Genomic DNA, 288,358 nt, shown 5'->3' on the forward strand with positions numbered 1-288,358 from the left:
ATTGTGATATCATGATTTGTGATCATTGAGCTTGTACAAATATAACAGTTCTGGGTTCTTTTTTCAGTTTGTATTTAACTGTAAAGAAAAATTCACAATTGCTGACACTGTGTGTTTATTTCTTATTTATGTTGTTTCTCTTGTTGTAATGCAAGAAGAAAATTGGTGCCAATTTGAATATCTAAACAACACAGCTCCTCTTAAAAAAACACAAAAGATAGCTTACATTATATTATAATCTAATATCAATAATAGTGTGCAAATATATCTATATGTTTAAATATTATTTTAAACACTGGAGTTAAGTTGTGTTAATTCTTCTGTGTGTGAGAGTATTCTATTTGTGTTATTATTATTTGTTTAGAAATATTGAACTCTTAATGGCACAGAATACATATCAATAAATGAGTCAATGTTGGTTAGTATCGTGAACACAGCCCCGATCTACTTTAACCTAAATCTAGGACGCTGTCGGTCGCAGAGAACCAATTACATTCCAGAGATTTCTGTGGGCGTGATTAAGAGGGCTGGACCCGGAAGAGTCGGTCTTTCATCGTGCACGTGCTGCTGTTGAGTCTGTTGTTTAGTTTAATTTCGTCATTAGCTCCAAGAGAGCAGCACTGGACACAGTCAGGTGTGTTTCATTACGGAGAAATCACCACTGTGGGACTCGAATAAATACATACAAATACATAATAAATAACTACAATTACTTCATATAATAATATAAATTGCAATTACTCATATAATTATTTAAAAGAAACATGTCTTTCTTTTCTCCAACAATTACAATATCTGTTTAATATATTCTAATTGCAAAGGTCACAGCAAATGATTCCATCTTTATCTTTACTTTTTATGATAATGAGCTAAGTATGTAATACAAAGACAATATATCGATATTATATCATCATATCATGATAAAGTATCTGTGATTACTTTTAATGGTTTTAAAGGCTGTTGCACTGATAATCATCATATTTATTATATTGAATGCATTTGTGAAATACACTTAATATGATCAATTAAAGATAATCTATTATTGATTAAAGAATACATGGACTCAACAAAATGATAATAAAAAAAGTATCTTTAATTTTAAGCCAAACTATTTGTGTTGTAGCAGAATTTGAACATATTTATAGTCAATGTCATTGTTTCTAACACATGTAAATTTAATTAAAAAGCCAAATAAATACAGGTATTATCTGAAATGAAAGGTAATAATATGTTTATTTTAAGATCATGTAATACAGATCATAAATAGTAGATTATATTTTATTTATGCATTTGTGTTAATGCAACTGTGATCCACTAGGTGGCTCCAGAGGACTTTCCTTTGCCACCTCTGATTCAGGTTGTTTTATATATAAGGTCTATAAGGTCATTTCTTCCTGAAATGACCTTATACATTTATTGAGTTGATATTACATTTGTATTATTATGAGACAAATTAAAAGAAAATATGTAATATGCAGTGCTGCTTGTCCATTTGTGTACCAAGCATGAATAGTTAGCATTTGACATCTTGGTTTCCTCTCATTTATACATTAACCATCTTCCATATGAGCTACAAAACTGAACATGATTAATGAATTGCCATTTGAGGCTTGACAGTGTTTTTAGTATCCATGATGTGCTTATAACAGTGAATAATTAAGCTTTAAACTAACAAACTCTGACATCGTCCATTTTACATTAACTTGACCTGTGAGCTCATAGCAAGAAAAATACCTCAATGCTATATATGTCTAACATTAAAGTAGAGGATTGGATGGTATCTTAACGGACAATACGGCAAAAAAAAACAAAAACCTTACATTGCAACATGACAGCATAACACCTTTAATAAAATAAAGAGAAACAAAGCAAAGACAACAAAGAGTCAGTTTAAACATAAATTCTGATTAGAACCAAATAAATTCCAAAACAGTCTTTAACATAATTTACTTTTTAACACCAAAAGAGTTAAATACTCTCTGACATAGTGTTAAAAGGCCACTGTTCATGTATTTCCAGAGATAAATGTGTTATTCAATCAGACAGTGGACCTGAGACTTAGCCCCCTTCCCCCAACAACAGAGGAAGTTGGGATTGTAAAAAAAATTATCAAATTGACTAAAAGTCAACATCAAAGTCACGTCAAAGAAAATAAAAGCCCTACACTTTACTGTGTTTCTGTCGAGTTTTATGAGTAAAAGGTCTGAAAAAAAAAAAATCCATGTGAGTGAATGGTTGTTTGTCTCTATGTGTGGCCCTGCGATGGGCTGGTGAGCTGTCCAAATAAATAAAATGTGGTCAAATTTAATCCAATTCTGTAATAGAATGTGAATTAAACAAACACAGCATAACATAATTGATTTTTAGTTTATTCTTTATTTGACCAAGTGCAAAAGAAAATTGGTGAACTTTAAATTGACATATTTTACTTTAAATTAACAGTAAAAATGTAACACTATTCTAGTGTATTCTGGTGTGTTTCCAATTGAGATGCATGTTAAATTTACTCCATTAGTGTTGCTTCAACACATATTTTGTATCTCTGTGGTTAAATCACACTGTTTTTTTAATGCAATATCTTTTCCTAACATGGACATAATGAGAAATAATTTACTGGCTGGATTTGGAGGAAAAACTGCAAAAGATGAAGATAGAAGATAGATGGTAGAAAGACAAAAAAAACCCAAAATGATGACCATATATTCAAATTAAGCACAATTACTTTGCTGCATCTTACTTTATAACAAATGATCATGAATGTTGCTCAGCTAAAAATGTGAATTATTCTACTCGCCCTGAAGGTTCAAAAATATTCAGGAAGAAAAAGGTTATGTGGGTTTCGCGGAATTGAGAATGAGTCACAAGTTCTTCTGTGTGGCTCTGGACAGTGACATAATTATATAGTTTGTTTAAGGTTAATATTAAGAAGTTGCTTAAATGTGTCTAAAGTCTGGAAAAAAGTGGGATGGGTTTATTTTTTTTGTATTATTTGTCATGTATGTCATGGTTAATAAAGAATAGAATAAAGAATTGTGTCTTGTGAGCTGGTTTGGGTTAAACATGTTTTCTATGGACCCTTTGATATTTCAGGGGTTCAAATAAAAAAGGGCACCTCTCACAATTAGTCATCGAGAAAGAAAGAACTATACAGTGGCACATTTTGCTAACATACATTCATTTCAATTACAATACACTCATACAGATGAGTAACAGGCTTTGTCAACACGTCTCCAAAATGACTGTGTAAAATAGTTAAAGTTAAATGCTATTTTTCGACATTTCACACTTATGAGAATGAACGCTATAAAAACTAAAAAAAATAAAGCATTTACATCTTTGAAAAGAGGCTCTTGCCTGCTGAGAGAACAAAAAGATATTCCTATTATTGATATTCCTGTTAGGTGAATTATTAATGCAGTGTGTTACAGATGAGTATGCTTCCATGCTATTTTTTTTTTTTAATCTCTGCACAGTAAATTAAGAGTATATGCTGAGTATATCTGAAGGTGTTGCTTTGACATTGTGTCACTCAGAGTGTGAGTTAATGCTCAGTCGAGGAGAGAATGCACTCAGCGGAGCTTTGAGAGCAGCTCAGCTCAGAGGGAGGACTTTACACATACATTTTTCAGTACCACCAGAATGTTTTTTTTAATCATTATTTTTACATTACCAACAGCTGCAATGACAAAAAAGATGAGACAAATAATTTGCTAGAGTTAATCGTTTTGTCGTGGCTTAAGAAAGACAACCAAGAGGTTTAATTTGATAGCTGTACATGTTTGTGTCCAATATTTGTTATTGTTTTTTCATGTGGAGTTAAAGAACATTATGCAACATGAGTTACACTCAATCTATGCTGTGTATGTTTAACATTACAGACATTTGAAGTTAAGACATGTCTCAGTCAAATTCAAATTTAAATTTCAATAAATGCAAATTACAGTTTGTGATTACAGATGTTTTTTTTTTTTCTTCTTAACATGCAGTATTCCTCTTAGTGGTCAGGGATGTAGAAACAACACTGAGAGCCTAACATCTTACATACACCACCGCTGTCTGCTGTAAGAATATCTAGCACAAGCCTGTGCTGAACAACTGCTTCCCGAATGTGTGATTGTTCCTCATTAAGGACAGAAACTGCATCTTCAGTTTCATTAGTGTTGTGGCAAAATCTGTCGTAAGGTGACAGATGAAAATAAAGTTGGATCAAAGTTGCATTGTTGAAGCTTGGTTTATTATTTGCAAAGAGAGTCAAGATGGACAACTGCTCAGAAGCCAGTCAAGGATGAATAGTATAAGGGTCATCTGTGCAGCTGGAGAAGATGACCTTGGGTCCCACGATCTGACATGTCTGTGAAGCAGGTTTTGTGTGGGTATAACTCAGTTTGCTAGGTGTTTAGATGAAGGGTGTAAATATGTTATGTAGAGAGATATCTGGTGTTACATCCCCTATCCAAAAGTATCAGGGAAGCAACAACAACCAAAAGATATGCAGGTCAACGTGGAGTGGAATTAAATTAAAACTTTATTTTTAACAAGTTATCAAAAACTGTTCAACAAAGGTTTGTGCAACAGAAAATGGTGGGAGAAATGGGCAGAAGTGGTGGTGCCAAATAATTGAAATTAAAAGGCCTGACCACTCCTAACATACAACACGAAATCAAAAACAAAGGCCTAACTTAATTATCTACAAAGAGTCTTTACCAAAAAACACGTGTGTGGCACCAACCAATAAACCTAGTGTGTTTAACAGAAATTATGACCTACGTGATGCAAAATGTAGGGTACCCAACTTACCTAAAGCACCAAATCTCACCACCACAGAATTACAATGAGGAGTCAAAAACACTAAAGCTCATAGACAAGGCAATTGTGAGGGCAAGATGGCAGACAGAGGCAGAGAGCCTGTCAGCCGGCCCTTATGACCTTGACCAGTCCATCACTGATTGGCCAGCTCATTATGTGATCCCAGCTTCCCAGGTGGAGTCCAGTCAGGTTGTTAGCACCTGGGAAGAAAACAGAAAGGGGGGGCTTTGTTTTGCACGTAACATCTGGGAAGAGCTACAAGTGTTTAGGTCAAAGGTGAATGGCCTAGTATGAAGTTATAGGAATGTGTATGTGAATGGAAATGTTATTTTCCATGACAATGCCATCCCTTTTGATTATATATTAACCACTAAGCTAAAGAAAATAGCATTTGGAAAAATCAACACTAACTAAAAACTAACTGCAAAACCTACATAAAGGCACTTAAACATCACTAAAGCAACCATGAATACAAAATTCAAGAATCAATACAAAACAATCCAGAATGTGAACGCATTCTCCAATCAAAACAGTATAAGGTAACATACAAAGGTGATTATACTAATACAAATACAAATACAAATACAAATACAGGTGATACAAATACTAACAAAAAAGGTTATGATACTCGTAACAATAAAAAACATTAAATCGCTTACACTTTTTTTATGCTAAAATATGACAGTGGTTATGTTTGCTAGTCTATTAAGTAAGTAAGAGTAAAAACATCAAATCTACCAAAATGTATCATCAAAGTAATTAAAAAAGATCAAAAGAGCACAACAAGACATCAAAAACATCACACCAGCCGGTTGAAGATGTTTCATCAGAAAGTTACACTCCTAAAACATCAAAGATCAAAGATTGCTGTTGAAGGGAAAATAAAAACTTACTTAAATTTATTTCTCACATAAGCCTTCTGGGTTCATATGAAGTGTATTTATTTTTTATGATATAAGGAGTTGTGTATTATTACCGCAGCAATTTACCAAGGATGCAAGGATCTGTGAGTCGGGTTAAAATGGCATCTTTTGTTGGGTTTTTATGACACAATACTTATACTCCACATTACAAACTAAAACTAATACAAACTAAAAACAAAATTAAGAAAAACTCATAAAACCCTTTCTGAAAACTGATAAAAACTCATTTTAAAAACAAAAAGTCAAAATGTAATAAAAACTGAAACTATAATGAAAATTTCAAAACGGTGGTCACTGGTCAGGCCCCTTCATACCTGAAAGACCTAGTCTTACCCTATCACCCTAACAGACCACTTAGGTCACAAAATACAGGTTTACTTGTGGTTCCCAGAGTCTGTAAGAGTAGAATGGGAGGCAGAGCCTTTAGTTACAAGGCTCCTCTCCTGTGGAACCAGCTTCCAATGATAGTTCGGGAGGCGGAGCCTCTCTCTGTATTTAAAGTTAGACTTAAAACTTTCCTTTTTGATAAAGCTTATAGTTAGAGCTGGTTCAGGGAAACCTGGACCATCTCTTAGTTATGCTGCTATAGAACTAGACTGCTGGGGGATTTTCCTGTGGTGCACGCACATTCACTCTCACACACTCAGATATGAATATGACTTTTTATATGTCATTAACCTTGTCTCTTTCTCTCCCTAGTTTGTGTCTTTCCTTCCTTCCCTCTCTCTCTCTCTCTGTATTCTCATCATGCAGGTTGCGGGATCAAGATCCAGTTTTCGAGGCTACCCATATCATCACCATTATTATTGTGCTATAATTAAAAAGTCGATATCATTAACTGTATAAACTTGTAACCTGATACAGTTGTTGTGTATCTGCTCCTGGTCTCTCTCTCTCTTCTGTCTCTACCTCATCTCCCTCTTGTCCTTTCTCTCCCCCCCTTTCTGTCCCCCACCTCTCCTCTGTCCCCCATTTTTCCATTCACCCCAACCGGTCGAGGCAGATGACCGCACATCTCTGAGCCTGGTTCTGTCAGAGATTTCTTCTATGTATGTTATGATTTGGCGCTATACAAATAAAATTGAATTGAATTGAATTGAATTGAATTGAAAACTATACCTTGGTCTCAATGGGATAACCTGTATAAATAAAACAAAAAAACTGGATTAATTAAGAAAAAGAGTAAATCATGTCCAGTTGGAAATAATGAAAAATTATATTATTAATTATAGCAAAGTTTATTTAAAGAGCACAAAATCAAAGAAAGAAAGAAAATTTCAAGAAACTCTTTTTTTTTTTTAACTCAAACACATAAAATGCCTTTAATTTAATGGCATGGTCATATTAAATCAATTAAAACAACTATGTGAGTGTACTGATGAGTTTTGGCCTGACTTTATTTGTACTTGGTTCGCATACAGGATTTTAAAAACCTAATCTGAGTCGAAGAAGTGCTTTTTCAAAGTTATAAAGTGCTTTGCAAGATAAAAAAAATCAGGGGAATGTGTCATCTCTTAGTTGTTGGTTGACATTTGATATTCCTCGGCAGAAAAAAACTCAAACGCAAATAATCTATTTAGTTCAGTTTTCAGAATTAACTTATAACATCATACCCATAAGAAACCAAATACACACACTACAGCTAACCTACTACTAAATTTCAAAGACACAGGATTCGTTTGACACACTCTCATTTTATATATAATGTGCATATTAATACATATAAACTGTACACATACACATTGTTATGTATTGTAAGTCTGCAGATTGAATGTTCATATCGTTGTCCCAGAACTATTTCAAACATTTAACACGGACTATGTTTGTCATTTTTGTGTCTCCAGGAGATTTAATTTGCACGATGGAGGGTTAACGACTCATGTGTAGCTCTGCTGTCACAAGCAGAGGAGTTGTACAGCAGCCATGCATAAGGTATGAAGCACACAGACGCACGTTCACTCGTTCACCTTCATTGCTCATTCATCACTGCCGTGGCCAAGAAGAGCATGACAGCAGCAGATGTTGTACAGCATGATTTTCATTTTACTTGCTATGATGTACCGTCACTCCAAAAATCCCAAAAACAAACAAACTACAGCAGCATTTACAGAGGAGTCTGGAGAGAAGTGGCACCAGTGTGAGGGTGAAGTCTTAGAAGGCTGACCAACTTGATTACTTCAGAATTAAGATGATTATGTGCTTATTCCTCTTTATAATTCATTTGTGTGCCAGTGCCTGTAAAGAGGCAAAAAGATGTGGCGAGTGTAATGTGATTAAAGGGGCAGTTCAGGCAGAGTTAAAGTCTCATACATCCGGCCCAAAGAGTCTAAACGGTTCCTGCTGGGCTGATCGAGGCAAAGCTTAAAGAGGCTGTGTGTCAAAAAATAAGTCAGGGGTCTGCAACCTTTACTATGAAATACATTTAATCTGGAGCCACAAAACCCATTTCATCCACAAAATTAAAATATTACATGTTAGCTTTTTCATACAGATGTATTATATTCAAAATAATGATAGTTTGTGGCATTAAGAACTACAAAAAAACACTGTTGATGTTTTATTAGTGGAGAAAAAAAATACTCAAAATAATAAAACTTATGTAGACCAAGTCCTTCCATTGTTTGTGGAAAATGAATTCAATAAATAAAGCAATAACTGGATTTCTGGTCCGAAAGGTCTATGAATCAGATTATGTGCGACTGCAACTAATGGTGTAAATATGCCAGGGAGAGAGACACTGTGTGTAGGTCAAAAGGTGAGTTGTCCTCGTATGAGCTTACAAGAAATGTGTATGAAGAGCAACAAATGTGAGCAACAATGTGAAAGTCACAAGAAATGTATATGATGAGAGCAACACATGTGTAGTTCAAAGGTGGATGTGTACGTGACCAAAGCCATAAAGGACATGGGAAACATGGAAAATGTTATTTTCCATGACATTAGTTAACATTGCTATAACGAATAAAGAGAAGAGAGATATTCACTTCCAAAATGTATTAAATGCTGCCATATACAAATAGTCACATGGGAATTATTTGTATATGGCAGGTCTAATCTAGTTCTTTATTTATAAAGAACTAAAACTAAGAAAGACAAAATGACTACGTCAAACACCTTTAAAGAACAACATTTTACTCTATACCCGTAAGAACACTTGACAGTAAAATAAATTACAGGCTCTTCTGACTTCAGAATTACATAACCAACTTCTGATGTCAGCTTTTTAAGTGACACAAGTGTCAAAGTACAATCTTCTACTATATATTCTTTAAAAAATCTTGAACACTTCTGATTTAAATCAAACTTAAAATAACAGTTAATAAACAGTAACTTACATGTATTGCATGATTTATTTATCCTTCCAAGACTCTGCACAAAACTGAACAAATGGCGTTCAGGTCAGATCTAATTTAATGGGAAAGTCAATGAAATCAATTTAATGATAGATAATAATAAATGACCAAAACATGAAATTTTTTTAGTTACGTGTAACTTCTTACAATTAAATCCAATTAGTATTTTGTGACTATGAATTAGTATTTTGTGCGCGTGTTTCACCTATTTCAGGGGAAAGAATTAGTGTTTCGTGGCCACAATTTAGTATTTTTATGCGCATGTTTTACCTATTTTGTAGGAACAAATTAGTAGTTTGTGGCCATGAATCAGAGTTTTTTTTTCCCCTGTCATGTCTGGGGCGCCCTAAAAAAAACAACAAATGAAAAGGGAATTAATTAATTGAAAGAAATTTACTTTTTAAAATAAATTCATACGGACAATACCATTGAAGGACTTTTTACAGTGCAAGATGTATCAGCTTTACCTGTCCCATATCTACACCAGTGGGTTTTACCATTATCGCACTGATGATCACAATGTGGTCACTCTCTGAAGGTGGTTTCTGTGAAACGATCTGAGGACACATTCGGGATGGACTGGGAGTGTTTTAGACCTGAACTTAGCAAGATCGGGTCACTCGGGATGTGTGTAAATATCCGGTTTGAATGGCATCTAAATTTCCAATTAGCATCTTTCATTGATTTTACTTTAAACTTGCACAAGACTTCCAATATGCCCAAAAAAGACGCTGATGTCAGGGATAAAAGCAGAGCAGAGACAATGCTGGCAGGCAAAGAGTCTTTACTGTGAAAACAAGGCAAATAAACCAAGCAGGCAAAAGTACAAAGAGATGATGGGCAGTTGGCATCACAGTCAAGCATGCAGGCAAATCAAGAAGCAGGCGGGTATGGGTAAGGTCTTAGAGGTCCAGAGTGCTACAATTTGATTGACGAAAGTATGCTTGTATAAATGTATCATTGCTTTAAAATAAAAGTAGTTTGTTTTTTATAGCCTTAGAAGTACTTTTTACTTCTTATATACTTTCAAATGCAGAAGAATGGCTCTGCTCACATGAACCTGATACATAAAGTAATAAGTGATAAGGACGAAGCAGAGAGAGAGAGAGAGAGAGAGAGAGGGAAATTGAAAGAATGTTAATATCATTTCTGGGATGCAAAGGCCACTGTAGTTTCTTAACACCATGGAACCACTGAATGCAAATATTTGCTTTGCACCAGATAAAACTTTTAGTGTCACATATGTGATGTCAAGTTACGGATGTGAGGTCAGGAGAACACTGGTTTTAGTTTTCGCCAAAGTGGACATTTTTCAGCTCGAGTGAATGGAGCGCCACCTGTCTCCTCGCATCCTCGCATTGACTTACTGCATGCCCTGCATGACCACAGCATAACATGCTTGTATGGAGCCCTAGACATGACATGAAAACAACTCTTTAAATTGTGTTGAACCTTAAATAAAACTGTGACCTCTTATACATGTAATGTTATTGAAAATGCCCACGTGGCAATGATTGCAACTCTGTATTCCACATGTAATGTTTTTTTTTTTTTATTACATTATTACAGTTCTAAGGTGGAAATACACAAGTATGGCATTGGTGGCTTATGGCTGACTCATGGTGTTTGTTGTATGGACACATTAAGGGGATACTTGTTTTTTTTTGCAGTGTGGTTAAAGGTAGTAAGTATTGACCACTGTCAGTGAGCACTACCTTTGGACCTCATACAACCACACAATCCAAAAAAATGACTTTAAAAGACTTGTTAATTTTCCAAGATTTCGATTGTAGTGGGGTCTGTTATAGGGGAGGGTCAAAATATCTATTAGGTGAAATATTGTCATAAAAGAAATGCCTCATCCACGTTGAACACATAGACTTTATGCAATTTGTTCTCTATGTTGTGAATAAATAGAAAAATCCTGAACTATGATTGTCTTGCAATATATTGATTATCACAGAATCGTTATAGTATCGTGATATTATTGGTATCATGGACCGTGTATCACATATCATGAGGTACCTTGTGATTCACACCCCGAGTCTGTGATGGGGTTATTCAGTATAGCAGCAATACCTACTGTTCTTTGATCATAATGTGCATTATGATCATAACATTTTTTTTTTCCTTATGTCAATTAAATGCCTTTTTTCATCATTGTCCATCACAACAATAGGAGAGTTTATCGTGGTTTATCAGCTCCTCTAAGCACCTCATATACAGAAGCTTTAGAGGTGGTTTGAAGTGGAGCAGTCCTCTGCTTGGCCTTCTCGTAGCTGTGATTGACACAAACAGGACCTGGCTTTCTGCTGTCCGGTTTGGACTGTGAGTGTGAACTCCCAGACGAAAACTCTGCGAGCAGGCATGGGTGTGAGGTGGCAGATGTCGGGAGATGATAGGGGCTAAATCGCAACCAAGGTCGAGATCCGTGCACACAGTGGTTTCTGGAGAGAGATAAGGTTGCAGAAGAAGCGGGGAGAGCCGGGGCGACTGCAGCTGGGGCAGCCACGAAGCAGTACGGATATCCTCCATATGGTGACAGTGGGATTCCCTGCATGAAAAATACAAATGTTTCCTTAAAACAACTTGGATCACTATACTTTTCATTGACAGCATTCACTTTTGTAGGTACACTTGTTCAAGTGCTTGTTATCTGTTGTTCACTGAGATGAGTATTTCAGACACTACTGATCTATTGGGATTTTTATGCACAACCATCTCTAGTGTTTATAGAGGTTGGACAGAAACATATCAAGTGAGCAGTAGACAATCTTTTCTCTGGGTGAAAAAAGTAGCCTTGTTGATGCCAAACATCTGGTTCATGATGATAGAAAGGCAATATTAACTCAAATGATCACTTGTTACACTCAAGGTAGGTGGAGTAGAAGACCATCACTGAAGTATGTCAGATCTTAAGCAGATAAATAAGACCTCAACTTGTGCCACAACTGCTACTTCATTAGCTGTCTTGTGTACCTATTAAAGTGGCTAAGCATGCTTTTTAAATACAAACTGTTTCTAATTTTCCGTGGTCGGTCTGGTGTCATGAAATATAAAAATTAGGTAATAACAATAAGGCAATAACTATGTATTGGCTTCTATGTATTACTAAAAAAAAATGTATGGAGCAATTTAAAGGGTCAGTTCATTCAAACGACAAAAAGACTATACATGTAGTTTTCGCTGTGATTAGTTTTCCCTGAAAGTCATTTCTACACTCAAGTGGCGTCAGATCTGAAGATGATCCTGAGCGACTAAGACATGCTTTCTGTAAAGTGCTTTCCATAATTTAGGACTCGCCATTACAAGACCACAAAAATGAACTGCATGATATCGACTCCCACTTTAGCGGGTTGATGATCCGAGAAGTGTCCGCTTAGATTTGTGCATTAGCCGAGCCATTGCCAATTATATTCACACGGTCCATTAAAATCCCAAGATGTTTAGATTGAGAAAATCCCTCCAAACGATGTCCTGAACTTCGTAACGTCTAACACATGTAGCTGGTTAAGTGGTTAAGTTCAATATTTAAATATGTGCATCATCAGCATATGTGTGCAGTCGAAAGGAAATTCAAGTTAAATGAAGCATAATGAAATGATATTTAAAATGTTTTAAATGTCCAAAGTGGCTGCCTTCGTACAAACACTGCTACTTTTACTGTTAATGGCACATCTGTTGTATTTGTGTCACAGTCAATCAGTTGTACACTGTTCAAGTTTCAACCAGAGACATGTTGCTTGACTGTTTGTGAATAAAATACCTTATACGAGTGGGTCCATGTTTTTTTTCTGACTTCTCAACTAAAATTCAATTGGGTGTCATCACTCCCAGTTTCTGATTTCCAGTGTAAATGGAATGCAACATTGTGCACAGACTCATTTCTTGACATAATCTATCATTATTTTGTTACCTTTTCTTCCCTGGAGGTATAAGCTCAAACTGTGCTGTTTTACTTAAAGGTTCTTGGTCAGTCTGTCTGCATTTTAACCGTAAGAGGAACCTTCTCTATACAGATGTATCTGTAATGAATACATACAAGAAGTTTTTTCTTCATGCACTGACCATAAACACCTTATTCCCTGCTTATCCCTGCAACATTTCCAAGACCCACCAGTGGGCCACATCCCATACTTTGGGAGTCTCTGCCCTTAAAGTATACTGTATGTAGAATGTGTTGAGTGTTGCGTACTGTGCTCCTGCTGATTCGAACCTGAGATGCCAGCATGTGTTGTGACAGGTGAACCATGAAGGGAGATGCAGAGGTGATGCTTTGAAGAGTCAGCTCTCCACTTACTAGTTCATCCACTCCAGACAAAGAGGAAAATCGATGTGCTGTAGTCGTAGCGGGGAAAGCCTCTGGCTTCACTGTCAATTGTCCAGGGTGAAACAAAAAAGGCGCACCAAACTTCAGCAAGTGTTGCCTGTTTGCACCTGAAAAATCCAAAATCTGACGGTGACCACATCTGAGAGACGACAGGATGTCACCCATGTGCTCTATTGACGAGTCCCTCTTCATGGAGTACATATCATCTGATGTTCTGAACACTGTCCTTTCATTGGTTGCATCCTGGCAGTCATGACTCTTACTAAGAGCCGACCTGTTACGCAGTAGCTCCTCACTTCTCAGACTCGGAGCAGACGTATATCTATCCCAGGAACAGTTGGCTTCAGCAGTGTCCTCGCTTTGTTGATCACAATCCGAATCACACCCAGTGTTGTTCTCGTCTGTGTGGAGAAAAGATCATTTTTAATAAAATGTATTTGAAAGTAAAAACTGCATTTTTTGAACTATTGTTGAATGATGGGCCACACGATGGGGTAGTGGCTCGCGCTGTAGAGGTTGAGTGGACACTCTAAAATGACAGTATGTGTGAATGTGACAGTGAACGGTTGTTTGCCTGTGATGGACAGCTGTCAATTTAAAAAAAAAAAGAGAATAATTAATGGATGCATGTATCCTATAAATTGTACAATTACCAAACACATCTGAATATTGTAAGAAAGAAGGAAACAAAATAAACATACATGTTAACACAGCCAACATCACTCATATTTACATTTTCTTAATCCAACATTCATGTTTCAACATTCCTATATGGAAATATGTTCGGAAAAAAGTACAAATATTATTTCTAATGTGCATTAGTAGCGTTGTGTATTTATAGAATCGATATTGATTCATTAGAAAAGGCATTTGTTCACACTGTAAATTCACGCACCGAAGCAGGATGGTGTGGACATCAGAGGGCTGCTGACCAGCTCCAGAGGGGAATAGATGGCATCACTCGTACTGCGTTGTTCACCCGAGTCGTCAGAATCGCCGCTGTCCTGCTCCGCTGTGCTTTGGCCCTCGTGCAGCACAGTTAGGTTTTCTTGTATGCTCCTGAACATCACACAGTTGTACTCAGGGTTAAAGGATAAGCCTGCATTTTTCACATGTGTGCCATTCTGATGTTTTTATATGAGGACGAAACACTTACCTCTTTTCTCGTTTCCCATTCCCTGTGTCTCTGAATCCTTTGGCAAAGGGATTGTTGTCGATTTTCAGCTGCGTAATCTGATAAAAAAAAAGAAGAAGAAAAACGTAGCTGCACATTATAAAATACATTTATGAGTGGATATTTTTTCGATCTATTACGGCTTTATTAATGTTTCTGTAACACTTACATATAAATACATATCAACTATGGAACAGAGAGTGAAATAAGGTTTGATGTGTGTGTATGTGTGTGTGTGAGGGCATTACCTTTTCATTCTGATAGGCAGTGACAGCGATGAACTCCATCTCTGGGAAAACATAAGTCCGGAACGTGCTGTACGGAAGCTTTATTATGTCGTTGGCTCTCACAATGTGAAATCTGGGCTGGTATTTATGCATCGAATTCAAAACTGTCTGAAATATTAAAGAAGTTTGATTTAATCTCAACACACGGTACGGTTATATTATAACAAATAAGTCATATAAGCTGCAACAATTCAAACTTGTGTTACTTACAAACCCGCGCTTGTCGGAAATATTGTTGGTGAGTTTGAGTTTGTGAAAAGTGACGGGTTTGCTCATCCACTGCTCTCCTTTGGAGGGGCTGTCTGGGTGAATGTACATACGCTTTGGCATCTCAGGGTCAGCTTTCCCCGCCACCTTCCAGCGGGAGTTGTGAAACTTGTAACGGCATTCATCGACAGCGACGATGTCCATTAGCATGATGTACTTGTCCGACTCCTGCAGCCCGTCTACTGTCACTTTAAAAGGCGGGAACATCCTCCTGTAGCGACATGTTGATAGAGGAGAATAAATTGAAAGACTGTGATGGAAATGATTAACATTTGAGATTCCACTGGCTATTTTTTTTTGCTCTGTTTGCTTATTTTCTTATTTAGATCAGGGGTGTCAAACTCAAATGACCTGGGGGCCAATGAGCATCTAGTCTGGGCAAGAGGGGGCTGGTCTAGGGAAAAAACGTGGAAAAAAACAACTATTTAGTAGTGGGTGGGCAATATACGATATTCATTATAATGTTAGACAGAATTGCAAAGTAACAGTGCTTGTTTTGTTATAAAATGATGTATACTTCACATTAAAAACACATTTATGATGCACAAAAATGGAGAAATAAATAGAAAACTTGGCAAATAATGACAAGGATAACTGTAATTAAAGCAGCTTAAATATATGTAATTTAATGTTGTTTGTAATACATTTAATAAAGCAATGATTACAACCAAATGTTTTATTACTATTATAATAATAATATTGCTAGCAAATAAATATAGTCTTATATTCTGTATATATTCCATCACCTCAGTGCCTCAGCACAGTGGTGGGCGGGCCGCATGTAATCGATTAGAGGGCCACATGTGGCCCCCGGGCCGCCAGTTTGACGCCCCTGATTTAGATTGTAAATTTATAACACACTGATCTTAAATTTTCTGAGAAGTTACACTTATATCACTGAAGTTAGGTCTTCAGTGATATTTTTTAAACCAAATAAAGATTTTAAATATTGCAGTCTAACTGTATGTTGTTGCACTTTGTCATCATCTCTCGTTTTTTGTTTTTGTAAATGTCAAAATCAATTTGGTTATTTTTCTTTTTTGCTGTGTCAAACTCACTGAAGTTTTATTTTTGTAAATTGACTGAATGGAGGCATCACATTTTAACTACAAAATTAAGTCCAAATTGTAAATTTCACCTTTCATTACTGTAAGGTTACAAGTGTCCATGATATGTCACAGTCTATATATATATGACTGTATATTTTTTAAATTTTTAAAAGTTTCCTGCAAGAAAGAAAGAATGAAAGAAAGAAAACCTGTCCCTATGATTAATCTCATGGTCATATTTACCAATTATTTAAAGTCAATCCATTACCCTCTCTGGCAATATATGCACTAAATGCGCTTGTATACTTTACCAAACTTACCTTCCAGACCTTGTAATCACCATCTCGGTCCCCATTTTGTGAAATTCATCCCACAGATTCTTTGACTCCAGTGTGACGACCGGGTCATCATCGGATCCAGGTTCGAGCTGCAGGCTCGTGAGGGAGCGCGGATGAGCCGCTTGAGGCTGGCGGCGCAGATCCGCGCGCCGCCGCGCGTCAGAGGCGGAGGAATAGCGCTCCGACTGGGCGACATCTGGTAGAGACAGCGCGGCGAGGAACGAGGGCTGAGCGGCACCGAGATGCGGATGGTACGACATGGCAGCAGCCGCCGTGGCAACTGGCTCTCTCATCAGGTTATCACATCATCATCATCATCACCATCATCATCAATAAAACACAAGTACGCACTGTGGAGCTGCTGCGGGCACAAAACTTCAAACGGCTAAAACCTTTTTTAAGACTAAGTTTTGGAGCAAAGCAAATATATATTTATTTATTTATGTATTTATTTATTTATTTAAGGAAAAACAAACAAAACAAAATATATTGTTCCCAATATGCTGAATCAAGGAGACAGCGCAGTGCGCTTTGGAACCACAGCGGACAGTGGGAGTGGGGTGAGATGAGCCAGTGAGTAAATTGACCCACCCACTGTTTCGAGATAACTGTAAACAATCTGTTGTCATGTGACCACACATTCGGGATTTCCTTAGTCATTTCATGCACACACACACACACACAGTCTGGTTTCAGGGACTTCAGAGGACATTAGATTGACATACAGACTACCACGAACCATAACTACTGAACTATAACCATGACAAGTCTCCATAATGTGACTGTGTGAACACAAGTAATACATGTAGCGCACACACACACACACACACACACACACTTTTCTTTGTTTTGCAAACTTCTTCATGTCAGGTTTAATGACTGCATGTTGTCTTAAATATATCCAAAGTTTACAATACATACATTGTTATATGGGTAAGTAATATGTCCAAAAATGTCCCAATAATTGCTTTAAAAAACGAGTTAATATTCATAATTGTTATGATAAATGCCGAATAGAAAGATAACTATATCCAAAGTTTACAATACAAACATCATTTTGTTATATGGGTAAGTAATATGTCCAAAATGTCCTAATAATTGCTTTACAAACGAGTTAATATTGATAATTGTTATGATAAATGCCGAATAGAAAGATAACTGTGATTTATTTTTATTTTTTTGGACAGAAAACAACAAGCACTTGTTAAACAGTGAAACATTTCACATAAACATTATGAGCTACAGGTCTCAAAGTGCGTTTTCACAATCTATCAACATAAATGAAGAATATTATGAAGAATATAATAACAGTATCATTAAAAAATAAGTACACATGACAGGGACAATGATAATGGTTCGTGGCACATGGTTCCATGTGTCCGGAGGGCGACAGAGGGATTTTAAGATCACACAGGGACAGATGCACATATAGCATCTATTAGTCCAGCATGAATCATGTGCCATGAACCATCCTGTTATGGGATCAACACAAACGCACACATACACACAGGGTTGTGTGTGTGCGTCTATGTTTTTATTAAGACGACCTTAACAATCTGAACCATAAACAGTCAATGCCTAACCCTAACCCTAACCTAAACCCACTTCTAACCTTTACCCTAAAATCAGGTCTTAACACTCAAAAAGCCCTTTTCAGGGGTGAAAAGTTTCTTTAAGTTAGGTATAATGACTATTGTTTCAAAGCATATTATAATTAGAATATAAGAAATATATAATATAATAATATAATAACTTTTCCCCATTAAATGGCAAGTAATCACTGCCTGCCCGTGGGAATATAAGGGAAAACAGATTTGAGCCTCTTAACAAAGGGCTCACTTAAGAAAATTACTGCAGTAATTCATATCTAAAGAATATGTTATATGGCACTTTTAGCCTTAAAGTCAAGTTTGGAAAATGCAAGTTAATCCAAATGAGAGATTTCAAACCCAGAAGACACCAAGTACCACATTTGAACTCACTGATGGACACAGCAGTGGATCAGCAACTCGTGCGTGCCTTGATGTATAATCGTATATCCATGTAGAGTTTCTTTTCTGCCCTTGCACTCAGGTACTTAGCAGGTGACATCATGAAAGTCCGTGAGGTGTCGGGTCTTAAGGGTTTAGGTGGGGACACTGGGATTGAGCCTATATCCTCCTTCCACATTAGTGCATGTTTTTCCTGCTGTTTCCTCCTCTATTCCCTGCTGCTGTGGCCTGTTTTGCTATTTTACGTCCAGTTCACCAGCACATTGGCGGCACTTACCGTCTAACTAATTGGCTGACTATTACTTAATCAGTATAATCATTTTTGGAGCATTCTCTGTAACGCGAGATGGATGTGTGTCAAAAACCATTCTGTTAAAGAAAAAACTGAATTGAATGTATTTTACAGCGTTTGTTATTATGTTATCTACTAGACAGAGACACAGATAAGATGTTCTTCACCAGATACAATGCTACACTAGTGAATCTTGTGCTGCATTAATTGCACAATAATTTAAAGTACAGACTCAGAGCATCTGGGATTGTAACTTAATCTAATCACACAGAAAACAGACACACAATTTATCACACAGAGAGGACCGAGCCGCTGCTTTTGCTGCAAGGACTATAAATACATGGTCTCATATTGAATCAGCATGTAATAGACCAACTTTTAAGCGATTTTAACTGCCCTAAAGCCTTGTGAACTCCCGGTGCTAAGTGACATTGCTTACACTGACTCTTGAAATAAAAGCAACTTTTGTTCCCTAAATGAAATTAGGAAATTTTTTTTGCTTCCTAAAACCAGTTAAGCATCTGCTTAGTATAGTATCTGCTTAGCTGACTTTGTTTGTTTAGATTTATTGGATTTACAGGAGCAAGTGTTTTCCTACAAATTCATTTACCAGGCTTTCAGAGCGACTGGCAGTCTGTTGTATCTGAAATAAAGAATGCTAAAACAATATCAAAGTCTCTTCATGAAAAAAAAAAAAAAAATAGAAGCATATATGTATATCACGGTCAACAAAAGGAAAAAATTAGCACTTAAGCTCATTGTCCCCAAAAATCAACAGCTCATATAGATGAATTCATTCAGAACAAAACATTATTTTAGGTCTTACAATACCGGCCCCTAATTATTATCATAATTATACAGTTATAATCAAAACACATCTGTAACATATAGTTGCACAGTTAATCTTCAGAACTTCTTTTGGGGGTGAGAGTTCTTTACAGTCTTATAAATATTTTCATAAATATAATATGAAATCTGTCGGTCAAAAGTGTTTTTATGGATCTGATCTTGGTTCCAGTTTTTAGTGGAGTCAACTCTGACCAAAATATCACTCATAACTCTCAAGAGGGCTGTTTGAGTGCTATTAAAAACCACTTTTTTTCTAAAACTTTGGACAGTTATTAAACTTTGAATGGTTATTTTCAGATTGGTCTAAAATGAGGTCAAACTGAGGGGTCCAGGTTTCTCTTTTTGATAAGGGGTTGCACAGCAGAGTGTTTAAAAGCAGCTGGAACACACCCTGATGTAAGACTGGTGTTTATTAAAACATGTACAGTGGGCCCAACAGTGTCAAATACATTTTTAAGCAGGCGAGATGGGAGACTATCAAAAGGACAGTATGTAGCCCGTGCAAGTGCATAACTGTGTCAGAGAGTGTGGAAAGGGAATTGGCTCAAACTGATCGAGGACAGGAACTCAAACGAAAGTCGGAGGGGTCAGTGACATGAGTAACAGAGGTAACGGCGGTGGAGGTAGCTGGCTGAAGAGCCGAAATTCTGTCATTCAAATGTTTTTGGAAGTTGTCGCGGAGAGAAGGAGATGGTACTACAGGGATTTACAAGGGAGTTGAAAAGGTTGAACCGAACCTGGAGTTTGTGGCTGTTATTGTAAACTAGATTACAAAGAAAGCACAGTCTGGAGGAACCGCCAACACCTTGGCACCACCTTGGAAAACATCAGGTTTGAGCAACAATTCTGTCTCTCTGCATAAACGTTGTTAAATTTTTATGTATGATTTTAAAGCACAACTTGCAGTGCATCCTAGCCACGTCATCAGTGATGTTACCTGGGCTCAGCGGGCGGGTCTTGAATAATTCACTGATCATTCTTTTTTGATCTACAGTCATCTTGATGCTCCCTCCGCAGCATCAGTGATGATGATCCTGATCCTGATGATCCAGGTCTTCCATCCTCTGCTGCAGCTTCGTCTGATTATCATGTTCTCGCTCTTCTCTTATCTCAGTGAACGATACAACAAATACATTTGCAGTTTGTGATGTGAAATACCATCCATCCGTCCGTCCATCCGTCCATCGCAGGGCAAACACACAGACACACACAACCATTAACCTCTGCATGTCTGTACACGGTTGGTGTAGTGGTTAGCACTCTTGCCTTTGCAGCAAGAAGACCCGGGGTTTGAGACCCAGTTGAAACAAGGGCTTTTCTGCATGGAGTTTGCATGTTTCCCCCCGTGTGTGTGTAGGTTTTCTCCGGCTTCCTCCCACAGTCCAACAACATGCAATATGGAGATTAGGCGAATTGAACACTCTCAAATTGACCATAGTTGTGAGTTGTGGCCCTGTGGCGAACTGTCCACAGTGTACCCCGCCTATCACCCTATGTCAGCAGAAGATGGATGGATGTTTTTGGACTGAGGGAGGAAACTGGAGAACCATGTGAGGTTGAGTCTATCAGATTTGACAAACCCAGTTAATTTAAAAAAAAAAGAAGAAGTGTTTAACTAACTCCTGTTCCCACAAAGAAGAAGAAAAGCAGACCCCCTCTCCAGCAGCACAGGATAAATGCAGTGGTGAAATTGGCCCGTGCACTGTTTAATTGGGTCAGTGAGATTACAAATAGACCTTTATTACACTGCTCTCTGGGTGTCGGGCAAGATAACACTTCTCGCCTTATGTTCACAAATATGCCCTCCTGGGGGTTATAATCTGGGCTTTAGAGGTTTGATCAGGCTAAGAGCTTTAAAAACTCAGGGAGGTGAGGTGTCTGACAGCTAGGGTGGCGCACGAGGACAATCCACTTTACAATCCATTTATTGTCAACACCTGAAACCTGGTATAGCCTTGTTTTCTGTTATATCATTAGAATCCATTTTGTCATATATAGTTGTGTCAGTATTCAGTGTGTTTAATGGATTGTTGTGTTATGACCTCAGTTCACCACACACATTAGTCCTGCTGCCAGACGAGGGAAGACTGCAAAATCCATCCTCACACCTGCACCTGACAATCTGCCCTGATCATGCCCCTCGTGTGTGTGTGTGTGTGTGTGAGTGTGAGTAAGGTGAAATAGATTTCGCAGTGCACCAAACACAGGATTTAAAGGCTTTTAAGAATCTTAACCCAAACAAACCCCTAAATCCAGCTCCACAATGAGAACGGAACAGCAGTACAATCCTGGGTCACACAGTAGAACTGTAGAGCAGGGTTGTGTTTGTGTGCTTTGAATGATGATGATGATGAAGATGTGAAACTGGGCAAATGTGTGCAATATGATATTATATATAATAGTTGATTGCAAATTTAAATAAAGCAGAATGAAACAGAAGAAACAGAAACCTTGAACAAGTGTTCACCAAAGAGAGACATTTAAAGTGACCTAAAACTTTTAAACATTAGACATTAACGATAGCTTCACAGACCCCTGAATAATATATAAATGAATAACTTCATTAAACTCGATAACATTAATAAATGGTTATTTAAAAACACGAATTAACTGTGAGTGAGCGCTTATAACAGCATTAGGTAACGATAATGGCCGAACCCTTGTTGCACCCTTGTGTAAAAAGTACACAACTCTCGTCTGAATGAGTCAAATGTTCCATTACAACACAGATGAGAGGACACAGAGGAGGTAAATGGTGAATATCAGTTGTCATGAAATCGAGGAAATGAGTCAACCTCATTCTCTACGTACGTGTCGTTACAGAGGGAAGTAGATTGTAAATGAAGTATGTAAGGTCATTATTTCACAAAGCATCAGCAGCTTCAGAATCAGAATCAGAAACCTTTAATTGTCATTGCACATGTACAACGAAATTATAGCAGCAACCAAGTGTCAAGTACGTAAAAAAGTACAGTAATAAAAAAAGGAACAATGTTCAGTGCAAAGGATATAAAATAGATAAATAGGTAGTATACAGATAAATAGGTAGTATATAGATAAATAGGTAGTATTGTCTTCGCTGTAATATCATGACCCTCATGTGTCATAATATGCACGTGTGGAGGCAGAGCTGAAGACACATGGTCCCACATCACTAATACTGCACCTGCTTCAAATGTGGACAGGGAGCGTGTGCGACTATGACACCTGAACATAGTAGAAAATCTGGCTGAGAATTAAATGGATTTCAGTAATTGGATGTAGTGATCAGCACACAAACCTCCTCTCAAGTTTGCTCCTTCCTGGAAAGCTGAATATGTCCTGAGAGCTTTGGAGTGTCACTGACACCATCTGCGTCCACAACATACATAACACAGTTAGGATTACGTTCATGAGAATATATTTTTGAAACAAATTAGAAAATAAAAAAAACTTTAATTCTATCTTTAATCTCAAAATGTAAGCTATGCTGATTTAATCCCAGAAATGTAACTTTAATTTGAAATATGTATTTTCTCTGAGAATATTGACTTCAATTCATCTTAGAATTCTGCCATTTTTTCCCACAGAATTCTGACTTTAATTTCAGGTTGTTTTTGTTTTTCTTTTCTTTTCTTTTTTATTGTTTCCAAAGAAATGTCATCATGTGGCCCGAATTCTCTTCAGTGTGAAACTAATATTAAATACATTTTTAGTCTGTAATCTGAACGAACTCATTGATAAATGTACAAGAGCTCCTACCATTGATGTCCTTCGTCAAGGTTATTATAGTTAACGAGAACTAGCGAAATAATAAAAAACGTTTTCGTTAACTGACATGAAAATAAAAACCCGAGTTTAAAAAAAACAGATATCTAACTGAAACTGAATTGTGTGATTACAAAACTAAAACTAACAAATTGTAGTGAAAATTTGCTTCGTAAATCTATTTTTCTCTTCCAGCAATTTTGAAAGGTTGCGTTTCCATTCATAAAATATTTTCAATTTGTTTTTGTTTACAATGTGGGACATCTGTTATTTCGGATGAGTCTTTTGTCAAAAATGGTAACTATTTCAAAATAAAACAGGAAACAGAACACAAGACTACTCAGGATGTTCCACTTTCTTGTAGACTCTTATATTTGATTCAGAGATGATTGCTCCTCTGTCCTGATACATGTTTACATACATACATTTTTGTTGGGTTTTTATGACACACAATATGACCTTTTTGCATCTTGCATACTCAAAACAAAAAGTCAAAACTAAATAAAAAAAATACTATCAAACTATTATAACCTTGTCCTTAGTTAGGGTCAAGAAGTCATTTAATCCTTTACAAGAGTGATTTTTGTTAAAGGACATTTTCATGGTGAAAATCATATTTAGTCACGAGCTTGTTCTGCCTTATTTGAGTCAGCAGAAGAAGGAGAAGGAGGACACGTCACCTCCCATCATCTGCACAGTCTTTCTCCTGCACAACACTCACTTCAGACTCCAGAGCGTCTCATGAGAGGCAGAGGACGACGTATTAAAAGGCTGTTGAAGCTCGATTCATCCTGTCAGGAGGAGACAGGAGACCTCTCTCTCTCTCTCTCTCTCTCTCTATAAATCTCTCTCTATCGCAGACGTTCTATAATGAGATATGATGATGAGAGGTCAGGGCTGTATATATAAATATATCCATATTTTATATGGTGACATGAGACAAGGTCTGGTCTGAGATTTTGGATATCATCATATCATAATAAAGTATCTGTGATTCATTTTCCTGGTTTTAAAGGCTGTTGCATTGATACTCATCACATGTATTATATTAAATACACTAAATACTATAAATATTCACTAAAAATACATGGAGTATATTTTTTAAGTCACTAAACAACACTTCTTTAATTGTAAGCCTTATTATTTCTGTTATAGCCAAATTTGACCATATCTATAGTCATATTTATAGTCATATAGTCATAAATAAAGCAGGTATTATCTGAAACAAAGGGAATAATAACTGTGTTTTAAGATCATGTAATACAGATCATAAACAGTAGATTATATTTCATTTTTAGAGGGTATGTACAGTGTATTGTTACTCTAAATCAGGGGTGTCAAACTCAAATGACCTGGGGGCCAATGAGCATCTAGTCTGGTCAAGCGGGGGCCGACATAGAGGAGTGGAAAAAAAGTGGAAAAAACAACTAGGTAGTAGCCGGTGGTCAATATAAGACATTCATTATGATATTAGACAGAATTGCAAAGTAAAAGTGCTTATTTTCACAATAAAAACATATTTATGATGCACAAAAACAGAGAATTAAATTGAAAATTTAGCAAATAATTCCAAGGATAATTGTGACTAAAACAGCTTAAATATATGTAATTTCATGTTGAGTGTAATACATTTAATAAAGCAATGATTACAACAGAATGTCTTATTACTATTATAAAAATATTGCAGACAAATACATTTAGTCTTATATTCTGTCTCTATTCCATCACCTCGCACAGTGGTTGGCGGGCCGCATGTAATTGATTGGAGGGCCTCATGTGGCCCCTGGGCCACCAGTTTGACACATGTGCTCTAAATTGACCACAGTGTGAGAGTGAATGGTTGCATGGTTGTTTGTCTTTATGTGGCCCTGTGATGGACTGGCAAACTGTACCCCGACTGTTTTATTTTGTAGTTTCTTGTGTGTGTGTGTGTGTGTGTGTGTGTACCTTGTTAAGTTTAACTTCCTGTCCTGTCTTCCCACCTGATTGTCTGCCCTGCTCTGATGTGATTCACCTGTGTTTCTTAATCACCGCCCTCCCTGCCATGCGTTCCTGACCCTGATCCCCCGCGTTTCATGGCCTTTTTCTTTGTTTGTGTTTTACATTTTGCCATCCACTCCTACTTTGGATTGTTTTTTGTTGCATTTGGGGGATTTAGCTTTTTCAAAGCCTGTCGTCAAAGTGCAATCCTTGTTCCCCGCGAAGATGCTTCTTCTGTAGGAGAGATGCGAAGAGGGAGCAGAAGATAAGGCGCTGGGCGCCACGATGCTCCACTGGCTGATGTACAGTGACAGGGTGTCTGCAGTAAGAGGGAGATGCTGTGCGTGTCGGGCAGGTCAACAGATGCTGTGCTGACAAGGCGATGAAATATTCAAGTCACGACATCTCGATCATGGATCTGATGTCTGTGCATCTTCACTCGATGAAGAGGATTTTTTTTATTTTGCATATATCTCTGTGGAGAATTCAGTAAAACCCAACAGTTCTAAAACAACGATTTCCAGAGGGGAGGAGAAATAAAACACAGATCAAACACCTGTTTGTGTTTACAAATGGCAAATATGTTCATATTCTGTACTTTTTGTTTCAGCAAACAACATCTGATGAGAAGAAAATGAGTAAAAGAAACTCAAGCTAGTTTTTGTTAAAAACCATTAATATCTGTAGAATATCTCGCAGAACAATTATATACATATGTTATTCATTTTATAAAAAGTTCCATAGATTTTAAAAGTACTATAACTATTGGGCTATGTTTATTTATGAATGTCTCTAATGTTGGAGTATTGTTAAAAATAAGAATAACTCTAGGGCAGATATGTAAGGGAATTAAGGATCTTGAGTTTCCACATTTATTATTTTGTTATGTTTTTTTCCTTACATAAAAAATCTCAAAAATATTTACAATACATTTGCTTTAAACTTGACATGATGACAGTAGGAGAAGTAAGACTCAAATAAATGATTTACATTTATTTATGTATTTATTTATTTATATTGGTATTGTTAAATGAATATTAGTTACTAGTACAAAAGATAATCATGACTGAAAAGGTTCAGGTGACTTTTCCTTTCATCTTCTCAAAGTGTCTACAGTAAAAGTTCTGGTAAGTTACTAGAACGACTGTTCAAACACTTCACATCACTGCCACCTGCTGGCAGATCATGTCACTGCCAGTGCACTATGACCCACAGCTCTATTAACTAACCAAGGTGAAAGAGATAATTTACTACACAGAAATATACTTACAGGGCAGTTTCACCCTTTTTTTTTTTTTAATTTAAAATCATTATGATGCTGCTGTATTTGTTTAATTTGAGAATATTTGACCAGTTGTCTTATTTATTTATTTGTATCTTTTACTCATAAAACTTAGTGTAGTGCTTTTATTTTCTTTCAAGGAAGGGACTTTGATGTGGACTTTTTTTTTCTTTTTTTTTCAATCTCGACTTCCTCTGTTGTGGGAATGAGACATATACCTCAGATCCACTGTCTGATGATCAAATAACACATTTATCTCTGGTAATTAGTAAAAAAAAAAAAAATAATTCTTACTGAATACAAATGTGCTTAAGTAGAGAGTAAGAAGAAGTGAAAAATGAGAACTTTATTACAACACACAGAAAATGTACACCAGTCACTTTTAAAGCATGTTAACACACAGTATATAGTGAGACTTGAGAAGCAGCGGCAGTGACTCTGAAGCCAAGACTCAAGTATTGTAATAACACATGCTCATTAACATCCATCACCTCTGGACACTTCACAATATACAGAGTAGCTCTGAGCATGCCAGACTCCTGGAACCAATGACTTTGCATAAGAACAATAATATTAATTATAATAATAACCATTTGCATATGGACTCACTGTACAAACATTGACGTATGCGAGTGGCGCAGAACAGAATGTGCAGGGCCGGAGCTGAGTGAGGGGGGGGGGCCTCCATCATGTAAAAACCACGTGAATAGCACCTGTGACTAATTTGTGCAAAGGCAATCATGACATTTTTATGTAAAAAAAAATATAAGGCAAAGGAATCGGCAAGAATGGTAGGTGAGATGCCATGTTAGCACAAGTTACTTCACTTTTTTTTTTTCTTAAAAAAAAGGTCTAGTGTAGGTGAAATTATATTTAATTGACGATAAAAATAACTTTACTTAATTTTCACAGCTGAATAATCACCTGCTTGTATGAAATGTCTTTCATAAAATGAAAACGAGCCTTTTATATTTATACCAGAGTCAGGTCAGCTCTAAGGAGGCGGCCGTTTTGGTCCACCGTAGCCAACAATAGGCAAAGTGAATTAACGGAAGGCAACACATTTCACACACGCTGCATTCAATATACCATCAAGTGTTTGGAAGGTCTAACGTGCCACATTATGCATGTTAAAATGTCAGGAACCAGATATCAACACACTCCTTCTTCTGTGTGTCGTTATTGAGCCAGCAGGTGCATTCGAGTGCCGCGGGAAACGCTACAACCTGTACATGAATATGCTGCGTTCAAATGAGTTCGCGAGAGGAATGACGTTTTGAACACAAACAGTTTCGCGGAAGCTCCGAGTTTCACTTGAACGCAGCAACAGACACAAACAGCGAGTAAGATGTGGCTCAGTAGAGACAGAGAGATGAGACCCCGCAGTTAATATTAATATGAGTCTGGCATTTCTAAAACATGTGAGTCGGAATATTGCATATTAGACCTTTAAAACACAGGCTACAAATGATAAAAAAAACACATGGCAATTAAGTGGAAGACATTTTCAATGCATGGTTAATGCCTTGGTGAATACTAAACTGCACGTTACACAAATAAGATCAGGGGTAAAATAAATTGTAACCTGTCTCACACTGAGGTATAGACTCTGGTCAAGACCGTCTGCCCTGCTTTAACACAAAGTTTTAATTATTAAATAATGCTTGCTTGGAATGGAATTCAATGATTATTCAGCAAAGAGATAAATATTACAAGTGTTGCAATTAAAGGGCTAGTTCACTCAAATCGCACAGCTAAGCATCTGGAGAGACACCGCAATGGTAGCTGCATTTACACTGCATTATGAAACACAACTCTGATCGTTTCCTCCCATGTGGCACAAATCAGATGTGACCCATGACGGTGTGAACAGGGGAAAAAAAAAAGCACATGGATTCAGATATTGGTCTTTCTGCTTTTATATAGAAAAAAAGACTTGTCGTCTTGACGACCACTCAAAGCAGTGTCTTGCCCAACGACACATCAGCAGATTAGCAGAGCCAGGAATTGAACCTACAACCTTCAAAGTGAAAGAAGACCTGCTATTGCTCCCCATTGTCGGATCACATATGAATCAGATCAGTGCAAGTGTGTCTATGAATGTCAAGACACCAATCTCATAATGCAATGGAACAAGTGAATAATGTAAATACACATGTTCACAAGCGATGATCACATGACTTCAACCTGTGCAGCGGAGGATGAGGGTACAAACTCATGCTGAGGTTTGGGGCAAGGATTTCTAAAATTCACAGTGACACCATTTTCAGGTGAGTATCCTAAAAACACCACCACCCTGTGGTGTAAATACAGATATCAGACATGGGTCCTCCAAAAAAAAATTTGATATATGCAACAAAAATACCTGCAGTGTAAATGTAGCCTTAGAAAATGTACCGACTTCTTCTGATTTGGGTGAACTGACCCTTTAACACCTCTGCACATGCTATGCTCCACATTCACCAATTAGTCGAATAACAGCTTTTAATCTCAACAGTACATACTTGGACAAAGATAGTGAAGAAAACAAAAGGGTGCGAACTTAAAAAAAAATGAATACCCGCGTGTTTACTTCAGACCACTGTTTGCTTCCTTCCTTTATTTTTGCAAACTGCACAATATGAGCTCAAATCTGACCATCACTAAAAGCAGCGGCACTTCATTTGAGGAGGAAAGACACGAACAAGTGGTCTGAGGTTTTAACCTCACTCCTGTAAAAGTCCAAACAATATAAAATACAGTTGCTGTGAACTGACTGTAGTGATCTATCTTTTTCTTTTTCTTTTTTTAAATAAATATTTCGGATATACTGTACATACTTAGAAGTATGAAAATAGACTGTGAAGATTGGACAAATCTAAAATTTTTACTTTCCCAAACATTAATATTTGAAGAGGTGGGAGGTTAGGGAGGGGGGAGAAAAAAAAGCAGGGTAATTAAAACATTAACATGTTTAGAATCTCAAATTTCTCACATATTTACAAAAACAAACACTTTGTATAAAAGTATACGCTTAGGAAAAAAGGGGGCTGCAGCACAACTGGTACATATGCAACGTGGACATGATGCTGATTTTTCCCTCTAGTCCCTGGGTAAAAAAAAAACAAACAAAAAACACTTCTTATAAGACCAGATTCAGCACACGCACGAGGCAGAGATGTGGTGCCGGTGAAGGGAATAGTGTGTTCCTCAGAGGTGCTGTTTCCGCTTTTCTGAGCCACACTCAGGCTGAATTGCTGACTTGCTTTGCTGCGAGGCTGTAACCGGCCGCGCAGGTGACCAGGACCTTTGAGTTCAAGATGTGCCGAGTCCTGCTTGTTTGTAAAAACTCCTCGGAGCCTTCACAGGGAGACGGTGTAACCGTCACAGAGTCAACGTCAGGTAAAAGCTGCTTCATACAGACCAAACTCCCGCTGTAGACTCATGGAATTTTCTCTGAATTGGGAGGAAGCAGTCACTGCATCACTCTGCAAAAACATAGACAAAAGTTATGTTATAATTATCTATTATCATGACTTAGTTTTTACAAAAAAATAACTGATACATAATACTATTTTATATGTATCATAAAATAGTATTATAAAATATTTCGGGAACCTTCAATCTCATTTTTGGGACCAATTTCCTCCTCTTTATGTTCACTTGTTCTGCCACAGGCCGTAACAAGCAACTAGGTGTGTCTATCAAAACTCCTTTTACTCGTTGTGTATAAGGACAGGAATTTGAAACACAACTTGCTGCGCATCCATCATTAACATTAAATACAGTATGAGACACAGATGACTCACGTACATAAACAATAGTTGAAAACACATTTGGATTAGGATGTGTTAAAATGGCACTACTGAATTTAAACGAGTGATTAGAGAGAACAAAGGCACAGTAAATGACATGGATAGAAAGTAGACATCATAAGACAACATAAAACCTATTCTTTTATCTATTCATATTCATAGTATTTTGAAATATACAGAAACGAGAATGGATTTTTTTATTGGCACTGATTATTCACTGACTTGAACTATTGATTATTTTTTTCATATACTTGCTGAGTTGTTATTTTGCACAATACCTAGTGGAAGCCTACAACAAGTTGACTGTGCACCGAAACGTGTAAAATGACACAATCATTGGTAGAAACCTATAACGTGACTGATGTTAGCAATTAGTGTCAACAATGTGGTATTCTGAAGTGCATTTAAGTGATGGTTAATGGGCGCTGGCTGAGTGCGCCTCCTGTGTCTGGAGCCAGGGTTAGGGTTAAGGAAATACTGATTTTAGCCACTTAACACAAGGCCCAGCTAATAAAATCTACATTTGCTTTAGTCTGCGATATGTTTCCCACTTAATCTCACGGTTACATCGCCTTTTTGAACTGGAAACTGGTTTGTAAACTCTGCCACACCAAACTTCATTACAGAAAATCTGTCGTCGTAAATCATGGCACATGGCACACAGTATTTCATCCACTGCTGCTGCCATGGTTCAAGCTTAAATTTGTTCTTTTCTAACTTCAGTGATTGAAATCCTTTTTTTTACATTTACCCAAGTGACCCAAACTTAACAAAGTGTCCTTGTGAGCTAAAAATTCTGATTTTCTCTATAGACTTTGGTGTGGGAGGGTGAGTGGTTCTCAAACTTCTGTTTCCAGTCAGTAAAGTTTGTGTGATGGTGAGTTACAGCAGCAAACACATTCTCATCTTAAAATATCTTAGACTAAACCAGGCATAAAGGTGCTCCAATCTGTTTTTTCCTTGTGTCCTTGCGGCTAGCCATGTTTTCAGACAGAGCTCGCGCCCATGTCTCGAGCACAGCGGAGACACAGATCATAAACACAGCACAGTCAGTGCTGACATTGTTTCAGTGTCTCATACAACCACACCTAAAATAAACCTTAACTATCACTCCATTTAAAAAGATCTTTCATTGTCTACTTCTATCAGCAACCATTATAATAATTTACCTTTGGCCTTTAAATTACACAGTGAGAGGAATAATTGGAGCACTTGTTATAATAATAGTCTTTAACTAACAAAAACATTTAGTGGTTTTGAACTGGTTTGGTCAGTGTCACAAATGAGTTTGTGGAATAGTCAACAATATGATTAAGGAAGCAGATGATCTGCAGCTCTGTTCGGTGACTACATAGTAATATAAATAATAATAATAATAATAATAATACATAATAATATGATTCCAAACGGATTAGATAAAGTAGAGAATATGTAAAAGGAAGTGGTCAGTTCACATCACATAAAAAAAAATAGGTATGTACTTTTTTTTGTTAGTGAGCAGTCACCTGACTACCACTCCAGGCATGTCCACCCATGTTCTTCTCCATATATCTCATCTTCTTCATAAAACATGCCATCCTCATGCTCCTCCTGTTGGCCCCCGAAAACAAAAGAGTGACTTGATGAACTTGCGGTCCACTCATATCAACAGTGCAACTGCTAGTGTCATATTTTAACCATCAAGCAATTAAGAAAATGACTAAAACATAATGTAAAAAGGACAAAACATTGAACAGTGAACAACAAACAAAAAAACATTCTATATATTTTTTCCATTGTCAGAGAACAGAGTCGACTCTGCGTTCAGCAAAGATATGTCACTGACCTTTGGGACCTCACACGTGTTATAAGGAGTGCCTGGGAATGGAACATGGTCAATTCCAGTAGCCATGTCAACAACAATCTCATCCTGATGCATAGCGATAGGCGGCCCCTCGCGGTCCTGAAGAGCTAGGACAATAACGGTTGTGTTGTCTGCACGGAGCATGCGTTGTTTCCAAAAAAGTAGTGCTGTACACCCAAGCCGCCGTGCACACGACATTCCTTTTGGTCCCTACAAAAATCAGCAGAAAGAGAAATAAGTCATGAGACATGATTAACTTAATCCTAGTGCTTCTAAAGCTGCGCAAACGTGAGACCCTTTTCAATAGGGATGTCCCGATCTGATACTGATATCGGTCCGATATCAGCCAAAAAACGAGTATCGGATTATATCGAACTGCCTCTAAAATCTCTGATATAAGCGCTCCGATACAAGCAGTCCATTCCGCTCCAGCACTTCTATCCAGCAGCGCCCGCCGTGATCACGTGAGCTCTATGTGTTGGATGCATGTAGAGCCCACATGATCACAACAACAGCATGTGTGTGCTCTAGTATTTCAGAGGTTAAACATTTTTCTTTAACCTCTGAAATCAGAGGATACGAAGCCGCACATCAAGCGCGAGCTAGCCGTTAGCACCATGCTACCTCATCCTGAGGCGAGCTGCTAAAACAACATTATTTCATAAACCAACGCCACCTGTCGACTTTCAACAGCCTCCGTTTGTTAATTATACCCCAAAAATCAGGAACTATACGAACATGAACTAGCAAGCTAGCTTGTTTGTTGTTAGCTAATTTGTTGTTACTGCCAACTGTGTGCTTTCAAATTAATATTTAAAAATCAGCAATATCCACAATTTGCAGAATAAAACGGGACATTTTTACACATATTGTGAGCACTGGGGTCGTGGTTCGATGTTTAGGTTTTGTTGTAGGCAGTGGAATTTTTAAGGTTGGGAATGACTACTTTCAGGAACATTTTCTTCTTTTAAAATAAAAGCAATTCAAAAGCTGCCACAACACAGAAATGATTGTGTATTACATGTTTCATTACGTACCACCATTTTGTCATGGCTACAACACATATTAACTGCATTCTTGGGAGGCATCATATTCCATAGACCATCACTGCCGAGGATGATGTAACGATGTCTTTTGGGGTCAAGGGTCATCACTGTGGTATCGGGCTCCGGAGAAACCACAAACTCCCCACTGTAGAAATCATAACTCCAGAGATCCCCTGTAAGCAAATCATAAAACATGTCACTTTGAGAGAAACAATTATTAAAAAAAGTTCTGATACACAAAGAACACTAAGGCCTGGATCATACTTTTCATGTCTGTGGAGTTGTTTCACATGTGCGTAAATAGCTGCAATTCCATTCATACTGATATGAGGATAAGCATCAGTGAGGTGTTCCACACATGCATACTCAGTCTCACATTCTACTCCAGTAGCAGCCATTTTTCCTCTTCAGGAGTTTGTATGTCTTTGTATTCTTTGACCATCGTTGTACGTGTTTGGCCACCGGCTGATGACCTCACATAATCTCAAACAAGTCTCCATGGTTGCCGTCCAAGGGTGGGCAATATATCAATATTTTATCTCTATCATGACATGAGAACAGATATGGTCTTATATTTTGGATATCATCATATCATGATAAACTATCTGTGACGACTCCATTGTGCTTCAGGGAGCATGTACAGTCCACAAGGTCTCGAAATGTGGAGGTGCTTGAATTTGCCCATGCACATCACAGTGGACATGGATAGGTGGCAACATTTACGTCATGTGGGCCATGGCCGACCTGTGCAGACATGCAAAATTATGACCCAGGTCTAATCCCAAGAGAAAATGTGGTATTCTTACCTAGGGATCGGGCCACAGCTAGGAAGGGGATCTGGTCAATGACTGTACTCCTCCTCACTGGGCCATTATGTGTCAGTCTGGGCCTCTTCCATACAACACGGTTCACCCCAGATTTCTTCATTACACTACAATTACAGAGACAAAACAGCAAAACATCAAATCAATCCAAAGTCGTAAACTCGGACATAAAAATACAATACTGTGTGTCGTAGAGAAGTCGTTCGCCCACCAACTCACCTGCCCCCCAGGCGTTCAATCCTTTCTTTTTCTTTAGGAAGTTCAGGTTTGTGGTCTTGTGTCAGTTCAAGTGCCTGGAGTGTGATATCAGAGTCATTCTCTTTCACTCCAACTACCACTGCTGAATCCCCTACATGGGCAACGAACATGTGAATTCCACGGATCACAATCACACTAGCAGTGGTGCCCGACGTGCTGGGCAGGCCGGTTATAGTCTTGGGCCATTCCGCTGTAAGAGGACAAAGGGAAAGAAAGACAGAATTCAGATACCACTCACAGGGCAAACGTGGTCATAGCTTATAAGAGTTACCTCACAGTAATGAAGTGGTTCATCCATGGCAACAGATAGATAGAGGTAGAACATATTCAATTCAATTTTATTTGTATAGTGTGATTCATAACATACATTATATCAAGACGCTTTTCATGTTAAGGTCAAGAGCTTACAGTTATATAAACCCAACAGGAACACATTGAGCAAGCACTTGGCACCAGTGGAGGGACAAAAAACTCCCTTTTAACAGGAAGAAATCTGACAGAACCAGACTCCGAGTGTACAAACATCTGCCTCGACCATATGACGGTCAACTGATCAAAATAACTTTAAAATAGGGATACAAAATATTGCCTTTTTGGCTTTAAAATGTATAATCGGATATCGATAAACACAGATCCGCCAATGTGACTAATTACTAAATCTGTAGACTGAAGAAGCTGCTATCCTTGACTTCTTGTTTATATCTTCTCCAACTTTTATTTTATTAATGTTCATTCATTTAGCACAATGAAGCACATTTGTACCTACATCTGTTGCAACATGAGTATGAAAAAGTAAGTAAGTTAATTTCACTACGGAATAGACTCAATGACCAGGGAAAAACATATATATATATCGGTATCTGTTACCAGTCTAAGTCCTTCTGATATATCAGCATTATTGGACGTAGGTAAACAGTCCAATACTACATCCCTACTTTAAAAAGACATTATGATATACTGTATCTACAATATGCAGAGCTTTCTGAAAGGACGACTATGCATCCATATGCCAACGATTCACAGCCACCTTGCTGACTCTCATAACTAGCTTAGCTGTTATGCTTCTGCCTTCCCTCCATCAGTTGTGACATAAAACTCATCACTCACTGGAAATGTCACCTGGTGACACACAAAAAAACACTACTACCCTGAAAAACACAGAGAGTCATGTGCAGCTGATACCCTTTGGGGAAGTACATGTGAAAAAGTACTTTGAAAGCACAGAAACACTAGTTTTGGAGTGGGAAAATCTCAAAGCACCACCCTTGTGTTTTCATGTCAACAACCCATACGCTACTTTGGAAAAACTATGACGTCATAATGTCACCTCTCTCTTGCGCTTGCATTTGCGGTCACTATCGTCATTGTAGTCTTCATCAAGGCTGTTTGGTCAGTTCACTTTATGACACGTGATATATTCTTTGTTTCTATGATTGTATACACTGTATTATGAACTAAATTCAAATCAAGTTTTATATACAGCACACATGTTCACTGCGCAAGCTCTCTCCTCGCAATTCTGTCAGCATTACAGCACCACATACTGGCCTGGCATATGTACTACAGCATTTATAGGTCTGAACGTAAAGGACATTTGTTTGTCTTTAAAAGTTACATGCTACAGCTTTAATATGAATGTAGCCTAACCTTTTTTTCTACGGTATTTAAAAATAAAGAGTGAATTTATGGGCTATTGCTTTAAATTTTAGGGTGACATGGGGGGGGGGGGGGGGGGAGTCTAGACTTCACAACAACTACTTTATAACGAGAAGTGTTGTTTACTTATGTGATGAAAACATGCATCAGTTGTAGGTCAGTAGTCTGTAGTGTGAACGCTTAGTGGTGGTCATGGAAATGTGGGGCAGTAGCTAGACGACGACAACAACAACAGGCAGCATTACAAAAACAGACAATGACAAATAACGGAGAGCTGATGACTTACGTAGCTCCTTCCACATCGCATGGTGACAAGCGATGAAGCCTTTGCGTAGAGCAGCACACACTTCACTGTGATCCTTGGACCAAAACCCACGCTGCCTCTTCAACAAATCCCACAGATTGTCGCGCGCGAAGTGTGCAGCCTCGCGACCCCCGTGTCCGTCGAACACGGCGAAGAACGCCACCGACCTGCGCGTGTCGACTACGTGCTCTTTTTCGTGAGGTGCCGGTGCGAGGTTGTTGCCGCTGTCCTCGTTCGAGAGACTCTCCACCCACACAGCAGAGGCTGGAGCAGATTCGACGGCAGCGTCGAGCTTTTGTGTCTCATTTTCAGTCTGTGTTGTAGCCTCACCCTCCGGTTTTTCTGCTCCTCCGTGTCTCTGCGACTTTGGGCAATCTTCAACTGGCGCCGCAGTCGGCTCGTACTCGATTTTTATATCGACAACATCCTCCATGTATTTTCTCCCTCCTTGCTCGGAATACGCACTCATACGAAATATTATCGTCTCGTCCATGATTGTCTACGCCTGGTAATACTTTCCTAAACGGTTGAAGGTAACATGTGGTCGCTAATCTGGCGACAACCTGAATTTTTAAACCTATTTTGCCGCGACGGTGTGGCCGAAGGTTTCCTTCCTTTTTGTTTATCTCCTAGAAGCGTCCACAAGACGGACAAGACGTCCCGCTGTACGTAATGACGTCATACTCCCACCCATAGCACCACGCGCCCGCCTCGCTATGATGCTGCATTTACTGGCGCTCGGAAACGTAGGTTTTAGCGAGCGATCATATTACAGGCCAATGTGGCGCCTCTCCCGCTTCTAACGTGATAATTCAATGTCCAGCAGAACGTTGCCATTGTCTTCACCGACGGACGCGGTTTATAAGTGATTCTAAAAGAAATGGAGAGACGTTAATGTAGCAAAATGTGTCCAGTCAGTCCAGCGGCAAACAACATTTAAAGGTCATGTGCATACTACTTACTTACCAATGTTTTTTGTTTTTTTTATTTAGCCAGGAAGGTCCTATTTCAATACAAGATATCTTCTTCCAGGGAGTCCTGGTTAAGATTGCAGCATAAATAGTGACTAATCACTTTCAGGTGTAACACTCATAAAAAGCTCAAAAGAAGTGGTTAAATGAGAGTAATAATAAAGTAAATGCAGCAGTATGGCTATGTAAAACAACACATTTCTTTCATGATGGTAATCTGGCATACCAGGCATTTTCCTGGTGGGCCCCGGGGCGGTAGACAGAGAACGGTGTAGCTGCAGGCTTGTATGCAGCAGTTTTAGGCCTGCAGAATTAAGTCCCTTCACTTTTTTATTTTTTTTATTTTATTTCACTTGCACACATGACATTCACTGAAGATGAACAATCACAATTCACTTTTTTATTTTTTTTATTTTATTTCACTTGCACACATGACATTCACTGAAGATGAACAATCACAATGTAAGTACTTAGTGAGTTAAGTTTAATTTGTTTAAAATTAGATATACATTTTGGAGAATCCAACAGCAAAATGAACAACATGTAGCAGCATGGGATTGTCTGACATTATTGATAAGCTAATGATGATAGTGACAATACTGGTATTAAGGGCACTAATCTATATTTACTATTACATCAGATTTTTACAGTGTTAGCCGGGGTGTGGGCTGACACGTAACGTATGGACATTTGTTCACTTCCTATACTGACACTGGGCCAGCCCAATCATTTCTCTCACTAGTAGTTCTCCTTGAAGTTGAGAAAGGCTTTATCATTTGGCTGTTACATTATTGTACCAAACTGTATGCCTGCATCGAAAAGTTTTGAAATTATCCCTGTGCATTCACATCACTTGGCAAACAAGGTCAAATCCCCAAGCTGCAAGTACATATTAATATCCTGTTTCACCAATAATGGTGGATGATTTTTAGTGCCAGTCCAGCCCTGAGTGGGAGTGAGTGAAGGTCATGTACTTTTTTTAAGTTTTTCTTGAATTCAAAGTCAATTTTAATTGTATCAGTGAGTGCTACAGAGTGTTTTAAAACCAAACTACAGCCAGCTCACAACAAAGTGGTTGTTGAATGTGTCTACAATGTTTTTATTGCTCTTAATTTTTCTTTAGTAGTTCAGGTATGTTAGCTGGCATAATTTGACCTGGTATACATTTAATTAACTTTCAAAACTTGCTGGGGTTTTGTAGATTTTAATTTATCATGAACAGATAATTACATTTGGTGTTTTTAACTAACTGTGCACATTTATTGCTTAATGTTCTGAGGGATTATTTATTTTCTTTGCTTTGGCACAAGCTTCATCTCTCATTAAGTGCAAATAAATTAGTACCAGTAAGTTTAAGTTTCCATATGAGCATGTATGTCTGTATTACTAAATCATTATGAAAACCTTCAGTAAATAAAAGATATCAGAAGACATTAGTGATGTTTACAACATTTTTATTTTTACACATTTTGACAACTTTTATATTTAGATTATCCTTAACATTTTCAACAATGATTTAAAGTCGTCCCGTTGTTATGCTGTTCCTCCAAGACACAAGTGTGGCAAGAAGTCAGTGACTATAACTAACACTGGACTCTGAATGTGAACGTCATGTAGTACACCCTGAGAAATGATAACTGTGGCTACAATCATAATAATGAATTGGACAGATAACTTAAACCGAAACTTCTTAATTTTAATAGTTTGAGTACCGGCCGTTTATAATTGCTATAAAACAAACAAACAAAAACAAAGCGTTTGGTTTTCTTGCACCCTTTATAAGTATACGTAAAGTCAAATTAGTTTGACTGCATATTTGGATAAATTGATCCAAGTTTTTTGCCAAACAAATCTAGCTTGAGGAACAATATGACTTGTCATATGACTTTGTATGTCTTTTGAAATTTCGTTCATATTTTGAAATGACAGTTTTTTTAAAGTTATATTTGTGAATTATATTCCAGGTTAGTAACACTTGTCCACACACCAGCACCTGGGTTGATGGATCTCCCCAGTATATGTATTGTTATTAATAATAATAGTCATAATAATAATAATAATAATAATAATAACTGGAGGGTCCATCAAAACTAATAGGAAAACCCAATACTAGAACTGACTGAAAAAAAATCACAAACTAAAAATGTAATTTTTAGTATATATATATATATATATATACTAAAAATGATTAGTTCTACAACTATGTTGAACATTTAAATACATTTTACATTACATTTATTTTATATCAGATACAGTATGTTGAAATAGATCTGATTTTTAGGATGTTTTGGCTGATGAGGGGTTAAACCAACAGTCAGCAGCAGAAGAACTGTGTTTCAGGACTTCAAACTGTAGAGGGCAGCATTTACCTCTCGGTGTACAGCCTGCTGGAATTTATTAGGAAAAGTGGGAGAATCAGTGATTATTGGTTGTGTGGGTTAGATCATCTCATTTCACACAGCACCTGTCTTCAGTCTCCTCCTGAGAGGCGATCTAGACACAGCTACAATGTAAATGCTGACATCTGCTGGTCCATATTTGATATAGCTCACTTGGAAACTAACCCTAACCCTGTATCATCTTAATTCACTTAGTTATGATTTGACATCAAACCTCATCGTGAGAACAGACATTCACAACATTTACCACTAAACTCTTTTCCCTTTCATTTATCAAACATATAAAAACATCCAACGGAGACTCGTTGGACTGGTTCTGACATCACTTTGACTCTGGAGGTATGAGGGCGTGACTCTGTGTCCTCAAATCAGACACAGAAAGACAGCAGGACAGACAAGGGACAATCAGCAGCGTCTTGTGTCCACATGAAAGGTGGTCAGTGTGTGTGAGTGAACCTGAGCTCAGGTAAGAATCTTATTTGACAAATCTGACACTGTCTGATCATCGCAGTCTCTTTCTATGATATTTGAGATGACATTTCTGTATGTTTGTATATTTGTTTATTCACCATGTACCAAAGAGATGACATTTCTATGACTCCATGTGGAAATGTCTGCAGTAATGTACTGTGATTGGCTGCTGCACATATAGATACATGTTAATTAGGTAATTTCTATGAGTGACAGTGATTTTCATGGATCATATGTTTGTGTCACCTCAGTAAAATCACTGCTGAATCTTTATAATCTGACTTTCTGTTTTCAACATTCCTGCATGAGGAGTCTGAACTGGTCTGACAGCTCCCATCAATTGATGATTGCCCCTACACTGCTGAGAGAGATGGTGCTAAATTGTTTCTCATTGTCCCTGCAACAATGACAATAAAGCTGCTATTCTACAAACAAACAAATCAACTCTGAATGAGTTAATTACAGTTTACAAGTCTCTGTCACATATGCACTATTTCAATATTAAACTCTGGGCAAAACTAACTTAGAAATTAGATTATCATGTTTCTTTCTGTGGTCAATGATTTTGCAAATTGGAGTCAAATCTGGAGTTTGTGATAAGAAATTTGAAGTGACACAATGTGCGAAACATATAGTGGACTGTACCTAGTCTGAGGAAATGGTTGATTGTAGAAGCCCTGATTCAAAGTACATCACTATCATGGGCTTGTCAACAAATGTTTTTACAGTTTTAACAAACGATGCAGTTTACAAACTCTAGGGGGACAGTGTGAGTATCTTCAGACTTGTATCAGGCTGCACCGAGGATGCTGCACTTCTGTTAGCAGCAGCACAACTGCTAGCCAACATTTAATGTTAGCTTGGTTAAAGCACTGCCTCAGGTTTACACTGTTGAATTTGTTGGTGTACTTTTTGTGTACCTTTTTATGTACTATGACACAATTGTGTCATAGTACATAATGAATAGTACTTCTGATGATGATGATGATGATGTTGTAAGAAGCCTGAGGTCCAGAGGATGGTGCCAGGGGCAGGAATGGTCTGGCCCTCATACTCTCCTCCTGCTTCATTTTGTTTCTCAACAACTGCAGCCCCTGCTGCTGGACCACATAAGCCTCCTCTTCTTAATTGTGACCCCAAAGCAGATTTCTGGTGGTAGATGGTCTATGAAACCTGGCTTACAACAAGGTTTCATAGACCATCAACCACCAAGCTTTGGTGACTCAAGTATCACCCAATAATTATGTTGATTGACCAGTCAGACAGTGAGGGTCTTTTTGGCCTGTTCTGAGTTAAAAAAAAAGTCTTCTTGCTGACCAGCTTATGTTAGGATAATGTGGTCCACCCATGCTAGCAAAACTTGTAATGAGTGAGTTCTGCTTTCACAGCAGTTGGCACTTTGCTATGAATCAGACAGAGGACAAAGAAGAGGAAACCCCCCTCTCTAAAACCACTCTGTGTGAGGAACACGAGGCTCAAAGGTGAGATGAGGGTCTCATGGATCACGTGTCTTGTCTTCATGTCTCAGCTCTGTGTTGAATTTAAACATCATGTCCTGTGTTTTTAGTAGGTTCCATCAGCAGATACCAGACTCTGCTGGACCAGGACCCAGCTATGTGTCCATGTTGAGTGACTGGTCCATGGGTCAACCTGTGGACTTCAAACAAGGAAAGAGGTCAGATGATGTTGGGTGGAGGTCTTCACAGGTCAACAAAATCCTGCCACAACTCAAATTATCCACCATGTACCTCCAGATATGTACAATATTTGGAAATTCAGACCCAGACCTGTGCAGAACCAATGTTTGTCAGTCTACTAGGATAGATTTCATTTTTACATGTCGTGTCCTGTATTTGTAGAATCCATCAACAGGGACCAGACTCTGCCAGACTTGGAACAGGACCTGAACCCAGCTGTGTGTCCACATTGAGTGACTGGTCCATGGGTCAACCTGTGGACTTCAAACAAGGAAAGAGGTCAGATGATGTTGGGTGGAGGTCTTCACAGGTCAACAAAATCCTGCCACAACTGAAATTATCCACCATGTACCTCCAGATATGTACAATATTTGGAAATTCAGACCCAGACCTGTGCAGAACAAATGTTTGTCAGTCTACTAGGATAGATTTCATTAATACATGTTGTGTCCTGTATTTGTAGAATCCATCAACAGGGACCAGACTCTGCCAGACTTGGAACAGGACCTGAACCCAGCTGTGTGTCCACATTGAGTGACTGGTCCATGGGTCAACCTGTGGACTTCAAACAAGGACAGAGGTCAGATTCAGTGCGGTGATGCTGAACTTAAATTAAACAAGTAAACCAGTTCAATGATTCAATGACTTTGAATTTTATAACTTAAAACAGATGTGTTTCCACTAGCATAGTACCTGGTACTATTTTTAGTACCTGCTCTGGCGAGGCTCCAAATAGGTACTATGCGATGATTGGTCAGACTGCCGGCCACTGATTGGTCAGAGTGCCGTCACAGGAAAAGAAGTCCGACACAGAAATCAAGCCGAACAGTGCCGAACTGTAGATCACTTAAAACTACTTTCTAAATCTACTTTCTACAATCCCAGAACCTTGGGTTAATCTCCAACAACCAGGAGTCTGGTGTATTTTAAGGATAGCACTGCTGATCACGACCAGCGAGCTACATCACAGACCTGTGTTTCAGTCCAGTGTCAGACGGAGTCTGTGCTCCGGTCATGGAGGAAGCACTGAACAAATATTTTTATTTACTGATTCTAGTGATTTGATTCAGTTACACTGAAAACAACTACTTTACCAGTCACTAGTCACTCGTGTGTGTGTGTCGCGTGTTAAATTCACCGCAGTTTCAAGCAGCCAGGCAGTGATGATTCTGCCCACGTTGAGTAGGTACTTTTTTTGTAGTGGAAATGCAACCTTAACCGTGCCGTGTCGTGCCACACCGAGGCGAGTAGAGCCGGTGGAAATATGCTGTTAGTTCTCTTGTGCCTTAGGCCAGCTCTGATTACAACAAATAACTCCACAATCTCACCACAGTATCAGTTTACACAAACCATAAAACAATAATACAATCTTTTTTTTTTGCATTTTTCTTTGCTAAATTACAAAAGTAACTACTCTTCTTACATCTGCTACACTTGTTCTGTATTTGTAGGAGGATCCATGAACAGGGACCAGGCTTTGCCAAACCTGGAACTGGAGAGAAGACAACGAAGAGAGTATCACCTATGGATCTTCTTATTAACTTCAAAAACAGTAAGAGGTAACGAGGAAAAACTAGCCATTTGTTGTTTTCAGTTAAACAGCATTTTAGGAATTTGTTTATTTTATTTTGAACCGACATGAACAACCAGACTCTCCTGAACCAGAACCCAGCTGTGTGTTCATGAAGAGTGATTGGTCTGTATGTCATTTTATTACTTTCAAGGATGGAGAGAAATGTGAAGTGATGTAAGAATTTCACACATACTAACACACATTTACATTATTTTTGCTATTTTGCTATTTGATATTTTGTATATCCTTGTTCTTCTTATTCTTCTTTGGCAGTCCTAACTTATTTTCCTCTTTGAGTTTCCACTAAATTTCTTCACCCCTGTCCTACATTTCCAGCCATAAATCTGGTCAGAGTCCATGATTGGTCAGGGACACCATGGCGAGCCTATCTGGTTGTAGCTTTGAGAGTTCACACACCTTCAGGGACTTTTGGCTTTAAGTTATAAAGCTCATGTCATGTGAACTTGGCTGAAGAGGAAATACAGGTGCAACACAAAACCTTGTACAAAAAACATGACAATTATTCTTTTCTCCTCAGAGTTGAACGGCAGAAGACAGAGGTTCTCAGTGGTCAGCCTGTCCTGCAGCATCGAGCAGACCTGGACTCCATATTTATGGTGTGTAAATGTACAACTATGACACTACTGTAAATAGTGAAGCAGAGTCCTGGTCCTGACAGTTTGGATGCTGCTCTGTGGACCTGCATTATTTCACTCTGTTACTGATCATCTGAGGTTAAACTTCACATGTTGTTCTGTCCCAGCTGCTGGAGGAGAACATCATCCGCTTTGTGAAGAATGAGCTGAAGAAGATCCAGAGGGTTTTGGGTGCTAATCACACAGAAGTCTTAGAGAGTCAGAGGGAGGATAAGGTGTTGGACGGTGGGGACAAGGACCAGAGGAGGAGCAGCAGAGAGGCCTTTCTGAAAATTACAGAAAACTTCCTGAGGAGAATGAAGCAGGAGGAGCTAGTTGACTGTCTGCAGAGCAGTAAGAGGACTTTTAATGTGAGAGGAGGAACCTCATATTATTTTACTGATCCACTCACTGATTTTCTTGTGTTCCTTCAGAAACCAAAGCTCCAGCATGTCAACGTGAACTCAAATCAAACCTGGAGAAAAAGTTCAAGTATTTCTTTGCAGGAGTGGCTAAAACAGGAAACCCCACCCTTCTGAATGAGATCTACACAGAGCTCTACATCACAGAGGGAGGGACTGGAGTGGTCAATGATGAACATGAGGTCAGACACATTGAAAATGCTTCCTGGAAACCACACAGAGCAGAAACAACCATCAGACAAGAAGACATATTTAAAGCCTCCACTGGAATAGGCAAACCAATCAGAACAGTGATGACAAAGGGAGTGGCTGGCATTGGGAAAACAGTCTTAACGCAGAAGTTCACTCTGGACTGGGCTGAAGACAAAACCAACCAGGACATTCAGTTTACATTTCCCTTCACCTTCAGAGAGCTGAATGTGCTGAAAGAGAAGTACAGTTTGGTGGAACTCATCCATCACTTCTTCACTGAAACCAAAGAAGCAGGAATATGCAGGTTTGAAGACTTTGAGGTGGTCTTCATCTTTGATGGCCTGGATGAGTGTCGTCTTCCTCTGGACTTCCAGAACACTGTGATCCTGACTGACGTCACAGTGTCCACCTCAGTTGAAGTGCTGCTGACAAACCTCATCAGGGGGAAACTACTTCCCTCTGCTCGCCTCTGGATAACCACACGACCTGCAGCAGCCAATCAGATCCCACCTGACTGTGTTGACATGGTGACAGAGGTCAGAGGGTTCACGGACCCACAGAAGGAGGAGTACTTCAGAACCAGGTTCAGAGATGAGGAGCAGGCCAACAGGGTCATCTCCCACATCCAGAAATCCCGAAGCCTCCACATCATGTGCCACATCCCAGTCTTCTGCTGGATCAGTGCAGCAGTTCTGGAGAACATGTTGAAACCAAGAGATGGAGGAGAACTGCCCAAGACACTGACTGAGATGTACATCCACTTCCTTGTGGTTCAGTCCAAAGTGAAGAAGGTCAAATACGACAGAGGAGCTGAGACAGATCCACACTGGAGTCCAGAGAATAGGAAGATCATTGAGTCTCTGGGGAAACTGGCTTTTGAACAGCTGCAGAAAGGAAACCTGATCTTCTATGAATCAGACCTGAAAGAGTGTGGCATCGATATCACAGCAGCTTCAGTTTACTCAGGAGTCTTCACTCAGGTCTTTAAAGAGGAGAAAGGCCTGTACCTAGACAAGGTCTTCTGCTTTGTCCACCTGAGTGTTCAGGAGTTTCTGGCTGCTCTTCATGTCCATCTGATCTTCATCACCTCTGGAAACAATCTGTTTTCAGAAACACCAACAACAAGCCAGTGGTCCAAACTGTTTAGAAACAATCCTGAAATGAATCATCTGCACCAGAGTGCTGTGGACAAAGCCTTACTGAGTCCAAATGGACACCTGGACTTGTTCCTCCGCTTCCTCCTGGGTCTTTCACTGACGGCCAATCAGAAGCTCCTAAGAGGGCTACTGACACAAACAGGAAGCAGCTCACAGACCAGTCAAAAACAACCAGTACATCAAGAAGAAGATTAGCAAAAATCTGTCAGCAGGGAGAAGCATCAATCTGTTCCACTGTCTCAATGAACTGAACCACTGTTCTCTTGTGGAGGAGATCCAAGAGTCCCTGAGATCTGGAAGTCTGTCCACAGAGAAACTGTCGCCTGATCAATGGTCAGCTCTGGTCTTCATCTTACTGTCATCAGGAAAAGATCTGGATGAGTTTGACCTGAAGAAATACTCTGCTTCAGAGGAGGCTCTTCTCAAGCTGCTGCCGGTGGTCAAAGCCTCCAACAAAGCTATGTACGTGGATCAATATATACTGTAAATGTGAATATTCTAAAGACCACAAGATGAAAATGTTTAACCTTTGTTCATCACTGTTTCCTACCTCAGACTGAGTGGCTGTAACCTCTCAGAGAGAAGCTGTGAAGCTCTGTCCTCAGTCCTCAGCTCTCAGTCCTCTAGTCTGAGACACTTGGACCTGAGTAACAATGACCTGCAGGATTCAGGGGTGAAGCTGCTGTGTGATGGACTGAAGAGTCCTCACTGTTCTCTGGAGACTCTCAGGTCAGGACTCTGTTTGTTTGACAGTTGATATTCTACATCCTGATTCCCCTAATTTAGGTTCTTGTTGATGAAGATGTTCAACATCTTCATGATTTTCTTAATCACAGAGTTCATCATATATTCTTAATTCCAGTCTGTCAGGTTGTCTGGTCACAGAGGAAGGCTGTTCTTCTCTGACTTCAGCTCTGAACTCCAACCCCTCACATCTGAGAACACTGGACCTGAGGTACAATCATCCAGGATACTCAGGAGAGAAGCTGCTGTCTGCTGGACAGAAGAGACACTGGAGACTGGACACTCTCTGGTATACTCCTCCTCTGCTTTGTGTTCAACCGCAGTATGCACTAATGTTGGACAGAAACTCATTCAGACTGTTTCTTCCTCCAGGATGGACCATGGTGCAAAGCAGAGGTTAAAACCTGGTCTCAGGAAGTGTAAGTATGGATTTAGAAAAGGATATATCAACCAACCAACTGATCACCATTAAACTGCAGCTCTGTCTTATTGTCTTTATCAGATTCATGTGAACTGGAACTGGACACAAACACAATGAACAGGGAACTCAAACTGTCTGACGACAACAGGAAAGTGACCAATGTGGCAGAAGATCAGTCATATCCTGATCATCCAGACAGATTTAGTCACTTTCCTCAGCTGCTTTGTAGAACTGGTCTGACTGGCCGCTGTTATTGGGAGGTCAAGTGGAGAGGACAAGTTCTTATAACAGTGAGTTACAGAGGAATCCAGAGAAAAGGAGGCAATTCTGACTGTTTGTTTGGAGATTATGATCAGTCTTGGAGTCTGATCTGCTCTGATGATCATGGTTACTCTGTCCGCCACCTAATGAGAGAAACATCCATCAAGTCATCCTCAGTTTCTCACCGAGTATCAGTCTATGTGGACTGTCCTGCTGGGACTGTGTCCTTCTACAGAGTCTCCTCTGACTCACTGATCCACCTCCACACCTTTGGGACCACATTCACTGAACCTGTTTATCCTGGGTTCTGTGTCTGGTCTGGTTCCTCAGTGTCTCTGTGTTCTCTGTAGGACCTGAAGAGACAGCATGTTCAGTGGTGTGGTGGGCGAGGTTTCACTTTGGTTTTTTGTTTGAGTCACACAATCCTAATATTGTTCAACACCTTGAGAGGAGCTTCTACAGCTTAACCCTCAACCGTTTTTGGGTTTCGATGTGGACTTGGGCCCCAAAGGAGAAGGTGGATTAGAAGGAAAAAAAGAAGAAGAAGCAGGAGAAATGGTTCCCTAAGCCATGCGCCATGGTAGGGATCAGTACGGTTTGAAATGGTAAAGTCCTGGGTCAGACAATCTGCTGACTAAATATTGCCGCTCTAGCTCCACCCTGACCGCTCCGTACCATTTTACGCTGGGACCCCAAGAGAAGGGTGTCAAAGTGGCTGTACCTTATTGTACCAAATCAAACTGTTCCAGTAGGTGGAAACGTGGCTTTAGGCTGCCATGATGGCGGTTCATAGAAACTGAGACACATGACGTCCAGAGCTCTATGGGCAAGACTGCTATAGTGTAGCCATGAAAGGATGTAACCAGCAAGTCTTGTCTTGCTAACTAGCACAGATTATGATTGCATATTTTGATCAGCACATATAAATATACACTTTATTGCACATCAACAACATGAGCTAATGTCAGAGTTCAGCAAGTTTATGACAATTGTATGATAGGGTAAACATATATTTTTTTCCTTTTCCATCATGAAAAGTGTTTTCATCTGTTGTCTAAATGGATTTGTGATTTGTGACTTGACAAGGTAATCCCAACTGTGCTAAAGGTTTTTTTCTGATAATGAGTGGGTGTCAGCATGCATCAATGCCTGAGATCGCAAGGGAGGGTATGAAAAAAGTTACAGGTTTGTGCTCATGTGTATGGAGATGTAAAACAATGCCTTCATGTTGTTTTTGGACAGCACAGCAATAATAACAATTTTATTTCATTTGGCACTGACATTAATGACTACTTTTCTTCTGGGATTCACTTCTATCAAGGAAAATCTTTACAGATCGTTGTGTGTATGTGTGTGTGTGCCTGAGAGAGAAAGAAAGGAAGGAAGAGAGAGCAGTAAAGATGTTTAAGTGGAGAAAAAGATTTTTCCCACATTACGTTTTCCCTCAGTGTCTCCATTCCTTTATCCCTTAATACCCGAGGTTCTGACCTTGACTTTAACCCTAAAATCCCACGTTTTAAAACCCAATCCTCTTTCTTTCTTTCTTTCTTTCTTTCTCTTGTTTGTGTCCTTTCATAGTCATGTCCTCGGAGAGGTCCTGTCTGCACACAGGCCTCTATTACTGATGAAGAGGCAAAGTGATTTCCATGTAAATGGTGTCAGAATGTCATTTTCAAGTGAAGCTGCCGAGAAAATGAATTCCTAAAGACAGAGGAGATTACCAAGGGGGCAGTGACACCTGCATTGCATTCTCTTCGACTTCCACATCCATAAAAATAGCTTTGTTTGGTCTTGACTGTGTAGACACTGAAGTGTCACTCAGCCTGACCGAAGACGGCAAAGAGACACAAATATGACATCTATGGTACTATAAACACTGCACATATGAGTAACACAGTGAATATGTTATTCTGTGACTTCAGCATTTGAAATCCTATATTAGAATTTACCTAAACTTATCAAATGAGTCAGCAGTTATCCAGCAGCTCATGTGTCCTCTTGGCTTAAAAACATAGATTTTCTCTATGGATTTTGGGAAGAAAGGCTGGCTTAAATTATTTTGCAATTCATTGAACATGGACAGGTCACCAGTCCATTACAGGGCCAACATTCAGAGACAAATGTTGTCTACGGGGGTTCAGCGGTTAAGACCGGTACCCTGTGTGCGAAAGACACCATGGTCACAAGTTCGACTCCACCCCTGGCTGATTATACTCAATTCCATTGTAAGTCGCTTTGGATAAAAGCGTCTGCTAAATGACATGTAATGTAATAATGTAATGACAAACAACCATTCACACATTTAGAGTGTCCAGTTAACCCCTGTATGTTTGGACTGGAGAACTTCAAGAAAACCCACGTGCAACTCCACACAGCATGGGGTCTTTTTGGTGTAAGGCAACAGTGCACTACACCACCTCGTGGCCCAGAAGGCATTGCACGAATATAAACTAACTTACTATAAAACAATATATTTAATTAAGTAATAATGGATGCTGTAAAGGTTTGATAGTGTAACATTTTGTGAATCTGCATACTGAACATCATTTCTTTTTATTATGCCATGGGTGATTTATGGTCATCACAAAAAGTTGAGAAGCATTGTTGCTGAAGACGACCACGAGATGATTACGTGTCCGATGTCACACTCTGCTCCTGTCAGCATGACAGATGGCCACCATATTGACTTGAGGTTAATTCGAAACCACAGTGCTGAGATGCTCGGATGGAGGATGCTGATAAGAGTGCTGCAGATAAGGATGTCGTTGAAAAGAAAATTGTTTTGGGTCACATGCCCTGATGCCCCAGTCTCTATACATTTAGCCATCTTTTTTTTTTTTTAAGTAGAAGTTGTGGGGGCGAGAATATCTTATAAGCCAAACCATTATGTGTTCACCTTTATGAAAGTTTGAATGTTGGTGACCTTTAATGATGTTCACGGCTCTTACAACAAACATTTCCAGACCAGGCATGAATCGGATCAGATTATAACTGAAAATGCTTCCATGAAGTATGTACAAGAGGATGTCAGGCTTCTATAAAAAGCACCGTACCATTTGGATGAACTGAATGTAACACACTTTATTCCCTGAAAGCATGTGTTAATTTCCCTAATTTGTCTAATCCACTGAGGCCAATACATTGCTGCATTACAGCAGATTAAAATGAAAGAGTAGCTGTGGAGCAATGTTGCAGATCAGTTCTTTTTTTTTTATACTTACACAATTACACAGACGAAAAACATGTATCAATCTGCCAGTCTATTCTATTATCAGTCTATTCTACATTCAGTAAATTATTTCTAGGATGTCACAGGCTTTACCTGTGATAATCCACATTTTGTTTTCTTGAGAAACTAGGTGTGTGTGATGTATACAGTTAAATGTAGTATTTACACAGGAACATACTGTTTTACATTACTGCTGTATCACCAGCTTTTTACTTGTGGCACAGATTTGATTTGGCTAAGGTTTTTTACACCGTATGCCCTTCCTGACACAACCCAATACCAATGATCCAGTGGACTAAGAGTCACTAGACTGCTCAGAGGGACCCCAGCCCTTGATTCAAACTAGCAAATCCTCCGCTGTGAAGGTAATAAAAAAATGCTATTTATGGAGGCTAACAATGCTACATTTACATTGACTTATGCAGAATAACTATGAAGTTAAAGTGTCTCTAAATCCTTAAACCCCTGTTTGCAGGTGTTAATCTCTAGTTAATGATATTTGTTGATCCAGGTGCAAATTCTTTGTGTAAAGTATTGTTAAATTATACATGTTGTGATAGAAATTGGTGTATTTACTGCCCTCTTTGGTCAAACACCAGCTACTGCATTCAAGTTTTGCCATTTGCTTTTTTGAACACTTTTGCTTCACTGGCTCTTTCATCAACAAGGCTCGTTATCCTAGAACGCCCTTTTTCTCTCCACCGCTTGAGAGCGATTGAGAGATTTAAGATTTAACTAGCAGACCATGCACATATCCCCACCCAGCTCTCAGCCCACTTCTTGGCATTTTTCAAAATAATGCAGTGGGCAGAGTTAAGTAGTTGAGTATGACACAATTATTTATAGTAAATGTACACACAGTCATTTCTATTCTATTCTATTCTATTGTAGCAGTAGATAGTGGGAGACACAGGCTGAGTTTTACAGATATTCAGGTCAGGTGGGGTGGAGATGCTAAAATTTCTATTTGTTTGTCATTGCTATCTCTGTGATGAATTGGGTGTTTTCTCACCATCTCCCCTATCTGAAAAGAAAGAGGCAGGGAAGAAAAGAAGGGCGAGAACAATTTCAGTTTCACTCAATGGAAGCGAGAGAGGCAGAATGTTTTTTTGCTGCAGGTAAATGTGGATCCTGTGGGATATCCTCACTGCAGATTGTGAACCATTTTCCACACATTGCAACAACACTCAACACAGTGATGCAGGAAGATTTAGCTGTGGTGATTCATGAAGAAAAAAAGGTTTTATCTATCAAATCTTATTCTTGCATACTAATGCTTATATACATAATTGATTTTTCTGTCCGAAAAGTATGTAAAATGTCAATCATCATTCTCCAAACATCACACTGACAATCTCATTTTGTCCACACATCAATAATATTCAGTTAGTTGTAATGAAAGAGCAAAGAAACCAGAACATGTTCACAAAAGAACTGTAAAACCTCACGCAAACCAATACATACACTATCAAATACTTGGCAATTATTTTAGTATTTGAATTATTATCAATTACACACCACATCACCAAACATATTATACATAATTAAATTTACCTACATATAATGCAGAAGACTTCATTGAAGGTTGTCCTGAAAAAACACACGCATTTATTTTCATTATTTTTAGTCTGAAAATGCACACATATGTATATATATATATAAATGTTATATATATATACATATATAATTTTATTGTTGGAATTCAGCATTTTCTGATTTTCAAGGTTCACTCTGTAGGAGTAAATTGTCTGCGTACTGCTTTAGGACCCTGAGGATGTTGGACTTAGGTTGCTGCAGAGGTAGGTTTGTGATTTGTATGCACCCCATCTGATAGTGTCTCCTGGATCTCAGATGGATTATTTAGGCTTTTCCTTCAGCATAGGCTCCTTCTTTTGTTTTTTTCTGCCTTTAATTTGATTGTTTGTTTGTTTTCTTCTGGTTCTACAACATAATATTGTTTTTTTTCTGTTTTTCTCTGCTCTCATTGTTGGCTACGATGAAGCCGCACCGAGGCTGAGATTTGGTTTTGCCAGAGAACATGGAGCAGTAAAACTGGATAAATAACCTGGAGGGGTGAGTTGTAAAGTTTGATGCGTTCATATTAGTGAGACTTGGTTTGAAATGTCACTGCTATGAGTGCACATGCTTCTGCTGCCGGTGGCTACAGAGGGAACTCAATCCCTTCCCCATTGATTCATATGGAAGCAGATGCTGTCCACGTGCTGTGGTGCTGAAAGTTATCACACATTACCATGAATTGTATTTCTATTCTGATTTTGCCAAACAAGCAATAAGCACTTGGCACACCTCTAATTCTTTACTCCTATTGAAGCGACTTTAAAAGCCTGCTAATAGACTATTAAATCTTTTTTTTTATATATATCTATAACGTATTTACGTATTAACGTTACATACTGAAGTAATCTGGATAGATTCTTCCTCAGTCATCACTCTGATTGATTTAAATAATAGTAATAGAATATGGCAACATTCAATGAATCAATATTATAACTATATGCTAATAATCTGTAATATAAACTATAATTATTATTATTTTTTAATATATCTGAGTGTGAATTTTACTTGTTATTCATCTTTCACTTTAACCCTAGCCTTTTTTTTTACCCCATTACTACTACTACACAACCTATAGGCTGATGAAAAATATTTTTTTTTCATTTTGAACAACTATATAAACACATCTGTGTAAAAAGTACGACACAAAGGAAGACGGAAAAAAAAATGCATTTTGTAAAGCGTGAAGATGTGACCGATAAACATACTCCAAGGATGTCCATATAAGGAGTTGTGTATGATTCCCAAGGCAAATCTGATTAATTTGCTGTTGGTTCTGACAATCCATCAGTGATTTTGAAACTCCAGAGGGATTAATGGACTGTGAAAATTCCATTCAAACAATTCCAAATTTATCTTAAAAGCTGGCAAGTCTGGTAGATTTAGCAAAGGACACTGCCATTGATGAGAATCTGCCTGAGAAACAAATGGTCACTCTTAAAAAATCTTGGCTGGTTACATAGGTATATACTCACCTAACAAGAACTACATGCTTAAGTCCACAGTGTCTTAAAAATATTCCACTTATTTTGCCATTAGACAGCCATTTATGACTGTTGAAAATAACTTGAAAAGTTTGTAAAACGCACACTCTCCCACACCAAAGTCCACAGAGAAAAAAATGCATTTAAGCTTGTGGAGACACAGGAGCTGCTTGTCTACTGCTGCCTCCTTTGGTAGGTGTGTGCCAATATTATGTAAATCCAATATCTGTGGGCTGTGATGTAAAATTGCTTTGATGTAAAATTACATCACAGTCCATGTCTCAGGCCGATCCTCAGCTACAGCAATTGGTGGTGAAGGCAAAGTTGAGTCAGAGTCAGTACCTCATACAACCACACTTCAAAAAACCTGAACTTAATGCCGTTCACTTAGCCTTTAACTTTATTCATACTGCAAATCATCAACATGTTCTTTCTACCTCTTAAAGTAGAACTTTGCAAGTCTGGTCACTTTTTTTGCCTTTAACTCTATGGAGCGCCCCCTACAGGAGTAAATATTTTCACACCACCACCATAAACATCCACCCATCCATTGTCTACCACTTTATCCTCACTGTTGTAAACCCCCCCTCTCCTGGCCCATGTCCATGTCCATGCCCATGTCCATGTCCATGTCCATGCCCATGCCCATGACCATGTCCACTTCTTGGCCTTTGACACAATGTGAGCTGTTGGTCTTTATGCAGAACTGTTGTTTTCTCCATTTCTATAGCCTAGTGAATGTGAGATTATTATTATTATTTTTTTTTTTTAAATATATATGATACTGACATCCATCTTGTAAGGCCACTGCTCCTTGTGGCTGGTCCATGGAATTATTTTTTACTCCTCAGTATGGTTTTGTCTCTCCCACATCGTCGACTCAGCCATCAGTGACTTGTTACCATGATCCCTGACAGAGCTGCAGACATCGCCTCGCATACTTTTAATATCCTTTGTCTTGCTCTGATGGCTCCCTTTAAAGAGTGGCAGTGATGGAAGCCTGTGCTTCCCTCCACCATCCATCCATTTCCCCAAAAGACAAAGCCATATGTCAGCACTAACTGCCAGGTGTTGATAAGAACTCAGAAATCAGTCAGGAGCCTGGTGCGATGCTACAGTATGTGCCTTTACTTGATTGGCATGTCTTTTATGCAGGTGGTTTGTGTGTGTGTGTGTGTATCAAATATCTGTCTGTCTCAACAGCACGATCCTCTTCCTCCACACACACCTCCCGCTGTGGCCTTGATTTAGACTCAGATCCCGTGCAGAATATAGTCAGTGAATCATACTTCCTGGTTGTACCCCCTGCTGTGTCCATGGGGTGTTGTTCAACAGAACCTCTGACACGGGGTTAGGTTAGTCAACAATGTTCATATTCAGACTTAAATAGCCAAGAAAATATTACATGTTTAGTTCTCTGCCATAAAATATACACATGTATTATATACATCAATGATATAAAAATCCACAAAGTAGGTGCAGGCCCTGATTTAGATCTCAAATCTGAATGATGTGTATTATATGCAAATCCTATTTCAGATACACCTTAAAGGTCCAGTGTGTAAGATTGCATTTAAATTAAAACTCGGTAGTCAGAACTCACCGCGTTAAAAGAGAGATGTTGGAAAAAACCTTGGATGCCAACGTATCCTGGGCGAGCCAACGTTTGCAGTACGATTCGGTAACACCCTCTACATGGTTTGGTGCACACAAACAGCTTAACAACAAGTCCATGTATAGAAATCAAAGAGTATATGTGTACAACAGATTTACTGTGAAACAAATACGACAGGAGTACTATTCACAGTAAGAATCAGTGTTTGTGTGGCAGCCATTATGGAATCTTAACTCGGGGTATGTGAGGTTGGTCCGAGTTTCTGACCAACAGTTAGTAAATCTTTATTTCAGCATTTACTGATGTCATTGTGTGTGTATACAATGCCAGAGCAGGGGCGGGTGGAGACAAGGATCTTTTCTCCTGTCAAACTGCTGAGTGACCGGGTTTTTTGATCAGTAGAATGCACTTCTGAATCTTTTCTGGGACATTTCTCTCTGTTTTCAGTCATACTCTAACCTGTTTGCAGTCGTCTCGCTTTACTTGCTCAATGTTGCTTTTGCCTCCATCTCTCTTGACATACAGTAAAACAAGTCACTGTGTGCTGCACAGGAATGTTGCCAGGCGACAGGAGACCTCACTGCTATACCGATTAACACTGTGTGAATACATTTGACAAGGATTTGAATGTAACATTGTTTATATTTAAAAGTTATGCACTACACTATAATTTTTTTTAATCACAATAAAAGTGTGACTTTAGCATATTTTAGACTATAATGTACTGAAATAATATTTCAGTACAAATAATGTACACAGTAATGTCTTGAGGGTCGGGCACTTTTGTGAAACCCTCAATCATATTGTCAAAATAACGTTTATGGTAAAGAGATGTAATGTCGTGGAGAGTGACACTGATGCCACAGGTGCATTGAAATATGTCTGTCTTGCCTTTTGTTGCAGTTTGCTCCCAAAGTAAATACATCCATTAACTTTGATTACCATTCCTTCGCCCTACTGACATGGTACACTTAGCATGAAGTATTGCACTGCACGTGTTTGTCTCTACACGAGTACAGAGGATTACAAGGGAGGAAATATGAGTGGGAGAGATGCTGAGAGCTGATTCTGTTCATGCTCCACTGCTTTCCACAGTATGTGATCTGTCTGCTGTGGTATAGGCAGAGTCCCTGCTCTGGCATATTGACACTATGTTAGATGGTAAGCTGTGATTATTCCCTAGTCGACAGAAGAAGGAAGGTGGAAGCAGCAGTCCTGTCTTCTTTGGTCTCCACACCCTCCTCCTTATTAGAATAGAGTCTGTGCAGACGAGTTTAACAGATATTTTACTGTCGTCTCTTTTAGTGAGGCATGAACATTTCCTTTCACAGTTATTCTGACCAGAATAACTGCGATTCATATTATTATTGCTGTAATTGTAAATTACCCATTAATATACAGTATATATCATTTAAAAAAAAAAAATTCTACCTTATACCCATATTCTTAGCTTCCAGAAAAGGCATCTTCCCTGTACAGATGTTTAAAAAGTCACCCTGTGGACAAGATGAAGGCTCCTCCTTGTAGCACTTCAAACATAAAGCACTAAGACTGCATGTTGGTGAGATAACACAGGATTTAGAAGTCACACATGTAAAATATTAACGTTGTTCAGATTGAACAATAGTGGTAATGGAAATTTACCATGATCAAGTTGTGTGTCATTTTTACCCTTTAATTCACAGGTAGAACCTAAGATACAAAACAAAATGCTTATAAACTGTCCATAATAATACAGTGATGTAACAAGTTGCAAAGTAACATTATTCTTTTTTTTGTACCAAACCAAAATATAATGTATATAAAATCTAACTTTGTATGCATTACTTTTAATGACCTACTATGATTAATCTGCAGTTCTTCAAAGGCCCACCAGTCGGCAGTGGCCCACAGAATTGCTGATGACACAAATGATGAGTCCACATTGGCCTCATACTAATCTTTATATTGTGATCCCTGACATCCTTTTCAGTTATTTTATACCACTAGAACCACTCCTACTGCTCCTTTCATTTCAGATTGTGTATGCTAATGTGAAAGTAACACTCCTCTGCTGGTGTAACATTTTACACGTATATTTTCACTCCAATAATTCCCTCACTTCCCATATTTATGAATTACATCCTGGTTTCATTAAAGTTCCTGGCTCTAAACCTATTTTCTATCAGTCGCTGTATCCCACATAAGATGTGTTATATATATATAAAAAAACAACTATATAAGCAATGCAATGTTATTATGACCACCCACATTTAATATTCAGCACGCCACAAAATGCAATCTTCCTCACTCATTATGTCGGCAATATATCCACATGAAGGGTTTTGTAGCAGCAGATTTCAATATGAATGCTCTTCATATTGAACACTGTGGAATAGTATTGGCTTTGTCTTTCATGGCTCTGGAAACATCAGCATTTTTACTACAACAGTAAGAACGCCGTGAGCTCAGCAGGAGAAGCTAATTCACTCACAAGTCATATCACAATAGTGCTCCGGATTTTTTTTATCTGTCGAAATACAAATAAACATTTATCTTTACACATGCGACGACTTGTAACATTTACAACATACAGTACATTTACATCGGAAGTCAGAACTGGTTCTTCGTTCCAGTTGACAAGTCAGAAACACGAACATATCTTGGGTTAGCCATTGATAACAACACTCAACGTGATAATTTGTAACATCTCTATGGTTAAAAATCAAACAGTTCTTTGTGCGCGACTGATTTACTGTGGATCACGACACAGTAAATCAGAAAATCTATTATAAATTCCATTATATTAATGGAAAAAGAGGTTGTTCTGACAACAATGCTCACATAACATAATATCCAGCAGGTGTATTTTGTACCGTGTTGCCAAATTCACTTCATTAGCAACAGTTGTGTGCTAATTTTAATTAGCATTAAGGTTAATTGGCATTAAAATGCATTTTATCTGAGGCAGCTTAATGGTAAAAACATTCATTTTGCAGTACTGGACACATGTTGACCTGATAGTGGCTCTGGAATGACTTTGATCCGCAGGTCTCTCATTACATGAGCACAGACAGATGCTTTTGTTTCACACATGACAGATTATGTGAGACGATATCTGCTGATGTATTCATGTTTTATTACATTATAAGAATGGTTTTCCTTATTTAAATGTGTTAGCAGTTGTTGGGCTGGAGTAGCTATTAACTATTCCACTGAAAGGACTTGTATCCAGAGCAGTTGCAGTGAAACAGCCAATCAAAACAACCGCTGCCTCTTTCTCTGGACTGCCTTGTGATTGGTCAGAGCCTATACTGGGATGCTACTGTTTCAGTTGTGAGGCTGTAAACTGATCCCAGAGGAGTAGCAGACATGTTGTCGTCCCTCTCTAGGGATTTACATCATGCTGAAAGTATATAATTGATCAATAATAGTAAAATAAATCCTGCCCAATGTACCTTTAAAGCAGCCATTAGGACCCACAAAAGGTTTGCTATACAGCTTATTTATCAATTTGTTTCTTTGTTTTTTTGTGGGGGTATATGTCACCAAGTAAATTTGTATATTTTTAATTTTAAACAAATGAAGTTGTTATTCATCTGTATCAAGTATATACTGGATCTCTTGGAAATGTTGTGAGGTGTGCTGGCAGAGGAAAAACCCAAAAGCATGACAGAGGCAGAAGTCAGTTCAAAGGTTTACTTGATCAACAAGCAGACAGGAGTCAAATATACCAGGGAGTCATTCCAACAAGGCAAACAAATCCAATAAACAGCAGGCAAGAATCCCGAGGTCAGACCAGGTAGACCATAGAACTAGAAATGCAGGAGAGCATGCCAAAAACACAATTTGGCAGAGGGTAGGTGATAATGTGCTGATATACAGGGGAACTCATGAGCTGCAGGTGAGGAGAAGGGGCGTGGACCAACAGGTGAGGGGAATGAGCTGATTGCATAGGAGGGCAGGATCTGAAATGAGAGGAGAGTTAATGATGAGGCATAAAAACAAAACTAAGTATTGTGAACTTTATATTAGCTGTAAGAGGATTTGTACTGATGTGATCATTTGTCATCTTTAAAAAAATTGGGAAACACTGCTTGAAAAATGACACCAAGATGTGTGAATCAGAACCACACATGACAATGATATGTGTTGGTGTACATACAAAACATGTTTGAAACTATAATGTGTCCGCTGCTAAATTCTAATGCTAATTCCGCTGCCAAAATAAAAAGCCACCCACCCTTGCTCTGCTGCTGTATACATACAGGTGCTCCCTTATTCAGGTCTGATAGTTTTGATGGTTTCTGTTCAGGAACAAAAGTTACACACTGTAGCTTTACATTGCATGCCCATTCATTTAGTTGATTATTTCAAACTTGCGATGTTAGTAAGAGATTTTTTTTCTCGAACGTCATTACAGTTTATTCTACCGTCAGTGTCTGTAACACAGTTCATAGAAATCTATCCAATAGACTGAAGGACTCATATTCCATAGGGACCGTGAACATCTGTGAAGAACTCTATCCAAAAGCCCTTGAGATATTTACAGTGAAATGCTAACCAGTGAACTATTCATCAAACATAGGAGTACTGCCTTTGTTTTCCAAATTATCCAAGTAATGAAATCTAATGTATGGATGTTTAGATTAACCAGACTTCATTATTTATGATTTTTTTTATCGATTAAATCACGCACCCCTGTGAAAGCTGTAGAAAATGTCGAAAATGTAGCTTCTTTGATATTTTTTTTTTTTTACAAAACACACAACATATCACTTTCTTGTAGCTTAAACCAATTGTGGAAACAATGAAAGCCCTACCCTTCTCATTACTGTGTGCACACAGTACATTCACTTTGTGCCGTTTTGGCAGAAGGTACAGCGTTGGCTGAATGTGGCTGTGCGTTTCTCCGAACAATTAAAGTGGCACATCGAGTCAGTGGCCACAGGGTGCCAACAGACATCGCAGGAATCTGGCTGTCCATCAGACAGCTCGGATGAGTTCGTTGCAAATCTGTTTGTACCACAGATGGCTGATCAGTAGAACTGACTTCCTATTTCTCTCGCCATGGCGCTGTCACCGGGGCTCGTCACCACTCCCACTTGAGAACATGGGTGTTCTGTATACAATTGTTTGTGGAATTTGAGTTGTTGCAGCAGGTAAACGTGAACATGTTTGTGCGGTGTTTTAACATGGTTTATGTATGAGCACATGGGATTTTGATGAGGGAACGGGAACACAGAGCATACACATACATGGTTTTCGCACACAGACTGCAGTTTACAGATGTACTGTAGCATCTTGGGATATTTCAGAAAGATGTAGTGATCCACATTCCTTCCATTATGTGTGGATTGGATCCGGCTGAAACAAACGGTGTCAGAGTTTGGCAGGATGCTGAAAGGAAAGTCCATCTGTCTGCTCTGCCTCTTTGTGGTGGAATTTCACACAGTAACATGGCTGCACACGCGCTCACCAGCAGCTTTATCGCCATGATGCCACTGGGAAAATCTGTGTGAAGGAAACAATAATTACACATCTCCTTGAAGTGCAAATGAGAATCGTTTACAACGAGACGGCTTAAAGCTGCAGTATGTAACTTTTCGTGATATCATTTTTTTTGTCGTCTTCATGAAAAGAAACGACGTGACATTATTTGTATGTTGTGTTCTACATTTGAAAACAAGCTCTGGGTAGTAATACTATCATACCTAACCGAGACAAAACACTAATACTTTTGATAGCATGCTATCCAGTTAGCCTGCCAAGCCTTTCTTGTAACTTTCTGTTACAGAGTCATTGTAGCCGCCCCTCCAAGTTTCATTATACCCTCTTGAACTTCAGCCACCGTTGAGCTTACAACAGTGGCTGAAGTTCTTGGCAAGTGACGATCGCTGCCTCCCACTCCCGACAAGATACCAGCCGACTAAATGGACCTGTGGCACCGTCCATGGATCTTGGCAATGAAAGTGCAAAACTGCAGCTTCTTCTTCTGTAACCACATTTCTTGTGGAGTGCACATTTGGACTGCAACAATTAATCATTATTAATATATCCGTTATATATTGGTTATGCAGTATATATACATATGTATATATATATATATAGATCAGTGGGTGCTGGTGATGTTTTCATGAAAAGAGGAAAAAAGCACCTACACGAATCAAAAGAAAAAAAAAGTTGTGGGTGATCGACCTAATGCTCTGAAGCTGTGTGAGAGAGAGAGAGACACACACACACACACACGGGGAGAGAGACACGGAGACATTCTCAAAAGTTTATAAAGACTTGATTGACTCCGTTATCACGGGTCTCATCTGCTGTGGTGCTCTTTGGGCGCAAATGTCTGTGTTGGGGGGGTTCTAATGCAGCTAGTGCAGCACAAGAGTCTATGGTGAAGATTGCTCCACCCCAAAGGAACAGGAAATATGTCACTTGACTGTGAGAACATCTTTAAACTGCATTTTAATGAGTCCTGTCTTCTTCTTCATGTGAGACAGTTGTGGCCCACCCTTGCGCCTTCTATTGACAGGCTGCCACTGATATACGTGTGTGTGTGTGTGTGTGTGTGTGTGTCCTACCCTACACATGATCTTTATCTCCATTCCAGCTTAATGTCCTGATGTGTTTTTCTCTCTCCTCTCATTCAGGTTTATTCAGACACTCATTTGAACCATTTGGGACCATGAAGGCTGAACACTCACCTCTCATGTTCCTTCTCATCAGCCTGTTGTACGTCAGCCAGGTGCAGCACAGCCACACTATGGACATGTCATCAGGTGAGAAGCTGTTGTGTGGGTGAAGGAAGTGATCCCATCTAAATATCAGCACCAAGTATAGGTGAAGGTACTGTATACTGTCCTCTTGTGGCGGAGGAGTTAAAGGCACAGTTTGGAACATTTCTTTTTTCCCCTTTTGTATTGTTATTTTTTGGAGGGTAAAACTAAGGTGCTGATATACAGTCAGGTTTGTCTGCCATAGGCACATTCCTGGCTCGGGGACATGGACACTCACTCTCATTGAAAACACAACTGCCAGTAGGGATATAAATCCTTTATTGACTGATGTTTTTCATAATTTAGTGTTTAATGATTTCGTAATACTGAATGGAGAACTTTTTACCATTTCACACACACTGCAGGGGATCAAGATTAATCCTGCGGGACAGTTTTCATATCCACAGGCAACTGGTATTTTTGTAAATTATATATTCACTCAGTTTCTCAGCTAAACGCAGGGGGAGGGACTTACAGTCAGTTACAACTTCACTTATATGCATCGCTGCACACTCTGCACACATACGTATCTCTTTGAGTTGCTTTTTTTTTTCCTTTGGCTGATTTCAAAGTGGTTTAATTTCAATTTAAACATCAAATTGAACACATTAATACAGAAGTTAAAAAATCAAACGGCATCAGAGGAAAAATTATTTAATTCATCTGCTCAGGGAACCTCCAGTATACAGTAGCTCATTCAAAATTAACAGCTTCTACTACTACTACTACGACCATTACTACGACCATTACTACTACTAGAATACACCAATAATAACATCAATAATAATAATGTATATCCCCAGACAAACATCACATATAGACATTATTTTAACATTAAACAACAAATTATTACATAAGAAAAATAATTATATCGTAAATCAATAATAAAACTATTAATTATATTAATAATACATTTTTTATTTATGTTGTTTATTTTAATTAGGTAAAATGTCTAAATCAACAACAACATAAACGTTTATTTACTTCTTTAGTTCACGTTTCACTGACATGATGGAGTAGTGGCACCCTCTAGTGGTACATTTCATCTTTTCTACAGCCAGACCTACTGAACATAATTATGTTTTTATTAAATTCAGGAAAAGAGGGGACAGAGCATTGTTTTTAAAGATCATATAATGATACATGTAAAGCTATTTTATTTCCATATCTACTCTGCTGCATTAAATCCTGTTTCTGCTTACACTGAAATAATATTCCTCCTGTGAGGACAGGAAGGTTTTCATGTCCTTCACCTTCTGTCTGACTTCACAGTTGTAAACCTAATTATGTGTCGCAATACTGAGCCTCCGAAGCAATATTTCCACTGCAAGGTTACCCGCCTGAATTAATATATTCAGAAAACAATCAAACAAACTTCAGCTTGATGACTCATCATCTAAATTGCACTGTCTTTATTTATTTATTTATTTTAAACACCGCTAGAAGAAGCTTGTGAAACTGCTTTGTTAGCACTATAGGGGATTTTTCCGCTCCGAGCATAAGAGCATAACCACTAATGACATAGTGACTGTGCAACACATTTAACATACTGTATATTGAGTTATGTAACCTGAATAAATGTGCTTTTGTAATGCAATGCAAACAGTGTTAATACCATTTGTATTCAATTTAATTTAATTTAATAAAATTAAGTATGAGCATAAAACTGAGAATTTTTTGTTTTTTAATTTTAATGTGTCACTCAAATTCTTAGCGAACTGAATACAAACTCCCAAACTATTTAAGACTGTTTTTTTTTTATCTGTCCACTGCTGACACTGAACACATTTGTTAAAACTAATATATTAATGTAGGAGAAAAAAGGATATTGTATTGATAACCCACTGTTGTTGTTCTCATACAAACAGATAAACAAGGAGCGAACAATGAGCTCATCACCCAAACACCTGCATCTGGACAAGACAACAGCCTTGGATACAAAGGTACGGTTCATTTGATGCATTTGTGCAGAGCTGACTGATGTGCGCCGGTGTTTAGTATTTCATCATGTTTTTAAAAGCCACAGTTATTTGTTGTTACACTTGTCAAACGGTTTTTAGATAAATCTCTGCACTAAGCCTCAACAAAGTCGGCAGTCGGTAAAGTGGTGCTGCGGTTTGTGCTGATTCTGTATTTGTCCTCTGAAAGACAAGATATTGAATCCAATTCCCAGGAAGAGGACCGTGTCTCTGTTTGCTGACAAAGACTCTAACGCGACTTAACGCCAGTTCAGCAGCTGGAGAACTCAAATGCCGTGTCCAAAGCCAATACACTTCAATAACCTCTGCCTTTTACTTGGATTTTGAACGATAAGGGCTCTGACATAGGGATGTGTTGAGGAGGAACAAAGCTTTAAGTGTGAGCTTTTCTCTCCCTGCGGACTCCTTGGTGTGGAGATTACAAAACCTGCAGCACGTTGAAATAATACGTTTGGAATTTTATGTTTTAATGCACAGCTTATTATGCATTTTGCCCAGTCTTTGAAGAGGTTTTTTGACATGTGGTTGTATGAGGTTTCCAGGTGTGTTAGGGCTGTGTCAGTACCTCATACAACCACACGTCAAAAAACCTAAACGACTAAATTAATTGCTTCAATCTGATGCAGCTCACTGTATAGACATACTCAGGTAAAATTCTGATTCTCTCTCTATGATTTTTTTTTTTCATATCTAAAATCTCTGGCCAGGGAAAGAAAGATGACAGTGTCATTGTGAGAAGTTGTAAGAAAGTGGTGACAGCTAATATGACCAAACACACGACTGTCACTTTGCCAATTTGGGGAAAGGTCAGGAAGAATGGAGTCCGGGTGGTTGTATAAGCTCTTGCCCCGATGTGTTATGGAGGGTGAATGTGACAGGCGAAGATATATCCACAATAGGGAGAATGGATGGAGTCAAAGAGCTGTCACAAACAGTGGTTTTTATATGGTCCATAGCTTCAATTCTTGAAAATTGAACTAGAGGTGGAATTTCTCCAAGAAAATTGTGTTTTTACTGTAGTCATTTTTGTAGAAACTTGTTTCCACTGACTGACCTCACTTCTTCTTTGTCTTTTCTTCTTTTATTTTTAATTTTGACAATAAGTATATAGTAATAGCGATGCATAGAGATTAGAAATGAAGTTAAAGTGGCTCCAGTTGTTGTGTTTCCACTGTAATGTTGACTGTTGGCTAGTTTGTGGCTCCTTTAATTATCTTATCTGTTATGTTGCCTCCTTACACATGTTATATTTATGACACAATACAGACATTTGGCCTTGGATAGTTCCATATTAAAGGGACCTTGCTGTTTTTTGCCATCTGTTCTGTTCTAAATATAAACAAAAGGAATTATAGGAACTCCCACTTTCATTTAACAGTAGGCCTATTAAACATCTGAATGAGTGTATAGTTAGTTAAATGAATGAATAAATATGAATGAATAATGAGTTGGTGCCCTTTTTTCACTCGAGCCCCTGAAATATTTGTGCACACCACTGGCTGAGTCCCAGTGTTAGTCCATGGAGATTCCAAGTTATTTATCCCTTCTTAAATATTTGGCTTTGTGGATTTTTTTTTCTTTCTCTCCTGGCTCAGAAGCTTCCAGAGAACCACTTTATTAATAATGATAAAATAAAAAAACAAAAACAAAAACGTATCAGTGCTTGGCAGTGTCTCCTTGAATTCTTGCCATTTTATGCATTTTTGCTGCCACGAAGACGTGAATATTTTTGTGACCATTTTCCACCATCTGTTCCTGGAAATATTTGGTGTTGGAGAGGCTTTGGGTTTTAACCAACTGTGAAAAGTGTGATTTTTTTTTCTTTTTTTAAACAAACCCCTGCACATATAGCCACGAGCACTGCATCTGTTGTTATTTGAAAGCCTGGTGTGAATAAAACACCAGGCCTTGCTGAACCCCATCATCCCCTTTAACCTTAATTTGTTTAAGCTCTCTGTTCACAGCTGCCCGCTTATTCCCAAGAGCAATATGATTTTAGACTAATTATGTAGACATTTCATGACCAGGAACATATTGTCCTCCACAGTATTACTGTGCTGTTTTGCAGTCAGTCAGGTTTAACCAACAGGGCTCTGTCATACGGTCGTATAGTGAGAATCACAGAGCCACAGTGAGGAATAAAAATAAATATTTCTATTTTTTTCTTTCTCTACCTCTTTCTCTACCTTCTTTCTCTTCTCTACCTTTTTCCTTCTCTACCAAATGTGTGTGAAACTGAATAATCTGATCTCATTGGACACATATGTGTAAATGATTTGGCGGCAGAAACATTTAGCTGTAGAGGTTTTGTGAAATCTATACTCGCGTCCAAGTCATACCTCTGCCGGTAAACTAACCTGCCTCTTACGTAATATTCTGTTTCACCCAATCACCCTATCTCTGTCCATCCCCACCTATTTTGTGGGATCGAATTAGTATTTCTTGGCACAAGTTTATTTCCAATGTCATGTCTGGGGCTCCGTAACTATGTTATATGACTGATTTGGTTTTTGTCCTGCTTTCTGTCTTGGGCCGAGACACTCTTTCCGTGACTTTGATTTCCGGTGTATACTCCCAAAACAGATTTTATTCTCGCTATTTTTAAAGAAGGATCGTGGCACAGCTGTACACGTGTTTCAGTGCTGAAGAGAGTAGAGAAACTGGACAGAATCAAGACGAATACAAGGGAGAAATGAGAGGGGTGGAGAGGAATCAAAAGAAATAGAGTGCATATTTGACAAAGGCAGTAATGTGCTTGTGATGAGACTGTAATTCTCTGTACTTTACTGCTTGTTTACAAACTGTCACGGCCCTGCTCGGGTCCACTAAGACTGATTAAAGGACAGGATAGGGGGGCAATCACAGCTGTGTAAGTAAACTTTGTTACAGAAGGTTTTCAACAATATGGACACGGATGCAGGGCCGCAGTATACAGCAAAAGCAACATAAAACATATTCCAAAAGTAGAAGGGAAAAATGTAAAAATGAGGACTGGGAACAGGAAAATGTCAGTGAAAAGATGACACACTATAGGAAGAAACTACAAAATAAAAGTATTTTTATTAACTGTTATTGCAGGGACATTGATTGTACAATTTTGTTTTTACATTACCTCGAGTTTGCGTTAAATGAAACGTGATGACAAGCTTTGAGGGGATTTAATGACATAGCAACAGGAATTTGCAAAGCGACCCAAAACCACTGAAGATCTTGAAAACATATTTCACAATAAAAGCATAATTCACAATAAAAGCACACACATTGGAACGTTTCTAATAAAGACAGAGGTTAGCTACTATACTATTACTACCACCACTATCACTACCAGTAAATAATAATAAAACACAGTGGCCTACCTACAAGCATGTGCTTCAGCCCTGCAGCCAGCAGGGGGAGTGCTGACACACTCAGAGTGTAGAAGTCATATCTGGGGCTTGGCCAGTGATACAACAATGTACTTCAGGGTGGATTCATTTTTCCTCAGTCCATTCTATTTAATGTGAGCACAATACCTCTATCATAAGATAATGGATGTGATTATTACTTTAGCATATTTAATATCGAGACATGATATGTTTGATAATTATTTTCTAATAGACTTAAAAAATAGACGGCTTGTCTTAATTTCCCAGTGGTGCATTGAGAGGTCACAGGAGGAAAAACCTTGATCGATATCTTTACCCCTCATGGAAATAAGATCTCACAGTGCTGCTGCTGGTGGTTTACTCTACATATAGATCTACATGCCTCTATGTATATATTTGTATATATATATATATATATGTATATATATCTATATATATATATATATATATATATATATATATATATGAATAAGAATATATATATATATATATTCTCCCTATACAAGCTGCTTCAAATTTTAATAAGGACACATGGGAAGAACACACCTTGATGGGAGGATAAAAATAGTATGAACCATTAAGTGAGGTCACATAATAATCAGTATTAACTGAAGACACACAGGAACCTGCATTTCTCCACATTAGTTCCAGGATTTAACAGGGGTTTCACTGCAATAATGGACCATATTACAAATACAATATTTATAAAGGAAAATGCGACTACATCTCAGTAATATACGACACAACTGTGAAGTTAAATGTATGAAGAACAGTATTTATACAGGAAAAGTAAGAAAAATAGTGCTGAATCACAGCATCATATGACACAATTGTGAAGTTACAGCGGAAAAAGGTTATTTATATTGGAAAATACTGTCATATACAGACAAATACAGTATTTCTAAGTAAAGTTCTGTCTGGAAAATTGTTGTTGTTATTGTGTTTCAAAGCAACTGTCAGTTGACAGTAGTTTACCCAAGGAAAAAAAGAATAGTAATAATCAATAAATCAATAAACGACACATTGTTTGCCAGGATAGTGTGACTTGAACATTTAATTTACACATTTTAACATTCACACTCAGGAGTTTGGAGTTTTCCTTTGTAGCCTTTTGTAGGAGTCTTTTTCTTAAGGGACGAGCCTTTTACGCAACAAAGTGGTTGTGACTGCTGTGTATCCTTGTGCGGTTAAATGGTGCCTGACTCGCAGGAATCTCCTGTGCGCAGCAGAAAAAAGCCTCTGACTTAGTGAGGAAAACCAAAGCGGAGCAGTGGATCAGTGGAGCAGTGCGCAGAAGACGCGCGGTGCCTCATCCAACCAGCGCCGTGCAGTCACATCAGACCGGAGTAAAGAAGGGATCCGATGAAGCCACTGCACGTTTAAACCGTTAAAGTGGAGACGCGTCCCATTCCGTGCATGCCATGCTCTCTATCCTCCCTGCGCAGTGGAACTAATATCGCCTGTTATGACCGATGAATTCCGCGAAGTTGGCAGCATTTGGGAGTGAGGAGTTGGACACGAGTGGGAAAGGAAATCCAAGTGAAGTGGATTATTTCTAATAACGATGACTCCTCGGGCTGATGTTGTGAAGTTTGGCTCCAGCAGAAGGACACTCGGAGAGGAGCGCTGCTGCTGCTGCTGCTGAACACTTTATCTAAATATTTCAGTCCGATCCTGATCCCGCTTCCTAACATCAACTCTGCAAAAAGTTGAGCTTTTAATGAAACAACCAACAACAAAAACACTGGATTTACACCGTTTTCCAGCTGATTTGAATGATGCCTGCCTGTTGGACGGCACTTCACTGTCTATTGGCATTTCTACACATCTGTTCAGGTACGAGCTGTTTATTCCCAAAACAGACTTTATTGTATTTACATTCACATTTAGCACAGTAGTTTATACGAGTCTTAAAATAATAACAATGATGATCAAAACTATGTGTTATATTATAAAAAAGTAGGGATGAGCTGATACTAAACATATCACATATCAGGTTAATTTTTTTTTTTAAATTAAAGCTGCAGTGCGTAACATTGTAACATCATTCATAAGTTGCCTCCTTCATCTGCAAACACATACTATCAGACCTGACTGAGGGTGCATTTGTGCATATACAGCAGCAGCGCAGGGCGGGCGGAGACTATAGCATTATTAAAAGTATTTGTCCCAATCAAACTGCCGAATGAAAAAGTTTCATGGCTGCTTTGTTAGCACAACGCCGCTAAGTCGCCTCCTCCCGTCTTGACACGAAACAAACCGCTTCCTGTGTGCAGTGTGGGAATGTCGCTGGCGATCCGGACCCTGCTCTACCGAGAAACAAAGAGAAGAGAGTCACGTGGGGCTGACGGACTTCTCATTTGTCCATTTAGAAATCAATTAAAATGATTTAAAAATGACGCACGACAGCTTTAAATTTCACATCACTTTATGCGTGAATCTCCGGCTGTGAAGAGAGACAGTGTGTGAGCAGAAGGCTGCGTTTAAGCTGAAACATGTCGAGTTGAATTTTGTTTGTGAATCACTTTTATATCAAATGTTAGAAAGTGAACACGTTTTAGCTGAGTCATGCTGAGGGCTTTCTTTATTTACAGGAGCAGAAAAGTGGTGACACAGTTGGTGCATTATGTGTTTGAACTGGTGATATTGTGTGATATTCACAGTTTGGCTGTTGAAGGGGTTTCTAAGACTGATATTGGTATTTACTCTAGGTTCTGATGTTGATGCTGATCTCAGACATGAAAAAAGTGCCATAAAGCCGCCTTTGAACACAACACACCCTTTTCCTCGGTGCAGCAGAATCAGTATGTGTGTAGCTCCTGACTCCATGCTGGGAGCCTGCAAGCTGAGAGTGACCCATCTCTCCATAATTGGTACACATCAGTGAAACGCTGCCTTTTATGCAGCACTCGTCACAGCGGTGGAAATTATTTGTGTCTGAATGGAAAAAAAAGAGGGAATTATGTTGTTTAATGATTGTGTTAGAACCGCTTTCATGGATACATACCAGTAAAGGGTGTGTGTGTGTTCTTTTTTTTTCTTGTTTCACTGGAAAGAAAAAAAAAAGACTCCATCTACTGATAATGTACAACAGTGGTTCTCAAAATGGGCTCATGGACACTTTTTGGGGCCCATGGCGCAGCACCTTGGCGTCCGGACATTTCACATTCATTCAGGATACTTTGTTATCTCGTTTGCTTTTTGTGACATTGGTCCAACAGTTCAAGTATTCATCTCCCTATTTCTAAGGCAATTTCAGGAGAAACAAAGGTAAACAAAGTGCATCGTTCAACAAAGGTTGACTGATATTAGGGTCATATATAAGATGCCAATTTTGTTTTTTGTTACACGGCATAGGGCGATGCTGACAATAACAATCCGATATTGGTTAATAATGAACTGATTCATTCATTGATCAACCATTTAAAGAACATGTTTTGACATTTTCAGTATTTCAATGACAGAAACAGTCTTGTTGAGATCAGTTCAAACATTATACATACATCACTGGGCACAATACGCCTATAGAACCAGCCAACACTAGTATTTCATTTCCATATCAATCTACGTTCTCAACTTGCAGAATTCCATCGTGTCGTGTGACAAGGAATTTGGAAAGTTGATATTTTTAGTGTTTTTCTTCTGGTATCCAGTTTGTGTTCTGTTGCTATCTATTGATTTACACGATTGAATGTCTGTGTATCAGTATGTCAGGCCGTGGTCTTGTATTGTATTATGCTGTATTTTATGTGAGGGGGTGGGGTGGGGGGGCAGAATACTCCTTATGTTGTAGGGACTTCTTGGAATATCTGTAAAGTGGATTCATTAAGAGACCTTAAGAGAGTTCAAGCCTCATTGTCAAGACTGACAAATAACACATTTCCATATATTTATTCATTTCTTTAATTGTTTAAACGCCTGTATGCACTCCTGTAAGTCTGCCAGTTTTATCCAGCAGGTTTTCATTTCGACTGCAGTCCTCTGGCAGGACGTACTGAGATATATGAAGTCCGTGTTGTCCTTGTTGGAGTGCAGACCACATTTTTTCCACTCAACATAATTAGCTAACTCTTTATTGTTGAAGCCTTTTGTCATATAGCTGATATTAGCCAGTCAAGTTTTTTTTTTTTTTAAGTATTTTAGTACAGTCCCGGGAAACATCCTCCACCCACCAGGAAGGACCACAAATATGCAGTGACATCACTTCACTTACATGGAATGATTGCATGGCTCCAATTAAAATAACATCATTTTTATATAGGAGCATCTGGTTAAATGACGCTAAAGATGAAGGGCTCCTGTCCACAGAACACACTGTCACTACCACATCTGTGCCACAAGTGTAACTACATCCTGTTACTGCTAATGCTTTACAAATGTGGATTACATAAAACCACTTTATTTTGTGTTGTAATAATAACTACTATAATAAAAATATATCAACTGTCCAAGGGTGTACCCCGCCTATCGCCCTATGTCATCCGAGGTTGGCACAGCACTCCCCGCGACCCTCCGGTGGAGGATAAAGTGGTAGATAATGGATGGATGGATAACATTTGTATTTCATTTTACAAGAACAACGACTGTAAGCTATTTTTTTATTCCCAAAGTCCCTTTTCCACTAGCACGGCATGCCTCGCCTTGCCTTGGCGTTAGCGACAGTACCTGGTACCTGGTACTTTTTTTTTAGTACCTGAAGGTTTCCAAGCGAGCTGAGCTGTCACTATGCGTGACTTCGTCAGTACCGTCACAGGAAGAGGCATGAGCAAGACTTCAGATACAAGAATCAAAGCGAGCAATGCCCGAACTGTAGATCAGTTAAAAATACTTAACAATCCTAAACACCTGGAACCATGGCAATGTCCAAAGTCTCATCATTTGACAGAGGAGTCTGGTGTATTTAGTGACATTAGGCGAGCCGCATCACAACCCCTGCTGCTGTATTTCAGTCCAGTGACTGTGTCAGACGGAGTCTGTGCTCCGGTCATGCAGGAAGTACTGAACTGGAAGTAGTGAAAAGCCAAAGTCACTTGCTCTTATTTTGAAAGTCAGTGTGAAAGGAAGTGGTGATATGTCAGATGGGCAGATTGACATTGTGCGTGAAGCACCTCCAAGTGCATGCACATACGTGTTTGTGTGTGCATTGTGTATTTTATAAACACAATATAACAGTATAGTTACACCTTTGTGGATATTTTGGTAAAAGCTTATGTCATAATATTTACCAGTAATCCAGAAAGAATAGTGCACACATTATCCAAACAACAGACTTAAGTATGGAAAACACACATTTCAAGCATCCCTCACATCCCATCTTGGCATTGTAGTCTTCCTGACAGAGACAGCTGTCAGTAACATGAACAGTACCCATGTTTTCAGTCTTCCTGTCTGACACTGAGTGATGGCACACTCTCTTTGGTGCTTGACTTTCCTTTTAAACATTTATTTTTTCCATCTTTCCCGCTCATGTTAGAAGGCTGAAATAACTATGTTCACATACATCATGCATGGACATGAAAATTATACAGTTTATTAAAAAAAAAAAAGCTTATAAATGTTGTCTTTAGAGCCAAAGGTCGAGGAGAAGAGGTAGTGTTGACATGTGGATATAATACAGCCTTTTAGTAAGTCCTTCTTTAAGCATCAGTGGTAATTCCAAAAAGGGAAACATACTCAATCTTGCCGATCCACATCAAGAAGACGCAAATATGCATGACACCAATTTTCCATTTCTAAATTTCCAGGCCGATAAATTTGGTTAAGTACTCGAGGACCTTGTTGCTTTTGTCAGAAAACATTCTCCTTCAAACTCTCTGATCCTTTACCATTACGCTGCAACATAAGAACCTGTTCAGTTCTCCTTTAAACTCTAAACTGACCACATGGACATTAAAAGTCAAGAGTTTGATTATTTGAAGTGGTCTGACATGGGCTCTAACCACTGACCACTGAGATGAGATAAATTATTAGCTCTCTAGTAAATGTAAGTGTTCGAACCTGTGAGATTATACGTGTTCCACATTGTCATCGCATCGCAGATTACAGGGAGTTTTAACAGTATAGTATGTGCCAGGTATACATACATGCCTGTTCTTGAAAATCATGGCAGTGTAAAGCAACGGCGGCTTTTTATGAAGTGTGGTTGTATGAGGTACTTTTTCTGAGCACTAGCTGTGCCACGTGTGCGACGTTATCTCGCTGTTAGACAGCCTGATTTCCTTCATGGACTTTGGTGCAGGGAGTGAGCAGATCACAAAGCGACAGTAACTTCAGTTTCCAGTCAGAAAACATGTGTTTAATATAATTTCACCAGGCTTTGATTTCATCCCATGAGCTAAAATCTGTTTCTCCTTGTGTTCCTGTTGGCAGCCATGTTTCAAGTGAGTCACCATTCCAACGTAAAATCCCAATTAGTGACATGTTTTTTCAACTCTTTGTGCTTTTTGTATACCATCTCATTCCACTGTATGTTGTTTTGACTGTGGCATAAAATGTTACGGTGGTCCATCGTTAAAGAATTAAGCTTTCAAAGTTGAATCTCTGCCTAATGAATCTGCCAATGGTAATTGGCGCTACATAATAATCTAAATGGCGTATGTTGGTGTTGAAATGGCCTTTTATCTCGCGGATCTTAATTATGCGTCCCCAGAGTGACACTGCAGCTCGACTCGCCATTCTGCCTGCTTTGTTTGAAGGTGTGTAAACACCATGGAGATAAATAAACAAATGGCCTTGTCCTGTGCTCTTATATCATGGTCGACTCACACCTGCATTGATAGATTTTCTTTTTAGCAACTTCAAACCGTCATAGCACATGAGTTGTTGATCCTCTGCTGCCCAAGACATTAAGTTCAAGCGTGTTATTTTGTGAATATGGGGATTTAAACCCTTTTGTGCAGCAATTTAGAGAGTACAGTACGGGAAAGGATGTAGGATGAAGAATAAATAATATAAAACACATATTCTGAAGACGTTGTCGACTTAAGTGAGCTTAGAATTCGATATGTGAGTATTTAAAATATGTTTTTTTTCCACGAGTCCCCACACGTGAGTGGGTGTCCGTGTACCAGTCTGATGAAAAAACTGGGCTAATGACTTTAACACAAGTGACCAATGTCCGCTGTGGCGTATTCTACCTTTTATAGACCCTCGCACACGTGTGACACCAGAGGAGAGGTCAGTACAGGAGTTGCTCTGAGACCAGCAGAACACAGCGATGCAGCCTAATTCCATCACTACAGTGTGTGCAGTAACCCACCGGGGAACCGTTTCCCTGAGACATCTGGCTGACCCGCTGGAGTTAGTCATGCACAGGTCAAAGTTCACATGTACTTACTCAATGCTGCGTTGGCGACTGACACTCACAGGCCGGCAAGAGGGTGACTGTTGACAATACAGCGCGACACTTGTTACACAAAGCTGGACCTTAACTGATGACGGCTTGATTGGGGAAGGCTGGCCCGCTGTGACGTCCCCCTACGCTAACAAGCGCCCCTGCAGTCTTTGTGGTGGTGACAGTGACGGGCAGAGTCTCGCCGCTAATGAGGACTTCTCTGCTACGGATGATGGGGCTGATCAAACATCTTTGTACACCAATGAGACTGCCTTTGTTTCTTCCATGAAACTGTCGGCGTTCCCTCTGCGCTTCCTTAGAAATAATGCAACTAATAAGCTTCACCGGAGACCATTTTGGTGGCAGAGCATCTGCAGTAGCTACATGTTCTTCATTTGCTGGAATACGCCAACGTCGGGTAGGAATAAGAAACAGAGTAAGATAAATGTAGTCCTCCTGTCTTGCTTCTTCATCTTAATTCCTAGTGTATCTGCTGAAACTCCTCTTTAAAAAAAAAAAAAAATCCACAGTGGATGCTCCCTAATTTACCATGCATAATTTAATTTCTCACTGCTGACAGCAACTCTGAGACAGGTTTAGTTTTCAGCTCTAATTAGCTTTAAGGTAAAGCTAAGGCTAAAGTCCCGTTCGCACTTCAATTAGCATGTATACCATGGATTGGTGAACCTGCCAAAAAAAGGTGATTAACACCATCCCTACTGCCAGTGGTCGGCTTTTCCACCTCTGTTAAAGTGAGTTAATCTGTTAATCACAAACACAGTGGAAAGATTCATCCTGGTCTGTCACTGAGATATAAACATGTGAACTTAATTTAAATCTGTAATCCATAATGTTTTGGTAGAGTGTCTGATTGTGCATATACACACCAAATGTCATTCAAATCTGATGAGTTTTGACCCATCATAAGAGATAGAGCTTTCTTGAAAATGTGATATCTTGTTCATGTACCAAATTTGAATAGAAACACACTTGGATGATCATCTACCCATCACAATAAATCCAGGTAGGTCCATTAAAAGCTGCAGAGAGGACGCTGCTAACCAAGACGTAGAGATAAACCCAATGCATACGAAAACACAACCTCATTGGCAAAGGCAACTAAATAGTCAGTTAGTTATAAACAATATCGTGGCGCTCAGGGACAATGTTACACTATTTTGTATGTTTAACTTTAGTCCCTGTTGCAATCGATTCCAGTTGGCGGAATAAAAATATTGAGCACTACATCCATATTTATTAACGCCTTAAATCTTAAATTATGTGTGTTATACATGAGTCAATTTTGAAGATCAGCCTTTCCGGAAAATGCACATAAGAACTTTATTTTCTTCAGCAGTAACTGTTGAGGCAGAATAACCGTAGAGACCGTATCTCTCTTGTCTATCAAACCTCTGTAGATGTTGCAGGGATTATTTGGGTCTGACTGAATGTGCATACATGAATACATAATGATGTTAGTGAAAGCTTGTTTTCCATGTGTGTGTGCGTTCAGATTGTTTGCTGAAAGCTGTGATACATAATTGCTTCCCTTGTTTACTCACTGTTTTCCTGCGGTGCTGCGAGGCCGAGTGTGGGGAGCGACCTCTGGGAGAAAGGAGGCTGCTCGGAGCTTTAAAAAGAGCCTGTGGGCTGGGAGTTCACAGGTCATCACACCTTTGCTCTGGCACACACACACGCACACACAGTGTGTTCACGCTGAGATACACACACAACTGCTCATTCTGAAAAAAGATCGATAACTATCTGCCTCTCCTGCAAAGCCTCTGTAGCTCCTCTGCCTGCAGCGTCCTCCTGCAACCCTTTCTGCTCATCCTCAAAAAAGAAGCGCAGAATTTATTCAGCTGCCATTTTCAAATGTTTAGTTTGGCTGATATATGACGCCATATTTTGGTCAATATGTTGGCCAGTTCATTCTTTTTACAGTTTAATAAGAAATGATATACACACCTTGTCTGCACTAAATTGCAACACATAAAAAAATGGTAAGCATTTATCAAGTTTCTTCGAACAAAAGTGAGTAAATGTACTAAATAGATTAAAATGCAGATTAATAGGCCAGTATTAATGCTGTAATTATTTTTCACCAGTCTACCTCTATATTATCTCTTATTTAATCTCATTTGTACTATTATTATTATTATTATTATCATCATTATTATTATTATTATTGTTGTTGTTTCCTCCTAAAGGAAAGTGTTGAAAGATCCTCAGTGAACTGCTGTCTGTGCTCATCTGGCTATAAGACTCTCAGGGGTCTGTGCTTTGTTCTTCCTCAGCCTTGGGTTCATGTTCTGAGGTCAGTGGCCACAGCTGAGGCACTTGACTTCAATACTTTTACACTAGACAGAATGTTGAGATGAATATACTAATCTATGCGATTTTATCCCGAGATGGGATAAGGACCATCCACACGAAGTCCAGGTTTTTTTCTTCTGTGATTTTAGACATTGTAATGTAATGTAAAAACATTCTACAAAACAATACAGTGCCACATACTGGCCTGGCATATGTGCTACATCCTTAAACGACGCTGTGTTTACGGAACACTTTTCCAAAATGACAAAGAAAAAGATCGTTTGCGCTTCGTTCTGTTTCCATGTGTATAGGACCTTCGACAAATTGTTTGTCTGAAACAACCCAACACGGACCTTTAATTTGTCCATCTGTGCTGGTATTGATCGGTGGTAGCAACATGCTCTTCGAATAATGCTGTATTCCTCCAAGATTTGTGTTACTTGGTGAATTAATATTTTGAAAGGACAGCTTTAAAGGTCACTGCATGGCTTGACCTCAGAGATGCTTCCCAAGGATTCCTCCATGCCTCCACTCAGGCGGCTAATAATCAATAGTATCAATAAAAAGCTCCATCTCTTTTTCTTTTTTTTCCCCTACGTTCACACTAATACAGACAAGCACAGAAAATAGATGTACCGTCACGCTTGATATCAATCAGCCCGAGTGTGACCATTAAATCTAAGATAAGTTAATAAAATAATGGTTCAGTGATGTACAAATAGCAGTTATTCCTCTTCCACTCCCTCACTCTTTCTCCTCTTTCTCCTTCATTTGTCTCTCATCTCTCCCCAACCGTCACTGACAGAGTTCAGAGCCTCACTAAGTGAAGACTGCGGCATAACGAACTGTTTTCCCACCAGAGCATGGCTCACCGAAGAGCCCCAAAAACACGCATAAATTGCTTTAATTAGCAGATCTATTATTAGCTATATGGCATTTGAAATTCTGTAGGACGGGATTCGCAGATATGTAGGGAGCAGCGATCGAAGCTGAGGGGTTTTGATACATTTGAATTCATGTCATGATACAGATGTGATGCCTTCACGTGACCCTGGGATAAGACGGGAATACGAAGTGTGAGTGGAGCATTTCAGTGTGAGATAATTATCTGTGTAATCAACTCAACTCATCGTTCGTTAGGTGTGTCATTGTTTTTACGGAGAATGTCCCAGGTAGTCGTTGTTAGTCGTCTGGGTAACACTTTACATTTACAGTACAGTAACAATGTGGTAAGGCTATGATGATAATGAATAATGGATGAATGAATGAGTGTATGAATATATTTATTTCAGTTACATTCATATAAAAAAACTAAACATAAAGCAAAATCATTTAACACAAATGTGCCAACAACTGAAAAAGGAATGTGCCTATGCTGTACAATCCAAGGGGAAATGTGAAAATACATAAAACATTACTTTTAATAATAATAATTTTGCAATAAAAGAAAGTATGGTAAAAGCCATCATATTTATATAGTAACGATCAAATAATTGTTCTTTTGATTCGCAAACCTTTCTATGTGAAGGTGTGGCTGATGGTAGCCTATATAGGAAATAACATGGTTTTACTATGATATTACCTCTTATTACTACAATAATATGTTGTTTTTACCAAAATGGAATTTGCTGTGGAAATAATATGGTATTATGGTATACCATACTATGACCATGTTCCTACTGTATTGCAATGTAAATTGTTCCCAAAATCTGGTTTTAATTTAAATGTCTTGGTTTCTGTCACCTTATAATAAGCCTTTTTATCAGCAGCCTGAACAGACATGGAAACATAATATTTCTTGAATGTTGAATATTTGAACAGAACATTGACAATTAGATATTTAGATATTTTCACCGAATTGGACACAGCCTCATGGTGCACACTCTAAGGTTTCCTCTATGATTGGAGAAAGAGATTTTGATTGTAAGTCCTTTTTCACGGAGATTCATTTTTATCATCCTCCAAACGTCTGGGAAGATGATGTTGTGATAACCTTCTTGATCAGAGCACAATCTAAAACACGCCTGCAGTAGTCCTTCACCTGGGTTATCACATCCCAGTAAGCCTTCAGGCGGAGATCAACAGGAGATTTTTTTCTTATTAGAGCGAGAAAGAGAGGAGATTCCTAATGTTCATTTCAACAGGGTGACAGTGAAATGTCGACTCCAGAGGCATCTCAAGCATTTTGACTAACACACTCATTAACCAGAGAGACATTTTTTAAGTGTACGGTGCAGGAATCACACGATTTGTCAAACCTATGGAGGAAGATTTAACTCTTTAAAAAAAATAATGTTTATCAAGAGCGATGCCAGGCTCGTTTTAGCATATCCATGTGGGCCCCATAAGGGTTTTATTCGTACTGGGTCTCAATCGGGTTTGTCCCCACCTGTGTTTGGGCTTCCCAAGTGGGGAACATGTTACTGAATCCATATGGGACCTGCTTAAATGGTCCACTTCAGGCAAATTCCCACTTAGTACCCACTTAGGACCCAAGTAGTCTGGGAAAAGGTACTAACTGGGCACTGACATGGGTGGGGCCACCATGGAAACCTAAAAACAAACCTGCTTGGTACCATATTGTCAGCACTAATATAACCCTTAAAGGGCCCACATAGTGGCTGGGGACTAACTCAATAACAATGTATATTGCAATGTAATTTTATAATATATATAATTTAATATAAATTAAATGATATATTATATATTATATATAATATATATTGTTATATATTTATAATAATATATATAATTTCAATAGCAATAAAACAAAGACTATATACTGTATGTGTGTGTATAATGTCTATGCACTGCATCACTTGCAATGACTGAATGTTTGACCTCAGATTTGAGAAATTAAACAATCAACAGGTCATTCATTATCTGATGTTAATTATAATCATCATTTTAAAAGTATATTAAGAGAGTAATACGCCATATGTCATCATTGAATTGGTTTTAAGCACAATAAAAACAGTATTAAAAAAAAAAAAAAAAAAAAATCAATCACTAATTCATGGCTAAAAATAATAGCTTTCCTTTTCATACTGATCAAGATTCATCAAATGTTCACACTATTCTGCTTTTCCCTCTCAAGTGAGGGCCGTGAGCATCGTGGTTTGTCAGCGTACCATCGTAAACGCTCTGATAACATGTAGAGAAACAACATAATCACCATTTTGGTGTTAGTTTCACGACATATTGCACACAAGCAGAGGCAGTTTAGCAGCAGTCGTCCACCCTCTCTCTCCCTCTTCCTCTTTATCAGCAGCACCTGCAAGCCTCACAGCAGGAGTCTGCTCCTCTTTCTGTTCTCCTCTACTTCAATTCCTCATCTTTAGGAGTTTCAGATACAAAAGTGTCAGAGATTTTCTGTGTGTTTTTACATCCAGGTATGAGACACATTTGCAGGACAAAGACATCTCAGATAGTAAGTAGTGTAGCGTTGGAGCAGTGACTCACAGTGAACAGGAGAGTTTTTATATCAACACCGTGTTTGAGAACGAGTTGACCTAACTATGGCTCCTGTGCATCATGAAGTCATATTTTTAGACACACCTAAAACATTTTTGAAAAAACTGAGGTTTTCAACAGTGACACGATGGTTTATGAAATACTATAATTTGTCCTTGAAGGTTCTTTGTATCTTCAGGAGTTGAGGTATCAGTAACTTGACATACTTTAGATGTCTTTTAAATTCTAGACAGGTATCCAGTCTACAGAGACTAACTACCTGGAGTTTTCCACCAGTCAGTCAGAACTGAACAAGCCTCCAGGATGAGAGGTGAAAAGTCCTCATTTAACTAAAGCAAGTCCACTTGCCTGTAGCTAAACTCCAGAAGTTGTAATTTGTGGAAAATAATGAGACAAATTATAGACAGTGATAAGCTCATAGAGCGGATATTAAAAGTGAACTTCAGTTTTGCAAAACTGAAAGGTTTCTTTTGAAACCTTGAGATTATTATTTGCACATTGACTGGTGCCTTGTCATTTTCTTCAGTCTTAAATACTGTCTTTTGTATGACGATGAGCTGCTTTGAGCTGAACACAAACGTCTACAGAAATCGCTCCTCACATTCTCCTGCCAGCTCACTAGTCTAATCTCCAGTTACCGTCCGAGTGAGCACGACTGAGAACACAGCAGGAGAGACACTGGACAATCGACATACATCAGACATGCACCTCCTCACCTCGCTCTTCCACAGGTTCTCCTCACCCAGACGATCGTCACAAACATTCACGTCTGGTGCCTGTAGAGTCACAGAAGGAAGCATTGTGATATGCACGTTCACTCTGCGACGGCTGTGTATTTAAAATAGAGCAATTAACTCTCGTTCACAGCCTGTTTTTATGAACAGAGGGATGAAAGAAGACTTCAGACACTCATTTGTCTTACAGACATTTTTTGTCTGCATTGCCTGTGATTTTCCACCGCAGAGTAAGAAGTAAAGGCTCCGACTTAAGCCTTGCCTCCAATCAGCCAAATAACCTGCACTGTTTCCTCTCTACAAACAGCAGCATTATTGTCACACACAAGATTGGTATCAGTTGTTGACTGAGGCCAGATTTTTAGAGCTGGTTTAATACAATCAGTTTTCATGACATTGCAATTACATTAAATAGCAGAGAATGGAAGCTTTCTTCAACCAGCGGATAATCACAACTTTGTGTTGCTCTTTTAAAACCATTATTGAGAACAGGGGAAATAACAGTTTACCACGGTAACACCACGTACAACATTTTTTTTTGTGGCGATAATCACCAGGGCATATGAGGCATGTTTGGACCCACACCCTCCACACAACACGACAAACCAAAGCTGGACAACTGTGGCTTTTTACCATATACTTTGTGTCAACAATCACCAGAACACGGTGCCAGCGGCCGCTTGACAGCAGCGTCACAAAAGCAGCCAAATCCAAAGCTGTTCATACAGATAAATATGTGAATCACTGCCTCATGAGCAGCTTCAATCGCCTCATCACCCAGAAAATGAAAAAAAAAAAACAGTTCATGAACTTAAAAAATGGCAACACCCAAATGATTTAAGCTAGCAGTTAGCAAGTTATGCTAAAACAATTTCATGTTACTTGATCATCTCAGTTTGATTTCATTTAATACATGTTTATGTTGCGGTGATTTAAAGTGTAACAAAAACCCCTCTTCTGAGGCCTAATTTTGAAAAAAAAAATGCCAAGAAATTGGCTGAGAGCTGAGGGAGGGAGAGTGCGGAGAAGTGAGGAGGCGTGGTCTGGTCGTGAAATCTCAATCATGAGTTGCCGCTGTGTGAAGCTGTGGTGCGGATCATTTTAACAGTCTCCGCGCCGGTTGGTTTACTTGACATTGCACGAAGAAGTTTTCGCCAAAGGTTAAAGTTTTCAACTCAAGGGAGCGAATGATGCAAAAACACACAGTCGATAGCATTTATAAAAGGGGGAGGAGTCTTGGCCAACAAGCCCCAAGCTGATTGGTCAAGAGGGTGAGGAAAGCATGGACAAAGAAAGCTAATGATAGTATGAATGCAGTAGCTGGTGTTGGATCAGAGAGGGCAGTCAACACAATGATTTTTATTATATACAAATTCATTACTTTACATTAAACTGTGAAGATTTGCATCTGGTTCACCTGCAAAAGTGGTTTCGAGCGACAAACTTTCATCCTTCATAAAGCTAAAAGGGAGGTGAAAAGCAATTTTTTCCAAAACATAGCAAGAATGAATATTTGCCCAGTGGAAGTGAGTGATACAGGCATGTTGGCGGTGGAAGAAAAACAAAATGGTGAAGCTATTATTGAGTTCTCATCCATGTTGAACTCTGACATCTTGGCCGCTTCCACTTCAGTGCTTTATTGCAACTTGTAAAATTGCTGCTTCCTGCACCTGAAAAACAAACACACACTGAGGTAGCACAGGATTTCTTTTTTTTCTTGTACCTTACATTTACTACGTTATTGTTTCTTTAATTAGTTTTATGTATAGTTTTTGATTTCTGTGACTGAACATTTACCCAAAGACTAATTGTGACTTTATTGTCAGAGTTGATGCTCGTTCTCATATAGTATAGGTCAATTACATTTGGTTATTCTTTTTTTTTTCAAAGCAAGTGCAATAGCAGCAGGCGCACCAACAGCTGTGTTTGGATAAGATTTGCATTTGGTTCCTTGGCTCGGCTGCTGCCACTGTGTCACATGTTTCTGCCAGAGGAAAGAAAACAGAAAAATTACACTTGAGTTGCTCAGATCATTTGGTCAACTTGTTAAAAGATCCTTTAACATAATCACTCTCCATGCTTTATTTTAGAATATAAAGTATATGTATGACCTAAAACATAGTTTCTGGTATAATTATAATAATAACACTGTTATTAGTAGACATGATGAGCTCATCACTCACATTTACTTGCATGGAGTCAGACCGGTCATCTGCACTACCAGAACAGATGCTTGTGGGCGAGTGGACCCGCCAATAATTCATAACATGTCCTTTGGGGTTACAGGGTGTTCAAGTTGTTTGCCTGTACCCAAGATGCTGGAGTGCAGGTATAAGGCATATGAATGTTAACACACAGAATCTTTAATAACTGTTTATTAATTATTAAGTGGAAATGCTCCAAAAGGCAAAAGTGAAAGGGAATGTCTACAAGACTGTAGCGAGACCTGCTGATATGGATGGCCTGTAGACAGTGGCACTGTCTGAAAACAGGAGGTGGCGGAGCTGAAAATGCTGAGATTTTGTCGGGGGTTGACCAGGGTGGACAGGATTAGAAATGAGCATATTCCATGGACATCTCAGGTTCAACGGTTTGGAGATAAAGGAAGAGAGTTTTCAAGGTTGAGATGGTTTGTATCACGTGCAGAGGGATTATCTTGGACAAAGGATGTTGAAGATGGACCTGCCGGGCAGAAGGAAATGAGGAAGATCGCAGAGAAGGTTCATGGATGGTGTGAAGGAGGACATGAGGACAGTTAGTGTAACAGAAGAAGAAGAAGAACGGACACAAGGGAGAGGACAAGATGGCGACTGATGATCTGCTGTGGAGACCCATGAAAGGAGAAGCTGAAATGTGTGATTTGGTTCAATATTGGCAACGACAGATTAAGGATAATGCCCAAAATGCTGAACAATTCCTTTAAAGTCTGCTGTAAATGTAATCTGGCCAGATGGGTATGTGTTTTTACTTTGTGTATATATAGTGTAGTTAATAGCAGAGCAGCATTAACTGTGACCCACTCCTCTTTAAATTCCCAGGTTATGACACAAAGCCAGTAAATATCTGTGTGGATCTGCACAGCACTGACCTGTAATCCTCTGTGGTTTAATGTGCTCTCTGACTAATGCCCTCGCGGACTATTAAGCTAATGCCATGATTGCTCTTAGTGTTAATGCAGTCCACAAACATCCAGGTCTGCGGCCTCTTCATTACAGAGACAGTGATCGAGGTTTAAATGGTTGGTTAAGACGTTTTTGGGGTTTTTTCTGTGTTAGACTTAATGCGTGTTTGTTAGTATATTTTATGTATATAAACTTGATATGATTCAAAACTGTCCAAAATGATAACTTTGTATCTTAAAGATCTTGGGATTATACATCGTCCCTCCCCCCTCCCTGTCTTTGGCACATCAGTGAACTATGGTGACCTGACGAGGTTCCCATAGATACAGATGTTTTCATTACGTGGGCGGAGTCGTTCTTCTTTGTTTGCGTACGATGGTTCTGCCTGAAAAACATATGCTCTGGTTTGTTTGTATGTGCAGGAAAATCATGATGGCCCTCCCTAAAGCCAGGCCCTTGTCTGAAGTACATATAACAGACTTATTCTAAGGCTACAAAACCAAATCATTTTTATTTTAAAGTGCTTAGTGTAAGTACAGTTACACACACACACACACACACACACACACACACACACAGAATAGACGCTCCTTTCACAGTCTGGGCTGTCACCACCAGGAGTGTAATTAAGAATTAAAGTATATGTAGGACGGCAGATGTGCACTTGTGACATGCAACGACACAGCATGTAGTAAATGTGATATAAATGTGGTTATTTTAGCAAAAAAAATAAAAGTTTAAATGACACTTTATATGTCACAAGCCTCTAAGGAGATAAAATGAAATACGAGTGCAGATGTTTTTTTCTTTTTTAAACAAACAATCATTTATGCCTCTATTCATGGGAAGTTTGACTTTCAAGCCTTGCCTGAGTGATAGTCAATGGCCTGTACAACCACTTTACTTTGCACTGAACAGTTAATGGAGTGAGGATAAGCCTCTCAGACTGGCTGCTGGCCTTTTACACCAGATGTGTTTTCCAGCACAAACGCAGAAGGAAGGGTCCTAACGATCAGATTCTTCGGTCTTACATGTTCACTGAGTCAAAGCGATATGATTTAGCCAAAAAATTTGAATGCAAAGTCTGTTGCCAATGTGTGACATAATCTGGCATCACGGCGTTGATTTGATTACATTTCGGACAGTTCCGTCACATTCTCGACTTTAAATCGAATATCGATCGAAACAACGTCACAATTTCGACCTTCGAAAGCAAAGGCGGAATCAAGAATTTAACCACGCCTCCAGTGTGACGTCCTGCAGAGGTGCCTCCTGCTAACCTGAAGCTGCAATATTTACTTTAGTCTGGGGCTATTCCATGGCATCACTGCAAGCTAACATGAGGCTAATCAAATAGGTAGAGATGACAAAGATGTTTTTATTATTATAATTATTATTATTATTGTTATTATTCTGCCCCTCCTAAGATTTATGTATGGAAGCCCATTTCCGCCAGAAGAAAAAAAAAGAGAGATAAAACTTAGCCTTGATAATAAAAATATCCTCTAAATAAGTCGAAATTATGAGATAAAAAGTCAAAATTATGAAATAAAAAGTCAAAATTATAAGATAAAAAAAGTCGAAATTATGAGATAAAAAAGTTGAAATTATGAGATAAAAAAGTTGAAATTATGAGATAAAAAGTTGAAATTATGAGATAAAACGTTGAAATTATAAGATAAAAAAGTCAAAATTATGAAATAAAAAGTCAAAATTATAAGATCAGAAAAAAAGTCAAAATTATGAGATAAAAAAGTTGAAATTATAAGATAAAAAGATGAAATTATGAGATACAAAGTCAAAATTATGAGATACAAAGTCAGCAGTTCAATAGCAGCTCATTTGTGGTGTGGAGAGACTGACACAGACATGGAATAGTGACTGACACTGAAACTGTGTGAATATTACTCCAGTTATTGGACGGTGAAGGTGTCGATCTGAGGTCAATAAACAGGCTGCAAAGGCGAGTTTACCACAGCTGTGGTCCAAACTATATCTGGCACATTGATGGCTATGACAAGCTTAAGCCATTTGGAATTGCAATCAGTGGATGCATGGATGGATTTTCCAGAAAGATGATATGGCTGGAAGCTTATAAAACAAACAACAACCATACTGTAACTGTTACTGTAGCTGATGTAACCGCCTTTGAGAAAAATAAAGCTACTCACTGCCGCAGTAAAGTTAACGCACACTGTTTCAGGGATAGCATCTAGTGGTGTGAACGTTAACGAAGCTAGCTTTATGGTTCAATGACATATTCACATATCCGAAGCTAAATTAAAAGCAACGACAGAATAAATGATTTAATGATTACTAAAGTCACCTCTAGTTACCTCATTTAGGATTGCATAGTGTGAGCATGGTTAGGCCAGCGAGATGATGGATGAAGGGACCGTTGAAAACACTGCCAATGAGGCGCATGCGCACTTCTTATCTCATAATTTTGACTTTTTATCTCATAATTATGATTTTTTTATCTCATAATTTTGACTTAGTATCTCATAATTATGACTTAGCTATCTCATAATTATGACTTAGTATCTCGTAATTATGACTTAGTATCTCATAATTTTGACTTAGTATCTCATAATTATGACTTAGTATCTCGTAATTATGACTTAGTATCTCATAATTATGACTTTTAATCTCATAATTTCGACTTTTTTATCTCATAATTTTGATTTATTATCTCATAATTTTGACTTAGTATCTCATGATTATGACTTAGTATCTCATAATTTTGACTTCGTATCTCATAATTTTGACTTTTTTATCTCATAATTTTGACTTATTATCTCATAATTTTGACTTAGTATCTCATAATTTTGACTTATTATCTCATAATTTTGACTTAGCTATCTCATAATTTTGACTTAGTTTCTCATAATTATGACTTTTTTATCTCATAATTTTGACTTAGCATCTAATAATTTTGACTTATTATCTCATAATTTTGACTTAGCTATCTCATAATTTTGACTTAGTTTCTCATAATTATGACTTTTTTATCTCATAATTTTGACTTAGCATCTAATAATTTTGACTTATTATCTCATAATTTTTTTCATCAAGTTGCGGAAATGGGCTTCCATACTGTATTTATGTTCCATTCACTTCGACTAACAGTGTCAGTTGTCGTGGTTATCGCCATCTAGTGGTTTAATGAATTGTTGTCAGTTGACGATAAAGTTGTTAAGTTTGAATCAGCCATTTTGAGGAACATGGCACATAGGTGAAGAGAGCGCCATACAATCTGTCAACATCCTTTTCCGTTGGCTCTTCAAGAAGCACAATCTGTGAGTTGATGTGTTAATATATTGCTAGTGTGTAATGTTCTGGTGTTATTGTGCATATTTATTTACAGAATGTGTCGTTTTATTTGATGTTTTGAGAGTCATTTGTGTGTCTATGTAGCCTGCCTTTGTTTGTGTTCATACAACTAAGTGTGTATGTTGTATTATTTTACAGTTTTACACGGCTTCCATTATAGGACCTAAAGCCAACTCCTGTCTCTGGTACTTTGTGGGAGAGTGTTTAGTTCACTACATATCTTTGTCAACGCACGCACAGTGAGGGCAGCAGAATTATTAGTATTATTATTATTATTATTTCACATGATTCATTTGCGTTATCAATAATAATCCATTAATAGAGCAGTGTGATGCATCTAAGAATCATTTTTAATTTTTACAAGCGTTTACAAATAATACAAATATGAAACAATAGTTTTTTTTTTTCCATTATGCATGTGTTTGGTTGTGTTTGACATAGTCAGCCTCATGTATTTACCCTGCAGGGACTTAACCAGAACCATGTTCTGGTTTGTTCTGCCTATGGAGGTTTTTGTTGCTTGTTACCTTCCCAGTGAGCCTTAAACAGATGGAAATCCAATGTTGGTTTGTTTTTGGGTTGTTTGTTTCATAATAGCTGTGTTGTAAAACTTTCTGTAAATCTTTTATTTGATTGACATATAAATCATTGTGTATTTTCTGACATTTAAAGGCTGGATGATCAATCAATTAATCATAAATTAAATGGCGGACAGGTTAATCAATAATGCCAGTTGTTAGACCGCACATTGCAATATGAATTCTGAGGCCTCCGTGAAGCGTGTTCCTCATTTTCACTCCGCTCATATCTTGCACTGAACACCTGGCTGCTGCAGTTAGGAGGCGTTATCATTGTCCGCGACCTTGGTTCTCCTCCAGAGTCTCCCACATTGTGTATTGTGTTGTTGGCAGCTGGAGAACACACACAGGCATCATAACTTCTGTGTGATTTAAATCACCTGCACACATGTCATTTAAAGAGAACATATGGGAGTGTGTTTGTAGACACCTTGTTCCAGCCTCACTGAGACATGGACACGCACAAACACACATTCCTTCCCCTGCGTACTTGAGTAAATGACAGTGTTCAAGTGTTCCACGTAATTGCAGTTTATACTGCGTGAGAAAGAATTCCTGGTATTTATTGGCTCCCTGTGTTTTACCTTACAAATAAATGAGTGTGTGTATGTTTGGATACATTTCTCTAAGAGAAACCGCAAAGAGTTCACCTTCTATTGAGTTTTTTTCTGAATTCTTAGTTAAAGGATCTGAAACTGTCAGACGTAGATATCTTTGTCTTAATTGCTGAGATTAAGACAAGAGCATTGATTCCCTTCTCTATCAATATGAGGAGATAGTTAGCTTGGGTTAACATATGTGAGTTTATAAGAATGTTAAACAATTAATAAATAAAGTAACATACTATCAACACTTATTTATAAAAAGGTGACACAACAACTTGTTTGTTAATTCCCCAACTAATCTGTGCTGTAATTGTGATCTTTTCATCATCATTTACTTACATTTTGCAAAACATATTATATGCGAATCTTGATCAGGTGCTGTCATGGCTTAATTTTCATGAATTTTTTTTTTTTCCTAAAAAAGTATATAAGTATTTCTCATAATGTTTGAACCATTCCTTTAATATAAGAATTATAGAATTATAGAATCAAGTGTTGTCTCACAGTTCAGCTGAGCTCTGCTGTTTTAACAGACTTTCCCGGTAAGGACCAACTTAAATGTTAGGCTGGCTCGTAATAAGAGGAGAGTGTAGAGACACAGCAATGCTGCAGCTCAGCTGCCACTGTGATGAGAGGAGGAGGACATCGGCCACGCTTAAGTCAATAGATGATGTAAAACGTGTATTTTGTAACACACATAAATAAAGGCGAACATATCTGTGAATATTTAATGCAGGGTTGACTTCTTTTGCAAAGTGTTGCATTCTGATCTCGCCACCTTTCATAGTTTCCACTGCATGTTTTAAACCTACAATATGACCAGCACGGCGAACTGAGACAACTCAGTTCTTTTCACTGTGAGGAAACAGTACATGTGCTGATACATCAAGTGATTAGTGCCCCGAGTGTGTGATTCAGCGGCTTAGACTGTCAGAAAATCCAAGAACAACGTCAAACTGCAGATCAGATCAAAAAGACCTTAAAAGTCTAGTGCTTGCTCATTGTGTCAATTGTTGGGGTTCTCTGCTCTCGTTGATGTTGTCTATGTGCAGTGCCTTGAGATAATGTATGTTGTGATTTGGCGCCATACAAATAAAATAAAATAAAATTAAATTAAGATTTGGTGAACAAACTGATTGTAATGATTCAGTTTACTGAAAAGGACTGTTTTTCCCATCACTAAAAGCAACTTGTACGTGTGAGAAATGTATATGCATTTGAGTAATAGTACGTTCTTCAATGTCATCCAAAAACAGCAGTTCCATTTTTCCTCAACGAAATGCACATCACGGATAGCCGTGTCTGACATCTCTGTACAAGCTGCTGTGCTTAAAATAAAAATAGTGCGGTGATGCACGGCAAACACTTTGTACAATGTCACATACAAATACTTGTGGTGTGTAGTCTGTGTCTGTTAAACACATTTTGGGATGGAAATGCTGACAGCGCGATGTTCTCAGTCAGAGTCAGGGTTCTGTCTCCTGTGTAGATCCTTTTACTTGATACTTCCTGCTACTGATACTTCCAGGTTATGTCCTGAGGCCAAAGTTGGTGACTTTCCTACGTCCTGTCTGAGACTTGCTGGCCTGATTCCATATTCATCTATAGATAGGGAATAACCTTAAACTGCGGGACAGTTACTGGAAAATAGATGAGTGTGGAGTTTGACATATTTTATTGCATTATTGTCCAACTCTGTTTTAGACATTGTCCATTTTTTGGCAGTTATTGGTGCTTGAACAGCACAGCCTCTATTATCTCTCTCCCCCTCTCTCTGAACTGCCCTGTGATTGGTCAGAGTGGAGACATTTTGTTCTTAAGCTTCTCCCTTTCTAGGAGTCATCACAACAGATCACCCTGCTAGTGATCCGCATATTTGACACGGCAGAGATTCCCTCCCCGATGCAACTTTCCCATTGATCCAGGCTTGGGACTGGTACATTGGATGTGTCACCAGGCAACATTCTCCCAGAGCACACACAGGAAGTAGCTTGTTTTATGTCAAGACAGACGGAGGCAACACCGACTTCGCACTAGTAAAGTGACACGACTGCAAACATGTTGGAGTTGGACTGAAAACAGAAAAAAACACAGTGCCCATGAAAAGAAGCGAAACTCACAAGTTTGGACGGGAAAATGCTTCTTTTCCCCACCCGCCCCTGCACTGCTGCTGAACACACAAACGCTCCCACAGTCAGGTCTGATAGTATTGCTCGACAGAGCCTCTTTTCAGATGAAGAACAAGTTATATCACATCATTTCTGTTCACAAAGGCCAAATAATAACATTAACAACAACAAAAATCACCAACCATGCAGTGACCTCTGGTGTTATGGTGTCTTTTTGTAATAACTCTGTGCTTGTGACAGCCTCAGGCATTATGTTTGTGGGGCTGTTGTCCATCTGTCTGTCCGTCCCATTCTCCTGAATGTGATATGTCAGGAATGCCCTCAGGGAGCATGATATATCAGGATCGCCTGCAAGGAAAATGTCACCACATCTGGCACAGCTGCCCACTTGGATTTGAGGATGAAGTGATTAGAATGTGGAGGTCACAGTAAAAATGCCAAAGGTCAACTTTTACGGTGATGTCACAAGGTTCTGCAGTTACATTCAACTTGTTAGTGCATTCCTTGTCTGCATATAGTGTGTGTCCGGACAGATGTGTGAAATACAACTTAACAGGCACGAAGGGAAATACAACTGTCGATATATAGAATGATAGACAAATTGTAACATGTTCTTATTATGCTGGGCTCAAAAAATTGTATTATCATAAAAAAAACATTAAAACACATGTTAAAATAAAGGTAGGCGGTTCCGGATAGTTTTTTTTGATGTTACACTGCATGTAAACACTAAAGTAAACGAGCTAAATGCTTGTGTTAATAGTAAAGAACATTTTCTGTTGCCTCTCCAGCCTCTGACTTTTATTGATGGTATGTTCCCTTTTGAAGTTGGACATTCATACATGGAAATTTCATTAATAACACTTTATTTACAGTATTTCTTCACGCTATTTTTTTTTTTCTCTCAGATGGAATTAATCATTTCTTTTGTCAATGGTATTTCCAGGGCAGTGGAACAGCAGTAGCTGAAAGGAGTGATGGAGGGGGTTCGAGGGGTTCTCTCTGATCTCAGTGGTTGTATGAGTCTATCAGGAGAGTATGGGGTGAACCAATTGCTTTGCTGGTCCGGTTTGTACTGCAGGAGGCTTTGGTTTTGTGTTTACTGCTAGATGAGATGTTGGCGATGAGAATGAATGATCAGTAAACCAGGGTTAAAATGTCTTTGCTCATATTAAAAGTCCCAGGTTTCCTCAGCAGGTGTTGGTATGGATGTGGCGTCTTATTTAATGCATATGTGTGATCGATAGATAGAAGTGAGGCTGGAAATAAAAATGATATTGTTGCTGCTTTGACTCCTTGGTTTTTGGTATGTTGAGCTTAAGTGATGTTGCACTAAATGTTTTGACTAGGGTGTAATTTACTGTTTGACTCGATTTGATTACGAGTCAGGGTATACAATTTGATTATCATAATAATACATCTTGATGCATTGATAAGCAAAGTGATTCATAATTGAATGGTCCCATGTATCTACCTCCATTCACCTTTATTAATACAACTGGAACAACATACTGTGGAACATCTGTGGAAACAACGAGAAAAGATAACTTTTTTTAATCTTTTTTTCATTTCCATTTATTGGTTTGGCTTAATCTTTTCATAATCATTAAAAAAACAGGTCTTTTCCTCACTTGGATTGTTTGTTCTCTTCTATTCTCTCATGTCTTTTCTGCCTTGTTGATCTTCTTTGGACAGTTGTCTGTTCAGACCTGCGGTGTAATTTGTTCTACGGGATCAATGCAGTGAACTTGGAAGCTTCTGTAAATCTCTGCCTCACCATTAAAAGTGTGGATTTGATCCGCGGTCTCTGCCACGGGTCACACAAAAAAAGGAAAACTAAATGACTTTCACGGAGTCGCACAAAAGTGCGGCCTTAACAAGGCGAGAGATGTTCCATTTATTGCTCACTTTTAAGCCGGCCTGCGTCTGACGCTGTTTACTGTGTTGACGCACTCCAACACAGGTAATCCCTCAATTCTACAGGGGGAGATTTAGCATCTTCACCACTACATCTTCAGGTAGTAGCAGTCAGTCAGCAGCAACAAAGACTGACACTAAGTCTGCGGTGTTCTACATTAATGAATGTCACTGAGTCAATTGTGGTGAGATGAATTTCCAGGTTTTTCAGTTTAAGGGTGGGTTTGGTTTGAAAAGCGTAACAGTGCTGAGAGTGCTCCATCAGAAATGTGTTGATGTATGTGTGTGTCACAAGTGCTGCTAATAATAAGTCCACACAATCACTTATTGATTAGTTAGCAGAATTGCAGCGCCGGTGTGTTGCATCATAGAGAAATAAAAGCATGTAAGGAGCCGTTTATGTTCAGCATCTAAAGTGCATAAAAACACAAATAAAATAGATGTTTTTAACTAAGACGCATGTCCGCTGTTACTAAGCAACCAAAACCTGGGAGCTGCTGTGATGAATTAATTTGCTGCAGCCTCATATACATAGATGCTTACCTGGATGTAACTTGAGTGCACTAAAGGACGTATGGAAATCTTACCAAAAAAAACAGTAAAATAAGCTGAATGTTTGTGTTTATAGTAAAGTACATCTCCTGCGGGACACACGGTGATGTAGTGGTTAGCACTCTCGCCTTGCAGCGAGAAGACCCGGGTTCGAGCCCCGGTTGGAACAAAGGCCTTTCTGCATGGAGTTTGCATGTTCTCCCTGTGTGTGCGTGGGTTCTCTCTGGGTTCTCCGGCTTCCTCCCACAGTCCAAAAACATGCGATGTGGGGATTAGGTAAATTGGACACTCTAAATTGACCATAGGAGTGAGTGTGAGAGTGAATGGTTTGTTTGTCTCTATCTGTGTGTGGCCCTGCGATGGACTGGCGAACTGTCCAGGGTGTACCTCGCCTATCGCCCGATGTAGCTGAAATTGGCACAGCACCCCCCGCGACCCTCTGGTGGAGGATAAAGCGGTAGATGATGACTAGTTGATTGACTGACATCTCCTGTTACCTCTCAAGGCTCTGAATTGCATTAATATTGCGTTCCATTTGTAGTTGGAACTCAGAATTTCCAAGGTCATGGGGTGTTTCTTACCCTGATCTCAGATTTCCAATTTGGAAACTTGAAACGACCTCACGTGCCCTGAGTCAGGATCCCAAAATGGCTTCCCACCATACAAACGCCGCTTCTTTTACCGTTTACAGCACATGAGTCAACTGGAACGGTTGACGTCATTCACAGTTCCGAGTTCCGACGCAAATGGAATGCGGCATAAGATGCATAAGGTACCGAGCTGATGTGCTAAGCTACTCGGCTTATCAGTGGTGACAATTGACAATTCTACGGTGCTGAACGGCACTTTATTTGTAAAGGTTGGAAACATGAATCCTTTTGGATCAGTGACTCAAAGTAGTATCAACAGATTAATCAACCACCGAAATAATTGCTAGTGGCAGCTCCAGCGTTTTCATGTATCTGTCAGTACCTTTGTAAATCCAGCCCGACGGTCGCTGTGACTTCAGAGCAAATCATTTCTATGTGATATTTGATATTTTGTCTGTATAATTCTTTGGTTTAGCGCCAACCGTCACAGTAGCCTCCTTTCATGCTTTCTAAAAATATAGTGTTGTACTGTAAATGACACTGCTGTGGGTTGATGTAAGACCACCAACGCTGCATTAAATTATACGCGTACTTGTCATATTGTGTTATTTCAAACTCGGCACTCATGATTTAAAACCTTATGCCCTCCCCTTTTAACACTCTCCTCCCCTAGAATCCATCCCCTCATGCTTTCTTTGCCGCCTTACATATTCATCAAGCCTTCTGGAATAAAACACAGAATACCTACAGCTTATTATTCCTACATAAATGGCGTTCTACTGTCTCCTACTACTATCTCTTCTACCTATCTCTTTTAATCCTCTAGGCAAGTGGGTTTTTACCCCGGAGCACACCAAAGACCAAGACAAATGCTCAAGGCACACTTGTAGTCAAATTCATGTAAAACACATGCAGTCACTCTCCTCGCTCTCAGTATCTTTACATGAAGCTAGAAGAAAATTAATTATTGTCTCAGCTACTCAATCCAACTACTCAAGCTGCTCTCAAGTGCTGCTTTTTCCACACTCGGCTAAATCCCAGAAATAATGGAAGCAAAAGAGGAAGCTCCACATGCAAACAAGTAGCTACAGGCTAAATTGGAAACTGCCCAATATCAAGATACAAAAAAAAAAAAAAATCACACCAAAACATTTCAAACATATAAAGAACAAAACAATGTCCCTTAATGTTAGAAAGGTTGTTTAAATAATCACAACGATGCAGCCAATATCTTGTCATAGCCTGTTCAGTTTGACCCTTGGCTCAAATAAAAAATAAATAATAAAATAACAAATCCTTCAAAAAATACTTTTCTCCCACACACACGCACTGTACAGTGTTTATTACCTTCCCTTGTCCCCACTCTTAAAAGTTCCCACCTTTTAAATGTTAGCCCTTCTCAGAGTATTTTCACCCCTTCCCTGTATGGTGTTGGTGTGGGCCACATACATGTAACTGTAAAACAATAAAAAAAAGAAGCAAAAGCAGTAAAAAAATAAAAAGTTCAAATTGTTGTGTTTAATTTTCCTAAAACAAACCTTTTATATTTATATCAGGAGAAAGGTCAGCTGTACAGAGGCTGCCATTTTGGCATATTTGCAAATAATCGACAAATTAGACCTATTTGAGCTGTAAATGAAAGCTATGGAAGGTTACGGAGCACCTTTAAAACAACCAAGGTTGAACAATGTGCCGTACAGAACCACGTCAATAAAAGAGTAAAACATAAAACGATACCATTTTGCAAAACCTGAGTCCAGCGCAACCTGAATTAAAAGCGTAAAAAAGTAGGTTTTCAAAGAAGATTTAAAAATCTCTTGAGTCTTGGAACGTGTAATGTCACCTCTGGTCTTCAGTTTAGTGCAGCCACAGCTTGTTAGCCGACCTTTAACAGTCATAAATGACACTTCTTCACTGACTGTTCACCAACGAGAATGAAATACCCTATGAAGAACCACTGCTCTTGAACAAATTCACAGTTTTGGAGGAAACAGATTCTCTTTTCCCTCCTTTCCTCCCAGACCGAGACAAAAAACTGCAGACATGCTCATTCCTCTTTTGTGTCTGTAACTCTTCATCCGCCTCCTTTCCCTCCGTCTTCACAAGACGACATAACAGCCTGAGGGATGCCTGAGAGAGAGAGAGAGAGGAAGAGGGGAAAAAAATCTTTTTTTTGTCAGGGTACAGGTGTTGGAAATGACCTTCCCTGTGCATGTTCTCCTTTGTGCATCTGTGTTCATGTTTTTGCATACTGATTGTACACTGGCTGCTGGCCCTTTGCAGATAAAACCACGGTCTTCTGGGGACCCACTTGTAGCTAGGCTTACACTGCTTCTCTGTAATGGCAGGCAGCTTAGGGAGCTGCATGGACCCTCAGGCATCAGCCCAACACAATTAAGTACAAGGAAAGCAGCATGGTGGGCTGTGAGCCGGGACTCAAGGCCACAGCAGCTCCCTTGTTTGTATTGTTCTGCCATAGGTTCAAATGTCTAGACGGCGTGTGGCGTTGTACTGTAATTAAATATTTATGGTTTCTGCTCATGGCTACATTGATGTTTCTTTTAGCAAAATATTTTTTTTTTGTTTTAATTGTTTAACTTAAATAATGAATGAGCTTTTAGATTATTTATAAAAGATAAACCATCACAGGTAAGACCCTGGATTTGGGATGGTTCACCTAATCAAATATCCAAAAAAAATGTAATATCTAGTGTTGGAGTTTTAAGATTTTTAATAATCATGTTTTAATGTCATAACAAACACAAAGTTTACATAAAATGACCCATGCATCAGATGATATTCATATGTATCTTTGTTATATTGATATCAAAGTAAATTATATATATGTACAATATTAACTATTATTGAATTTTGCCCATGCAGCATTATTCCCAGGTAAAATAGAGTGATGCAATTACTGGGGTGCAACAATGAATTGAATAATATTAATATTTACTGAATTGATTATCTTTTTTTTTCTTTTTTTTAAATACAAATTTGTTGTTATGTTTAGAATTGTTTAGATATTTAAATTGGGGTTTTCATTTTGGTTGTGCAAGAAAGGGGGTATGGATATATACATTGTACTGCAAGTTCTCAAATTTTAGCAATTTCAATGCTTGTTTCTGTGTTTCTCTATGACAGTAAATTATAATAGTATTGTCATATTTATGTTTAGGAAACATTTTACACTCATTTATCCATGTTATAGATAATAAACCGATTGCTAAAGAGCAGATAAATTGCACCGATCCCATTAGACTGCCAATATTGAAATAATGAAGGGTTCAAAGGACACTGGACTAATCGATTATTAAAATAATCAATAGTTAAAGCCCTAGATGCTTGTGCACGTATTGTTCCCGGACATTTCAAGGGAGAAGGTTGCGCTCTACCCTCTTAAATCATATCACATATTACTCTGTAACCCTTTAGGAAATGGGCTTTATATAGATTTGTGCAAACATATTATCCTCTGGATGACAATCTCTTAACAATGTGTGAGGTGCTTTATCTACATAAGCACTAAGTCTGTGTGGGATTTATTGGTTGCAACAGGAGTGTAGGAGCTCATCAGTGTTGGGCACAGTAGTGATTATCTGTTTTACAGGGCCATTGGCACATTCAAGCGTAACCTGCTGAAGGCTGTGTGAGGCTTGTGTCTGCAGGAGCATGAAAGAACAGGACAAACATGTTCCCACAGCTATAATACAGGTGTAAGCAATGGTTTCACGGCTGCCATTGATGCCACATTTCCTTAATTTTCTCTATCTCTTGTCGCAGCAGTTGTTTTTTTAAACACTAATTAGCACTCATACGTTGATTTAGTTCCAGCCACTGCCAAAATATGAACTCGGTTTGGCATATTTTATTTTTTGTAATGGTTAGAGGTCAAGTCGAAAATGACTTATTTGTTTTTCTGTAAAACTGAAAATAAGGAACTGTTAATACAAGGCAGAACGCCCACCCACTGCAGCACTGACTCCCAGAGAAGCTGAGCTTCCCTGGAAATGACGTTTTACTGTCCTGTCTCGCGGAGAGCAACTGAAGCTGAGTTTCCACTGGTTTTAATGTGCCGTGCTGCTGCAGGAATGAATATAAATATTGTGTCAGACGATAAATCTGCAATAAACAGCTGATTATGAACACACTAATATCATTTTTAGTAATGAAATGTAAATAGAACAGTATGACATTTCAGAGGAAGCAGCCTGAGACTCATTTGCAAACGGTCATAAAGTCAGCGTGTATTTGATTACAGGATGGAGGAAGCCATATTTGGAGGTATCCAAAACATATTTTAATGCCAGTTGTGCACATTCATACTTACAGCTAGCTAGATCACAGAAAACAGATTTTTATTCCAGGTCCTACACTCAGCAGACACCACATTCTCCAGCATTTGCACAGTGCTCGAGATAAAAAGGAGAGAGCTTGTGTGGGGGGATGTGTGTGGAAATGGTTGGTGGTGGGCTTTTGTGTATACCTGGCTATGCTGTGTGTGTGTGTGTGTGTGTGTGTGCGTGTGTGTGTGTGTGTGTGGGTGGGGGGGGGGGGGTGTCATGTAAGGAATGCAGGATGTGCAGAGGCATTTGAGTTGCGTGTGTACCTGGATCTAATTAGGGTTCTTTTTCTTTGTCCACTGACTCGCAGGAACTCCCACAGTTTCTTTGAAAAGACCATGAGAGGAGGGACGTGATTGACATATCAACAGTGTAGCAGGGATTAGAGGTGATTTTGTGGTTGTTAGTGCAGGCCTTGACTGGACGGAGTATCGATTCACATTTCAACGGCTGTCTTGAGATACATTTCTCTTCAGGTGTCGTGGTGGAGCTGGTTCAAAATGGCAACGTAAATAGATTTGCACAAATACAGAAACAAATTGCCCTGCAGACAACTCAGCACTATACACACTATGAGCACTCGCATGAGTTTGTACACGCAGAGAGGAGGACAGAGGGATGGGCTCATGATGAGGATGGACAACATTTGTCTTTGTCTCATAGTATCAGAGAAGGCATCTGGCGAAGAAGATGTGTAGATATCTTATTATATTTTCTCCCTTTTAATTTCCTTAATCGCTCAGGATCCTCAATATACACACATTATGAATTTTTATTATGCTGTTCTTATATTATTAGCTGTAGTAGCACAGTTATCAGCATGCTTAAAACAGTTACAAAAAATTAATTAGTACAATTCGTGGGAGCAGATAATATTGTAATCCTATTACAATTCATCTGTAAGGGAAAAAAATATGTTTTTATTATTGCTTCTTAATGTGTTTAATTTTAAGTGCCTTGAGAGGTTCCAGCTGCTGAAACTAGAGCAAAACATTTTATAATGAATGAAATGTGTTTGGGTTGTAATTATGTTGTCATGTCAAGTGGGTTCATTTTTTAATACAAGACACTACGCAGCAGTAATGACGTACTTTATTTAATTCCTTCAGAGCTCTTTTGGTGTGATTTGTTGCACTCATTGTTGCTTAAAGAAAGGATACATTTCACCCAGTGTTTGTGTTGTCTTTTTGTATTTATGTCTGTGTTCTAGAACTATGGCTTAGTCTCACAGCAACTGATCCTCATCTTCGTCTTATCACCCTTACATCATTTCCCCAGGGTCTCGTCTTCGTCAGGAAGACTTCCCTCCTCGCATTGTGGAGCATCCTTCTGACCTTATTGTGTCCAAAGGGGAACCAGCCACTCTCAACTGTAAGGCAGAGGGTCGTCCGGCCCCCACGGTGGAATGGTACAAAGACGGGGAACGCGTCGAGACGGTTCGCGACAACCCCCGCTCGCACCGCATGCTGCTGCCCAGCGGGTCCCTCTTCTTCCTGCGCATTGTCCACGGACGCCGGAGCAAACCAGACGATGGCAGCTATGTGTGCGTGGCCCGGAACTATCTGGGCCAGGCGATCAGTCACAACGCATCCCTGGAAGTGGCCAGTAAGTTCTGTCATTGTGTGTTGTTGTGTACGCATCACAGTGCTAATTCCACGTATATGCAGTATGTGAGTTACTGTAACTTTAACATAAACATATCTAATACCAGGCAAATACCCACATGATGGAAAAATTGCTAAGTGCATTTAAATTCCCTTGATTAACCAGATTCCTGGTGTGCATAGTGATGTGTTTTTAAGAGATAATTTAGGTTTCTTGTGTGCTTATATGAGTTACTGACACATATGAACCAGTTTTATTCCATAGAGAATATCTATTATTTTGTATCTGTGGCATGTGACACAAACTTACCAAATGAGAAAGCAGTAAACCAGCAGCTTCTGTGTCCCCACATGCTAAAAATCTTTTCAGGTAGAAAACTCAAGACTTTGACTTAAAAAAAAAAGGTTTTATTTTATTAGGCAAGCCTTTTGTTCAAAACCTAGGTTTTTCCTTGTGTCCCTGCTGGCAGCCACTGAGTGTGTCTGAAGCTGATTCTTGGCTTAACAGTCAACACTTACTATGTGTTAGTACCCACAACTATACTTCCAAAAATCGGAACTATCTAGGAAATACTGGAAATACTATACAGACACAATTTACCGTTACCAGAACACTGATCTTATACACACATCTATACATACAACATATAAACAGCTTGTTTTACTTTGCTGCTTTTGTTTAAATATGGTTATTTTTATGGCTACGTGACAGGTGAACGCTCACTCTGCAATCCACCTGTCAGACACGGCGACAGCTGCAGTGTCTGCTTTCGTCCCAAGGTTTAAAGCAGGGTTGAGTGTGTTTCTAACAGGTGACAGTGCCTGTTGCAAGTGTCAAATGTGTGTGTGTGCCATTGCCAGGTTAACAGCCTTTCACTGCCCTATGTCTCAGGCAGGAATCTGTCAGGTCGAAAGTAGTAACCAAACATATGTGCATATGTGTATATATATATATATATATATATATATATATATATATAAAAATATATACATATACATATATACATATATATATATATGTATATATATATACATATACATATATATGTATGTATATATATATATATATACATATATATATATATACACGTGTGTGTGTGCAGGTTAGCTGCATGTGAGGGAATGAAGCCTGTGGAGAAACAGAGTGAGGGCAGAGGGCAAAAGATCAGGGTTTACGACCGTCAGAAGAGGGTAAATGCAGAAGGTGTTTGCAAGTCCAACAACACGGTTTGTTGTGGCTGAACCAGGCCATTTGATTGGACAACTGTACTTTTAAACAAGCACTTGCAAGGATTCAATTTATTGAAAAACTGTGTCTTACTTAGTCCTAAAATGCACTGGTCTGAATTTGGTCTTGCTTTTGTCGGTGTCGTCTTCTTCTGTGACGAAGCTTGGATGGATGAACTGCGGAACATGTGCAGAGCGTCATGTTTTTATATTTTTTCAAAAGTCTGGTTTTAGTCCGACTAATGCATCATTTTCAAATATTTGAAACTGGCAAACAGCAAAAAAGTGAAGAAAGCACTGCAAGAAAGGAAGCGTTGGTGAGAAGGTTTAATGACTGCACTTAAGCCTTTGCAAGACGTGGAGCTCCACAACCTGTACGGTTGATCCCCTGGTCTGTTCAGCTGCGTCGGCTCACAGAACTCCACCTCAGCTCAGTCTCCCGGGAGAGAAATTCCGCAAAAAAGGTTTTAAAATAATAATAACCCTCTAGTATCTGTTTCACCTTCTGAATTATAATGAAAGTGCTGGTCAAATGGTGTGATAGTAATGCTAGATCAGCGCACCCTGAGCGGCTCAGCCCTCAAGGGTTTGAGTTTATTACTGGGAGTTTTGAGGTCGGGAGGCAACACAGAGAGAGAGAGAGAGAGGACTTGTTGAAGCTGCCTGGATGAGTAATGTCTCTCTGCTTCATCCTTCAGAGGTTGCACAGATTCATGGGTCACCCTGCAGGGGAGTGAAGGTAAAACACGATCCCCTTTGGCAAGTGTTGCTGAATTCAGGAGTTTAAAAAAAACCGAGGAACTGTTAAAAAGTGTTTTGACCCCAATCTGTCAACAGATGTGTGAAATCATTTGTCTGGTCTTGTTAATGTGTCAGTTGTTAATTTTTATGTCGCTTTGAGTAAAAGAATTGTATCCACATCCGTGTGAGACACAGTGCATTAAGTCTTTTGGAATAATTCGCTTTGACATTCAGCCTGGACTCTGACACACACATACGGAGTGTTATCAAATTAGCATTATGTTTTTCCTTAGTAGGTTTGTCACAACAAAATCACTAATCAGGCACTATCACTGACTGACAAGGCTCTAATTATAGAGCAGGCTTGTGGATGGTGATCATTCTCCAGCAAAGAGATGGAAGCTGTAAAATTAGCACTGTGTGCTACGTGCAGGTCATCGGTTCACAAGCATTCAGAGCATTAGAAGAACTTTGGAAGCATTTGCATATATATATATAACTGGATCATGAAATGCTGGCAGAGAATTAACATGCTACATACATTATTAATTATTATTTTTGTTGGCAAACTGTAGTAAATGTGACTCATTGCAATGACTTGATTCACAACTGAGTCTTTGTTTCTGTATTTGGTTTAAGGTGTGGCTCTATGGCAATGTGGTTGTCTTTCAGACAGTCATTCACCGTCTTTGGTTCAAAATTACATAGCTACACATAGTAACTATGACTAAGACATTCCAATCTGTTATCTTCAGGGGTTAGGAATCTGATATGTGTAGTGAATGTCTCAATCTGAATTAAATGCTTGACAATCAAGAATGCAGAAATTGTTTTTGCCTTAACCCTTAGACCACAGAGCATTTTGGCAGATTTTTGTCCATTGCTATGTTTAAATGTATACAGAGGGTATAAGAATGTGCAATATAGAGTGTCTTATATACTTTTTTATATACTTAACCTAGGCAATCTGATGGGGAAAAAAACTATATAAACACACCTCAGCAAAAAGTACCTCAAAATGTTTAAGATCCTATTGAATTTGTAAAGACGTCACAAGTTCTATTTTGTTACTTTATATCGCTACTAAAATGCAATATAAAATGAATCATATCTTTGACTTGACAACACATAAGATGATGAAAAAAAAAGGCATTTTTAAAGCCTGAATATGTGACCTATAAGTACATACCCCCAGGATGTCCATATAAGGAGTTGTGTATTATTCCCACAGCAAATTACCATGGCAGAGGTCTGTGCTGTGTGAGCACTAAGGGTTAATGACAATGAAGGTGGGTGACACTGTGGTGAAGTGGCTAGCACTGTTGCCTCACAGGTTTGACTCCTGGTTCCTGGTTCTTTTCTGTGAGGAGTTTGCATGTTCTCCTCCCCGTGTTCTTCTCTGGTTTCCTCCGACAGTCCAAAAACATGCAGTGGTTAATTGGACACTCTGAATTGACCGTAATGGTTGGCTGTCTCTGTGTTTTGGCCCTGCAATGGACTGGAAACCAGTCCAGAGTGTACCCCACCTTTCACCCCACATGCCAGCTGGGATTGGCTCCAGCTCCCATTGTCCCTCATGTGGAGGATAAAGCAGTTGAAAATCAATGAATGAATGAACGATGGAGGCTCAAACTGTGTCATAATACAATCTTGTATTAACAGACACCAACTTAAATGGACCTGGATGCCACATAAGCAACAAAGGCCATGTGATGGTCTTACAAAGGCCTCCAACATGGCTTGAATAGTCTGGATATAATACATTTCTGACCAGGTGGAAATTTATATTGTTTTGGGATGATGCACATGGCAATATGCTGCAATTTTAATGTAAGAATAAATTCTGCAATCTCACCAATGTAATCCATTGTTAAAGAAACGTCAGTAGAATACACAAGAAATCCTTGTGAGCCAAAGACCTCAAAGGATAGAGCTTTACCTTATAGCTGCAAGCTCTCCTCGACAGCATACATCCCAAGAAATAAAACTATCTCTCTATTGATTCCAGGAACATCTGTCTGTCTGTCACATAACTGTCTAATGGTTCTCCTGACAGGCTTCAGCTTTGGTAGTTGATTTATTAAGGGCACCAGTGTGTGCAGTGCCAACTTAAACATTGGACAAGGACATAACAAAGGTGTATTCTAAGACTACAAAAAAATGAAATTATTTTCAAATAAATTATAAATTATTCTTTATTAATTATAAAAAATTCTGTTATTGACAGTCACATTCACTGGGATGTAACAGCTACGTATGTTTTTTTTCACCCAGGCGGTACTACTATAAAAGCTTTTAAATGTATGTTATTTTTCTGTAATAGTAGAAAAAAATTGCTGCCATGATTTTTAGTTTATGAATGACTTCATGGGCTTGTCCAATCTGTCTTTCAGGCTGTGTGCAGCTCATAGGCCAGACATTCCTCAGCCCTCCCCGACAGAGCCTTATTGACAAAACTAAATGTGAAAGCTGCAGTGGAAAATTAATAACACATAAAAGCCTTAACCGAATTCCAGTTTTGAATTTACTGTAGTGTAAATTTTCCGACCGCCTCTTTCATTTAAGCAAAAGCAGCGATGATGAAAAGTAACGAGGCGGCCGACAAAAGACAGACTTGTGAGTCTGACAGATATACAGTGATGGAAGCGGGAAAGGAGTGACAGAGACAGATGGAAGAGAAGAAATAGGAGGTGAAATATCTGTCCTTCAAGGCGCGCAAGTGAAACTTGTTTGCAGAAAATTGAGGTGACGTGGTCGAGACAGTGACAGATGTAGTATGTGCTGGGGCCTGAAGCGTGACCATGGGGTTGCACACACACGCACACACACGCACACATACATGCTCACAAACACGGACGAGCGGAACTCTCTCTGAAAGGGAAAGAGACGGAATGAGACAGAGAATAAAAAAAGACATATAACTTAGTTCCTTTCCAATAAATGTCACCGAAGACACTCAGCATATTTTCTTTTTTTCTGCCTGCGGCGATCCTAGAGGACTCTGGGAAATGAACATATGTCCTATTGACCTCAGCCTCCTGATTCAATCAGGGAGCGCTTTATTGAGGTGAAGGCAAAGTCACAGCCTGTGTACTCTAAAGGTTATTGAATAGTAGACCTGTTTTTATCCCCAGTAAGAGAGAGCAATGAATGTGTTTCTTAAACTAATTGGACACTGCCATTTGCTAGAGGAAAGTGAGGCGTGTGCTGGAGCTGATGGTTTGGCCACAACACTGCAGTGATGGAGTAATGAGCCACAGGGAAAGACAACTATTCAGCTACACCACCTCCCGTAAGAAAGTATGACAACACAGTCTATTAGGACCATGTCATATCCTATATCGTTCACGATAATACCGGCAGTATGTTTACGCAGTTAAGTAAATGCCATATAGCAATTGGCATAGCATGACGAGATGCGAGGTCCCCACTTTGTCATGTCCTATAACGCATGCGTGACAAAAACACTGACTCAGCTGGCAGGACAAGGGGGTTTCTGGTTTCTGCTGCCTTGTTTGGTAAGTATGTGTTACTTCAAATATTCCAAATTGAAGCATTGACACACCTTAGTCACAAGGACAGGCAATGGCCAAGCAAAGGGGCTTGTAACTGGTGGATTGCCGTTTCGAATTCCCACCAGGTCAAGGGCTGGTGTACTCATTCCCCATTCCTCAATGTAATTGGACATAATAAATTGACCCCATCCATGGGTTGGGGGGGGGACACAGCTTGCTAAAAGGGAGGGTTGGGGCAGTTAGGAAGGGCATCTGGCTTAACATCTCTGCCAAATCAAATATGTGGATCATCCACTGTGGCGACCCCTGGGAAGGAAGAAGAAAAACACTCTTCTGTCACAAAATAACACAATTCGACTTATAAGACGGCAGTCGACACAAACTTCGGTTTTCTGTTGTAAAAGGCCATTTACATACAGCATGACATAAGTTAGAGGAAGAGCCACAAGATGCATTCAAGGACTCTTCCTCAGACAGACCAAACACCTGCCGAGGCCGCTGCTACCTAAGATGCACTAGTAATTAGGTTGTCATCAGCTCTTCGCAAAAAAAATATGGAAATGCAATTAGTTTTTTTGAACGAATAAATGCTGCTGCCTTCAATCAGTTTAATTTTGTATTTTTTTTTATATCATTGTTTTCTTTAATAATTTTAAACTTATATAGCCCACCCCTACAGTTTGTTTAATTTACTTACATACAAATATTTATAAAAACTGCAGTGATTTATTAGTTTTTAAAACAGTCATTTGTTAGAGCTGAAGTCAATAACAGTGAAAATACAAAATAATAATAATAAAACTGATGGTAACAACAAGATAATTAAAATATCTGCTTGAGGCTGGCAGCTCACAGCCGCATCAGTCAGCAGAGTACATCGTCTCTGACCGCATTGTCCCTGACAAAGTTGTATTATGGTTCATTTAGATGCCAGCTTTGACAAGAGAGAATAATGTTGGGGAATAAAAATAGGACAATATCATGTTTCTGTTGTATGGATTTTTCTGTGTACTTCCACAGTGAGGGAACATTATAAAAAAAGTGCAGTACTAAATCAGTGAAATACTATTCACGGACCTGATAAGCAATGTGTGCTTTCTGGTGAACCTCACAACGATGTGCACCACAATGGCACCACTACATTGTGTGCGTCTGACGTGAGTGTGTTTAATGCAGTTAATTAAATATGTATTTGTTTGTACAAAATATGTTACATGTGCAACTTGGTAAATTGTAAATTGTCTTTAAAACTGGTAATTCAACGGAAGACACTCAGACACACGGAGACAAACAACCCTTCACGCTCACATTCACAGCTATGGGCGATTTAGAGTTTTCAATTACGCTTTGCATGTTTTTGGACTGTTGGAGGAAACTGGAGAACCCAGAGAAAACCCATGCGCACACGGGGAGAAACATGCAAATTCCACACAGAAAGGCCTGAACCGGCAACCTTCTTGCTGCGAGGCAAAAGTGCTAGCCACATGCTCCTCCTTTTGAAATTAATTTAAAAAGCAATTCTCCAGTCTGGATTTCAACCGTCCTAAAAGTACGCAGTTTCAAGGAAAAGCTATTGGAAGACACGGCGGCTTGTGGTAATTACATGAATGCATTAACATGAGAGTCATGTTCACTGAAACTCCACACTCTGTGAAGTGGATCATGGGATGAGTGCAGCTCAGTCAGACGGTGAGATTGACAGCTTGAGGTTGGACCCCTGCTCTGCCTCTCTATCTGCTCTTCTTTGATTATAATCTTATGCCCGGGAATGTGGGGTTTGCAGGAGACACATACAACCGTTAGAAGAGAGGTCGGTTCACAGAGGTCAGGTTCCCCCTCTGCCTGACCCTATACTCATTAAGCAACGGCTCCCTACTTCAAATGGCCGTCACTGTCGCTGACAACATCCTGCCGGTCGTCACTGAGGATAAATGCAAAAATAAGTATCTATAGTAAGTGGCAGTCGAGTGGTTCGTCTTAGGAAAGTTGGTTAGAAGTTGGCTCTCTTTATGGATGAAGAGTGATGCCGGTTGGTAGACAGACACGGACACATTGTAAATATGTTTCAGCCTCAGCTAAAAAGTCAGCTATCAGTGTTCATTTCCAATTGCCTGTGACAGTCTGAACGCCGCGTTACACTCTGGTTCCTCGCGCTGTTTCCACTCCTCTCGCTCTGTCCCAATTGGCCTATGGTTAGATCTGTCAGTGAATAAGTATCACACTCTGGGGGGACAGCTGGATTGTGTTTACAGTCTGGAGACTGGGGGTGAGTGCACTCCAAGTATTATCCAAACAATTTCAGTCGCTGTACTCCTCCAGGCATCAGCATTTCCAAGGTCCAGAGTTGTGCCAGGACACAGAGAAAGAGTTTCTTTGGCTCGCAGCAGCGCGGTGAAGAGACGGGAAGTGCTCAAGTGTCTCTGACAAAGACCATATGGCTTCTCGGTGTATGTCACTATTATCAGGATTGGACAAGTAGTTTTTTGCACAGTTTTCACAGTTACATTATTGGATATATAATGTATATATATGGTATAATAAAAGTTTAAAGCATTTTATCCTAAAAGATTCATAAAAAAATAAGCATTATCCTCTGCTCTGACACACCACAAAATGACCACAGAAGGCTGAAGTATCAGCTTCGTAATAAATGCACTGGAATGTTCTGAGCTGAGACCTTTTTAGAACCAATTTGGTGACATCACTTTTCTGTGGGTTGATGAGTCATAACGTTATAGCTCAGTTAGCCGCATTGCTCATCATGTCGTTATTTTGACGCTTGCGCTCACACGCCGGATCACAGGAGACCCACTTTTGATTTTGCTGGATACCCAGGCAGCATGTCAATGTGGCCCCCTGGGTTTTTCTGTGGTTTCCATAGTGCCCCCATGGACAAACCAGATTGGGATCCATATTTTCAGCACAAATATTAGCCTTATGGGGGCCGCATGGACATGCTGCCTGGGTAAGAACTGCATATCTAGCGCATTGATTTTTTCATTCCTTCTTTTCCATGTGAAGAAACTCCACTAAATACCCAAAAGAAGCCAAAACAACATAAATCATATCTCACCTTTGCTGTTGACATCATAACTTGTGTTTTAGACCCAAACTTGGTGACTTATGATGCAAACATTGGCACAAGAATGCAGGTCGAGCTCATATATCATATCTATCATATATCAGCCAGGACACATATCGTTAGTAAAGCAAGACGGATGCAAACATTTAAAGGCGACATAGACCGGAAGCTCCAATTAACGCTGCGTTTGTGTGTGTGTATCTGCGTCATTACCTCGTTTATGAAACCCTAAAGTTTCAGAACAAACAGTTCAGCCACTGCTGAGAAAATAGGGTTTTATTGTTTTCCTGGGCTTTGCGAAGCGGATCGGCACTTCCGTATGTTGATGATGTCATCAGAAATCCTCACCACTCCTTTTACCACCGTAGCGCCTCCTGGTGCGGGCACTAGTCCGGGCACATCCGGTTGCGTACATTCAACCGCAGAAGAAGAAGAACTACTCTCGTTGTAGCTGCTGAGATGCAGAGCATCCACCGTGCCAGAGGGGGAGCTGTGTATCTGAGAGCTGGCCTACCAATTACGTCACTTCCAGGTACCTGGCCAATCACAGGACAGTGAGAAAGCTCTCGTTGGCTGGCCAATCACAACACAGTCCACATTCTGGGGGTGTGGTTTTGGTCTGAAACAGCGCGGCTGACGAGAGCGTCAGTGAGGAGATATTTTGATCGGCTCGTGCAGCGACTAGGAGGTTTTTAATCATGAAAACAAGTTAATATATGTAAGTAGACCTCCATAACTAACATATATGTGTGATACAAGCATTCTATGTCACCTTTAACGCATTGCCAAGAACATTTAAGAAGTGTATTTTACTGCTACAATCCCCACTTAGCTTATATAAACACCACTGGGTAGTGGAAATCAGGGAGACAGTGTTTCCGTTATTACTCAGAATTGTCACTGACGTTCTGCAGTTGATCTTCAAGGCCACACACTCAACAAATCGCACATTTACAGTTCTCAGTCTTTTCTCATATGTGTACCGTGTTCAGAAACACATCTCTGAACACACGTTGTGCAGTTTCCTTTGTTAAGGGAAACAAAGAGAAACTGCTGAATCGAGCTTCATGTGTTTTAAAAAGCTGATAGGCGTTGTGAATTATCCACAGTGTTGTAGGTCCCTCTGCTTTACGGACGCATGAAGCCGTCTTTATCAACTCTTGTGTGCAGGTTTAGTGTGCTGACAAGGAGAAATGCGAGAGAGATGAGGAGAGAACAAATCTGTCTGTTAAAGGCTGAATTGTGTGAGTAGTATTGGATTAGATACTGCATCTCTCTACATTTCCTCTGTTAGGTACCATTGTTATTATTCTTTTTTTTGTTGTTGTTGTGGTTAATGTATTCAGCTCTCTTGATTGTTAACAGAGAGATTTTGTTTGTCTGCCCCGACACAAAATCCTGTCCCGATCAGCACCGATGCTCAGCTCTTTCTGCATTTTCCCTGCAGCCTCCGAGCAGTAATGCACAGAGATTTCATCCATTTCTGAGAAAAAAACTTCATGCTTGTTGCGTCAGGTTACTCAAGATGTCATGTTTGCCGATTTGTAGCACGGGAAAACTTCCCTGACAGTCAAATTACCAGCGTTCACATGCCCATCGCTGCAGACTAACAACTGCAATTAATTAGGAGAGAGATTTTTTTTCATCGAGTCATAACTTGTAAAAAAAGTATGTACTGACATAAACCGTGACATGCTGAGTGTGCAGTGTATTTTACTCGTGAATTTGTATTACGGAATCCCAACAGCATGGTTGAATAATCCCCTTGTCACTGAGAGAAGAGGGATGCGTTTGCATTTGCTGAGATATTAGCCTTATCCATCGTCTATCTGTCAGTCCGTAGCACCACAGTCAACAGCATCCACAAGCCGAGTCTGAGCTCAGGGTGAACGCTGTGTTCCCTCGGGGGTCAAAGGCTGTCTTGCTTTTTCATTTTCAGCCTCACGTCACTTTTGGTTTCCTCCAAGATTTCCGTCTGGGTATCTGCTTCGAGTGGTACCATATCAACCAGTCGGTGTAAGAGGAAGGGAAAAAGTCTCTCCGGGGCGTGGACATGAAAAATGATCACTCACCCAGATGTGCGCTGGATAATTGGAGTTTGATTATTGTGTCTTTGCGATTGTGATTAAGATGCCTACTTTTTTTTTTGGTCCGTCATTAAGCTAATCAGACTTTCTGTGTGAGCTGGCGGAGACTAAATCTTTTACATGGTCACTTGCAACCATAACGAAACATTGGGAATGAAAACCATGCCACAGAGATATTCCGCAAAGTTTTTTTTATTTGTTTTGAAACAATACGCAACATATTACAGACACATTTATCTTCTTTTTGTTTTATATATGTTCTTCTCAGAGGCATGGGGAGTCTTCATGATGGATGCTTTTTATTGTGTCAAAATCAAGACATTAAACAGCTGATTATGCACGAAAACATAATATTGGTCTAAGAGTCAACTGTTTGTCTTTGTTCTATTTCACCATGTACTCAGTGTTGGAAGGCAATTTTTTTAAAGGGGCTATTTGTAAGAAAGGTGTCATATTAAGTCATAAAATAATGATTACAAATAGTTTAGTTTTGAAGATTTGAGTTTAGTACACTGGACGCATTTTTCATTCAAATTATTTGCACGGTTCGCTGTTTTTTTCAGATTGCGGTCAATTTTCCCAAGCTTCCTTTTCCGATAAATTCACAGCTAATCAGAATGAGTGTTGTCGATGACGTACAGTCCAAACATGTGATCACTTGATTTCCCAAAACCCTGTTCTTTTTAATAAACGAGAAAAAAAGTAGAAAATGATTAGAAGACGTGTGGAAGGGGGTTGCAATGGAGCTTCAGTGGGATGGCGTGTGTAAATCAAGCTTCAAAGTCGTTTTCACCGACGTCTGCACTGAGCTGATGTCTCTTTACACACTCACACACTGATTTTTTTTTTCCCTCATCATTTATTTGTTTCTTTGCATTGCGTTCGATGTGCATGGGCGAGTGCGTCGTTGTTCACATCTGAGATTATCTGCCCTTTTTGTCTCGTATATTTGCAACACGTTCCAGGATTTAAAGTACACTGTACACAAACAATGGCCATGAAAGAGACAATGCAGTGTGATCTTGGATAAAGTATTTTAATAAAAGAAATATCAGAGGACAAAACACACACAGGCAATGATAGACACTTACAGTCTGAAACATATGGAGCCGCTGGTGCAGCTGCAGAGAGTTTTTTTTTTCATTGTTCGTACCGTTTGCTCACCACAACCGTCGACCATGGCATCTTCTCCAATGGGCTGTTGATGTGATGATTTATAACATGCAGCGAAATGAGGGACAAAGCATGAGATATAGTGGGGTGGTTCCTCAGTGGAAAGCTGAATAATGAGATGAATGTTTCCAAGGCACTGCAACCATTCCAGAGCGTGGCTGTCAGTTCTGCATCCACTATTTTCTGCCGTTTCTCTATGCCTCCTCCTCCTCCTCCTTCTTCTCCTCCTCCTTCTCCTCTTTCTGGAGTATCGCTTCATCTCTCTCCTGCGGGGATACTTTGGAATGAGAAGACAGGTTTGTGATGGAGCTGCTGTTGCTGAAGCTGCACCCTGAAAAGATTTGGTGACCGCCGATGCTTTTCCCCTATTACAACACTGTCATGCACACAATAGTTATACAAATTGTATATACATACCGGATGTGTCTGTGCAAGGTGCATAGTATGCAGGGGTGGGTGTGTCTGTATGTGATGCCTTACCTAAGGAAGTTGAGATATTTTAACAGTTTAATGTGAATGTTGGACCGCGTGATTAAAAAGCGACAATTCACCTCGAAACCTCCCGAGATATTTGAGTAGTGCGTCTGAACCTGCCACTTTAAGGTTTGCTGCTTTTTCTACCTTTTTATCTTTTCATCAACAGCCCTTTGTGATGTTGACATTGCAGAATTCGAATATGCAATTTCAATGTTTTTTTTTCCCATTAACTGTGTTGCTACGTGTGCGCGACGCAGTAATTCATTTGGACAGCCTCTTTGTTTGCTTAGCTCGCAGCTTCCTTCCACAACTCCAAACCTGCATTCCTATTTTTTTCCTGCCATAAAGACCAATTTTCAAGGTCTCAAGTTTATTATTCGAGACAGACAGTGAAGTGAATGAGAGCCTCCTTCAGACTACCGCAGCAGAACATTCTATTTACAAGCATGTACGCGCGCGCGTCCAGACTTCAGACCTTTACAGGTAGATACTCCATTAAATTCCTTGTCTCAAATATATTGCAGTTTATTGCCTTCAAATGCCACATAATATGAACAATATTGAATATTTCATCACGCAAAACGGCAGGCGATAAGACCATCCTCACTGTTTGCCTAACCTCCCTGAGTCTGTTTTGTTTCTCCGTGGAAAACTCCCTTTACTGGTTCTCCCACACTTGTCAAGGCTGTTGCAGAGATATAACAAAGGAGCACAAATAGAGACAGCATGAAATGAGGCGCAGTGAGCTGACGTTAAAAGATAAAGCCGAGCAGTAAAGGCAAACCTTGAGACACTGAAGATACACCCGAGATAATTAAAAGGATGCTCTCAGTGATATAGTAACCCTCAGCACTTGGATTTCATATTCATTCGCATATATTTTAACGTCCCCTTCATAACACACCTGTACCAGAGATGTGTGCGGGACATAAATCTGTGCCTCTTCCCCTCCCGTATCTTTAATTTGAGTTATGCAAAGCACGTTAGGACCCAACTCATTTCCAGAACGGCAATCTACCGGCAATTCATCACAATCAGGCATGAAAAATATGCCATTATTTCGGCTGAAATGATTTATTTATTTTATGCTGTTTATATAAAAAACCCGTGTTTCTCTGAGAATAATGCAATTGCGAGTTTTTTTTTTGTTTTTTTTTAATGTTTTAATGTCACATTGAAAAATGGGCATGGAACAAATTAAACAGTTTACCGGTGGAATCAAGTGGCGTCACCCTGTTTAAATTTCAGTGTCTGTGTTATTAGAGACATATTTGCATGTGCGTAACCAATAGAATCTGTCAGACTAATGTCATTGTAGTATGTGTTCATATTGCATGCAGTTGGCTAATGTAATCTACTGTACACTTCTTTCCAAAAAACCTAATTTATTTCTATTAATTAATATGTATCCCATTCATCACATTCCAGCAGCGCCACGCTCTGCACTGATGAAATGCTGCTAATGACACTCTGCTCTGTCTCTGGTGCTTGTGATCATGGCGCTTGTGTAGAACAGCGCTCTGGGGTCAAAGGGATGGACAGCTGATTCACCGGTCTGTTTGACAACCTGTCAGCAACTGTCACTGTGTGTGTGTGTGTGTGTGTTCTTGTATTTGTCACTTTGTGGGGACCAAGCATCGTATAAACCATATGGAGTGAAGACATTTTGTCCGGTCCTCACACCTTTAACCCTCAGAACACAGAGCGTTTTGGCTGCTTTTTGAACTACTATGTTTAACCATGCACCGTATATACAGAGGGTATAAGAATGGACAATATAGAGTGTCTTATATGCTTTTTTTCTCCAGCACAACAAGCAATCTGATGAAAAAATAAACTATATAAACCAACTATATTAACACACCTGAGCAAAAAGTACTCAAAATTATCCATCTTTAATTTAAATAAAGGTTGTAAAAATAATACTAATAACAATAATACTAATAATAATAATAAGTATAAATAGTAAAATGTTCAGAATTTGATTGAATTTGTGAAATTTGCAAAATATGTCAACAAACAAAACGAACAAAAGGAAAGAAAAACTTCTATTTTTTGACTTCTGCACAATTATTGCTACTTGTGACTACTAATGCGATATAAAATGAATGATAACTTTCACTCAACAACACTAATACCACCCGTTACCCGTTATATGAAATCTCTATCAGACCACTCATTATCAGACTGCTGGCATAACTGTAGAATAAATTAGATTTATATTATCTCTAAATGAAAATAAATGATTATATTTGCTCATTACAGTCTGTGAAAATAGCAATTCAAAATGCCCACATAAACAAGAATTGCTTCCCCTCTCACTGACACAACTCTCACACTAAAAGTGCATACATATGTTCTGTGATGTCATCTTATTGATTCCTGTAATTATCTACAGCCTCCAGGCTTGTGGACCATGTTAGAAACATATAGCTGGACAACAAAGACCCTCATTCAGGTCTGCTATTAAGATCCATCCTGAGTGATCCGATCATGTGCAGATCGTGCACAGGTTCTGAATGCACCCTCACATCTGATCACAAAAAGAATTCATTTCGCGGAGGTTTGAGGACACATGTCTTCAATCGTGAATGCAATCCACCCCCATGACCGATTCGAGACAGTTTCACTGCCTTTACAATAATCAGCACTCAACATTCATTTAGCTGTAGTCACCACCACAGGATTAGCACTGGTCGTCACAATTTCCTTTTGTAATAGTTGAAATCTTGTTTTATTTTCCAGGCAGCTCATTTAACTCACTCAAACATATCTGTCATTCATGCACGCACACACACACACACACACACACACACTAGCTATTACTACTGGGTCGTCTAAGAATGGCAATCACATCCTTTATCCATGTTAAAATACAGTACGTGGAGTGTTTTTAAAACGATGACATGAATCATAATATTAGCACTTTGCTCACTTGCAGTAACTAAAGCCTCATTTTTTGAAACTAACTCAATAAGTAGCCCAATGCCTGACTTTGAAAAAAAAACTCACTGAAAGTGTGAATTTACTGAGCCCCACCCCTTATTTACATGATGTCTTTACAGGTTAGGTGATAACTGAAATCACAAAGAAGAGAAAACTTAATTTCACTACTGCTAAACTGCCCCGGAACCAGGTTAATTTATAACCTCATTTCACTACTGCTAAAAAACAACAACAACAAACTGCAATTTAATAGTGGGACCGACCATGTGTCGAGTGCACTGCACATGCTCCAAGTAGGAGCAGGGAGGACAATGGGAAAGAATGGAATGTGGGACCAATGCAGACCCTCTGCAGACATGGGATAACTGGAAAGGTCTTTTGACATCCTTGGCTAATCCAGTTTTTTTTCCACACGCTCACCTGCTCTTATTCACTTAACTATCTCCACTATATATACGATTCCTCCCTGTTTGCCCTCACAACATGTCAGATTTTTGTAATGCTCATTGCTAAGGTTGACCTTGTCTATTTATATTTTCTTTGAAATTAACCAGGAATAAATGCATGTCTGACTCATTGAAATAAAAAAAAAAGCTCTTTTTAGAGCCGCGGATCCACAGCTAATTGGATTGATTGAGGTTGCTCCAAATCTACCTCATCGGATTTAGTTCTGTGGACATTTAAAAACAATCAATAGTCTCAGCAAATGTCCTTGAATAATATTCAGTGCTGTATGTATTTTTTTTATTTTTTATAATAATCAGCCTCTCCTGCAAAGGACCTTAAAATGCACTCAAGGAAAGCAAATGAAAATCCCTGTGTGCAGCGATCACCCATGCTCTGTTTAACAGCGTGCCGGATTTTTGGTAAACACCCATTTTCGTGTCTTTGATCAGAAGTGTCTCGTCTTGAACCAAAGTGTCGTCAGCCAATGAAACGACACACCCACACGTCGCTGACAGACACGGATATATATTTTTTTTGTGTCCATTCTCCACTTCGCGTGCGAGATGTTTCTCAGGATGAGTCGCGGTTTAATTGACAGCCTGCTCACCGACCGCTTCCCCTCGCTGACAGATAAGGAAGTTTTTACACTAATAGCCATCAGACACCTGCACATCTTGTCAGTTTTCCCTTGAAGTTTGTTGACAGCGTGTGCAGAAACAGCGAGTATGATGCAGGAGCAGTGTCAGTCTCATGTCTTACTGTAAATTCCCCCCAGCCCCAATTCTCTCTCTCTCTCTCTCTTTCTCTCTCCCACTCATGCAAAAGTGTCGTTTATAAATAGACGACAGCACAAAGAAAGCCATGTGGTGTTTTTGTTGGCACGAGATTCTCTCAGCAAAGACACTTAATCTGATTTATTTTCACGTGTCACCTTTCCATGCGTTTATTCACTCGTATCTTTGTAAACTTCGCTTTTTTGCCTTTTTTTTTTTTAAATTAAACACGTCCCGTTTGCGTCAAGCGATACATGGATTATATGGTGTAGTTTGGTGCGTCACAAATTTATTTGTGTTTCCATTATCGGACGTTGAGGAGGGTTTAACATGACTCGTCAATGCCTTCGCAGTTTTCAACTCTTCTGCTCTTGCACAGCATTTACATGGCGGAGCTGGACCCACTGCAGTCTGTTGATTGGTCAACATGGAATGCTGTTTGTCCTCCACTGTCCTCCTTCTTTGTGCGATTCATTGTTGAGCGACGTTGCGTTACGTACCTGACACAGCTTCATGAATAACTAGGTCATTTACGTATCTTACATACACACCCTGCAGTGGAAACACTACCCAAGATCAGGGGTTTTGATCCGTTTCATGGCAAATTGAAATGCACTAAGAATCTCTTTTACCATCAAGAGCATGTTTAAAATGAATAAAGCCTGAAGAATTGAACTTAAATATACTGGGAAAAAAATGAAAGACAAATCCAGGAATTCCTGCTCGATAACCATATACTGCAACAGTGGTTGAAAAATAAAATTCTTCAGGTAAAATATATTATGAATGCATTTCTGGATCGCACAGGCAAACAAACAGACCGACTTTTATCCACTCCAAGTCTTCATTGGGGTCTGAGAAATATTGTAAATATTTAGTAAGTACATTTTCTTTCTGGGTTCGGTGTGTTTGAGTAGACCTTCCTCTATCGTCTCTATCTGCTGCAGCTCTGCTTGCATCGATTATTATGCGTGTGTGTGTGTGTGTGTGTACCATCCATAGCCGGACTGCATACTGACGAGGTATACATCTCTAGAGGTTTCTTAAGAGAACAGATTCTGTTGCCTGCCTCTCATTGCCACAGGGGATACAAGGGAGTGTTGGGTATAGTGGGAAGGGGTGAAGAGGGAGAAATAGGCCAACGGCTGTGAGTTTCCACTGCTTACTCGCACATATGAATGAAATCCTATATGTTGGATTAGCCCTTGGACTCCACTGATAACAAATGCCTCGAGTTGGGGTTAATTGAATAAAGTCTCCTCAGGCGATATCAGGTAGTGCCGTGCTGTGTTGGACCAGGTCCATGCTGTGTTTGAAACTGCTATCAGTTTTAATTAGAGTTTAACATAACATTAGAAATAAAGTGTCACTTGACCCCATTGAAGATATACAGTGTACTTGACTCAATAAGGTATGATGCAGACAGCCGCGGCTTGACATGCTCTTGTTTTGACATCGTCTGTCTCTCAATGGACGTGGACAACATGCTATCTGTGGAGTAATAGCGCTGCAGAATATTTAGCATATTTATGTCGATCTTACTATTTGCAGCTTTGGATGTTAGGTTTCATTTACACCTGAAGCGATCTCTCATCTGTGACACTCTCTGCTGATATTGGTTGATGATTTATGTGCATTGTCAGGCTCTTTTTTTGACGTATTACATACAGATTTATGACTTATTATATATCGATTTTTCCTGTGTGTTGAATAGGTGTAGTGTGACAGCCAACAGTGTCATGTTCGCTCACTTGATGTGCATAATGCTAAAAGGTGATGTAACTGTACCTTTAACACCCAGATTTTCTGTGAGTGTTAAGTGCTCTCTCACTTTGGAGAACCCATCACATCGTCACAGTGTTCTCACACCAGACTTATTTGACTTATTATTATTATTATTATTTATACTTATTATTGATGGATTATCAGTCATTACAGGACCACTTTCTGTTAGTGCCACCAGTGGAATTCCTGTCACATCCACTATTTTGGTGTTGAAGCAGAAATAAAAAAGAATATTTCAGAAGTTGGGCAAATTAAACTAAAGTTACGACTTTTCATGCCATTTTTGTGATGTGGAAAAAAAAATACAAAAACATGAAAAATGAACAGGTTAGGGTTGTTACCGAGGTTAGAAATTAGCCTTTGCCCTTGAAATGTTTGAAATGATAGGGGCTTTTACTGTGTATATTTATCTAATATACATGTTAAATGTTATATATAGGATATATAATGTGTTTTTATTTGTCTAATACCATGTGGAGTCATGGTTCGCAAACTGTGGTACGTGTACAGCCAGTGGTAGGTTAGCTTCCTCTGATGGTACTTCAGAAATAGTGTTTTACTCTATATACCATGTGATCGGTGTGGAGCTAAGAAATTTTGACCAGATGAAAGAAATGACGAAAATTAATAATACATGAAATATGAATAATTATTATAACTTTATCTCTCACTCCATCTTAATCTAAAATGCGAATGATCATGTTGGGAATAAATCTGTCTCCTGTGAAAAGCCTGTAGCTGACTTTGCTCGGCCTTTTTACACCGCTGTATTTTAATATTGGTGATAATGGTGTTACTGAGAGAGATCGATACTTTCTCAAGTGGTACTTGGTATAGAATGCTAGAGAACCACTGATGTTACTTCATATCTATTACGTACCAGACAGTTTGAAGTATTGTTGGTTACAGAAGGTGTTTTTTAAGATCCATACTATCTGTTAAATTGTCATGTAGTATGTCATTCTAATTGATATTAAAAATGTCTTCAGACAATCTTGATTTGGCTTTACCCCCTATATAATAAACATATTTTCCAACATTTGATAAAAATTGCCCCAGAAATGACCCAAGAGGCCCTGAAAAAATAGCAAATGGTTGCTATTGAAGTCAGAGAAATTGTCTTTTGGCACCAATTTGTTTACAGTTTAACAGTTGTGTATGTACTGGGAATACACACACCACTATCCTTTCGCCTGAAGTATGTGTGTGTGCCGGTGTGGAGCAACAGTACAGCAGGATGACTCTCGAACCAAATTACCTCTGGGAAGGAAAAGTGAAGGAAGCTTCACACTTGCATGAACACACAGCAGGGAGCGTGCCGTACATTGTTTACAGTACACACAGTCTGCCATGTTTAATAGCCCTCCATCTCTCTCTCTCTCCCACTCCCACTCGGAACGACAAGCTCACAAACACCAGGACTTCCACCAGCACGTGTTAGCCTGTATGCTTCAGTGGAAGCCATTAAACACGGGCTACCTCCAGCTCAGACACCTACTGAGTCTAATCAAGGGTTTCAGTCCCGGTGTGTACAATTGCTCCGTTCCGTGTCGAATTACTGCGCGATTGTCGCAAAGGTTGTCTGCATGTTGACCTCCCACTTTTCATTCAAACCCCCAAACAGCTGCAAATTATTATCAAGCAGAGCAGGAAAAAAAAAACATTGTGCATCACACAAACCAATTAATTTGGACACATGCTGACATATGTTTCTGTGAACTAAAATTAAGAAAATAGAGGTCATAGGCTAGACAGAAAAACCTCAGTGCGATATAGAAATCCGTTGTTTGCTTGTGTGAGATGGCGAGATGGGAAGAGACCTCCTACAAGTGGAAATGACAGTCAACACTGACCTTGGCTCGACCCCAATTTCAACCTCTAAGTGTACTTCTTCCTCGACGAAGCCTTTAGAGACATGAAAGAAACTCCCTCTCTCTCCACGACAGTGAAAGACAACTTTCGATTTGAGTCCACAATGCCAGATATGTCTTCCCAGAAAAGGTCACCCGTTTCCCTAACTGCCCTTCTTCTTATTTCGTTCTGTTTGGACCCAGACAGTGCTGAGTCTACTCAGAAGGAGACAGCTGGATGGATTACAGCGAGCTAATTATAAGCTATCTGTCCATAATTAAAGTGGATTACGGTGTTATTCATGCAGAGCTCAGTTGGAAAAAAAATGCCTTAAACACCATCACATTACATACCATATATTGCAAAGTAGTATTCACTATTTAAACAGCTGGAACTAAATGCAACATTTAGCCTTTGATAATGGTAAAGAATAATTAAACCCTATTATCCAGTTACAGCTCCATTTTTTTCACTCTGTCATGTACCAGTGATGACTCCATTAGGTTTGTGCATTACAGGTATTGTTGGACAGGGATGAGGAAGCCACATGTCCATGGTCCATTCAGGTTGCAGATCAATCAGTGCAACTAATTTGGGAAGGAGATCAGGATTTGATTCATGGCCTGGTCACATGGGTATTGAATGACAGATAGACACATTAGTGGAAGAAATCCTTTGAGCATTATGTCACAGCTTCACTGGTCTAATAAAGGAATCCTGCGCTCTCCTCCCACCCACTCACTCCATTTAGTGTATTAACTGAAGCAACTATGGGACTGCGTAGACATTGTACCATGTCATCTTGAATATCTGCTTTCTCCTCTTGGTTTATTATTCTTATAGAAACACACTGAGTGTGCACCAGAGGTTCTGTTGCATAGGTCTAGAACTTTCACATGTTGTTGTGTTAACACAGCATGGGATCTTTGGAACAATCACATGTCTAGGAACTTCTTCACAGGAGCCTCTTTAGCTGTTTCATCATCTAAACTATTGTAGCACCAGGCGATCCTTGGACCTGCTGCTCATCTATGTGTTTATGTGTCACATAGATGTTACGTTGCACATATGTACCATAGCAGGTTTATTCATCGTTAATCATTACAACAGGCTTCAACTCGTGGTCTGAAGGCAAACAGGAAAAAAGCCTGTTGTAAGACTGTTGAACTTGCAAAGGGGGACTTTACTACTTTAATTGACTTTACTACTGAAATCAAACAAACAGACTTGATCTTTCTCTTTTCTTTTCACCTTTTTCCCATGGTCCAAAGACATTCAGTTTGGGTTCTAGACTCCACCCATTCTACTAGATTGTCATTTGAAAACCTTCTTTACCCCTTCTGTAATAATCTTGTCGTTGCATACAGGATTTAGCATGTGTACTTTTCATTATCTTAACTCCTAGACCGTTTGTGATATCTAGAAAGTTAAAAAAAAAAAAATATGACAACCTGGCAACCTGTCCAGGGTGTGACCCCGCCTTTCGCCCTCAATCTCGTCAACTTGGACCTGCCCAAGTTGAACCCTGACTCTTACTCTATGTCAGCTGGAAATTAAACAGGATGGATGGATGGATGGATAATGTTTGTGTGTGTGTGTAAGAGGCAAAACTATGTAAATTGCCACAGAATCTGGTGGGCGTGTCCCTCTGTCCTTCGATGCATCTACATCTGTTGCCAGATTGACAGCATGCTGTCTCTCCACCTGCCTGGTTTTTAAAAATAATCCACTACCAATATGTTGATTTCATTCCGTCCTGCCTTCTGCCCATCACAGCAGCTGTCTGGTGCAGCAAGCCAGCCTTAACATTTTCTTTGCACGGCTGCTAAAACCAATTAAAGGAATCACTTGATTACAAAGTTCCTCACTCTCCTCCCAGCACTCCCTTTTCCCTCTCGGCGTGTACAGTATACCTGTGTATGTAAAAACACTCAAGGCGACGTCGAGAGACGATCAGGTGGGGATGTGACATACTTTCAGCTGCGTGCTGCATCTGTCTGTTTGCTAATCCATATGGACGCACCACTCATTAAATCCAGCAGCACAGCTATTCACACCGCTGACTGCTTTGGCAGACGGGAAACAAATCTGCTGGTGTTCTGTCAGGTAATGTGACAAAACCAGCAGGGAGAGTTTGCTTGTGTGTGTTAATGTCTGAAAGACACAAGATGTTGTGATTAAAGCTGTTAAGTGATGGTGTGTGTGTGTAAGAGTGAGACAGAGGAAGCTGGTGGAGAAGGGAATCTTCATTCTATAGATTGGTGTAAAGGGTTGATGGCAGAGGGGACATTGTGTCACCAAACCAGCAGGAGACACTGAGGCAGACTGGCAGTTGTGGATGTCTCACATCGCTCCTCAACTAGCTTTTTTTTCCCCACTCTCAGTTATAAATGGAAGGTCCATTTTGTTTTTGGCAAACGTTGAATATAAAGTACTAGCCATTAATATGTTTGTATCAGGATATCATTTCTTTCCAGAAAAAGTCTGCACACAGTGGCAACTGGTCATGACGTCACCCGTAAGAATCTGACCTCCCATGATGAGGTTGAGATTAGAGCTGAAACTATTAATCGATTACTAAATGAATCGACAGCTATTTTGATAATCGATGAATCGGTTTGAAGTTTTTCTCATGATTAAAACAAGATTTCTGATTGTTTAAGCTTCTTAAATGTGAATATTTTTTCTTCATTTCTTTGCTCTGGATAACAAAGAACTCATTAAAAGTGAATCATTTTGGTTTGTGGACAAAACAAGACATTTGAGAACATCATCATTTCCAGGTTTGACTATCACCGATCAATATTTTTTACGGTTTTCTGATATTTCATGGACCAAACGATTCATAGATTATTCGAGAAAATAATCGACAGATTCATCGATTATGAAAATAATCGTTAGTTGCAGTTCTAGTTGAGATTTATGATGTGTCCAGTGTTCACAGGCAGCACCTGCAATCCTATTAGATGATACCAGCAGTCGATCACACTGTTGTCCACTCATTTGAGCCACATTTATTGGCTATGTTTCAGTTAAAGGAAACACAATTCTCAATACTGACATCATAGAAAACCTGAAACTAATAATTGAGATCATTCACTCCTCAGTAAAATATGTATTTACATTACTAATCGAGTGGGAAGTAGAGGCTAATTTTCCCATAGACCGACCAGTGGCTATTTAATGTATTCCTATTTCCTGGACTAACCATGAGATGCCACTAATTCTCACACTGTGGCTTTATAATCTATCACGACTCCATTTTGATTTTAAAATTCATCAACTCTGCTCCGGATATGCCTGGTCTCCACACTACTCTGCTGTTTGACAGCCCTTAAAATGAAGAAATATATAAACACTGCTGGCGCTGGACGTTTGGAGACCATGGTACAGTTTCCCTCATGTTCTCCCTGACTGGTTCTTCGCAGTCGTGCCTGGACTACCAGCTGTGAATGAAATGCATTTGTTTCACCTTGAAGTTGGTATTGTTCACCCTTGGAAGTTTCTTGTTAGTCCCATTTTTTTTCAAATTTGCTTTCAGTTTTCAACCAGTGTACATAATGTCATGTACAGGTGTAATAGTATGGTAGCAAAGTACTGCTTGTCTGTACAATTATTTGTTTGAAAATGGCATTTCCAAATATAAAAGTAGCCTTTACCTGTAAGAAATACTCAGGAATCAGACCCAAAAGCAGACTCAAACAAAGTCTTTTCACTGAAGTTAATGATTGGCACACAGCTTTACTTTGGTTGTCCAAAAAAAAAGTCAACAAAGTACCACATTGGAAGGAAAAAGGGAACAGATGAGAGCAATCTGACCAAATGAGGAGTTAATAGAACACAGGTGTACAACAGGAACAAGACTGCTGAATGGGAAATGCAAAGCAAAAATAAAACAGGCATTAAATGGTATGTGCACCCTTTCAATTCTGCTTTCAAGAGCAACTCTTGTTTTACGTTATTTCTGTGTGGGATCGCTTACTGTCTGCAATGGTTTTATAATTGTCCCCTTGATGAGCGATTCTCAGTAATTTCACAGCAAAGTGTGCTGATGTTTGCTAGGCATCGTGTGTGACAGTATGCGTGATTGTTCCGTGCCGCTTGGGAAGGCTAATGCTTTGGTTTAGTGGTGTTGTGTTAACAGGATAAAGATTTATGGGGAGCAGGCCGGTGTGTGTTTTGTTGTTCGTACAACAGATAGATAAATAAATGGAAATTGGGTCCATTCATCACTGCACGGTCTCAACTGATCCCCAACATACCTGTGGAGTGTGGCGCCCAGGAGAGACGTGACAGTTTGTCCCTACCAGTTCCTGCAGGCCTTTGGTCACACTAGTTCCCCCCGTGAGCCTGTTTTAGTCTCCTACACACTCAACTACCGGCTCAATCCTCCTCCAGAAGAGAGGCAAATAGCTTTTCTGTACTTTGATTTCCTGCTGTTTGTGGTCACATCACGTGGTTGAATGTGGAGCTGTAATATAGAGCTACAGGATGGTTGAGAGGGTGACTGGAAATAATTTGCTATGTTTTTTATCCATGCACATTACTTAAAACTCCAGTGTGTAACATTTAGGCAGGTTTATTGGCATCAATTGTATGTATAAGTACATTTCTATAAGTGTATCATTGCTTTAAGAAAAAAAAAAAAGTTTGTTTTTTGCAACTTGCCCAATGCATAAACAATGCATAATGTTCAGTGTAAACACACCCTTGGACTATACACCTCAGTATTAATGAAATAAATGCAGCTAGTATTTAATGGGAGACACAACTACAGGAGACACAACTCATTAAGTAGCCATTTCTATCTCAGAATGTCACATTGTTGTGTCACACTTGGGAAACATATTCAGAAAGTGAACTCCACCGTGACCTGATATCTGAAATATTATGCCGCGAACCATATGGTCACAAATCCCCTGAGCGGCAGATCTTCAGGTCATGTCCCTGCATTCCCTGAATCTCTTTATCCACAGTTCCCATGTGTCTCCTCTGTCCCTGCCAAATAAATCAATATATAATACCACGAAGAATACTTGAATGTGTAGATAAATTTAAAAAAAAAAAGTGCATCATCATGAGACCTTAATTTGAGTGCCACTTATACGTTATAGGTTTCGGAAACAAAAGTGCTTTGGTTTAGGTTACCAGAACAGCTGTGGTGTCAGTTTAATGTTTAAAGTAAATACATGCATGAAGTCACCGTTAAATGTTTCAATCCTTAACCCAGACCTTGATATTTCCCTCACCTTAAGGGGATAATTCAGTTTTTTTTTTGTTTTTTAGTGTTTGATTTTACATCACAGCACTCAGGACTTGTTGATCCACTGCTGGATCTTAGGTGTATGCGATTATTTGTTCTGTTTTACTTACCAGTGTCACAACCGCAGCGTAGATGTCCTTCATGGACTTTGGCTTGGGAGAGTCAGCAAGTCGGTCAAGGTGCCATGAACTAATTCTTCATTTTTCATATTACACTTCCAAAAAACACACAAACTGTCCCTTTAAACACGGGCTTCGAGATGCCTAAACTCGCAGTAACCGTACGGTTCAGTTATGCATTATTCAACACAAGCAATTATTGTATTACTGTACAAGAGCAAATATTGTTGAGCATCAAGGGATAGATGTTGTCAGCAAACACCCTGCAGATGTTTTCCAGCAACAGCAAATTCAGGACTTCAGGACACGAGACGCTAATTAACAGAATTTAAGCATGTTTTGATTATGAATACATCTCTGGCAGTAATATGTTTCTCATATGTTTCTATCAAAGCGTGTTTGTTATTGCAAATTAGTAGCATATAAATGTAATCTGTGGGAGACAGGACTGTTTATTAAGCACATTTCCCCCTATAATTTCCTCAGGGATACAAGTTGTGGCACAAAAAAAAAAAAAATGGGGAAAAATCTCCTCATGCACAGTAAGTGCTGAGTTTACCAGAAGCAACTCAAGTATAGTTTCTTTGAGACATTGGATAATTATCATGTACAGTGATCGCTTCCATTGCTACACAGACAGAGGAAACTCAGAGCTCAGCAGCATTAAATGCAAAAGAAATACTGCGCCGGGTCCCTTCATTATATGACATAATGTGCACCTGTAGTGTCATATGCACTGTTTTTAAATCTGCGGTGCAGAGCTGAATCTCATTTGAGTCATTTAACTGGAATGTCTGAGCCAGCACTATTTTCTATTCATTTTTATTTTTTTTTTCATAAAGAGAAGAGAAAGACATTGAGGCAAAGACAGACATGAAGCCACAGTGCAGTTGTGTGGTTTATTCTGGTATTCTGCTGACATGGGATCCATTAGCAGGGTTTAAGGGATGGGGGGGGGAGGGAGGAAAAAAAAGGGAAGCGTGGGCCCTAAAAATCAGTGAGGCAAACCCCAGCACAAGACGTCTGTGAGTGCAGGGGAGAAGAGAAGATGGGGAGGAGCGAATGGGGAGATAGCTGGGAGGAAACAAAGGAGATTTTGAAGACTGAAGTTAGAAGGCAGGGAAACATGAGGGAGAGTGAGAAATGATGAAGGGGTAGAGCTGTGCACATGTAAAGGAGAAGACAGAGAGAGAGAGAGAGAGAGAGAGAGCTGAGGGGGAGATGGTGGGGGGAGGGGCCACTGATTTAGCTTACTTTGTGCTGGTGGAGAATCAAAGCTGCACAGTGGATCCTATAGAGCAGTGTCTGTGGAGATGTCTGTTTAGTGCCATGAGAAATGTTCAGGTGTGCAATTAGAGCGAGGGTCTGGAAGTCTGAAAAATAGCAATAATGGGCTCCACTGTGAAGGAGTTAATGGTAAATGGTTTGTATTTATAAAGCACTGTTCTAGTCTATAGCTTTGCCATTCACCCATTCACATCCATTCACTCACACTTTGATACGGTGCATCTTGCATACCCATTCACATGATTTTCTATCACGATTAGGACTAACTAAATATCTAAATATCCATTTGTTTCTAACTGATGAATCCGTTGATTATATCTTTGAGAAATCAAGTAGTTGTTTGGTTCATAACAAGCAAAGAAATGACAGAATTGTAAATGTAATTAAATCAGAAAAAAACACAGACACTCAAACTGATCAGTTCTGTATGGAAATTGATCACTTTATCATTTAATCATTGCAGCCCTAATCAAGAGGATTTCAACAAATAAAATAAACACCTAAGGTAGCGAGTCATTCTTCTCCGTTGTGTAACCCTCACCCCTTTTGTGCTGTAGAAACAAAATACATATAAAAGGTTTATTCGACAAAATCTGAATGTTTTTCACTGTAAAGTGATGATGTGCTCACGGGTAGATTATTCATTTTATACCAAACCAAATTGTGACTGTTGGCCTGCTAATTTGCCTCCATTTAGTTCTAGGTGAGTCATCTAATGCTGCAGTGCAGAGCGACTGAGCCTGGGACAGGTGTGCACACTTTCAACACAGCTTACTCATGGAATAACTCATGCGCTTGATAAGGCAGTGTGTCTGCACACACACCTAGTCATCTTTCCTGTGGTGCCCAAATGATACCCTCCATCTCTGTCATCACTGCAACGACGGCCTCACACGCCAACCGAAGGGAGCTGTCGTTGTCTGAAGGGATTGAAAGACGTCCGTCCCCCCCGTCCCCCCCCCCCGGGCTGGTTTCATCCAGCAGCACCTCAGTCAGTCACATTTGTGCACAATCAAACATTGACAGATGAATGTTTGTTGCCACAGGGCCGCAGCAGTGTTTGTGATGGGGATTTGCATGATGACACAGAGAAGGGACGGAGGGAGACGGTGACGCCGCACGGATTTATCCATTAGCTTTATTTTCCAACAGACTTTGTGTAATTACACATGCACTGTGGCACATGCTTCTATCACTTTTTAGGAATAGTTTGAAATGAAAATGCCCACTCTCTCCAATTTTGCCCCCTGACCACAACATCAAACAGAATTAAGTAGCAGAAACAAGATGGGCAATACACCCGATATATATATTTTTTTTCTTTACATAATCATGTTTTTTCTCCCCTTTGCATATCATTTTTGGCCCCGTGCTTCTCCCTCCCCCATGCATACCCATGGACTCTCCTCGTCAGAAAGACAAATTACCCAGTGGGCTGCTCTTTTAGCTGGGCTTTCTGTACAATAATCAATTTAAAGGGTTGAGCAGAGAAGAAGAAGGCTGAAGAAACGTGAAATTATTCATCAGGGTTCCTCAGTGGTGGAGCTGTAGAGGTGTGGGGGGATGGTGCAGAGGCTACCTTGTCCTCTGTGAGATAATTAGGTGGAAGGCCAAAAAGCAGGCATGTGGAGACGACTGCAGGGCACCAGGCAGTGTGTTTAGTGTGACTAAAATTTGACTTTTAAAATACATGTTAACATGTTAGTCTAACATGTTAAATTTAAGATTAAATTCCAAGTTGGTTAACACACGGGCCACACGGTTGGTGTAGTGGTTAGTGCTCTTGCCTTTGCAGCAAGAAGACCCGGGTTTGAGCCCCAGTTGGAACAAGGGTGCATGGAGTTTGCATGTTGTGTGTGTGTGTGGGTGTGGGTGTTCTCCGGGTTCTCCGGGTTCTCCGGCTTCCTCCCACAGTCCAAATACATGCAATAATTAGGATTAGGTGTATTGGTCACTCTGAATTGACCATGTCTATTGCCCTAGGTCAGCTGAGATCCTGGCCCACGGCCATCCTGTGGTGGATGAAGTTACTGTTGTATGTTAATTTAAAAAAAAATATATATATATATAATGAATAGACATGAAAGTCACAGACGCAGAAGAGGAGGACATTGAGATGGGTGGTGGACAGTGAGGGGGCGAGCAGACAGTGATGCATGTGTACACACACCACAATCTGATCATTTAATGTCCATGTAAATGATGGTGATTGTAAAATTAAGACATTTTGCACATGGAAACATATAGCTGTTGTCCCTCACCGCAACCTATGCATCCTTCCACGTCTAAAAGAGACGCAGCAGGCATCATATTTAGACACTCAGATCAGAGTGATTTATCCGATTCCTGCTCTGCTCTGATCGTCTTATTTGTGGATGTACATTGGAGTCAACTGAAAGTCTGGTGCGTCGTTTTTCAGACGCGGAAAGACATGTTGCGCGTCTGTAAGGTGTTGCTTTGACAGAGCGCGGCTCTATATGACATGGCACAGAGTATAACCACTGAAATATAAGCCAGCTCCTTAACTTCTGGTCAGCTATCACGTATGAGAAACTTTTTTAAGGTAATGTTCGCAATTAAAACATCTGAAATTGAAAATGTTTTAGCACTGAGGGATTCACTCATTCACTCACTCATCTTCTCGATGCTTTACCCTCCATGTGAGGGTCGTGGGGTAAGAGTTTGCCTAATCCCCAATTCTGATGTTTTTGGACAGTGGGAGGAAACCAGAGAACTATTCTATTCACACTCTTGGTAACTTCTCTGGCTGTAGAGCATCTCTTCATCAAACAGGCTTATTGAAGTGAGTGAATATTGTCAATTGCCAATCAAAGCTATAAGCTGCTAAAAAAAAAAAGTAATTTGACCTGGGAGGGTATGCAAATGAAATACATTCCAATGGTTTTGACCAGTGCGCATTGGGGTAAAAGAGAGATGGATGCAGACACAGAGAGTTCAGTTGGGGCAGGATCACAACTTGTGTGACAGCAAATTTGGAAATCTTGAGGTGGTGTTTGTTTTTTTTTGGGTTTTTTTGTCGTCCCGGCAACAGACAGAGAGATACACGGGAGAGGAGCGAGGACAGACAGCTGCGGCTGGCGATGAGTGAAGGGGAAGTACAGATAGGAGGAGGAGGAGGAGGAGGAGGTGGAAGAGGGCATTCCGTGAAGATAGCTTCAGTTTAGCTCTGGAGAAGCGAAGGATAGAGGAAAAATGAGCCCGGCTCTCTCTTGTGGTGGCTGTTTATTCAGAGACCTCTTGTTTCCTACCAATTAAAGGGGCCAGAGACAAACCTCCTGCTCTCTCTCTCTCTCTCTCCCTGCTCAATCTGTCTTCACCCTCTTCTTCTGCAGTGTTTGCTCTATGTGCATTTTTTCTGCTATCTCAATATGGATATTTGCACGTTTTTGTTTTGTTTTTTACCTGCGGCGCTCAACTGTCTGTTTATAGTTTCGACATTACACATTTGTTGTACAACACGTTGATGGTGTACTTATGCTCAGTATGTTTATCTTGTGATAATTAATCGTATAACAGCTTGCATTTGTTCTGCTCTTATCTCTTCCCTTCCCCTCTGCTGCCGCTGCAATGACCCAATTTCCCCAGAGGGATCATTAAAGTTTCATCTTTCACTCCTCATTCATTTCTCTCCCTGTTCACTCCTCCCTGGTGCAGCTCAGTCCAAACCAAACAGGCCCATCGTTATACTCCATTTCTCTCCCCATTCCGACTCTAAATTACCCGTCTTTAGCCTCTCTCTGACTTGGAGGGTCTCTTAGTGCCAAGGACTACTGTTTCCAGGCTGTTTAACACACTAAATATGTTGCTTTTTATTATTTTTGTCGGTTAATTTATTTCATGACAAAAAAAAAAAAAAAAAACTCAGACATTTGGAATGTTTTCACAAATCCAGTTGTAAGGTGTTGTGGGTGAATAATATATGAATAAGAAATATTAAAGAGAATGATTTATCTGCACTCGGTAGCAGCGGTGGGGTGCCGTGGCTGCCTGTACACATCGTTATCAGTATCAAACACCTGACGTACGGCAGCACTAAGAAGCCTCAAAATCACACACTTTATTCAATATCTGCTTTATCTTTGCACATACATATCAGCGGTAATGGAATATTCCTCCGCTCCGCGTGATTTGATTTGCAGTGTACAGTTATTTAATTGAAGTCAAAGTTCAGTTCAGTGTTTAGTAGATTTAAAATGTCATCAAGCATCACTACTGTCAAAACATACTCAATGCTATATTATGAGGATGGAAACTTGTATATATATATATATATATATATATATATATATATATATATATATATATATATATATATATATAAATAAAGAGAATTATTTTGTAGTAAACCAAATCATAACATTCTCAAATATGGGAATTCATCAACAATGTATTTACATTGTCATGCCTGTATGAATTATGGAGTTTAGGGCAGTTTTAAAAATGTGATCCCCATAATTCCTCACACTAAACTAAACATGGAAGTGTCCAGTTAACAAAAATGTATAAGTAAAGCTTAAGTGCTATTCCTTATGAGATATACTTTATATGCATTGCGTTGATTCAAAATAGCAATTTTCACTTTAAAAACTATGAATGATTCAGCCCCAGTGTGGAGTACACGGTGTCAAACAAATGCGGCTTCTCCTGTATATACTGCACATGCCTTGGAGTCATGTGATTCTGCCATATGTACCTGCACTGTCAGCATATTTCCCCGCCTCGATAATGTAGTTTTCCATGGCTGAATAAAGGAATCCTTGTGTTATGATGTGTGTCTCAATGCAGGAAGCACGGCTGTCACTGAGTACATTATAGAATATGATGCCATGGCCTCAAACGTCTATGAAAACAACCGTTATTGTGTGTGTTACCTTTGTCTGATTTATTTTATTTTATATATATTTTTTTGTCCGTCATATTGAGAGCGTTAACATACCTGCTCATGTCCTCCCTCTGTCTCTCCTGGGCCCTCCAGTTGTCTCTCAGATTGATGACACAGGAACCGTAGGGCACCTCTGGGTACATTACGATGTGAAACATAGTGGTAACTGTGAGTGTGATATCCGTGCACACGTGTGTGTATGTGTGCTACGGTGGAGCTTTACTTATTTTGGCACATGCCTCGCCATAAAACAAAAAAAAAAAGACTACATTGCAGTGAGTGTGGAGTCATTTCTGCACTCACTGTAGCTCTTTGTTTCTTTGTGTCCTCATCTCTATTCCTACCCTGCTTGAATTTCTTTGTCTCGCTCACTTTTTCTCTTTGCTGCAAATACGTCCTCCCTCCCCTCCACCAACTCTTCTTCTTCTTCATCCTCCTCCTCCTCCTCCACTCCATGGCTTCTCTGCGCGACCCGCACTGCTCTCATCCCGTGGAGAATTTCTCTTGGCTTTTTGCGTTTTATTATTTCCATCTCTACCTGCTCTGTCTTTGTAACACAAACAAAGGCGAGGAAAAGGTGCTCATTAATCAGAGAGTAGAAGCATCACATACTTGGCCTGTCTGCAGTGTGTAATTGCACAAACCCTGGTTTGTTTGACCCTCTTTGCTTTTTGTGTACAGTTTATAGAGGGTGCTTATTTACTGCCTGGCCCAAGGAGATTTTTTTTTTTTTTTTCCAAACACCGTTGCCATGGTCATGCTGCTCAAACAAAGGTTTCTATGGACCAGCACACTGGAATAGTTTCTTCTCAAGGTCTGTCTGCTGTCTGCTTTCCAGTGCTTTTGTTTTTTCCAACAAAGCCAGAAAAGTCTTTCACATAATTTGTCTCCCTCCGCAGGATTTATTGGCCTTATTAGTGGCAAAAAAAAAAAAAAATATATATATAAACAGTATTTGCTTGTGCCAAAAAAATAATAATAATAGTGCTCGTTGACATCCTCACTTGCATTTACATAGATGCATTCCTCCACTAACCGTATTTTACGTTCCCGTTAATGTTTCCAATTACTCTGTCAAACACTGCCACCGTTTTTTTTGCAGCGTTTCATTGAAATGGTAATGCAACCATCGCAAAGTGAAACTCTTTCATTCACTGGCTTCTAAGTGGATTTATTCATGACAATTTGCAGGATTACACTAATGAGAGGGTTAAAGGGTAGCGGTGAGTGTGTGTGTGTGTGTGTGTGTGAGAGTGTGTGGCTTTCCACTGCTTTCATGCGAGGAACTCTTGCCCTGCAGAGAAAAGCCTATATTTTCTCTCTTTATTATTGAGAAGAAGAAGGAGAAGGCTTGATCTGGTCTTGTGCTGTGTCTCAGTCTCAATAGCATGCACTTCCAGATGTGTCAAGGTTTCAGGACAGTCAAACTCGTATCTCTTTTATGTTAGGTCTCATTTGATTTGACTCACAGGCCTGTTTGTATCTGGATCGTCTTAATTGAGTTGGTAAATTGCTCCACACCTGAAACAGCCCTCAAATAATAAAGCAGGGACCTCTGTGGCGCAGAAGTAGGAGGTCAGGTCTCTGGGGGAAGTGTTGTTTTGTTAGCGCAGATCCCAGGATATGGGTCATTGTGCCTTGAGTTTGGGGTTTTCTCTTTTGCGCTATACCATTATTTCACTGTGGCGCTGTCAACACATCGTCATCTATGCATCACCTCACCTGACTAATAAGTGTCAGCCACATGACATCCACTTCTGTTTGCTCTTCCACCTCTTAATATGATTCACCCCAGAAGGAATTTCCATTTTGTTTTGTTTGGAATAATTAAAGGGCAGCATCTGTGAGTGGGGTTTTTGGTTATTTCACAATCACACCTTTTTTTTCTGGCATGCAGCTGTAACGTGGGATTTTGCAATCACTACATAGAAAAAGTAAAAGCCGCAGTGTGTAAATTTTAAACACTAACCTTAACCTGGGTTTCGCGAGCCAATCAGAACGAGGGCCTTTCTGCATGGAGATTACATATTTGGGGATTAGGAAAATGAGACACTCTAAACTGGCCGTGAGTGTGAGAGTGAGAGTGGATGGTTGTTCTATATCTATATGTGGCTCTGTGATGGACTGGCGACCTGGAGGGTAAAGTGGTAGAAGGGGAGTGGATGCTGTGTTCTTCATCCGAAAACCTTCCGACCCGACTGAGAGACAGATTGAGGTTAGGTCAAATGTAGACTGTAAATTAACTGTAAATGTGAATGTGAGTAGATTTTTAGTTTAGTATCATTTACTAAACAATGACTATTTACGTGCTAAATGCTGTTAGCACGTGGTTTCCCTTTTTTTTTCCTACTTAACGTCAGCATAAGTAGCTCGTCTTGACCCGACCCGGTTTTCTCATCCCTTTCCACTAGTCACTTACTCTCACATCCAGTTTAAAGGACATAACATTTTGCCCGGTGAATGCAGCAGTGACTTCAGGTCCTGGCTCGCGACCTAAGAAAATACACGTTTGTCGGCAGAGAAAACTGATTTACTGAGCGCCTTTCAATTGAAGGAGTCCCAACATGTGCTCAGTATCGTTTGCCCCGAAGGCTTAACATATATTCACAGTGAGGGGTTAAAGGAGTTAATGGTCTACATACAAAACAACTGGAGGCAAGAGCGGATACCACCCATACGTGTAAACATTTTATTTAGACTTCCGAACGATTCAGTCAAACAAGGTTTGCATCATCATTGTCAGAGCATTAAATGAGTGTGTTGTCCTTTATGGCGCTTTTCCACGACATAGTACCGCCTTGGTATGGCATGTTGGTTTTCCATTACAATATAGTACCTAATCAATGTGGGCGGAGCTGCATGAAACTTTTGGGAGTGCTGTTGCTAAATACACCAGACTCCTCTGTTAAATATTGAGATTTTAGACATTTCTTTGCTAAATGTTGGAGGTTAACGCACATTTTCAGGATGTATAAGTCATTTTAATTGATCTACAGTTCCTTTCCATCTGTGTGGTGTGACCTGAAGTAGCAAGCACTTCCTTGAATGATTATACAATAATTGACTGGAAATGCTTTGTTGTTCATTTATGTTGCTCAACAGAAACTTACCAGTCCCACAAAGGGGGACTAGTACGGTTAAAGGTAAAAAATTATCAATGTCCATTTTCAGATCTATGAATGTATAACATTAATATACAGTTGTCAGTATGGTATGCATAATCAGGGTTCAACGCATGCGGCCATATGACAAGTATATATAACTGTAAGCGGGTAAAAAAAAAAAGGTCAGTCACTCATGGTGGTACCCACACTCTCATCCAGGGGGCAATAGCACTGTTTGCCAACTACAATTTAACAAGGAATGCAGAAGAAGAACACTCCATCCTGTGGAAAAGCATTTGGTAACAGGTTGCCATGCCAACGCAGCGATTTAAAAAAAAAAAAAAAAAATCTGCCACATGGGAGCAAGACATTTTAGAATTTTTTTCTTTTATTAATATTTTAAAATATAGGGGGAGGGTTTGTTAATTAGAGGTTTTGAAGGGGGGTATGTTTTAACATACATTATAAACCTCAAAGAAAAAAACCCACAACCTTCAAGTCGAAAGTCTACTACTGAGCTACTGGATGCCATGTCCTTAAAGTCAAGTCGTATCAAGACTACTCATTACCGTTTTCTGCAAATTCTGAGAAGACATGAAAAGGATCCCCGTGATCCGATGCTGCTTCTTGTTACTGCATTTATTGAGCGACCCCTTGTTTTTACTATATTACTATATTACTAAAAATCAAAGTAAATAAATCAAATGATAACGATTTAGCGTCGTATCAGCATGAGCGTATTTGTCTCACTCAGAAACAGCAATTTACTTTAATATACAGCAGTGGTGTCACACAGTCTGGCATTTTTGGGCCTAAATGCCAAAGTTACACGAGCAGACCTGTCTTGCTTTATGTTGCCTGCTCCAGCATAAATAAGCAAGAGTTATGCGTGGGAATGTTTTCAATAAAAACACTATGTATCCCATAAAAAAACAGCAACTGTGTGTGGGCATGGCTGCATACGTGTGTGTGTGTGTGTCTGTCTGTCTGTGTGTGTTCCTATTTCCACCACCCCTTTCACGTCTTCAGTTGATCAAATTGTCTACGGCTCATAAAACCAAACACAATGTAATGTGTTTTTTTTTTTTTTTTTCTTTTTATTTCCACTTGATTTAACATGTCACATTTTTTATGTTCTATACAGTATACTATTGAGTGAGGTCATAGATAGTGAGGATAGAAAACAGCAGCCAAGATTGAAAAAAATCAAAAACAAATTGCAGGCTTCTATTGTTTTAATCCCTTTTTCATGACTTGTTCTCTGAACCTGCACCAACAGTGTTACACCTAAAAGACTGGGATCCTATAGAAAGCTAATGTTTTCTCCATGTTACTGCTGTTTTTCTGCAAAAAGGAACTAAGGATGCTTTCACATCCTTGGTACAGTTTGTTTGGGTCAGTGTGAATGTAGTCATCTGATGTGGACCAAGCAACCAAACTCAGGTCTGCTAGAAGGAGGTGGTCTCAGACCACTTGCAAGTGAACTCTGGAGCAGTTCATCACTGGAAGGGTATATTTACAGCTACAGCCTCAGTGTTCGCATCTACGTCCATAGGTGAGGAGAAGGGAGAACCAGAAAGAGAGAACGCCGCATCCGTCCTCCAGGTCTGGCAGGTCCCAGGTCTTCCTCCTCCACTGATAAACTAGCATAAAGTGGTCAAGGACAATAGTTTTATGTATGTTTACAGTTATTACAGCGACTAGTAACATTATTTACTAAGCCCTGATTGTGGAGCTGCCGAGATGTGTATTTCCTTTTTTTTATTTTATGTTATTGCCATGATGAAGGTGGCGTGTATGAAATACAAATCATTCAGGTGAAATACACCCACACCGCTTTTATATCCTAAAGGTTTGTAGCTTTATATCCTACAAGAATAAAACAAATAGTGTGTGCATTATTTGGCAAGTCTACATGTCTGACCAGTAACTGAGCTCTATTTTGGATCACAAAACTCTTTCTTTACAATTTATAGTGTATTTGCCTTTAGGTGGATTTTAAACAATGTATTAAATTTCCCTCAATTGTAAACCAAATGATGCAGACTCACCCAAAGAGTCATCCTCTTGCACTTTACTGTGACTGACAATTATTCCAACTCTATCAGAGCAGCTCAGCCTCAGTTTCACCCCGCACTTGTGCCACTTCACTAATTCACCTAATCTGCTTCATGTCCATCCGTCTTGTCGTATCTATCTTCTCCTTTTTCTCAGCCCTGCGTTCCCTCTTTTTCTGTTATCCTGTCTTATTTCTTACAGGAGGATAGGATGAGAGGAAGGGATTAAAACGAGGGTTACACAATCCTTTTAGGTACATTTTAATATTTGCCCCACACGAGAGATATGTTCTGCGCGTACATCAACAGGATTAGAGTGTCAGGACATTTGAGAACTGATGAGCCGGTGCTTCCATCCGTCCTTACGTGCACACGCTCACACATCATGGTGGAGCCGGTTCCTCTTTAAAAGGCTGTGTGCGTGTTTACTGTACTGCACGTGTGCATTTCTGATGTCACTTTATTTTTAATGGAACTAAAAGGATTTTAACAACATTATGAAAGACTTTAAAAGAGTCCAAAATGGCAATAAAAACACTGTATGTACTCAAGTTTGGAATCAGGGTTGGCTCCTGGCCTGCACAAAGCAAATACTATTGACTGTTGACAATGCTTGATCTTTTTCTGTGACACGCTGACAAAGCCCAGAATAGAAAAAAGGGTGAAATCATGTAAGATTGCCATGACCACAAGGCTTTAAAGAGGTCTTTAGGCCCCACCCACAGTCACCTGCCACTTTAAAAAGCAACACATCGAGGGAGTCAGAAAGAAAGACTGAATAACTCCACTACAAGACTTGAAATGAAATGAAAAATGTCAGACTTTCTGCTCCAGCAGACTTTTCGCTTGTACTGACCTGATACTAATCCCGACCAAATTTGGTAATCCTGGGGCATACAGGTTCCAGGGGCTGACTCTAGGGGGTGTTGTCAAAACCATTTTGTCATGCCCATCAGGAGCAACCACAAAATAGAATGTTCTGTGGCAAAGATTCTTGAGTTTTTCCTGCATGTTTAAGACCCCAAAAATGTTGCTTCTTTCAGGAGGAGAGGAAAACTAATGATTATAAAATAACAATGTGATTCCTGAGCCCTAATTAAAGGAGACTAAACATCACATGCAACTCAAAAGAGAACGATTACTTAAACTAAGAGATTGAAGTGATCGTTTAAGGGTTTTATGTGTTTGTATGAGGTACTGATGCACAGTCAGCACGGACCCTTTAAATAAAACACTATACCATTAAATAAAACATTTCATGATAATAAATTTCATCCCCTTAGGGTCTGAAGACCATAAGGGGTCCGGGTGATAACAATAAAGGCCATTAGTATTTGCGCAAGGATAGCGAAAAAAAAAAAAAAATTCAAAAGTGTCACAAATAAAGAAGAAGAAAGATAAAAGTAAATATTTTACACGGGAGGTGTTGATTTATTGATTGTTTTGAAATCCTTTGTTCAGATTTAACCGAAGTGACTCTGGGTGTTGAGTCTGAGTAAAAGAGTCCACAAACAAGTCAGGAGGAATACTTAGCTTCGCCGATAATAGAACCATGAGTTTTGTCCCATTAAGTGAGTGAGTATGTTTACTTAATTGGCTCCCCACACATAAGATAGGTGCGTGCGAATTATATAAATAAAAAAAAAATACAAAAATCAATTTGCCCTGGGACTTTTGAATAATGATTTTTGAAAATGAAATTCAAATGCGTGAGCTTAGGGAGGAGAAGCAGTGTTATTATTATAAGCACCGTGTGTTGTTTTGTTAATGCTATCGCGTATTTCGCAAATCTCGTAGGACACAGTTATGATACGGAGCTAATGCATGTATCCTAATTTGGAAGAGAGGGACCTTCATTTTTTTTTTATTATTGGATATGCTCGGTTGCAGCTCATATTATGTTATTGGCTTCGGCATGCACTCGCAAAGAGTAACCGAGCCCACTGGACCTCCCGTGCACACACTCTCTGCATATTTGTGTGTGTGTGTGTGTGTGTGTGTCTTTTTTCGATCTATCTGACCAACCACTACACGCGAGCTGCACATATTGGTTTTTCTGTGGAGCGGCTGTTAATCTGGCAGCTTTCTGTCTCTCCAGACCAAAGGTCTGTAAGAGAAGAGGAAAGAGGGAGGGAGATGGATAGAGGCCGAAAGAACGATGGGGGTAAGGAGAGGTCAGCAAAAGGGGATTGTGAGAAAGTCAAGGATTTCATATCTGCCGGGGTTGTATTGTGTCACAGCAGAATTCCTACTTTCAGCTTTGGGCATTTATTACATTTATTTGTTCAGGCTGTGGCTCTGAGATGTTTTCTTTTTTGTTTTTTTTTTGTCAAATAAGTGTTTGAGCTGGAGATGATGATGATTGTCAAACACTGGGAAACATGGAGACTTCAGGACAGTGTAATAGATGCCAGTACTTATTTTTGTCTCAGCCTGGTCTCAGTCCAAAGGGCCATGGCAAGAACAGAGAGGGAGTTCCAGTTTCAGCCTCCCTTTTTCATTTGAGTGTTTACATTTTACTAACACAGTCTGGTGCACGGTATGCTTTCTGTCTTTTTTTGTTTTTGATTTTTTTTTCTCACCCCCTTCACACCATGTTGAATCAGTTAGTTTGAATGAAATTTGAAAGGCTAACTGGATGTTAGCACAGTAATAACTATAAGAACAGTAACAACTCTGACAAAACCAACACTCATAATGTGCCAAGGGCCAGTGAAAGTGCCGATTTTTTGTGGGAAGATAAAATGCAAAAGTGCTGAAAGATTTATAAAAGTACTGAAACATTTAAGAGTCAGACAACAAAAACAAAAAGTGAGATAATAAAATATATTAAAAAAAGTGAGGTGCAATAAATTGAAATGCACTTTTAGGCACGTTTATTGTCCATAAACTATAATCGACACTATGAGCAGCCAAGACTCAAGAACCAGTGCAAGACATCACGATATTTATTATATTTAACTACAACTTGTCATTTTTACACTTTGGTTTTTTTTAAGTTTCAGTTTCACTGCAGAATAAAGTCATCTTAGACTAGACCAGGCTCTTGGTCTAAACTAAAATGAGTTTATAGATTGAGGGCTGTTCTTCTGAGCCTGAGAGAACATGTTTAAGTGTCACACCATTTAATCCTCTGACAAAGAAAACTGTAAAAAAATGCTCATGTAATTCATAAGTAACATATGTGGCACATTTCCCTGCTTTCACGCGCCATATGGAAATTATAAACAAATCAAATAAACAATCTGGAAATGCCAGCTATTCTGTGGTTGCCAAAAAAACTCAAATCTGTCAGGCGGCATCGTGATTGGCTGAATGCTAATTGCATTTTTTTTTTTCTCTGTAATACGAGTTGGAGGCAGAAACATGCTCCCAGTCTGTGTTTGGCAAACCTGACCTGATATTAAAAAAAGCATGAGTGCCTTACAGTAGTGCTGATGTTGACTTTGGGACAAGCATGTGATTGCTGCACCAAATTACCTTTACAGCTGGAGTTACAGCGTGCACATAAAAAAGAGATACGGGTGAGGGTTAGCTACGACTGTGATGACAAAAGGTGCTGTAGTCGCTTCTTTTAATGATGTCGTGTGATAAGATTACTGTGTGCGCCCCTATCCCACCTCTATCTCCTGGGCTGGATTGTCCTGGATTGTGCAGAGAGGATTATTGGAGCTGTGCTGCAGTAGGCCGTTTTTCAAGCGCAGGCTCAGGCTGTGGAGGACTCACAACAAGTCAGACACTGTCAGATTCAAGTTAGGGAGGCCAAGGGCTGATGCTTTGAAGTGGGCTTTGAGATTCTCATCTGAAGGGATCATATGGTTGGAGGGGTGAAATAAAGCGAAAAAGGTGCAAAGCTCCAGCCAAACTGGCTTCAGAAGCTGTACGGGAGTTTTTTTTCTCACTGTTAAGAATGGTTTAAATCAGTGGTATAGAGTGGACGTCATGTATGAATCTCTTGAGAATTGGGTGGCACACTAATAGTGCGCAAAGCATCACTATAGAGATGCAAGAATGAAAGAAACGAGGGAGAAACAAACAAACAGAGAGCAAATTAGAAGATTTAAGTGGCAGTTTGATTTTTGTTTCAAGGGTTTTTGCATGAGATACTGAAATTGTTGAATTTGATTCATACATCAACAATGCACTGTTGTCACTGAGAACAGACAAGGACACTCACGCTCACTGAAAACATGGCTGCCAGTGAGAAACAAGACACACACAGAAGAAAACTAATATCTTATTATCTTAAGAATATGTGTGCTGCTTTGCTTTACTATTCAATCGCCTTTTCTGACTGAAAACTGTAAACCATTCACTCTCCTGCACCAAAGTCCATAGAGAAAATCTGTGTTTTTAGCTCACAGGGACACTGAAGCTGGCCTTCTGCTGCCTTTTTTTGTGAAGTTCATGTCATTTCAGGGAAAATTGGAACAAATTTCAAACATCAAAATCACAAAAAAGTGTGTCGTTAATGGACCGTGGTGCTGGAGAGTGAGTGCTTTACAAACCAGTGAACATGTTCTCAAGATATCCTAAACTTAAGCATTTTATTGGTGAGGCTTTGTCAAGTGGTTATCACAAAAACTACAACTATCTCTGTACGCTGTAGCTATTATGAGCCTGTAATCAATGTATGCCATGGGAAAAACATTCTTACAATCAGAGCAGTCATCTCAGGACGTCCACATGTTACCAATCACCCTCTAATGTTTAAAAATGTATGCACCCACCAAGCTTTCTTTTCCTCATTCTTCCTGTCTGTGCAGCCTGGTTTAGCAAAGGCCACAAACTAAGGGGATTTCAGACTAGAGACGAACGTCAGCAACAGATATCGGGATATGTTTACAGATAAAGCTGAAATAATACAAGTTATCTAGAAAAGGACCAGACAAGACACACATGCATAGGAGCAGGATGGATACAAGGATCTGGAAAGGATGAAACAACCTTAGTTTGGGTTTTCAGAGGCACTGTATTTTCATTTCTGTGTGGGCTGGCCTTGCATGGTTACATGGCCATGCATCATTTCCTATTATAATGTAATAAGGGGATACATTTTCCCTTCTGAGAATATAAACACTCCCCTTTTTACAAACGCTCCATCAGGATTATTCGTGTGCTTACGCAGCACAATAATACAGTAAAACACGCAAAAACCTGCCAACTTGCTCAAACACATAAACGTGCTTACTCACTTATGAGAACATTTGTCGCTACATAACCTTTGCATGCCTCCTTTGGTTTGGTCTAAACTCTTTATGTCCTTTTTTTTACACTCACTATGGCTATCAGCAAAAATAAATCTCTAACAAAGGGGCTTGATGAAAATGGTCTTTCAAAATGGAGACATATGGACCTCACAAGATAGTAAAAACAGATGTGTAATCTTAATACTCGCAGAATTGAAAGATAGTATCAGTCAATCAATCAACACACAGTCACACACACACACTGTACATGCAGTCGCGATGGTCTCGCTTTCTTCCTGTCTGATGTAACCTCAGCCATGTTTCTGTATCCCTAGAGGAATGCCTTTTATCATGTGACATGGTGGTGTTGGCCGTGGCGGCATGGAGTGTGTGTGTGTGTGTGTGTGTGGGGGGGGGGGGTTTGGGTTGTCAGACAGCTGTTTCCCATCAGCACTCACTCAACTGCAGTCAGCCAGTCGCAACCCATGCTCACAGGATCAGAGGGGCCAAAGCAGCGGAGCGTAGCTCATAAGGAGTTGCGGCCGGGGCCAAAAAAAATTATACCTCCAATTAGAAGGGTCGTCCCAATTTGTTCCCCCGCGATACCCACCACGCCGCTCATCAGGCATCTCAGGCTCTGCTTCCTTGGCGTCCATCTCAGCGTGGTGTTACGCACAAATCCGTGTCCAGAGGTGAACGGGTTGCTGCCATCTGGGAGCGATTAGGTATTTTTTCCCCATTGTTTCCTGTCTTTCTACCCCCTTCCTCAACCCGGCTCCAAACTGCTGTTCTGCTGTAGCTCTGCGTTGGCTCAGCTCACTCAGCTTGTTCAGGTTCTAAGCCCCCCATTGTAATTTAAGACTGGGAACACTTAGCAGCAGTCACTCATGCACAGGCATCTACATTAGCACATGCTGTTCACCTCATCAGGAGCTGGATTCTGCTCACTTATATGAACATATGGAAGGTTGTTTGCATTAAAAATGTAAATGCACTTTCTCTCCTCTGCTGAAATGTTGCGGATCATTTTTGCTGATATCCATCATTGTTCCAAGGTTGTAGAATGCCTTTTTCTTTATAAACGTGCTCCTGCTCATGCCGTTTGGAGCTGTACAGTGAAGTGAGGAGATCTTTATGTGCAGTCTCTGGTGGAGACAGGCAGGAGCTGCCGGTGACCACTGGAACTCCTCTGTTGGGCTACTTGGAATAGATGCAAGTTTGGCTTCTGGCTGCAAACTTGTGCACAGGCTAAGAAAGATGATAAATTGCCGCCATAGATTTTCTGCCCCCTGCCAGGGAAGCCATCTGGAACCTTACCTTTCTGCCAGTATGTTTTTATGCACAGTTAAGTCCAGCTACAGTTGTAGCTCAACTACGCCATGTAATTGGACTCCTGCCCTTGTCCCAGCACACAAGAACTTGCAGGGAATCAAACAGGGAATTTAGTGCTAGGTGGTAATATCCCAACCTGTTCTCATCCTGAGAGTTTCACATACTGCTGCACAGTGATGTCCCTCAGCATCACGGGACAGCTGTCAATGAGTTGACCTCATACAACATGTGTGTATATGATGATCAAGCGTGAATTAACCTGGTGTAATAAATCTTTTTCCACATAAAGTAGTAGGACAAAACACAAGTTTTACCAGTAAAGTTAATTTGAGTTCACTCTAGGTTTAAAAGAGCCATGCTATTGTTCACGTACGTGATAGTTTAAGAGTAAAAGCTCGCTCACTTGCTCCACTTACTCACTCAATCATTCATTCACTCACTCAAATGTATTCTTTGCCCTTACAACATCAGACACTATTAACTGTGTTTTTCATTCTGTGTTTTCCAGTTTTGCGCGATGACTTCAGACAGAACCCTGTGGATGTTATGGTGGCGGTGGGTGAACCTGCGGTGCTGGAGTGTCAACCGCCACGAGGGCACCCTGAACCCACCATCTCCTGGAGGAGAGATGGAGTTACTCTAGATGACAGAGATGAACGTATCACAGTAAGTGTTGCCATAATTCTGACGACAGGATACAACAAAGTACTGTTTTATGGTCATTATTAGTCATTCAATGTCAGAACAAGGTAACAGATGTTCATCACAGGTTCTCAGGACGGAAGGTGACATTCAAAATGTTTATTGCTTATTGCTGTGTAGACAAAGGTAGGTCAGTAGAAAGTTTGATATTGAAACGTATTGGGCCGCCATGGCCAAGTGGAAAGAGAACTTGTAACCGGAGGGTTGCCAGTTTGAGTCCCCACCAGGTCAAAGGGCTAGGGCACCCCTGAGCAAGATACCAACCCCCTGGGCACCAGGGCACTGCCCACTGCTCCTAAGGGATTAATAAAATACAAGGGAAAAAAAAATAAAGACAAGTAATAATGATGATAATTATGTTTATATATATTATAAACATAATATATATATATATATATATATATATATACATATATCTGTGTGTGTGTGTGTGTGTGTGTGAATGAATGAATGAATGAATTCCTTAAAATCTTTCCTTACCTTCACATTCACATTGAACAGGAGTCCTAAAGTAGTAGTCATAAAACATAGATAACCTTCAAGGTCCTTACATAAATAGAAATGGCTCGTGTAAATCTTTGGTATTTGTTTGCCCTTTTCATAACTCTAAAGAACCAATTACCTGTTGTCCCCTCAGTCTTTGTAAAATATAATAAAAATACAGAAGAGCAAACGTGCAAAGTCAGAATCGATTTAGTGGTCACAAGAACACTAAATGTCAATATGATCTTCACTTGTGCTGATGCAAAGCTGAAAAGGCAACAAGACAAGAAAATGTAAGTCCATAAAAAAACGAAGGAGTGCACATTATTTATACGTCAAAATGCCAAAAATACACAGGATGAGAGGGCAGCTGAGCAAACAAGTGTCATCTAATGACCCATAGCATGGTGGTAATTTGATATTATATATTGTTTTGGGTCACATATTACACAGGAGTAATTTTCATTTTGTGTACACTAAAAATAGTGAAACAGTGTTTTTTTAAGTGTTTATTTGAAGTACTGTGCCATTTATGCCCCCAGTGGATGGCTGGGACCAGGAACCCATCTGAGACTAAATTCAGCGGCGCACTTTCCTAAAGAAAGCTTTTGTAAACCCCTCTCTTCCCTCAATGAAATCCATCGAGAAAATCAACAATTTTCACATTACAGCACACATGGAGTTGTTGATCCACTGCTGCGTCCATCAACACATTCAGGTGTGTTATTTTGTGACTTCAGTGTTTGAAATTCTTTGTTCAGACTTAGTGACACAAACTCACCAACAGTACTTTGAATTGCCCTGGCAGCCATGTTTTCAGTGAGAGTCAGCATCTCTGTTTCAAGCTTGTTTGGCTAGTACTTTAGCCTGGCAAACCAGACCTACATCAAGATGTTTGGTCTGGGCACACACAATTGGCAGGGCTCAATCCGAGGGGCGGGTTAAACGGTTGTCTTTCAAATTCCCTCTGCATGCAATAAGACAGCGCTACGACCAATCAGAGCCACGAAGAAGGTGACACAGTCAGAACAACGGAAAATAGTCCATGGGGAAGTGTTCTGCGTATGGTGCGTGGCAAAGTTTGATGGAGAGATTCCTGTGTAAGCCAACAAATGTAATGGAGCCCAATGACTGTTGGCGTTTTTGCGCAAAGAATATGAGAATTGTGGGCGTGGTTGTACATTCAGCAAGCATCTTCGAAAACAGAAGAAACCCCAAAGTATTGCCGAGATTACTGCATGTTGGAGTGGCGATAGAGAAGACATCGGCAAAGTCGAACAGAATTTGTAAGCGGTGTCTCACCTTTTTATCGAGACTTGAACGTCACTTGCTGGTGGAGATGGGTGGCCTACTACTTGCCTACTACCCACAGCCTGTGGGCAAGTGGAAAGGGAACTTGACTTGTAACCGGAGGGTCGCCGGTTCAAATCCCCACCCGGCTAAAAAGGGCTGGGGTACCCCTGAGCCAGTTACCCAATCACCAATGCTCCCCGGGTTCTACTCAGTGTGGCAGACCACTGCTCCTAATTCTAGGATGGGTCAAATGCCGAAGAATACTTTCCCTAAGGCGATTAATAAAACTTTATGTAGCAGAGGGACTACACACAGAACGGTCGCAACTCTGTCGTCATTATATTAAGCCCGCCCACCGACTCTATACACGATGTGATTAGGCGAACCAGAGTTTGGATTTTGCAGCTCGCGAGCTGACGAGGACTTTCTAGACGGAACCATGGCTGCAAACCCTGGCTAGTGTGTGTATAGATTTCTAGGCTACTAGTAACATACAACTACACTTAGAAAAACCTGAACGATCCCTTTAATCAGATGGGTTAGCAAGAAAAGGATCCCCAGTCCCTTGACTCAAACATATAACCAGGTATAAGAATATTCTTTTGCATGTGCATGTTTATGTGTCGTGTATTTGTATAAATGTCTTTGTAGAAGCAGACGATTTGAATGCTCGTGTTAGTGCAGTGACAGGTAGAAGCTCTCTGAGGGAACGTGACGGACAGAGCAGCAATGTATGATTCAAGGAGAGGCATGGATCAGAGACGAAGGGGGTTGGCGGGGGGGTTCTCCTCTGAGGCAAATACAAAGGCTGCTTTTTGCTTTGTACTTTCTGCGCGCTTGTCTTTGTCCGCTCTAATCAACTTTTCTATATGGAAATGTATGTCTTTGCCGTGAGGTTCATTCACAGACCGGCAGCAGACTCATTTACTGTATCAAGACCAAAACAGTCCGGCACAAGTGATTCACAGTTACTGTCATTCCTTTTGAATGTGTGTCTTGTGATGAGGAACATTAATTGTTGTTTATGAAGTGACGATTTCTTGAAATGTGTGAGTGTGATTGACACATTTTAACAGAAAAGGTTAGTCACACTAAATGCAGCAACGTGTGTGTGCCTAGAAATTATTCCTCAATTGATTTAAAAAGTTAAAAAAAAGGAAAGTGAACCTGCCAGTGGGTTAAGTAAACTTTGCTGGGCTAGAACCGTTAAAGCCTGTAAATTGAGCCACTTTCAGACTGTTTTGTGCCTTAAAACAAGGAAAAACTAGACAAAACTGACTGTGTTTACTTTAAGTGAATTTAAGAATGTATACCTTAGATTGTCTTATATTTGCACACACACATACTTAAGCTGTATACTGAAATTTGCATACTGAACTAAACTGTAATATCTTATTCAGACACCTTGATTTTAGTGCTCGAAGTGCACTTTCTTGAAACCTTTTTTGTTGCTGTGTGCAAAGCAATGGTAAGAAGAAAAAAGACTGAAACAGAGCAGATGAAAATTGAGGTTTCAGTGTCCTAGATGGAGGACAGACAAACCACATTTTGGATTTCTTAGAAATGGAATTTTCTGCTAAAAATGCCCATGGCTCTAAAAAAAGAAGAAGAAAAAAAGCTCTCAGCCTGCTCTTTAATCAACTACTGAAGTTGCTGGTGCAGCAGTATTTACAGCAAACAGCAACAAGTCAAAGGCAATGGTTAAAACAAGATCATCTTTGCAGTCCTGGAGGAATATCTAAAAGACTGCATCATCACACTGCCACAATGTGATACTGGCTCATCAGGGGACAGATATTACAGAGGCTTAGAAGACTGTGTGTGTTCATAAGTCTTTTTGAGGATAACCTCATTCACCTGGATTTAATTTGCTCCTTATGGAAATACGAGTGCTTATTAAATGTGATTGAAAGCGGTACGGCAAAGATTATGAGCCTAGATAGATCAATCCAATGACATTTTCGTAATTAGAAATGAAATATCTGCGTCATTTATTACCCCAATCCATATTTATAGCTGTATCATGTACCGTTTATAAATATTTGTGATATAATTGAAAGCAAGACTATTCTCCTTCTTGTGCAAATAAACCCACAAACTACTTTAAAAGGTTGAACTGATATAAATTTTTAATTTGTATACTATTTTTTTTTTTTTTTTTAACATGATTTGAATAATACAATGACAGTACACCTCAATAAAGAAAATGTTATATGTTTTAGTCAAAGATCACAGCAGGTCACTTATAGGTACACAGACATCTAATGAAGTGGCAGGAGTGCTCATCTGTTTCAGGGTACTGCCAGGGCACTGTGGTCTACTTCATTACCTGGTTGCAATGAGTGGTTATATGTCTTAATTTGACCTTTCTATCTATTTTTTTTTCCAGTCCAATAACTTAATAAATACTAGAGAGGTTTGTTCGTGAAATTCTCAGTCGATCAGCAGTTTTTTGAAAAACTGAGACCAACAACCCTGCCATTTTCAAAGTCACTTCCTCATTCTTTCTCATTCTAATGTATTTCCACATGCCTAAATGCTTGCTAAGTTGCTCTCATTGGTATTGTATTGGTAAGTGTCAATTTCAGCAGCAATGATCCGTGTAAAACAAACACTGGGAGTCCGTCCACCAACCTTTGTCAACACAGAGGGATATCAAGGCAAACTGATGATGTAAAGGAAGCTGTGGTTTCTTCATCACATTCCTCTTCTCCCTGGCCGCCATTTCTGCTGTTTTTCTAGTACAATGAAATGTTGAAGCAGGAGTGACATTTCTGTCACATGATTTTCAAAAGTCCTCTTTTATATGCGAATCTAGACATTGTGTGACGTCATGGCAGATTAAGATGCAGCAAAAATGAATAGGACCGGTGCTGGATTCAACCAGTGTTGCCAACTTAGCAACGTTGTCACTATATTTAAGTATTCAGACCCCTCAAGTGACTATAAATCGACTTTTTCTGTTGTTAGTGGAGACTTTTGGAGAGCATGTATCGTTTTCCTCTCATCAAAACAGCGGGAGCTGCCGTGGGCCCCTCCCTCGTTCCAAAGCACTCACAGTGGCCCTGTCCTCTCCTTGCGTAGCAGCTGCAGTCAGAGCAGATGTTCACCCCTTCACGTCCAGACTGCAAATTAATCACGCATGCTCGAAACCACCGCTGACTGAATGGTAAATGTAAAATAAATGACTCCACTAAAAAACTAAATAAAATAAAATAATAATATATATATATATATATATTAAAGTGGTTAAGTGGTTGAAAGTGTCTCTTTTGGGTCACTTTTTTCCAGTCCCAAGCCCAGATAAAGGATAATTTGGAAAGGTGACTTTAAAAAAAAAAAAAAAAAAAATGTAGTTATTAGCTATTCAAGAACAACAAGAACATCATTATATTTACTTTACAAGAACCTGGAGGGAAACAAATTGACACAGTCATTCAACTCTGGAGTCGACCATGCTAAAGATAGTGTCGTTGTCACTGGAAGGGTACGTGTTAGCATAACGTTAGCGTTAGCAATTAGCAGTGCTAACGCTAATTAGCACTGCTACCCACTGAAAGGGTACGTGTTAGCATAATGTTAGCGTGAGCAATTAACAGTGTAATGCACATAACTGCTGTGTTAACGTTGCTGCGCAGACTAGCGCTCGGTAAATGTTGTCCGAGTCCATGGTTTACCAAGAGTTAACCACAGAATCCATCACTCCGTCTTCTTCTGCTCACTGTGAGTTTGTGATTCACCTCAACCGTCTCTTTGGATCCGTGGGGATCCACTAAAATGTTCTCCTCTTAGCCTCAGCAACATCAACAACATCTATCCACCATCTTCACTGTTATTATGGAAACAGCCAGAGAACAGTTATCTGACATATTGTTTGAGTTAGTTCTATTGTCTCTAATATCTAAACATGTAAACTCTGTTCTGCTGAATACTGATTTGCGGAATTGGCAGAACCAGCTCCCATTGTTGCCCACTTTTACCCTTGTGATTACTAGTGGTTGGCACATTGCATGTAAAGTAAATATTGCAAAGCCACAAGTCATGCCTCAGTTTTGTTAATTCTTCCTTTTAAAAGTGCATTATGAACAGCAGACCTGGAATGTCAGCCAAAGCGAGACGACTCTTTATCTGATGGACAGTGTGACCTGCTTGTAGTGGAAGGTTAGCCTGCAGGAGGATGAGTAAATAAATGAAAAGGGCCATGGGTTTCATCCTTGCAGCAGCACTTTAATGATGTATTTCCTGTGTGAGCTGGTAAGTGGAGAGTGCCCACCAAGCAAGGTGCTGCTGTCTGCCATGACACTGAATCCCTCTGCATGCTTTTATGGACACTGCGCTGTAGGCGGCCTCCACCTCCGACCTCTTTTAAGAAATAACACCACCGTGCCACTACAGGCTGTGTGTCTCTAGCAGACTGGAGACACAAACTGCTATCTGGAGCCATAATAAAGGGTTTGAAAGTTTAATTGAAGTCGATGCCTGGGAGAAGGTTTTTTGATGTTTGGGGGCAGGGAATGTCCTTGTGTTTGTTTTCAGGTCTTTCTTCAGGTCGTGTTTCGCGGCTGTTTTTTCATGTCTGCTCACTGCTGCTGTGGCATCTCCTCTAACGCAGAGTGTCTGCAGACTATCAATACAGTGCCTCATATCCAAAGCACTGTGAAGACAGCTAAGATAGGCTGTGGGGGGTGGAGGATAGGATATGAAAAACTGAAAGCAGCATGTAGAGCATACAGTATATTTCCCACCCTCTTTGTTGTGTGTGTATGTGTGTGCTGATACCCATGAAGCTAAAAAAAGTTTGAGCAAGGCACACGGACTGAACATCGGATGAAGGAATCTACAAAGACACCATGTCTTTGTTCCCTGGGTTCTGTGTTAATGTAGCACCAGATATGAATTATGTAATTTTATAATGGGTGACCTTCTATGCAGCTTGAAAGGCAGCTCAAATCCCCTTCCTTAGATAAGGAGAAGCATACAGATGCAGATATGTACACCCGTATACTACACCATGTGCTGTTTAGCTATTGAAGTGGCTTGAACTAATTCTTATTTTTTTCATTAAATATGTCCACAGACATGTTAAATCCAAAGGTCCAAACGTCCATATGCATCTAAGAGTACTAATGTCTTGAGCAGAGACCTGTTGTTGTTGTCATGAGGTTGTCATTTTTGTAGCTGATCATGCAGTTGCATTTGAGGACCACAGGAAATTCCAGACACTGTGTTTAAATATGTGGCATTTAATTTACTGCATTCAAAGATATGGAAACTGCCCCATCATATTCATGTTAACTCTTGAGTTTTCTACAAGCCCTTATGTCCAGGATGTCTTGTCTATGTGACCATCCTTATGTGTAAATAATACCAATACTCGGACTGATACTGATAGTATCAGTATCAGTATCAGTCTGGCCGAAACCAGCGAGCCAGAAAAAAGTGTAAAATAAGGTATTATTGGAATTTGTTTCATATTAACTGCATGCTTTACTAATTACAGAATATTTGTTGGAGCATCATGTTAGCTTGGTGGTAAATGCATCAGCCCAACAGGTTCATAGTGTGGGAAACCACCTTTTTTAAGATGGCAATAACACCAATTCAGAATTTATATTATAACTTCTGAATTGATGGTTATAATACATTTAATGCATATTATTTAAAACATTTACACATACCTTTTGACTAAAAGTGCATCAAAACCCCAGATGTGTGTTTACACTGGTGACGGGTAATATGATAATAATAATAATATTCATGATGGGTTACTGGCATTAGCTGTCACAATAGCTTTTCACTGTTGTAGATGGTGTTTTTGACGTGCAGCACTTTCTGTAAGTATGGCATATGGGACCTTATAGCTGTGGCAAATGTCACAATTTCAGCAGTAAATTTGTTGAGATTGTTTACACACCTTGTAAACGCACATACACACAGCAGCGGACATACTGTATGGGCCAAATACAGCTGTATAAATATGTATTGTCCTTCTTTTTTTTTTTTTAGATCCGCAGTGGTAAGCTGATGATCACCAACACCAGGAAGAGCGATGCAGGGAAATACATCTGCGTTGGGACCAACATGGTGGGGGAGAGGGAGAGCGAAGTCGCTGAACTCACTGTGCTGGGTAAACTGTGCAGCTTTGTGATTGAAGTGTTCATTGTTCCAGTGTTTTGTTTTGGTTTTTTTTTCTTCCACTACTTTTTCTTATTGGTTTCATTTGCCCGTCCACTGTAGTGTTAAGTCATTGTCACTGGGGTGTAATAGCCTGTTAATTACATTGATTGTGCAGGACTGCCATCCAATCAGACAGCTTTGGAGAGGTTTCCAAGCAGTCATGTGTTGAAAATCCACCACCGATGCATCTGGTGCTCTCAAACCTCTCAAGAGCTCCACATGTTACCACTGACACCACCCTCCCCATGCTGCCTGCTGCTAGCCCCTTTTCTCCACCCTCCCTTCGTTCCTAATATTTCCCATGAAAATAGAGCTCTTATCAGCATCACACAGTGTGATGACCTTGGTTTAGGTTGGAGGGAGTACAGTACAGTGCCTCAGAGAGACTTTCAAGGTTGTGAGAGTCAGTCTGCTGAATACAGAAGCAGGTCAAAATATCTTATGCTGCAGTTGTTCTTCGTAAAATACTCTGGAGACTGTCATAGCCCTATCAACTGAATATTACATTTACCTTCACTGAAAGAAAAAAAATCAAATGGTGTGAAACACACAACTGATAATTCACAATGCTGTACATACTGTATCAAAAAAAGAGTTTATATGCCATTTATATGCAGTATCTAAATAATGCATGGAGGAAGAGGCTGGATGTGGTTTTTAATCAAGGGTTGCGCCGTCACGTGCATTGTTACTTAGCAACCTAAACCTGGGAGCCACTGAAATTACTGAAGTTGATGTAGCTTCCCTGAATGAACTTAAGAATTAAACTATCCATCCAGTTTCTACTGCTTTATCCTCCACATGAGGGTCGGGGGGGAACTAAACTAAATAAGAAAATTAAATAAAATAGATCACTAGTGCCACCAGTACCAGGCGTTCTGTATGGGGACCCGCTTTTTAAAGAGGGCAAACTATATTGACCCAAAAATCACAATACAAATCATGACAAGAGCAAATTAATGTAAAACATTTTAGGTTATTCCTGTAAAATCTTTTTGATTTGGTAAATGAATAATATCTGACATGTTAATGGTTAATGAATTAAAACTGAATGTCAGTCATGTTATTTAAAGTATTCACAAGTCTTAATTTAAAGTTAAAAAAAAACCGCCATGAGCCATCTATGGGTCCCACCCCATACTTTGGGAATCACTGTTGTAGATGATGGAGTACTACTTTTTTGTGCTTGCAAAGGTCTATCGCAATGGATGCAACTGTGTCACGCTTGCTTGTGTGTAGACACAAGCATTGAAGACACTATTTGTCTGCACAAAAGACGTTGCATGTGAACAACCCTTTAAGGCCCATTTTTACTAATTTTTACGCGGCTTAACATTCAGTGGTCTTACATTCCACCGCCACAAAATGCACTTCCATTGATATTTATGCTGCTTCCTGTTGTGTTGTTCTTCAGAGCGCCCAACCTTTGTAAAGCGGCCTAACAGCGTGGTGGTGTTGGCGGATGAGAGTGTGGAGTTCCACTGTGTCGTTCAAGGAGACCCTGTTCCCACTACCCGCTGGAGGAAAGACGATTCTGAACTGCCTAAGGGCAGGTAATGCGCAAATGCGTTCCCCATACACAGCCACTTATCACAGCACCGTGGTGCGTGAGCTTTCTCTTTCATCTCTATGGTTTGTATCCGTCCTTGCCTGCAGATTTGAAATCCTCGAGGACCATACTTTGATTGTTCGCCAAGTGACCTCCTCAGATGAAGGCTCCTATACGTGCGTGGTGGAGAACATGGTTGGGAAGTCGGAAGCATCCGCCACGCTCACTGTACACGGTCAGTACAACCTGACCCTCCCATGTAATGTCTTTCAACTCTTTTCTAAGTGTAAAAAAGTTCACACACTTTGTTCCAGGCCTCAGATTTTCCCTTCGTGGAAAAGTATTTTCAGAACAGCTGCCTCTAACAGAACTAATGCAGTGTTTTACAGTCACAAATGAGCACACACTGTCTTTTACCTCGCCCTTTTTGCCAAGACCGAGTCTTCATTATTGTCTTTTAGGAAGCCATTTCTCACAACACAGTACTGAGAGGCAGAATTATATCTGGGGTGTTTTCTTTTTTACTTCCTCGCTGAATGATATATAATGTGTGCAGCTGTCACAGATTCTAAATAATTAGCACTATAGGACCTTGCAGCAGTTTACAGTGCACTTCATGGTATGAACTGAGACGAGCACGCAGAGTAAATGTTTATGTGACCACGGAAAATGGATTCACTTGGTCTAAGCTGTCCTGCCACAATGACAGCCTTCAGTTTTTAAATCAGTCACAGGAAATGAGCAGTGTGACACCTCTCATGGTCGCACGCAGATGCACAGTATCTGTACACATAAACACACGCTACAGTGACACAGTGGGTGTCACAGACTGCGAGGACAGTAGGACTTAATTAAAGATAAGGCCGGGCTGGTTACACGCTGGGAAAATGACATGGTTCCAATTACATTGTCGTCCTCTCCCTCCCAAAACCTGCGAAAATGAGCATCATGGGGGAGCAAAGCTAATTTGGGCAGTGAATGGAAAAGGACAGCAATAAATGGTTGATGAGAAATTGTATTAAGAGAGGAAACTGATGCGTGTTTCATAATGAAAAAAAAGAAACAACTCTCTGTCTTAAAGGAATAGTTCAGGTTTTTGAAGTTGAGTTGTATGATTAGAGGCCACCAGAAAGGACCACAAGGAAAAACCGATTGAGCCAGTGATATTTTAAAAATATGTTTGCCCCTTTATCTCATCATTTTGGCGGGAAGCAAGTTTGTAAACCACTCACTCTCCCACACCAAAGTCCATAGAAAAAAAAAATCAGTGATTTTACATCACGGCACACATGAGTTGTTGATCCACTGCTGCCTCCATCGGTTAATTCACATGTCTTATTTTGTGACTTCGGTGTTTGAAATCCTTTGTTCCAGTTCGATAAAGTGACACAAATTTATCAAATGAGGCAGGAGCAGACCAGCAGCGTAATGAGTCCCTATACGCTCAAAATGAAGATATTCTCTAGGGACTTTGGTGTGGGGAGAAAGTGTTTTCAATGTGACCTACAATTTAGTTGCCAGGTGAAAAAAAGGGTGTCTGAAGATCAAGATTAAAGATCAAGCAGATATAGATATTGGTTTTGTATTACTTTTGTTCATTTAAAATCTGTTTTCCAATTGGGCAGCCAAGTTTTCAAGGTGACTTCAATTATTCCTTTAACCTCTGACTGAAGCTCAGCTATGGTTTAAGTCTTACCACAGAATTATTTTTACTGATGTAGAACATTTGGTCGATGTTAAGCAGTCCATTTTTGAAACAAATGTAGTTTGTCAGGCCAAGACGCTTACTCCTTTGAAGGATTGTGCAAATTTCAAGCATGAAATCATCAACTCCTCAGTCTTGCACTCATTAAAACGATCTCTGATGTTTCAGATGTAAACTTTTGAGCAACCCGCTTTTGTAAATGAAATCACACTGCCTAAACATGATTCATGTTTGTGTACGCTCTGGAAAAAAGAAAGTTGCATGCTTGACTTTTCTAAAAACATTCTTTAAACACCAAAAATGTTGAGCAATAACCACAGTCATCTCCTCACAGTAGTTCCAAAAACCAGCTGGTTAGCTAGCCCTTCATTTCATTATAAATCTATTTTACAGATGTCAAGAGTTGTTCCTATCTCTAAATGTGTCTTTGTGTAGCACAGTTATAGAGGAGCAGAGACTCTATATGCCGAGCTTGCACATGATTACCTCCTCATTATGGAAGTCTACATTTTCTAAATTGTCTAAATATGCCTTGACATTTAGTTTTTTGACAATTGAAACAGAAATAAAATAAATAAATAATGAAAGCTGAAAATTGATTTTTGCGTTATTGAGAAACTGGCATTTCTTGTCCAATGTTTCCCTTTTTGAGGTTTTTAAAGTCCTACTGCATCTTTAACATCTACATGTTTCTACAATTATCATGCTTTATCTCATTTAACTGCATTCCTATATTGATCAATAGTGAGTAAAAAATAATTTAAGAGTATTCTCATATTGAACACCACCTTCTGGAAAAGATTATACCAATTTAATGATACCATTTCTACAACAGGTTGTAGAAATATCTGTGCCTGTTTCCTCTTCTTCTATACCAATTCAGACACCATTCACCCATTCAGACATGTAACAATATATCATTTCAGCTATACATATACCTGTATGCATCCTGCTTACTCATTACACTGCTCTTGTTTGTGTTTTTTTTTCCTTGTAGTAAACACTGGTAAGTTGTCATCCATCCGTCATCCACCACCAACCAGCAGCAAGAACTCACAAGCCCTTGTCATTGTCCTGTCTGCACTGTAATTCCATAATACAGTATGTAATTCATGTTATGTGTGGGTAAATGAGTTAAAATGTGCTATTTTTTTTTTATTTTAAAAGGTAAATACATAGTGACTGCAATTGCTGCATTACAATATACACTGCTATACCCTGCTTATTCTAAGTTGTGTTCTCTGTGCTTGCTGATGTTCTAAAACTGGGAATGATGAAAAATGTACCGAGCTGCCAAGTAATTAGGACGTCTCCTCCTCTGCAGTGCCCCCAGCATTTGCCATACGGCCCAGGAACCAGGTGGCATCAGTGGGCAGAACGGTCACCTTCCGGTGTGAGGCCACCGGAAACCCGCAGCCCGCTATCTTCTGGCAGAAGGAGGGCAGCGAGGTACGCCTCGCCCTCATCGCGCTAAGGCACTGCTCCAGTGTAGGGTTTTTCTAACTCCGCGATGCTTTGTCTCCCCTTTCAGAGTCTGCTGTTCTCTTACCAGCCACCACAGCCCTATAGCCGTCTGTCTGTCTCCCAGATGGGCAGCCTGACCATTACTGATGTTCAGCACTCTGATGGCGGCATGTACAGCTGCCAGGCTCTCAACATCGCTGGCAGTGTTATTACCAAAGCACTGCTGGAGGTCACAGACTGTGAGTAAAGGAAAGGAGTGATGGCAGACAGATGGGAATGGGAGGGGACGGGATTTTATTCAGCACTCCAGTATTTTTTTTTGTCTTTTGACTAAATGGACTACATTTCTGCTGTGGTTTTCCCTTTGCTGAGCAGATCTATGAATTGGTCTAGGTTGCAGACTACTGAAAGGAACCCCCCTTAGGTGTAGTAATTGGCCCTGTTACTACTGTCACAAGAGGGTTTTCAGAATGTGTTGTTCTCCCATTGGGCTTAAAACCCTTTGCAGCCATAGTGATTGTGTGTACAGTGTCTAGTCTTATGTCTGGGGGTGTGTATTTTTACCTTAGAGGACAATTAGCATGTATTTAGATACATGGGCTATGGTAAGATTCAGAGATAGATTTTTTATAATGGAATGATAAGATACAATTTGATTTAAGTTGATATGATTTGATACATAAATATAGTATATAGTATATTGTTACATAAAACACCAGATAATCCTTTGTATTTTTTTTTTAATAAAAAAAGTGAGTGTGCTGCAGGTTCACAGTTAATAACAGAACTATTGCAGGACTTCTTAATTGTTATTGTCTCCACTCAGGTGCGACTTGCACGAGCATCCTTTATAGAAGAGATTGAAGTGATGCAATGAGGAAGTAACAGCTCAGTAGCTTCGTTAAAACCGATTCATACTATTTAAAGATGGGACATCAATACATGGATACAGGACACGCCTCTTGTGTACCTCCAGAAATGTAGATAATTCATTGAGGTGAATACAACCAAATTTGACTTATTTTATTATTTGCTATGTATAAAATTAGGTACACAATTAGTGAACAAAAATAACAGTATTTCTTTGCTCTGAAATGCAGGGGACGTGTATCAGTATCCTGTATCAGATTCACAGTAGACATTCTGAGCTAAGACCCCAGACCCTGTCTATCACTCAGTAAATGACAAATGTAGTTGTACGTTCAAAGTAAGTTGAATATACAGTATATTTGAAAAACATGTTTGGGCAACCTATGGCCTAGTGGCAAGCGAACTTGGCTTACAAACAGAGGGTGATTGGTTTGTATCCATGTCAATATAGCAGAGAAACCTTCCAAACAGTGGATGGAGGGAGACAGGGCAATTTGGTGCAGGCGACAGAGTAAAACATTGGATATGGATCTATAATCTATTTTTAATCATAAACAATACATTCTAAAACATCTATGATAGATTTGATTGTGTTTCAAAAATAGATCCACATTACATGTCCTGTTTTATCAATATGTACAAGCGATGTCTTGTAAGTGAGGAAGTTCCACTAAATACACATAAAGCATCTTTATTTAAACATAACATGTAAAGATGTAAATCTAAATCAACTAAATCAACAAATCAAAAAACACAGAGACTGTGGTTTAAGTAAAAGCCCAGAGTTCAAGTTATTTACTTTATTTGTACAACCTCAACACATTCACAGTCTTAACGTTCTACACAGTATATAACACTATATCTGTTGCATACTGTACGTCTCACATTAACAACAAGTATGGTCATAATAGAGGTATGCATAATGTGCTTGCAATCTCTGACTTTACATTAAAGGGACTTTAAATAGTGATACAGTTCAATTCTACTTTTCTACTTTATAATTAGGACAGCATCATTTTTTACATATGATGTCCTATAAAATTGTGGTCAAAAAGACTGTCAGCCAAATCCGCGTTAATTGTTTGAAAAAAGCAATTTAAATGTGCTTGGAGGGCCACACCAGTAATTACAAACCACCAGCAAAGTCTACAGACTCTGCCAATTAAATGACCTGTGTGATCATGAATACACATGTCTGGGTAATTTTGTATTACGGCGTGTACATATATTAATTTAATGATGATAATCGCTTCAGGGTTAAACAGACATTTACTGCGTCTACACACTGAGTTGTTTGAGTCGTAATAGACAATCTGCTGGCACTACGAAAGGAGACTTATTCACTCAGTAAAAATGCATTATGGGTAATGAACGTGGAAACAGATGGTGTCGTGTTTTACCCAGTTTTTTCATTGGTCCGTAGTACTGCGCTCTCATCTGTTTCCTCTCCTCCTCACCCTCACATTTCTCTCCATCCCATCACTCTCCTCTCATCCCCATTTGAAGTGGTGCATTTATATGGAAATAACTAGTCTGTGTTACCGCAGGCAGTTTTCAAGGTGTGTTTCCATCGCCTTTTTTTTTCTTTTTCTTTTTTGGTACTTTTATAAATATATTTATGTATATCGAAGCCCTGCACCCATTCATGGAGGTTTGAAATGTAAGAGAAAAGGAATAGAGAGAGAGAGAGTTCTGTTATCTAAGTGAGGATGTTATTAGTTGGGCTTTGCCGCTGTGATTGGAGTTGGCTCCGGCAGCACCTACTGCCGAATAAACGATAAGTTGCTCTCCGCTGGAGGGGAAAAGTTGATTTCTTTTTGCTTGGCTGCCTGCACAACCAGCTCGACCTATTGTTCTCTCTCTTTACCAATTTTCCTCTCAGTATCTTTCACATCTTATCTGTCTTTCACTTTTTTGGCAGCATTTCATTTTCCCCACCTTCATTCTCTCTCTCTCTATACTCTTATTTGTGTCTCTTTCCTCAGCTTTGATCTTTTGTAAAAAATCATTTCCCAATCCAGTTCCGATAATGCATTGCTGACAGTGTGCTTTCAGCTTTTTGGAATGCAGCCTTTATTCATTAGTTAGAGAGCAACAAAGGACAACAAAGGTCACTAACTGGATTCAAACTGTTCTGACAATAACACAGAGAATAATACCAAGTCCAAGAAAATAAAATCCCCACAATGGTTAATATCCAATGATTTGAATTAAGAAACACTGGGTCCCACAGGCCCGCGAGATCACTGGAGACTGAAATCTCTTGGATACTCTAACCAAGTGTTTTCATTCCAAAGGCTTTACATTATTGATGCTCACACTGCGTTTACAATGACCACCATTGTTCTTCAACCCTAAACAGGTGCTTTTAGTTTCAGAAACACATGAAACATGTTTCAATTTAGCTATTTTTGCAGGAAGATCATACAGAATCGTATCATTTACATATAAACAAATGACCTGCGCTGCACGGGGGAAGTGATTATCTTTACGCTAAGACAGATGGAGGCAACAGCAACGTTGTGCGAGGAAACCAAGGCAGCTGCAAACAGCTTGGAGTGAAAATGACTGAAAAACATACAGGTGTGTCCAACAGGAGAGTTTGGCGGGAGAAAAGCCTCTGTACTGCTGCTGTATACACACGAACGCTCCCTCAGTCAGGTCTGGTACTTTTGCTTGATAGCGCATTTCTTCAGATGAAGGATGCAGCATACAGTACAACTAACTGTGCATTATCTCAGTTCTCGAGACCAAACGGAGGCAAAATAATAACAACAACGAAAATCACGTGTGCTGCAGCTTTGAAAAGTTATGGGTCGGGAATTTCCTTTATCAATACATTAATGGTATATCGACACAGAGTTTTAAACGCTGCTGCTTGTGTGTGTGTTTTTAAAACAGCTGGCACAGACCACCCTCCCCCTGTGATAAGGCAGGGCCCAGTTAACCAGACTGTTCTTGTGGACAGCACAATTGTCCTGGGGTGCAAAACAGCTGGCCATTCATCTCCTACAGTCCACTGGAAGAGGAACGACGTGCTGTTGACGTCGGTGGACTCCCGCATATCCACAACCGACACAGGATCACTGGAGATTCGACAAACGAAGGTCAGGGTGGCTTTAAACAGCAGTTTGTTGTTAGCACTTACATTCACACGTCTACGCTTATTAAATGCAAAACCTCTCCTCAGCTGGCAGATACAGGCTTCTACACGTGTGTAGCTTCTAGTCCAAATGGACAGGCTTCCTGGACGGCATACTTGCAAGTGGCAGGTAGGATATTCATACAGACAAATATAGTTATAGTGAATGTAACTGGAGTTTTGACTGTGGTGTTGTTGCTAACTTGTGTGGCAGAGTTTGGGGTCCAGGCAGTTCATCCCACAGACCCTAATCTGGTTCCTAGCGCTCCATTTAAACCTGAGGTGACCGACATCAGCCGCACCTCTGTCAGTCTGTCATGGAAAACCAACCCCAGTGCTGGAGCAAAGGCTACATCTTACCTTATCGAGGCGTTCAGGTGAGTCATTTGATGAATTATGCGTCTTTGAGCATCTTACCACACTATCATCCAGCTTAAAGTGAGAGTTATGTTTTTTTTGATGCGTGGCTGCATGAGGTACCGACACACAGTCAGCACTGTGTGAGCTCCTTACATGGAAAACTAACACAGAGAGAGACTCGCTCCTCTGAAATAAAACATGGATGTCAGTGGAAACACAAAGAAAATACTGATTTAAACCACAAAAAAGGCCAAAACAATCTGTACCTTATATCTTATATATACAAATATTCTTGTTGCTTTGCTGACTTAGAGAGACATGGGGACACAAGAGCGGCTGCTTTTTTTGTTAGGTTTGTGTCACTGAGATAAATCTGAAGTAGAGGTCGACCATAATGACCTTTTCTTTGGCTGATGCCGATATTTTTATCCCACTAAACTGATTTTCTTTTCTTCCCCCAATCTGATGAAATAGAACAGTTTAATGATAACAAATAATACACACTACATTTTGCTCTGCTCTGCTCTGTAGTGTAATATACAGTATTTCCAATAGAAAAAAAAAACGATGAACTAAATGTTAAATACATGAAACGGGTCATCTAAAACTTTACTTGGCAAGTTTCTGAGAAGGAAAATGCTAATGCCAGTTATTTAAAAAGGCAAATATCTGCCTGTTTGGTCGCCCAACCAATGAATCGGTCAACCTCTAATCTGAATAAGCTGAACTAAAGCGATAACAGTATTTTTAAGACTTTCTTAGATTTATGTAAACATACATTTTATTGTGTGAGAATTGAGCAATGGCTAAAATCTTTTGCTTTGTGTGTGTCTTCATCTAAAGTTGGTTCCCAGCACAGAACAATGACTATGCAAGTCTGGTCGCTTTTTCTCCCTGTTCTCTACAGAGCTCCCCCTACAGTTTCATATTGTTATGACACCACTGTGAACATCCATCCGTTGTCTACCACTTTATCCTCACTGTCGTAAAAACTCACCGCTGACGCTCCTCCTCCTCCCTGGAGCTGTGTCCATGCCGACGCATGCTTTTCACCATTCGAAAAAAGCTGCAGCGTTTACTTGCTCGGTCAGACGGTCGTATCCTCTTCCTCGCTTCCTCTAACAATGATTTCCTCTGCTTCTATTTCACGGGGTCTGCTAATAAAGCTTACTTAGTTCTGCTTTAAATGCTGTATCAGTACCTCATCATCAAAGAAAGCTTAAGGAAATATGTATTTCACTTGAATTCACTTGCACTCTCTTCTCCCTGCAGTTATACATCAGGCAGCAGATGGGTGACCGTAGCTGAGCATGTGAAGACAGAGACCTTTGTCCTGAAGAACCTGAAGCCCGGAGCTGTCTACCTCTTCATGGTCAGAGCAGTGAATGCTTACGGCCTCAGCGACCCCAGCCCCATCTCTGATGCCGTCAGAACACAGGGTCGGTGTATAGAGGCTTGACATCGTAGCAGATATCATTTAAATTGCAGACAGTTGCCACTCAAATGTTCGGTGAATACTTTATTGCTGCTATTTCACACCTTTTCCTTCCGTTGGCGTCAGCAGACAGCACTTCCACCATGCAGGGTGTGGATCATCGTCACATCGAGAGGGAGCTGGGCGATGTCGTGATCCACCTGCACACGCCAGCTGTTCTGTCATCGTCTGCGGTCAGGCTGCAGTGGATGGTGAGATGACCACACTGCCCTGTGTGCAGTAAACATCACTGTATTTATTAAACCCTAACCCTAACCCTAACCCAAGTGGTCAGAGTTAGGGTATTATGGGAATAGGTCAAATGTACCAGCAAATGTAAACACACTGTGTACATTAATAAATTATTTAAAAGGCAAGGAGAAGAGAGAAAAAAAATCAATGCTGTCTATGCTGGCAGCTTTTATAGAGCGGATTTATTCTCCCTGACATGTTTTTTATTTACTTGAGCTCTCGTTGACTAGTGAGCAAATACTATCTGAGCAGAAACTCACATAAAGCAAGTTTTAAAACAGAGGATAAATCCACTGCACAGTGGTGAATTTATCTCTAGTGTACTTAGTCTCAAAAAGCATAAGAATGTATTGGTGGCACGCGAGCGTGTGCATGTGCGCGGTATGTGCGTGCGTGTGGATGTGTGGATGTGTGGGTGTCCCCCCACAGGCATTCTTTGTCATAATTGTGTGGTTTAAATGGAAAGTGCTTAATCCTCTCCTGATTCCGACCAGACTTTCCTGCGAGGACTCTATTAATGACCTAATATTGTGGTTTACAGGGAGAATTCCCAGATATGGTGAAATGCTAATCTGTGTCGCCCTAAAGGCAAAGTGAATTAACTGGAGTTTCCTGCAGAGTGTTCACAAGATGAAGCTCCAACATCCTACATGTGTGTCATTTGGACTCGCGTGCACATATTGTGCAATAACCGATTTCAAGTTGATAGTTCCAGCCTGACATGGACGCTCGGCCTCGTTGTAAACATAGCTGCCAGCAGGGACAAACAGATTTAGCCACTTATCAAAAGGCACACCAAATTAAATTTACACCTGGGTGTCTAACAATATCTTGAGAATATAATTGCCACTTTGCCACAGCTTTCGCCAATTGGAAAATGAAGTTTGTTATCCTCTGTGAAACGTTTCCTCTACCACACCAAAGCCCGTGGAGAAAATCAGCGTCTTTTCATCACAGCGCATGGGATTTAATGATTAACTGCTGCCTCCATTGGTAAGTTCAAAGGTGTAATTTTGTGACTTTGATGTGTAAAATCCTTAATTTGGATTTCGGGCAGCAGTAGACCAGCAGCTTCTGTGTCCCCACGAGCTAAAAATACTGTTTTTCTCTATGGACTTTGGTGTCGGAGAGTGAACGCTTTGTTTCCTGTAAAAAATGGATTTAAATGGGAATAGATTTTATTAGTTAACTCAAAATCCTGTACTATCCTATCCTACTTGCTATTTAATTTGCAGCATCTCAATGTATCCTTTCAATTCTGACACAGATGTTGAATTGCTCATCGATGCGCCGCATGTACATTATAGGTCGAGCAGCAGTCCCCGTACACCCAGGGTTACAAGGTGCTCTACAGGGCATCCGCCGCGCACGGCCAGCCCGAGGGTCAGTGGAGCGTCCTGGATGTACGCAACCCACGGGAGGACGGCGTGGTGATCAGTCAGCTGAAGAGAGGAGCCATCTACGAGTTCAAAGTGCGACCGTTCTTCGATGAGTTCCAGGGAGCCGACAGTGAGGTCAAGGTGGTCAGGACGTTGGAAGAAGGTTAGACGGAATTGTTTTTTTTTTTATTCATATAAATATCAAATCAAAATTAAACATTTTTGCATTTTTCATTTAATAACTTTCGGTTTACAGTTTATATCTGATCATAATACAGCCAAGTACAGTTCACCTCCAGGGAGGTTGTGTTTTTTTTTTAATGTTTTCTGTTTGTTTGATTGTGAGCAGCACAGATCGCAATAATAAAAAAAGGATCCGGGGATGTAGATTATGGACCAGGACAAATTAGACTTTGGTAATGGTCCACATGTGGATTCGGATTCAGGATTTTTCAAATAATTTGTTGACCTTGCAGATTTTTTTTAATTACTCAGCTAAGAATTTCAGTATTGCTCTGAATAAATGTCCTGTTAAATCCTAAATGTAGATCCAGATTTCCATCATCACCAAAATCCGTTAAAAAATGAACCCATTAACCATATTTATGTATGTAACTTCTCACATATGATACACATTTTTTATGAAAATGTTTTATTATCAGTTGAAATCAGATCATTTGTACTGATGCTGTGGGAAAACGGGTCAGCCTTGGCTGTAGCGCTTTCTCTGCTTTAATTTGGGTTTGTTTACCTGTTTGATGCCATGTCCTCAGCCGTCGAAGACAAGGGCAAAGGCACTTTTCTTTGAATGGCACATTTGAGGGAACTCAGAGTGTTTTACACAGAAATAATTAAAACAGTTCTTGAGCAAAGCAGAAAAAAGATAACATGGTGAAATGACATTGCAAATGAAACTATTGCAATTAACACCGTTTTTAAGCAGTTTCAATACAGCAGAGGTAAAGGTCACAGGAGGGATAAATATAGAAAGATAATCTAGGACTTTGCAAGTAATTAAAATTAAATTAAGCTAATTAAATTCACAAAAATACATATTTAGTATATATTACACTATAGGTGTTGCTAATCAGCTTAAATACCTGATTTAAAGCAACGCGATGTAAGATTTCAACCTTCAAATAATGTGAAACGATGCAAACTATGCAAACTAAAGCGCTGTCAGTTTTGTTTTGCATTTTTGATGAAAACAATACCTTTTACCGACTGCAGGTGGAACCTTGGAGCAAATCCTACTTTGTGTTCTTCTCAAAGGTTCTACGCAGACGTCAGGTTTTCAGGAAACCTTGGATGCAGAGACGAGGTTTTGTTTCTTTTTTTTTTTATTGACACATAGTTAACTGTATGTTTCGCTGCCTCAGCTCCAAGAAGAGCACCCCAGGGTGTTACAGTGACAAAGAGTGACACCAATGGAACTGCCATCCTAATTGCTTGGAAACCGCCTCCAGATTCAGAAGAGGCAGGAGTCATCCAGGAGTACAAGGTAAGAAAAAAAAAAAAAAGATGACTGACTGTCTCTTCTGTACTAATGCTCTGAATCCCCTGTTAAAATGTGACTTGTATTTTTCTGAGACTCTTCATGCGTGTCTTGTCTTTGTGTGGCCGGACGTGTCCTCAGGCACTCACTGTCATCCTGTCTCCTCCTCACCGTCTCCTGACAGATTTGGTGCCTGGGCAACGAGAGTCGCTACCACGTAAACCAGTCGGTCGACGGCTCCTCCTCCTCCGTGCTCATCTCCAGTCTAGCACCGGGAATCCGTTACAGTGTTGAGGTTGCGGCCAGTAACAGTGCAGGACCCGGGGTCAGGAGCGATGTCACGTTCTTTCAGTTAGGTAGGAGTTTGACAAAGAATGAAGGAATGAATGAATATATGATAATGTTTTGGCCCAATTTGCACTTTGTGTTCAATGTCTGTTCTGGGCATTATTCTTTTTTCTATTTTGATATGTGAATCAGTCCGTGTAACTATATATTTACTCATTCTTACATCAGTTCTCAAGAAAAATTAAGAACTGGATTGTAAACTGATTACAACTGGATCTTATCTTTTTAATATGGCGCTTTAAACTGTCCAAATGAGAACACTTTAAATACTTGGCATGGTCCTGCTAAGTCATTGAAAACTATGTTGTGAGGTTACTTTATGTTTGCAGTACGTTTTTCGCTCTTGTCCTTTATTTATTTATATATTTAATAACAATTATTTACACATGTGTATTTGTGTATGTATGTATGTAATGTATGCTTATACTGCATACCTTAAGTTTGTATTGTATGCAAAAATTATGTTAATGCAAAATATTATTTATTGTACAGGACTGTGCAACACCACCAATTAGAAATGAATCATCAAAGCATGGGCCTGACTTCATTAAGGATTATCAGTTTAACAATTGGCTTTTAAATTGTGTAAAATTCAGCAGCTGACTGTCATTGTTTGTAAGAGTTTGTGCAGAATATTCACTTAAATTTAAACCAATTGACCAACAAACATGTAAAGACAGGAGGAGTCTAGCTAATAAACCAAAGACAGCAGTGTAGGAGCAGGTGCACTTACTTGTGAGTGAGTGGTAAATCGCTGATAAAACATGCTGAAGGTTTTTATATCATTACAGCATTTTAGGGGGAGTTAGGATAACTATGGCTCATGTGCGTCATGGAACCATATTTCTAAAAATTCTTGAACAGAAGACAGGAGAGAAACTTTTGTTGGCCACTATTTTCGAACATATTTTATATGTGAAGGAGAAAGTCTGCTTTTGTTTTACACACACAGTTTAAATAATTGATTTAAATTCAAACTGTATCTTTGTTCACACATGCATTTCACCTGTATATGCACTATTAGTTTTCAACTAGAGCTGCAACTAACGATTGTTTTCATAATCGATTAATCTGTCGATTATTTTCTCGTTGAATCGATTAATCGTTTGGTCCATGAAATATCAGAAAACCTTAAAAAATATTGATCGGTGATCTTCAAACCTGATGAAATGATGATGTTCTCAAATGTCTAAATGACCAAAATGATTCACTTTTAATGAGTTCTTTGTTATCCAGAGCAAAGAAATGAAGAAAATATTCACATTTAAGAAGCTTAAACAATCAGAAATCTTGTTTTAATCATGAAAAAAACTTCAAACCGATTCATCGATTATCAAAATAGTGGTCAATTCATTTAGTAATCGATTAATCGATTAATTGTTTCAGCTCTATTTTCAACATCTTCATTTCTGCTACTTTTTTTGTTATTGCTGTGCTTCTCGTCAACGCATTATGACTGTAATGACACGTCTCTCACTCTTCAGACTCGGCGGGGCAGATGATGGACATCAGTGAGGAGAGAGACACCTTCTCTCAGATCTCAGATGTGGTGAGGCAGCCAGCCTTTATTGCTGGCATTGGCGCCACCTGCTGGTTGGTCCTCATGATTTTCAGTGTTTGGCTCTACCGCCACAGAAAGAAGAGAAGCGGCCTGAGCAGCACATACACCGGGATCCGCAAAGGTGTGTGTGTGTGTGTGTGTGTGTGTGTGTGCCTCTGATAGGTGGATATTTTAGAAAAGATGTGTGTGTTTCATGGATAAATGCACTGTGTTTGTGCTCATTTGCAACCTACAACACACTAAACTCACGACTCCACCTGTCAGTGTTTTTTTAACGGTGGCTGATGAAAGGATCAAGGCATGACCACCACACTAAACAGCTGTCGTCATCTCACTGATATTAAGGAATATTTCCCGACTCTAATGAGCAGATCACACATCAAATATTTAAAAATAAATACTCAGGTCTAATCTTCCCCTGGCACAAAGACGTCAGGAGCAGATTTGCATTTTGCGATTATGCAGACATTCAAAGGCTGACCTTCAGTCGCTCATTTGTAGGGTGTCATTTCCTCCACATGGCACAGTTCTTGGAGGTACAGGCCTGTCAAGCTGCCATTACCCTGTCTGCTGGAATATCACTGTTATTTTCTCCTCTGCCTGTCACCCCCATTAACCTTCACCTGGACACGCATGAGGCAGCGGGACGGCGGCTGACATGTGGTTATTTAAATGTTTGTACACATCTGATTTTTATATGAAGAGATGGGCATCACACACGGCAGAGGTTTGCGTGCACTGACGTTTAGAAAAAGCACCTCGTACTCATATATGAAGCACATAAAGCAAAAGTACCACAGAGCTGATTTCACTATTTCCCTCTCTTTCATTTGTCCTTTCAGTTCCATCATTCACCTTCACACCGACAGGTATGTAAACTCTTGTTTCTATGTCATAACAGACGTCCTTTCTTGTCCATAGATGTGGAAATTTGTCTTTTGGCGTCACAGTTTTTTACTTATAATACGATAAACACCACATGGATTACAAGACTGTAATGAATGAATCAAACTAAAACACACATGATACAGATAATGTAGACTGATCCAGTGTGGGTGGTGTGGAAGAGTTTAACATAGCTATTGCAGTTACTGTGAATGACTTGTTGTAAAAGCTTTCGGTTGCTGTACTGGATCTACAGCGCCCTCCTGAGGGCAGTTTAACAAAACTAAACCTGGATGAACAGGATCACACACACACACAATTGTTCTGGCTTTTTGTTTCACCTATACTTTATATAACGATCACAGCTGCTTCTGCTCACTCCCAATGATTTTACAAGCCTTATTTATTAGATAGATAGATAGATAGATAGATAGATAGATAGATAGATAGATAGATAGATAGATAGATAGATAGACAGATAGATAGATAGACAGATAGATAGGTTTTTATATGTACACTCCTTCCATTTAAACAGGAGGATCATTGATAAGAACAGGTGGAAATAAAAGGATGTTAATACCAGGTCTGAATGGGGCCTTGAAGATCAAATATTGCAATGAATGGTCATTTATAGTCATATATCAATGTACAACAATGTTGAGTATGAAAAGAAAACACAAAACTGAATGCTATACATCATTGTTTGCACTCAGCCAATCCATAAATACAGAGAAGAAAACATCATATTGATTGAGATGACAGAACAGTGTCATTATTGATCAGTACCACAATGTGACTATGCAGTCATTTATTTTAGAATTGTTGGATTTATTTCTTTTTTGACAATAATAGAACTGCGATGTGCTGATAGATGTGCTCATTTTCTCCTCACAACAAACGTGACATCAAAAATGTCACATTTGTTCACAACCGTGTCATACTAAGTGTGTTGTTTTGTGTTTTTTTTGGCAGAATGACACAAAAATGAATTTAGTCAGAGACAAGAGTCCCTTTTTGGATTGCACCCGCTCACTATAGGTTAATACATGAAACGGTATTATTGAATAAAACGTGTGTGTTATGTGGGAGAAATGTTGTTGTCACGCTGAGGTGGGTAAAGGTAGAAGGAACTATTTGTGTTGTTTCTATTGGAATTAAACCTGACAGCCAGACTCTGTGCCTTGAGGATAGAAGTGTGTATTGAAGTAAGTGCCCTCTTTTGAGTTCAGACCTTTCTTTAGACTCTATTCCTGCCTTTTATGCTCTTCCCTTTCTTTGGCTCGTCTTCTTTTTGACAGCTCGTCACGGTTTCATGTATTTTTTCCCCCCTCTGTTTCTCTTTGCAGTTGCGTATCAAAGAGGGGAATCTGTGTGCAGTGCTGGCAGGTGAGTGATATTTGTGTCCCTTTGAGTTCTTATAAAAGAGGACCAGAATAAATGCAATGAAGCTGGGTGTACACTAGGGGGAGCTGTCTTCCTTCTGTAAATGATGACATGGACACGTCCCACCCCGTGCTTATTCGTCCTTTTCTATGTCTGTGAGATATATGAAGACAGCCGGTTTTGATTGACAGCACTGTGCTGCTCCTCATTGCAGACCTGGCCTCCTCAGTATGGGTGAACCTCTGAACCAGCTGTGGCTGCCAGACAATTGGCCAAATGCATGTGCCAATCACAAGGACTGTAGCATCAACTGCTGTAATAATGGCAATGGTACCAGTGACAGCAACATGACAACATACAGCCGGCCAGGTCAGTGCAGAGCTGAGGTCAGGTCTCGGCTCACAAGATTGTGTGTGTCTGATAAATATCAAACATGTTGTGCAGCAGGCAGCAATACAGAAGGGTTTTGTGACTTTTTGTGACTGCTTTGTTCTTCTCGCTCCTCCTCAGCTGACTGCATCGCCAACTACGGAAACCACGCAGAAAACAAACAGGGCGGCCAGCTCGCTCCCGAGATGGCCATCTACAGCGACGTGAACCTCTCCAACAAGCTCAACGAGATTAAAACCTTCAACAACGCCAACATGGGCTACGTGAGTCCGGGGGGAGATTCCGCGGCCATGTATGAGCCCATCCCGTACGCCACCACTCAGCTCATCCAGGCCAGCATCAAGAGCAAAGCCTCTACTGGCGGCACGCTCGCGGAGCCTCTGGACATGCCGTGCTGGAAGCAGCCCCCCAACCCTCCCCCCATACCGAAGGAGATGGCAGCACAGATGCAGTACAACATAATGGAGCAAAACATGTTAAACAAAGGTGAATTATTGGTCCGTTGCATTGGCTTTGTGCCATTTGGTAGGTTTTCATCAGCCTGCTTTTATGAGCTTTTTTGAAAAAAAAAACATAAATAATGCAATAAAATGTATACACTGGTGGGAGGTGGAGAAATAGATGCAACTAAACACAATGGTTTATGTCACGCCACTCCACCCTCTGAATTTCAGTGCAGTGGAAACATAGTATTGTACTGTCAGGAATCTAACAATACAATCCACATCCCGATACAGGGGAAATGAATACATTACTAGTTTTGTCCCTTAAAACGAACAACTATCATAGAAAAGAGAGCAGTGTTTTATGCATATTACATACAGTTGTTTTTGTCTTGTGGAACAAGATGGAGACCGTCAAAATCCTGCTGCCATTTATTGATTAGAAGATTAAATACAAACATAATATTTCCATATTGATACAGAGCTTCATGGAACTGATTCGGTAATGTAATACTATAAATTGCATTTGTTGTTGTTGTGTTATTTACACAACTACAATAAATGTACAGTACCTTACCTTTCCTTAAAGGTAGTAAAAAAATCACAAACGGGGCCTAGTATTAGTTTGCACTTTCATATTCTACATGAAGTGTGGTGATACTGACCTTGAATTAAACAAGTAAACCAATGGATTTGGTTTTAAAATTTAGAACATTTAGAATTTAGATGTGCAAATGTGCCCTAAGACAATCTTCAACTCCTAAGTAAAACCATATAACTTAAGATAAACACTTTTTATCTATCTAAATACATCTAAAGATCTCTCTTTAGTATGTAAAAAAGAAAAAGAAAATCTCTCCTCTGTGAGGGGAGTTACTGTATGTGTGGATTAAAAAGGAAACTCTAACATTCCTACAATATTACTTCAATAATAGATGAAAGCAACAATGAAATGTTTATCTATCCTTATTTTTTAACTTAATTGATCACTTATCTGTTCTCTGTGATGACTTAAGGAGGACTTAAAATGTTCTGTCACCTCAGCCTTATCTCAGTGAACTAACGCATAGAATTCACTTAAAGGTCCAGTTTGTAAGAGTCAGTCACATTTAATGGGACTGACATTCCAGGAAGGATGTCAACATTCATTTTCATAGTGTGAATATAACATGAGTTAGATATAAATAGTTATTATTTTAACACTTCTAGACTGCAAATAAATATCTCATGAGAACAATGCAGTGCAACAGTGTCAATGTACGTATAGGTGGTGTCTAGTATTTCTGCCCATAGACCCTGGATGGGAACACTCCTGAAATCAAGGATATTTTCATGAGGAAGCAAAAAAAGATGTTACAAATGTACTTTCTGCTCTGTCTCAAGATCACCTGCAGGGAAACGAGGCCAGGGTCCATCCCAAAACCATTAGCTATTGCCAGAGCCGCGATCACAGCACAGGAGGCTCCCACCACAGCTCAGACAGAGGCAGCAACAGCACCTCAGGTGAGGCCAGCAGCTGCACACTGTGAATATTGATGAGGCGAGACAGAGGTCTGTGCTGACCTTGGTGTTTTCTCACTCATTCTAGGGAGTCAGAATCAAAAGAAGGGAATGCGGGCCCCAAAGATGCCAAAACATAATGCAGTAAGCTGGGGAGAGGCCCTGTCTGCTCCTCATGCTAATGCCTGGGACTGTGATGATTATAGCCTACCCATGGACAGAAGGTAAGGAGGGGCGGAAAAGCCACACTCAGAATGGCACAACACTTTTTTTTTTTTGTCTAATACCAATTACAATATGACAGCCTTGAGTATCTACCAATACTGATATTAGTCAACAACAACAAAACAAAAACAGCACTAGTGTGAGCTACAGAAAGGTCCCCCCTGGTGCTCCAGAAAATCATCGACAAGTTGAACACATCTGAGTCACTCAAGAGGGCAATGAATCAAACACGCCTTTAATATTTCATGGCTATTGAATTATATCAACAACAAAAAAGAAACATGGCAACTTGTTTCTACCTGACACCTGACATCGCTCACCTCTCTCCATCTTCAGCTACTATCTCAGTCTCTCGTATCTGACGGACTGCAGGCAAAGTGACTGTTTGGCACGGATCATTTTCCGGCTCTCATGTCAGAACACAAACTTGCGTTATTGTTTTAAATGATTTTATTGCATTCATCTCAGCTGTATTCATCACACCAATTAACGGGTTAACTTTGACAGAACCTCATCTTCAACTCATCACCCCCTTGAGTGACTCACATCGTCTTAACCTGCCCAGCGCTGATTTTGCAGTATATTTTAAACATCTATCCTGTTAATAGCCCAGTTGTGCTGATGCAGTTCCCACTGAGTCATCATGAGCCGCCATTTTTTTTAAAACAAAATGCCAAACTGTGTAAGAAATATTCTGCACCCATAATGGAAGAAATCAATCACTGCAACATGACCGAGTTGAAATGTTGCTGCTGCTTTTTTAATGCAACATTCTTTTTTCTTCACTGCGGCGTGTCAGACACGTGTAGCTATCACTCATTTTCTGGTCACATGACGTCGGCGGCACACAGCTCTCTTCACAGCCTGTGCTCTGTGAAACATTTGATCATATGCGATAACGCGACGTGTTCAGGTTCTTGTATTGCATCAGATTTTACATTTGATTACGCGTGTGGTTGCTGTCATGGTGAAACTTTATTGTTCACCATATACAAACAAGGCATGCATTACAAGTGCAATCATAGGCAGTCATTTTGTAAAAAAAACAATAAAAACTGAAGAGCTGAGGTTTAATTATAGGTAATTAAATTCATTTTGACATTTGAAATCTGAATATTTATTCACATTGGTACCAAACAATTTTGTGGATCGTCCTGGGTCAAAGTGGGAGTGGGAGATCACTTGTTTTCTTTGTCGCTAAGCTGCATCATTTTATTACCTGATCCTGTTGTTTTGACCCGTATCAGCTTCTCCCAATGCTGCACACAAGTATTCATACAGTTTGACAAACCAGCGGATGAGATCAACTGAGAAAATAAGCTGAAAGTTGTCACGCTAAACTTGAAATACTGTGCACTAAGTTGCTAATCATCAAGCTGTAAACGTTAATATGATAAATCTGTCAGGCCCATGCCGTCTTAATTAGCTGTTTGCTGTGCACACCTGCGGACTCTCTGTCAAAACATGTCCTTGTTGTTACAGGCAAGACTTTTAATTATACGACTTAGGTATGTGGCAGAATATGTGTGTGTTCTCTTGTCAGACAGTTTATTGTGACAGCATTAAAAGTATTTAATGACACGTACAGTAAACAGAACATAAACACTGAACTGTTTGAGGAATGCAAAAACTCATGGTGCACAAAGGTTATTGGACACCAGTTGGACACCCATTTTTCCGATAATGGAAGTTTGTTTTTTGATGGAGGCCCGAGGCATTTACAATTCACGACCAATGGGCGGTGACTAACGTGCCAGGACTGCAAGCACCTCTCATTCCTGTAGACATTAATATATGTCACTTGTTCTTTTTCTTTAAAGTTTTGATGCAGAGGAGAGGATAGAAACCTGTCCTACGCCACCTGTGCGAGGACCAGCCTCGTCCCCGCCTGAAGTGTCCTTTGGTCACCCACCTATGACATCACCACAGGGGGACCTGAATAGTGACCTGCACAATGGAGCTGAACACCTGAGGTAACTGGATTAAAGTTGCAGTAGGCAGGATTGCAGGTTTGGAAAAAAAAGATAAATGTACTGTATATATTTTTGGAGCCTCTCCTGTCTCATATCTTATCTCATGTTTCACACTCGACAGATGAATTCATTTAGTTCAAGTATGAGATTTGGTTGCAACACTTTTAAAGAAGAACTTTGCAAGTCTGGTCGCTTTTTCCGCCCTTTTCTCTACGGAGCTTTCCCTATAGTTCCGGAGTACATATCTTTACGACACCAGCATAAACATCCATCCATCCATCGTCTACCACTTTATCCTCACTGACATAAAAACCCACCGCTGACGCCCCCTCCCCCTCTATGCATCACATTGAGTTTATTATTTATTTAGTTTATTATAATTCTGTATGCAGGGTGTATTCCGGTGTTGTCGAAGTTTACGCTCACTCCCTATATTTTTAACGCACCACAAGCGAATAACGCAGCTGCATTTGCTTTACTTCACATGGCGGCTGACCTTTTACCCCAGATACCATCCAAAGAAGAAAAGATGAAGCCGCACCACCCACAGTGGTTAAAGATAGATGTTAATAATGATGGATTTCTTTTATTTAATCGTTAAGCCATTCTAATAACATCAGGAGACACATTTAAACTCTAATGGTGGCAGTGGTTGAGCTGGTTTCTTGGCTTCACTAGTCAACATGTGTCCCTGGGTAAGACAATTACCCATATGATGTGCAGTATTAACGTATGAGTGAATGGGTAAATAGCAAAACTGTAGTCTAAGACTATAAACATATAAACATTCATTTACGAAAATTGCCCATGTGGACGCCAAATGCAACATGGCTGACTTCCTGTTCGGTCAACAATCATCAGAAAGTTTCATCAAAATTGAAGCAACTTTGAAAAATGTACGACTTTTAATTACGACACTATTGAGCCATAATGCCAACGCACGGTTCCATGCACTATGTCACTATCACATTTTCACCACACCTGACTGTCATGTGAAGTTTCCAGACATTTTATGCAGGTTATGCAAACCATGGAATAACAATAATATTAATAACAATTTAATAAAAATGATCATTTATCAACGATGCCCCCAAAATCCTGCCTACTGTACCTTTACTCACCCCTGACACAACATTCAAACTTTTTTGATCAATGCTATAAGAATGTTGTTTTTTTGTTTGTTTTTTTTTGTCCTTAACACATCAGCAGCCACCCTGGTCCTCTCTCCCCAACACACACATACAGCTCCATCCCCCTCTGCTTGGACACTGATGAACAGGAGGAGGATGAGGAGGAGGCAGAGGAGGAGGAGGAGGAGGAGACAGACGCAGAGCTCGCCGACAGCCGGTACAGCCAACACCACAACGGGCAGAAGCACAAACACCAGCTGCACCTCCCCACTCCACACAAGCTGCTCTTCCATGGCCTGGACCAGACCCCAGCCTCCAGCACTGGGGATCTGGACAAATCAGTCACAGGCTCCATGGTGAACAGCTGGGGCTCAGCATCTGAGGACAACATCTCATCAGGCAGGTCCAGTGTTGTTAGCACCTCAGAAGGATCCTTCTTTACCGACGGCGATTTCAACCAGGCGGTGGCCTCTTCACGCGATATCGTAGGCCTGCGCATGTGCAGATACCCCGAGGATCCAGGTATTTCTTTGTGTGACAACAACTTTCATTATATTTAATTTTATTTCTTTGTGCAAAAGTTACTCATCAATTCATACAAATAACTTTTGTATTGTTCAATCAACATAATATAAAATATATAGGGTATAATAGATTATTATATTCCATATTACAATTCAGTCAAACAGAGGTCTGTACCATGAATCAAGGTCAACAAACCCAAGATATATTTACATTTTGTCTGGTTTGATAAATAGATAGCAAAACTATAAAGTTTGCATTTGCCTCATATAATCCTGTTGAATTGTGTATATATATATATGTATATATATATATATACATAGATATATACAGTATATCCAGCAATATTATAATGTGAAATGTATATTTTAATATTGCTGGATATACTGTATATATATATATATATATACATATATACAGTATATCCAGCAATTTTATAATATACATTTTCACATTTTACTTCCCAAGAACCATGAATAAGCATAAGATAAGATAACATAAAAAAATAAGAAAAAGGTAAATAATAATAAACATGAACATGGGGTATATGTAAGATATAAAATATTAAATGATAAAAAAAACAATATTAAACAGTTCACCATGTAAACAGAATAATAAAATGGGTTTATTATGTACACCTGCAATGATATTGCTTTGGATAATGCACTGATATTGCACAGTGTGTTTTTCACAATATTACATACAAGTTAAATGTAAAATAGTGTATGTGGTCATTTTCAGACACTTTATGGTGAATAAAGTGTAGATTCAGAAAAAAACATTGGACTGTTTTTAAGTAAAGTTTAAGCAAAGCAATTAAAGAGTGAAGCTTGTTAAGAGTTGATCAAGAGAAATATTGATCAGTGTGTGGATCATTTTCTTTTCTAATGAAACACAACCGAGGCTTCAGATGTTATTTCATGTTGTTTTGAGCTGAGCTGCACAGAGAGAATGAGAGTATCGTTAATTTGTTTTCACCAATATATTTCAACATTAAAAGGCGAATCCACCGATACAAATAACTCTTACAAAATGACAGAAAAATATCAAAATATTCAATACAAAATTTAAAATAAATGTTGCAATATTTATGTATTATGTATAGGATTTGGTTCAGTGATCTGATTAGTCCACATTTGAGGTGTTAGAGGTTGATTTATAACTGATTGGATTAATTTTCTGGATAACTAAATATAATAGATAACTGATAATATGATACATATTACATTTGAGCTGAATCTGTGTTTTGATTCCAGGCCAGCGTCCCCAGCGTCCCAGCAGCCCGCTGTCCACAGACAGCAACATGAGTCCTGCCATAACACATAAAAGACCCCGGAGACATAAACCGAACCAGTGTGGTCAACAAGGCTGCCCACCCAAAGACGTCTTCAATGATGGTTGAGATTGAAACGATATTAAGACATTTTAACCAAGACGTTCACTGCTCTGTATCTCTGTGTGACACTGTGTGACTCTGCTGTGTCCTCAGACACCTGCATGCCCCTGAGCTTCTCCAGCCACATGTCCCATGGCGACTATAAAGCGAGGGGGGCCACGCTGCCTCGGATGGGCTCTGGGGAGGCGCGGGGTCGACGAGGCAGCGCTGGGACTCACAGGGTGAGAGAGGGCACATTTGAGCAAAGGGAGAGCCAGGACAAGCACAAGAGTCCACTGGGAGGGAAAGGAAGTGGCAAGGGCCGACAGAGCTCAGGTACTGACTGGGTTCCAACACCTCCCTGCACCTCTAACCTTTCATTACCTTTATTCCTTTCTAGCTGCTTGTATCTTTTTAATATTTTATGATAGTTTTAATATGTATTATATCTATTTATGCAAGGAAAGTGATTAATGATTCTATCAGATCAAATAAGTTTGAATATGCACTGAAGCGTCGAGACAATTCACATTTGTTGCTTGTTTGTCCTTCAGAATCTGGGGACATCCTCCTGTACAGTCGCCCGTCTTTCCCATCAGGTCAGGCTCAGAGGGAGTCTGACCATCCCAACCCATCCACCTTTATGTCATGTGGAGACTCGCGGACGAAACAGGGGGGACAGGATGAAGAGGTGAATGGGAATCAGAAATCAGAAATCTGATTTTATAGTTGTTGTCTGTCTGTTAGTTCCTCTGTGTGAACATATTTTCTTCGACCCGATGACTAAGTGAATCCTCTCGATCCCTAACGTCTTAAATATCCCAACATTAGAATAAAAACCCACAGTTGGGAATATTGATATTCTTAAGATCAATCTCTTTAACTTGGCTTGTATATTTGCTTTATTAATTCCCTTCTCAGTCTGTGTGAGATGAACTGACTCCACTGTGATTTTGAAAAATGTCTCACATTTAATGTAACTTTTACTTCTGTGTCACTTTTTAACAGTATTTTATAATATTGTTATTTGTTTTAGTGTTCATTTTTTATGTTAATATTATATTTATGTATCTGTTTTTTAACAACCATATCCTCTTTATTGCATATTATTTTTATGTTCTTTTTTTTAAATATTTATTTACAATGACTTAACATCTGTTAATTATGGTTTGCCATTCAGGTTATTCACTAAATAGGCTGCTGCCTCCTTGACTTCAGTTAAGTTGATGTAAATGAATCTGCTGTGACATGAGTATGCAAGATTATATCGGTATTATCATATCATAGCATATCGGCAAAAAGTCCCTTTAGTTTGTACTTGAAAAATTCTTGACTGAACTATTATTTTATTTTATTTCTAAGACTATTCTTATATTTTAGTTAATTTTACTTAATCAGTATATTGTCTTATTAGTTTAACCTATGGTTCTCAAAAATAAATAAATGGTACGCAAAAGTCACGGTTCGGTACATTTTCGGTACGGAAAGAAATGCAAATTTCAAAGCACAATTTCTAAAGGGAAGCCATAACAGAGGAGATTTATCCTAATTGTTAATAAAGACTGAAGGAGCTTGTGGCTCCTCAAGCTCTGTCTTCACAGTTGCATTCTCCATATGAGGCTCACTGTGGTAACGAGTGTTGTTGTCAAGACCACCTAAACCGAGACCGTCGAGACCAAGACCACAGTGTATCGAGACCAAGACAAGACCAAGACTTTGAGGGGTCGAGACCGAGACAAGACCAAGACCAAGGCAGTAAAAGTTGGACGTGGTCCCAGCCGTCTCCGTTAGCGTCGCTTTGCGGAATTTACACGTTGTGCTGGGAGGTATTTATGCACAAAAAGTCTTTGTGGTTCAGGCAACCGCATTTGATTATAGATGAGTTGGCTGTCATCTTCTCACGGCCTCTTCTCCTGTCACTCACGTGCACTTAACAGCCGTTAAGCGATTTACGCAAAATCACAGTAATGATATTAACAAGTTAATCCAAAAATGCACAGGCATTTTATTGATATCGCCACAGTGGTGGTCTTGACCGGTCTTGAAATAAAATCCCGAGTACGCTTTGTCCGATGCAGTTGATTCTGAGACGAGACACTAGTGGTAACGTACCGAGAATTTGTTCCATACACTCGTGTATTTGTCCCCAATGTCCTGTGCTGAGCAGTTCAGGACGAATACACGCACCTTGACAGGTTTTTGTATTTTTCCTCATCACTGATTCTACAATGGCGTTTTTCCCTCATGCCTGTATGTTTGGTTCTATTATCTTTCAGCAAAGCCCACTGAGTTACATCACTTTGTATGAAAAGTGCTATATGAATTAATGAATTAATGAATTGATCGACTGAATAACTGACGTGACAATGTTCTGTTTTCACAGTTTCTGAAAAGCTAAGAGGCGTTTTCAGCAAATGAGGAAAATCCTTCAAGTTGCTTCAGATGAAGGACCTTTACCACGTGGGGGGAAAAATAAAAATAAAAAATACTGCACAATACATGCTATCATTTTCTACTTCAAATTTCTCATTAGGTGTTTGAAAAAGAAAAAAAAAAACAAAGAAAAAAGAAAAAAAAGGTGCTTTCATGTGTAAGTCTGTGGACTTCAGTTTGATGCACTGTTTGTTTCTTGTTTGCTTTCTTGGGTGCGCAGCTTCCAGGAGCCCGAGGCACTGGTTGCTCACTGAAGATGAAGACGAATGCACATTCGATGACTGTCGTGGGTGTCTGCAAAAATATTGTCCATGAGGACCACTCGACGTGGTCCACATGATCTTTGCTTGTCAAGTGTCTTGATATTTTTCCTGTAATCGATATTCAGTCATTGCCAGCCATCCTGTAAACTGTCGAGATTGTTTACTGCCACAGAAGTGCTTCAAATTCAAATTTTATAGAGCGGTGTTAATGTTTTATAAGTGATGTACATCTTTGTCTTTGTATTATTTTTTTTTTGTCCTACTTTTGGTTATAAAAGCACAATCACTTAATTTTATTGTAAGTCATTGTTACACAGATTTCAGTCTGGAGGAAATCAGTCGTTTCATCAGGGTCGGTTTGGGGCCGAGAAAATGAATTGTTGATTGTGGTTGCGCGTTCGGTTGTGTTCGTTAGAGCTGCTTTCATTCCGATTTGAACTATCTGTTGTTTGTACTGAAGAGATTTGCATGCGGATTCACCTGTAGGAGGTTTTTACTTCACACCTTAACTGCTTTGTTCAAGCCACCTCTGGGATGATGAAAATTCTGGTCATGGACTGGTTCCATTTATCATTTCTCACCAACGCGTCAATTTCTTGTTAAAAACTTTGTGTTCCCTTGACTCTGGGCATAACTTTTGGAGCAGGGCTGGACAATGCACCATACATATTGAATTACTCACTATGAATTCTTTCAATAAATAAAATTGCCTGGATTAAAGTGAGAACAGCTACAAAAAAAGAACCTACAACCAGTTTTCCTGTACAGTGCAGACTATAGGTCCAAATCCATCAACTGGACACATACCAGATATTAGCCAGTATAACTGGCACTGTTTTTTAAAATATATAAATGTGTATATTATTGTTTATTTATCTTTGCATAGTTGCATTTACATTGTGATATAGATTTTGGTCACATTGTCCTGCCCTGTTCTGCAGGTTATACAGCATATGGAACACATATGTCACTTTAACTACTCTGTTTAAATAAATATTGCTGTTCAATAACAAATAATTGTCCATCTCTCTTCTGTAACTTGATCTATAGACGAATCCAGCAAAGTGCTGAAAGGGCAATAATCAAGGTGCTATTACTGTGGTGCATGATGTCTCCCAACAGTTTGAATTAATGCTCTCTAAAGAATGCACAATTTCTATGTCATTGCTTTGTGTTGAGCACCATTTCCTAAAACAATGTCTTTGAGCTTTGTAAAAAAAAGTTTTTTGTGAAAAAATAGGAAAATAGTACACATTTACAGATCCAAGTGCAGTTTCCCAACTCTGACGAGCAACTAATAGTCAACCAGTCTATGATTCGATGTTTACTTGACAATACACATCATTGTCACCATATAACCACCTAATTATTGATCATACTTCCTGTTAACTTTGTGACAGACATAATTTTTTCCAGCTGTTGTCACAACAGTTGTGTAACTATTACTTAGACTTTGAATAACATGTTTACCATGCATAATGTACCTCTAACACATGCCTGACATTTGTTGTTGTCGTCACTGTTGGCAGGCAACAGCAGGCAGTGAGTTGCTGCGACCTTCCTGTGCTGGTAGATCAAGAACACACAAATAGGTGGCTAGACTTGTCTCCATACCCTTTTGTTTCAGTTTGGTATCAAAAATGATTTCAAACCCTCATGACGACACCAAAAAAAGCCCAGTTCTATTTACAAATTACTCTTGGACAGAATTTTGACTGTCAGGTCCATTTGACTCCAAAAAAATCATTTTACGTATAAGACCTTCAAGGTTATGAAAATGCATCACATAGTAAAAAACAACTTTGCTGATAATGTTATTTTTTGCTACACAAAACTACATTAAGTAGGTTTTATAAAGTATGAAAATATTGCAGACAAAAGAAGTCATCAACATGATTCTCATAATTAACCTACAGTGCTATTCAAGCACAAATGAAAAATAAATCTGAAGAGTCTTCAATATTATAGACTGGAAAAGGTTGTGATTCTGTTCACACTGTCCCATGTGTAAACCCGGGCTGTTGTGTGACTGTGCAAGTGAAGACAGAGAGGCTGTGAAGTTGTGATGAAACACGCTGTTTAATTAACCTCACTTAGGAACCTTCATCTGCAGAGCACCTGTGCGAGATTGAGAGTCTTTAACAGATGTCTTTCAGTGTGTATATGTGTGCATACGGCATGCGTGTGAGTATTCAGACTGCTAGTGAGACCTGTTTCTTTTTGCATGAGGCATTATATTCACTTCATCCAGTCTGGCCCGCCATTGAACATTCTCTAGACCTGTCCCTCTGTCCCAAACTTTACTGAGATGTGGAAATAAACAGTTAAATAAATACTCCTATCATTTGTAATCTAGATTTCACATGTTCTTTATATGTGCCACCCTTCTTGAGACAGTGCCCCATCAAATATCTTCTAGATGCTGCTCTGGAGGATGCTCATTCTATCTTTTGGGCTCTCTCTCACTCTGCTTACAATTCATTGTCTGACCATTACGAAATCTGTGGTTTCCCAATATGTCAGTCTAATGAAGGGAAGCGCATAAAAGACAAAAAAAAGACTAATTTCATTATTTCCAATGATGACACAATAAAACTTGAAGTCTCATCCCCATTTAGATGTTACTCATTCATTACTCACACCGTCCAGTTTTCAGTTTTAGCCAACCCCCTCCATGTTCAGGTGTCATACTGATATGTTCCAACTCTGATCCCCAACACTTTGCTACAATGCGAGGTAGGAAATGCAGAAATAAGCTGTGTGAGGTTGTAAAGATTAAGTTTTACTAAAAACTTAAAAAAAAAAAGTGCTTTTAACATTTGGCATTTCATTTGATTTACCTAAGGCAGTGTGTTGTTTTATACTAGCTACCCTGTGAACTTGATATGGAGCAGAAATGTAAAAATCCTTCCTCGAGAGAATCAAGTGTAATATTTGTGCACAAAATATACCCCAAAGACTGAACAGGCCATGCACAATATTCAGCGCTGATCAAAATACTTGTGTCTTGTGGTGTTTTGACCGAGAGCTTCTGCATCCCCGCTCGTGCTGCTATCTCTGCGGGCATAGCATGAGGGTTTTCCTTTATGCTATACTACATTCCATTTTTTTTTTACATTTTTTACTGCTTTATCCTCCACAGGAGGGCCGCGGGGGGAGCGGTGCCAATTTCAGCTGACATAAGGCGATAGGCAGGGTACACCCTGGACAGTTCGCCAATCCATTGCATGGCCACATATAAAGACAAACAATCATTCAACCATTCACTCTCACTCTATATGGTCAATATAGAGTGGTGCTATGCTACATTTCTTTTTTTAATTATTTTTTCATTGCAAATCCAATGCAAACATCTGTGAGCCTCTTCTGTTGCAGAGATACCAGCGATTTCACCTTGGATTTATCATTGTTGTGCTTTTTTTTTCTCAGTATTATTTGATGTCTAGCCAAAATGCATATAGTTGTAGTTTGAGCTCTCCTAATATTCACACCGATGCTGTGACAGAATTGAATACATGTATTGTAATGTGAACGGTACATTATTTTCCTCACTTTAAAAGTGGGTGTGAATTACTTTTTTAATTTACTTAAATATGGGGGTTAGCGATGGGATACCCTATATGATTACAGAATTCCAAGGAGAGAAAGAAAACTGAAGAACATACAGAGGGAGCTGAGGAAGCTGCAAGAGACAGCTCTTCTTTGAAAAATTGGGTCCAAAGAGGCAAAAGTAAGGGAGGAGATAAGGACAGATGTATGTGTTTGTAAGTCTGTGTCTTAAACATTAAAATAGACCAACCCTTTCATGATGATAACATATGGCAAATGTTTACAGTTCATCTGTCACATTATACTATACAGTAATACAGATATTGTTAGATAAAGACGGCACAGGTAGTGATAATGGAGATACAGTATCAGCGAGCCAAGGGATGCTCAGCAGGTAGAGGATAAGGAAGATGAAGATATTCCAGGGAGAAATGATGACAATGATGAAAATATCAGTGAGAGAGTGGATTGTGAAGATGTAGAGGAGAGAGCACATGCAGACAATTCAAAGGACAGAGAATTTATATCAAGGAGGGAGATGATGAAAGTGGTGGGGAAAGAGCAGATGCAGAGGATTCAATGGAGAGAAATAATGGCAGTGATGATGATGAGATCAGAGAGAGAGAGAGAGAGAGCTGAAGAAGATACTGAGGAAACCAGTGGATTCAGATGATTCTGTGGAGAGCAGTGACGATGATGCTGGTCATGGAGATGATCAGAAAATCAAGGATGAGTCAAAGGAAGACAGGAAAACAACTGACATCATCATTAAAATATCCCACTGATCCAGCTCATGTTCAAAAGCACACCATAGACCATAAGGTATCTATGACTTATCTTCTTGTGTTTATAGTTAGTTTCCAATTGATCGGTTATTATTGCAGTTATATTATTAATAAATTATTGAACTTTGACAAAAAGCCCTTAGTGTGGTACATTCCAAACAAAGAATCGACATGATATCACTCATGACACCATGTAGACGTTCAAAATTGGAATCAAAACATTAGATAATAAAGACATAAAGACCCATCTGTGAGAAAAAAGATTGAGAATTTAATGGAATTGTGACCTTAAAATTGAAAATCAAATTGAAGTAAGAATTGTGAAATGCACTGTATTAATTTATATGATATTCAAATATTTAATCTTTAAAAAACAGATTTCCCCCCCAGTAGATGGTGGACACCAAAAGCAGTGCTACAAATGAGTTACACTTTATCCAATCACTTTATATCTTCTGCTCCTGTTAATTGACAATTGTTGCCTGACATTTATCAGCAAACATGATGAATTTGTATATATATATATATATATATATATATATATATACATATATACATATATATATATATATATTTTAAAAAGGTCAATTATTGTGTGTCTACGTACTAAATCTGTCTGTGTATGGAAAATTCATCTGCTAATTCAATCTCTAGATTTATGGCCCAGTTCTGCAGGTCCCCTGACCGGTACAGGACCAGGAGCCACAGCTGTAATCATAATAATTAAAGTCTTTCCGAGCTCCACTCAGCCAAGACAACAATTAAACTCCCTGCTTGGCTGTTTTCCAACTCTATTACTTTTGGCCTTGAGGAAGACATACTGCCAAGAGGATCAAAGGTATCAAGGATAGCCTCTTCACCTCGCAGGACAACACTTCTGAGTGGAGCACCGGTTTTGTCCTTACTTCGGCACAAAGAGAGTAAAGACACCATAAGAAGGTGGTGGCAAAAGAACATTTTGAAGAAGGCTGATGAGGCGTGTCAGAACTTTTGGAGCCACCAGTGTTTTTCAAAAAAGCTATACATGACGTTGTCTTGAGTAGTGTCAAGACATTATTCAATAGCTCATTTTAATAGTGTTTACAATCCAAGCAGAGGACCAATGTGTAACTTTCTGCATCACAAAATATCAGGAATAGTCCCCTGCGATGGTTACGTCAGGAAGGGAAGAAACACGAGTAGCAGAAAGTAGATCCAAGCGTCCAGTTGAAGGCAACATTTGAGATTTACCTGCAAAGCAAGTTAGTTCTTTTCTACAAAAGCTTCAGACAAAGAAAGGGATAAGACCAGGTTAAATACGATGGGCATTTCTAGCAAAAAATGCTATTCAATATTTGTTGAATATTCTAAACTGCAGTGAATGAGAGCTAGTTAGAGTGATGCAGGGTTGACAGTGTGTTGAGCTAATGGGAGCAGCCGATGAGATGCATTCGAAGACCCTGGAAAATTGCATTATTTCTGCAGGACCTACAGAGTGTTGAGCTTGAAGGAGCAGCTGACACCTTTTGTTATAGACAGACCACACATTCGGAAGACATTGCAGTAGACAGATTTATATTTACGATTCATCCCTAATACTGTTCTGATGTTACCATGATGAGTCGTTGTATGAGCCAGGAAAAGGGCTCCAAAGTTAATTAAAGCTAGTCCTTCTCCCTGGACTCTTTAATAATTGGATGCATACATTATGTCACATGTAGGCACGATAGCTGCCGGCGTTAGCTGTCACAATCACTTTTGTTTTGGTCTTTTGTGTCCTGGTGTTTTCTGTCCTACTCAAACCTGTTGCGGCCGCTTAGTTTTACTAATGCTATGTTGCAGTACCGCTTCCTCCTTGCCCTCGTAAGTACTGACGTGAAACAAATCACTTCCTGTGAGCAGCACAGGAATGTTGCCGGGCAAATCAGAACTATACTTGTTTATGAAATCATTTTACACCTGCTTGAATGTAGCTTAATTGCTTTTATGGGAGTGTCAAACGCAATTAAAGAGGGAATGACATTAAAAACTGTGTCCAAGTCGAGGGCCAGGCGAGGTCAAGTAACATAAAATTCAAAACAAACCAAACTACTGTAATAAATAAAGAAACAAAACATATTTGAAATATGATGTGAATGAAAGATGTGTCATATTACTGAATAAAATGCATACTTTTTGGAAATTAATCTATTTACCCATGCAATTGCCTGGGCTACACATGGGATACACATCATTACTCACAACAGAACATAAATGTTGAAGATGGGTAAATATTGTTGAAATGTATTGACATCAGCAGTGAAGTAATGCAATTTCCATGTGTCTCAACTGATTTCAGAGGAGCACAAACAGGCCTGTTGTCACATGTACTGTATCTTCACCGATAATTTGCTGTTCTCAATAATAATTATTGGATGTGTAAATCTAAAAAAGAGGAGGAAAAATCCAGCACAAATGAGGGGGCTGAGCTCCGTGTCTTCAAAGTCCCCACTGAATTCATTTAATTATTTTACAGGTGCGATAACTTGATAAGTGTCTCAATGGAGGAACTATAAGGAGGAACTTTAAGGATGTTGCTCTTATAACTGTTGTCATTGAGAGGTGTGTCTACCACAGCACAGTAGGTAAGAAGCCAAAGACAACTTTCAATCCAGCCTGTCAGACCTTGGCTTATGTGTCCCAGTTGTGCACAAGGGGCTGACCTACTTTACAGTCGCACAGCTGTCAACAGCTCTGAATCTGTGATCTACCTTCTTGGTGCAATTATCACTTTAAGCTTGACTGATGTCGCTGTAACCACTAAATGGTGGGTGAATAATGTGAACTCAAGCAGTGGAACTGAACGTGAGAGACAGCCATGCAGCAACAGCAGCATCGTTGTTTCCCTGTCGATTGCAAATCAATGTATGCAATCTGAAGTGTGCGTGTGATTTTTATCATTCATGATCATGATCATACACTTGCATGTATTATTCCCATAACTCTATTGCAGCTAAACTGAATTATGAATACGATTCAGTTCTGTGTTATTTTGCTCTGCAGAAATCAATTTCTGAATGGCTGCCTTCATCTCCATCCATTCCTTTCTCAAGGACAGCCGCCTACAGGAGGTTATTCACAAGTGAAGGCCCTAGTTTCTTAGATACTGTGTGAGATGTGTATGCCTGTGCATGGGCCTGTGTGTGTATGGGAGCTGCCAAGTTTCATTTTCAATTTTACTGTGTTTATCCAGCAGATTCTCAGCAATCTGTTGACAAAGAGCCAGCCATGACAGCCAGGGCAAATGTGGCAGAGAGGCTGACAGAGAAGGCTAAACTGATGGCTGTCAGCCCTGAATAACTCTTTCTATCGGAGGGGGGAAGATCTATACAGACATTTTTTTTTTTCCTTCCGTTATCACACAACAAAATGTCAAATCTTAAAATAATCCAAAATATTATCCTGCATTTTGCTGCAGGTGCTGTGATTTCAGGCCCCTTGAACGTGTTCGTGCAGTCATTCAGGCAGCGGGATTTTCAAGTGTGCTGAGGTTTATTGAGGTTGTGTTGCAGGGGAGAAGTCTGGAGGTGATGAGGACATTGATTAGCTTCAACAGAAGTGAATTACACAGGTGGTGTCAGAGATAGGCAGCATTTCTCGGCTCTGAGAGGGAATGTTTTTTTTTTTTCGTGTCACCGACGTACTTGGAGGCATGGAGGGCACTGCAGTTGGGGGGCGAGGGGGATAAGCGACACCAGTGTTGATGAGGAGTCATGGGTGGAGAAGAGGGCTGGGGGGAGGGGGGGATTAATTGGGGTTCAAATTTCAAATTTATTGCCGTTGTGTTGGAAGAAGATTACTTTCTCTTAAAGTGCTGAGGTGGAGCTTATTCTGCAGCAGAGGAGAAGTTGTATTTTTTATGGAGATATATCACCGTCTGTCACAATAGAAGTTGACTGCAAACCAGGGGAGGATTTGTCTTGTGATGCCCTGAGAGGATTCACAGTGGCAGATGAGGCTGGGTATGCGGAGACATGAGAAGCTCCACTCGACACACACAAAAAAACAGAGCATGAAGTCTAAAGTTTTGCTCAAATAAATCTGCATTTGAGGTTAAGACGTGAAAGCTGGCAAATGTGAATTTCCGCACCTGATATGAAAGGATCACCACACAAAAGGAATCCATTGTCACTTTCAACTTCTACTAAAATATAAACAGGCTCTTCCTTTTTGTCTGTTTTGACTGTGTTGGCATCCTGGGGCACAACAAGAGACAAATTGTCTGGTATACAGTATAAAGTATGGTTTTGGCTTCCTGACAAAATGGCATTGTTTTGATAATAAAAAATAAAGACGACTTGCAAGTACACAACATGTACAATTTCAATACTTTAAACAGTAATGGACCTGGATCAACAGATAGCATTAGTATAGATACCCATATACACCAGTTTAAACCTTAAACTTACATTTGATGGGATTTTGTATTAGCTAAGTGAGAATCCCAAGTAAACACCAGCCGACAAAGTGACAAAAGTGAAGAAAACTACTGGTGCAGAGAAAGGCTGTCAAGACCAGAAAGGCTAAACTACAAATGTATGTACTCTCTCAGGATTTCCCAGGAACTTCAACTGGTTCTGTTTCTAGGAGCTGTAAGTGCTTGTCTCAGCTGAAACCTGGAAACCGTGTGTTTTACTCCACGAGTCACCAACAGCAGTGAGAAGCATTAATACCAGCATGTAAATGTAAATGTCCTGTATACGAGACACTTCACGTCTGTGCTACAATGTCAAGTGGAAATGTATGTAAAAGAAGCACATAAAGGGTCAAAAAAAGAAAGACGAAAATAAATGAGTCACACAGGAAGCTAAAGGCCATGAGACGACTGGCCTTTAGCTTAGCCTCGGGGCTGCGGGGGGGGCGGGCGGCAGTCTCAGGTGGAGTGCACGTAAAAACCACCGCGCCATTAAAATGTTGCAATTAGCCAAATGTCAGGAGTCACATATCAGCCTCTCCAAGGCAAGGTTACTCATAATCATCATGAGAAGGTTGTTCACCACATGTTGGGACATTATCATCATATGATGCCACTCATATATTGAGAATTTAATGACTCACTGCCCCTTCTTATACTTAAAAGCAGCAGCAGTAAAAAAAAAAAAAAAAAGTTTGCAGTCACACTGTACTCACATGTTGATGTTGATGCATTACCAGTGGCACTCTTTCTTTCAGTCGTCAGAACTTGTGTATGGTTTGGTTTGGTGTAGGTTTGTCAGGTTGTTATGCACAATATTAAAAGAAAATACAACATAATGAATTCAGTTAGGTCTCCTGCCTGAACTAGAACTCATTTGCAATTCATAATGTTGGTTGTTTTAGAAGAAAAACAACACAGTGAGGTTTTGCAAGCTCTCTTAACCCTAACCCTTGTAATTGTTCCTTTGAAAATGTTCTGTTCCGACACGCGTCTAAAACTGCTCCCACACAACTGGTTCCATTTAAATACTGCACGCCAACATTTAGTCTATATCTTCAGTAAATATGTCAACTTTTTCTTTTATATAAAACAAACTATGTGATCAATGGCATTTGAATAGAAATGATGTGACTGAAAGTTGCTTGGAAGTTGTCAATGAGTTGAACTCTTACACATGAATGTAATGCCTGAATAAACCTGATATAAATCAGATATTTGATATAGTAGGAGAAACACAGGTTTTTAGCAGTGATATGATATAAAACATTCAATATACTTTTTGCTCCACTTATAGGTACAGGATGAGGGTCAGCTGCATGCACAGCAGCACTGCTGCCCCTGAACAAGCTTACCCCAGGCATGAATTTCAAATTGGAAATGGAAAACTGACAAAAAGGGGTAGAGAGAGAGAGAGAAAGAGAGAGTGTGTGAGAGAGAGAGCAAAATCCTATTCTATAATTAAATGGGGGTTTAATAATCCAAGAACTCACTTGAATATTATTTCACTTGACTTGTTCTTTACTAAATAATAATGAGGAAACAGTAACATTCATACTTTTTGTATTGTTTAAAATAATAACTGTCTCTAGTTGCCCAAAGCCAAATTAGTGTTGGATTAATAAAGTTGAATTGACTTGAAACTTCCATTTCTTTATCCCTGTTCAAATGTTAATGCTTTGCAATCATAACATTGTAAAAGCAATGCTCACAATGTGAAGGCTCTGTATGTTTATTTTAAATAGAAATCAAATAATTAGTGACTGAATGAACTCAGTCCAGTGTTTGTTTGTTTTGTGTCGTTATTGTTGTCTGTTGAAAAAGCTGCATTGCTTACATTCCTCCAGTGGCTCGTGGCAATGTTCAAAGAAGTGCTGCAATTTGAGTCCAAACTGTTCTCCTGAGGGCTGGAAAAAGAATTTCAGCAAAAAAAAAAGTGTTACTGTAAACTGATTTTTCATTGAACCAAGACCACAGCGACCCGTAATGTTATCCCTTCAAACCAAGACCAGTTTATTGAGCTACACCTTGTAATTGGGCTCCGAGGACTCAACCATGGATTTATTTCTCTTTCCTCTACTTTTAATTGGTGAAAAAACAAAGTCACACAACAAAATATTTAGGCTGCAATGCATCACACACACACACACACACACACACACACACACACACATACACCCACACGCATACACACCACCTGTATATGCAGCTTTAACTTTTGTTTTATAATGGAAGAGTGAAAGTGTCTATAGTACAAATATACAAACTATTAACTTCACTTTATTTGTATCTTTATGGTAAATATTTGAAGAGGAAGAAGAGTATGAGAGAAAAGAGGGAGGAAAATGGCCAATAAATAAATAAAGTGGTTGTTGGATGAGGCAGAAAGGTTTTTAAAGGGAAGGAAAAGGTGGAGTATACTGGGCTCAAGGGAGACAGATTTGGTTTTGTTTTCTTTTCCACTGGTCATATTTAAGATCCTTGAGATGAGATTGTCCACCATGGGTTGACCCTTAACCTCTTCTCTCTTTGTTTCTCTCTAATACATGGCAGTAAAATGAACATATACATTTATGACATGACATAATAATCAATATTTCTATTGTGTCGGTGTACAACTGTGACTATTCCATGAGTAATAAGAGCACCCGAAGAACCAGGTGTTAAGTGTAAGTAGGTGTAACACAAACACACCAAATTGACTGTGGTAGTCAAGGGGGGTTAAAGAAACCCAGAACCTACAGAAAATGACAAGGAAATTGAACCATCAATCAAACTTGTGAAAATCCATAGTGAAAATCCACAGCACTAGTGTCTCTAAACATTATAGATGTGCATGTTTCTACTGCACAAAAACCCCAGTCATTCAGCAGTTAAATGCTTCTGTTGGAGATGATAGCCTACACCTGCTTTATTTAGTCTGAGGACACAAGGTGCTCAGGAAACATCACATCATACATACTAACAACAATATTCTCTGTTATTATCTTCTATTAGCTTAACTACTCGATAAACAACACAGCAAAATCATTGGGAAGCAGTTGAATATTTTCTCGACTGCTTAGGAGGTCGAATGAAGATCACTCAGGTCTGTTGGGTTTGGTTTGAGGGTAGATTCTTCCACTGAAGCTTGAAGTCTGTCCATCCCAGGTGTGTTAGCCTTGCATGGATCTGAGGAGAAATGAAGAAATGTGCAAGCTTGTTGTCACTAGTGAAAGGTCTAATATGAACACGTGTGCACCACTAGTGGTGGAAGTTAAGGAGAATGTAGAGTGTGTATGTTGCATAGATGCCTATACGATATTATCTAATATTGTTATCAAATATAATTTAAACAAAGAGCAAGATTTCTTTGGAAAGAAAATGTGTGTGTCTTCATGGAGCTAGCAGATGCTTCCTTGTAACTAACAACTTTGGTCATTTGTTGTCATCATAAATAAAGGCTAACAATGAATCAGCTTACTCTGACTGTGGCTGGCTGGGACATAAAGTACACAATGCTGACATGTTTGGGTCGAGCACGGGCATTATTCTTCTGAGCTTTGTCAGGTAAGGGAAGAAACATGTGCGTGTCACACTCTAGTTGTAATGTGCTTGGGTCGTGAACATGGAAAACAACGACATTTGAACGCAGGATCCAGTAACAAAACATATGACTGATAACAGCACACAACCAGTCCTCCACTATAGATACTAGAGTCCTTTGGTCAGCAGCTTTTGTATAGATACAACATGGCGGCCATGAGGTTGAGATGCAGTCTGACGTAAGCTAGGCTAAAAAACTATGCGGGAAGTTACCTGCTGGAGAAACTGTTCAATAACAGCTGGATCTGTCATATTTGCATCAGTCATAATCTGCATCCCCAGCGTGGTCGTCAATCTTGTTACTGAAAAGTACACACAAACATGCACGTCGCTCATGAACTGAATCAAAAATAATGACTTATTTTTCCTCATTGAACTATCACCTTGTTGACAAATGAAAGGCTGGAGTACGGAACAGGATGTGTCCAGCCACTTATGATGAGGCCCTTCGACTCCACAGTGTCCGTTTAAGGGGAAGTGATTTGGGTCAGTGTCATCCCAGTTCTTGAAGGAACTGTTAGACCTGTCAGACCATGTCCATGGCACGCGGTACAGACCGATCCAAGCTCTCTTCCCACCGATTTTTGAAAAGACCATAGCGTTTTCAAAAGCGTTCTCAATCATAGCAAGGTCTGTGTAGTGTTCTTTGCAGTATTCCTGAGCAGAATTCCATGATTTCACGGTCGGGAAGAAATTATAGACTTTCTCACTTTGTTTTGTGACTGCAATGGACAGAAGTGAAGTCAGTGTCTTTATAATTTGTTATATTTTCTGTGCAAAAGGGCAACAATTATTACAATTTATATGACAATTTCTGGAACATGTCTAATATGATGAAAATCTAGGTCAGAAAGTGAGTCATGGTCAGTCTCCAATATAATCTATAGGAAGCAGTGTAAAATATGATGATGAATCAGCTAGATGTATACTAGAAGTAGTGGTCTATAAACTTCAATTTCTTATTTGAAGAGCCTGTCTACTGGTGAGACAATGCTAACACAAAGTTAACTTTCAGTCTATGATACTTAATGTAAAGTACATTTCTCAAAATGAGCCTTTTGTTAAGTGGCTAAGATCCATTTTTTCCTTGTGTCACCACTGGTAGGGGGTGCCATATGTAAAAATTCAATCACACTTTTCTTTTCTCACATTTAGCTCACTTTCTACACATTTGAGGTAGAAATTAAATGTTAAATCTAAATCTAAATGTTAAATCTAAAGCTATATGTTAAATTTCAATCTAAAAGCTAAATCTAAATCTAAATGCTAAATCTAAAATGTTTAGAAAATACATTTTAGATTTACCTTTTGCGCACAGACCCGCCCACAACTCTGAATGTATCCCAGAATGCATTTCGCCTGAACATAGCAGCACAGAATACAAATATAAACCTGAAATAAATATTGTTATGTGTCCTGGAACGCAGTTTTAAGATCATTTGAGGCTTGAAATTAGTCATTTAGAATTCAAAAATGTGGTCTGTGTATAAAGATATGACATATTTATAGTTTGGCAGTGACGTGGTCGGAGGTGATCAGCTCCGCCTCTGTGGACACTCGTTGATTTAGCATTTAGCATTTAGATTTGGATTTACATTTAACATTTATGTTTAGATTTAACATTTAGATTTAGATTCAAAATTCACCAATGTGAAGAAAGTGAGCTAAAAGTGATACATACGGCACCCCATACACTGGCAGCCATGTTTTCACTGCGAGTGACCATTTATTTAGACAAGCACTTTCTCCTAAAAGGGCCACACGGTGGTGTAGTGGTTAGCACTCTCGCCTTGCAGCGAGAAGACCCGGGTTCGAGCCCCGGTTGGAACAAGGGCCTTTCTGCATGGAGTTTGCATGTTCTCCCCGTGTGTGCGTGGGTTCTCTCCGGGTTCTCCGGCTTCCTCCCACAGTCGAAAAACATGCAATGTGGGGATAGGTAAAATTGGACACTCCAAATTGACCATAGGAGTGAGTGTGGGAGTGAATGGTTGTTTGTCTCTATCTGTGTGTGGCCCTGCGATGGACTGGCGAACTGTCCAGGGTGTACCCCGCCTATCGCCCGATGTAGCTGAGATTGGCACAGCACCCCCCGCGACCCTCTGGTTGAGGATGAAGCGGTAGATGATGACTGACTGACTGACTTTCTCCTAAAAATAAACATAAACAGAGCTGATGTGACCTCAAATGTCTTCTTACCTGTGTAACAAACAAAACTGTATTTGTTGGTGCAGTCAGTGTCTATCCAAGTCCCATCAGTATCCATGTTTACACAGGTTTCCTGTGCATTCCCAAAAGAGGGCTCTGAGCTAGCCCAAGCCTCAAAAGTAGTTTTGCCTGGTTCACCAGTCACTGACCATCTCCAGGAGTTGGACTTATTTCCAAGGTTTACCTTCCAGGATTTGGGGTCATCAATCAGTCCGATCCATGCATACTCATAGGGAAATGTAGGTTCTAGCATGCTTATATCATCGTAGCTTTCAAAGGTTGCCAGGTCATTGTAATGCTCTCTGCAGTAGTTCTGAGCCTGGAACCAGGTCATGGGCTGGTTTATGTAGAAGTACTTATGTTGGGGAAAATTAGAGCAGGAGCTGAGGCTCCATCCTGAGATTTGAGGACAGAAGGTATCTTTAGTGTTTCATGATTTAATAGTTACACAAATAACTGAGTTAAAAACAACAATGTGTAAGGTCCAGTGTGTAAGAATGAGTGACATCTAATGGTAACACTGCAGAAATAGCAAAATGGAGGACTCCTCCCTTCACTGCTCCCTTCCCCACATGCATCAGGCATCTATGGTGGCCTTTGCATACCAGAAAGGTATGCTTTCACAACTCTTTCACAACTCTCTGTGAATTACAGGCATATCAAGCACGAGGCATAGAAACAAATACATTATGAGGATGAGAGGGAAAAAAAGTGCATCACGGTTTGTCTGCGACCTGAGCAGGCTACACACACACAGACACACAGCTGCAGCAGCCGGAGACAGCAGCTCAGAGTGAAACTGGGTAGTATATTCTATTTTCCCAATAAATCTACTTGTAAGTTACACACTGGACCTTTAAGTTTCTAATCTCTTACAAAATATCATTAATGAAACGAGAAAATTCCGTGGCAAAATTTCGAGCGTGTCTGCTGTTCTTGCTGCCGATGTCGTCGGGTGCAGGACTTGTGCTGGTAAAGGAGTAACATTTGGTGTGGATTGAACCTTTAAAACTTAAAGTATTTAGAAAAAGTGGTATTTTCGTGGAATCACCCTTTAATCATAAGCCCCTCCCACTCCCTGTCCTCCCCTCCCCCTTTGCAAAAATCTGCATTATAAAATCTGAAAACGTGGATTGAATCTTAAAAAAATGAGGTATTTAAACAAAGTATTTTGGTGGAATCATCCTTTAAAAGGGACTGACTCATAAGCTGTGAGGCTCCAAACATGGCTGGGTTGCGATCATTTCTTCGACCGTCTCCCATTCCTGTGTATGTGGAAATGATTCACATTTTTTTGTAAAAATTTCGACATTTGACTTTTTTGACCAAATATTGACGACAAACTGTACTATACTATGGCATTTGACTGTATCACTCAAGGGCCATGGTGGCATAGTGGTTAGAAACAGTTACCTCTGTTGCCGTTGCAACATTGTGATGGGTTCGGTTTCTCCTCTGGTCGCTATTCTAGTCTATCTTGGACGACATACTATACTATGACTGTTTTGGACGACATACTATACTATGACTTTTTTGGACGACATACTATACTATTTTTGACGGACCAAAAAAGTCATAGTATAATATGTCGTCCAAAATCACTCAAAAACGTCATAGTATAGTATGTCTTCCAAAATCGGTCAAAAACGTCATAGAATAGTATGTCGTCCAAAATCACTCAAAAAAGTCATAGTATAGTATGTCGTCCAAAATCGGTCAACAACGTCATAGTATAGTATGTCGTTCAAAATCGGTCAAAAATAGTCATAGTATAGTTTGTCATCCAAAATCACTCATAAAAGTCATAGTATAGTATGTCGTCCAAAATCCGTCAAAAAAGTCATAGTATAGTGTGTCGTCCAAAATCGGTCAAAAACAGTCATAGTATAGTATGTCGTCCAAAATCGGTCAAAAAACGTCATAGTATAGTATGTCGTCCAAAATTGGTAAAAAAAAGTCATAGTATAGTATGTCGTCCAAAATCGGTCAAAGAAGTCATAGTATAGTTTGTCGTCCAAAATCGGTCAAAAAAGTCATAGTAAAGTATGTCGTCCAAAATCGGTCAAAAAAGTCATACTATATAGTATGTCTTCCAAAATCGGCCAAAAACCTCATAGTATAGTATGTCGTCCAAAATCGGTCAAAAACGTCATGGTATAGTATGTCGTCCAAAATCACTCAAAAAAGTCATAGTATAGTATGTCGTCCACAATCGTTCAAAAAAGTCATAGTATAGTATGTCTTCCAAAATCAGTCAGAATAGTCATAGTATAGTATGTCGTCCAAAATCGGCCAAAAACCTCATAGTACAGTATGTCGTCCAAAATCGGTCAAAAATAGTCATAGTATAGTATGTCGTCCAAAATCTTTCTAAAACGTCATAGTATAGTATGTCGTCCAAAATGACTCAAAAAAGTCATAGTCTAGTATGTTGTCCAAAATCGGCCAAAAACCTCATAGTTTAGTATGTCGTCCAAAATCGGTCAAAAATAGTCATAGTATAGTTTGTCGTCCAAAATCGGTCAAAAACGTCATAGTATAGTATGTCGTCCAAAATCACTCAAAAAAGTCATAGTATGTCGTCCAAAATTGGCCAAAAACCTCATAGTATAGTATGTCATCCAAAATCTGTAAAAAACGTCATAGTATAGTATGTCGTCCAAAATCGGTCAAAAAAGTCATAGTATAGTATGTCGTCCAAAATCGGTCAAAAACGTCATGGTATAGTATGTCGTCCAAAATCACTCAAAAAAGTCATAGTATAGTATGTCGTCCACAATCGTTCAAAAAAGTCATAGTATAGTATGTCTTCCAAAATCAGTCAGAATAGTCATAGTATAGTATGTCGTCCAAAATTGGCCAAAAACCTCATAGTACAGTATGTCGTCCAAAATCGGTCAAAAATAGTCATAGTATAGTATGTCGTCCAAAATCTTTCTAAAACGTCATAGTATAGTATGTCGTCCAAAATGACTCAAAAAAGTCATAGTCTAGTATGTTGTCCAAAATCGGCCAAAAACCTCATAGTTTAGTATGTCGTCCAAAATCGGTCAAAAATAGTCATAGTATAGTTTGTCGTCCAAAATCGGTCAAAAACGTCATAGTATAGTATGTCGTCCAAAATCACTCAAAAAAGTCATAGTATGTCGTCCAAAATTGGCCAAAAACCTCATAGTATAGTATGTCATCCAAAATCTGTAAAAAACGTCATAGTGTTGTATGTCGTCCAAAATCGGTCAAAAAAGTCATAGTATAGTATGTCGTCCAAAATCAGTCAAAAAAGTCATAGTATAGTATGTCGTCCAAAATCGGTCAAAAACAGTCATAGTATAGTATGTCGTCCAAAATTGGTAAAAAAAAGTCATAGTATAGTATGTCGTCCAAAATCGGTCAAAAAAGTCATAGTATAGTATGTCGTCCAAAATTGGTAAAAAAAAGTCATGGTATAGTATGTCGTCCAAAATCGGTCAAAAAAGTCATAGTATAGTATGTCGTTCCAAAATCGGTCAAAAAAGTCATAGTATAGTATGTCGTCCAAAATCGGTCAAAAACGTCATAGTATAGTATGTCGTCCAAAATTACTCAAAAAAGTCATAGTATAGTATGTCGTCCAAAATCGGTCAAAAAAGTCATAGTATAGTATGTAGTCCGAAATCGGTCAAAAACAGTCATAGTATAGTATGTCGTCCGAAATTGGTCAAAAACAGTCATAGTATAGTATGTCGTCCAAAATCCGTCAAAAAAGTCATAGTATAGTATGTCGTCCAAAATCGGTCAAAAACAGTCATAGTATAGTATGTCGTCCATAATCGGTCAAAAACGTCATAGTATAGTATGTCGTCCAAAATCGGTCAAAAAAGTCATAGTATAGTTTGTCGTCCAAAATCGGCCAAAAACCTCATAGTATAGTATGTCGTCCAAAATCGGTCAAAAACGTCATGGTATAGTATGTCGTCCAAAATCACTCAAAAAAGTCATAGTATAGTATGTCGTCCACAATCGTTCAAAAAAGTCATAGTATAGTATGTCTTCCAAAATCAGTCAGAATAGTCATAGTATAGTATGTCGTCCAAAATCGGCCAAAAACCTCATAGTACAGTATGTCGTCCAAAATCGGTCAAAAATAGTCATAGTATAGTATGTCGTCCAAAATCTTTCTAAAACGTCATAGTATAGTATGTCGTCCAAAATGACTCAAAAAAGTCATAGTCTAGTATGTTGTCCAAAATCGGCCAAAAACCTCATAGTTTAGTATGTCGTCCAAAATCGGTCAAAAATAGTCATAGTATAGTTTGTCGTCCAAAATCGGTCAAAAACGTCATAGTATAGTATGTCGTCCAAAATCACTCAAAAAAGTCATAGTATGTCGTCCAAAATTGGCCAAAAACCTCATAGTATAGTATGTCATCCAAAATCTGTAAAAAACGTCATAGTATAGTATGTCGTCCAAAATCGGTCAAAAAAGTCATAGTATAGTATGTCGTCCAAAATCAGTCAAAAAAGTCATAGTATAGTATGTCGTCCAAAATCGGTCAAAAACAGTCATAGTATAGTATGTCGTCCAAAATTGGTAAAAAAAAGTCATAGTATAGTATGTCGTCCAAAATCGGTCAAAAAAGTCATAGTATAGTATGTCGTCCAAAATTGGTAAAAAAAAGTCATGGTATAGTATGTCATCCAAAATCGGTCAAATAAGTCATAGTATAGTATGTCGTCCAAAATCGGTCAGAATAGTCGTAGTATAGTATGTCGTCCAAAATCGGTCAAAAAAGTCATAGTATAGTATGTCGTCCAAAATCGGTCAAAAACAGTCATAGTATAGTATGTCGTCCAAAATCGGTCAAAAACGTCATAGTATAGTATGTCGTCCAAAATTACTCAAAAAAGTCATAGTATAATATGTCGTCCAAAATCACCCAAAAAAATTCATAGTAAAGTATGTCGTCCAAAATGCATGCTGAAATGTTCCAACCTGGGATCGAACCTTGACTTTCTTGCTCTTAAGGTATGAGTGCTAACCACTACACTAACCACATGGATCTCCTGCTTCAGATGTCCTACTTAATGACACCAACACGTCATAGTATAGTATGTCGTCCGAAATCGGTCAAAAACGTCATAGTATAGTATGTCGTCCAAAATCGGTCAAAAACGTCATAGTAGAGTATGTCGTCCAAAATCGGTCAAAAAAGTCATAGTATAGTATGTCGTCCGAAATCGGTCAAAAACAGTCATAGTATAGTATGTCGTCCGAAATTGGTCAAAAACAGTCATAGTATAGTATGTCGTCCAAAATCGGTCAAAAAAGTCATAGTATAGTATGTCGTCCAAAATCGGTCAAAAACAGTCATAGTATAGTATGTCGTCCGAAATCGGTCAAAAACGTCATAGTATAGTATGTCGTCCAAAATCGGTCAAAAACTTCATAGTATAGTATGTCGTCCAAAATCACTCAAAAAAGTCATAGAATAGTATGTCGTCCAAAATCACTCAAAAAAGTCATGGTTTAGTATGTCGTCCAAAATCGGTCAAAAAAGTCATATTATAGTATGTCGTCCAAAATCTGTAAAAAACGTCATAGTATAGTATGTCTTCCAAAATCGGTCAGAATAGTCGTAGTATAGTATGTCGTCCTAAATCGGTCAAAAAAGTCATAGTATAGTATGTCTTCCAAAATCTGTAAAAAACGTCATAGTATAGTATGTCGTCCAAAATCTTTCTAAAACGTCATAGTATAGTATGTCGTCCAAAATTACTCAAAAAAGTCATAGTCTAGTATGTTGTCCAAAATCGGCCAAAAACCTCATAGTTTAGTATGTCGTCCAAAAGCGGTCAAAAAAGTCATAGTATAGTATGTTGTCCAAAATCGGCCAAAAACCTCATAGTTTAGTATGTCGTCCAAAAGCGGTCAAAAAAGTCATAGTATAGTATGTCGTCCAAAATCGGTCAAAAATAGTCATAGTATAGTATGTCGTCCAAAATCGGTAAAAAACGTCATAGTATAGTATGTTGTCCAAAATTACTCAAAAAAGTCATAGTATAGTATATCGTCCAAAATCACTCAAAAAAGTCATAGTATAGTATGTCGTCAAAAAATCACTCAAAAAAGTCATAGTATAGTATGTCGTCCAAAATCGGCCAAAAACCTCATAGTATATAAAGTATGTCGTCCAAAATCGTCAAAAACGTCATAGAATAGTATGTCGTTCCAAAATCGGTCAAAAAAGTCATAGTATGGTATGTCGTCCAAAATCGGTCAAAAACAGTCATAGTATAGTATGTCGTCCAAAATCGGTCAAAAACGTCATAGTATAGTATGTCGTCCAAAATTACTCAAAAAAGTCATAGTATAGTATGTCGTCCAAAATTGGTCAAAAACAGTCATAGTATAGTATGTCGTCCAAAATCGGCCAAAAACCTCATAGTATAGTATGTCGTCCAAAATCACCAAAAAAGTCATAGTATAATATGTCGTCCAAAATCACCCAAAAATATTCATAGTAAAGTATGTCGTCCAAAATGCATGCTGAAATGTTCCAACCGGGGATCGAACCTTGACTTTCTTGCTCTTAAGGTATGAGTGCTAACCACTACACTAACCACATGGATCTCCTGCTTCAGATGTCCTACTTAATGACACCAACACGTCATAGTATAGTATGTCGTCCGAAATCGGTCAAAAACGTCATAGTATAGTATGTCGTCCAAAATCGGTCAAAAACGTCATAGTATAGTATGTCGTCCAAAATGCATGCTGAAATGTTCCAACCGGGGATCGAACCTTGACTTTCTTGCTCTTAAGGTATGAGTGCTAACCACTACACTAACCACATGGATCTCCTGCTTCAGATGTCCTACTTAATGACACCAACACGTCATAGTATAGTATGTCGTCCGAAATCGGTCAAAAACGTCATAGTATAGTATGTCGTCCAAAATCGGTCAAAAACGTCATAGTATAGTATGTCGTCCAAAATCACTCAAAAACGTCATAGAATAGTATGTCGTCCAAAATCACTCAAAAAAGTCATAGTATAGTATGTCGTCCAAAATCACTCAAAAAAGTCATAGTAGAGTATGTTGTCCAAAATTGGTCAAAAACATTCATAGTATAGTATGTCGTCCGAAATCGGTCAAAAACAGTCATAGTATAGTATGTCGTCCGAAATCGGTCAAAAACAGTCATAGCATAGTATGTCGTCCAAAATCGGTCAAAAAAGTCATAGTATAGTATGTCGTCCAAAATCGGTCAAAAACGTCATAGTATCGTATGTCGTCCAAAATCGGTCAAAAAAGTCATAGTATAGTATGTTGTCCAAAATTGGTGAAAAAAAGTCATAGTATAGTATGTCGTCCAAAATCTGTAAAAAACGTCATGGTATAGTATGTCATCCAAAATCACTCAAAAAAGTCATAGTATAGTATGTCGTCCAAAATCTGTAAAAAACATCATAGTATATAGCATGTCGTCCAAAATCGGCCAAAAACCTCATAGTATAGTATGTCGTCCAAAATCGGTCAAAAAAGTCATAGTATAGTATGTCGTCCAAAATCGGCCAAAAACCTCATTGTATATAAAGTATGTCGTCCAAAATCGTCAAAAAAGTCATAGTATAGTATGTCGTCCAAAATCGGTCAAAAACCGTCATAGTATAGTATGTCGTCCAAAATCGGTCAAAAAAGTCATAGTATAGTATGTCGTCCAAAATCTGTAAAAAACATCATAGTATAGTATGTCGTCCAAAATCGGTCAAAAATGTCATAGTATAGTATGTCGTCCAAAATCTGTAAAAAACATCATAGTATAGTATGTCGTCCAAAATCCGTCAAAAAAGTCATAGTATAGTATGTCGTCCAATATCGGTCAAAAAAGTCATAGTATAGTATGTCGTCCAAAATCGGTCAAAAATAGTCATAGTATAGTATGTCGTCCAAAATCGTTCAAAAACGTCATAGTATAGTATGTTGTCCAAAATTACTCAAAAAAGTCATAGTATAGTATATCGTCCAAAATCACTCAAAAAAGTCATAGTATAGTATATAGACAAAAGATCACTCAAAAAAGTCATAGTATAGTATGTCGTCCAAAATCGGCCTAAAACCTCATAGTATATAAAGTATGTCGTCCAAAATCGTCAAAAAAGTCATAGTATAGTATGTCGTTCCAAAATCGGTCAAAAAAGTCATAGTATAGTTTGTCGTCCAAAATCGGTCAAAAACAGTCATAGTATAGTATGTCGTCAAAAATCGGTCAAAAACGTCATAGTATAGTATGTCGTCCAAAATTACTCAAAAAAGTCATAGTATAGTATGTCGTCCAAAATTGGTCAAAAACAGTCATAGTATAGTATGTCGTCCAAAATCGGCCAAAAACCTCATAGTATAGTATGTCGTCCAAAATCACCAAAAAAGTCATAGTATAATATGTCGTCCAAAATCACCCAAAAAAATTCATAGTAAAGTATGTCGTCTAAAATGCACGCTGAAATGTTCCAACCGGGGATCGAACCTTGACTTTCTTGCTCTTAAGGTATGAGTGCTAACCACTACACTAACCACATGGATCTCCTGCTTCAGATGTCCTACTTAATGACACCAACACGTCATAGTATAGTATGTCGTCCGAAATCACTCAAAAAAGTCATAGTAGAGTATGTCGTCCAAAATTGGTCAAAAACAGTCATAGTATAGTATGTCGTCCGAAATCGGTCAAAAACAGTCATAGTATAGTATGTCGTCTGAAATCGGTCAAAAACAGTCATGGTATAGTATGTCGTCCAAAATCGGTCAAAAAAGTCATAGTATAGTATGTTGTCCAAAATCGGTCAAAAAAGTCATAGTATAGTATGTCGTCCAAAATCGGCCAAAAACCTCATAGTATAGTATGTCGTCCAAAATCGCTCAAAAACGTCATAGTATAGTATGTCGTCCAAAATTACTCAAAAAAGTCATAGTATAGTATGTCGTCCAAAATCACTCAAAAAAGTCATAGTATAGTATGTCGTCCAAAATCGGTCAAAAATAGTCATAGTATAGTATGTCGTCCTAAATCGGTCAAAAAAGTCATAGTATAGTATGTCGTCCAAAATCCGTCAAAAAAGTCATAGTATAGTATGTCGTCCAAAATCGGTCAAAAACAGTCATAGTATAGTATGTCGTCCAAAATCGGCCAAAAACGTCATAGTATAGTATGTCGTCCAAAATCGGTCCAAAAAGTCATAGTATATTATGTCGTCCAAAATTGGTAAAAAAAAGTCATAGTATAGTATGTCGTCCACAATGGGTCAAAAAAGTCATAGTATAGTATGTCGTCCAAAATCGGTCAAAAACGTCATAGTATAGTATGTCTTCCAAAATCTGCCAAAAACCTCATAGTATAGTATGTCGTCCAAAATCGGTCAAAAAAGTCATAGTATAGTATGTCGTCCAAAATCGGTAAAAAACGTCATAGTATAGTATGTCGTCCAAAATCCGTCAAAAAAGTCATAGTATAGTATGTCGTCCAAAATCTGTAAAAAACATCATAGTATAGTATGTCGTCCAAAATCCGTCAAAAAAGTCATAGTATAGTATGTCGTCCAATATCGGTCAAAAAAGTCATAGTATAGTATGTCGTCCAAAATCCGTCAAAAAAGTCATAGTATAGTATGTCGTCCAATATCGGTCAAAAAAGTCATAGTATAGTATGTCGTCCAAAATCGGTCAAAAATAGTCATAGTATAGTATGTCGTCCAAAATCGGTTAAAAACGTCATAGTATAGTATGTCGTCCAAAATCGGTCAAAAACGTCATAGTATATATCGTATGTCGTCCAAAATCGGCCACAAACAGTCATAGTATAGTATGTCGTCCAAAATTACTCAAAAAAGTCATAGTATAGTATGTCGTCCAAAATCACTCAAAAAAGTCATAGTATAGTATGTCGTCCAAAATCGGTCAAAAACGTCATGGTATAGTCAGTCAGTCAGTCATCATCTACCGCTTTATCCTCCACTAGAGGGTCGCGGGGGGTGCTGTGCCAATCTCAGCTACATCGGGCGATAGGCGGGGTACACCCTGGACAGTTCGCCAGTCCATCGCAGGGCCACACACAGATAGAGACAAACAACCATTCACTCTCACACTCACTCCTATGGTCAATTTGGAGTGTCCAATTTACCTATCCCCACATTGCATGTTTTTGGACTGTGGGAGGAAGCCGGAGTACCCGGAGAGAACCCACGCACACACGGGGAGAACATGCAAACTCCATGCAGAAAGGCCCTTGTTCCAACCGGGGCTCGAACCCGGGTCTTCTCGCTGCAAGGCGAGAGTGCTAACCACTACACCACCGTGTGGCCCTGTCATAGTATAGTATGTCGTCCAAAATCTGTAAAAAACATCATAGTATAGTATGTCGTCCATAATTACTCAAAAAAGTCATAGTATAGTATGTCGTCCAAAATCGGTCAAAAACGTCATGTATGTCGTCCAAAATCGGTCAAAAAAGTCATAGTATAGTATGTCTTCCAAAATCGGTCAGAATAGTCATAGTATAGTATGTCGTCCAAAATCGGCCAAAAAAGTCATAGTATAGTATGTCGTCCAAAATCAGTCAAAAAAGTCATAGTATAGTATGTCGTCCAAAATCGGTCAAAAACGTCATGTATGTCGTCCAAAATCGGTCAAAAAAGTCATAGTATAGTATAGTATGTCTTCCAAAATCGGTCAGAATAGTCATAGTATAGTATGTCGTCCAAAATCGGCCAAAAATCTCATAGTATAGTATGTCGTCCAAAATCGGTCAAAAAAGTTATAGTATAGTATGTCGTCCAAAATCGGTTAAAAACGTCATAGTATAGTATGTCGTTCAAAATCGGTCAAAAACGTCATAGTATATATCGTATGTCGTCCAAAATCGGCCACAAACAGTCATAGTATAGTATGTCGTCCAAAATTACTCAAAAAAGTCATAGTATAGTATGTCGTCCAAAATCACTCAAAAAAGTCATAGTATAGTATGTCGTCCAAAATCGGTCAAAAACGTCATGGTATAGTATGTCGTCCAAAATCACTCAAAAAAGTCATAGTATAGTATGTCGTCCACAATCGGTCAAAAAAGTCATAGAATAGTATGTCTTCCAAAATCGGTCAGAATAGTCATAGTATAGTATGTCGTCCAAAATCACTCAAAAAAGTCATAGTATAGTATGTCATCCAAAATCTGTAAAAAACGTCATGGTATAGTATGTCGTCCAAAATCGGTCAAAAAAGTCATAGTATAGTATGTCGTCCAAAATCAGTCAAAAAAGTCATAGTATAGTATGTCGTCCAAAATCGGTCAAAAAAGTCATAGTATAGTATGTCATCCAAAATCACTCAAAAAAGTCATAGTATAGTATGTCGTCCAAAATTTGTAAAAAAAAGTCATAGTATAGTATGTCGTCCAAAATCGGTCAAAAACGTCATAGTATAGTATGTCGTCCAAAATCGGCCAAAAACCTCATAGTATAGTATGTCTTCCAAAATCGGTCAAAAAAGTCATAGTATAGTATGTCTTCCAAAATCGGTCAGAATAGTCATAGTATAGTATGTCGTCCAAAATCGGTCAAAAACGTCATAGTATAGTATGTCGTCCAAAATCACTCAAAAACGTCATAGAATAGTATGTCGTCCAAAATCACTCAAAAAAGTCATAGTATAGTATGTCGTCCAAAATCACTCAAAAAAGTCATAGTAGAGTATGTCGTCCAAAATTGGTCAAAAACAGTCATAGTATAGTATGTCGTCCGAAATCGGTCAAAAACAGTCATAGTATAGTATGTCGTCCGAAATTGGTCAAAAACAGTCATAGTATAGTATGTCGTCCAAAATCGGTCAAAAAAGTCATAGTATAGTATGTCGTCCAAAATCGGTCAAAAAAGTCATAGTATAGTATGTCGTCCAAAATCGGTCAAAAATAGTCATAGTATAGTATGTCGTCCACAATGGGTCAAAAAAGTCATAGTATAGTATGTCGTCCACAATGGGTCAAAAAAGTCATAGTATAGTATGTCGTCCAAAATCGGTCAAAAACGTCATAGTATAGTATGTCGTCCAAAATCACTCAAAAAAGTCATAGTATAGTATGTCGTCCACAATGGGTCAAAAAAGTCATAGTATAGTATGTCGTCCAAAATCACTCAAAAACGTCATAGAATAGTATGTCGTCCAAAATCACTCAAAAAAGTCATAGTATAGTATGTCGTCCAAAATCACTCAAAAAAGTCATAGTAGAGTATGTCGTCCAAAATTGGTCAAAAACAGTCATAGTATAGTATGTCGTCCGAAATCGGTCAAAAACAGTCATAGTATAGTATGTCGTCCAAAATCACTCAAAAAAGTCATAGTATAGTATGTCGTCCAAAATCACTCAAAAAAGTCATAGTAGAGTATGTCGTCCAAAATTGGTCAAAAACAGTCATAGTATAGTATGTCGTCCGAAATCGGTCAAAAACAGTCATAGTATAGTATGTCGTCCGAAATCGGTCAAAAACAGTCATAGTATAGTATGTCGTCCAAAATCGGTCAAAAAAGTCATAGTATAGTATGTCGTCCAAAATCGGTCAAAAAAGTCATAGTATAGTATGTCGTCCAAAATCGGTCAAAAATAGTCATAGTATAGTATGTCGTCCACAATGGGTCAAAAAAGTCATAGTATAGTATGTCGTCCACAATGGGTCAAAAAAGTCATAGTATAGTATGTCGTCCAAAATCGTTCAAAAACGTCATAGTATAGTATGTCGTCCAAAATCACTCAAAAAAGTCATAGTATAGTATGTCGTCCACAATGGGTCAAAAAAGTCATAGTATAGTATGTCGTCCAAAATCGGTCAAAAACGTCATAGTATAGTATGTCGTCCAAAATCACTCAAAAAAGTCATAGTATAGTATGTCGTCCAAAATCACTCAAAAAAGTCATAGTATAGTATGTCGTCCAAAATCACTCAAAAAAGTCATAGTATAGTATGTCGTCCAAAATCGGTCAAAAATAGTCATAGTATAGTATGTCTTCCAAAATCTGCCACAAACCTCATAGTATAGTATGTCGTCCAAAATCGGTCAAAAAAGTCATAGTATAGTATGTCTTCCAAAATCTGCCACAAACCTCATAGTATAGTATGTCGTCCAAAATCGGTCAAAAAAGTCATAGTATAGTATGTCATCCAAAATCACTCAAAAAAGTCATAGTATAGTATGTCGTCCAAAATCTGTAAAAAAAAGTCATAGTATAGTATGTCGTCCAAAATCGGTCAAAAACGTCATAGTATAGTATGTCGTCCAAAATCGGTCAAAAACGTCATGTATGTCGTCCAAAATCGGTCAAAAAAGTCATAGTATAGTATGTCTTCCAAAATCGGTCAGAATAGTCATAGTATAGTATCTCGTCCAAAATCGGCCAAAAATCTCATAGTATAGTATGTCGTCCAAAATCGGTCAAAAAAGTTATAGTATAGTATGTCGTCCAAAATCGGTTAAAAACGTCATAGTATAGTATGTCGTCCAAAATCGGTCAAAAACGTCATAGTATATATCGTATGTCGTCCAAAATCGGCCACAAACAGTCATAGTATAGTATGTCGTCCAAAATTACTCAAAAAAGTCATAGTATAGTATGTCGTCCAAAATCACTCAAAGAAGTCATAGTATAGTATGTCGTCCAAAATCGGTCAAAAACGTCATGGTATAGTATGTCGTCCAAAATCACTCAAAAAAGTCATAGTATAGTATGTCGTCCACAATCGGTCAAAAAAGTCATAGAATAGTATGTCTTCCAAAATCGGTCAGAATAGTCATAGTATAGTATGTCGTCCAAAATCACTCAAAAAAGTCATAGTATAGTATGTCGTCCAAAATCTGTAAAAAACGTCATGGTATAGTATGTCGTCCAAAATCGGTCAAAAAAGTCATAGTATAGTATGTCGTCCAAAATCAGTCAAAAAAGTCATAGTATAGTATGTCGTCCAAAATCAGTCAAAAAAGTCATAGTATAGTATGTCGTCCAAAATCGGTCAAAAAAGTCATAGTATAGTATGTCATCCAAAATCACTCAAAAAAGTCATAGTATAGTATGTCGTCCAAAATCTGTAAAAAAAAGTCATAGTATAGTATGTCGTCCAAAATCGGTCAAAAACGTCATAGTATAGTATGTCGTCCAAAATCGGCCAAAAACCTCATAGTATAGTATGTCTTCCAAAATCGGTCAAAAAAGTCATAGTATAGTATGTCGTCCAAAATCGGCCAAAAACCTCATAGTATAGTATGTCGTCCAAAATCGGTCAAAAAAGTCATAGTATAGTATGTCATCCAAAATCACTCAAAAAAGTCATAGTATAGTATGTCGTCCAAAATCTGTAAAAAACATCATAGTATAGTATGTCGTCCATAATTACTCAAAAAAGTCATAGTATAGTATGTCGTCCAAAATCGGTCAAAAACGTCATGTATGTCGTCCAAAATCGGTCAAAAAAGTCATAGTATAGTATGTCTTCCAAAATCGGTCAGAATAGTCATAGTATAGTATGTCGTCCAAAATCGGCCAAAAAAGTCATAGTATAGTATGTCGTCCAAAATCAGTCAAAAAAGTCATAGTATAGTATGTCGTCCAAAATCGGTCAAAAACGTCATGTATGTCGTCCAAAATCGGTCAAAAAAGTCATAGTATAGTATGTCTTCCAAAATCGGTCAGAATAGTCATAGTATAGTATGTCGTCCAAAATCGGCCAAAAATCTAATAGTATAGTATGTCGTCCAAAATCGGTCAAAAAAGTTATAGTATAGTATGTCGTCCAAAATCGGTTAAAAACGTCATAGTATAGTATGTCGTTCAAAATCGGTCAAAAACGTCATAGTATATATCGTATGTCGTCCAAAATCGGCCACAAACAGTCATAGTATAGTATGTCGTCCAAAATTACTCAAAAAAGTCATAGTATAGTATGTCGTCCAAAATCACTCAAAAAAGTCATAGTATAGTATGTCGTCCAAAATCGGTCAAAAACGTCATGGTATAGTTTGTCGTCCAAAATCACTCAAAAAAGTCATAGTATAGTATGTCGTCCACAATCGGTCAAAAAAGTCATAGAATAGTATGTCTTCCAAAATCGGTCAGAATAGTCATAGTATAGTATGTCGTCCAAAATCACTCAAAAAAGTCATAGTATAGTATGTCGTCCAAAATCACTCAAAAAAGTCATAGTATAGTATGTCGTCCAAAATCAGTCAAAAAAGTCATAGTATAGTATGTCGTCCAAAATCGGTCAAAAAAGTCATAGTATAGTATGTCATCCAAAATCACTCAAAAAAGTCATAGTATAGTATGTCGTCCAAAATCTGTAAAAAAAAGTCATAGTATAGTATGTCGTCCAAAATCGGTCAAAAACGTCATAGTATAGTATGTCGTCCAAAATCGGCCAAAAACCTCATAGTATAGTATGTCTTCCAAAATCGGTCAGAATAGTCATAGTATAGTATGTCGTCCAAAATCGGCCAAAAACCTCATAGTATAGTATGTCGTCCAAAATCGGTCAAAAAAGTCATAGTATAGTATGTCATCCAAAATCACTCAAAAAAGTCATAGTATAGTATGTCGTCCAAAATCTGTAAAAAACATCATAGTATAGTATGTCGTCCATAATTACTCAAAAAAGTCATAGTATAGTATGTCGTCCAAAATCGGTCAAAAACGTCATGTATGTCGTCCAAAATCGGTCAAAAAAGTCATAGTATAGTATGTCTTCCAAAATCGGTCAGAATAGTCATAGTATAGTATGTCGTCCAAAATCGGCCAAAAAAGTCATAGTATAGTATGTCGTCCAAAATCAGTCAAAAAAGTCATAGTATAGTATGTCGTCCAAAATCGGTCAAAAACGTCATGTATGTCGTCCAAAATCGGTCAAAAAAGTCATAGTATAGTATGTCTTCCAAAATCGGTCAGAATAGTCATAGTATAGTATGTCGTCCAAAATCGGCCAAAAATCTCATAGTATAGTATGTCGTCCAAAATCGGTCAAAAAAGTTATAGTATAGTATGTCGTCCAAAATCGGTTAAAAACGTCATAGTATAGTATGTCGTTCAAAATCGGTCAAAAACGTCATAGTATATATCGTATGTCGTCCAAAATCGGCCACAAACAGTCATAGTATAGTATGTCGTCCAAAATTACTCAAAAAAGTCATAGTATAGTATGTCGTCCAAAATCACTCAAAAAAGTCATAGTATAGTATGTCGTCCAAAATCGGTCAAAAACGTCATGGTATAGTATGTCGTCCAAAATCACTCAAAAAAGTCATAGTATAGTATGTCGTCCACAATCGGTCAAAAACGTCATGTATGTCGTCCAAAATCGGTCAAAAAAGTCATAGTATAGTATGTCTTCCAAAATCGGTCAGAATAGTCATAGTATAGTATCTCGTCCAAAATCGGCCAAAAATCTCATAGTATAGTATGTCGTCCAAAATCAGTCAAAAAAGTTATAGTATAGTTTGTCGTCCAAAATCGGTTAAAAACGTCATAGTATAGTATGTCGTCCAAAATCGGTCAAAAACGTCATAGTATATATCGTATGTCGTCCAAAATCGGCCACAAACAGTCATAGTATAGTATGTCGTCCAAAATTACTCAAAAAAGTCATAGTATAGTATGTCGTCCAAAATCACTCAAAAAAGTCATAGTATAGTATGTCGTCCAAAATCGGTCAAAAACGTCATGGTATAGTATGTCGTCCAAAATCACTCAAAAAAGTCATAGTATAGTATGTCGTCCACAATCGGTCAAAAAAGTCATAGAATAGTATGTCTTCCAAAATCGGTCAGAATAGTCATAGTATAGTATGTCGTCCAAAATCAGTCAAAAAAGTCATAGTATAGTATGTCGTCCAAAATCAGTCAAAAAAGTCATAGTATAGTATGTCGTCCAAAATCAGTCAAAAAAGTCATAGTATAGTATGTCGTCCAAAATCGGTCAAAAAAGTCATAGTATAGTATGTCATCCAAAATCACTCAAAAAAGTCATAGTATAGTATGTCGTCCAAAATCTGTAAAAAAAAGTCATAGTATAGTATGTCGTCCAAAATCGGTCAAAAACGTCATAGTATAGTATGTCGTCCAAAATCGGCCAAAAACCTCATAGTATAGTATGTCTTCCAAAATCGGTCAAAAAAGTCATAGTATAGTATGTCTTCCAAAATCGGTCAGAATAGTCATAGTATAGTATGTCGTCCAAAATCGGCCAAAAACCTCATAGTATAGTATGTCGTCCAAAATCGGTCAAAAAAGTCATAGTATAGTATGTCATCCAAAATCACTCAAAAAAGTCATAGTATAGTATGTCGTCCAAAATCTGTAAAAAACATCATAGTATAGTATGTCGTCCATAATTACTCAAAAAAGTCATAGTATAGTATGTCGTCCAAAATCGGTCAAAAACGTCATGTATGTCGTCCAAAATCGGTCAAAAAAGTCATAGTATAGTATGTCTTCCAAAATCGGTCAGAATAGTCATAGTATAGTATGTCGTCCAAAATCGGCCAAAAAAGTCATAGTATAGTATGTCGTCCAAAATCAGTCAAAAAAGTCATAGTATAGTATGTCGTCCAAAATCGGTCAAAAACGTCATGTATGTCGTCCAAAATCGGTCAAAAAAGTCATAGTATAGTATAGTATGTCTTCCAAAATCGGTCAGAATAGTCATAGTATAGTATGTCGTCCAAAATCGGCCAAAAATCTCATAGTATAGTATGTCGTCCAAAATCGGTCAAAAAAGTTATAGTATAGTATGTCGTCCAAAATCGGTTAAAAACGTCATAGTATAGTATGTCGTTCAAAATCGGTCAAAAACGTCATAGTATATATCGTATGTCGTCCAAAATCGGCCACAAACAGTCATAGTATAGTATGTCGTCCAAAATTACTCAAAAAAGTCATAGTATAGTATGTCTTCCAAAATCGGTCAAAAAAGTCATAGTATAGTATGTCTTCCAAAATCGGTCAGAATAGTCATAGTATAGTATGTCGTCCAAAATCGGTCAAAAACGTCATAGTATAGTATGTCGTCCAAAATCACTCAAAAACGTCATAGAATAGTATGTCGTCCAAAATCACTCAAAAAAGTCATAGTATAGTATGTCGTCCAAAATCACTCAAAAAAGTCATAGTAGAGTATGTCGTCCAAAATTGGTCAAAAACAGTCATAGTATAGTATGTCGTCCGAAATCGGTCAAAAACAGTCATAGTATAGTATGTCGTCCGAAATTGGTCAAAAACAGTCATAGTATAGTATGTCGTCCAAAATCGGTCAAAAAAGTCATAGTATAGTATGTCGTCCAAAATCGGTCAAAAAAGTCATAGTATAGTATGTCGTCCAAAATCGGTCAAAAATAGTCATAGTATAGTATGTCGTCCACAATGGGTCAAAAAAGTCATAGTATAGTATGTCGTCCACAATGGGTCAAAAAAGTCATAGTATAGTATGTCGTCCAAAATCGGTCAAAAACGTCATAGTATAGTATGTCGTCCAAAATCACTCAAAAAAGTCATAGTATAGTATGTCGTCCACAATGGGTCAAAAAAGTCATAGTATAGTATGTCGTCCAAAATCACTCAAAAACGTCATAGAATAGTATGTCGTCCAAAATCACTCAAAAAAGTCATAGTATAGTATGTCGTCCAAAATCACTCAAAAAAGTCATAGTAGAGTATGTCGTCCAAAATTGGTCAAAAACAGTCATAGTATAGTATGTCGTCCGAAATCGGTCAAAAACAGTCATAGTATAGTATGTCGTCCAAAATCACTCAAAAAAGTCATAGTATAGTATGTCGTCCAAAATCACTCAAAAAAGTCATAGTAGAGTATGTCGTCCAAAATTGGTCAAAAACAGTCATAGTATAGTATGTCGTCCGAAATCGGTCAAAAACAATCATAGTATAGTATGTCGTCCGAAATCGGTCAAAAACAGTCATAGTATAGTATGTCGTCCAAAATCGGTCAAAAAAGTCATAGTATAGTATGTCGTCCAAAATCGGTCAAAAAAGTCATAGTATAGTATGTCGTCCAAAATCGGTCAAAAATAGTCATAGTATAGTATGTCGTCCACAATGGGTCAAAAAAGTCATAGTATAGTATGTCGTCCACAATGGGTCAAAAAAGTCATAGTATAGTATGTCGTCCAAAATCGTTCAAAAACGTCATAGTATAGTATGTCGTCCAAAATCACTCAAAAAAGTCATAGTATAGTATGTCGTCCACAATGGGTCAAAAAAGTCATAGTATAGTTTGTCGTCCAAAATCGGTCAAAAACGTCATAGTATAGTATGTCGTCCAAAATCACTCAAAAAAGTCATAGTATAGTATGTCGTCCAAAATCACTCAAAAAAGTCATAGTATAGTATGTCGTCCAAAATCACTCAAAAAAGTCATAGTATAGTATGTCGTCCAAAATCGGTCAAAAATAGTCATAGTATAGTATGTCTTCCAAAATCTGCCACAAACCTCATAGTATAGTATGTCGTCCAAAATCGGTCAAAAAAGTCATAGTATAGTATGTCATCCAAAATCACTCAAAAAAGTCATAGTATAGTATGTCGTCCAAAATCTGTAAAAAACATCATAGTATAGTATGTCGTCCAAAATTACTCAAAAAAGTCATAGTATAGTATGTCGTCCAAAATCGGTCAAAAACGTCATGTATGTCGTCCAAAATCGGTCAAAAAAGTCATAGTATAGTATGTCTTCCAAAATCGGTCAGAATAGTCATAGTATAGTATCTCGTCCAAAATCGGCCAAAAATCTCATAGTATAGTATGTCGTCCAAAATCGGTCAAAAAAGTTATAGTATAGTATGTCGTCCAAAATCGGTTAAAAACGTCATAGTATAGTATGTCGTCCAAAATCGGTCAAAAACGTCATAGTATATATCGTATGTCGTCCAAAATCAGCCACAAACAGTCATAGTATAGTATGTCGTCCAAAATTACTCAAAAAAGTCATAGTATAGTATGTCGTCCAAAATCACTCAAAGAAGTCATAGTATAGTATGTCGTCCAAAATCGGTCAAAAACGTCATGGTATAGTATGTCGTCCAAAATCACTCAAAAAAGTCATAGTATAGTATGTCGTCCACAATCGGTCAAAAAAGTCATAGAATAGTATGTCTTCCAAAATCGGTCAGAATAGTCATAGTATAGTATGTCGTCCAAAATCACGCAAAAAAGTCATAGTATAGTATGTCGTCCAAAATCTGTAAAAAACGTCATGGTATAGTATGTCGTCCAAAATCGGTCAAAAAAGTCATAGTATAGTATGTCGTCCAAAATCAGTCAAAAAAGTCATAGTATAGTATGTCGTCCAAAATCAGTCAAAAAAGTCATAGTATAGTATGTCGTCCAAAATCGGTCAAAAAAGTCATAGTATAGTATGTCATCCAAAATCACTCAAAAAAGTCATAGTATAGTATGTCGTCCAAAATCTGTAAAAAAAAGTCATAGTATAGTATGTCGTCCAAAATCGGTCAAAAACGTCATAGTATAGTATGTCGTCCAAAATCGGCCAAAAACCTCATAGTATAGTATGTCTTCCAAAATCGGTCAAAAAAGTCATAGTATAGTATGTCTTCCAAAATCGGTCAGAATAGTCATAGTATAGTATGTCGTCCAAAATCGGCCAAAAACCTCATAGTATAGTATGTCGTCCAAAATCGGTCAAAAAAGTCATAGTATAGTATGTCATCCAAAATCACTCAAAAAAGTCATAGTATAGTATGTCGTCCAAAATCTGTAAAAAACATCATAGTATAGTATGTCGTCCATAATTACTCAAAAAAGTCATAGTATAGTATGTCGTCCAAAATCGGTCAAAAACGTCATGTATGTCGTCCAAAATCGGTCAAAAAAGTCATAGTATAGTATGTCTTCCAAAATCGGTCAGAATAGTCATAGTATAGTATGTCGTCCAAAATCGGCCAAAAAAGTCATAGTATAGTATGTCGTCCAAAATCAGTCAAAAAAGTCATAGTATAGTATGTCGTCCAAAATCGGTCAAAAACGTCATGTATGTCGTCCAAAATCGGTCAAAAAAGTCATAGTATAGTATGTCTTCCAAAATCGGTCAGAATAGTCATAGTATAGTATGTCGTCCAAAATCGGCCAAAAATCTCATAGTATAGTATGTCGTCCAAAATCGGTCAAAAAAGTTATAGTATAGTATGTCGTCCAAAATCGGTTAAAAACGTCATAGTATAGTATGTCGTTCAAAATCGGTCAAAAACGTCATAGTATATATCGTATGTCGTCCAAAATCGGCCACAAACAGTCATAGTATAGTATGTCGTCCAAAATTACTCAAAAAAGTCATAGTATAGTATGTCGTCCAAAATCACTCAAAAAAGTCATAGTATAGTATGTCGTCCAAAATCGGTCAAAAACGTCATGGTATAGTATGTCGTCCAAAATCACTCAAAAAAGTCATAGTATAGTATGTCGTCCACAATCGGTCAAAAAAGTCATAGAATAGTATGTCTTCCAAAATCGGTCAGAATAGTCATAGTATAGTATGTCGTCCAAAATCACTCAAAAAAGTCATAGTATAGTATGTCGTCCAAAATCACTCAAAAAAGTCATAGTATAGTATGTCGTCCAAAATCAGTCAAAAAAGTCATAGTATAGTATGTCGTCCAAAATCGGTCAAAAAAGTCATAGTATAGTATGTCATCCAAAATCACTCAAAAAAGTCATAGTATAGTATGTCGTCCAAAATCTGTAAAAAAAAGTCATAGTATAGTATGTCGTCCAAAATCGGTCAAAAACGTCATAGTATAGTATGTCGTCCAAAATCGGCCAAAAACCTCATAGTATAGTATGTCTTCCAAAATCGGTCAAAAAAGTCATAGTATAGTATGTCTTCCAAAATCGGTCAGAATAGTCATAGTATAGTATGTCGTCCAAAATCGGCCAAAAACCTCATAGTATAGTATGTCGTCCAAAATCTGTAAAAAACATCATAGTATAGTATGTCGTCCATAATTACTCAAAAAAGTCATAGTATAGTATGTCGTCCAAAATCGGTCAAAAACGTCATGTATGTCGTCCAAAATCGGTCAAAAAAGTCATAGTATAGTATGTCTTCCAAAATCGGTCAGAATAGTCATAGTATAGTATGTCGTCCAAAATCGGCCAAAAAAGTCATAGTATAGTATGTCGTCCAAAATCAGTCAAAAAAGTCATAGTATAGTATGTCGTCCAAAATCGGTCAAAAACGTCATGTATGTCGTCCAAAATCGGTCAAAAAAGTCATAGTATAGTATGTCTTCCAAAATCGGTCAGAATAGTCATAGTATAGTATGTCGTCCAAAATCGGCCAAAAATCTCATAGTATAGTATGTCGTCCAAAATCGGTCAAAAAAGTTATAGTATAGTATGTCGTCCAAAATCGGTTAAAAACGTCATAGTATAGTATGTTGTTCAAAATCGGTCAAAAACGTCATAGTATATATCGTATGTCGTCCAAAATCGGCCACAAACAGTCATAGTATAGTATGTCGTCCAAAATTACTCAAAAAAGTCATAGTATAGTATGTCGTCCAAAATCACTCAAAAAAGTCATAGTATAGTATGTCGTCCAAAATCGGTCAAAAACGTCATGGTATAGTATGTCGTCCAAAATCACTCAAAAAAGTCATAGTATAGTATGTCGTCCACAATCGGTCAAAAAAGTCATAGAATAGTATGTCTTCCAAAATCGGTCAGAATAGTCATAGTATAGTATGTCGTCCAAAATCACTCAAAAAAGTCATAGTATAGTATGTCGTCCAAAATCTGTAAAAAACGTCATGGTATAGTATGTCGTCCAAAATCGGTCAAAAAAGTCATAGTATAGTATGTCGTCCAAAATCAGTCAAAAAAGTCATAGTATAGTATGTCGTCCAAAATCGGTCAAAAAAGTCATAGTATAGTATGTCATCCAAAATCACTCAAAAAAGTCATAGTATAGTATGTCGTCCAAAATCTGTAAAAAAAAGTCATAGTATAGTATGTCGTCCAAAATCGGTCAAAAACGTCATAGTATAGTATGTCGTCCAAAATCGGCCAAAAACCTCATAGTATAGTATGTCTTCCAAAATCGGTCAAAAAAGTCATAGTATAGTATGTCTTCCAAAATCGGTCAGAATAGTCATAGTATAGTATGTCGTCCAAAATCGGCCAAAAACCTCATAGTATAGTATGTCGTCCAAAATCGGTCAAAAAAGTCATAGTATAGTATGTCATCCAAAATCACTCAAAAAAGTCATAGTATAGTATGTCGTCCAAAATCTGTAAAAAACATCATAGTATAGTATGTCGTCCATAATTACTCAAAAAAGTCATAGTATAGTATGTCGTCCAAAATCGGTCAAAAACGTCATGTATGTCGTCCAAAATCGGTCAAAAAAGTCATAGTATAGTATGTCTTCCAAAATCGGTCAGAATAGTCATAGTATAGTATGTCGTCCAAAATCGGCCAAAAAAGTCATAGTATAGTATGTCGTCCAAAATCAGTCAAAAAAGTCATAGTATAGTATGTCGTCCAAAATCGGTCAAAAAAGTCATAGTATAGTATGTCGTCCAAAATCGGTCAAAAAAGTCATAGTATAGTATGTCTTCCAAAATCGGTCAGAATAGTCATAGTATAGTATGTCGTCCAAAATCGGCCAAAAATCTCATAGTATAGTATGTCGTCCAAAATCGGTCAAAAAAGTTATAGTATAGTATGTCGTCCAAAATCGGTTAAAAACGTCATAGTATAGTATGTCGTCCAAAATCGGTCAAAAACGTCATAGTATATATCGTATGTCGTCCAAAATCGGCCACAAACAGTCATAGTATAGTATGTCGTCCAAAATCACTCAAAAAAGTCATAGTATAGTATGTCGTCCAAAATCGGTCAAAAACGTCATGGTATAGTATGTCGTCCAAAATCACTCAAAAAAGTCATAGTATAGTATGTCGTCCACAATCGGTCAAAAAAGTCATAGAATAGTATGTCTTCCAAAATCGGTCAGAATAGTCATAGTATAGTATGTCGTCCAAAATCACTCAAAAAAGTCATAGTATAGTATGTCGTCCAAAATCTGTAAAAAACGTCATGGTATAGTATGTCGTCCAAAATCGGTCAAAAAAGTCATAGTATAGTATGTCGTCCAAAATCAGTCAAAAAAGTCATAGTATAGTATGTCGTCCAAAATCGGTCAAAAAAGTCATAGTATAGTATGTCATCCAAAATCACTCAAAAAAGTCATAGTATAGTATGTCGTCCAAAATCTGTAAAAAAAAGTCATAGTATAGTATGTCGTCCAAAATCGGTCAAAAACGTCATAGTATATATCGTATGTCGTCCAAAATCGGCCAAAAACCTCATAGTATAGTATGTCGTCCAAAATCGCTCAAAAACGTCATAGTATAGTATGTCGTCCAAAATTACTCAAAAAAGTCATAGTATAGTATGTCGTCCAAAATCACTCAAAAAAGTCATAGTATAGTATGTCGTCCAAAATCGGTCAAAAATAGTCATAGTATAGTATGTCGTCCACAATGGGTCAAAAAAGTCATAGTATAGTATGTCGTCCACAATGGGTCAAAAAAGTCATAGTATAGTATGTCGTCCAAAATCGGCCACAAACAGTCATAGTATAGTATGTCGTCCAAAATTACTCAAAAAAGTCATAGTATAGTATGTCGTCCAAAAACACTCAAAAAAGTCATAGTATAGTATGTCGTCCAAAATCGGTCAAAAACGTCATGGTATAGTATGTCGTCCAAAATCACTCAAAAAAGTCATAGTATAGTATGTCGTCCACAATCGGTCAAAAAAGTCATAGAATAGTATGTCGTCCAAAATCGGTCAAAAACAGTCATAGTATAGTATGTCGTCCAAAATCGGTAAAAAACGTCATAGTATAGTATGTCGTCCAAAATCGGTCAAAAAAGTCATAGTATAGTATGTCGTCCAAAATCTGTAAAAAACATCATAGTATAGTATGTCGTCCAAAATCTGTAAAAAACATCATAGTATAGTATGTCTTCCAAAATCGGTCAGAATAGTCATAGTATAGTATGTCGTCCAAAATCGGCCAAAAAAGTCATAGTATAGTATGTCGTCCAAAATCAGTCAAAAAAGTCATAGTATAGTATGTCGTCCAAAATCGGTCAAAAACGTCATGTATGTCGTCCAAAATCGGTCAAAAAAGTCATAGTATAGTATGTCTTCCAAAATCGGTCAGAATAGTCATAGTATAGTATGTCGTCCAAAATCGGCCAAAAATCTCATAGTATAGTATGTCGTCCAAAATCGGTCAAAAAAGTTATAGTATAGTATGTCGTCCAAAATCGGTTAAAAACGTCATAGTATAGTATGTCGTTCAAAATCGGTCAAAAACGTCATAGTATATATCGTATGTCGTCCAAAATCGGCCACAAACAGTCATAGTATAGTATGTCGTCCAAAATTACTCAAAAAAGTCATAGTATAGTATGTCGTCCAAAATCACTCAAAAAAGTCATAGTATAGTATGTCGTCCAAAATCGGTCAAAAACGTCATGGTATAGTATGTCGTCCAAAATCACTCAAAAAAGTCATAGTATAGTATGTCGTCCACAATCGGTCAAAAAAGTCATAGAATAGTATGTCTTCCAAAATCGGTCAGAATAGTCATAGTATAGTATGTCGTCCAAAATCACTCAAAAAAGTCATAGTATAGTATGTCGTCCAAAATCACTCAAAAAAGTCATAGTATAGTATGTCGTCCAAAATCAGTCAAAAAAGTCATAGTATAGTATGTCGTCCAAAATCGGTCAAAAAAGTCATAGTATAGTATGTCATCCAAAATCACTCAAAAAAGTCATAGTATAGTATGTCGTCCAAAATCTGTAAAAAAAAGTCATAGTATAGTATGTCGTCCAAAATCGGTCAAAAACGTCATAGTATAGTATGTCGTCCAAAATCGGCCAAAAACCTCATAGTATAGTATGTCTTCCAAAATCGGTCAAAAAAGTCATAGTATAGTATGTCTTCCAAAATCGGTCAGAATAGTCATAGTATAGTATGTCGTCCAAAATCGGCCAAAAACCTCATAGTATAGTATGTCGTCCAAAATCTGTAAAAAACATCATAGTATAGTATGTCGTCCATAATTACTCAAAAAAGTCATAGTATAGTATGTCGTCCAAAATCGGTCAAAAACGTCATGTATGTCGTCCAAAATCGGTCAAAAAAGTCATAGTATAGTATGTCTTCCAAAATCGGTCAGAATAGTCATAGTATAGTATGTCGTCCAAAATCGGCCAAAAAAGTCATAGTATAGTATGTCGTCCAAAATCAGTCAAAAAAGTCATAGTATAGTATGTCGTCCAAAATCGGTCAAAAACGTCATGTATGTCGTCCAAAATCGGTCAAAAAAGTCATAGTATAGTATGTCTTCCAAAATCGGTCAGAATAGTCATAGTATAGTATGTCGTCCAAAATCGGCCAAAAATCTCATAGTATAGTATGTCGTCCAAAATCGGTCAAAAAAGTTATAGTATAGTATGTCGTCCAAAATCGGTTAAAAACGTCATAGTATAGTATGTCTTTCAAAATCGGTCAAAAACGTCATAGTATATATCGTATGTCGTCCAAAATCGGCCACAAACAGTCATAGTATAGTATGTCGTCCAAAATTACTCAAAAAAGTCATAGTATAGTATGTCGTCCAAAATCACTCAAAAAAGTCATAGTATAGTATGTCGTCCAAAATCGGTCAAAAACGTCATGGTATAGTATGTCGTCCAAAATCACTCAAAAAAGTCATAGTATAGTATGTCGTCCACAATCGGTCAAAAAAGTCATAGAATAGTATGTCTTCCAAAATCGGTCAGAATAGTCATAGTATAGTATGTCGTCCAAAATCACTCAAAAAAGTCATAGTATAGTATGTCGTCCAAAATCTGTAAAAAACGTCATGGTATAGTATGTCGTCCAAAATCGGTCAAAAAAGTCATAGTATAGTATGTCGTCCAAAATCAGTCAAAAAAGTCATAGTATAGTATGTCGTCCAAAATCGGTCAAAAAAGTCATAGTATAGTATGTCGTCCAAAATCGGCCAAAAACCTCATAGTATAGTATGTCGTCCAAAATCTGTAAAAAACATCATAGTATAGTATGTCGTCCATAATTACTCAAAAAAGTCATAGTATAGTATGTCGTCCAAAATCGGTCAAAAACGTCATGTATGTCGTCCAAAATCGGTCAAAAAAGTCATAGTATAGTATGTCTTCCAAAATCGGTCAGAATAGTCATAGTATAGTATGTCGTCCAAAATCGGCCAAAAACCTCATAGTATAGTATGTCGTCCAAAATCGGTCAAAAAAGTCATAGTATAGTATGTCATCCAAAATCACTCAAAAAAGTCATAGTATAGTATGTCGTCCAAAATCTGTAAAAAACATCATAGTATAGTATGTCGTCCATAATTACTCAAAAAAGTCATAGTATAGTATGTCGTCCAAAATCGGTCAAAAACGTCATGTATGTCGTCCAAAATCGGTCAAAAAAGTCATAGTATAGTATGTCTTCCAAAATCGGTCAGAATAGTCATAGTATAGTATGTCGTCCAAAATCGGCCAAAAAAGTCATAGTATAGTATGTCGTCCAAAATCAGTCAAAAAAGTCATAGTATAGTATGTCGTCCAAAATCGGTCAAAAAAGTCATAGTATAGTATGTCGTCCAAAATCGGTCAAAAAAGTCATAGTATAGTATGTCTTCCAAAATCGGTCAGAATAGTCATAGTATAGTATGTCGTCCAAAATCGGCCAAAAATCTCATAGTATAGTATGTCGTCCAAAATCGGTCAAAAAAGTTATAGTATAGTATGTCGTCCAAAATCGGTTAAAAACGTCATAGTATAGTATGTCGTCCAAAATCGGTCAAAAACGTCATAGTATATATCGTATGTCGTCCAAAATCGGCCACAAACAGTCATAGTATAGTATGTCGTCCAAAATCACTCAAAAAAGTCATAGTATAGTATGTCGTCCAAAATCGGTCAAAAACGTCATGGTATAGTATGTCGTCCAAAATCACTCAAAAAAGTCATAGTATAGTATGTTGTCCACAATCGGTCAAAAAAGTCATAGAATAGTATGTCTTCCAAAATCGGTCAGAATAGTCATAGTATAGTATGTCGTCCAAAATCACTCAAAAAAGTCATAGTATAGTATGTCGTCCAAAATCTGTAAAAAACGTCATGGTATAGTATGTCGTCCAAAATCGGTCAAAAAAGTCATAGTATAGTATGTCGTCCAAAATCAGTCAAAAAAGTCATAGTATAGTATGTCGTCCAAAATCGGTCAAAAAAGTCATAGTATAGTATGTCATCCAAAATCACTCAAAAAAGTCATAGTATAGTATGTCGTCCAAAATCTGTAAAAAAAAGTCATAGTATAGTATGTCGTCCAAAATCGGTCAAAAACGTCATAGTATATATCGTATGTCGTCCAAAATCGGCCAAAAACCTCATAGTATAGTATGTCGTCCAAAATCGCTCAAAAACGTCATAGTATAGTATGTCGTCCAAAATTACTCAAAAAAGTCATAGTATAGTATGTCGTCCAAAATCACTCAAAAAAGTCATAGTATAGTATGTCGTCCAAAATCGGTCAAAAATAGTCATAGTATAGTATGTCGTCCACAATGGGTCAAAAAAGTCATAGTATAGTATGTCGTCCACAATGGGTCAAAAAAGTCATAGTATAGTATGTCGTCCAAAATCGGCCACAAACAGTCATAGTATAGTATGTCGTCCAAAATTACTCAAAAAAGTCATGGTATAGTATGTCGTCCAAAATCACTCAAAAAAGTCATAGTATAGTATGTCGTCCACAATCGGTCAAAAAAGTCATAGAATAGTATGTCGTCCAAAATCGGTCAAAAACAGTCATAGTATAGTATGTCGTCCAAAATCGGTAAAAAACGTCATAGTATAGTATGTCGTCCAAAATCGGTCAAAAAAGTCATAGTATAGTATGTCGTCCAAAATCTGTAAAAAACATCATAGTATAGTATGTCGTCCAAAATCTGTAAAAAACATCATAGTATAGTATGTCGTCCAAAATCGGCCAAAAACCTCATAGTATAGTATGTCGTCCAAAATCACCAAAAAAGTCATAGTATAATATGTCGTCCAAAATCACCCAAAAAAATTCATAGTAAAGTATGTCGTCCAAAATGCATGCTGAAATGTTCCAACCGGGGATCGAACCTTGACTTTCTTGCTCTTAAGGTATGAGTGCTAACCACTACACTAACAACATGGATCTCCTGCTTCAGATGTCCTACTTAATGACACCAACACGTCATAGTATAGTATGTCGTCCGAAATCGGTCAAAAACGTCATAGTATAGTATGTCGTCCAAAATCGGTCAAAAACGTCATAGTATAGTATGTCGTCCAAAATCACTCAAAAACGTCATAGAATAGTATGTCGTCCAAAATCACTCAAAAAAGTCATAGTATAGTATGTCGTCCAAAATCACTCAAAAAAGTCATAGTAGAGTATGTCGTCCAAAATTGGTCAAAAACAGTCATAGTATAGTATGTCGTCCGAAATCGGTCAAAAACAGTCATAGTATAGTATGTCGTCCGAAATTGGTCAAAAACAGTCATAGTATAGTATGTCGTCCAAAATCGGTCAAAAAAGTCATAGTATAGTATGTCGTCCAAAATCGGTCAAAAAAGTCATAGTATAGTATGTCGTCCAAAATCGGTCAAAAATAGTCATAGTATAGTATGTCGTCCACAATGGGTCAAAAAAGTCATAGTATAGTATGTCGTCCACAATGGGTCAAAAAAGTCATAGTATAGTATGTCGTCCAAAATCGGTCAAAAACGTCATAGTATAGTATGTCGTCCAAAATCACTCAAAAAAGTCATAGTATAGTATGTCGTCCACAATGGGTCAAAAAAGTCATAGTATAGTATGTCGTCCAAAATCACTCAAAAACGTCATAGAATAGTATGTCGTCCAAAATCACTCAAAAAAGTCATAGTATAGTATGTCGTCCAAAATCACTCAAAAAAGTCATAGTAGAGTATGTCGTCCAAAATTGGTCAAAAACAGTCATAGTATAGTATGTCGTCCGAAATCGGTCAAAAACAGTCATAGTATAGTATGTCGTCCAAAATCACTCAAAAAAGTCATAGTATAGTATGTCGTCCAAAATCCCTCAAAAAAGTCATAGTAGAGTATGTCGTCCAAAATTGGTCAAAAACAGTCATAGTATAGTATGTCGTCCGAAATCGGTCAAAAACAGTCATAGTATAGTATGTCGTCCGAAATCGGTCAAAAACAGTCATAGTATAGTATGTCGTCCAAAATCGGTCAAAAAAGTCATAGTATAGTATGTCGTCCAAAATCTGTCAAAAAAGTCATAGTATAGTATGTCGTCCAAAATCGGTCAAAAATAGTCATAGTATAGTATGTCGTCCACAATGGGTCAAAAAAGTCATAGTATAGTATGTCGTCCACAATGGGTCAAAAAAGTCATAGTATAGTATGTCGTCCAAAATCGGTCAAAAACGTCATAGTATAGTATGTCGTCCAAAATCACTCAAAAAAGTCATAGTATAGTATGTCGTCCACAATGGGTCAAAAAAGTCATAGTATAGTATGTCGTCCAAAATCGGCCAAAAACCTCATAGTATAGTATGTCGTCCAAAATCGGTCAAAAAAGTCATAGTATAGTATGTCATCCAAAATCACTCAAAAAAGTCATAGTATAGTATGTCATCCAAAATCACTCAAAAAAGTCATAGTATAGTATGTCGTCCATAATTACTCAAAAAAGTCATAGTATAGTATGTCGTCCAAAATCGGTCAAAAACGTCATGTATGTCGTCCAAAATCGGTCAAAAAAGTCATAGTATAGTATGTCTTCCAAAATCGGTCAGAATAGTCATAGTATAGTATGTCGTCCAAAATCGGCCAAAAAAGTCATAGTATAGTATGTCGTCCAAAATCGGTCAAAAACGTCATGTATGTCGTCCAAAATCGGTCAAAAAAGTCATAGTATAGTATGTCTTCCAAAATCGGTCAGAATAGTCATAGTATAGTATGTCGTCCAAAATCGGCCAAAAATCTCATAGTATAGTATGTCGTCCAAAATCGGTCAAAAAAGTTATAGTATAGTATGTCGTCCAAAATCGGTTAAAAACGTCATAGTATAGTATGTCGTTCAAAATCGGTCAAAAACGTCATAGTATATATCGTATGTCGTCCAAAATCGGCCACAAACAGTCATAGTATAGTATGTCGTCCAAAATTACTCAAAAAAGTCATAGTATAGTATGTCGTCCAAAATCGGTCAAAAACGTCATGGTATAGTATGTCGTCCAAAATCACTCAAAAAAGTCATAGTATAGTATGTCGTCCACAATCGGTCAAAAAAGTCATAGAATAGTATGTCTTCCAAAATCGGTCAGAATAGTCATAGTATAGTATGTCGTCCAAAATCACTCAAAAAAGTCATAGTATAGTATGTCGTCCAAAATCGGTCAAAAACGTCATGGTATAGTATGTCGTCCAAAATCACTCAAAAAAGTCATAGTATAGTATGTCGTCCACAATCGGTCAAAAAAGTCATAGAATAGTATGTCTTCCAAAATCGGTCAGAATAGTCATAGTATAGTATGTCGTCCAAAATCACTCAAAAAAGTCATAGTATAGTATGTCGTCCAAAATCTGTAAAAAACGTCATAGTATAGTATGTCGTCCAAAATCAGTCAAAAAAGTCATAGTATAGTATGTCGTCCAAAATCGGTCAAAAAAGTCATAGTATAGTATGTCATCCAAAATCACTCAAAAAAGTCATAGTATAGTATGTCATCCAAAATCACTCAAAAAAGTCATAGTATAGTATGTCGTCCAAAATCTGTAAAAAACATCATAGTATAGTATGTCGTCCATAATTACTCAAAAAAGTCATAGTATAGTATGTCGTCCAAAATCGGTCAAAAACGTCATGTATGTCGTCCAAAATCGGTCAAAAAAGTCATAGTATAGTATGTCTTCCAAAATCGGTCAGAATAGTCATAGTATAGTATGTCGTCCAAAATCGGCCAAAAAAGTCATAGTATAGTATGTCGTCCAAAATCAGTCAAAAAAGTCATAGTATAGTATGTCGTCCAAAATCGGTCAAAAACGTCATGTATGTCGTCCAAAATCGGTCAAAAAAGTCATAGTATAGTATGTCTTCCAAAATCGGTCAGAATAGTCATAGTATAGTATGTCGTCCAAAATCGGCCAAAAATCTCATAGTATAGTATGTCGTCCAAAATCGGTCAAAAAAGTTATAGTATAGTATGTCGTCCAAAATCGGTTAAAAACGTCATAGTATAGTATGTCGTTCAAAATCGGTCAAAAACGTCATAGTATATATCGTATGTCGTCCAAAATCGGCCACAAACAGTCATAGTATAGTATGTCGTCCAAAATTACTCAAAAAAGTCATAGTATAGTATGTCGTCCAAAATCACTCAAAAAAGTCATAGTATAGTATGTCGTCCAAAATCGGTCAAAAACGTCATGGTATAGTATGTCGTCCAAAATCACTCAAAAAAGTCATAGTATAGTATGTCGTCCACAATCGGTCAAAAAAGTCATAGAATAGTATGTCTTCCAAAATCGGTCAGAATAGTCATAGTATAGTATGTCGTCCAAAATCACTCAAAAAAGTCATAGTATAGTATGTCGTCCAAAATCTGTAAAAAACGTCATGGTATAGTATGTCGTCCAAAATCGGTCAAAAAAGTCATAGTATAGTATGTCGTCCAAAATCAGTCAAAAAAGTCATAGTATAGTATGTCGTCCAAAATCGGTCAAAAAAGTCATAGTATAGTATGTCGTCCAAAATCGGTAAAAAACGTCATAGTATAGTATGTCGTCCAAAATCGGTCAAAAAAGTCATAGTATAGTATGTCGTCCAAAATCTGTAAAAAACATCATAGTATAGTATGTCTTCCAAAATCTGTAAAAAACATCATAGTATAGTATGTCGTCCAAAATCAGCCAAAAACCTCATAGTATAGTATGTCGTCCAAAATCACCAAAAAAGTCATAGTATAATATGTCGTCCAAAATCACCCAAAAAAATTCATAGTAAAGTATGTCGTCCAAAATGCATGCTGAAATGTTCCAACCGGGGATCGAACCTTGACTTTCTTGCTCTTAAGGTATGAGTGCTAACCACTACACTAACCACATGGATCTCCTGCTTCAGATGTCCTACTTAATGACACCAACACGTCATAGTATAGTATGTCGTCCGAAATCGGTCAAAAACGTCATAGTATAGTATGTCGTCCAAAATCGGTCAAAAACGTCATAGTATAGTATGTCGTCCAAAATCACTCAAAAACGTCATAGAATAGTATGTCGTCCAAAATCACTCAAAAAAGTCATAGTATAGTATGTCGTCCAAAATCACTCAAAAAAGTCATAGTAGAGTATGTCGTCCAAAATTGGTCAAAAACAGTCATAGTATAGTATGTCGTCCGAAATCGGTCAAAAACAGTCATAGTATAGTATGTCGTCCGAAATCGGTCAAAAACAGTCATAGTATAGTATGTCGTCCAAAATCGGTCAAAAAAGTCATAGTATAGTATGTCGTCCAAAATCGGTCAAAAAAGTCATAGTATAGTATGTCGTCCAAAATCGGCCAAAAACCTCATAGTATAGTATGTCGTCCAAAATCGCTCAAAAACGTCATAGTATAGTATGTCGTCCAAAATTACTCAAAAAAGTCATAGTATAGTATGTCGTCCAAAATCACTCAAAAAAGTCATAGTATAGTATGTCGTCCACAATGGGTCAAAAAAGTCATAGTATAGTATGTCGTCCACAATGGGTCAAAAAAGTCATAGTATAGTATGTCGTCCAAAATCGGTCAAAAACGTCATAGTATAGTATGTCGTCCAAAATCACTCAAAAAAGTCATAGTATAGTATGTCGTCCACAATGGGTCAAAAAAGTCATAGTATAGTATGTCGTCCAAAATCGGTCAAAAACGTCATAGTATAGTATGTCGTCCAAAATCACTCAAAAAAGTCATAGTATAGTATGTCGTCCAAAATCACTCAAAAAAGTCGTAGTATAGTATGTCGTCCAAAATCACTCAAAAAAGTCATAGTATAGTATGTCGTCCAAAATCGGTCAAAAATAGTCATAGTATAGTATGTCTTCCAAAATCTGCCAAAAACCTCATAGTATAGTATGTCGTCCAAAATCTGTAAAAAACGTCATGGTATAGTATGTCGTCCAAAATCACTCAAAAAAGTCATAGTATAGTATGTCGTCCACAATCGGTCAAAAAAGTCATAGAATAGTATGTCGTCCAAAATCGGTCAAAAACAGTCATAGTATAGTATGTCGTCCAAAATCGGTAAAAAACGTCATAGTATAGTATGTCGTCCACAATGGGTCAAAAAAGTCATAGTATAGTATGTCGTCCAAAATCGGTCAAAAACGTCATAGTATAGTATGTCGTCCAAAATCACTCAAAAAAGTCATAGTATATTATGTCGTCCACAATGGGTCAAAAAAGTCATAGTATAGTATGTCGTCCAAAATCGGTCAAAAACGTCATAGTATAGTATGTCGTCCAAAATCACTCAAAAAAGTCATAGTATAGTATGTCGTCCAAAATCACTCAAAAAAGTCGTAGTATAGTATGTCGTCCAAAATCACTCAAAAAAGTCATAGTATAGTATGTTGTCCAAAATCGGTCAAAAATAGTCATAGTATATTATGTCTTCCAAAATCTGCCAAAAACCTCATAGTATAGTATGTCGTCCAAAATCGGCCAAAAATCTCATAGTATAGTATGTCGTCCAAAATCGGTCAAAAAAGTTATAGTATAGTATGTCGTCCAAAATCGGTTAAAAACGTCATAGTATAGTATGTCGTCCAAAATCGGTCAAAAACGTCATAGTATATATCGTATGTCGTCCAAAATCGGCCACAAACAGTCATAGTATAGTATGTCGTCCAAAATTACTCAAAAAAGTCATAGTATAGTATGTCGTCCAAAATCACTCAAAAAAGTCATAGTATAGTATGTCGTCCAAAATCGGTCAAAAACGTCATGGTATAGTATGTCGTCCAAAATCACTCAAAAAAGTCATAGTATAGTATGTCGTCCACAATCGGTCAAAAAAGTCATAGAATAGTATGTCTTCCAAAATCGGTCAGAATAGTCATAGTATAGTATGTCGTCCAAAATCACTCAAAAAAGTCATAGTATAGTATGTCGTCCAAAATCTGTAAAAAACGTCATGGTATAGTATGTCGTCCAAAATCGGTCAAAAAAGTCATAGTATAGTATGTCGTCCAAAATCAGTCAAAAAAGTCATAGTATAGTATGTCGTCCAAAATCGGTCAAAAAAGTCATAGTATAGTATGTCGTCCAAAATCGGCCAAAAACCTCATAGTATAGTATGTCTTCCAAAATCGGTCAAAAAAGTCATAGTATAGTATGTCTTCCAAAATCGGTCAGAATAGTCATAGTATAGTATGTCGTCCAAAATCGGCCAAAAACCTCATAGTATAGTATGTCGTCCAAAATCGGTCAAAAAAGTCATAGTATAGTATGTCATCCAAAATCACTCAAAAAAGTCATAGTATAGTATGTCGTCCAAAATCTGTAAAAAACATCATAGTATAGTATGTCGTCCATAATTACTCAAAAAAGTCATAGTATAGTATGTCGTCCAAAATCGGTCAAAAACGTCATGTATGTCGTCCAAAATCGGTCAAAAAAGTCATAGTATAGTATGTCTTCCAAAATCGGTCAGAATAGTCATAGTATAGTATGTCGTCCAAAATCGGCCAAAAAAGTCATAGTATAGTATGTCGTCCAAAATCAGTCAAAAAAGTCATAGTATAGTATGTCGTCCAAAATCACTCAAAAAAGTCATAGTATAGTATGTCGTCAAAAATCTGTAAAAAACATCATAGTATAGTATGTCGTCAAAAATCGGTCAAAAACGTCATAGTATAGTATGTCGTCCAAAATCCGTCAAAAAAGTCATAGTATAGTATGTCGTCCAAAATCGGTCAAAAACGTCATAGTATAGTATGTCGTCCAAAATCGGTCAAAAAAGTCATAGTATAGTATGTCGTCCAAAATTGGTGAAAAAAAGTCATAGTATAGTATGTCGTCCAAAATCGGTCAGAATAGTCATAGTATAGTATGTCGTCCAAAATCGCTCAAAAAAGTCATAGTATAGTATGTCGTCCAAAATCGCTCAAAAAAGTCATAGTATAGTATGTCGTCCAAAATCGGTCAAAAACGTCATGTATGTCGTCCAAAATCGGTCAAAAAAGTCATAGTATAGTATGTCTTCCAAAATCGGTCATAATAGTCATAGTATAGTATGTCGTCCAAAATCGGCCAAAAAAGTCATAGTATAGTATGTCGTCCAAAATCGGTCAAAAAAGTCATAGTATAGTATGTCGTCCAAAATCGGCCAAAAACCTCATAGTATAGTATGTCTTCCAAAATCGGTCAAAAAAGTCATAGTATAGTATGTCTTCCAAAATCGGTCAGAATAGTCATAGTATAGTATGTCGTCCAAAATCGGCCAAAAACCTCATAGTATAGTATGTCGTCCAAAATCGGTCAAAAAAGTCATAGTATAGTATGTCATCCAAAATCACTCAAAAAAGTCATAGTATAGTATGTCGTCCAAAATCTGTAAAAAACATCATAGTATAGTATGTCGTCCATAATTACTCAAAAAAGTCATAGTATAGTATGTCGTCCAAAATCGGTCAAAAACGTCATGTATGTCGTCCAAAATCGGTCAAAAAAGTCATAGTATAGTATGTCTTCCAAAATCGGTCAGAATAGTCATAGTATAGTATGTCGTCCAAAATCGGCCAAAAAAGTCATAGTATAGTATGTCGTCCAAAATCAGTCAAAAAAGTCATAGTATAGTATGTCGTCCAAAATCACTCAAAAAAGTCATAGTATAGTATGTCGTCAAAAATCTGTAAAAAACATCATAGTATAGTATGTCGTCAAAAATCGGTCAAAAACGTCATAGTATAGTATGTCGTCCAAAATCCGTCAAAAAAGTCATAGTATAGTATGTCGTCCAAAATCGGTCAAAAACGTCATAGTATAGTATGTCGTCCAAAATCGGTCAAAAAAGTCATAGTATAGTATGTCGTCCAAAATTGGTGAAAAAAAGTCATAGTATAGTATGTCGTCCAAAATCGGTCAGAATAGTCATAGTATAGTATGTCGTCCAAAATCGCTCAAAAAAGTCATAGTATAGTATGTCGTCCAAAATCGCTCAAAAAAGTCATAGTATAGTATGTCGTCCAAAATCGGTCAAAAACGTCATGTATGTCGTCCAAAATCGGTCAAAAAAGTCATAGTATAGTATGTCTTCCAAAATCGGTCAGAATAGTCATAGTATAGTATGTCGTCCAAAATCGGCCAAAAAAGTCATAGTATAGTATGTCGTCCAAAATCAGTCAAAAAAGTCATAGTATAGTATGTTGTCCAAAATCACTCAAAAAAGTCATAGTAAAGTATGTCGTCCAAAATCTGTAAAAAACATCATAGTATAGTATGTCGTCAAAAATCGGTCAAAAACGTCATAGTATAGTATGTCGTCCAAAATCCGTCAAAAAAGTCATAGTAAAGTATGTCGTCCAAAATCGGTCAAAAACGTCATAGTATAGTATGTCGTCCAAAATCGGTCAAAAAAGTCATAGTATAGTATGTCGTCCAAAATTGGTGAAAAAAAGTCATAGTATAGTATGTCGTCCAAAATCTGTAAAAAACGTCATGGTATAGTATGTCGTCCAAAATCGGTCAAAAAAGTCATAGTATAGTATGTCGTCCAAAATCAGTCAAAAAAGTCATAGTATAGTATATCGTCCAAAATCGGTCAAAAAAGTCATAGTATAGTATGTCGTCCAAAATTGGTGAAAAAAAGTCATAGTATAGTATGTCGTCCAAAATCGGTCAGAATAGTCATAGTATAGTATGTCGTCCAAAATCGGTCAAAAAAGTCATAGTATAGTATGTCGTCCAAAATTGGTGAAAAAAAGTCATAGTATAGTATGTCGTCCAAAATTGGTAAAACAAAGTCATAGTATAGTATGTCGTCCAAAATCTGTAAAAAACGTCATGGTATAGTATGTCGTCCAAAATCGGTCAAAAAAGTCATAGTATAGTATGTCGTCCAAAATCAGTCAAAAAAGTCATAGTATAGTATGTCGTCCAAAATCGGTCAGAATAGTCATAGTATAGTATGTCTTCCAAATGTTGACAAAAAAGTCATAGTTTAGTATGTCGTCCAAAATCGGTCAAAAAAGGCATATTATAGTATGTCGTCCAATTTTTGACAATAAAGTCATAGTATAGTATGTCGTCCAATTATTGACAATAAAGTCATAGTATAATATGTTGTCCAAAATCTGTGAAAAAGTCATAGTATAGTATGTCGTCCAAATTCTAAATTTGACAAAAATGTCATAGTTAGACGACTCATTTTAATTAAACAATTAAAGGTGTGAAATGACCATTGGCCCCCCGAACATCTTCACATTATCAAATCTGGCCCTCGTTAAAAAAAGTTTGGGGACCCCCGGTCTCAAAGCTACAAGTTTTAAAGGTTCAATCCACCCAAAGTCGGCAGCAAATTTAGCCGCAGAATTTTCTTGTTTCACTTTAAATAAAAACCTCCCACATATCTGTTTCCGCTGCACTTCTGTTTCTTTCCTTATTAAGAAATTCTTTTAAAAATAGTTTTACATTAAAGTGCATGTAAACACACTCACCGAAAAAGAGCAGAGCCAACGTCACACAACAACCCATCTCTGATTTGACTGCAAACATGAGGAAACATGTTATAAATACAGTATTTTTAACAGCTGTGGCTCATTATTCTAATATTCAGGCTCATCTGTGTAATAATCTGATTTGTCTCACCTGGCAGGTGGATGGATTATTGCAGTAAAGGTGTCGTTCTCACTAACACCGATATTAGCACATTTGAGAGAAATAAGCCTTTTGTTTACAACATAGGAAATCTTACATCTTTGACTGCAATTCATGGAAAATGGGAACAAAAACATTTGTATTTTTGTTGCTTTTTTAAAAAAAAAAGAAAAAGAAAAACAGAAATCATTCAACCCTGAATCTGTAACTAGGACCAAACAAAGTGAGCAATTGTGTCCAAAAACATGGAGACGCACAATACTTACAAGTTTGAAATCCAGCTGTTGAAGGAGTTTATAATGTTGAGATCTGCACTCCAAATGATCTGACACCAAGCTATTATAACACCCTGGATAAACAAAGTGTTTGGACTATTTTCATATGTAAAGCATGACTTTAGTCTCACGTCCGGCCTTGGGGAGAGACTGAGCACAAGACACCCAACAAACCTCCAGGAACACACACACATGCAAATCATTTCAAAGTCTGTGAAGGTTATCGGTCATCAAGGTCGGCGTGTCGGAGAGTTCAGATTTCAACATTTTAAAATCCTTCAACAGCTGGATTTCAAACTTGTGTAGTATTGTGTGTCTTATTGTGTGTGTTAATGAGTTAATGAGCAGGTTGGAATAGCATTGAACTTGAAAAATGAAAGAACGACATATAGGGGGAATAGAAAGCAGAGGAATGTATGAACTGTATGAAAAATAATATATCTTCCGTTTATATTTTCTTACAGCTAAAACAAAATTGTTGTTTGCTAAATATTTACTAAGTCAAATCATTCAAAAGGAGAGGGTTTTACAGAAGCAATACATTTTTGTTGCCAAAAATGTCAAAGTTCTTTGGGTTCTTCAGATTGGGCATTAATTAATTATTTGTCGTATCTTTAAAAAAAATCTAAATTACAAACCCAACACTTTTGTTTTCTCCTATTTCTACTAATTGAATTAAACAATTTAAGATTTCCTGTGTTGTAAACCAAAGGCTTATTTCTCTCAAATTTGTTAAATCAGAGATGGGTTGTTATTTGATGTTGACTCTCTTTTTTGGTGAGTTCAAGTGTTGACATGCACTGTAATATAAAACAATATTTAAAAGAATTGATTGATAGAATTGATTTAAAATGAAATAAATAGAAGTAGACACAGAGATGTGGAAGATGTTGTGGAAGTTTTTACTTAATGCAAATGAATTGGTTTCCTTACATTAGTAATAGTAGTAATTAGTAGTAAAAATTAGTAGCAGTAAAATCCAAAACTCACATAACCACTAACCCTTTTCACTTAAGTTTGATAATCAGATTACCCATCAGTGCCCCCCACAATTGTTTTCTCAAGTTTTTTTATGAAGCCAGTGAGTGAGCGACTGATTTGTCAAAAGACATTTTCAGTTTGTCTTCTTTAAATAGTCCCTGCAGTTACACATGTTAACCACTAGATGATACACTACATCGCTTAGTGGTTACAAATATTTAAACAAAGGGATTATGTTTTGTGCAAGTATAAAAGCAGTTAAAACACTCAAGTCACATTTGACTGGAGCACTAAAATGAAGGCGGGTTTAAGGAACACTGGAGAGTGGGTAATTCACCTGCATTACAAGATGAGGAAATTGGTGGGTTGGTCAGTGTTGGTCCTTTTAAATTGTGCCAAAGCATCGATCACAGGACTCAACAAGGAAACAGGTTCTGTCAAGTATAACAATTTGCACTATCACCACAGTGCAGCCCTTAAGTGAAAACAACTTGTACTAATCAACATGCTTGTTTTTTTTTAGTGTTGATTCAGGTTCTAATGCCAGGCTTTGCCTATATTTTTTAATTCTATTCTATTCTATTCTATTCTATTCTATATTCTTTAACTTTTAGTGTAGTATTCATTTTGTACGCTGATTTATCTTTCATAGGCTGTTATAGTTGTCTCTGTAGTGCCGCATGTTATTCTGCATGCAATAAAATACATTTAATTTGATTAGAAAAGAGAACTGAACATTTTAAAATCCAACCACTTGGGTTTTAAATGTGGTGGATTGAGAACTCTGCTCCGTCCTTGTCAGCACAACATCCACACAATCCTAATCCCTGTCTCACCGTCTCCGCATATTGACAGACTGTCGGACACTAATCAAAATGCCATCTCTTACGGCTACAATTCACCCGTCCCTCAATAGTGAAAATGTGCGCTTTAGCAAGTGAGGTTATCATGGCGCTGTTTCGTGTTTCAGAGATAACGATGCAATGGAGTTGAATTTGAACGTCTGACCCCGCGGAGCAACGCAGGCCATACAAGGTTCAAGCTATTATAAGATAATGGGAGCGTTCCCACCACTGTGTCCACTATTGTCACAAGTACAGGAGGGTTGTTGTCGTCTCCTATATCGCTTAATAGAGTCCAGGTCAGCAGTCTCAGCAGCAGGGCCCAGACACTCATCTCCACAGCCTCCTCACCGAGGTGCTCTCAGGCATGCCCGAAACACCTCCCCAGGGATGTGTCCAGAGGAATCATGATGCCCAAACCACCTCAACTGGCTCCTCGTACAGAGGCATCAAATCAATGTAAATAGTTATACATTTAATTTGATTAGCTTAAGCTTCAGCCAAAGTCCGTCAAACACGCTCTCTCTCTCTCATACATATTGCCAGAGGATATTTATTGTATATAAAATTTTTAAAGTCCATTATTTTCACCTGATCTCATCCGATGAAATGTGACTCACCTTCACGATCACCGCCTGTTACTAACGTGTATATAAAAATAAAACAGTGAGACATTGTAACACTAGGTTACATAATGTTTCACGTTTCAATTTTCTTTGGTTACCACAACCTTCCAGTGTTTTGATGAGGAACACAATGTAGGTAAACAGTATTGTTTGTAATAACTGTCATTTAAATTATATGTTGAGGTCAGTGACGTGCGGTCAGGGGAGGCAGGGGAGATCAACCCTAAAATGTTTTTTTTTTTAATTTTAACAAATCGAATTTGACCATATAATAATAAATATTATTTTGTTTTTCTTGCTATTGTATTGTGGAACAGTATGGAATTGACTAATGCATCATTAAAAGCTTTGAAAACAACTAAATGTTTCAATTAAGGTCAAAATTGATATATAAGCTCATTGTATGCACATTGTTTGAATGACTTGATTTTGGAGGATGAGATGACTTCAATAACACGGCCTGACACACAGCACTCACTAGTCCAACACTAACTGAACCAGGTCACCCACCCTCAGTTGAGTTTCCCTCCACTAGAGGAGCCAGAGAGTGAAACCCACACCAATATTCTCCTTTTTCCAGCCTCGCACTAACTTTCTTCATTTCTTTGTGCTGCACTTAATGAAAAGTTCCACCTGTGTAGCATTGAAATCAGGGGCGGCCCATCCATAGAGGGCGCTATAGGGCGCCGCCCCACAAGTCTCACATGAAGAAGAAGATAGGAATTATCTAAAATCATTTAAAAAAAAACATTGAAAATTGAAATAAACAGAGCATCATGTCTGATCTTTAATCGATCGCCCACCACTTCGATCCACATGTTTTTTTCTTTTGATTCGTGTAGTGCTTTTTTTAAAAAAACCTCTTTTCATTAAAATATGTCCACCCCTCCATCATTTTTTTATCACCAGCTGCCACTGATCAAAATAATAATTTGCACAACTAACTGTCAGAAAAATTCAAACCAGTGCGCAAGACAATGGGAGAAATCCGGTTCATTTTCACATACACATTTTATTTTGCATCAAGGTATTGGAAAAAAAAAGAAAATGGCCCTACTGTATGTGGGTGTGTATTCCTGAGGGCAATAAACAATCTCCAAAGGGAGAGCAATTCCCAGAACAATGATCACAACAAAACCAAATCCAAAACAAGTGTAAATGCAATCATGAATTGGCTAAAATGTGAAATGTTTTTTTGTTTTTTTTTTCAAGTTCATAGGCCTCTGCAGGTCGATAGTGTAATTCCAGTGTAAAATATGACAACAACTCCAGTAGAATTTCTTTGATGTTTAACATCACATATAGCTTATTTGCCTTCACGTGACATCAGGACATTACCATGCATTATTCTCTGCATAAAGTCGTACAGTACATGGCCTGTGGCTTTCCAAAAAAACTCCCTTTCTTCTCATTATTTCCCTTATATTGTCCTCTGAATATTGCACCAACACCATGTCACTGTGTGTCATGACAACAGAAATAAATAAATACACAGTATATAGTATTAACAGATTCTTTTTGGGGAACGGCAAAGAAGTGATACGTCGTTTTTCTCTCATGTCGTTGCTTTGGATATCGCGACTGACGTGTTGCTTGGTTACCATAAAAAATGTTCTGGTAAGTGTTTGCTAAAATCAGTGTTAGTATAATGTAGTAATATGTCTCCCAGAAAAAAGTATGGAACACAGTTAGTTATTTTGGCATATAATATCCAAGTATTTACCTGTGTTTTTTTTCCCCTTCTCTCTCTTAATTCTCAATATACGAGTATTTTTTACAGCACAGCCAAGTATATATCATCTGATTAGGTTCGGTTTAACATACACGTCCTACTTTGCCATTATGATTCATAACCTCAGCTCAGCTGACAATGGGTTTGTGCTTATTTTCACCAAAAATGCTCTGTGCAAAGTACAACAATACAGTATAGCTTCGTCGAAATAAGCCAACAGTTTGAGCATTAATGAAAAATAAAAAAAAGAAAGAAAAAGATTCACAGTAATAACAACACAAAATAGACAACATTAGGGTTTGGCTTGCATAGCAAAGCAAACGAAAAAAAAACATTAATAAAAAAACATATTTACAAATAATGCAAGTCCTTTTTCATTTTAATTAGTCATTCCATCGTGATTTTTTTCTTCATCGCCACCGTGTGTACATCATGTGACAGAAAAGAGAAGCAGACACTTAACATACTGTTCACTCTTTTGGACGAGGAGGGTGAGGGACGGAAATAATACTGTGAGACTGGTGTCTGTGTCTGTACATGACATTTACAGCTCTGCTCTTTATCGCTCACTCCCGTCTTCGATCTCTGTCTTCATTCTCTCCGTCTTCCAAGCGTCGTTCCAACATCGCTCGGTGTCACTCGCAGTGAGAAGAATCTCATGGCGCTTGAGAACATGGTGTCCTGGGACAGTGGGTGGTGGGGAGCGAGGCTTTCCAAAGACTCTGAAAGACAGGCAGGTAGACACGGCACAGAAAAATACAGTGAAATATTCTGAGAGTTTTTCTTTTGCTATGTATCTGCTGTATATCTTAGCTAAAATCAAGCAAGACAAACACGGCAGCTTGTTACTCTGAGCTGTAACACATTATTCTCATCACTTAAAGCTCCAATATGCAAGAAGTAGTGTTATGAAATGATGATATTACTGTACATATTGTAATAAACAGAACACCTCTGTATTCCACAGCACATCAGTGAACTATGTTGGCCTCCACATACCATAGAGGATGTTGTTAACCTTCATTTGTAGTAAACTACAGTGGGATGTAAGTGTATTCTACTGTTTCTGTCTTTTATGGAATAACTGACCTTAGCTATAAAGGAAAATGCCAGTATGTTTTAAGGCTATTGGCTCATTTGTGTTTGTCTTTATTTTTTATTTTTAAAATCTTGATAACATGCAAAGTCCACCATCCTACAGAAAAATCATCTTTAAAGAGCTTTAATTATGTGGCTATATTCTGTGTTACACTATGTCAGGTTCACTCACAGTGTTCCCTTCTCTCTGTGCTGTTTGTGGGAGGATGCCCACTATGGGAGGGATCTGTGCCAGGTCTCTTGTGGGAGCCTCTGCTCAGTGTGGCCTTGTTGGACGTCGCCGTGCCGCTCCAGGAAGCCATATGCTGCCGCTCCAGCGTTGACACGGTCACCATGCACTCTTCAGAGGGATCTGAGCCTGCAGCTGCCCACGAGCCGTGCATGTGGGAGCCCACGCTGTGCAGGGACTTCATGGTCGGTGTGTGGGCTGGTAAGTGGAAGAGGAAGATGGGACATCATGACACGGGGAAGTGGTTGGATGTCCTCTAAATGAGGGTTCTATGACAAATAACGACTGAGAGTGAGTGTGAGAGAGTTGGTCTTACTGTCTGTGTTCGTGTCTCTTCCTCTGGACAGAGTCCCAACCTTGTCTGCCTGAGGTTTGAGGCCGGTCAGTAGTGCCCTCTTGTGGCCAAGGCTGTGCATGCCCTGTGTGCCATGGTTCGCTGTGCCAGAAGTGTCTGAGCGAATCGGCTGAGGGGGTTTACCTGTGATGCGTGAGTTAGAGAGTCACTGGAGATAAAGATTTGACTCAGCATCATCTGGACAAGTATACACACACACTGAAGTGTGGTGTGGTTATGCAAATCTGTCACACAGAAATGTATTATTATGTCAAACCGGCATTCAACACAATTAAATATCAAGATTTATCGAAACAAGTCAAGATGATTCATACCTTGATTCGGTCACATGGGGCATTTGTGCAAACAAACAACCATAAATCCTTGAGTCAGTGAATCTAGTCTTTCTGAATGCTTCTTTAAGCAGACTTTAAAGGGATAGTTCAGGGACCAGCCTGAGACGTCAATGCTTATTTTTTAAATCATGGTAGTATCAACGGTAGATTTAAGCCACTTCATATAAGTTCTTCACCTGCTTAAGGCTACATTTACTTAAGAATATGTTGCCAATTTATTTTGTTATTGGACAGATTTTTCCAAACAGAAAACTGAAGTTTGTAATCCACTCTAGACCAGCAGCTCCTGTGTCTCCGTGAGCTAAAACCGTTGATTTTCTCCAGGAACTCTATGGAGTTTCTAACAAGTTTACAAACTTCACTCTCCAGTCTAACATCGTTTGATAATGCATCAAACGTGTTCTTGGTCTCAGGTCCCCAAACAACCTCACCTAAAAAAAAACATTTTATTTGCTACAGCAATGCAAGCAACTCTGGTCTATGAAGAAGAATTGTAATGTTTTATGCATCATTGAACAATATTTCTATGGCTTTGTAAATTTGTAAATGTATTTAGTCACACTGACCTTGATGATGCCCTGTGGTTTATTACATATTCTCAATCCCTTAACTTATCAAACAGTAGAGTCTAAAACTGGTACAGTTTTGTCCCTGTGGGAGAAACTTTGAAGTTTTCCTTTCAGACAGAACCCTATTTATAAATGCATCTTAAATGTTGGACATGCGGCTTTTAAGTAGAGCCTCAATAACATTTATATATAATGGTGTCAGTGTCAACACAAGGATGTCTGGAAGTAACTTTGAACAGACTGGTTGAAGTGGAGTGTAAATAGTAATGTGAATAATTAGAGTTTTTAAGGTCATAAAACTCTTTCACTTGAAGCCAATTATATTTTCTAAGTTAACTTTAAATGCTAATCACCATCCCAGCTGGCTAATATCCAAGCATACCACTACTGGAGTGGTGTGGTGAATGGTCTTTGTGATACACTGTGTATAGTGTAAAAATTGAATGCAAAAAAAAAAACACACAGAAAGTCCAGGCCTCCTCTAGAGGTGGTGCCAACCCTGGATCTCTGGTGAGAGACAAGTGTTGTGCAACTAAACCACTTTTCCTCGACGTAGATAGGAACATAAATAGCAAAAACAGCCACTGCTGTGATAAGAACATCTGTTCACACTTTAGTGACACATTTTTCTTTAAAACCAGCACAGAGGATGTTGCTTTATTCCTAAAAAGTGACAGATTTGTTGCTAACCTGTTTTGCTGCTGATCACTTGCCTCCTAGTCTATAGGCGTGTTTCCATTAAGTTGAACACTTTGGTTTGGTACAGTGCAGTATGTGTTTTCTTGCGTTTCCATTAGGAATAGTACCAAAATAACAAGCTCCAGCGGTTAAATCTTTTAGCACCCTTCCCTTGGGGTACCAGAGTAAATGGTACAGTCGAGCGACAGTCAGCTGATTGGGTGACAGAAAAATGTCATTCTATTCTCAAAGCTTGACGTCTTTTTGAGGCAAACAGCCACAAAGCAAGAAAAGAGTTTCAGTTCGATGTCATCATTCGTTGTTGTCGTCACAGCACACTACGTGATGCGGCCATTAGGCACAGCCTACAACCCCACCCACCAAGTAAAGGCAAACCTGACCCAGGGCTTTACCATTCCAAACCAAACTACCTACTATAATGACTAGATCCATATCACACAGTGTGATTTATAATGACGCAACAACATTTCTGAATTCACACAGGAGGCGTCACACATACGTACCTGAGCCATCAAGGTTATCCATGCTATGACCAGGAATGTATTCAAAGCCACACAAGTTCTTGGACACCACTGCGTATCTTTCCTCCTCCTCGTCATCCTCGTCTTCTGAAAGAAGGGTGGCCCCCAAATCCGAACCCAAGGTGCTGGACATGAAGTCCACTGGAGGAATGGGAGTCTTGGACACATTTGGCGTGCTCTTCATGTGCCTAATTCATTGTTGGGAAACACCGTATATTAACGACCACAACACTTTTAAATTGGGGTGTTCGAAACGATCTAAAATATTATGCATGGAATCTTTCAGAATGTATAATGGCGTGTGTTCAGAAAGGCAGAGATGCAATGTGCAGATACTAAAAATGCCTGCAGAGGTTTCACTGATTACTTCCTCGGCAGTGGTGTGTGACGTGCGAACACAATGGTGTTGTAATTGGAGTGGAGAAAGGATATGTGGATGTGCAGGGCTGTCACCAACATGCCTCTTATCTCGTCCACAGCTGTCCTCCATGATGGCTCACATCCCGCCATGGAGGGGATGCATGCATAATTACTAACTCTATTTACTGATGTCAGAACAGCATGTTAGACTAAACCCAGTCATTACCCTCCAACACATGTCGCTGGCGCTGACTTGTCAAGTTTTCCAATGCTCCATCACAGGTGTAATCAATGGAGAGCTGTTTTTATCTCCAGCGAGAAAGACGCACGGCAGTATACAGCTGACACATGTGAATACCAGCGTTCCAAGATGCTCAGACATCGGCTATTGATATGTAAAAATCCAAACTACCAACAGAATAAAATGAATACATTTACAGGTATCTCTCCTTCGGCGTGAAACAAAACATAAGTGAAGAAAATTAGGCTGCCTACACGCAGAATACAGCTTTGAAATGATGTATCACTCCCACAGGTCTTATTTATTGGAACCAGAAAAGAACTTGAAAGATCCTCACCATGACTGCTTGGCCACCTCGTATTGGTAAGCTCTGGTGAGCTCGTCCAAGTGGGCCTGCAGAATGGATTGCATTTCTTCGTGATGGGTGGAGCTGAGAGAGGAGGAAGACGGCTGGCTGAAGGGAGACGCTGCCGGAGAAGAACATCTCCCTCTCAGAGGAGGAGTGGGGCCTCTCTCCTCCTCCACCTCATTGTCCAAGGTCTGATGGTGGTAAGTATGAACGGACATGGGTGGTGCCCAGCTGTTGCTGTCATATCTGCTACATGGACAAAATGTCAGAAACAAAATATGTGAAGACTTTATTTCAAATAAGTAAGAGGTGGTGTCCATCTGAAAATGAATTTACCCAAACTAGTGGCCATTGCTGGTCTTTGAAACAGGGTAAGCTCATATCAGGTCAAGTTATGTATACAATAATTATCCCCTCCCCCCTCCACTGTCATGGAAGCCCAGCTTCCCTGGAAGTGATATTTTTGTCACATTTGTCCTATCACCGTTGAGCTCACCGCAGTGAAAAAAAAACCTAATCTGTGTCGTCCCATAGAGAGCAGTTGAAGCTGAGCTAAGTGGTTTTTAATGCGGAGGCTGCTATGGGAACATGAAAATCACGTAAAGTCGATCCATCACCTGTGATAAACAGCTGATTCTGAAAGTACTATTGACACGTTCTAATCGCATTCTAGCGCACATTTAGGACAGAAATGTAAATACAACACAGCACGTAGTTGACTTTGACATTTTAGAGGAATCGATTTTGCTTAAAACAAATTAAAAAAATTAAAGCCACCTAACAAAAGGGTGATAATAAAATCTATGCGGATACACAATTGAGTCCACAATATCGTATTATGGTCTTTATCTCCTTGAGAGACAGCATTTTTGGGGCTGGAAACTGAAGTTTATAAATTGTTTTCTCTCCTGCACCAAAGCCCACAAAGAAAACTAAATCCAAACAAAATAACACTTTAAACTTAGTGATGGAGGCAGCAGTGGATCAACAACTTTGAGATGAAGCCAAGATAAAGCAAATATATTGTGACGATAAGGTTAAGTGGTTAAAATCAGGCAGCCAGTGAGTCAGAACGTCATACAACTACACTTCAAAAAGCCTTATTATTATTATTATTATTATAATTATTATTATAAATAAGTTATAATAATTATCAGCTCTTTACTCTGTGAGTTAAATGTGTATTATGCTTTGCTGCTGCATAAATGTGACACACAAAATGGCTGCCTCTGTAAAGCAGGGCTCTTAGGAAACCAAACATTTGTTTAAGTGATTATACACTTCAACAAAGATACTTATGGGTAATATTTCTGCCACGCTGACTGTTATACAGTGGATGTTTAATACAAACATACTATGGTTAGGACTTCACATTGCTAGGACTAAAACACACACTCTGGCCACAGGTGCAGGATTGTCTGACCTGTGTGTAGAAAATAGGGCAGAGATTGATGAGATATGAACATGTCTTACCCTCCTCCGTGCTTTTCCTCAGGGTAACAGTCAAGGTCAACCTCTGTACCAGGGAGCGGGTGCATAGGTGGTTGAGGCAGAGGCATGTTAGCCCAACATGTCCCATTTGATTTGGAGGTCTTTGTTCCACCCTTCACCTTCTTTTTCTTCCCAACCTTTGCACCTGGGGGTGGATGAAGAGGGAGCGATGTTTAGCCTTGTCTTCACAACACTAAGAAATCCCTGTGCACTCAACACACAATGTGACTTAAAAGCTATCTCCCATCTTATAAAAGCCTTTTATTCTCACTTTTTAGTGTTTTGACAGCACATGTGGAATATTTTTCGAAATGTTCCACTTTTGAGTTTTTTTTTTTCCCCATACAGCTTCTCTACTTCATCTCTGGAAAGCACACAGCACAGCCTATTGTGCAAAACCACAAAACTACACAAACACTGACTAAAAATGCCTCCTCGACTTGACAAAAGCGAATGTACATCGAATGAAGAACTTGGGAACACTTAGGGAATTTTCTGCCACTGCTAATCAAATTAGGGCAAAAAGAAATGTGTCATGATTGTGTGACATTTCTGGGGTAGATGAGCTCCCAGGGTAGGACTGTGATGAAGACAAGACGAGGATTTAAAAACATTAACCTCGGGCATCCATTTTGAGTAAACACGTAAATAAAATCCTTTCCCCCTTTTGCTCTTTGCTTGTAAAAAAAATTAACTCAGAACAATTCCAACGTACAAATACACCATTTAACTGGACCACTCTCCTTGTCCCAGTATACCAGCAATAGCTAGGAATACGTTTTACTGAATGAAGTGTTTCCATCTTTACAACACTTGGTGGCGATATACTGTACATCCTTTCAGCTTGTCAGGATTGAAGCAATTTTCCGGATGACCTTTTAGATCACAGACCAAAACAGCTATAGCTGGTGGGTAGTTGGTGCCATGTCATGCCACATTATCTGCCTTTACTACCTCTATTATTGGCTTCATGTATTTCAATGGGCGGGAATTGTGTCAAGTTGAACATATACGCCATAAACAGTTTATAAAAAAGTGGTTCTTTAGTTTCCTTCCTGAAGCCAGCAGTGAAAATATACAGAATGAATCACCAATAATTCAGTTTGAATTGAAGTCTATGGTAAAATTAGTGCCTACATCCCAGTTGATTTATAATGTCAGTAATCTTTGTAAAGTATATTCCCTTTAGATTTAGAGGATATGAGTGGACAACAGTGTGATTGACAGCTGGTATCGTCCAATAGGTCAAATTGCAACTTGGTACACGCGCTAGCTAGCTTGTCTTCCAACCACATTATCTGTACATGCTAGTCCAACTTTGTGAAATTGTATTTAATACACTGTCAGTCTGCCTTATATGAAACACACACAAAGACAAAGACACATACACAAGAGTACACCTTAACACAAACAAAAAGAAACAAACAATGAGGCTCTGTCGTGCTCTCGCTTACATACCACTGCCAGGGTGTCTGTCTGTTAGCGAGTAGCCCAGGTTTGCTATTTCCTGCTGGGCTTGGAGAGAGGCCTTCCAGCGTGGATCTGGTCTGTCCACAGCCAGCTCGTGGAAACTGTTGGACTGGAGTATCTGTGTGGTGGCATAGGGGGTGGGCTGAGTGCCTCGTGCTGGACTGCTGTAACCGGCCTTCCCCATGAAGTCAATACTGCTGTAGATGGCACCATCAGACAGCATGGTGCCCGTCTTCTCCACCGCTGCGGACGGTAAAACATCTGAGATTATGGAAGAGGAGAGGGACGATGAGGGGAAGGGATCATGGAGCGATACATTGACGCGGAGTTAACGATCTTTAAGGTCATTAACACTCCCCACTGCTCTGGCACTCTGTATTAGTTAAATACAGGCCTCAAACGGCTTTGATATGAATGAATGTGATTATCTAGGGCCATAATGAGCATGCAACACTCTGTTGGAGGCCAGTGAAGAGGGACACTCTAACAGCGCTAACCTTCAGCTCTACTGTCCTGCCCACATGGAGCCCGCAGTTAACCAGGGTCCACGTGAGTTCAGAATGCATGAAAACATTCACAGTAAATAAATAAATAAATAAATCATACACCTGCATTAACGATGTTATGAAAATGACACGGGATGAAAAGAATATTTGAAAAACCAAGACACTGTATTTTTGGGAAAGTTAAAAAGCTGGTTAATAAAGTAGTGACTGCAAATTTCAAAAGCTACATATTATGAGAGCTCGGCTGGAAAAGAAAAAGTAGATTAAATATTGAAAAAAAGTGGTTACTATTCATTTCTATGATGAATATGATGCCATTTCTATTTCTATTCATATTAATATAGCCTTTATAATTTGGTTTGTGAAATCTTTTGCTATATAACCTTGATTGAAATCTTTTCACTCAACACCAAACAGCAGCTCTTCATCTCTCTTTTCTCTCTCCTTTCTTTCTCATCACAAATTAAAAACAATAGTGCAACACTTTTAAATATAATGTCCATTTGATTCAAAGCATTGTCGTGTGAGTTCACACACTGCTGATTAAGAGTATCAGCTCCGCATGACTCTCTATGTGTTTGTCGGTATAGCTGTGTTTAGACCTTGCGTCGCCTGGCGATATTCCCACACTCTACACAGGAAGTGATTGTGCGAGGCAGTAAAGTGAGATGGCGGCAAACAGGTTTTCTCGGATATATGTTTTCTTGACTCCACCTGACCCTGCACTGCTGCTGTATACACACAAACATCCCCTCAGTCAGGTCTGATAGTATTGCTTCACTGAGCCTGGACGCGGCATACAAATGACATTGTTTCTGTTAAATGAAGACCGAAATGACCGAACCGAGGCAGAATCAACAACAGCAACAATCACCAAAAGTTAAACACTGCAGCTTTAAGCCCAAAGATCAGCCTTGTCAAAGCAAATTAGCAAAGTATGGACCTCAAAGGCTCTTTTAATTATGGCGCGCATGTGTGTTTGTGTGTGTGTTTGTGTGCTTATGCTTGATGTGCTTCCCAAAGGATGAACGTCAAAACTGTCCAACTAGGCATCGCTAAAGCGGAGCTCCCCTCAGCAACCAAGCCTGTGTGTGTGTCTTCTCCGAGGCTCAGGCACCAATGACTCATTTGTGGAGTTAGTTAATCAAGCTATATCGTTTAGAGCAATAGATAATGCTGATAAAATATGCTTATTTATATGCAGAAATTATTAACAAACTGTTCAGAGGAGACTGGATATGGATTATTCCTGTGATTTTACTGATTCACTGAGTGAGGCGTTGTTCTTCAGTTTTGTAAAAATTGTTGGTAAAAATGTGTAAATAAATATAATTTCTTAAACAAATTCTTACCTCCGCGCCCAAAGTTGTTGCCACCCTTTGGACTGTCCAAGCCCCTGGTAGCTGGGAGGCTTGTGGAGGGCCAGGAGTCGGCTAACCACGGAAGGCCAGGGTCACCTGCCTTCAATAGCCCAGGGCGGCTGTGAGGGTGTTTATAAGGAGATAAAAACAAGTGAGGGAGAGAGAAACACAGAGGTGTAACATAGTTAAATACTCGGTCTGCACCGTAACTGTTGAGCTCATCAACATCAAAAATGATGAGAAAACTCATTCAGCGTGTTCTCTCCTATGGCGCAGCAGCAGATGCAGCTGCAGCAACCCACTACACAGGCAACAATAAACTACACAGAGACATAAAATGGCAAGTCTATAAATCAGAGTGCTGCCTGCCCCTAAACTCCAGCACCCTCAACTCTCCCCGGAGGAACAAGGCAGGCCTTAAATACACACTAAATCCACTTTAGAGCCTGAGCACAACAGAAATTTACATTTTAAATTGAGAATCATGGACAGCCTCTGGCAGATCAGCTACACTGGCGCACTGTCGCCATGGCAACAGAGACAGCAAAAGCCCATTAGCTGGTTTAGGGAAAGCTACTGTCTCATTTTGTCTCAGTGAAATACAACGGTCGTGAAAACAGGCTTTGACTTCAAGGTAGAGGAGTTGTGGGCAGTGATTCAAGGAGAAAAAAGAAAGCGATTTACAACTGCATTGTATCAACTGCTATAAAACGGCAAAAAAAAAACAAAAAAAAACCACTTACATGCCTTCTGCAGTCGGTTTGCATATATTTACTTAACGTGTGGCTACACAGTGAATTTTTCACTGGCTTGGCAAGTACCGAGGGAATCTGTGACAGCTGACTGGGTTGATGGCTACAAGGTGTTCAAACAATTATGTCCATTATTTACCTTTCTAAAATACACAGGCATGACCATACAGAATCAGTTATTTTAGCTTTGGTTATTTATCTCAGATTCAGTCACTTATATAGGCTGGTCCTTGAAACACTCATCAACAACCCAATTTGTTGTTCTTATTTTTGTTATTTTTCCATATTTTGTTTATGAACTTGTGTATTTTGTTTTGTGTGTTATCTTTGTCGTAATAATGCTTTGGTTGGATGAATTTTGAGGATGGTTTGTAAGCCAGGTGAAAAGGCATCCCTCCTTAAGAAGAGGAAATGAAGAATAGAAAGAAGCGCAGACTCCTGCTGTGAGGCTGCAGTACCACTGATTGAGAAAGAGGGAGGCAGAGAGCAGGACTTTAGCCCAAACAGTTTGTATGTTGTTAAACTGCCACCAAAATGGTTTGTTGAACAGCAAGTTTAATAACAGCACATTTACATTTATATTCTGTACAAACACTAAAGAACAGCATCCAATTTTTTTTTTGTAGACTTTTCAATCATTCGAATTTGGAAGGTGACAAAGTCAGAAGATATACTTTTATCACTCGACAGGGACTTAAAGTGTTACCAAATGAAGTTGCTCTGGCTCTGGACTTATCTGCTTGCTTAGGTACAGGAAAGAGGAAGCAGGGAGGAATGCAAAAAAAAAAGCAACTAAACAAAACTTCACTCTTTCGCTTCCTTTCGGTTTCCCCACATTCTCTGTGGTCTGCATAAGTATGGGCATTTTGAGCAGGCTGGGTGCTTTCATGAGCCTCAAGGTCCACCGTCACACTGGAGCCGTGGTGGGTTTCTGTATGCAGAGCTTTTTAAAAAGCACATCCATCAACCCCCCCTCATAACCCCTCCCCCTCCCACGACCTCTCACTCTGCCAGCAACCTCAAGTGAACTGAAGTGGAGCCAGTGAACGAAACAGCAGCCACCTGCTTTAATTGGTAGCACTCACTTCAAAGGAGTGATTAATGATTTCATCAAGTGGATATCATACAGCCATATGAGTAAGCTGGGAGTACACTGTGCAAATCAAAATGACCGTGTCAAGAAATCTTCATTTCAGTTATTACAGTGGGTTGTTGCCACTTAAGAGGCAGGGTGAGGGTTGTAATGTGGCACTAAAATGTCAGTCGCGAAGCTCGAGCTATTTCTCAGGGCCGGCTCGGTGATTAGCACCGCTGCCTCAAACGCAGGAGAGGCTCCAGATTCTACCTGGGCTCGTTCTCTGTATGGAGTTTCATTCATTTATTCATGCATTCACTCGGCCGACCCAGGGTGAAAGGTGGGGGGTCACACTCTGAGCGTCCACTAACCTCTGCATGTTTTTGGACTGTGGGAGGAAATTGAGAAAACCCACTTACACACATTTCATGTTCTATATTTGTGTGGTTTTCTTCTTGCCAGGTTTAAACATGTGTAGTTTACATGGGTTAATACGTTTAACAAGTAGTCTGCCTTATACAATTATAAAAAAAAACACCTTTAATATCAATCAAATACTTCTCTATATAAATGCCAGCTTCAATGGCGTGCTTTTATTTTGAATTGGGTACATCGCCTGTTGTGGTTGAGACAAATTTGACAAATATAGATGTTGAAACCGCGGTAAGAGATAGTTTTCACTGTCTGTTTTGGCTGTGAAGTGCCTGCGGCTTGCGGTAAAAATAGGTGAGACTTCTATTTCCAAAAAATAGCCACGCAGGCAGTGAGAATGCTCAGGTAACATGTGTTCCAGACATTCTGTGATGAAGATGTGTCAAACTGGCTTTATTCCATGTTCAGCCTGCCGGAAAAATAAAAGTAATCTTTGGGAGACAGAGTAGCCAGCCATGTGGCCGGGTATGTGACCCGGTCTGACCGAGGGCCTTTCAGTATGGAGTTTACATGTTCTCACCGTGTGGTTTCCTCCCAGAGTCCAAAGACACCCACAGTTTAACTGGACACTCTAAATTGACTGTAGGAGTGAATGGTTGTTTCAATTCAATTCAATTCAAACAATGTTGTATAGCGCCAAATCACAACATACATTATCTCAAGGCGCCATATATAGACAACATTATAGAGAGCAGAGAAACCCAACAATTCACACAAGGAGCAAGCATCAGTGGAGAGAAAAACAATTCCCTTTCAACAGGAAAAAAATCTCTGACAGAGCCAGACTCAAAGATGTGCGGCCATCTGCCTCGACCAGTTATCTCCGTGTGATGCGTAACCCCGTGATGGACTAGTGACCTGTCCAGGCTGTATACCTCGCCTTTAGCCCTGTGTCAGCTGGGATTTGGAAGTGGACTGAAGTGTGACTTTCAACTGGATTTCTGCACATGGGTCTCAGACGGATCGCTCTGGCTGCTTAAATAGGATTTAGAATTGTCTTTTGTGTCACTCTTAAAGTAACCCACATTGACAACTTCACTTTTTCTCCACTTTTGCTCAGTTTTTGTTGCATTTTTCCTGCATCTGTGTTATTCAGCTGCACCACAAACATGGGGTAACCTACATCATTAACAAAGCAACCTATGCAGAGAGGTTGGTTATGCCTGGACACACAAATCTGATTTGATTGCTTGCAGTTTACAGTCTGCCGGAAAAGATGTGATGTGAGGATAAAACAATAGATTTGCATGAATGTAGCCAAACCTGCCCAAAACTGAATGTGACAGTAAATGGTTGTTTATCTCTGTACATCAGTCCTGTGATAAAGTGGTAGACCCTGCATTCATTGTCAGCCAGGATTGGCTCTTCTCCCCCCCCCCATGACCCACAAAAGATAATCTGTACAGATAATGGATGGATGGATTTGAATTCTCACCTTCCGTTTCTGATCAGGCCTCTGTCTCTTTGAAAAGTGACTTGTTGGGAAAACAGAAGAAAACAGTTAAATTGTGATTATTTTGCATGATCATATCAAATATAATACAAAAGTTAAAGCCGTACCTGCACGGGTGAAGGTGAAGGACTGAACTGCAGAGGAAAAAGACAGGAGAAAAAGTGAAAAATATGTTATATTGATCCGTTGTCTAAAATTTTGCTTGTTTGTTCATTTGTCTTGTGTCAGCGCTGCTCAGATTTTGAGGAAACCGGAGGAGGTAATCCATCAAACTACTGCATTCCAGCATCTTTTGGAAATTACACTGATTGTCCTGAAGGTGAAACGTTTGACCCAGTTCTCCCCGGAGGCATCTTAGTCATCATTTTGTATATTGCTTTTTTCGACATAAAGATAATAATGTTGAGTGTTGGGAGAGACAATGTTGCATTACAAACATTTTGAAATGGAAATTGTACTGTTTGGGAATTAAAGTCGTCACTTTGTGTTTGGGGGAAGGGATCGGACGAGCAGCACTCAGTCACCTTAAATCCCCACGGAATTAGGAAATCGCAGCTCTCCGTGCACAAGTCTCGACAATGAGAGCCGCAATACGCATTACAATAATGAACACTCTGCTGTGTGTGTGTGACTCGTGGGCGGGGGGGGGGCGGGGGGGGTTCAGACCTAAACCTGGACACAGCTCATGTTAATGTGCAAACAGCAGCAGCTATGGACTGATAATGGAGAGGAGATGTTAAATGACTTATCTGGTGTGAACGTATTAGTGTGTCAGGAGTGAGATGGTGATGGAACTCGGCACAGCTGATGCACATCAGTGCACAGTGAATTAAAATAAATGGAGCCCATTTCCGTCCGTGTTCAGTCTCCTCACTTTGTTCTCCATTCCAGCCCAGATGGAGTCACACGTCAGCCTTCACGGAGGAACACGTGAGCGACGGAAAGAGTCTGTTTTTGATGCAGATGAGTGTCGTGAATTGATTCTCTTCTAACCTGCATAGTTGCTGAGTCCCTTCCTCTTCTTCCTCCTCCAGTACAACCAGGCACTGAAGCCCATGAGGACGATCCAGCAGGCTCCTCCCAAACCGGCGATGAAGGCCGGTTGCTTCACCACATCTGAGATGCTGCTGTTGCCCTCGGATCCCGTCATCACATCCCTGAGCTCTGCACCTGCACCAAAGACACACGCCTGAATGGTTATATTTGATTTTGGGCATTTTATTGGTGTTTCAGTTAATTGCTCTGCACAAAGATAATTCACAGGCTGTCACCTGTCAAACCCAATTTAAAGTAAAATAAAAATACTGTATGGCGTGGCCAATTTTGAGTAATTTATGTGTATCGTCGCTTTCAAAACAAATCCCTAGACTAATACGGCCTTTTTATATTGTATTTTAAGAAACCCCAAGCCTTGTTTTACAGAGGCCGCCATTTCGTGCTGCCCCTGTGTCTACAGAAGCCCAAATGGACAAACCTGACAGATCTCACATTTCACTTTTGAATAGGAAGCTTAAAACACAAACAAAGCAGAATAAAACCCTGACCCTTCAAATCATTATAATCACAGTGAATTCTTGTTATTTCACAGTTACAAAATAAGAGGAAATCAAATTTGCAAAGGAAGCAAAAATATATGTGTTTTAATACACGAAGAAACTGCAACAACAACAACAACAGAACCAGTGTTGTATATCAAGCATCACGCAGGAGCAGTAACAGCCAAAGGAGGAGACTATGAATAAACTATAAAAAATAACACACACACAGAGAGAGAGAGAATAAAAACTGCATCAGTGCATCCAATATGTCGGCAGAGTTAATCAATTCAGCTGTGCACTTATCAAGTTGAGCTGCAAGACACGAGATTGACAGAGCAGCTCTGACAGAGTTTGATTTTCTGCTGCGGCTACTGTGCTGTGAAATTACATTCACAGTCTCCAGCAGGAAACACCCCCACCCCACCCGCTCGCCCACCTGCCCCCCCAACCCCATATCATTAAGCTTCAGTCCACATGCTTGTGTTTCCCTTTTTCTTTGCGCGTTAATGCTGTTATTATATATCAGTCAAAAGTCACCGATGAGGAGCATCTGGCCCGGGCTCACATATTGATTCTGGGCTTATATACTCCCGCCATCCTTTAGCCGTTTGATAAAACGTGATAGGCTGATAAGCTCCCGCAAAAAAAAAAAAAAAAAACACTGTCTACTTTGTTAGCAGCAGCTGCACACATATTGAGGAGGATTATTGATATGGCTAACAGTACTTGGCACTGTGTTACCACACTGCTACACTTAATGAACTGTTATTGATTTCTGCGTGGACGTCTACGTTGTAAAGTGCAATCTTCTTTCTTCCAAGTGCTATAAATTGATAAATCAGTTTTCCACGCCCCCACAGTGAGTGATGGACACCCGGGTTTCCACATTATGAAGTCCTTTCATTTGACTCCGGGTTTGTGTGTGCGATGTGAGTGGATTACCCAAGATGATGAGCTGGGGTTTGCTCTTGACCCCCACTCCTGCACTTGTGCCGGCAGCCACCTCCACACGGTACTGCACTCCACTCTGCAGACCCCCGACAACCACTGAACGGATGGTTGCGTCCACAGACTTATTGACATGAAAGCGTGTTTCGTTGGCCAAACACCAGATCTGACAAAGATAAACACAGCAGACAGGTTTCAGCTGGGGGTGGTGCAGCACGTCGCTGAAATACTCAGTTTGATACAGTGTAGGGCTCGTGTGGCGATATGTCAGTGTTTTCAGGCTATGTCGCGATATATGACACACGAGCTGCACCCTGTACCGCTCATTTATCGTAAATATCATATTCAACTCATTTAATTTAACCATGAAAAGACAAAATGTGCCATGTCATGATAATATTCAAAATACAAGATGATATTGTGACTTACGTGAAGATATTAATACATTGATGATAACATTGATACAGTATGTTACAGCACAGAGTGTATCAGACATACCTTGTACTCCTGGATGATGCCGTTCTGCTGGTCAGAGGGAGGAGGGTCCCATGACACACTGATGGACGTGCTGTTATGGCTCCCAACAGTCAACACTGTGACTTGCTGCGGAGGTGCACTGGGTGCTGAGGGGTGAAAAGGAAATACACAAGAAAAATGAAGACCAAAATGACTTACTATCGTGCAGTTTATTTTTTTATTACATTTAATAAATTCACTCAACCTGGTTTGAGGAATCTATATTCGTCCATTCTACTATATGTAGCTTTTAAATATAAATGTCTGTTACATCCCTATGTGTGTGGGTTTTCTCCGAGTCCTTTGGTTTCCTCCCACAGTCCAAAAAACACGCAGAGGTTAATTGAACACGCTAGACTGTGAATGTGAGAGTGATGTTTGCCTGTGTGTCGGTCCTGTGATGGACCGGTGAACCACCTTTCGTCCTGTGTCAGCTGGGATTGGCACCAGTGGCCTTGCGACCCTCATGTGGAGGATAAAAGCGCTCGACAAAGACTGTCTGCTACATTCAAAATATGTAGATGAAGCCTGTCAGCTCCACACGACTCTCCCTGTGTTTCTCAGTTTCTTGTGTCACCCGGTGACATTCACACACGGCACACAGGAAGTGATTTGTTTTATATCAGTTGTGTCGAACACGCCTAAAACTAAACTCCCGAATATAAATATATAGCAATTTGCCCAGAAACCTATTGGACAATAGGTTTCAGTCACAGTGGTATCCACCCATATGTGCCGTACTTGTGCCGGAATCAGAAGTTGTGTATTATCTTGTGCACATGTATAAGACATAGAAACAATGACAACACAAACTCAACAAATAAATCACATAATTCTACAAAAGGGTGCAATGATGGAAACATACTTTACAAAAGGAGACTTCAAACTAGCAATTAAGACCTTTAACTCTTTAGGAAAATGTCTTACTGTTGTAAAACTAATGAGAAGTAGAAGCTCATAGTTCTTTGTGCAACCAGTGGAGGCGCCCCCTCATGGCTATTCAACATATTTTTACTTCTGTGCTGGCTTCCTCCGGCAAACTGGAAGACGATTAGCAAATTCATAGTCGGAAACACAGATTTGTAACTCGGAAAACTCCAAAGCTAGGATTCCAAGGTGGCTGCCAGTCAATAAGTCGTACAAATAGTACTTTTTCATTAGATGTCCGTAGCTACACTGTGTGCGCCAAATACTGCGTAGAGCAGGGGTCTCAAACTCAAATGACCTTGGGGTCACTAAGCATGAACTACTCAATAGAAGGGTGGGCAATATGAACTTTTATAAATTATATTTTAAAATTTAAAATAAAAGTGTCTGTGTTGATATGAAATGATATAGCTATGTAGTTCACAATAACAATGTATTAATGATGCAAAATTGATCTATTACTAAAAAAAAAAATAGATTGGAGGGCTGCATGTGGCCCGCAGGCCGTGGGTTTGAGACCTCTGGTGCAGAGGTTGATATCGACTGGTATTGCTAACAATGGCTACGATTGTGTTGATGTCTTCTCTCTGGAACGCGATGAACTCGGACGTGACATCACTCCCAACTCCGAGTTTTGATGCAAATGCAAGACAGAATATTCCCAATTTTTATTTACGGTCTGTGGTCGAGACAGACAGAGGCAGCTGCGACTTTGAGCGAGTGAAGCGAAGACGGCTGTAAAGAGGTCGGAATATGACACAAGGAAGCCCTCGTGAAACGCTTCGGCAGTGAATTCTACCGTTCAAAAATCATGGTCGTCCATGAACGCTTCGTGTCCACGCCCGCCCCTACACTGCTGCTGTACACACACAAAGTATTGCAGGACAGAGACCGTGATACAAATAAAGATAGTGATATTGTTCACAAAGGCCAAACCAAGGGAGAATAATAACATCAACAACAAAAAAAAATATATTATGAGTAAAAAATCACCGAAAGTTCTGCACTGCAGCTTTAAGAGGGGAAGATGAACTTTTTTTTATATGTCAAAGTAGGATTTGTCTCACCCAGTCAAACCACACTTCATATTCATACACCAAGCCAAACGCGACAAGGTATTTTGTAAGCCACAGTGGCAGATGGTTACCAGGGCATTCCCAGTATTATTATATATATATATATATATATATATATATATATATATATATATATATCTTGATAATATTAAAATCTCTTTGTCCTGTAATGAGGGCTTTGACACGCGGAGCTACATCTCACGGTGCCAAATTCAAACTCTGTGCTTTCCTTTTTTTTGTAAAAAACATACCAAACAGGCCAGATAACCTGTGCGGACAGATTGGAGATTTAAAGAGACTACAGGCAGCAGAAGCCCAACGCCACTTTCATCCAACAGAGCAAATCATCATCTCCCGTTGATCGGGCTGCAAAACTGCTCTGGGCACATCGTTTCTTATGATTCCCATTAAAACCATCATTTCGGACCATCAGCTCGGACACAGTGAATAAAATAAGCACTCGGAAACCAATTAAGGAGCTGCAAAAATAATAATGCTATCTGCAGTGGGTCAATGTCAGCCGAGCTGTGTATGCAGGCAGAATGCAGAGGAGCCCGAGCAGGTGGACAGTTAGTTGTCGTGTTTCGCCGTCTGCGTGGACGCTGAGGAACATAGATCGCGTGGCATTAATTGTCCAGATGGGCTCGGTTCTGAAAATGGCTGCGGAAGAAACATGCACAGTCCTGCTCACAGAGGCAACAGCATGTGCAGCATGTGCACATACAGCATGTACATTTGCATTTTTATTTTATTTTATTTTACACACATAAATACAATCTATAGGGAAAACCACACCCGGGAGAATATACAGCATTTGCATTATATTTATTTTAGAATCAACGCAAATTTGTGTTCTCTAGAGAACATAATACCCGAGCCAGTTAAAAACATTTCAATGAAAGCCATGTCCATACAGCTTTAAGAGCAAGATAAGATGACTGCTAACAAAATCCATATTTATGATGATGTAGAATATTAGTCTTAGTCAAGTGCCAGGATGCCTTTATACACACACATTTCCAAACTTTTTCAAAAACAAGGCAAGGATTTGATCTAATGAGGCCTGGTCATATAAGAAAAATACTTGAAACATGTGGCATGTGGACAGCTCCTGGCTCAGTTAACTCAGTTATTTTCTTTTGAGTTGAGAAGATGAAACAAATCCACCCCAGTGAATTAAGTTGTGCTTCAAAGAGAGTCCATAAGCAGACACTGCATGTCTGCAAAATATTTGACAGCGCGGGAGTACAAAGGAATTTCACAAGCCCAAACGAGAAGCAGTTTATTTTTATTCCATTTAATAAATTCACCCAACCTGGTTTGAGGAATCTATATTGAGCCATTCTGACTCCTCATCAACTTTCTGAAGAAATCACTGTTAAACCAAGTGTCACAGATGTACTGATGAGTCTTGGCTGTGTCTAGCCCAATATAAATGAAAGACAATATCACATAATTGAAAGTTATGCTAAATTCAGTAAATAAACTGAACTCAATTTGAAAAATGTACTATATTTGTAGTATAAACAAAGGTAAACTTATTATAAAGACTCAAACATGGTTTTGTCTACTGTATAAAGACAATATTGTTCAATAATGAAGGACAATTTAAATCCAGTGAGAGGGAATATCTGATATATATGTTCAGGATGTAACATTTGACAAGACACTTGACGTATGTACCCACAACATGTAAACTGTAAAACTGAAAACGAGGCATTCATCCTTCCCGCTAACTCCCCACACCAAAGTTCATAGTTCACAGAAGTTGTTAATCCATCAGTGAATTCAAAAGTTTTATTTGACTTTTATTCTGAGACTTTGGTGTTTGAAATCCTTTGTTGGGATATACTGAAGTGATAAAAAAAACGTAGCAAACAGAGGCAGCAGTGGACCAGAAACTCCTGCTACTCTGCAAGCTAAAAATGCTCCTTTTTCTCTATGGAGGTTGGTGAAGGGAGTAAGTAGTTTACCATTTCAGTTTCCTTCATGTCAGTGCCTCATTCATCCACACTTCAAAAAACCTAAACCCTTTGAAATACCCTATGATTTTCCAGTCATGCACATTATTTCAGCTGCTCAGAACAAGTTCTAGCTAAGTCAAGTAAACATGCAGCAGTGCTCCATCCTAATGAATATCAGCGGCTATTACGTAGTGCCTTTGAAAATGTATTGAACGAATAATAATACAAGTGAACGGGCAGTAAATCGAGGGAGCGGACTTGCAGAAATCAATGTAACAACATGCGCGTTCCCCTCTTTTCACACGACAATCATGACAGAGAGGATATTTTGTCCTGAGTGCACTCCAGTGTCTAAAATATCACTGCTGTGCTGTTGGCCCAGCAAACGTGATGGAGCTCACCCAGCCAGTCAAAAACGCACGTTTACGAGAAGCCAGAGAGCCTCACGTGCAGGTCTGCGATTTCCATTATGTATGAAGAACATTTCCCGACGATGATGATGAATAATGGCTGCAGCACCGGTAATGACTCAGGACAACGAAACAACAAATGTTTAACAAAGGCAGGGGAAGGTCAAAGAGGTTTCACTGTGACTAATGCTGATTGTAAGACTGATGAACGCAGCAGATAAGAGAGTCATTTAAAGCAATTAATGCATCAAACGTCTGAGGGGATGTTTCAGTTGTTTTTTGTTTTTTTTTTAATCACAGCTATGCAATTAAACAAAAGGCACTTAAGCTGCCTAATATCCTGGAATACAGGATATAAAGGGATTAACACAGCCTGTTATGCAAATGGTTGGGACAATTAAGCTAATCAATGCATGAATTAGCAAACATTTCTATGTCAACATAACTGTCAGGTAAATGTGTTGATTTTACAGTAGAAATGTGGAGCTCTTTTATCTTTGCACTGAAGTGCATTCAAAACCTTTGTCAAAGGAGTCAAAAGAAGTCTATCAGCTCCAAACGGCTCTCTCTGTTTTTCCCCGTGTAAGTGGTGTAAGATCTCCTGTCCTGTCCTGTCCTGTCCTGCCTGGGGACATTACCTCACTGCACACAGGAAGGTGATTTGTCTTATGTCAAGACAGACAGAAGGAACGGCAACATTGTGCCAGGAGTTAAAACGAGATGCTGCAAACAGGTTGGACTGTAACACAAAAGGTTTCACAGAATGTAGCTTAACGTGGCAGCAACTGGCCACCAGCGGAAGTTGTTTAGACTTTACCCTCACGTTTGTATACTGGGACAAGGACATGTTTAAAAATGCATGAAAACATACTGTACATCATCATGTTCATTTTCTATAGTTGGAACGTGAAGCTCTTAATCACCCTCAGAGACCTTTTCTTCTACCTTTAATGACGTGATCCTCCTGCATGTTCTCATAATATCAGTGTATCCTCATCTTAACAGGAACACCCACCTGGGAACTTAAACACAAAACATATTTTCATGTGATTTGCCATCGGCAGTGGGCGAAAGCGCGAGTCTGCTGTGGATGTCAGGGGTAATGGTGATGTGACAGAGCCTCACAGCCTATGGCCACAAACTCAATGAAGGGTTCTAAGTACCATTAATCTCAACGCACTACTTTGGACTGAATGCAGTGGAATACATCAGCTATTCTGACCCCTATAGGCCCCTTTTGCTTTTTCACAAAAGCAGTGGCATATTCCCCAATTTATATGATTGTTTTTCTCATCATTCTGCAGAACAGCACATTTTCCGGACACCTAATATCAGCGTATCAAGACAGTTCTTCCCCTTCTCCCACGATGCCTTATTTCCAGGACCCCAGGTAACTAGAGCATGTGCCCCAGTCGGCAAAGTGGCCCTGTGTGGTATTTTTAATTGGACTCCAGTGAGCTGAGTTTCTCTGTCTCAACCAATTGCATCTGCCACTCAAAAGCCAACCATGTTCTCTCACTGGCGAGGAAAGTGCAGTGCTGCGATCCTCCCATCATCAGACACAGACGCTGCTTTCTTGCAAGTTCTCTTTTACTTAAACGCCCTCATTATAACAACATCTCAATAACAGCCATGTTTCAGACACTCAAACTCATGTAGCGAGGGAATAACATGAAAACATCCCCCGCTAACCATCCAGCACTTAAGCATTTTGTCACTTAAGTGTTAAAGTTCAGCCTAAAACAAACAAACCCACTCACTGTGGTTCTTACCACATGAAAGTGGATGGAGCTGATGCTGGATCTGTTGCTATGAGAGCCGTTGTCATGTGGGGCACATCTAGGACATTTGGGTATTTCAACAAAAAGGCAAGCAAGTTAGACCTGTATTTAAAGGTCAAGAAGATATTATCATGAGTGATTTATTAGCCAACACAGATGGAGCGTCCTAAGATCTCTTTAGGTAAAATGATTATACTATCTGCGGATAACATTACTGCTCTCTGGCCTGAGTTCCTCTCATCAGATTATCTTAAGAATGTGTTTGCAGCCTGAGAGCCTCTTCTGACTGGAAAATTAGGTTTCACTCACTCACTCACTCTCCTGTACCAAAGCACATGGAGAAAATCAGCATTTGTGCATGATGTCTCACAGGAGTTGTTGATCCACTGCTGCCTCATCACTAAGTTTAAATGTGTTATTTTGTGACTTCCGTGTTTTAAATCCTTCATTTGATTTACCCCAAGTGACACAAACACAAACTGAGGCAGCGGTAGACCAGCAGCTCCCATGTACCTTTGAGCTAAAAACCCTGGTTTTCTCTATGGACTTTGGTGCAGGAGAGTGAGGGGTTTAAAAACGTCTGTATCTTGTCGGAAAATGCTGTCAAATGGTGAGAAAAAGACGTGAAAATAAACAGTATTCCTCAGATATTGTAGATATAAAAGGGTGTACATTTCAAGACGTGAATCTTTTGTGAAGTGCAGCATGTCTGTTTTCCTTTTGTCCCCAGTGACAGCCATGTTTTCAATGCGAGCGAGCGCTTGTGTCTCAAGCAAGTTCCTGTTGCTGAGGGCACACGAAGCACGGTCAGCATTGACTATGTATCAGTACCTTACACAACCACAACATGAATAAACCAGAATTGTCATTTTATCTATAGGTGAATCAGTAGCTGAGGAAATGAGCTGCAATAAAGGAAGACAATGTAGAAAGCTCATTGTGGGAGCTCAGAGGCAGCATAGGGTCCTCAGAGAAGCAGAGATGGACTCAGGGAAGTTTTTTTTTTTATCATATTGGCATTTTCTCCACACAGAAATGCTTTTTAGGAGCCCTGAAATCTGGAATGCTATTTTTACTTAAGTGGGAGAGAAGTATTGTTTTGGTGGCTTTGTGTGTCTCTCTGTCTGTTTGTGTTTCCGCACTTGCACTTGCCAATATGACCAACAGAGGTCGACAGAGGCTTGTAGCACAAACGGAGTGAAGTCTGCCATCTCTGATTGTCTTGTTTGACAATGGGTCACAATGGTAAAATCTCAAAATGGTACACATACACAGCCCTCTCCTGTCAATGTCTTCATCATTGATGTCTTTCTCTTCTTGTGCTAGGAGTGTATGCTTTATGATACATTTTCTTTCCTTGGCTTTCTTCATTCAGTCATTTCTGTGATTACATGGTAACGTATGAACATGTTTGCACACAGCACACATGCCATATTTGCATGGCCAATGTCTTCTTACTATCTGGTTTTCGTGTATTTTTGCAGCAGCCTTACAGCGCCACATACAGTCTTGGAATATGTACTACACCGCTTGGAACTGACGGTGGCTCAGTGGTTGAGCGAGTCATATTTCCACTGGAAGGGTTGTGGATTTGATTCCTGGCTCTGCTAGCCTATGCTGGTGTGTCCTTGGGCAAGACACTTTTACCCCACATAGACGGCTGTGCCAGCAGAGTGTGAATCGGTATGAAAGACGTGTGATTGAAATTTGGCTGCACGTAGAGGTATGAATGGGTGAGTGAATAGGTGAATGACAAAACTGAAGTGTAAAGCACCTCTGAAAACTAAAAAAAAAGTGCTATATAAAACAGACTATTTACCATTTAGTTCCTGAAACACCTCCCCACCTCTTCACCTCCTCCCCACCACCCCTCAGAGTCCTGGTCCTGTCAAAGACCCCCGCCGGGGTAACCTGTTTTCACACTCAGAGGAACATGGCACTGCAGCAGTATGTGCACATCAGTGGGTGTGCTTGGAAATGCCATTATCAATTAACATCGAGCGCTGAATTCATTACCAGTGAGATAAATATAAAAGTAGGTAGGATCATTTACGCGACGGCATCTACGCTTGTGAACAAGTAAATGAATCTTACACTTCCTTAGTTGGTTCTGTCCTGTGACAGCTTACCTTCCTCCATGGTGCGTGCCGTCATGGATTCACTGTCTGCTCCCTGGAACTCATTGAAGTACGGGCGCACTTTAATTTCATAGACGATGCCCTTCTTCAGGCCAGAGAGAGTTATGTCTCTCTCTGAGGCAACCTTCAGGTCCTGTATCTGCCAAGGCCCCGGCGAGGGCAGTCCTGACGTTTGCCGGTAAAGAACGCGGTAGCCTTGGATAAACTGGGATGGATTCTCCACCTGAGAGGAGAGGGAAAGGGACAAAGAGAGAGTGGGATGAAGACATTTTCTCTGATAATGACGTGGGAGGTGTCAAACATCTGTGTGTTAACTGCTGCGGATCAGCATTCAGTGTGTGTCCTCTGCCAGTGACGATGCACGCTCAGTTAATCACATAGTTTAATTAGCAGCAAAGAAGAGAGAAATCAAATGAAGATATAGTGGCAGAGGTGGACACTGAGTCGCTGTTAAAAACAGTCTGAATCTTCTCGCTGATGTATTTTAAAAAAATATTTCAAATGTAAATAATAGATATAGCGCTTCTCTCGTCTTGATGGCGACTCAGCGCATTTTTCTGTCACACATCTTTCATATCCACACGCTGCCACCACAGCCATCATTTGCAACGTGGGGTTAACTGTCTTGCTCAAGGCCAAACGAGCATGTAGACTAGCAGAGCCAGGAATCAAACCCACAACCTTGCAGTTGAAAGACGGCCCGCTTTACCGCTGAGCTACCATTGGCTTGTTAACAGGCAGGAGAAGCAAGAAAAAGCCCTTTCGAAGTGATATGAAGCTGCTGTTTATCATCAGAGCAGTCAAAATATATTATGTTATACATTATATAATCCGACCAACCCCCTCTCCTTAAAGTGCCAGTCAGCGTGTCATTAACTAAATGATCTAGGCATCTCCAATCTCTAAAATACACAGTATGTTGCTCTGCCCATATTTTTTGTTTGACCATGATTCTAAAAATAGAATTTATGTTTGAGACTGTGAATCAAAATAAATTACCTTTCAACAGTGTTCACTTTGCCATTGTCTAAGACAGCTGCACAGCTAATCAAGCACTGCAGCACGTCTGCTGCTACACCAACCACTATCCACCGTCATGCCATTATTTTCTATTCTCAAAAAAAAATACCTTTATCTTACACATCATACAACTTGCAATTAATTTGATGTAACACATGCACAAATAAACACGTTTAGTTATTTAGTTATTAGACAGATGGCTGTATATATACATATATATATATAATCTATTTTTACCTACTTTACCAAGTTTACTCCTTTATTGTTCCTAACCATTTAATTTTTTTATGCTCATTCTAACAATGTGTATATATATATATATATATATATATATAGATGACATGAACTATACATCGATTAATTTATATAGCACCTTCAATCTATCTTTTTATGAAACTTACCTTGCCTTCAAGTCAACTATCAATATTGAGTGATTTTAAAGTTTTTATTGTGACAAACCTTTTGGGCATTATTGCTTAGATGGGATACTGCATGTACTTGAAAAGTAGACATTTGTATTTTGTTTTGTATTTCTGAAAAGTCATTTGTCCCCAACAAGTGAGTAAAATTAAGTCATTACAACTTCATGACCACCAAATGTTGTATTACCAAATGTGTATTTTAAAGCTGCAGGATGTAACCTTTGGTACTTTTTGTTGTTGTTGATGTTATTATTCTGCCTCTGTTTCATCTTCATGAACAGAGGACATGGGAATGTCACCAGGTGACAAGAGATCTTAACACTGCCACACTGAAAAACACGATCGTATGACTGCATGATTGCATGACATTTAGGAAAAACTGAATTATCGTGTTAGTCTGACTAAAACCAAACTTTTAAAATACAGTACATGTAAATGTGTCAGTGCGACTGACATTGCACTAAATTACACACCCAGAAACTGCGACTGGGGGTTTTGTCAGACAAGAATTGGACAAAAGCTGGCTGAGGCACATGCACCCCGCAGCTAATACCTGGAAATAACAGGTGAAGCTGGTACACAGAGGACCAAGAGCAAAACTGGGACAGACAAGAAAACAGATTTTATTATTTCAGCTTCAAGAATTTTTAACTTAATCGACGGTACAAAGACTCTGAATGGTGCTAACAACTAGCCGCACGCTACACCAGAAAACACCTACTACTAACAAGCCGAAAAGAGATGTTTCACCCCCTAGTGTAGTGGACAAGAATACACAAAAGCTTAGAAAGTATAGTTTTGGAGCTCAAACAGCATTTCTGGATCCATTCGTTGACCAGAAAGTGCAGTTTTACCCTGTCACAGTGTGAGACTAATAGCAGCACGTCAGCCATGGTTGTCATCATAAAAAGAATGAAATGAAATAGCAGGCTGGCGTAGGTGTGTCGTTAACCTAGTAGAAGGCTAGCAGGGAGAAGGGACACTTTGCCAACAGAGAAAAATAACATTTCCCAAAAAAAGGCCCGACTGCAAAACTTCCTCCAGAATACTATGACATGTGTAGTAGCTAATGGTGATGTATTTGTTGTGAATACAAACATTAGTCTTGATTCCTGCATCATCTCAAACCATTCTACATTGATGGAGCACCAGCTGTTCAGTCTGTGAATGTGTAGCCAACCCATAATACCCACCCTCCCCCGTGTGTGTGTGTGTGTGTGTGTGTGTGTGAGAGAGAGTGTATACTATGGGTGCCAGCTAATGTAAAAAAACACACAGCGACTTGCCAAGTACACACTTCTCAATCAAGCTTTGACAAAATTACTTTGCTGCACTGAAGGTAATATTCATATAACTACTTTGTACTGTATTTTGTTGAAGTGTTATGTGTATACTCACAGTCCACGTGACCTGCACCGAAGTGGAGCTAAGGACCACGGGGTTGTGCATGCTGACCAACACATCGCCCAGCTCCTTCTGCACGCGACGGTGGTCCACTCCCTGTGCTGTAGGACTAATGTCTGGAAGAGGGGAAGAAAAGCTCAGAGAAATGCCAAATAAATAAATCAGATTTTTTTTACTTCCCTTAAACTTTCCCTTAAATCTGATTAAAACCACATTTGGATGATGTTTAAAATGCAATCTAAATCCACTCTGGCTGCACAAATCCCATTTCAATATTTCAAGGATTGAATTGTCACACTGGTTATACAGTTAAAAAACAGTGTGAGACACTTGCACTGGTATATTCTGTTTACATAGAAGGGTAGAAAACAATGTTATTTTTTTTTATCAGTAATAACAATAATAAAATATGAATAATGGAATAATATTTTGATGGAAAAAATAAGAATGTAAACCTACGTATACCAGGGAGTTTTTCATTTGAGACAGGGGAGTTCTGCGCTACGACTTGACAGGGTTATTGTTTGGAAAGCAACATATCGTGCCTCCATTTTTCATGCATCCATGTTTGAAAGTCACAGCACAAATGTTAGTACAACTACAGCAATGCAGATAAGTTTGTTATGTCTGGACACATAAATCTGATTGGATCACTAGCAATTATCAGTGTGGACAGTCTAATTTGACAAAAAAACAAAACAGTTTTGCCTGCAGTATGAACAAAGCCTAATGCCATATTAATCATATTAATCTTACTCATTTTAAAAACACCGGGGACCACAGGCACAACAGGTGTAATGTTTCAAAATTGTGGGAAAGCAAAGATTAGACAATTCAATCAAAACCACACATTTGGTATTTAAACAAACAATTTCAGAGTAATGATTTCATGAATTTGGGCTCTCACAAAAACTCACATAATCAAACAGGACTTGAATGAAAACAAACATGGGGGGCAGGTTCTAAGTGCCATAATGTTAACTTTATGACACATACACTAGTTCCCTGGGATTTTGCTAATCGGTGAAAAATCTCATAATATTCCATTTAATATGTGAGCCCTAATAACATCTCTGTTGGAGGGGCTAGTTAGCTATCCTACCCATCTACCTCAGAAAAGGTCAGGACACACTACATATAGACGTGAACATGCAAAATGGAAGGGTAGGAATAAGTGGTCGGGGCAAAGGGGAAATGGGATTGAACCTAAAATGACGTCTATAAATGGCTCACACTAGGAGATTTTGTCCAGATAATCATGCTCCAATTTAGATGCCCCGAAGATTGTCGGGAGGCACAAATTGGGCCTGAAATCTGGCCAGTTATCATAGCACGGATGAGTAGAAGTCAGAATCATATACACCATGTACATATTTCAGTACCTTGTGTGCGAACAGGCTCAGACATAGGGCTGGGGTCCCCGAGCCCCTGAGCATTGACCGCCCTGATGATGAACAGGTAGACGGTGTTGGGTCGCAGGTCCTGGACTGTGTACTCGGTGGTCTTCACATGGTCTGCCACTGTCTGCCAGCTGTTACTCACTGACTGACTACAGACAGAATGAGTCTAATCAGTTAGGAAGAATCATTTCGTTATGGTAGAAGAAATGGGCTGTGTTCCTGTAACAAACACCACTGGGACTGGGACAATCATTTTCCGCTTAAAGGGCACTTTTATTTTCCCCAAACCATCTTTCACTCGAATTGACCAGAAGAGTGTGAAATGTACCCGATTTAGAATTTTCTGCTTGAATCTGCCCAGGCTTGTTTGATAGCCCACATCTGTTACTGCCATCAAACGTTCGGGGTCACTGAATGTGGCCAAAGGCCATAGGTCGCAGACGTACCCAAAGGCCTCAATGACATAGGAGGACACTGGGGAGCCCGTCTCTGGCCCCGTTTCCCATGACAGCGAGATACTGCTCTTGGTGACATCAGTGACCTCTGGCTTGGAGGGAGGCCCTGGGAGGGCAGTTGCATTGTGATACATGAAGTCGACGAGGTCAGTGGAGTCTGACAAAGGAAAAACAAACACACATAAATCATGCACAGAAAAAACATGTTGACATATGTTTTGCCTATATTGTGTTAATTGTTCATAATATACGGTATTGTTACTGAAGCATACCTTTAACATCCAAGAAGGCACTCCATGATGTTTCTCCACAGGAACTGGTGGCCACACACGTGTACAACCCTGAGTCAGACAACTGCAAAGCAAAAGTTAGGACATTATCTTTCAAACCTGAGTCTGCAATTGATTTCTGATGTTTTTAAGGATATTTTTTTAAATTCTCTTAATGTCTGTATAGTCATCAATAAATATGGTTGTCTGGGGGAAAAAAGATCAGCGTAGTAAGAGTCTGGAGAAGGTCGCAATAGCAACTGACACAACTCATCGGGAGGAAATTTTGTTATGCTTGCATAATGACAATAAAGAATCTTGAATCTTGAATCTTGAATCATACATCCAAACCCTCCACGTCTGCTCTGCCACTAAAGCTGTGACCAAAAAAAAAAAACACACAGAACAACTTTATATTTTGAAGACAGTTGGGAGGTGAAGAGGATTCTACACATGAGATGGAGCGTGGTGAACTGGTTTAGCAATAAATGAAAGTTCAGTATGTTATAATTAGGAGTTATTTTTGGCAGAAAATTGAATATACCCCTACTTAGAATGTTTATATTTATCTCTAATTGCCTTTTGGTTTTTCGTAGCCTTAGGTCAGGGCTTTGCTGTATACAGGTCACCATGACATCATCTCTGTTGGGGTTTACTGGTCACACTCTGTTCTGTTATAGTCTGCAGTCTAACCATTAAACCGAATGGACATTCATTTCTATTTCAAAGTGACGCACTGCAGCTTTAATGTTCAAACAAACTCTTATTTTGTTTGCAGTCTCTGACAAATTACTGAGCAATTACTGAAAAGACTCCGAACTCCAGCTGTGATCTTCACTGGCAGACCATTAAAAATCAAAGCAGTGATGACCTTTTTATATGACACTGGGCCATAAAGATTTTCTCTGCTCGTCCCAACAATACAAATATAACACGGACTTGCTTTCAGGCACTGGTGCTGCTGCCGCTTTCCTCTCAATCCAATACCCTTTCTAACAAACTATGATCCCAGGTGGTTTCTACAAGCTCTTGTGCTCGTGTGTAAAGGTGGTTCACGGCTCATGGTACAGTAAAAAAGCATTAACCTCCACTGGCCTGCATTTGGCTTGAGAGAAAGCCTGAGAGTGGATGAGAGAACATTTTAACACCAGCCATTGAAAAAAAAAAAAAAAAAAGAGAGAGTCCAGTAAGAGCTTACATTAATTTTCTTAATTGATTCCCTCCAATAATAGTCACCCTCTATTCCCAGAGCCATCAACATTATCATCAGTGCTGACACAGGAAATAGGAGATATGACTCTTCTACTTCATATTGGCAGAGCCTTAGGAGGCCCTGACAATGACTGTCTCTCCCCCTCTCTCCCCCTCTCTCTCTCTCATAGAGTGACTCAGAGACAGCTCTTTGACACCATGACAGGACACTGTATATTGCGCTTCCTCCATCCTATTACACCCTGTAGACTGCACTCACTGCTCCGTGTCCTTTAGTCCTTGAGTCTAGACTGAATATAACTGTTTAACGACTTGCAAAAATCAATGTTCACTATTCATCTTTTAAAAGCAACCTGACAACAACATGTGTCCATTTGAATTCCATTCCACTGACAGCACCTAGTGCTTTTTCATGTTTTGGAAATCACTCAGCATGTTCGTCTACTTTGTCCATTTGTTTGCCGTTTGTATCTATTGTGTGCACATACAATAAATGCATCCACTTTTATATAATTTTTTTATAGATGGTGCAAAGAAACATAATCATCAAAGTAATGCAACCCAGACACACTGTAGAATTATGAGTCCCTCCCTCCCTGCGCATTAGGATTATTTGGAGGCAATTTAGTTAAGATTTAGTTAATATGGTGCAGAGTCCAAAACAACATTTCCGATTAATTAACCATTCTTTGTTCTTTACAAATTAATCCTCAAGTTCTGATTAAAAAAAATAACAGTGATTCTGCACAGGTACAGCAAAAAGAGATGCTTGTTATCATGTAGTTTAATCAGTTAGCAAAATATTGTATTGGTTGGGCTTGTTGTGTGCTTTTGGGCAAATTCCATTATTAATAGTCAGAGTGTGCTCAAAGTTAATCATCAAGATCTGAAAATAAATCTGCTATTTAAAAAACATAGGCCCATAATCCCATGTCTTGGTTTTACCACTAACCCTTGCCCAAAGTGGTTAAGATCTACTTCTACAAAACGAGACATCCACTTCACAAGAATTGGAACATCCTACGCCTACATGTGACCACAGTACATGGAGGAGTAAGTTGTGGGAGTGAAATGGGATTGGGACACAGACATCTGCTTTTATCCATGTTGTTACACCCATTATTACCCACCCTGGTGTTCTGGATCTGAAGGCTTCCATGGTCCAGCAGAGAAAACCGCGGGTCCTTTCCAAGCAGACTGGCCCCATTCTTCCGCCAGGAAACAGTCGGCTCCGGGTCCCCAGATGCCTGACACCTGAGAAGAGTCACACCTCCTAGCGCCTGCGTTTGGTTGGATGGGCCCTGCCGGATGATGGGTGGTGGGCGGTCCTTCAGGGCTGAGGATAATAATCAAGGCGCAAGTGTCAGAGTCAAATTCCTGTAGCGGTATAGTTTTGATGTCATTGTTTTGGCATGAAAAAAGCACATGACCTTATCACAAGGTGTTAATTTGCGATTGCAGTTATTGCATGAGCGATTGCAGGCTCAGTACGGTAGGGCTCACTTGGATGGATTTGTTGTGAAAGAAATGGTTTTGTGAGCCTTTTCCACAGTAGGACAAGAGTGCTCACGGCACTGCATCACACCTTTGAGCTTTAATTACTAGGTGAGGATTAACAATGCTTCACCCATAGTGCTAATTACCGTACCTTCCTGTAACACCTCTCAACACATTCATGCCTGTCCTCTCTTTACACTCTGACTCACAGCTGCACCTCCTTCCTCTTGGCATCCCCTCCCCACACAAAACCAAACTCCAAATTAGCATGCCAAGGACAACAACAATGCGTCTTTTTTTTAAAGGTTTTTAAAGCATGTTATATCATTCAGAAAACAGCATGTGCACTCAGCCTTGGTCATTTTTCAAGTGTTGAATCTCTCTAGGCTTTGCCACTAACCCTTGTACTTTTAATTTCCTCATTGCTCCTCTCCACTGATATCAGACAAGTCTCCATTCACTCATCACACCTCTATCAGCACGATAGGAAATATACAACTGCAGGACAATAGGAGATAAGTTCGGTACAGCTGGGTGCTGTACCACGACATACACCATTTTTTATAGCAATTGACTTGTTTATGAACTCGGGGTGGAAAATCTTTAGGCACCTCACAATTCAGTTTGAGCCAATTAAAGTCAACAATTACAATTCTGGAGCAATTTATTAAATAGTTGTATTTACTTCCATTGGCAATACAAAATGGAATAAAATATTTCAAGAAACAAAAATACTGTATAAATCATTTGCGATGAAAAGTCTTCCAGTTATGGCTGTTTTATAGTCAATTCATAATCATCCAAGAGAGAAGCGTGAAGCGTGAGGAAAATAGATGATTACTCCCATCTCTGTTGTGAAGATCATCTTGATCAGGGATAGTTAACCCAAAAAGTCCAGATAGACTATAGTCCTATAGAGTTTTAACCTTTTTAATGTTTTAATGTTTTTTTTTTTAATTAAATGGATTATCAATAAGCACTTATAAAAAAATAATTCTTGTCTCATGTCAGGTGAAAACTAAAACTGGTCGACATAACAAAACTATGTAAATAAAAAAAAAGCACATTAGATGCACAGGAATTGAATCCTGAAAGCAAGTGCTTCTTTTCAGGATTTAAACAAAAAGGGTAAATGAATTAAGTGAATACAATTAATTAAAAATACATTAACCTTTAGTGAACTGAGAAGTCAATGCTTTGCTTTTGATTAAATCTTTGTGCGGTCCACATTTCTCTTTTGCGATCAGTGCATGTGAAGTAACTTTTCTCATATCATCGCTTTATTCTTCCATTCATCTGGAGTGTGTGTCTACTCACAGAACAGTGGAGATGCTCATCTGAATTCCGGTATATGACTGGCTGAACGATGTCATGTGACCATTTCAAGTGGGTGTAAATGGTCTGTTCAATAGTTCCTGGACCTCTGGTGCTGCAAAGACTAGGAAAGTTGTGCCAGTTGCCATCAAAATATGGCAGTTGTCACTAACCTATGGAAATATTTCTGACCTCTGTGCTAGACTTTGTTACGAAGATATATGTCTTTCTTCATAACACTGTGACTGATACACTGACTAACATATCATTTTTGGAGAAGACATTATTATATACAGCTATATCCCAAGCAATCCTGGAGCAAACACCAGCATTATATTGCTGTTCCTGATTTAGCTCCAGTCCAGTAAGATATAATCACTCTTTTCATCCTTAGTGACATAGGGAATAATAAAAAACACAAAATGTGCTTTTCCATCAAGCATCTCAGCAGCAGTCACCATTAGCCTCCAGGCCTCCTCTGTGTCTGTGGAAAGCAGCCAGACAAGTTCAAGTTCATGCACAAATCTATCGCTTATCAACTTCTCACCCCACTGTAAGGCTTGAAATACGGCTTTTAACGCTCTGTCGGTTGCTGCTGTTTGGAGAGCAGCACCTGTGCTAATTTCCAATTCACTGCAGTTACAATAGATTGAAACACTGACCCAGTTCCATGTCCACATAAAATTGTCAGACCTCGTCTGTACGGCATCTCATCTGTCTGTGTAAATGTATGCTAAGCAGCCGGCAAACATCTTTCAGCTGAATACGTGGCCTTTGTTCGAGGCTTCACACACACTTGGCAGCCAGAGTGTATAAAGTGCACAACTCCTGTACTTTTGCACAAAGAGGACAATCAAAGTTGCAGCAAGTGCCATTGTTTCAAATCTAAATGGATGATTAATGAATGTGTCTGTCACACAATAGATTGCTTTCATCCACTGGAGGACCCTCTTGAATATGACAACTCTTAAAAGGTATAGTTCAGGTTTTTTTTCTTCCAGTTGTGGTTATATGAGGTACTGACATACAATCAGCACTGTTCATGGCCCCTGCTCCAGATATCCTCTAAGGCTTAGGCTTGTTCTCAGTGAAAACATGGCTGATTTTAGCCACTAACCTAATAAAACCTGTGCCTACTTGTCATGTATCTCAAGGGTCACACGGTGGAGTAGTGGTTAGCACTCTCGCCTTGCAGCGAGAAGACCCGGGTTGAAACTCGAACCCGGTTGGAACAAAGGCCTTTCTGCATGGAGTTTGCATGTTTGTGCGTGGGTTCTCTCCGGCTTCCTCCCACAGTCCAAAAACATGAGATGTGGGGATTAGGTAAATTGGTCACTCTATATTGACCGTGAGTGTGAGAGTGAATGGTTGTTTGTCTCTACCCTGGCGAACTGTCCAGGGTGTACCCCGCCTATCGCCCGATGTAGCTGAGATTGGCACAGCACCCCCCGCGACCCTCTGGTGGAGGACAAAGCGGTAGATGATGACTGACTGACTGACTGACTTTATCTCAACCTTAGACAGCATTTTTGGTCTGGAAACTAAGGTTTGTGGACCGCTCACTCTAGCTGCTGGTCTACAACAAACACTGAAGTAACAAAATAAGACATGTCAACTTACTGAAGGAGGCAGGGGTGGATCAATAACTGTGCTGTGTTGTAAAATCACACAGTGTCTCTATGGACTTAGGTTTACAAAGGTGACACAACCCAGTTTCCAGGCGAAAAAGACTGTTTAACAGCCAGATAAAGTCTTTATACATAAGTCTTTATATAAGAAGGTCGCCACTTTGGATCCTGGTTCGACCCGTGTGGAGTTTGCGTGTTCTCTCCGTGTGTGGATTTTCTCCGGGTTCTCCAGTTACCTCCCACAGTCCAAAAACATGCAGAGCTTAGTTGGACACTCCAAACTGACCGTGGGTGTGAATGTGTGAGTGGATGATTGTTCGTCTGTGTGTTTGCCCTGCGATGGACTGGTGACCTGTCCAGGGTGTGACCCCGTCTTTCACCTTATGCCAGTTGGGATTGGCTCCAGCTCCCTGTGACCCCCATGTGGAGAATAAAGCAGTAGAAAAAAAAAATATGAATGAGTAAATTATTTTGACCCTGGTGGCAGCCATGTTTTTCAGCGACAGCAAGAGTCTGTGTTTCAAACTGGTTCTCAGTGCACAGGGACTGTGCCAGGGCTACGCTGAGCACAGATCAGTCAGTATCTTATGCAACCAAAATCGGAACTGTACCTTTAAGTGATGATAAAGACCACTTTGTACAAATCCTTTGTAGGCAACTCCCATCGTTTGTGCTCTACACCAAACATTTGGACGTTGATCCATCTCCTCTGAAGGACGGAGCGGGAGTCATTTCCTCTCCAAAAACACTTCAACAGATGTAAATTTAATAATGTGTGGAAGAAAAAGCCAAGAAACAAATGGAGAGAAGGGCATAAACAGCTCCCAGCTGGCAGAGGCTCAGCACTTAATGCCGACATTAAGGCATTTGTCAAAAAAAAAAAAGAAAAAAAAAAGTCCAAAGCGTCTCTCGATCAAGGAGACAGTTTTATTTCACATAGTTTCAGTCTTTTCAGGCCTTTCACATCTACCACAGTGAGGTGATAATACAAGGATGACTGTGGGTGTCTGGCTTTAACATACAGAGGCTTCTTCACCTCTATACATGTGGGCAGACAAGTAGCCTGTGATATAATCATACTCCACTCCTTTACCAATAAGAAAATAAATGCAGTATCGTCTACCTACATACACTAACTATGTGGAAAAAAACCTCTATATAACAGGTGAAGTACTGCTGAAATTAGCAATCATGCAATAGTGATATACATGATATACTTGCTGTATAACTAAGTGTTATTGTATTCACCATGGCTGTCTGTCCTAGCCTGCATCAGTTTAGAGTATCTTGAGAAACTCACTTGATTGTTCCACAAGATAAAATACTCAAATGAACAGTAGGGGGAGTGCAGAGGGAGTATAGACCCTGCCATAACACCACTTAATGACAACTTTGTTGTCTGAAATGCTGTTTTTTTTTCTTTCTTTTCAAAGTAACCACAAATGAACCTGAATCAAAATGTTGTTTTGCTTACAAAATGCTCATTCAGCAGCTCTGTATGGCCTGAGTTCTGCGGGCGTACACACCTGCTAGTGCAATTCTCGAGTCACATGACGGTAAGTATGTTCACTGTGAATCCGGATGTTTATGCAAATGAGTGGCTGAATAGCAATTACATCTCCGCCCCGAATGCTGTGCATGTGCACTTTCCCGATGCATAATAACGCGGAATGTATCAATGGTATTAACTGTAATCATATGCTAATAACATCTATTTTTAGCACACACTGGTGCTTTTAGAATCCATTACTTTAAAAAAAAGAAAAAGTTGCCCCATTATATTATTGAAGTGACCGTGTGAGTGCGTGTCCAGTCTTACCATCTGCTACCTCAAGCTGGGCCTTGGTCATGATGCTGCCGGCCACAGTGAGGGCCTGGCAGATATAATACCCTGCGTCAGAGCGTTGCACAGATGAAATGGTCAACTCTCCATTCACAGACACAGAAATGCGACTGTCACCCTGTGTTGGCTGGTTTGGAAACAGGAGGTCCTATAGGGAGTGAAAGTGGAAAATTAGTATCATGGGACTTTTTTTTGCATTTTGGAAAGTGGAAGTTGAAACTAAGGTTTGTTTTTTTATCTTTTGTATTGTTTAGCATATTTGTGAGAACTCCATGGTCACCCTCACCAATGTCTTTCTTGATAATACATAACTCGCCTTACCAAATTTAATGTTGACTGTGTTAAAATGTTCTCAAGGGGGAAAGACTCGATTGGATTTTGCCTTTACGGGTTAACTTTGCTAAAAATCACTTTTTGTATTCATAATAAAAAAAAAAAAATGCTGTCCAATTCACTTAAAAAAGTGGGTCAGTGTCTCTTTCCTACGAAGCCTGAATGGCAGTTTACCCCCCGAGTGATAATCCTGCTGTGATAACCTGCAGTCATGCTCATGAAATAGAAGCATCAGCGTTGGCTGTTTCTACACCCCAGGCAGACAAGCTGATGGGCAGCAAAGGACATTAGCCCGCTTTCATTATGTCTAATGACTCTAATGCAGCACATGACATTGTTGCTTGCTAAGTGATTTGGCTGGTCAGGCTGGCGTAGATTGATGATAAATGACCACTTCATCTGTATGTGGAGCAGAATCGTATTCTACCGTCCCCGAGTTTGATCCTTTTAGTCAGAGCCTTGCCCACCTTTTTTTTTTTTTTTTTTTTCTATTTCACATATTTTACATTTGATATGCAGGAACCATCTGTACTAAGAGGAAATAATCAGTTCACCAGCATGCACCCGCAAACAATCGGCATCCTCACCTGGCTGCCCTCTTGTTGCCAGAAGACAGTGGGCTGAGGTTTGCCCCTGGTCTCGCAGGGAAACTTGGCTGTCCGTCCTTGAGCCACAATCTGGTCACGGGGTCGCACCACAAACTGGGGCGCCTCTGAGGTTAAAGGTAAAGCAAACAACAACACAATAGCAACATATCCCCAGAAAGTGCTAAGTGTGCGCAGTAGAACTGCTGTAGAAGACATTTGGCCCGAAGGTCTTGCTTCAAGCTAAAAGGTTCATGCAGTAGGACTTTTTCTTTTAAAGGATCTAGTTTTTTGACTACGCCACTAACACAAGACATTCATCCAGCTGCCAGAACATCAGAATGAATGAACTAACCAGGTAATTAACATTAATTCCTTATTTTTTTTACTACAGAAATATCTGGACTACGGTGTCGCATCCATATCTGTGCAAAAGTGTATCATCCATATCTGGACTCCCATCTGGGGAAAAAGGTGACTAAGAGACTAGCAGGGGAGGTCAGGGGTTGATAGTAAACAATGTAGATGTCCAGAATTCAATGAGTGTGTTTGTGAAATGCCTCAACAGCGCATGCATACTGGAAGTGTGTGATCGACAACCGAACACGACGCATGCACAATGGCATCAGCTCTTTACTTACCGACGGGACGAGCTGGTGACACAACAATGGTGTGGGTGAGATTAACACACAAGACACAGAGAGAGGGGACAGCAGAGGAGTAGTGTACAGGGACAGGAAAAGAAAAGAATGAAAATCAGAAATGAAATGAATGGAGTCGGATTTGCATCCATGAAGTTCAAAAAGAGAGACGGGTAAAGCGCAGTTATCAATGGAGGTGACGGCACTGGCCTCAAGAAAAGTGGCTTTGTGGCAACAGTTAGAGGAGGGGAAAGAAAATGATGCCAAAAACCACTCGGACCATTTATATGTAGCACTAAAGCGTATCATAAAAATACATTCAAATCAAATACATTAAACATTAGATTAAATTACTGCACAAAATGTACATCACATTAACTGGAAGTTTGAAAACTGCTACCTGCCCTGCACCAAAGCCCATAGAGGAAATCTGCATTTTTAGCTCAGGGGATTAATGGCAATGCTGTTTGACTGCTGCCTCATTTTTTTAAGATTGTGTCAATCAGGTCAAAGGTTTCAAAGACCAAAGTGTCAAAAATAACACATTTCAAGTGGTGGATCAACAACTCTTGTGTGTGTTGACGTAAAATGACTGATTTACTGGAATTTGGTGCAGGGTGTGACCATTTTACAAAGTGACAACATCTTCAGTTTCCAGATGGCTAACAAACAGTGGGTGGTGAACATATTATTATGATATAATAGATTTAAGCAAGGGCACATTTTACGAGTTGAGCCTTTCGTTAAGTGGTTAAAATCTGATTGCTTTGAATCTCGCTGGCAGCCATGTTTTCAGAGGGATAGGGGCTGTATAATCACGCTGCCTTACAGATGCCTCACTACTCACATCTGTTGAACTGTGCCAATATTATTGCTTATATCGTTTTATTCGTAAGTCCAAAATGTGCTTGACATGATGTGTGTCATACAAAATATGACTCAATTCCAACACACTTCTTTAAACCTTGTATGTGTGACCATTAATGAAATAATAATAATAACAATAATAATAATAATAATAATAATTACAATAATAAAAAGAGCGAGAGGGACATACTTTATATATATATATATACATATTTATGACATGTGTATATTAACAAATAAGTCCTTTATCAGTCCCGCAGGGGAAATTCCTTCTCTGCATTTAACCCATCCTCTACTAGAAACCTTCCTAAAATTAGGAGCAGCGGGCAGCTACTGAGCAGAGCCCGGGGAGCAATGGAGGTTAGGTACCTTGCTCAGGGGTACCTCAGCCCTTTTTTGACCTGGTGGGGACTGGAACTGGCAAACCCCGGTTAAAAGCCACGTTCTCTTTCCATATTCACATATATATATATATATATATATATATATATATATATATATATATATATATATAAATACACAATACCAAGTCTTCCGATGAAATAATTCCACATATTGATGTGGTGTAAATACAGAGTGAGTGTGCTGGATGGAGGATAAGACCCCCAGGAGAGCTCATAACAGTTCACTTAAAACTGCTTGGATTGTTCATATCTGGAGCCTAGCTGGAGATCTGGAGCAATCAACCACATCAGCCCCGTTATATGAAAGAAAAGCTGAGGCGAGGCCCAGCGTTTCAGCAGGGGGGCAATAACACTCGTAAAGTGGGCAATAAAGGACTGATTGTCCTGCGGCCTGTGCTGCGAGATACAAAATACATCACGGACGGGTTATGAGCTTCAACAGTAGTGAGTCCACAAGGAAGGTACCCACCTCTGATAGTGAGGTAGGCAGAGGCCTCCACTTTACCCACGCGGTTCTCGGCTAGACAGGTGAAGGTTCCCTGATCACTGACTGATGCTTTCTTTATCCTCAGCAAGAAGTCCTCTTTTTCATATCGGATGTCATACCTGGTGACGGAGAGGAAGAGTGACGTCAAGTCAGGTGACGGATGATGTCAAAAGTCACAGATCAGAGATCTGTATATGTTTTTGTTTTTTTTTATGTATTCCACCATTCATATTTCTCACTTTGTTAAAACTCCAGCATGTGACATATAGTAATTTGTGTTATTATGCTGCCTCTGTCAAGCAAGGCTATTAGACCTGATTGAGGGAGAGTTTGTGCATATACACCAGCAGTGCAGGGGCGGGCCGGGACAAGAAGAATTTATTTCCTCAAACTGCTGAAAGAGCAGATTTGAAGCAGTAGAATTCACTTCTGTGTTTTCAGTCATACTTCATCCTGTTTGGAGTTGTCTGTCACTTCCTGTGTGCAGAGTGGGGGGTGTCTCGGGGTGACACGACATCCTAACACTGCTACACTGAGAAAAACAGACATTATTTTGTTTTTTTTAAAGTTGTATTTCAATTAATTAAGTAAATTCATTTCATCGAATGAATTGCTGTACATGCCAATAAAATAACAATGAAGCAAGAGAATAAAAAAACATGAACAGCAGATTCAAAATTGGAACAACACAAAAACACAATCAGAGAAGAATAACAATATGGACGTTTAGAGTAATATAGGAGAGGAGCGAAGGAGAGGCACGGGAAAAAAAGGAAAAAGACAACTGTATAATGCAGCATTACAGATGCAAGCTGCCATGAAACACAGCAAGAGAAGTGAAGTGAGAGGAGATGGAGAGAAAGGAGAAGGAAACGAGCTGGAACACATACAGCTAAAGATTTGAAAACAATCAGAAAGGAGAATCCACTAGATTAGATTAGATTAGATTGATCACACTGGGGAAATGAATTTGTTTCAGCAGCAAAGTAGTCAGAGATAGACAGGTGACAAGTACTACGATTAGAATAAGAAATAAAACAACATAAAAATATGAATATGAAAACACAACTCCGTATAAGGACTATAATTAGCAATGAAATAATAATGTGAACAAGAGGACAAATGAAAGAAAAATCTAACAAACAAAAAAATGTAAGGAATTTGAATGATGAATTTGATGAAGAAATTGACATAATATACACAATATATGCACCTATGGAAAGTAAACATGAAACAAACACATGCATTGAATCAAGGACGCAGTGTTTTTTCTGTCCTATGCTTTTATAAAGGTGTCATTTTTGAGAGAATAAAGACAGACTTTCTAAGGCAATTAAGACTCTGCTGCACACACACAGAAAAAAAGGGGGGGGGGGGGGGAGCAATTATGCTGAGATGAAGGAACGGCAAAATGAAAGGTGCTTTCAGCTGGAACCCTGACTGTTCCACTATTTCAATATTTATAAAGACGCACCACCCACTGCGTTGTGGGCCGTGCGTGGGAGAGAGACAGCAGAAAGACAAGGAGGGACGGAAAAAACAGTCTGAGTGTGTGGGTGTGGCTCAGTCTGTCAAACTGGATTTGACGAATGAGGCAGGTCAGAAAGGAATGACTTATTCAGAGAGATGTTTCCGTGCATTGTTGTGTTACCAGCAGCAGCAGCAGAAGAGCACTGAGGCCCTATCCATGCGTGCAGACGTTCTCATTGTTTCAGGAAATGGCTTCATCCACACGGAAGCCCCCCCCCAAATGACTCTAAATACCGTAGTACACACATGTCACATGCCGTAGGTGGCGCTGCTTCAAATGCAAGAGCGGGGTTTGGAGATTTTCCCACTCTGGGACACGTTTTCAAGTAAATGCTCTTCATGGCTCCCAACACACTGTACGTAAGCGGATTCACCTCGACTCATTTCCGCGTGGACGTGCAGTAGTGGTGCATTTAGTGGAAGAGAAACAACTCGGTGACCAGAGGGAGCTACACACACTGAATGAGTTTATGGGAGCAAGGAGTTGGGTTCTCCATCTCTTGGGTCCCTTTTGGTGTGAGAGATGCTGTGAAATTGTCCAGCCAGCCATACTGATTCAGAGATGGAAGACAAGTCAGGCAGAGAAATGGCACGGGGTGGGGGTGGGGGGGAGGAATAGATGTTCCAAAGTGTATTGGGCAGAATATCGATGATTGTTGTGGCTTCTGTCCAGAGTCTGGTGAGGACTCATTCACAGCACATCGGTGACCCAGATACAGACTTCCCCAGGAGGCCGACGGGTTCAGGAAGAGAATGGAAAGAAAAGGAATGAGGAAAGAGAGGCGAGACAAGACTGAAAGTAGGACATGTTTCTGCGGAGTCAAGGGCCACTGAGGTAGAGGGCGCAACGCGGGTAACAGCCACACTGCTGGGCACAGAGTGTCTACACTCCCCAGCTACTTTATTAGGTAAAACATTTAAGCAACAGCATGTTAGCTGAGTCATGTTGTGCGCTGCCTATTTCTTCTTAACCCTTACGTTACCGTCCTGTCATCACCGGCAGGATTTGGCATGCATACTTCTCATTCCCGTAACTCCTCGACCGTTTGGGTTATCTAGCGGTAGAAGACAACTATCACCAGCGCATCATACGTTTGTGACGTATTGTAATTCCTAAGCCGTTAAATAACTGCCAGATATCGAAAGGCAAGGCAAGTTTATTTGTATAGCACTATTCTTACACAGGATAAGTAATCTTGGAAAAAGGAGCAGAAAGGGGCAGAAGCACTCACTCATTGAACATTTTCTGCCATACAATCAAAATAAATCCAGGTGGCCTTATTATCATGATGGCCAAAATAGCTTGAAATGACTAACAAATGTGTTGTTTGAAAGGTCTTAAATGACTGTATCATGACTGATATTGGCAGATACTCAAATTGGTGATATTGGTATCAGTATTGGACACAAAAAAAAAGTGATACTGTGCCATCCCTGGCAATTCCTGGCTCTATTCTTTCTGACACAGAGAACAATTTTACAATTTTATTTAAGTACGGGCACTTCTCAGAAGATACCGGTACTCTGTTAAGTCTATTGCACTCACTTATCTGTCCATCCAGGGTGTAAACGTGACATTCACGCAATCACGCGAGAGTCTAGTGGTCAGGTATGTACCATATACTGAAGGTAAACAAATGCACAATGCGCATTGGGTCTGTGTGTGCTGTCTGCGGAGTATATAACTACATGAAATATGAAGGTTATATTTATTTTTTTTCTTCAGAAACATGACTATTGTGGTCAAGTGCACTAAAACTTAATTTTTAGAGGTTTATTTGAAAAGGTTTCCTGTGTTTAACATTTACTATATACATTATTTTTTTCAAATAATGCTCTCAGCTCCCTTCCTGGCATTTTTTTTCAAAATCAAGCATTGGGTGGAGTCAGAAGAGGGGATTTCGTTATTCTTTAAATAGAGTTTTATTGAAATTTGGCAACTGAGTCAGGATGATCGACCTATTTCATCAGATGGCAGAAAAAGGGAAATATTTGCATCATGTACTGTATCAGCAATCAGCTGTATGGATGAAACAGCAAAAGACCACACCAGGTGCCACTTTATTAGGTGTATTCTCCATCTGAGAATATACTGTGATATAAACTTTTCAGTATTTTCAGTTCCTTTTTTTTTTTTTTTTTTTTTTTTTTTACAAAAAGCGATGACTCATGGTTCTACACAACACAGACTTAAGAGTTTTTTATCTGTTCACTTGCTGCACTTGATGTATTTGATCCATTTGGCAGCAGCTCCATTAGTAAACAACAAACAAACGCGAAGAACATAATCTATAATTAATCTTCCGCTGTACATTTCCATTAAGAAAAAAGCAGTTTGGAGGATAATGAATGCACAAATGCTAATAAATGCAATGCTGCATCGTCTCATCACACAGTGGCAGCACTTAGAACCCTGAGCACGTCTGATTTCATATGAGATCGAGTTGAGCCTCTTAAACAGGCTTTTTCACCATGAGAGTTTCAACAGCATATAATTAGCTCATATAATTACCAAGCACCAGTAAGTCCATAAGCAAAGGTGATTTCTTATGATGTGTGTGGGAAACTGCATCGGAAAGAGTGCTTCGTAATGTGTTATTGATTTTTCTTTTCTTTTTTTTTTTGCATTACATTAATCTGAATTATTGCTTAATATAGTTGTAAAAGTGATTGAAATTATGAATGTACATGTGTCTGTATGAGTCGTTATGATTCTTTTACTCAAATGGACACATTACCATCTTCTGTGTGTCCTTCTGTTGTGTGTTATAGTAAGTGCAATATCTATTTAGACATTTGTATTCTGTGTAAAGTCAACAGCCGACTTTCACATTGAAGGAAGTATAATGTAATAATAGGTTAGGGTTAGTCTCACTGTAACCCTAACCGTAAACTGAAGACCTTGATTTATTTATAGTTTTTTTTCCCAAACCGAAGAAAACCTTATATTAGACTGTATATGACTAAAATAACATTTGAACCGACAACTCAGCTCTTCAAAATCTGGGAAAATGATTCCTTTGAAAAATGTATGTAATTATAACGTTTCAGTATTTAAAAAAAAAAAAATAAAAATAATACTGAATATTTTATGGTTATTTGAAGCTATAGAACCGAAGAATGACTCGGTTCATTTCAAAAACCTTATATTAGACTGTATATGACTAAAATAACATTTGAACCGACAACTCAGCTCGTCAAAATCTAGGAAAATGATTAACGTTTCAGTATTTAAAAAAAAAAAACTAAAAATAATACTGAATATTTTATGGTTATTTGAAGCTATAGAAAACTATAGAACTTGTATTATTATGAAAAACAAAACACTCAAATGACGTTGAAGTCGTAATTGATTAGTAATTGATACTTGTTTCTTCCCTGCCTTGTGTTTTCCTGCAGCGTGTGTCTCACTCGCCGTTAGATTGAAGTGCTCATCCAAAATAACCGCTTTGATTGGCCGACTGGTGTCATGTGGGCGATTTACGGCGCATGGAATTGGTCTGCATTTCCTGGACCTATCTAGAAAGGCTGTTCCAGTTAAAAAGCAAACGCTCCCGATCCAGACTGCGGTCCACCTATTAGTGACCTCTGCCTCACCAGCTCACCTTCACCATCTATAAATCATTACTCCTCCTGTATTATGATGCACATAGTGCACATAGAGACATAGGGTGCTGCATACACACACAAACATTCCTCACCTGCCACGGGGAATTTCCACGTCCTCCTTCTTCCAGCGCAGTGTGGGCGGAGGGTCACCGTGGACCTGACACTTGAACTCCACGCTCTCGTCCACCAAGACCACCTGGTTCACAGGTCGCTGCACAAACAGCGGTCTCTCTGGATGTGGGCAGAACACAAAAGATAGCTGCTAAATATAGTTTTGACAGGCGTATAAATACTTGATGTGCTCGTGGGTAGTGAATACATGAGAGAAAACAGTCACTCTCTGTTATACTTTTTTTCTCCAGACCTGTCAGATGTCTTACCGAATACTGAGAGCTGGGCTTTTTCGCTCTCTTTCTCTCCGACCATGTTGCTCGCCACACACACATAAATCCCTGCGTCAGTCTTTTTAGTGTTGGAGATGGTCAGCTTTCCTCCACGGACCTGATAACAAAAAAAAGAAAAAAAAGAAAAATGCATATGATTAAAGTGAACCTCTCCAATATGAAGCTTTTCATACTGTAAAAAGTGAATCATTGAATATGTGATGTGAGAGTCACGCAGGAGGGCGGAGGAGCGAACCCTCTGGAGAGAAACCCACCGTGACCCTGTCATCTTTGAGGTCAAGACGAGTCTTATCTTTCCTCCAGAAGGTGGTGGGTTCAGGATGGCCGCGTGGAGGCTGACACTCCAGACTGGCCGTTTCACCGACCACCACCACTGAGTCCTGTGGGTTCTGTCTGAAGTCATCACGCAGCACTGAGAGAGAGAGAGCGAGAGAGAGGGAGGAAATAAAAGGGTTGTTACTGCGACTGGTAAAATGTCTCATTTAGTTGATTAGTTTGAAATTCCATTGAGGTTCAGGTATATGCTCCATGACTCAGCCGTCATGGACTCACTGACCTGATCCACCCTTTTTTTTCTATTTGAAGAGCTAAAGACGATCATTCTAAGTGGACTCCCCCACAATACCTATAGCAATCTGTCTGCACTTGATAGTTTTGATAATATTACGGCAGAGGCTATAGATACAGACACCTCTCTGATCTCAGCGGATTGTGGAACAGAGTGTAAAGCCACTTGTGATTAGGCAGGAGTGGGAAAGAAATCCATTCTTAAAAAGATTATGAAGTGATGCAAAAAAGTCAATGATCAGAAAAAAAGAAGAAGCTCTTATTCAGTCATCGAAAAGTCAGTGTTAAGTACACATTACAAGTACAGTCAAATAATATATCTCATAATTCTGTCACTCCACAGGAAACTGTGTTACTAACCAATTTGGCAAATGTAAATGACTAAAAAAAAATGCTAAGTTCGGGACAAAGTCATCTCAGCTGGCTATCTATGTAATTCTTTATTAAACACTGCCGTTGTTGTCGCTTTTACGGGTTTCCACAGAAAAGGTTCGTGCAGTTTCTGTTAATCAACGAGAACTGAATCATATCAGTCCGAGTATTTAATTACGGATCATTTTATAATCTGAATTGAGATTGAGACACCTAGAAGATGAGCAGGAAGCTAAAAGGAAAACAATGTAGAGCTGAAGCAATTAATCGATGAATCGATTATTAATCGATTACTAAACTAATCGACTATTTTGATAATCGATGAATCAGTTCGAAGCTTTTTTCATGATTAAAACAAGATTTTTCGATAGTTTAAGCTTCTTAAATGTGAGTATTTTCTTCATTTCTTTGCTCCGCATAACAAAGAAATCATTAAAAGTGAATCATTTTGGTTTGTGGACAAAACAAGACATTTGAGAACATCATCATTTCCTGGTTTGACAAACACCGATCAACATTTTTTAAGGTTTTTGGATATTTTATGGACCAAACGATTCATCGAGAACATAATCGACAGATTAATCGATTATGAAAATAATCGTTAGTTGCAGCTCTAAAACAATGTTAAAATGTTAAAGCCTGACACCACACATACTATATGATACAGTCTTTTTTTGTGATACACTTAAAAAAACAAACAAAAAAAACAGTGGTTGTTGTGTTTTAACCCACATGCACATGGTTGATGGACAGTTGGACAATGTAATCTCAAGCTTGCGCTAGAAATTAAACCTTGGGTCACGATCATCCTCTGGGGAACGTGAATGAGCTCATGCGTTAAATTGTAGTTTTGCGAGTACAAGTATTATTGTAGAGTGATATTGGATATGTTTGTTTGTTTGTGCGACGAGAATGAAATCCATCCACTCCTGTTCAAAAACATCAATAAAACTTCCTCGTGTGAAAAACACCGGCTTGACAGAAAATGTTGCAACAGAATATTATAAATAAAATAATAATAATAATAATAAAATATATAAGGGAGAATATAGAGACTGTATGTGTATCTAGATGAATTTGCGGTCAGACTCCAAGGTTAATATCAAATAGACATTAGGGTTATGATTAATAAAGGACTGGAATAACTTTGCATGTGAAGAAACATGTGTTTGTGTTTCTTCACACATACACATAATATAACTCATGAACTCTCAGTGTGACATCTGTTAAAACGAGGTTGATATCGAATGTATTGTGAAGTTTATTATAATCAAGCCCACACGTATAATAAAAAGAAACAGCCTCGGATGAAAACGGCCATTGTAATGACGAGCCTGTACTTTGTGTACGATACAGCGTCAGGGCCTTGGTTCCCCCGAAAAGAGGCATCGCTACATGTGCAAAAGGAAAGAGGCAGCATCAGTGACAAGTGACTTGAAACTTCACCGAATCTCAAGGGAACGGGTGCAAGGTCTCACCCTTTATCAAGGGTAAAATGGTTTCAGCAGCAATTGTCCTCTTGAAGGTTATTGTGTCACTTTAAAAAAAAAATGTATGTTCTCCGTAAATTCCCTTGAAATAAATCAGTAGCACATGCTTTACACTCAAACTTTTGTTGACAGACACACTACTTTTTTTAACAAAAAATCTTAGAATTAATACTTAAGTTGAAGGGCAAAGTTTATTTCTGTGTGAGATTTTTAGAAGCCAATACATTATTAATTAGTTGGTTAATACCTTTTTTTTTTTTCCTTCATCTGTTGAAATAAATAAGGTTTATTGCTCCAAAACTAATTATAGAAGACATGTTATCAGCAGGTTGTCAGAACAACGTAACAATTCAAAGGAAAAGGTTATAATGACTAACGAACACTTGAGAACAAAGAGGTGTAAACTTAGATGTATAATAATTAAGAATTAACATTAAAATGTCTGATGCAGATTATTGAAAAAGTGTAAAAAAAAGAAAAAAATGTTTTAATTAAGCTGCTATAGCAATCGCAGATGATCGATCTGCTGCTGTATGTTGCATTTAAGAACAACTACTGGTAAAAGACCTTGAGATCTTGATTTCTCATTAACAGCTCATGACATGGTGTTTTTCTGAAGAGGATTACCGTAGGACAGGATTTAAATAATAAAGAGCACGATACGTCAAAGACCATGAGTGTGAAAACAAAAGAAAACAAGCAGCAAATGATTCAAATTCAAATTAAAATAGTAGTATTAAAATGAACCGCCTAATGCCATTTCTGCTCTCATGTGTTATGAATGACTAATTAATGTTAATTTAGTGAGCTAATTATTTTTCAGTCAAGCTGTAGATGGTTCAGATTTTATCAAGGCTAGGTTTTCTTTATTTGAACACCCTGTTTGTCACTGACTAAAAGCATAAAGTAGGATGGCCGATACATTACATTGAAAATAACTGACATGGTATCAGAAAAAAGTAAAACCTAAAATCAGATCACATTTCACTAAACACATTCTGTACAACCTGCAATTGAGTCTACAAGCAGGAAGTAAGCCACAGGGTGATGCCACTGGTCGTCTTTCCCAATAGAATATGATGGCATTTTGTCAATGATGTTCCCATTTAGAGGAACACATTATGAAAAAGCATGGCACATAATAAAAACCAAAACAAAAAGAAAACTGACATCAAATTTCCAGTCTCGAGGCTTCAAAATGAGTTTGTTTTACAAATGGAAAACTACTCCACTTTTGTGTTGTTTTAAAACTAGTCAAATTACTTATGGGACACCAATAAGTGGTATGGAGCTATTCCGAGTATAAGAGCAACACACAAAAAAAGGGTTTAGTGTTAAGTTTTTCATCCTCATTACTGCCATAAGCTCTTCTGCTGATATACTGTAACATGAAGTCCAAGTCCCAAAGGACACCTCTGCTGAAAAAGAAAATCAGCAAGGAGCCAAAGGTCCTTTGGCCCCCCGGCTGTCAATCACATCCAGATCGTGCTGCAGCAAATGAGTCTCAGTTGCAGCAACTATAGTCTGGCAGACATGTTCCAGACTGGCTGTCACATGGTGCTACATACGCTTAGTGACCCAGCCCGAAACGAAGGAAACACTCCACTCATCCAGTCACGCAGACCACCTTTTTCCCGTTCCTGTTGTCACAGTAAAGACGCTTCTATCACGACAACGCTCGTCTCAAGAGACTTAAGTGAAACCGCAGGTGCGCGCAGGGGAAAGTGCTGCTGGGTAATTCAAGACGTGAAGTGAAAAAAACAAATTATGGAAAAGATAAGCAGAGAAAAAAATGTTCCATGTTTAATTTTTGCGGCTCATAGTTAAAATGGTGTTTCCTTCTCTAAGGGTCGCCACAGC

General features: G+C 39.1%; 5 protein-coding genes and 1 pseudogene across 10 annotated transcripts in view; 2 read left to right on the forward strand and 4 right to left on the reverse strand.

Moving 5' to 3' along the window:
- Window positions 1-9,905: 9,905 nt before the first annotated feature.
- LOC131458605 (T-box transcription factor TBX3-like) lies at window positions 9,906-16,888 on the reverse strand. The gene is made up of 7 exons (XM_058627792.1): window positions 16,510-16,888; window positions 15,084-15,351; window positions 14,835-14,981; window positions 14,569-14,645; window positions 14,308-14,471; window positions 13,383-13,813; window positions 9,906-11,636 (listed from the first exon to the last, which is right to left on the reverse strand). The coding sequence occupies exons 1-7, from the start codon at window positions 16,818-16,820 to the stop codon at window positions 11,268-11,270; spliced, it is 1,767 nt and encodes a 588-aa protein (XP_058483775.1). The 5' UTR covers window positions 16,821-16,888; the 3' UTR covers window positions 9,906-11,267.
- Window positions 16,889-28,300: 11,412 nt separating this feature from the next.
- Window positions 28,301-37,018, reverse strand: LOC131458768 (protein phosphatase 1D-like). Of its 2 annotated transcripts, none has more exons than XM_058628014.1 (7): window positions 36,376-37,018; window positions 34,395-34,623; window positions 34,158-34,282; window positions 33,343-33,524; window positions 32,288-32,515; window positions 31,968-32,052; window positions 28,301-30,135 (listed from the first exon to the last, which is right to left on the reverse strand). In XM_058628014.1, the coding sequence occupies exons 1-6, from the start codon at window positions 36,884-36,886 to the stop codon at window positions 31,972-31,974; spliced, it is 1,356 nt and encodes a 451-aa protein (XP_058483997.1). In that variant the 5' UTR covers window positions 36,887-37,018; the 3' UTR covers window positions 28,301-30,135; window positions 31,968-31,971. The 2 variants fall into 2 exon arrangements, with proteins under 2 accessions (XP_058483997.1, XP_058483996.1); XM_058628013.1 differs by having other exon boundaries at window positions 31,944-32,052.
- A 2,821-nt stretch (window positions 37,019-39,839) lies between these two features.
- Window positions 39,840-48,174, forward strand: LOC131458824 (NACHT, LRR and PYD domains-containing protein 12-like; annotated as a pseudogene).
- A 4,204-nt stretch (window positions 48,175-52,378) lies between these two features.
- Window positions 52,379-181,116, forward strand: LOC131458375 (roundabout homolog 1-like). Of its 2 annotated transcripts, XM_058627431.1 has the most exons (31): window positions 52,379-52,638; window positions 61,872-62,000; window positions 63,866-63,940; window positions 99,646-99,972; window positions 143,838-143,995; window positions 151,814-151,934; window positions 153,399-153,537; window positions 153,641-153,768; window positions 156,563-156,687; window positions 156,770-156,941; window positions 160,474-160,679; window positions 160,763-160,844; window positions 160,929-161,091; window positions 162,347-162,513; window positions 162,639-162,760; window positions 164,108-164,342; window positions 165,559-165,680; window positions 165,859-166,030; window positions 167,507-167,704; window positions 168,426-168,452; window positions 169,815-169,854; window positions 170,066-170,220; window positions 170,362-170,727; window positions 172,068-172,187; window positions 172,273-172,408; window positions 174,230-174,382; window positions 175,589-176,034; window positions 177,291-177,431; window positions 177,524-177,745; window positions 177,964-178,100; window positions 179,793-181,116. In XM_058627431.1, exons 2-31 carry the CDS (start codon window positions 61,907-61,909, stop codon window positions 179,805-179,807), a joined length of 4,764 nt encoding a protein of 1,587 aa, XP_058483414.1. In that variant the 5' UTR covers window positions 52,379-52,638; window positions 61,872-61,906; the 3' UTR covers window positions 179,808-181,116. The 2 variants fall into 2 exon arrangements, with proteins under 2 accessions (XP_058483414.1, XP_058483415.1); XM_058627432.1 differs by lacking the exons at window positions 52,379-52,638; window positions 61,872-62,000; window positions 63,866-63,940 and adding an exon at window positions 68,546-69,177.
- A 10,037-nt stretch (window positions 181,117-191,153) lies between these two features.
- Window positions 191,154-195,924, reverse strand: LOC131458664 (putative C-type lectin domain family 20 member A). The gene is made up of 5 exons (XM_058627863.1): window positions 195,864-195,924; window positions 194,653-195,057; window positions 192,840-193,178; window positions 192,670-192,758; window positions 191,154-192,042 (listed from the first exon to the last, which is right to left on the reverse strand). The coding sequence occupies exons 1-5, from the start codon at window positions 195,922-195,924 to the stop codon at window positions 191,956-191,958; spliced, it is 981 nt and encodes a 326-aa protein (XP_058483846.1). The 3' UTR covers window positions 191,154-191,955.
- A 41,488-nt stretch (window positions 195,925-237,412) lies between these two features.
- The window catches only part of LOC131458436 (roundabout homolog 2-like), a 148,168-nt gene continuing 97,222 nt past the window's right edge, over window positions 237,413-288,358 (reverse strand). For 2 of the 4 annotated variants that reach the window (XM_058627544.1, XM_058627541.1), the window contains exons 3-27: window positions 284,324-284,481; window positions 284,046-284,166; window positions 283,758-283,896; window positions 278,509-278,645; window positions 276,131-276,255; window positions 275,187-275,358; window positions 270,059-270,264; window positions 267,720-267,801; window positions 267,439-267,604; window positions 266,975-267,141; window positions 265,587-265,708; window positions 262,738-262,969; window positions 254,433-254,557; window positions 253,929-254,100; window positions 252,442-252,618; window positions 251,556-251,582; window positions 251,431-251,470; window positions 247,728-247,855; window positions 245,858-246,130; window positions 244,382-244,544; window positions 242,897-243,157; window positions 241,941-242,146; window positions 239,796-239,957; window positions 239,423-239,677; window positions 237,413-238,874 (exon numbers count right to left, since the gene is read on the reverse strand). In XM_058627544.1, the coding sequence (XP_058483527.1) occupies window positions 238,873-238,874; window positions 239,423-239,677; window positions 239,796-239,957; window positions 241,941-242,146; window positions 242,897-243,157; window positions 244,382-244,544; window positions 245,858-246,130; window positions 247,728-247,855; window positions 251,431-251,470; window positions 251,556-251,582; window positions 252,442-252,618; window positions 253,929-254,100; window positions 254,433-254,557; window positions 262,738-262,969; window positions 265,587-265,708; window positions 266,975-267,141; window positions 267,439-267,604; window positions 267,720-267,801; window positions 270,059-270,264; window positions 275,187-275,358; window positions 276,131-276,255; window positions 278,509-278,645; window positions 283,758-283,896; window positions 284,046-284,166; window positions 284,324-284,481 (3,818 nt within the window). In that variant the 3' untranslated portion in view covers window positions 237,413-238,872. The remainder of the gene's footprint in view (window positions 238,875-239,422; window positions 239,678-239,795; window positions 239,958-241,940; window positions 242,147-242,896; window positions 243,158-244,381; window positions 244,545-245,857; window positions 246,131-247,727; window positions 247,856-251,430; window positions 251,471-251,555; window positions 251,583-252,441; window positions 252,619-253,928; window positions 254,101-254,432; window positions 254,558-262,737; window positions 262,970-265,586; window positions 265,709-266,974; window positions 267,142-267,438; window positions 267,605-267,719; window positions 267,802-270,058; window positions 270,265-275,186; window positions 275,359-276,130; window positions 276,256-278,508; window positions 278,646-283,757; window positions 283,897-284,045; window positions 284,167-284,323; window positions 284,482-288,358) is intronic. The other 2 variants (XM_058627543.1, XM_058627542.1) reach the window with 2 other exon arrangements.

This window comes from Solea solea, chromosome 4 (genome assembly GCF_958295425.1).
Source record: "Solea solea chromosome 4, fSolSol10.1, whole genome shotgun sequence".
In the NCBI taxonomy this organism is placed as follows: domain Eukaryota; kingdom Metazoa; phylum Chordata; class Actinopteri; order Pleuronectiformes; family Soleidae; genus Solea; species Solea solea.

What these genes read in the sequence shown, in the direction of transcription:
- LOC131458664 (XM_058627863.1), bottom strand. Translation starts at nt 195,924, where the DNA reads ATGGGAGACGGTCGAAGAAATGATCGCAACCCAGCCATGTTTGGAGCC. An exon ending in TGGAGCCTCACAGCTTATGA is followed by an intron (nt 195,058 to 195,863) that starts GTCAGTCCCTTT and finishes CTCAAATCTCAG; the next exon opens with GATGGAGCCTCAGCTCCTGC. An exon ending in TTGAACAGTTTCTCCAGCAG is followed by an intron (nt 192,043 to 192,669) that starts GTAACTTCCCGC and finishes ATTTCTCCTCAG; the next exon opens with ATCCATGCAAGGCTAACACA.
- LOC131458768 (XM_058628014.1), bottom strand. Translation starts at nt 36,886, where the DNA reads ATGGACGAGACGATAATATTTCGTATGAGTGCGTATTCCGAGCAAGGA. An exon ending in TGCGATGTGGAAGGAGCTAC is followed by an intron (nt 34,624 to 36,375) that starts GTAAGTCATCAG and finishes GTCCTCTTACAG; the next exon opens with CGGAATGGCCCAAGACTATA. An exon ending in AGCTGTGGCCCGATCCCTAG is followed by an intron (nt 33,525 to 34,157) that starts GTAAGAATACCA and finishes ATTTGCTTACAG; the next exon opens with GGGATCTCTGGAGTTATGAT.
- LOC131458375 (XM_058627431.1), top strand. Translation starts at nt 61,907, where the DNA reads ATGAAGGCTGAACACTCACCTCTCATGTTCCTTCTCATCAGCCTGTTG. An exon ending in CGCCACGCTCACTGTACACG is followed by an intron (nt 153,769 to 156,562) that starts GTCAGTACAACC and finishes CCTCCTCTGCAG; the next exon opens with TGCCCCCAGCATTTGCCATA. An exon ending in ACTGCTGGAGGTCACAGACT is followed by an intron (nt 156,942 to 160,473) that starts GTGAGTAAAGGA and finishes TTTTTAAAACAG; the next exon opens with CTGGCACAGACCACCCTCCC.
- LOC131458605 (XM_058627792.1), bottom strand. Translation starts at nt 16,820, where the DNA reads ATGAGAGAGCCAGTTGCCACGGCGGCTGCTGCCATGTCGTACCATCCG. An exon ending in GTCCACACCATCCTGCTTCG is followed by an intron (nt 13,814 to 14,307) that starts GTGCGTGAATTT and finishes TTCTCCACACAG; the next exon opens with ACGAGAACAACACTGGGTGT. An exon ending in TGTCTGGAGTGGATGAACTA is followed by an intron (nt 11,637 to 13,382) that starts GTAAGTGGAGAG and finishes TTTTTCATGCAG; the next exon opens with GGAATCCCACTGTCACCATA.